Consider the following 288,358-nt stretch of genomic DNA (forward strand, 5'->3'; position numbering starts at 1 on the left):
TACGGAAAGGTCAGATTACAGGGGCTAGAGGTATAATCACAGAAAGACAGGCACTTAGACACACTCTTATATTAACCCCGGACAGACGACAGACAAACGGGACAACGGCTGACTCACACGGGGGTTTGATGGCTAGGAAAGGCAGGATCGATGGCTCCAGGTCCTCCTGGGCTCGGGGCAGGGTACAGTACGGTCCGGTCCGGTCCAAAGATGCGGGGAGGTCTCGTCGCGCTGGGGGTGGCGGTGGCTTCTCTCTCCAAGCTGAGGCGCATCTGTCGTCACGTCCGGCGCGGGGCCGCGTATATCCGGCGGGGAGTGACACGCCCTCGGCTCGTTAGCTCCGCCCCAGATGGAATCGGCACGTTGCTTCTCATTGGGTGCGTGGGGGGGTTACTGGCTCCGCCCCTGACGAGGAGCTGACAGCCAGCCCCTTCGGGGTAACGCCGTGGAGCGCATGGTCATGGCGGGTAACCGAGCCGGTGTGAGGACGCACACTCCCCGCCCCTCTGTTGTTGTAGTCGTAGTTGTAGTTGTAATTGTTGTTGTAGTTGTTGTTATTGTTGTTGTTTGGGGAAGAAGATGGGAGGAGGTATGGGAAAGGTCCTAAACTCACTACTGATGCCATATAATCACATTCTGGTGCAACGAAGAGTCATAATTAATGGAGACGAGGCCTTAACTGACATAGAATAAGAATAGCTAGGAAGATGTCCGAAAGTTGTCTACGTGTGGTGCGGTGGACCTGGGCACGACATTTAATGGGGGAATAAGGGGAAGGTCGGCTCTACTGATTGTTATTTACATGCAATGGGACTAGGGAATGGGGGATTGGGGAAAGTTGGGGAGTATTGGAGAAAATAGGGGAATATTTACAAGCGGATATGGAGGCCAAATTCCATATTCGCAACAATATATTAAGAATCACACAGGGATAACGATACAACAATTATAGCAATCTACAATACAATCAATATCTCAAGGTGGTACCATCTATTAAAGTAATAGAACTCACTGCTCTCCCAGTGAATATGACTGAACACTCCTCAATGTCTCTGTAACTCAATGGTGCTCCCGGCGAAGAGGTGATGAGGCGAGTAAGGAGGTGTAGGCAAGGCGGGGACCGTCACGTGGTCCCAACCAACAGCAAATTAGCGGTGGAAAGAGGACTCCCAAAGACGCGATCCAAACGTGCACATTCACCGTTCAACCGGCGAACCGCACCGTATTCTTCAAACGCCGCTGTCGCACACACACGTCCCCGACAAACTACCGGAGGGCGAGACCAGCGGACGCGGCAAAACCTTGTTCCGCGAACGACGTGCGAGGTTCCCAAAATGGCGGACGGCTTACTCGAGCCGCAGCCTCTAGGCGAGGATTCTCCGGAATCTCATGCCTGTACCTGACTACGCAGGCTTTTTTTAATACTCCAGCAATAACACCGATCGCACGATTCTTTTCACGGACTCAAAGTTCACTCGCGACGTTCACTCCCAGCCGCTCCGTACGGAGCTTCAAGACGCGTCTTTTTTTTTTTCCTCACGCCTTCTTCCTCTTCCTCTCTCCCTCGTCGTCTTTTTATTTATTTATTTATTTATTTATACAAGATCAAGGCTCGTGAAAGAGCTAACATTAATCGCACAAAAAGTCAAACCGACACACAAAACACAAAAAATAAGGGAAGCGGCAGACAAGATGGGGAGAGAGGGGGAAGGACACAAACACAACATTTGAGAGCAGGGACAACGGGAGAAATGTGGGAGGGCGAGGGCTTTGGGGGAGGTGGGAGAGGTATAAAACATATGAACACTGCAAGGACTTCCAGGAACGAAGTTGGAATTTCCAAAAAGTGGATCTGGGGTGAAATTAGCGGGGGTAGAAAAGATCAAGGTTTTGGATGGGGGAAGATAAGAGATGGTGGTGAACAGCTGTTTTAAAGACGTGGAGGGAGGAGTGGGATTGAAGAGAGTGAGGGAGTTTGTTCCAGAGGCGGGAGAAAAGGGGAATGAAAGAGTGAAGGTGAGCAGAGAGCCTAGATTTTGGCAGTTTAACCATAAGAGGGTTGCTGGCAAATCTTGTGCGACCTGGAGGAATATTTGAGGGACAGAGCACAGAGAGAGCTGGAGGAGCAAGGCCGGAGAGGAGTCAGTAGAAGACAGAAAGACCACCAACCTGCCTGCGGTGTGAGTGAAAGGCCCTCGGAGTTCACTTCATCGCAGGAGATTCCAATGATTCTGAAAGCTTTGGTTTCAACAGCATGAAGCCGAGCTAAGTGTGAGGCAGGAGCACCAGCCCAGAGGGGGGAACAGTATTCTATTGAGCTGCGGATGAAAGCCTTGTATGTGGTGAGGAGCTCAGGTGTGCCAAGGAAGGACTTCGCACGACGGAGGATACCCAGTCGGCGACTGGCTTTGGAGGCCAGCTTGGAAATGTGGTTTTCCCAATAAAGATCATGGCAGATAGTGAGACCCAAAAGCTTGAGTGACAGAACTTCTTGGAGAGGATTGTTGAGAAAGTAGATGGGAGGGTTTTCCAGTCGGTCCTTTCGGAGAGACATTGTTAGAGTGTGCGATTTGTCAGGATTGAAAGACATGGTCCACTTGTTTGACCAGTCTGATTTTTTTCCAGGTCTGCAGAGAGTGAGGAGGCTGCAGACTGCCGATCTGAGGGATGAGGAATGGAGCGGCAGATAGTGGAGTCATCAGCAAAGAGATAGAGAGGATTTTCCAGAGAGTCGGAGAGATCATTGATGAAGACCAGAAATAGTACAGGGCCCAGAACACTACCTTGGGGAACTCCAGCCAGAACAGGGAGGGAAGGGGAGATGAGATAAATCCATTCGGCTTCCTGTCTCCGGCAGGAGAGTCTTCCGGAGAGTCTTCCAGGAGTCTCTTCCGGCCAGAGACAGGAGTCTTCCGGCTTCCTGTCTCTCTTTCATGATCGCTTTTTACCTTTTAACCACAATAACCATTTCCCTTAAACAACAATAACCATAATACTTAGAACCAACAATAATAATAATAACAACAATAATAATTAGTGCCGAATCCGTAACACATGGCAGATTGTGAAACCCAAAAGGTTGAGTGACAGAACTTATTTGAGAGGATTGTTGAGAAAGTAGATGGGAGGGTTTTCCAGACGGTCTTTTCGGAGAGTCATATTGAGAGTGAGATTTTTCAGGATTGAAAGACATGTTCCACGTGTTTTACCAGTTTGTGATTTTATTCAGGTCTGCAGAGAGTGAAGAGGCTGCTGCCTGCCGATCTGAGGGTTGAGATATGGAGCAGCAGATAGTGGAGTCATCAGCAAAAATATAGAGAACACTGTGTTGAGGAACGCCAGCTTTGACAGGAAGAAGAGATGAGAGAATTTCAATGAGAGTTATGCCCTTTTTTAACTCGGAAAATAACATATTCCACTTGGCTGAGTTTTCAGCTGCCCTGACTCCACCCCACTGATTTACACCCATTGGCTGGACAGCTGGCCTGACTCCACCCCAATTAATATTTGCACTGCCATTCCAGGAAGCAACACAGATCGACAGGCCTCATGACTTAGGCTTGGATGTTCGTCCATGGGCCAGTTTAATTGGAATGATTCTAGGTGTATAACCACATTGTATTATATATGCTCATAAGCCGTACACATGTTTTTGCTTAATGTATGTACATCGGGTTATTTTCATTATGTTCGGCAGGCCTTCAGTCTGGGCGTTAGTCCACTGCCCAGTGCAATTGCAATGATCCCAAGTATATAACCACGATATAATATATTTGACAAGAAACCGTATGCATGTTTTTGCTTCATGGATGTCGGGATATTCAGGTTAATATAAAAATGAGACCGGAAGTCTAACAGCGGCGTAGCTGGGCTTGTAAAATATTATAAACCACAAATACATATGATTAGCTTTTTAAACAGTCGCTAATGCCGTTTATAACATTGAACAAAGAAATTTGGAGGAATCCTGACATCCCTGAGGTAGGCTTTACTTATAGAACTGAAGGAAGATCTACTGTAATCTAGATACCCCACAATGGTTGGGTTGATAACATGCTATCAAAAAACCAAGGCGAATTCCTTACTTCCGTGGTTGTTAGTCCGTACACCGCTTATCATCGATTCATGAACCATACACCACTTCAATCGATTCACTTTGTATTCACGACATTGGGATTAAAGTGTTATGGTCATATTTACTATATTATTATTATTACTATTACGAAAACGATACTACTGAAACGATACACAGTAGTGTGATGAGGTTACCAGAGCTAATGAACAATTTTCTGTAGGTACAATATCCCAACCATTGAACCCAGTTGTCAGTGCAAGCATCCAACGACTGCCATGTGACTGAATTCACCATGAGAATCCCACACCATCTTTCATCATACATCGGTCGGATAAAACTACCACAGCCTAAACAAAACCATCCCACCATTTAACCCACTCAACCATCACAATGTGAGGCACATACTCAAATTATATCACACTGGATCGAGTAAGAGCAGAAATCTAATACTGTATACCGCATCTCGGTGAAATAGCCACAGCTCACTTTACTCTGAATGTACTGTAGCTATACCACCAAACCATCTCAGCAAATTACAATGCACGAGAGAGAGAAAGAGAGACACACACACAGAGTGAGAGAGAGACACAGAGAGAGACAGAGATAAACTAGTTGAGCTTGAAAAGCCAAGGTGCCAGAATGATGAAGATACCAGAGCTAATGAACAATTTGGACAGCTTGCCAAACATGCCTGGGAGGCACTTGGCACCAAGAAACCATCAAGGAGTAGGGTACAGTGTTATGCCAAGAAACCACTCTGAAGCGAAGCCTGTTTTGCTTCCAAACAATGAAGGAAGTGGTACTCTCTGAGTAACCTCTGATACTTCGGGTGATTCCTTACTAAAAACCCTGAACTTGCCCAAGTTCACGACGTGCAAATTGATAAGCCAGTTGATGTGGTCCGCATAAAGATTGTAGCTGCATAATAATCCTATTACTTCCTGCATCACTTACTAATCATTCCACCATGATAGTCTAGTGCTGAATAATCACCTGCTCCCAGGTCCGACAATTGGTCCATCTTTCCTCAGAGTACTCCTCTCGCTCGAACAACACACAATTGCAATTTGTTTGCAGATCGGTGATGTAATCTACTACACTGTGATGTCAGCATCATACAATGGGTTATTTAACAGTGATCCATACATAGTTTCAGAAACTGTGGAGTGTGAAGCTTCTGTATCCAACTCCATATCAACTTTCTTGTGACCTGTAGTCACAAGTCACAGTCACTCAATTGGTCATTGAGAGTTACAGCATGGACGTTTTGCTGAATTCAGTTTTTTGCTTGATGCTGGGTGTACATAACCTGGACTTCCCCTTATACTGGTTCCTGGCTACGGCTCCGGTATATAACTCCTTTTGGTTGGTGGTTGGGTGCTTCATTCAAATATGGCCTCTCTGCCTCCACCCATTGCACTCGACATCCTTTAAACGGAAATCTTCTGTGTGATGAGCTTCACCGTCGCAACACTTGCATATCCTGGGCAAAGATCCTGCCTGCTTGTTACCCTGTGCTTGTGAAGCGAAAAGCGGGGTCAAGCATTCAGTTGCGTACGCGTGCCGTGAGCCATACGTGTGCCGTGTGCCGTACGTGTCTGCATTTTAAAAATTCATTTTCCCGGCAACCGTTGGTCTGATTGACACGAAATTTTACCAGAGAAGCGCCTCCGCCTGTAGAATTTTTTAATTCATAATTATGACGTCATAGGTCACGTGGTACGGACGCCATCTTGGGAAAACATTACACCTCTATATCTCCGAAATCGCTCAATGGAAAAAAATTAAACGTGGCTCATTGTCAAGTACTCGCCATGGGGAATAAGATATGTTGCTGGTGATGACATCGGTGCTTTAATTATGACGTCATAATTGGACAACTACAACGCTTGATCTGATCAGTATGAATAAAACAATAATTCCTCAGCAACTGTTAGTCCGATGGACACGAAATTTTCTGAATATGTGCGGCTCCTGTAGAATTTTTAATGATAATTATAACGTCATAGGTCACGTGGTACGGTCGCCATCTTTGAAAAATTCGAAGAAAGTTTCACCTCTATATCTCCGAAACCGCTCCATGGAAAAAATTGAAACATGATTCATTGTCAAGTACTCCCCTTGGGGAATAAGATATGTTAATGATGATGTCATTGGTGCCTTCGTTATGACGTCATAATTCGACAAGTACAACACGTATCTGATCATTGTGAATTTTTTTTCTCAGCAACTGTTGGTCTGATGGGCACGACATTTTCACCATCGGGACGCCTCTTCATGAAGAATATTTAAATGATAATCGTGACGTCATAGGTCTTGTGGTACAGGCGCCATCTTGGAAAAACCGAAAAGTGTTGCACCTCTATATCTCCAAAACCTCTGAATGGAAAAAAATTGAAACATGGCTCATTGTGAAGTACTCCTTATGGGGAATAAGCCATAATTATGACGTCATAATTCCACAGGGACAACGCTTAGTCTGATCAGTTTGAAATGTATCGAGCGTGATCTATGCAACAATTATATTAGAGAATATAAATGTATGATGTCATCGCTCACGTGGTCTGGCAGCCATATTGGATCAAAGAAAAAAAATGTTCAAATACAGAAGAGTTGGCTCGCAACTAGTTGACTACGCAGGGTAGGTATTATATGAATACCATCTAGTTTATTTATCGGAACCACTGACATTCCAGTCTTTGCTTGGTTTCCCCACATGTTATATGTGTTGCCCAAGGTGTACACGCTATACGCAGGCTATTACAAGATTACTTGGTCCCATTTCTCTCACAGATGAATAAATCATGTTTATGCCATAATCTGATTCTTTACGACCAAGTCTTCTGACTGTGACCTCTATCCGATGTTCATTGATTTCCAATGAGCTAGCGAGCTTATGACATTCCCATGTTAGTTTTTATTATACATTTTTTTAGCCTGGTGTTGGCTTAGCGGTTAGGGTGCGGCTTGGGATCCTAGGATCCTGGGTTCAAATCCTGGTCAATCGCTGAATTAACACCAGGTGGGTTGACTCAGCCTGTCATCCTTCCGAGGTCGGCAAATTGAGTACCAGTTCACTGGTAATTCCCTGTTAGTCTGGGATCCGAGACCTCAAAATTTGATTTTGAAGTGACACCCCTGCTATAAAATGTTTGACCCCTAGATCATGTCTGTGGGGGTGTTAGCCACCAGAAAAGTGACTTTAGCAAGGTAGTTTGGATTGCGCGAATTCTGTAGGGACATTTTAAAACTTGGGGCGTCAACTGTAAAAAAGCAAGAAATTTAGGGGTAGGGGAAATTCAATTGACCATATATCCCATAATACAGGGGTGAGTGCAACAAATTACCACTCATTCTTTTTGTTATAAATTTGGCTTTTATATGAAACATGATTCAACGTGATTGGACCATCCATGAGGTCAGCAGAGGTCAAAAGGTCACGGAAAGTGGGTTAAGCTAAAAGTTTAGCTCCTTTAGTAAATAAAATCACATTTTTCCTACTTCAAGCTCAATATAGCCAAACTTTTACACCCAAAATATGTTGTTTGTACCCCTCTGATGTTTTTGGGAAAGAAATGCCCCGACTGAACTTAACTTACTGGCATGTATGTCACTTTAGATTTGCATAACTTTTAAAAAATCACCAAAATCGGGCATTCACACTATCTATTTGCACGGTACTCTTCAACATGTTTTAAAACGACAAGTCATACCACATACTGTCTGGAAAAGTGTCATTACCTCTATTTACTCATCATCATCACCGTCATCAGTCAGAAGCCGTCCACATTTTTCTCTGTCGCCATTGCAGGCACATGCAATGAATGATGCATGGTACTCCAGCTTTCGCACAAGGGCAATTCCTCAGGCAGTTCGGTTTCTTCTTACATTTGCAGTACTTCAACTTCGCAGCAGAAGGCTTTGATGGCTTGCTCTTCATGACAGGAATTAACCTGTCACCGTCCACACTCCTGCCATACTCTTCAGGTGGAAGAAGCACTGGATTGTTGAGTGAAGCTTGCTTGTATAAGCTGATCTGACAAAGGCTCCTGAGAACGTGGAAGTGAAAAGCATCTTCTGTTGGAGGAAGGGAGCGCAGATCTAGTTTGCTAGATGCAAACAAGTGGGCGCGGAGCTTATCCAGGGATGAATACCCTGGCTTGCCGTAGAGATCACAAAAGAAGCTTCGTGCTTCAGTTATCACCTGATCATGTGCAGAAGGTCTGGATTCATGTCGGATGAAATTGGACAACGCTGGCTGTTTGTCAACATGCTGGAGTGCGACTTTCACTGCTCTCTTCTTACCCCGTTTGAAAGGATAGCTCACCGAATCACAACCTGACAGAATGTAGGAGATGAGCAGTGTGTCTGTGAGTGCCAATACGTCCTTTCCAACTGCTGTGGCCAACTCATTCACCAAGTCATGGATGGGGAGGAACAGATCATCCTTTTCCACCCATAACTCAACAACGTTTGTCAACCGAGGGAAATGATACATTGACAAGACGATGATATCTGTATCTGTAGCCTGAATGACAACTACGCTGTTGTCACAGCTAGCAATGTGAGCAAAGATTCTGGTGTCCGCCTCCTCGTGGTTAGGGCAGTACAGCTCATCAACATTGGTATGTTCCGTCTGCGTCACACGAGTTGCCTGGGCGTTGACCCCAAGGACCAGGCAGAAGCCATCAGGCCAGGATGACTCCTGGGACCAACGTGAAGCAAGATACGACAGCAGATTGGTCTTGTTACAAGGGTTTGACAGGAATGTGTTCCAATCAGGGATTTTCATGATGTCCGCTGGAACAAACTCTGGCAAGTTGGTATTTGACTCCCGTCTCTGGCGTTCAACCACTTTTAGACTCTTTAACCCAAAATCATATTGATCGCCCACGAAATGCACTTCAGTGCAATGTCTGGGTTTCATGTTCAAGAGTTTGTTCCTGTACCTTTCCTGAAGTTGGTCAAATGTACTCGAACCAAGTGTGTTGAACCGCTGGATGAATGCCATTGCATCGACTACATAAACTGCATCAGATGCAGAAGGAGGCAACTCTTTTAACGGTTCCCATGACTCGGCAACCTCTGCCTGTAGAGTGGATAGATAGTTGGATTTGCAACCTTTCCGCATGGAAAATCCATTCTTCTCTGGCTCAAACAACGAGGGAGGGTACTCAAGCCATTCGTAACTAAATGCCTCAGTCCATGCCTCATCACTCAGGTCCTGTGCGAAACAAAGTGCCCTTGTCACTGCACTCTCCTCTCTGATGACTTCTTTCACAGTGTCCATCTTTTTCTTACTTTTCTTCAGATGTGTGGCGAATGTTTCTATCTTCGGTTGGACAATCTTGTCTGCATTCGTCGTCGTGGCAGCATCCATTGCCTCCAAGCCTAGACGTTTGGCATCTACCAGGGTAGTTGCTGCAAGAATCTGACCTGTGGATATGTTCATTAGTTTATCTGTCGCAAGTGAAGGATCGAATGGGTTTTGCATCTTCTCTTCCACGGTCTGTTTGATCTGCAACACGGCTTCCATGTCGTCTTTCCTCAGCTTCTCGTGGTGGTCAGATTGCGGCGAGGCCATGTGTGCCATCTGTTTTACACTTTCAGAGACAGAGGTCATGAACGGTAGAGCCTTGATGTACTTTTCTCGTGCTGATTCAGACTGTGTTATACCCTTAAAGAGGCTTGTTTTGCCTTCCCTATTGTAGGTCTGTTCAAGGGCAAGGTCTGTCCACACACCATTAAAGTCTCCTGCAGTCTGGTGAACTGTGAATTTGCCAGCTGCAAACTCCTCGTGCACTTCTGGTGCTGTTTCTGGAAGCTTTTGCATCTCACTGAGATAGATCGGAAGGCAGGACATGTACTTACTATGGCCGGAAGCAATGGTATAGGGTAGCATATTCTGTACCTCTTGTAAGTGCTGTTGCCAAAGCCCAGCTCTCTCAGCATGGATGTAACGCCTTAGGATAAGCACCATGTCTATGTACATGCTCCAAAGATGGGCTGTCACTCCTAATCCCTTCTCAAAATCTCCCCAGAGCGACTCCAGTGACTCTAGGCATTTCATGACTTCCTTCATGAGTGCAGCAAATTCGTCCTTCTCTTTCCTGTCAAAGGCATTTCTAAGACTTTCAAGCAGAGACGAAAGCAAAGAAAGTGTCTCCTCATTCTTCTCAAACAACAGCCATTTCTCAAATGCCTCCCACTTCAGCATGAACAATGCCTCACTCGACCATGAATGATAACGGACCATCTTATAATAATCTTTTCCTGCCATGACTTTATTGGCTGTACCTCGACCACAGATATCACTAGAAACCAGAATGTCCTCTATGCCACTCTCCATTATGAAAAATCCAATAGATCCCAAGAAGTTCTGGGCAATATGGAATCCTCCAAGTCGAACAATAACATCTTTGTACTTTTCCAATTCCTCCTAAACAACCCCTTTACTATGTCATATATCGCCTGGTCACAAGTCACCACCGTCTTAGCCTGACCCATCTTAAGACTCAAGGAGACAAAGTAGTCCAATGAGGTCTGGACTACATCTGCGTTGGTTGGGTTTTGTGGAAGCAATGGTCCATAACCAATCTTTGTTTTCTCTGTATGTTGCCCAGATCTGTATTCAAAGAAGCTGCTCCATGTCAGGCTACCAGTGTCCTTGTCGTTTTCACCCGTCATCAACTGTGTTGGATACATCCTCAGTAGGAACCAAACGATGTTCTTGTCAGCTAGAAAGCAGGCTTCCCCCTTGTCATCATGAGGAAGTTCAATATCACGTAATGACCTAGCCTGTCTTCTGTCCTTCAGTGTCAGTTTACTACTTACTGGAACGAATTTGTCTGGTTCACTGATAGTCAGTTTCCTGGTTTTCTTAAGGGGCACTGCCCCCACTACCTCCCCACTTCCTTCTCCCTCAAATGTGTACTGATAAATTATATTTGTTGTAGCATCAAAACTACCACCATCTTGTGTCTCTGAATGGAAGTTTAAAGCTGAAGATCGATGGTAATCATAAAGATCAGCAAGAGTGAAGCAAGTTGCTGAAACAAATGTAGCATAATAATCCCTAGCACCACACAAAAGATGAAAAGCATCAACCACCACAGTAAACCATCACTATTACGATCAATATAGGCCAGAAACAGTCGAGGGATGCAAAGAACATATTGTGACATATACATATGTGAATTATTTGATAAAGGAGCTAAATTTTCAGCTTAACCCACTTTCCGTGACCTTTTGACCTCTGCTGACCTCATGGATGGTCCAATCACGTTGAATCATGTTTCATATAAAAGCCAAATTTATAACAAAAAGAATGAGTGGTAATTTGTTGCACTCACCCCTGTATTATGGAATATATGGTCAATTGAATTTCCCCTACCCCTAAATTTCTTGCTTTTTTACAGTTGATGCCCCAAGTTAAAAAATGTCCCTACAGAATTCGCGCAATCCAAACTACCTTGCTAAAGTCACTTTTCTGGTGGCTAGCACCCCCACAGACATGATCTAGGGGTCAAACATTTTATAGCAGGGGTGTCACTTCAAAATCACTTTTTTACACATTTCCAGGCCTCGGATCCCAGACTATGTGTGTCGCAAGAGGCGACAAACAGGGTTGGTGGCAAGAAGAGCTTCCGGCCATAAAACATTGCTTCACAAAAGGGGACCACGGTGCCTGGAAAAGGCCAACCCCTGCTCTGCGGGGGAAAATGGCCTCAAAAGGTGGTTCATGACATTCCCATGTTTTATTTGCACTTTCAGCTTCTAAATGATTACTTTTGGCAAATAAATTGCTAAAAGATTTTAAAATCGATTGGAGATTTTTCTTGTAATTCAAATAGTGTATTGATTATTCCTTTTTTGACTTCTAGGTTCCATTCCTACTCTGAGTGTTCAACAAAATGGCACCTGATGTGAAGGTTTAGGTTTCAGAAAAGAAACTGCTCAACAGGTAAAAGGTTTAACCATGATTTAAGATGTTTTTGTGGTATCCATAGTGAGAAACAAGCAAGCGTTACATAAGAATCCATTGAGAATGCACACACAGGTGACATTCTTTAAAATGAAAAAGTTGATTCATATCGAATAGATTGTTTATTTGTAGGTAAGGATACGTCAATCCTTTGTCAAAAAAGTGATCGATCGGCTAGAACTTGAGATTTTAATATTTCATAAACTTATTCCCAGCATAAGTATCTAGTGCCTGCTAGATACCACACGCAATATGAATTTCCATTTCGATGAGTCATTCTTGAAACAAGGTGAAATCCTCCAATTGAAAACTTGCAATAATCATGTCCATCTTTCCTCTTCTCAAAACTTTTTTCCGCAACAACATTTATTCCTTTTTTTTTTTTTTAATGGAATGGAAAGCACATGGAGGAAGGCCGCAAAAGTGGGCCCTGACAGGAAAGGCAATGCCCTGTACCCAACCCGAGGAGATTAAAAATGGCAAAACTGGGTGGTGGTACTAGGCCCTGGTCAGCTGGAAACAAAAAGAAGACCATCGTTGGTTTTAAATTCAGAATTTTTCCTTCCCCTTTAGCGGGTATTCTTCACCACCGGCTGACTTCCCCAGAAATTGACATGCTTTTACATTTGACAAAACGATAAATATAGTCCACATCTACAACATATCATGTAGAATAGATGAATGGTGTCATTTAAAAGCAGAGTATGGTCATGGAGCAGCTGTGGTGGCAATTTTAAAATCAATAAATATCAAAGACACTGATGAATGTGGCTACATTGATGAAACTCCTTGTGTAGCAGTTGTTGGTTGTAGACCAATGAGCATCGTTGCAGAACATGCGATATGCAACATGGTGTATTCAAATGACCAGGCCCGGCTGGTTTTCCACATGAGTGTCACACCCGGATGTAGAGGAGGACAGTCTGTTCCTTTTCCCCCGTTTCCTGCAAAAGAAAGTACAGTTTTACGAGGCAGATATCTTAACAAGGGTCTGGGATATAAATCCCAACAATACATCTAACTCCCGGCTAAATGCTCCATTGAGGTATTGGTGAAGTGAATACCATATTGTGCCTCCATTTAGGGGCCTACACTCTCGCACATCTACAAAAACTCGCACACCAATGCTTATTTCATACAAACATTTGTGGTAGCTTTTGATAATCTTACTATAATTCACCAAATGTCCATCTGTCTGTCCGTTCCCAGGTACCGCAAAAACCGCTGAACCGATCGCAACAAAATTTTGGGTGGGTAATCCTGGGACCCCCTGGAGTAAAATAGGCTATATTGTTTTTACAATTTCAACTTTGGTCTCCAGCATTTTCAGGTTTGGACTCCCGCATAACGTTATTGTCCCAGGTAGCACAAAAACGGCTGCACCGATCGCAACAATACACCTCCATGCCCGTGGGATTCCCACAGGTGACCCCACAAGTCTTACTATAATACACCAAATGTCTGTCCGTCAGTCCGTTCCCAGGTACCGCAAAAACCGCTGAACCGATCGCAACAAAATTTTGGGTGGGTAATCCTGGGACCCCCTGGAGTAAAATAGGCTATCTTGTTTTTACAATTTCAACTTTGGTCTCCAGCATTTTCAGGTTTGGACTCCCGCATAACGTTATTGTCCCAGGTAGCACAAAAACGGCTGCACCGATCGCAACAATACACCTCCATGCCCGTGGGATTCCCACAGGTGACCCCACAAGTCTTACTATAATACACCAAATGTCTGTCCGTCAGTCCGTTCCCAGGTACCGCAAAAACCGCTGAACCGATCGCAACAAAATTTTGGGTGGGTAATCCTGGGACCCCCTGGAGTAAAATAGGCTATATTGTTTTTACAATTTCAACTTTGTTTCCAGCATTTTCAGGTTTGGACTCCCGCATAACGTTATTGTCCCAGGTAGCACAAAAACGGCTGCACCGATCGCAACAATACACCTACATGCCCGTGGGATTCCCACAGGTGACCCCACAAGTCTTACTATAATTCACCAAATGTCTGTCCGTCAGTCCGTTCCCAGGTACCGCAAAAACCGCTGAACCGATCGCAACAAAATTTTGGGTGGGTAATCCTGGGACCCCCTGGAGTAAAATAGGCTATATTGTTTTTCCAATTTCAGGTTTGGACTCCAGCATTTTCAGGTTTGGACTCCAGCATTTTCAGTGTAGGACTCCCGCCTAACGTTATTGTCCCGGGTACCGCAAAAACGGCTGCACCAATTACAACAATACACCTTCATGCCCGTGGGATTCCCACGGGTGACCCCACTAGTTTTACAAATTGAAGTAAAACATGATAGCAGTCTCTGTGGCACTACAAAATGGTAAAACACATACTATATAGTATATATTGTATACCATAGGTCGTTATTGAAGTTATGTACAAGTAAATGTAAAACATTGTTTATAAAACATTTGAGATATTTTGTTCACAAACGGACAAACAGACAGACAGGGGTGAAAACATAACATAATCCACCTTTGGTGGTGGAGGTAATTATATTGTTTCACATTCCTTGGGTATATATTTAAAGTTTTCATATTCCTGGGGTGTAAGAGTTTATTTAAGGCGAGGTATCTCTTTTTCAACGATGTAATTAAAAAATGCTTCGAAAAACTTTGTACGTAATAAATTGTATATGTGGACTAACTATGGAATACAATATTTGTGAATAACGTTTGGTTTTAATCATTTTTAAATCTGTAAAGTGAAATGTATAAAATGCTTTCAAGTTTAATCAAGACTGGGAATTAATGACAGAAGTAAGTCAGTCAAGGTGGGTTCGGTGTTCAGGTCTCCATTATTCTTCGGACGTATATTAAACCTAACAAGATCTTACTAATGTCTTTCTTTAAATGGAAAAATTGTCTGATTGTGTTGCCTATGCAAGGTTAGTTGATTTCATGAAATGGTCTGAGTACTGTCGTAATACTGTAATAGTGCCCCAATATAAACATACGTGTTTGGTGAGGGGGTTGAGAACTTGGAGGGTGAGTGGATGACTTTTGAGGACTTGGGGTTGGTGGGGTTGATTTTAATCAAGCAAAACCTTTCGCAAGCACACACACACAGTAGGTAGACAATACGAAGTTCACATGACATTTAACTGTTCTTTGTTTAACTTTTCCCCCATCCCCCCTTCCTCCCATCCACCATCATCTCCCTCTCTCTCTCCTCTCCCCCTCTTTCTCTCTCGTCTGCTTCCCCTTCTCCCTTTGATGACTTGAAGTCACATTTTGCATTCCGTGGATGTTCCGCAGGTATCTGCTAGTAAGGTTATAAGACATACCATTGGAATTAAAAAAAGATTTTAAAAACTTTTATTGTTTTAAATATAAATTTCCTTTCAAGGACAAATTGTGATGAACACAGGACATGACATCTGAACCTGGGGTCACAGCATCATGAAGTTGGTCATCATAAACGAGTGAGCAGTAGTTTTGGTTATAATGTCCATTTTCACAATTACAGTTATGCAGAAAAAAGGAAAACATATCAAGTTGTGTAATGGATATCAATGGAATACCTGCAACGGTTATAGGCACAAAGCAGGAAACCAAGGGTGAGGATGAGGGCAGCAATAAGAAGGGCAGCCAATACTCCATGTTGGCTTACTGTTGTGTTCGTGATATGAAGTTGCAGTGTCTGGCAACGGTCACCTTCAAATCCATCCCTGCATCTATCAGGCAGCAACAAATATGGCTGAGCAGAATTTTATTTGCTTTGAGACACGAACAAGCTTGGTTATAGAATACAGTAATCGGTAAACAGCTAAGTTCAGTACTTAGTTAAACAACCGTTGGTTGTGGCTCCACAATGTTGGGCCACAACCAACAAACAGGGTACACACATCTTCAAAGTGACGCTTTTTCCAAGCTGTATGTTGGATTCAACAGAGGCAGGAGAAATGTGTCTTCCAAGCGCAAACTATCGACAAAGAGATCAATCACCCAATATGAAGGTGGAGGATTCAATGCCCCACAGTTTACACAGTTACAGCAGCAATATCACCAATGACAATGTTAAAGGTCACATTTAGGAATCATCTTGGTGGGTTACACCAAGCACCAATCATCAGACAGTTTCTGTTCATTGATCGTGGAATCCCCATAGTTTGGTCATTTCTTCACAATGATCCTGGTGGATGGGTGCAACTGTTGGAATGTGCCACTAAGTACCTCCTAATTTTCCTCCCAATGATTTTCCTTCCTGCTTACAATCCACAAATCCCACAAATGTCAATTCAATTCTACAAATTTCAGAAAATTAATTTATAATACAAAACTAGATTATCTTGGTTGGATATATGTCTGCCCCCCCTGAGTTCATACTTGGTGGAAGCACCTTTGACAGCAATTACAGCTGTGAGTCTGTTGGGATTGGCCTCTACCAAATTTGCACACTTTGATTGGGCAATATTTTGCCCATTCGTCTGTATAAAACTGTTCAAGCTCAGTCAAGTTGTGTGGGGAGCGTTGATGGACAGCAATCTTCAGGTCCTGTCACAGATTTTCAATTGGATTTACGTCAGGGCTCTGACTGGGCCACTCAAGGACATTTATCTTTTTGTTCCTTAGCCACTCCAGTGTAGCTTTTGCTGTGTGTTTCGGGTCGTTGTCATGCTGAAAGGTGAACTTCCGTCCCAATCTCCGCTTTCTTATAGAGGGCAGCAGGTTTTCCTCTTGGATTTTTCTGTATTTTGCTCCATACATTTTCCCTTTTATCCTGACAAGTACCCAGACCCTGCTGATGAGAAACATCCCCATAACATGATGCTGCCACCACCATGCTTCACAGTAGGGATGGTGTTCTTTGGGTGATGTGGTGTGTTGGGTTTGCACCAAACGTAACGTTTTGCATTTAGGCCACAAAGTTCCATCTTGGTTTCATCAAACCACAAAACTTTTTGCCACATGGCTTCAGAATCTCCGCATTGTTTTTTTTGCACACCTCAAACGGGACGCAATGTGGGCTTTTATGAGTAATGGCTTCCTTCTTGCCACCCTACCGTACAGGCCAGACTTGTGGAGTGCTTGGGATATTGTTGTCACATGCACACATTTACTAGTCTTTGCCATAAAGGCCTGTAGCTCTTTCAAGGTTGACATTGGCCTCTTGGTGACCTCCTCCTTGCTTGGTCATCCAGGTTGGAGGGACGACCTGATCTAGGCAGGGTCTTGGTGGTATAATACGCCTTTCACTTCTTAATTATTTGTTGACTGCTTTCCAAGGGATATTGAAGGCCTTTGAAATATTTTTATACCCAACCCCTGATCTGTGCCTTTCCACAACTTTATCCCGGAAATCTTTTGAAAGCTCCTTGGTGCTCATGGTTGAGTCTTTGCTGTGAAATGCACTACCCAGCAGAGGAAACCTCCAGGAACAGCTGATTACCTCCACCACCAAAGGTGGATGGATGTTATGTTTTCACCTCTGTCTGTTTGTTTGTCCATTTGTCCGTTTGTTTGTGAACAAGACATCTCAAAAAGTTGTGGACGGGTTCGGATGAAATTTGGCAGAGATGTAGCATATGTGACAAGTACGAAATGATTAGAGTTTGGTGAAGATCCTGATTCAGCTACTAGAATTTTAAAAGCGATTCTTCACCATTGGGAGATGGGGCCAAAAACGATACATAGCAGGATATCTCAAAATGTTGTGGATGGATGTTTTTGATTAAATGTGATTCTGTATTGTGATTTTCTGGTCTACTCTGGGATACAAAACGTAAACTGTTCACCTGGTGGAGGTATGCTCTCTATTGAGTGCCGTTCTAGTTTTATTATGAAATAATCCGAATCACTACAATTTAACACAGGTGCAAGCCTATCAACTTGGTGTGTGTTTTTGACGGTGATTGGTTACACCTGAGCTAATTTATATTTGCTATTATAAAGGAGGCAGAAGTGTTGGACACCTATCCAACCAAGATATTCTCGTTTTGTATTTTAAATTAATTCTTCTGAAATTTGTAAAATTTGTTTTTCATTCGGGTGTTGTGGGTTCCGGGATGTAAATAAAGGTGGAAAAGTCTGATTTAATGCATTTTGATAAGGTAATAAAAGGAGATAAATTTGAAAGGGGGTGTAGACTTTCCATAGGCATTGTTGGGATACGACATAGGACGAATAAATATGATGAGACAAGGGATTTTTTTTTGGGGGGGGGATACAGAATCGAGGCTCGTGTAAGAGTTAACACATTAAACATGAAAACATGCACAGGCACATAAAACATACAATGAAGGGAGCGGGAGACAAGAGGGGGAAAGAGGGAAGCACACAAGCACAACAACAGTCGAAACAGGGACGTCGGTAGATCTGTGGAAGGGGGAGGAGGGAGGGTAACACAGTATAATGCAAATGAACACGACTAGAAGTTGGGGATTGAAAGAGGCGGATTTGGGGCGTTTTAATGGGGGTATAAAAGATCAAGGTTTTGGATGGGGAAAGATAAGAGATGGTGGTGAACAGCTGTTTTAAAGACCTGGAGGGAGGAGAGGGATTGAAGAGAGTGAGGGAGTTTGTTCCAGAGGCGGGAGGAATGAAGGAGTGAAGATGAGCAGAGAGTCTTGAAACTGGGATTCAAGCGTTATGAGTTCCATGCTCAGATGATCTTTATATTTTATTATGATATCTATTGTATAAACTAGAGAGCATCTGAAAATGCAAAGACTGTTCGCATCCACTCTGTATTCAGATTTCTTCTTCCGTATGATAAACTCATAAACAGGACGAAAATAGTTTTTAAAATCCCAAAAAACTGACAATTGTAGGCGACATTGATCATTTGACCTCAAAAGCAATCGGCTTCAGTGACCCAATATTCAAAACTTGCTCAAATGTCGTCAATCAGATGGAAATTGACGATTTTATGCTATCTTGACCTTTGACCTTTTAATTTAAAAAAAAATCCGCTTCTAGCTTTTGATTGGTGAACAAATTCAGTGACCCAATATGCAAATTCTGAAAATTTCAGGTCAATTGGACGAAAATTGATGATTTTACGTGACGCTGACCTTTCACCTTTTGACAAAATAATTCTTAATATACCTTCTCTATATTCTCATAATAACGCTTTGTTGAAAATTTAATGACAAAAGCTCAAATGGTAAAAAGTTACGTCCCGGACAGACACACATAAGTGATTGTAAAACTCCGTTTCTCGATATGGATGGACTAACGAAATGAGACCAGGAGATGAATATTTAAAATGAATTTGAACTAATAAGGTTATTGGTGAGCTCAACTCTTGTTGGCGATCGTATCAGGTGAGGATTCGTGCCGATGTTACCGGATGGAGATGAAATGTCATTTTCCTCCATTCTCTGTCGTTGTGCCAAAGGCTGTCTGTCTTGTAGATTGTAAACAACCATTTGGAGATTAAATATGTCATGGAGTCCTTTGTGATAACCTTGAGGGGGACAAACTGCAGCATTATATTGATACGGTTTTGAGATTTGTATATATGACATCATTAAAGGTTTGCCCCCCATAGTTAGTCCACAAGCAACACGTAGGCCCACTTAGAGTATTATTTATGTCATAGTATGTGTAAGAGTAAGCCATTTCCCTAGTAATATCTGCGTTCTGCAAAGAAATGAGCTTAGGTCCTTTCATCTTTGCGCCACCCCCCAATTACATCAGTGGGCATAATTGATCCCGCGCCCCATTTGGCATCCCTCAAGTTTGTTACGCTTTGGCTACCCGCAATTTGTTACGCTTTGGCTGCCAGCAGCATCCGCTGCCCTTTGTTGGCTCGAAACTAGCCCAGTGACACGAGGTAGGCCTGAAAGGGGGAGGAGTGTGGGGTCGGGGTGTGGCAGAGTCGAGGAGCACGTCAGAGGCGGGGACGGTAAGGAGCAACAGCCAACCAGGGCTCGGAGGGCATGGCATGATAGGGCGTGGCAAGACGCGTCTAGTAAGTTCCAGAGGGTTCCAAGGGCGTGGCAATAAAACTCTTTGCGCGAGGCCCCCACCTCAGTTGAGAAGGGAGAGGCGCTTGTGAGAACTTATGCAAGAGAACTGTATTCAGAGGACCGGCGTGCACACGACAGTTTCGGGGAATTGAAGAGCACATTGTGAGTGCATATTGAACTATTCGCTTATTACGTACGCGGCCGCAGCCGCCAGTGTAACCACCTGAGCCCAGCCTACCATTCGCCCCGTGTTATCCCATGCGCGAAAACGACACGCGGAGAGCTCCTGGCCGCTGTATTCATCTTCTTCACGGTGCAAGTTGGGGACCGGAGAGTGAGCTGCCTGGACGCCATCCCTGGACGTGCTGACCTGGTCATCTGCAAACCCCGTGTGAGTGTGTCTGAGTGTGAATGGGCCTGTTTGTCCAGGGATAAGTTAAGACTGTGATTAAGACTGCACTGTGTTTTCTTCTGATTATTGTACAAAGTGTAAATAAATTCTGTTCTTCCTTTCTTCCAAATTCGACCGTTTCTGTGATTTCCATCATTGGGTAAGCGTGGCACGATTAAGAACCGCTTGGATCGGGTTTAGTCATTGATAACGGCTCGGGTCACGGGTTCGCTACCGCTCGGCGTATCCACCAACAACCGTGATTCGGGCGGGGCTTATTTCCTTGTTTCTGGGCGGCGCGAGTACTTAGGTATTAGTGATTAGTCCTATGACCCTACTTCGTGCTGTCCGGGAGGGACGTCATAGGTCCCGGGTCCCGTCGGCTAGTCAAAGACAAGGGGACTAATCCCCCCTTGGTAAGGGGAAAAGGCCGGCGCTGAGATCCGCAACAATATTATAGTGTGGAAGTATCAAAGGTACATAAACAGGTAAAATGAAGATAACTTGATCGTAATGATGTTGATAAAAGTAAAGAGGTAATTACATCGAGACACAGCACAAGTGTCATGGGTGAAATCGGCCATTTCAAGGTCGAACTTTCCTTCCTTGTTTAATCCTTTCCCCAAACTATGGGCTCAGTCAGGCTGATGGTTCCTGATTGGACTTGATGATGTTCATTACCTCCACAACCGAAGGTGGATGGACGTTATGTTTTCATCCCTGTCTGTTTGTTTGTGAACAGGATATCTCAAAGAGTTGTGGACGGATTCGGACGAGATTTGGCAGAGATGTAGCGTATGTGACGAGGACGAAATGATTACATTTTGGTGAAGATCCGGATTCGGCTACTAGAATTTTTAAAAAAGTGATTCTTCACTATTGGGAGATAAGGCCGAAAATGATACATAGCAGGATATCTCAAAAAGTTGTGGACGGATTCGGACGAAACTTGGAGGTCAGGTTGTGTGTCTGACAAGGACGATTCCATTCGATTTTGCTGGAGATCTGAATATGGATTCGGATATGATAAATATTTAATTTTTAAGTGATTCTTCACCATCGAGTGATCCGCTGAAAAGCGATATATAACATGAAAATTAGAAAAAGTTGTTGACGAATTTGAACGAAACTTGTTGGACAGGTTGTGCGTGTGAGAAGGAAAAATCGATTCAATTTTGGTGAAGATCCGGTTCCGGCTGGTATTTTTAAAGTGATTCTTCACCATTGGGAGATGGGGCCAAAAACTATACATACCAGGATATCTCACAAAGTTGTGGATGGATGGGTTTGACTAAATGTGATTTTCTGGTCTACTCTAGGATACAAAACGTAAACTGTTCACCTGGTGAAGGTATGCTCTCTACTGAGTGCCGTTCTCGTTCCAACTTAGGTTACTTGTGGTGCATGCATGATCTCTATGCTGCTGAATTTGTCACCATTTACTCCTATTCCTAATTTTATTCCTTTTCCCATTAATTTAATCGCTAAACCTCATCATCACAAATTTATAAACTTGACTCGGGAGTGGCATGAATGGGGGTGGGGATGGAGCTATGTTCATGATTTAGGAGACAATGCAAAAATCAGTTGAAATATTCAAAGCATCATGAAGCAAGTACCCAGAGCGTTACATCAAAAACTCATTCTAGACTCGCGACTACATGACCTATTGACCTCAATGTAATTGTAATTATATGAAAGCAAGTCTGGAGCTGAAAGTCGTTAGTGGCCATTTTGCCTTCGGTACAAAGCTAAAGTGCAGTGCAGCGAGCTTCTCATCTTACTTGCAGCGGAACGTTCCTTCTGGCAGCACAAAGCAATCGCCATTCATACAGAAGTGGGACGCTGCACAAGAGGTGCTGACCCATTGTTCTGCAAATGAACATTGCATACATTTTACAACTATACAAGTACTGTGCAACCGTATTATAGTGGGATCATTATCCCCTTCATAATTCCCAGCTCTCCGCAGCCTTATATGTCCCATTGGGACTAAGAGGATAAGTAAGTAATTCTCACCTTTATTATTCCCATAGATTGGAAATGTCGTGGGGCAACATGTATTAGCAATTATAACCTGATCACCTAACCCTAACCTAATCCCATACCTCATAACCCTAACCTAACCCCATACCCCATAACCCTAACCTAACCCCATAACCCTAACACCTAAACCCTAACCACTAAACCCTAACCTAACCCTAACCACTAAAGCTAACCACTAACCCTAACCATAACCACTAACCCCAACCCTAACCTAACCCCATAACCCTAACCACTAAACCCAAACCCCAACCTAACCCTAACCACTAAACCTAACCACTAACCCAAACCCCAACCTAACACTAACCCTAACCACTAACTCTAACCACTAACCCCGAACCCTAACCCTTAACCGAGTTATATATATATATATAAAAACACAGCACATTTGAATAACATGCAACAAATAAAATAAAGAAAAACAATAAATGTAAAGAGCAAATACTTTGCTGTTCCATGTTGTGTTACTTTCTGGTATTATCGGTGTTAGTCCGAAATGAGCCCCAGATATTTCTGATGTTTTTATTTTCTCCTTTTCGAAAACTTTCTGCACATTCACATTAAAATACAACAAAAGGTATAATAGCTTGTTCACTTACCTGACATGTTTCTTTTCACTCTTCCCTTGTCAACTCCTTCAGGAGCTACGGAGCCACACAGCACTGACCACAAATATTTTCAGAATTTCCTGCAAAAGCAGGAAACGTGTCACGACATTCCATATGTGGGAATGTCGCTCTCCGGGACAAGATGCAGCAGAAAAGAAAGCGAGGGGAGGTGATGGGAAGCGTGTAATTTGAACAAGTTGTGCTGTTAATAGCTGTGTGATGTCTGTGACCAGAAATGATTATCTCAAGAGAACCACAATGCCTCTTAAACATTTGAACCCACCTGACAATTTATTGTGCAATTGTTTTTTTAACCTCATGTCGTGTACCTTGTTGATGGATTGTTGTATCACACAGAAGGGAAGCCACTGAACGTGCTAAATGAACATATCCAGGTATCTTTACAACTATACATTCCAGAAGAAATCATTGTCCACAATTGTCAGCTCAAACGTGGAAGAGGTATATCAAACATATCGGGCCAAGCCTGGATCGAGTGTTGCTGAATGAAATTGTTTGATTAGTCGGTGCGAATATGAATTAAAATGGGCGCTGCGTGATTTGATCCTCCGCACAGGTAAAATCTCAGTCTCAGCATCCACTGAAACGATTGATTTCAAATTTCGCATAAACACCCCTGTATGTTGTGGTTTCATTATCATTATCATCACAAACTAAAATACACAAGTTGACGTCTGTCTGTGTCTATCCTCGACACATTCGGTCGTGACGTATCGCATATCAACCAAACTTGACAGGAGGACTAAGGGTCTCACAATGGAGGTTGTGGCGAATACGAGTGCCCGGTGTCGTGGAACGAGTGCCAGGTGTCGCGGCACGAGTGCCAGGTTTCGCGACACGAGTGCCAGGTTTCGCGACACGAGTGCCAGGTTTCGCGGCACGAGTGCCCGGTTTCGCGGCACGAGTGCCGGGTCTCGCGGCACGAGTGACGGGTCTCGCGGCACGAGTGACGGGTTCCGCGGCACGGGTGTCACCGCGGCACTCGTGCCGGGTCTCGCGGAACGAGTGCCGGGTCTCGCGGAACGAGTGCCGACTCTCGCGGCACGAGTGCCGGGTCTCGCGGCATGAGTGCCCGGTTTTCGAGTCACGAGTGCTGGGTTCCGCAGCACGGGTGTCGCAGCACGAGTGCCCGGTTTCGCGGCACGAGTGCCGGGTCTCGCGGCACGAGTGACGGGTCTCGCGGCACGAGTGACGGGTTCCGCGGCACGGGTGTCACCGCGGCACGAGTGCCGGGTCTCGCGGCACGAGTGCCCGGTTTTCGAGTCACGAGTGCTGGGTTCCGCGGCACGGGTGTCGCGGCACTCGTGCCGGGTCTCGTGGAACGAGTGCCGGGTCTCGCGGAACGAGTGCCGACTCTCGCGGCACGAGTGCCGGGTCTCGCGGCACGAGTGCCCGGTTTTCGAGTCATGAGTGCCGGTTTCCGCGGCACGGGTGTCGCGGCACGAGTGCCGGGTCTCGCGGCACGAGTGCACGGTTCCGCGGCACGGGTGTCGCGGCACGAGTGACGGGTGTCGCGGCACGAGTGACGGGTGTCGCGGCACGAGTGACGGGTGTCGTGGCACGAGTGACGGGTGTCGCGGCACGAGTGACGGGTGTCGCGGCACGAGTGACGGGTGTCGCGGCACGAGTGACGGGTGCCGCGGCACGAGTGACGGGTTCGAATACTCAGCCTCTCTGTTAATACCTCCCTCACTGTCACCTCTTTCAACCTCCACACCTTCATTCTTGGTTGGTACTTCACCCGCCAAGCTCTCCTCGCACCTTTCACCATTATGTCACAAACAACCAAGTGGTGCTGTGAAACAGCCTCCTCCCCCGGGATCACCTTTGTGTCCCGGAGGTGCCCCCTATCTCGCCTACGCACCATCAGGTAGTCAATGGTTGTCGTCGACCCACCTGACGTGTATGTAACAAGCTTATTATCCGCTTTCTGGAACTGAGTATGACAAATCAACAAATCAGCTCCATCAGCAAACTCCAAAATCCTTTCACCTTCTCCATTCCTCTCACCATATACGTAACCCCCATGAACTCCCTCAAAACCGTCCATACTCCTTCCCACATGTCCATTTAGGTCTCCTCCTACCACAACAACGTCCTCATCTTTCACGTTTTCCATCAGCTTCTCTATCGCACACCAGAACCTGTCCTTCTCTTCATCGCTCCGACAGACCTGCGGAGCATATCCCGAGATGACGATATCTCCACGACTGATCAATGCATATCCACAATTCTGATCAATGCATCTCCACGATTCTGATCAATGCCTCTCCACAACTCTGATCAATGCCTCTCCACAACTCTGATCAATGCATCTCCACAATTCTGATCAATGCATATCCACAACTCTGATCAATGCATATCCACAACTCTGATCAATGCATATCCACAACTCTTATCAATGCATATCCACAACTCCTATCAATGCATATCCACAACTCTTATCAATGCATATCCACAACTCTGATCAATGCATCTCCACAACTCTTGTCAATCCATATCCACAACTCTTATCAATGCATATCCACAACTCTGATCAATGCATCTCCACAACTCTTGTCAATCCATATCCACAACTCTTATCAATGCATATCCACAACTCTGATCAATGCATCTCCACAACTCTTGTCAATCCATATCCACAACTCTGATCAATGCATCTCCACAACTCTTGTCAATCCAGATCCACAACTCTGATCAATGCATCTCCACAGCTCTTGTCAATCCATATCCACAACTCTGATCAATGCATATCCACAACTCTTGTCAATCCATATCCACAACTCTGATCAATGCATCTCCACAACTCTTGTCAATCCATATCCACAACTCTGATCAATGCATCTCCACAACTCTTGTCAATCCATATCCACAACTCTGATCAATGCATCTCCACAACTCTTGTCAATCCATATCCACAACTCTGATCAATGCATCTCCACAACTCTTGTCAATCCATATCCACAACTCTGATCAATGCATATCCACGACTCTGATCAATGCATATCCACGACTCTGATCAATGCATCTCCACAACTCTTGTCAATCCATATCCACAACTCTGATCAATGCATCTCCACAACTCTTGTCAATCCATATCCACAACTCTGATCAATGCATATCCACGACTCTGATCAATGCATATCCACAACTCTGATCAATGCATATCCACAACTCTGATCAATGCATATTCACGACTCTGATCAATGCATATCCACAACTCTGATCAATGCATATCCACAACTCTGATCAATGCATATCCACAACTCTGATCAATGCATATCCACGACTCTGATCAATGCAGCTTGTAAACAATTTCAAAATTGCCATGCTGCTGATAAATTAATAATTGAATTGCAGCATGCTAAGGGAAATGACTGGAGAGGCAAGAAACAAGTATTTGGTGTGAGGATGCCAAGTGCACTTTTCAGACTGGCGGATGTGTCCAGTGAGCTGATAGTGCAGTGAATTGGCTATCAATTTATCAAACTGGATTACAGGAAGTGAAGTGAAATGAAACTGGACAGGAAGTGTGCGACGCAGACAGAGAAAAGCAGTGCAATGCAACGCCAACCACGTAGAGTTGTGACAGCCGAGTTGTGCAGCCAAAATTAGGTGAAAGTAGGAAGGAAGAGGGAAAAGATGTCTGCACAACTATCAGTTGTTACAGTCTTGTGATGTCATGAAAATACCATCAACTTCCGTTAAGATGGACCTCCTCTAGCCATCCAATCATCCATCATGGGTAAAGACCCCCGTAAAATATGTAAAATCTTATTATAATGGAGCAAATGTATATGGTTATGTATGTATGTATATTTGTGACCAAAACGTCTTCTTCTTCTCCTTCTTCCAATATATATATATATATATATATATAATTATTTTTTTTATATAATAGATAAACGTATATTATGGTGTTTGTGTTTGTTTATTTGTGACCAAAACGTCTTCTTCTTCAAAAAAAATTAACACCCAAAACAGTCCGTGAAATCTTAATTACGTACTGTTGGAATATACCTTTTGACCCTTTAGACTGCTGAGACCACTTAGACCTTTGACCTTTTGGAATATACCTTTTGACCCTTTAGACTGCTGAGACCACTTAGACCTTTGACGACCCTTTAAGTCCCACAAGACCCTTAAGACCACCAAGACCCCTGAAGACACAAAATACCCTTAAAGACCCGGAAGACCCAAATGGACCTAAAGGCCCAAAACACCCAGAAGACCCAAAACACCCAGAAGACCCAAAACACCCAGAAGACCCAAAACACTCCGAAGACCCAAAACACTCCGAAGACCCAAAACACCCCGAAGACCCAAAACACCCTGAAGACTCAAAACACCCCGAAGACCCAAAACACCCCGAAGACCCAAAACACCCCAAAGACCCAAAATATCCTGAAGACCTGAAACACCCTGAAGATCCAAAAGACCCTGAAGACCCAAAAGACCCTTAAATACTCTGAAGAACCAAAATACCTCAAAGACCCTTAAAGACCCAGAGGAACCAAAAGACCATTCAGACCCAAAAGCCCCTGAAGACCCCAGAAACCCCAAAACCCTTAAAGGCCCAGAGGGCCCAAAAGACCCCAAAGACCCAAATGGCCCCGAAAACCCAAAATACCCTGAAGGCCCAAAAGACCTTGAAGACCCAATTTTGGCCGCTCTCCCCACCATCCCCCCATCATCATCCACCCCATCCCCACTCCACCATTCCCCCACTTCCCCCCACGATCCCCAATCCACCATCACCACCACTAACCCCCACTCACCATTCCCACCATCCCTCACTCCCTGAGAAAGCAGACATGGTCAAAGATGCCTATCCCTCTGAAACGACGTGTGGTGAGGCACGCTGAGCATGCCAAGTCACTCTAGTATAATCAAAACACATGGTCTGTTAAGCCGTGAGGCCGTGTGACTATATATCTATTAATTACGTAGTTTTAACGTCGGTTGCATCCTGACTATTAATTATGTACGTCAATTAATTATGTACTGTTGGAATATACATTTTGACCCGTTAGACTGCTGAGAACCCTTAGACCTTTGAAGACCCTTTAAGTTCCCCAAGATTCTTAAGACCACCAAGACCCTTGAAGACCCAAAATACCTGAAAGACCCAAAGGACCCAAAATACACAAAGACCCCAAAGACCATTAAAGACCCCAAAGACCTGTAAGATGCTTTCGACCCATTACAGCAGTTTGGACCCTTGACCATTTAGAGCTTTACACCACTTGTATCTTTTAGGATTACAAATAAATTATAGATAAATAATATCACCAATATTACAAATAAATTTGTACCAAAGAAATGTTTGTATTATAATTGGTGTAAATCATGACAATGCAGCAACTCAAGTTCAATCATTATCCTCAGTTAATACAAACCCGTGCCTCTGCAGCGACGTTCGTTGAGTCGAGCGTAGCGTGCCGATCCACGCTGGTACATCGAATAGTCCCTTACAGCCAAGTCCTTCATAACTGAAATTGACTGTGATTTAGTTTTTATATTAGTGCTGTACCGAAAGTCACTCAGCGCTGGTATCAAATTGACCTGAAATTTTAAGAATTTGCATACTCGATATTGGGTCACAGAATTGGTTCACCAATCAAAAGCTAGAAGCTGATTTATTTTTTTCGATTTAAAGGCGAAGGCTGCTGCATGAAATCATCATCATCTTTTTACCTCCGCCACCAAAGGTGGATGGAGGTTATGTTTTCACCCCTGTCTGTTTGTCCGTTTGTTTGTTTGTTCGATTTTGCAAGTATATTGGTCGGTTGCATTTGTTGTTCTGTCTGTCTGTCCGTTTGTCTGTCTGTCTGTTTGTTTGTCACCGGCCTACAGGTCACAATTCTAAACCGATCGTCACAAAACGTCACCAAGTTGTATAGGTCGTCCTAATTGAGAAGCCTATTGATTTTGAGGTCAAAGGTCAAAAGTCATCTGGAGGTCAAATTTCTAAAATCGCCATTTTAAATCCGATTGACTTGAAAATTGAATAGCATTTGTATATTGAGTCACTAAATTAGGAAATGAACTATTTTGAGGTCAAAAGGTCAGAGGTCAACTCAAGGTCGAACTTCCAAAATCATCAATTTAAATCTGAAAAACCGTCAATTTTCATCCGATTGAATTGACAATTGAACAGCATTTGCACATTGAGTCACTAAATAGGGAAACCAACTATTTTTGAGGTCAACAGGTCAAAGGTCAACGCAAGGTCAAATTTGCATACTATTTTTAGGTCAAAGGTCAACTCGAGGTCGAACTTCCAAAATCATCAATTTAAATCTGAAAAACCGTCAATTTTCATCCGATTGAATTGACAATTGAACAGCATTTGCACATTGAGTCACTAAATATGGAAACCAACTATTTTTGAGGTCAAAAGGTCAAAGGTCAACTCGAGGTCAAACTTCCAAAATCATCAATTTTCTTCTGAAAAAGCAGCAATTTTCATCTGATTGACTTGAAAATAGAACAGCATTTGCATATTGCCTCACTGAATTGGAAAACCAACTATTTTTTTAGGACAAAAGGTCAAAGGTCAACTCAAGGTCAAACTTCCAAAATCATGAATTTTCATCTGAAAAACCATCAATTTTTGTCCAATTGACTTGAAAATTGGACAGCATTTGTATAGTGCTTCAATTATTTTTGGGAAACCAACTATTTTTGAGGTCAAAAGGTCGAAGGTCAACTCAAGGTCAAACTTCTAAAACCATCAGTCTTCATCTGAAAAATCGTCACTTTTCATCCTGTTGACCCGAGCTTTGATCAACATCGTCAATTTTAATCTTGATGAAATGGATAATTTGCTGTATCAATGGAAAACTTTTGGGATGATGTCTTCTTGTTTGTTTGTGAACAAAATACCTCAAAGTTCTGGACGGATTCGGACGAAATTTGGCAGGGATGTAGCGTATGTGACAAGGACGAAATGATTGGATTTTGGTGAAGATCCGGATTTGGATCCAGCTACAAGAATTTTTGAAGTGATTCTTCACCATTGGGAGATAGGGTCAAAAACGATACACAGCAGGATATCTCAAAAAGTTGTGGACGGATTTGGACAAAACTTGGTAGATCAGAAGGTGTCTGACAAGGACGATTCGATTCGATTTTGGTGAAGATCTGAATATGGATTCGGATAAAATAATTATTTAATTGTAAGTGATTCTCCACCATTGGGAGATAGGGAGTCGGGGCCAAAAACATACATAGCAGGATATCTCAAAAAGTTAAGGATGGATTTGGACAAAACATGTTGGACAAGTTGTGTGTGACAAGGAAGAATCGGTTCGATTTTGGTGAAGATCCGGATCCAGCGAGTATAATTTATTAAGTGATTCTACACCATTGAGTGATATGGCCAACCAGGCGGAGGTTTGCTCTCTACTGAGTGACGTTCTAGTTACCCTTGCCAGAGGAGAGGGTATTGCATTTGAGTTCGTTTGTTTGTTTGACTGTTTGTCCGCACAGAATAAATATGATTTTCTCTGCAACCGTTGGTTCGATTGACAGGAAATTTTAACCATAGGTGCAACGACACCTGTGCAATTTTTTAATGATAGTTATGACGTCATAGGTCACGTGGTTCTGCCGCCATCTTGGAAAAATCGAAAAAATTTGCACCTCTTTCTCTCCGAAAGTGCTGAATAGAAAAAATTGAGACATGGCTCATTGTAAAGAACTCTCCATGGAGAATAAAACATGTTAATGATGATGTCATAGGTGCCTCCATTATGACGACATAATTCGACAAGTACAAAACTTCATCCGATCAAGATGAAATTTATTGAGCATCATGTAGGCATAAATTGGTGGAGAAAAATAAAAATGATGATGCCATCGGTCACGTGGTTCGGCTGCCATATTTGTTTTAACACAAAAGCCTTAAAAAAACACTGACAATACATCCTGGTGAGGGTTTGCAATCTCTGATTGCTCTTTTACTTGTTTTTAACTGTTTTTTGTTATTTTGAGCATACGGAAGAAGAAGATGTCCGAATACAAAGGGACGTGGCCGGGCTTTGCATTTTCAGATGCTTTCTAGTTACTTGTGTTTTTAGAAGCGGCCTTGGAGAAACATGATTAGCTATCTTAACACAAATATAAACGGATTAACACGGATTTCGCCCAAAGCAGAAACGCGCTTGGGGTGGGGGGTTGAAGTCACTATGACCTCCATCATGTGACCCTTAGTCCACCTGTCAAGTCTGGTTGGGATTGGAGAAGTAACGGCTGAATGTATCGCGGTCAAACATACAGACAGATGCCAAATTGCGTATTTTAGTATGATGTCTCTCAATGTGTGAAACACAATAATACAAGTTCAAAGAAATGCCACAGGCAAAATGTTGGCAAATATTTCTCGTGAATCATGTACAATGAATGAAACAAGAAAACTGCGGCTCTGCAGGTAAACAACAAAGAAGACAATCAATGAAGTGAGCTCACGTGAGTGACGGAAACTTGCTAAATTAGGCATATTCGCTCATTTTGTTGGAAACTTTTAACTCAGATCAGGGCTGATCAGTGCCATCCCTCTGGACAGATCTCGTGCTTTCGATACAGTCTGGCATCCCACCTTACTCTCCAAACTCTCTGCCTATGGCATCCAAGGCCAACTCCACACATTGCTGCCTGACTTCCTCTACTCGCGTAGCCAACGTGTGGCTCAGCAGAATCCTTTCATCTCCTCTCCCTGTCAAGGCTGGAGTGCCCCAAGACTGTTTTTGGCCCAATCCAATTCCTGAACTGTATCAATGATCTCTCTGACTTTCTGGAAAATCCTCTATCTATTTTCTGGTGGCTTCCCCCTTTGCCGTGTCCATTCCTCATCCTTCAGGGAGATAGGCTGCAGACACTTCCCTCTCTTCAGACCTTGAAAAAAGAACAAGATGGTCATAACTCTTGGAATATGTCTTTCAATCCTGACAAATCTCACGCCATCACTATCTCTCACCGTAAGGACCATCTGGCAAACCCTCCTATCTACTTTCTTTAAAATCCTCTTGAGGGTCTTACTCATTACTCAAACTCCTGGGTCTCACTGTCAGCCATGGTCTTTCTTGGGCAAACCACATTTCAAAGTTGGCCTCCAAACCCAGCCGCCGACTGCGCGACCTCCATCATACAATGTCTTTCCTTTGTACACCCAAACTCCAATCCACATGCAAAGATTTCATCCACAGCTTGATGGAGTACTGCTCTCCGCTCTGGGCTGGCTACCCTGCCTCATGCCTTGCTCAGCTGGACTCCGTGGAAACCAAGACTTTAAAGATCATTGGAATCTCCCGCGATGAAGCTAGGCCAAAGAAACTATCACTGACATCACAGACAGGGCGGTGGTCTCTGTCTTTCTATGGCATCCTTTCTGGTCCTGCACGTGTGATCTGCTCTTTCCGTGCTTTTTCCCCTCCCCTAGGTTTCTGCAGGGCCTCCATCAACCACTTTGTGGTGAAACTACCCAAATCTAGGATAACTGTTCACCTCCACTCATTTGTTCCCTTTTTACCGCCTGTGGAACCAAGTCGCCTGTGGAACGCCTGTTTTTACCTCCTTTTCAATCTGATTCTTCCCTCCAGGTCTTCAAGAAAACAGCTTTCAGATCGTCCCCAATTCAAAACAATGATCTTTTCTACCCTTGCTAACCTCCCCTGCCTCCCCAATCCCTCCTAATTCCAAATTCCCAGTTTTCCCTCCTGAGAGTTTCCTTCTGCATCCATCTTGTCCACCTCATGCACTCTGTCTCCTGCTCCTGCTCCCATTCCTCCCCACACCCTTTGGTGGTCTGTCTTACGCTGTCTTGGCCTTCGGCTCTGCTGTTGGTGTTTATTTCTCTCTCTCTCTCCCCCTCCCTCTCTCCCCCCCTCTCTCTCCCCTTCTCTCTCTTCCCCCCTCTCTTTCCCTTTCTCATTTTTTCACTTAATTTAATCAAACGCTTAATTTGCTCTTGATGTGTTCATAGCTCTTGCGTGAGCATTTCCTTTAAAATTGTTTGTGGTTTCTGTTTGTGTCCTCACCTTTGGTTGGTAAAATCTTTATACTTGCTGGTTTCTTTTGAATATCCTTTGTTCTTTTTTGGTGTGTTTATGATCCTTATACAATGTTTCTTTGAACTCGTTGCTTGGTTTAACACTGCTTTGTGGAATGGTTTTATACTTTTATAATAAAAGGATACAAAAGTCAAAAAGTCTCTCTCTCTCTCTCTCTCTCTCTCTCTCTCTCTCTCTCCTCTCTCTCTCTTTCTCTTTCTCTTTCTCTTTCTCTTTCTCTTTCTCTTTCTCTTTCTCTTTCTCTTTCTCTTCTCTCTCTCTCTCTCTCTCTCTCTCTCTCTCTCTCTCTCTCTCTCTCTCTCTCTCTCTCTCTCTCTCTCTCTCTCTCTCTCTCTCTTTCTCTTTCTCTTTCTCTTTCTCTCTCTTTCTTTCTCTCTCTTTCTCTCTCTTTCTCTCTCTCTCGCCCCCTGCAGGCCGTTTGTGGTGGGTGTGGCGTCATGGCGGCTGTGAGCAACTGCTCTGTGTTGTAGTGAGTTCTTTGTGAGTTTTCCTCCTCTCCTGCCCTCCCCTGCCCCCCCCCTCCCTCTCCTTTCCATCCTGTGTACTTTGGCATTTTGTTTTCATCCTTTCTATTCCTTTGTCTTCAAGAGAGAGAAGTTTGAGAGCGGACCCATTTTGAGTGCGGCCTACCGGCTTCGACGACGCTTTGTAAGCCTTTTTGTGCTTATAATGCACGTTTATTATTTATTCTAGTTTGATTTATTTCGTTTTGGTACCTACTTGTCCGGTTCGGACAAGTGGGGGGGTGTTAATTCGCTGGGATGGCGAATACACGCTCTCGGTTAGAGGCGTTCGACAACTTAACAAGGAAGCATGCATTTGTGTGTGCTCCACCCGAAGGAACTTCCACTGAGGACATTGTTTTGTCGGTGGGGAAAATAATCGGTTGTGAAAATGTACGAGCAGCGTCGAGAATGAATCAAAAAGTTGTTGTATTTGTGTCCGATGAAAAATTCGTTCACGATGTTGTAAGTGCGGGTTTAACCACAGAGACAGGTCTCTTTGTCTTGGCGTCGCCTATGGACACTCCGTCGATGAGGGTCGTCATATCTAACGTACCCCCATTTATAACCTGCAACCAGCTGATGTCCGTTTTGTCCCGATACGGAACAGCTGTGTCAAAAATCACAATGATTCCGCTCCGGTCTCAGGATGAACGTGTTAAACACGTGATGAGCTTCAGACGGCAGGTGTATATGGTGCTTCCGGATCGAGGCGATGACACGGGGTTAAACATCACGTTCAAGGTAAAGGTGAACAACCATAAGTACCAGATGTATGCGTCATCGGCCTCATTAACATGTTTTCAGTGCGGAGCTTTTGGCCATGTGAAAAGGTTTTGTCCGAAGGTATCGTGTGTAAGGTGCGGTGAAGCAGGTCATAGTGACGCTGATTGTAAAAGAGATAACACCCCTGTCTCTAACGTACGAAACAACGTAAACCGAAATACCCGAACGGTTCCTACCGCCGCTCCCTCGCACTCGAGGAGTAGGGATAATACTCCTGTTCGTCTTAGTGAAAACGGCAACACCGCTGATTCGGTAAATAATGAAATAACCCCAGATAACCCACCTGTGGTGGCAGATGCTACGTGCAGTGAGGAGATGGAAGAAAATCCCATTGTGGTGACAAAGAAACGAAGAGCACCTGGTGCTTGTAACTCCAACATTACTTTGAAAAAGGTAGTGTTGGATAAAGAGAGTGTGGGTGCAGACGCCCTGGAACGTCTTTCTCAGGTGTCCACAAGCTGTGTTGACACCAGGGAGAAGGAACATGAATTAATTAATTCTGAAACATTATCGGGCAGCACCGAAAACCTGGGAGAAAAAGTAGATGGTGAGACTAAAGATGATGGTGAGCCCATTAGTGAGCCGCCACCTTCACTACCTGCTGAGACCGAGCGGATTGGGAATGTCTCAGCCCCAAGCTCCTCTTTACCCCTGCAAGATCTAAATCATGACACTGGTTCGTCAACTGAGCCAGTGAACATCTCCCTGCAGGAGGGTGAAGCCGAGATTTCAGCTCCTGCTGAATGTCCCGGGTACCAGAGTGAGGATGACTCGACCATAGAACATTCCAGCAAATCTTCGGACTTGGCTGGAATCAAAATGGGGACTGGGCAGACTGATATATGTGACCCGGGCGGAGCTGTTTCTGATTTGTCAGATTCAGAGGATGAAGTTGAGATGACCGAGTTGTCTCAATCTTCATCAGATCAGTCATCCATAGCCCCTCAACTCGTTATTTCTTTTCTGAATGACACCTACCGACACCGAAATGTGATTGTAAAAGATCATTTTCCTGATTTAATTTCATTCATCCAGGCTGCAAAGGACATAATTAGGAGGCCGGATGAATTTCATTTAACAAGGTCGCTGTTTCATCGGCTTAGAAAGGCTGTTACAAAAGCAGGGAGCGAGATTTCCCAACAACCACTCACGCCTTTTGATAATCCATGAAAAAAAATCACCTTTGGAACCTTAAATATGAATGGCGGAGGTGCAAGCCAAAACCGCCAGGTTCAGGTGAAAAGTTTATTTGAGCGCAAGAAAATTTATGTACTCTTACTCCAGGAAACCCATATAATTCAAAATGGGGAGTACGACTGGTGTCGCCTCTTTAAAGGACAATGTTTTTTTAGTAACATGTCTTCTTCTTCTGCTGGTGTAGCCTTTTTACTCAGACCAGGCCTAGTACCTGAGTCATGCCTCTTCCAGGAGGTGATTAAAGGCCGGTTTATTTCATTGGAACTGGTCATTAATAATTTTCGGTTTACACTATTCAACGTTTATGCACCAAGTGAGAGTGTGGACCGAAGAGCTTTCTTTTCATCTTTAATTCGACACATGCAGTCGATAGATCTCAATAATTGTATTTGCATGGGGGGTGACTTTAATTGCACCTTTAAACCCAGTATAGACCGAAATACAGCAGAACCTCATCCCGAAGGTAGTACTGATTTGTTAAATTATTTTTCGGCAGTGGGTGTGCTAGATGCATGGAGACTGCATTACCCCAACAAATCTGAGTATACTTGGGGACGATGTGCCAATGGGAGAATGACTTTCGCTAGACTTGACCGTTGGTACATAAACTCACAGTTCAGGAATGCGGTTATCTCTCCAAATCATTTTCCATCTTTGTTTTCTGATCATCATTTAGTTACCATGGGCCTCTTTTTCCCTCAACCCTTACGCAAAAGTGCATACTGGAAATTCAATACCAGTCTTCTCGAAGATGCTTTGTTTAAAGACGCCTTCCATGCTTTTTGGGTCATCCAACTTTCAAGAAAGCCCTCTTTCTCTTCTTTAGCATTATGGTGGGATAACACAAAAGCTCAGATTAGAGTGTTTTGTCAGCAGTTTGTTTCAAATGATACTGACGTAAAAAATATAACAATGGCTTGTTTAGAAGCTGATATTATACGGTTAGAGTGTAAACTGGCTAAAGATAATATCAGAAGAGACCACAGGTTATTGGTTGAAAAGAAGGCTCAACTGAGAGAGCTGATTCAGGAGAAAGCAGCAGGCCTGTTAGTCAGATTAAGAATAAACAATTTAAAGGTATCAGACACCCCGAGTAAATCTTTTTTCCAAATGGATTTTGTAAATAAGTCACCCAAAACCCTTTTCTCTGTACAAGACTTTAGGGGAAACATGGTTGCCAACCCTGGAGATGTAAGGTTGTGCATTAGAGAGTTTTTTTCAAAAGTTTATGCAAAACAAAATGTTTGTGAGCAAACCATGGAATTTTTAACTTCTCACCTTTCATCCCTAACTGAGCCTCAGTGCCTGGGCCTGGATTCAACAATTACTTTGCCTGAGCTAACGCAGGCCCTAAGTGAAATGGACTCGGGGAAAGCTCCTGGGATTGACGGCCTACCGGCAGAATTTTTCTTGGCTTTTTGGGACCTTTTGGGCCCTGAATTATTGAATGTCCTGGAATCATCCTTGGTGCTTGGAGAACTCCCACTAAGCTTCAGAAGAGCAGTGGTGTCGCTGATTCCAAAGACTGGGGATCTACGACAGATAAAGAATTGGCGGCCGGTCTCGTTATTATGTACGGACTACAAAATATTGTCGAAAGTGTTGGCCAGTCGGTTGAAGACGGTAATCGGTGACCTAGTCCACCATGATCAGAATTACTGCATCCCAAACAGATCTATTTATCATAATATTTTTTTGATTAGAGATTTAATGGAATGTGATTGCTTGGAAAAAGATTTTGGGATAATATTCCTTGATTTGGAAAGGGCTTTTGACAGTGTGGATCATGTTTTTTTGTATCGTGTGCTAGAAGCATGTGGCTTTGGTGTCAATTTTAGGGCCTACGTGACTTTGTTGTACAACAATATATTTAGTTTATTTAAAATAAATAACGAACTCAGCTCTCCGGTACAGGTTCAAAGAGGGGTGAGACAAGGATGCCCGGTTTCTGGGTTGTTATTTTCCTTGGTAATGGAATCACTCCTAATTTTATTTAGGAAAAATATTTCAGGAGTGACAGTATCCCCTGGGAGTCCTTCAGTAGTTGTATCGGCTTATGCAGATGATGTCTGTGTGGTTGTTAAGAAGGAGAGTGATATCCCAGCACTTGTTGAATGTTTAAATCTTTTTTGCCTCGCTTCTTCTTTGAAGTGTAACTGGGACAAGAGTAAGGCCTTATGGATTCCCTGTCTCAAGACCATTCCACCTGGAAGAGTGCTGGTACCACCTGTGCATCTACCAACAAAGTTAAAATGGGTGGAAGACGGAGTCAAATACCTTGGGGTTTTCCTGGGATCTCCACATTACGTCCTCAAAAATTGGGACGGGATTGTTGAGCGTGTCAAAAAAAAACTGGGACTGTAGAAACGAGCTCTGCCCCACCTTTCCTACAAAGGCAGGGTTCTAGTGGTTAATAATTTGGTGGCTTCTTCCCTGTGGCATAGGTTTATCTGCCTTCAGCCGCCAGAGGCACTACTAAAGGCAGTGCAGAGGCTACTCGTGGATTTTTTTTGGAGTGGTCACCATTGGTTGCTACCAAATGTCATATGTAGCCCCTTGTTTGAAGGTGGCCAGGGACTGATCGACATAAAAAGTCGTATCATGGCTTTTCGGCTGTGTACCATACAGCAGTTGCTGTACAAGGAACGACTGCCAAGCCGACTTCTGGCCTATCACGTGCTGCGAAAAGCAAGCGGGCTCGGATACGGCCCTGAACTTTTCTTAGTCCAACTCCAACATGTCGACACATCTCATCTACCATCATTCTATCAGAGCCTTCTGAATGCCTGGCAAAGCCTTTCAACTAGTCGCCAGCAAGAAACCTATGCTACAAGCATGTTTGTGGAAGAACCCCTTTTTTACAACCCACTGTTTCCTGCAATTCCAAGAAGCCGAGACTTTTATCAACACTTTATTACAGCGGGCATAATCAGTGTTGGACCTCCGCCATGATTCTGGTTGGGGGTGGAAGACGGTGCAAGAGATAGCTGATATGACTGGAATATGGTCAAACAGAATAATCGGAAGAGTACTAAAGGAAATAGTAAAGAAAAGCTTCCAACTTGGACTAAGATGGACCCAGGAAGTTTTGGTGACATCCAATGACTGGCATTTTCCTGGTTTATTGGTACAGCCTAGTCACGGAGACTTGCCCCCAATTAGTGAGGGACAAAACATTTTTCAGAAATGCAGTAGTAAAGACCTGTATCGGTTATGCACTGCAGTTCTGCTTGGGAACTCACCGTTAAATGGAGTGGCCAGGTGGAAAGGGCTAATGCCGGAAGGACTCCCATCTGAGCCTGTATGGGAATCAATATACAGTAAGCTGGTAAGCAAAAGGACAGGTGACCTCCAGTGGCGAATGATACACTGGATCATTCCGTCTAATAAATTAGTGAGTCATTTCGCGCCCACATCTACGTGTTGCCCGTTCTGTGTTTACACAGAGGATGTGTTCCATGCGTACGTTGATTGTGCAAGGCTTGTGCCTTTATTTCAATGGCTGAACTACATGGCTGGAAAAATGAAGATCACTTTTTCTCTGCGATCATTTATTTTTTGTTTCAATGATATGAAAGAACATGTACATATGTTGTTTTTGTTTTTAGTGGCCACGGCGAAAATGGCAATTTATTTATCGAGGAGGGAAAAACTGAAAGGAAAGCCGATTGGGCAAAGTGATGTCTTGTTCTTTTTTAATGCCTTGACATCTGCAAGACTCAAACTTGAATTTTGTGATTCTGAAAGGAAGAAATGTATTGATGAGTTTATGAACATCTGGTGTTTTGATGGGATCTGCATGGTGCAGGAGAATGAATTAATGGTATATTTGTAGGTTTGTTTGGATTGATTCAGTGTGTGGTCGGTTTTTCTGTTGTTGTTTTTCTTTTCTAGTTCATTGTACTGTTTTGATTTCCTGTCATTATCTCTTTTTCTTTTCTGTATTTTTGATTATTGTGCCTGTATTGAATAGTATTCTTCACCGACTGGCTTGTATTTTTATATTTTTGTAATAAAAAGTCTAAAAGTCAAAAAAAAAAAAAAAAAAGTCTCTCTCTCTCTCTCTCTCTCTCTCTCTCTCTCTCTCTCTCTCTGTCTCTCTCTCTCTCTCTGTCTGTCTCTCACTGTCTCTCACTGTCTCTCACTGTCTCTCCACTGTCTCTCACTGTCTCTCTCTCTCTCTCTGTCTGTCTCTCACTGTCTCTCTCTCTCTCTGTCTGTCTCTCACTGTCTCTCTCTCTCTCTGTCTGTCTCTCACTGTCTCTCTCTCTCTGTCTGTCTCTCACTGTCTCTCTCTCTCTCTCTCTCTCTCTGTCTGTCTCTCACTGTCTCTCACTGTCTCTCCACTGTCTCTCCACTGTCTCTCTCTCTCTCTGTCTGTCTCTCACTGTCTCTCACTGTCTCTCTCTCTCTGTCTGTCTCTCACTGTCTCTCTCTCTCTCTCTCTCTCTCTCTCTCTCTCTCTCTCTCTCTCTCTCTCTCTCTCTCTCTCTCTCTCTCTCTCTCTCTCTCTCTCTCTCCTTTTGTGCAGTTGCGTCTTGATCCGTTCAGTTCAGTGTACTAGTACGAGCTCTTCCACGAGCCTTGACTATCTACACAAAACACTCATCATGCAGACATTAAACATTTAAACACAATTCATTTCCCAATTAGGCAACTACAGTTATAAGGGAGCCCTATAGCCATCCAAAATTGTCCATCATAGGTGAAGATCCCCCATAAAAGATGCAAAATACATCGAAATTTCAAACATCTGCCAAGAAAATTAGTTCCTCGTAGACTAAATTCCCCTCAGCATTGAGCGCCTCGTAACCAAAGTTGACTGTGTTGCCATAAGTGGCACTCCCTTCCATACGCGGGCTCTGTCCACATGGATATGGACATGGACATGGACATTTCATTCACAACGAGAACGGAACTTGGTAGAGCAAAAACCTCCACCAGGCTGAACAGTTTACGTTTTGTATCCCACTGATAGGCCGGATCTGGATTCTGACCTGAACCAGAATCCAATCGACTTGTTCTTGACGCCTACCCAACTCATCCACCAAGTTTTAGGCACATCAATGTGTGCACCACCATCCATCGGAAAGACGTTCAGTCGGAGTACCCATGCTGTTGGTGGACGTCGAAGATCCTACGGGGTCTCACAAAGGCGAGGTGGGAATCGCCGGAACACCAAACAAATTCCACTTCCAGTCGAGGATCTTGTACTGCTCCAGTGGTGACCTTTCCAGGATTTGTTCTGACTTTGAAACTTATCCTGGTCGGCCCTGAAAATGTGTCTAGAGTCTGTCACTAATATTATGCTGTATCTATTCCCCCGTGGACTATTCTCCTGGTGATAAAACAGGAGAAAGTAACTAAAACAGCACTCGGTGGAGAGAAAACCTCCGCCTCGTTGGTCATATGACTCAATGGTGAAGAATCACTTTAAAAATTCTACCAGCTGGATCCGGATCTGGATCTTCACCAAAATTGAATCGATTCTCCCTTGTCACACACACACAACCTGGCCAACAAGTTCTGTCCAAATCCATCCATATTTTTTTGAGATATTCTGCTATGTATCGTTTTTGGCCGTATCTCCCAATGGTAAAGAATCACTTAAAAAGAAAATAATTCTCATATCCGAATCCATCTTCAATATCTTCACCAAAATCGAATCGAATCATCCTTGTCAGACACCCAACGTCTCCACCAAGTTTCGTCCAAATCCGTCCACAACTTTTTGAGATATCCTGCGATGTATCGTTTTTGGCCCTATCTCCAAATGGTGAAGAATCACCGAAAAAAATATGGTAGCCGGATCCGAATGCGGATCTTCACCAAACTCTAATCATTTTGTCCTTGTCACATACGCTACATCCCTGCCAAATTTCATCCGAATCCGTGCACATCTTTTTGAGATATCTTTCTACGTATCGTTTTGGCCCTATCTCCCAATGGTGAAGAATCACTTAAAAAATTTAAATAATTCTCATATCCGAATCCATATTCTGATCTTCACCAAAATCGAATCGAATCGTCCTTGTCATACACCCAACCTGTCCACCAAGGTTTGTCCAAATCCGTCCACAACCTTTTGAGATATCCCGCTATGTATCGTTTTTGGCCCGATCTCCCAATGGTGAAGAATCACTTAAAAAAATTAAATAATTCTCATATCCGAATCCATATTCTGATCTTCACCAAAATCGAATCGAATCGTCCTTGTCATACACCCAACCTGTCCACCAAGGTTTGTCCAAATCCGTTCACAACTTTTTGAGATATCCCGCTATGTATCGTTTTTGGCCCGATCTCCCAATGGTGAAGAATCACTTAAAAAAATTAAATAATTCTCATATCCGAATCCATATTCTGATCTTCACCAAAATCGAATCGAATCGTCCTTGTCAAACAACCAACCGGTCCACCAAGGTTTGTCCAAATCCGTCCACAACTTTTTGAGATATCCCGCTATGTATCGTTTTTGGCCCGATCTCCCAATGGTGAAGAATCACTTAAAAAAATTAAATAATTCTCATATCCGAATCCATATTCTGATCTTCACCAAAATCGAATCGAATCGTCCTTGTCATACACCCAACCTGTCCACCAAGGTTTGTCCAAATCCGTCCACAACTTTTTGAGATATCCCGCTATGTATCGTTTTTGGCCCGACCTCCCAATGGTGAAGAATCACTTTTAAAAAATTAAATAATTCTAATATCCGAATCCATATTCTGATCTTCACCAAAATCGAATCGAATCGTCCTTGTCACACACCCAACCTGTCCACCAAGGTTTGTCCAAATCCGTCCACAACCTTTTGAGATATCCCGCTATGTATCGTTTTTGGCCCGATCTCTCGATTTAGCCTGGTGTTGGCTTAGCGGTTAGGGTGCCGGCTTGGGATCCTAGGATCCTGGGTTCGAATCCCGGTCGATCGCTGAATTAACACCAGGGGGGTTGACTCAGCCTGTCATCCTTCCGAGGTCGGCAAATTGAGGACCAGCTTGCTGGGATGAATGATCACGGTGTGTACCCCAATTTAGAATAGGTACACCGTATCCCTGCGCATCGTAAGAGGCGACCAAGGGTTGGCGTCAGGAAAGGCATCCGGCCATAAAAACATTGCCTCAAACAGGGAACCATGATTGTCATGGGACCCACAAGGCTAACCCCTGCTCTAGCGGGGAAAATGGCCTTAAAACGTTCATTCATTCATATATTCCCGATGGTGAAGAATCACTTTAAAAAATTCTTGTAGCCGAATCCGAATCCGGATCTTCACCAAAATCTAATAATTTCGTTCTTGTCACAAACACTCCGCCACATTTCATCCAAATCCGTCCACAACTTTTTGAGATATTTTGTTCACAAACGGACAGACAGGGGTGAAAACAAAACCTCCATCCACCTTTGGTGGTGCAGGTAATAAAACGAAAGTAGTAAAGAAGTACCTGCCGATGTGAAACCTCAACCACCTTCAGCAAATGCTCCGAAGCTTTCCTCGACTCATTCTCATCTAATGTAAGCCAAACTCGATCCATTTTCACCAACTTATAAACCCACAACACCGTGTTATGATATGCTCGCCCACGCGTACACGTGCCAATGCAAAGCTTCTCACACTTTCCGAAAATCTTTGAGATACCTGCAGGAAGGAAACTGCGAGTCACCTTCACTATACCTGCTTCAGGGTCCTTCCTCACCTGTTGATGCAGGTTTACGCACTTCTTAATTGCGCCGACTTATAGTCAGGCGACTTCATTCCATTTACAATTTGAGTTGATGTAACATGTAGGTTGCTCGTCTTGCATACCACGATCCAGGTGTGCCAGGCGTGATGCCTTCAAGCGCTCTAATCATTTACTTTTTGGGACATCTGAGCATTACCTGTTTTGCCGCATTTGCTTTCAAATTCGTACACATTAATCATGGAAAGGCAAGAAACAAGTGTGCAATGGTCCTGAGGGCCTTTCCTGTCCCATGGATAAAGCTTACTTCTTTGTGGAATGTTGGGCTGCAAACTCCACATTTGATGACCAAAATTTCCTTCTGTATCCATCGTGACCACCTGATGCATCTGACCTCCTGCCCCTCATTCCTCCCCACACCCATTGTTTGTCCAAGTCTGCCTCTATCTTGACCTTCACATCTGCTGTTGGTGTTAACTTCCCTTTCTCAACTGTTCCTTTTATCCTGTTGTGTTCTGATCCATTCAGTATGCTAATTCTACCTCTTCCATGTGCCTCGACTATCTATATACAGTCACGTGAAAAAGTAAGTACACCCCATGTAAAGTTTTGACTTTTTCAACATATTTCAACATACAGCTATTTGATCTTCATTTCAACAATATTGATAGATAAAGGTGATATTAAAGCGCGGCGTTACGCGCGCTGCTTGTGAGCAAGGAGGAAGCGGACAAGCGGTAACATATGAACGTCTTTATTGTAAGACTACACTGTAACACTTCCGGGCTGGTCGCCCGGTGTATATCCTGAGGCCACGCCTACCCCTCGGGCGTGGCCACCGCCCACTTGGTGCGTGGAATGATGTCACCACGCCAGTGGGCTTTTGTGTCCGCCACACGCGCCCCCCCCAGAATTCCCGCGCACCTGGAGGGCCAGTTTGCGGGGCAGACGAATGACCCGGCCGAAGCGCCCCCTGGCGATCGGCGGCGTCTGGGGTGCAGGGATACCAGGTGGGATGCCCCTGGCTGCCCCTGGGATGGGTGCAGGACCGGGGGGCGCCGTGGCGGCGGGGCTGGGCGGTGCCGGGGGTCCGCCCGCAGGAGGGCGGCCCCGACGTGGGGGTCGGGCCACTGGCGGTGGATGGTCCACATCGAGGTGGGCCGGCTTGAGGCGGTCTACCGAAACGCGGTCAGGAGTACCGCCGATGTCCAGGGTGAAGTGCTTCGCCCCGGTCTCCAGCACGCGGAAAGGCCCGTCGTACGGGGGCCGCAGTGGTGTCCGATGGGCATCGTGGCGGACGAAGACGTACTCCGCCGTGCGAAGCTCCGGGGCGACGTGCGTCGGTGGGTGCCCGTGGCATGCCGTTGGCACCGGGGCGAACCTCTGGGCGGTCTCTTGCAGAGCGGAGCGCTGCTGTGCCGCGGACCATGGTGCCGTGGAGTCGGGGAGGAACTCGCCCGGCACCCGCAGCGGTTGCCTGAAGACCAACTCCGCCGCGGATGCGCGCAGGTCCTCCTTGGGCGCCGTCCGGAGGCCCAGCAGGACCCAGGGGAGCCTGTCGACCCAGCCGCCGTCGCGGAGGGTGGCCCGGAGCGCGGCCTTCAATGAGCGGTGAAATCGCTCACACAGGCCGTTAGCCTGGGGGTGGTAGGCCGTGGTTCGGTGCAGCCGGACCCCGAGCCCCTGCGCAACCGCCCCCCAGAGCTCCGAGGTGAACTGGGGGCCGCGGTCGGATGAGATGTCTGAGGGGGCGCCGAACCGGGCGACCCAGGTGGCGATGAAAGCCTGCGCTACATCGGCCGCCGTTGTCGACGCCAAGGGCACGGCCTCCGGCCACCGGGTGGTGCGGTCCACCATGGTGAGGACGTGGGTGAAACCCCGCGAGGGGGGCAGAGGTCCCACCAGGTCCACGTGGACGTGGTCAAACCGGCGTTCCGGCACCGTGAACGGGGCCAACGGGGCCTGGGTGTGCCGGTGCACCTTGGCGCGCTGGCACGCGAGGCATGTCCTGGCCCAGCCGCGGACGGCCTTCCGGAGGCCATGCCAGACGAACTTGTCGGCGATCAGCCTTTGGGAGGCCCTCGCGCCCGGGTGGGACAGGCCGTGGATGGCGTCAAACACCTGGCGCTGCCAGCCCGCGGGCACAATGGGGCGAGGACGCCCGAGGGAGACGTTGCACAAGAGGGCCGCGCCCGCGCCGTCGAACGGCACCTCGGTGACGCGGAGGCTCGTGACGGCGGTCCGCAAGGCCTGGACGTCGGGGTCAGCGGCCTGGTCCGCTGCCATCCGGGCATAGTCGATGCCGAGGTGGACTGCGTGGGCGACGGCCCGGGAAAGGCAATCCGCCACCGGGTTGTCCTTCCCCGCGACGTGCTGGATGTCCGTCGTGTACTCGGACACGGCCGAGAGGTGACGCTGCTGCCGGGCCGACCACGGCTCGGTGACCTTGCCCAACGCGAAGATCAGCGGCTTGTGGTCGACGAAGGCAGTGAACGCCCGGCCCTCGAGCAGATGGCGGAAGTGCCTGACCGCCAAGTGAAGTCCGAGCAACTCGCGGTCGAAGGTACTGTAACGGCGTTTGGGCGGGCGAAGCTGCCGGCTAAAGAACGCCAGCGGTTGCCAAGCTCCACGCACCCATTGCTCGTGCACCGCGCCCACCGCGTAGTCCGAGGCATCGGTGGTGAGGGCGATCGGTGCATCGGGCGCCGGGTGCGCGAGCATGGTGGCGTTAGCCAAGGCGAGCTTCGCGCCCGTGAACGCCGTGTCCATCTGCTCGGTCCAGGTAACGTCGCCTTTGCCCGGCTTACCTCGGAGAGCTTCGTGCAGGGGGCGCAGGAGCTGGGCGATACGGGGCAGGAACCGATGGTAAAAGTTCACCATGCCCAGGAACTCCTGCAGCCCTCTGATCGTGCGGGGGCGCGGAAACCCCTTCACCGCCTCCACCTTGGCCGGCAGGGGGACGGCTCCGTGCCTGGTGACACGGTGCCCCAGAAAATCGATTGTGGCGGCGCCGAACCGGCACTTTGCGGGGTTCACAATCAGGCCATGCTGGCCCAGGCGTTCGAAGAGCGTGCGGAGGTGGCGTAGGTGCTCTTCGCGGGACGCGCTGGCGACGAGGATATCGTCCAGGTAGACGTAGACAAAATCCAAGTCGCGCAGGACACTGTCCATCAGTCGCTGGAACGCCTGAGCCACATTCTTCAGACCGAAGGGCATGCGCAGGAACTCGAAGAGTCCGAATGGCGTGATGACCGCCGTCTTCGGGACGTCCTCCGGCCTGACGGGGACCTGATGGTAGCCGCGTATGAGGTCCACCTTCGAGAAGAAGGACCTGCCCGCCAAACGGGTGGAAAAGTCCTGAATGTGGGGGACGGGGTAGCGGTCGGGAGTCGTGGCGTCATTGAGACGGCGATAGTCCCCGCACGGTCGCCATCCCCCGCCGGGCTTCGGCACGATGTGCAGCGGCGACGCCCAAGCGCTCTCTGAGCGCCGAACGATGCCGAGTCGCTCCAGGGTAGCGAACGCCGCTTTTGCCACCGCCAGCTTCGTCGGCTCGAGGCGGCGTGCCCGGGCGTAGACCGGTGGCCCGACGGTGGGGATGTGATGGGCCACCCCGTGCTTGACGGCCCCCGCCGAGAAGGTGGGCTGCGTGAGGGCCGGGAAGCCGGCGAGGAGGCGGGTGAATGCGTCCGCTGCCGGAAGCGTACAGACCAACGTGGCCGGAACCGAATCGTTCGGCAAGCCGCTTGGCAAGCCGCTCGTTGAGCTGGGCAACGCACATGCAAGCGAGCTGAACGTCTCGGCCTGGACAAGCCGTCTGCGCTTGACGTCGACCAGGAGCCCATTAGCGCACAGGAAGTCCGTGCCAAGCAGTGCCATGGGCACGTCGGCGGTGACGAACGTCCATCGGAAAACCTGCCCTCCAAACTGCAGAGAGAGGCAGCGTTTTCCGTACGTACGGATGGGCGTCCCGTTCGCGGCAAGCAGCGCGGGGCCCCCACCCGCGGCGTGCTTGTCTGACGTGCCGGCGGGAATGACACTCACCTGTGCTCCCGTGTCGCACAGGTAATGGCGCCCAGAGAAGGTGTCCGTTATGAACAGCAGGCTGCTCGAACGGCCGGCGCTCATCGCCACAATTGAGCGCCGGCCCGGGCGTTTCCCGACCCGTTGAAGGAGCACGGCGGATGACACCGCCGAGCTTCGTGGCCGAACTTGGCGTGGAACCAGCACCAGGTGGTGGAGCTGGAGGAGCGCGGCTGGCTCCGCCAGGCCGGTGGAGTCGACGGGTTTCCCCGCGGTGGCGGTTTTCGCCGCGGCGGTGGGCGGGGCGTGGCGGCGTTCACGAGGTGCGTATCAGCATGCTGCTGAAACTCAGCGTGCTGTAGAAGATGATGCTGTGGAACAGCAGCGTCGAAGGCCGTGACGGCCACGCCAACGCTCGCCCGCGTGTCCGAAGCGGCGAAGTACTTGTCCGCCTCGGCCACCAATGCTCGGGGTTCCGTTAGCCCGGTCCCGGCCAACGCGAGGCGAACCTGCGCTGGAAGTTGGCGACGGAAAAGCGCCCGGAATAGCGAACCGGGGGCTTCGTCGCCCAACAGTGACAGCATATGGTCCATTCGGACCGACGGGCACGTCTCACCGAGCTCGGGGAGATCCAGGAGGCGGTCGGCCCGTGCGTCGTCCGTGAGGCTGAACGTGGCTAGGAGTAGCCGCTTGAGTGCCTCGTACTTGTGGCCGTCCGGTGGGTGGCGAAGGACGGACACAACTCGAGCGGCCGTGCCGGGCCCGAGGGAGGCGACGACATGGCAGTAGCGCAGGTCGTCGTTGGTGAGGCGCCGAAGCTGAAATTGGGCTTCGGCTTGAACGAACCAGACCTCGGCCTGGGCCTCCCAAAATTCGGGAAGTTTAATCGCCATTGACTTGTCGTTGGCCATTGCAATGGCGTCGTGTTCGGAAGGATCGCTACGGCAGATCCAACGTCGAGGGTCACCAGTAAAGCGCGGCGTTACGCGCGCTGCTTGTGAGCAAGGAGGAAGTGGACAAGCGGTAACATATGAACGTCTTTATTGTAAGACTACACTGTAACACTTCCGGGCTGGTCGCCCGGTGTATATCCTGAGGCCACGCCTACCCCTCGGGCGTGGCCACCGCCCACTTGGTGCGTGGAATGATGTCACCACGCCAGTGGGCTTTTGTGTCCGCCACAATATAATATAACAAATATCATGAAACATTTACATTTTGTAGTCCATTGTATAATTTAAATAAACATAAATGCAAATTTCGCATGTGGAAAAAGTAAGTACACCCTTGGCTCTAATAGGTGGTATTGCCCCTTTGGCAGAAACAACCTCAAGTAGGCGTTTCTTATAACTGTCTACCAGTCTCTGACATCGACTGGGAGAAATTTTTGCCCACTCCTCCATGCAGAATTCTTTCAGCTGTGCGATGTTTGAGGGGTTTCTTGCATGCACAGCTCATTTCAAATCCCCCGACAACATCTCGATGGGATTTAGATCCGGGCTTCGACTTGGCCATTCCAGAACCCTCCATTTCTTTCTTTTCAGCCATTCCTTGGTGGATTTACTTGAATGTTTAGGGTCATTGTCATGTTGCAAGGTCCACCTTCGGTTGAGCTCCAACTCTCCGACAGATGGCCTCACATTATCCTCAAGCACCCTCTGGTACAATGAAGAATTAATAGTGGATTCTATGATGGTGAGCTGCCCAGGCCCTGATGCAGCAAAGCTGCCCCAAACCATACTATTTCCACCACCATGCTTTACAGTTGGTATCAGGTTCTTGTGGTCAAATGCTGTCTTTGGTTTTCGCCAAACATGTCTTCTGGTACTGTGGCCAAATAGCTCTACCTTTGACTCATCTGTCCAGAGCACACACATTGTTCCAGAAGTGCTGGTCTTTGCCTAGGTGTTCATTGGCAAACTTTAGTCTTGCCCTGATGTTCTTTCTGGACAGCAAAGGTTTCCTCCTGGCACACCTCCCTTGTAGATCAAATTTGTGCAGCCTCTTTCGAATGGTAGACTCGTGCACTTTGACATCAACAGTGGCAAGAGCTACCTGTAGGTCCCGATGATGACATTCTGCGAAACCACACCACTGGTTATCAACAAACAAATATTATTTTGAAAATCACACAAGAATAACGGTACAATAATAATAGCAATCAAAAGTACAATCAACACATCTTATGATGGTACCATCAGCTAGGATAAGATAACTCACTGTGCTCCAAGTGAGTGAAAAAAAGAACATTCCCAAATTCTCTACGGCTCAAAGGTGATTCCCTCCAGCGAGCGTCAGAGCAATATCGAATCGAAACCCGAACCCCGTTCAGATGACGGGCCCAGTCACTCCGCCAAAACAGCACAGAGGCGTAGGCGGCCGAAGCAGCGCAAAGAGTCACGTGGTCCAAAACCGCGTAAGGCAAACTCACGGAGGAATGGGAAATCCAAAGGCGCTCTCCAGGTATGAACGTTCACGGTTCACCGTCGGCGAACCGCGAATTAATCTTCAAACTCCGCGTTGCACACACACGTCCCAGATAGACGTCTGAATGGTGAAAAAACTGACGCGAAGCAAAGACCTTTTGCGTTGAGCAAAGCGCGAGTGTCAAAATGGCCAACAGCTTGTACTTGAGTCGCAACGACCCGGCGATGATTCTTCAGAATCCCAACGCCAAACCTGACCACGCAGGTTTATCAATCCCAGCGATAACACCGATCGCAGGAATTCCTTTCAAGGAAACTCAAAGTTTGCTCGTGACTTTCGTTCGACAACGCTCGCTCAGGAGCTGGAAGCGACCAGCTTCTTGTCCGACTTTTTGCCCCGCCTCCTTTTCTCTCTCCTCTTCTTCTTCGTCTTCCGGTTCCCGATCCGGTTTCCTGTTTCATTTAACATTAACCTTTTTACCTTTTGACAATAATAATGGCTATTTCCCTCAAACAATAATAATAATAATAATAATACATAGAACCAGAAATGTTTCAAGTGGATTAAAACCACAACACCGGAAGTGACGAATCCGTAACAGTATTTTTTAGAAAAAAAATTCCAATTTTTTTTTGTGGGGGGATTTTTTTCGGGAATTTTTTTTTTCAACTTTATGTTTATTTTGTTTATAAAATTTGATATCACGTATATTACAAATACAATTGTGCATTATGATTGTTTGAATTATGATTGGTTTAAAGCATGACAAAATGGCAACTCGGGTACAGTCATTTATCTATATATCTACACATCTGGGCAGTGTCTGTGTTGTCACTTAACGACTCTCTCAAACTTTTGTTTCTGTGGTTGTGAAGTGTTTTTAATAACGTTGTGGTGGTTTTGAATCACGTGGTGGTGAGGTATTTTGAATGATGTGGTGGTGAGGTGTTTTTAAATGACGTGGTGGTGAGGTGTTTTTAAATCACATGGTGGTGAGGGCTTTTGAATTATGTGGTGGTGAGGTGTTTTGAATTACATGGTGGTGAGGTGTTTTTAATTATGTGGTGGTGAGGTGTTTTGAATTACGTGGTGGTGAGGTATTTATAATTATGTGGTGGTGAGGTGTTTTTAATTATGTGGTGGTGAGGTGTTTTGAATTACGTGGTGGTGAGGTGTTTCGAATTACGTGGTGGTGAGGTGTTTTGAATTACGTGGTGGTGAGGTGTTTTAAATCACGTCGTGGTGAGGTGTTTTAAATCACGTCGTGGTGAGGTGTTTTGAATTCCGTGTTGGTGAGGTGTTATCGTCCCAAATTTCCAGTCTGCACCTACCCCTCCCCAAGGTATGTGCTGAGGGGTTCTTTCTTGAAAAAAAAAACATTCAACCTGAATCTTCAACCTAAATTGCCAATAAAAATGTAATATCACAAACACAACAAATACATTTGTGCAAATTAATTGTTTGTATTATGATTGGTGTTTTTCATGACATCACAGTAACTCGGGTACAGTCATTAGCCTCAGCTAAAACAAGTGAATCCTCTTGGATTGCGCTGAGGTTCGGGCATGGAATTTCGAGCCTCGATCATGGTTCGAGCCTCGATCTTGTATACAAAAATAATAATAATAATAATAAGAACCTTGGGCCGAATCTCGCGCTTCACCAGTGCGTGTGCGCGAATTTACGTCACGTCGGCAGCGAGAAGGGGTTCCCCAACACGAACCAATCAGGAACTGCCACGTCACACTTATATGATCTCAGAATTCCTGTGACAGGAATTCGCGTTACACTGGCTGGAAGTCATTCGCTAGAGGCGCTTCCTCAGCGCTAATAATCCCGTTCCTCAGTAACGATGCGCGAGCCGAGCCAAGCGAGTATATATATATATATGTATATATGTGTATATATATATATATATATATATATATATATATATATATATATATATATATATATATATATATATATATATATATATATATATATATATATATATATATATATATATATATATATATGTATGTATATATATATATATATATATATATATATATATATATATATATATATATATATATATATATATATATATATATATATATATATATATATATATATATATATATATATATATATTGTTACAGACACGACTTTGATGTTAAGGTGGGCCGAGCGGAATGGCCGTCGTGTCCGCACAAATTACCCGATTGTACTCGAACGTCGACGAAGCCGCGCTACGCTGGATCAATAAAGGAAAAAGAAGACACCCGGCTGGATTATAATGACAGACACCAATGTTTCGATTCTCAATTATATTCGTACGGAAAAGGTTAGATTACAGGGGCTAGAGGTATATTACAGGAAGACAGGCACTTAGACACACTCTTACATTAACCCCGGACAGACGACAGGTAAACGGGACAACGGCTGACTCACACGGGGATTGATGGCAAGGAAAGGCAGATAGCGATGGCTCAAGGTGCACTCTTGGCTCAAAGCAGGGTACAGTCCGGTCCAAAGATGCGGGGAGGTCACAGCGCTCGGAGGGGACGTTCTTTCTCAGGCGGGTCTTTCTCTCTCAGCGATCGCAGGCAACGTTCTTTCTCAGGCGGGGCGCATCTGACTCAGCGCTCGCAGGTACCTCTTTCTCCAGCTGGGGGCGCATCTCTCCTCACTTCCGGTAAGTCGCCACGTATATCCGGCGGGGAGTGACACGCCCTCGGCTCGCTAGCGCCGCCCCAGATGGAATCGGTCCGCCCTTCTGATTGGGTGCGGGGGGTTACCAGGCTCCGCCCTTGAGGAGGAGCTGACAGCCAGCCCCTCCGTGGTAACCCCGTGGAGCGCGTGGTCAATGGCGCTAATCGAGCCGGTGTGAGGACGCATCCTCCCCCGCGCCGCCGCCATCTCCTCTGTTGTTGTTGTAATTGTTGGGGAAGAAGATGGAAGGAGGTATGGGAAAGGTCCTAAACTCACTACTGATGCCATATAATCACATTCTGGTGCAACGAAGAGTCAGAATTAATGGAAACGAGTCCTTAACTGACATAGATTATGAATAACTAGCAAGATGTCCGAAAGTTGTCTACGTGTGGTGCGGTGGACCTGGGCACGACATTTAATGGGGGGAATAAGGGGAAGGTCGGCTCTACTGAGTGTTATTTACATGCAATGGGACTAGGGAATGGGGGATTGGGGAAAGTTGGGGAGTATTGGAGAAATAGGGGAATATTTACAAGCGGATATGGAGGCCAAATTCCATATTCGCAACATTGCACCCTTCTCTACCCTCGGGGCGTCCCGACCCGATAAATTTTTACCTAGTTTAGTGTGGCACTCAGATGTAGTCCCTCTACTATTAACTCTACCCTGAGTGCGACAGTTTTACAGATGTTCACAAATGAGTAAATATGTCCCCCTGCGACGTTGCACCCTTCTCCTCACAGAAACACACCCACAGGATAACCGAATCCGGAAAGAATTCTCAAACTACACATACAGCCGGTAGGGAGCATTATTTACAAGACTACGCTGCTATTTACACTACGATCCAGGACCTGTTTTTGGAGGAACACATGCAGATGTTATGCATAGAGAGAGCGCGCTTGCCAACATCGATACACCAACCCACGAGTGCTCTGTGGCCGACGGCCTTTAATAACGTGCAGAGCACCCTTCCCGAGCATCAAAAGCACCACCCCACCACCAATCGGTGCAGTCACCATTGTTCATTGGAATAAAAATAAATTCGACAACCCCTAACCCTGCAGGTGTCTCTTGCTCTTCTTGTGGTGCACTTGGTGTTAACTAAAAGTGGTTCACCTGTATGGCATAGGTGCCACGTTGACCCATAGGTCCATCCCCGGGTGGTGCTTGGCCGCAAACGAACTGCGGTCCATTGTGGGTGGCCACAAACATTGCGGTCCATATGGTGTATCGATCCCGGCAGCAAACAGCGAAAGTGCAGGCCCACAACTGCGCAGCCAGCACCTCTCTCTCCTCTCTCTCTACCCCAAAGCCAGATCCTCGGAGGTGGGAGACAAAAGAAGCAGACAAGTGAGTAAGGTGGTAAGGGCGCAAAAGTGCACGCAATATAAAGTAATGCACACTGGGGGCACATGGGAACCAGGTGAGACAGGTACGTTCCTATCGTACGCCCCCCCCCCCCCCCCACCAGGTAACCTACATGGCCCCTCCCTTACCCCTTACTGTATCCACACAACACAACACTACCCATAAACATCTACTTTACAAATCAACAAACATCCCTACTGTCTTCCCCGTTCCTCCCATATACCAAATTCGTCTTCTCTCCCTCCTAACCAATCAAATTTGCCATTTTCAACTCTCATCAAAATTTGCCATCTCCAACTCAACATCATAATTTGCCATTACCAATTCATCATCAGTCCCTCCTAGGGAGGGAGAGATGGAATCACCCCAATGTCTCATCCACGTCGTGATGCGTCTCACAAATCCACACAGCGATTCATCTCCTGCAACAAAACAAAGAAAACACAGGTGTGGAGTCATCATCATCACCACAGGTAAGTGGCTGCGTATGGTGCGACAGGTTCATCAATCCTAACTATTTCCTAAATGACTTTAACAACTTTACACTACCCGGGGTCTTTCTCCGGCCAAACCATTGGCCCTCTTACACTATGGGTTCTAAAAACCAATTCCCATTGGCCAAACTGTGGTGCGCTTCAATTTGGGGTCTCACTCCCCCGATTCATCTCCCGGTGCCCTCGTACAATTTCTGGGCTGCGGCGTGTACCTCTCCCAGTGGGTCTACCCACCTGCACACCTCCACCACTGCAGTTGCCTCCGAGCTTACCTGCTCCTTGCCCTAACCTAACTACCTGGGAAGGCCCTCTGGCACTCTCCCCACTCGGTGCCCCTCTCTGGCACCTGGGCTACCCGGGTCCGTCCTCCGGATCCTCGGGCCCCATCCACAACTCTACCGGCTCCCAGAGCCCACCTGCGGCCTCACCTGGCCGACATCCTCACAGTGGTGGAGTGCCCAACAACTACACACACTAACAGGCTACACGCACAGCCATTTCCACAACACTAATGCACCCATTCACAACACCATTCTGCAACCGCACCACAAATGCCAATATCCAACCACAATTTACCTATACCCTCTACCTAACACTTACACTACCCGCCCCGGGTACTCGTGAAAGGGGGTCCACTCTTCCCCCATCCACACCTTCGCACCATGCACACCACTCCGTACCACTTACTAAAACTCTCTCCACACACCTGTACTTGCACACCTGTGCTCTCACACCTGGTGCCACCTGCACCCTTCTCTCCCCAAGCGCATTCGCGCTGATCCACAACACTCACTACTCATACACTGCTCCACACACCTGTCCAGTTGCACACCTGTGCAATCACACCTGTTCAATTCTCACACACACAGCATCATCTCAGCTAACTACTCCCCTCTGAAACTTGCGCTTCCCAGTCGTCCCTTTAAACTATTGCGCTCCCTCGTCATTATCATCCACACTAATCTACCTGCGTCCCTACTACAGGTATCAGTCACTAACTAAACTTAACGTTACCTAATGTCATCTCCGCTAGATCCCTACACACCATATCCTAACCCACCCGGCTAGTTTTCACTGCCATACACCCCATAAGCTATTGCTCCTTTGCCCCACCATGGGAAGGGTGGCAGGGATGCCAGCCTTACCCACTGGGCCCATCGCTCACTACCAATTTTGCACATCAAATTTCAACAAATTAAAATTTTGCCAATCACTGCCCATCATCTGCCAATCACTACTGCCAATCCCTTGCCAATCATCAAATTTTGTTTTTCTCTAATTTTGGGTCCAAAACACTAACCTCATCACCCAGTCTACTCACTAATACTTCTCGGTGCGCCAATCCCTGTCCAAAGCCCGGCTTCGTGAAGCCAAGCAATGGATGCTGGTTGTTTTGTGCCAGCGGCTGGATGCGTCCGGCACTCGGTGCAGGGACGGGGGCTTACCCGTGCCGAGATCCCACACACCACCTCGGCGTGGAGCCATCCAATGCCCCGATCTAGACCTGCCGGCACGTCTCACCAAAAAGTGGTCGCCATGACGACCCTTTCTATCGGGCTGCCAGCTCCGCCTAGTGGAGCACGGACGCGGCCGTTCAAAGCGAGGCCCAGCACGCACCGAGGGCCCGATTCGGCTATAAGTCGTTCTAAACTCTATCCCGTCTAACGTCGATGCTTCACCTGCATGCTTACACCCCGCAGCCCGTTCCTTGCTCACACATCCCGCCGTGCCCATGCTCCTCGTACCTTTCCTTACACACCCAGGTACACCCATTCCACTCACAGCCTTGGTCACACACCTGACCACCGAACACTTTGGCACACATTCGTTGCTCGCACACCTCACCAATACACCGCTTCGCACCCCCTCCTCGGTCACCTCCTCTGTGACAATCACAGGTGTGCTCTCATTCGCACACCCAACCATGTGCCTCACCACCAACTCCAGCGTGCATTCCCACTCACGCTCTACCATTCCAGGTGTGCATCCTTCCATCCCAGGTGTACATCCTCGCTCACCTGTCACAACCAACTCACTCTCCTTGTCACTCTCAATACTCTCACCACCACTCTTGACAACGCACTCACCCTTACTCTTGACAGCGCACTCTTTCCTCGTGCACCTGTCCGTCACACACCTTTCTCGCGCACACTCTCCCGTTACACCCTCTGTAACACTCACCACAGGTGGACACTCTTCCTTACTTCTGACAGCGCACTCTTTCCTCATGCACCTGTCCGTCACACACCTTTCTCGCGCACACTCTTGCGCACACTCTCCGGTCACACCCTCTGTAACACTCACCACACCGCGCTTCCACGTGCTCCCTCGCACACGCGCTACGACCGACTCACTCTCGCCAGCACCCTCACTCCTTGGCACGCACTTTTTCCTCACACACCCCAGAGTCGGACTTTCTCGCACACCTCTTTTTTCGCACACCAGACCTGTCGCACACTTCACCAACGGCCTCTCACGAACACCCGGGTCTATCTCGACCCCCAAGCTTCTTAAATCACCTGGCGCATCATACGCACGACCATATTGGTCACCACTTACACCGGGTCCTCCTTCTCTTCGCTTCCCCTCCATCACCTGCGAATCCCTCATCCGGTTAATGAGCACATCATCACGATCCGAACACAGACTTTGGACCAATTCTTTCACCTCCTCTTTTATCTCTTTCTTATCCTCTCTCCGTCGCTTTTTAATTTCGCTCACCCCCTCTTCCACTTCTTCTAATTTCTGCTTCACCTCCTTCATCTCCTCGTGCGCCCCTTTAAGTTCTTCCTCTAACTCCACTTTATTTTTTTCTATGTGCTCCCGCACCTCCCGCTCTTTAACCTCCATCACCTCTACCACTTTGTTCATTTTTTTCGTCAAGTCCTCATGTACCGTCGACACTCTTTTTTAATTACCCCTACGTCATTTTTCATCTCCTTCTGCGTCGATTTTAACCCCTCTATTACCGCTGTTTTCTTCTTTACCTGTTCCCCCAACTCCTTTTGTCCCACTGTCAATTGTTCTACTCCCAGCGTCAACTCCTCTATACCACCTTGCAATTTTACAGTCCCCTTTCTCACCTCCTTCTCCATGTGCTCCTTACAGTGCCTCACCTCCTCGCGCACTCCTCCGACCTCCTCACTCACTCCTCTCCTGATCTCCTCTCCCATCACTTGCATCTCCTGCCCAGATGCCACCCTCATCTGCTCCATTTCCTCCCTGTGAGCATCCAGTTTGGTTTCTACCCCCATTCTGACCCCCTCTATCTGCTGCCCCATTTGGTTAACTTCCCTTTCCGCTTGGTCCCTCATGTCCCTCAATTTGCCTTCCATGGTGTTTTCTAACCCCTCTAACCCTCTTTGCATCCCTTCCATTTGATTCTCTTGAGCGGCCATTCTGTTTTCTACCCCCGTTAACCCATGTTTCACTCCCTCTATCTGATTCTCTTGAGCGGCCATTCTGTTTTCTACCCCCATTAACCCATGTTTCACCCCTTCTATCCCATTGTCTAACCCCTCTAATTTCTTGTCTAATCCCTCACCGGTACCCCCTCGCTTCGTCCCTCATTACCCCCATTTCGTTTCCCATTTGTCCCATACTGCTTTTCAAACCTCTAATTTGGCCTCCCAATTGCTCACTTCACTATTCTTTTCCATTCGCTCGTTACTCTGGGCCATAAGGGCCTTTATTTGCAAAAAAAACAAGTCCAAATCCACCAGGGGCGCTGTCACGGTCGCCGGCGCGGTGACCAGCGAGGCGCCATTTCGCGCGTCTGCTACCCCCGCTGTTTCGCTCTCCTCACGTGTCTCACTTTGGTCCTGGACCGACCCTGCTTCACTCTCCCCTACCGGACCCCAGCCGTCTTGATCCGCCATAGCGCGACTTGCAAAATTCGAGTTTCGTAAAACAAATCCAAAATTTTTTTTTTTCGTTATAATTTCGGCGAGCACAGTAACCGCGGGACCGCGCTCCGGATCGATTTTGTCGAGCGCCGTACGCGCTCCGGCTCGATTTTCCCTCCCAAAATTTGGGCCTAACTAATTTAGTCCCGGGTCCGAATCTCACTCCTCGACACCAATTGTTACAGACACGACTTTGATGTTAAGGTGGGCCGAGCGGAATGGCCGTCGTGTCCGCACAAATTACCCGATTGTACTCGAACGTCGACGAAGCCGCGCTACGCTGGATCAATAAAGGAAAAAGAAGACACCCGGCTGGATTATAATGACAGACACCAATGTTTCGATTCTCAATTATATTCGTACGGAAAAGGTTAGATTACAGGGGCTAGAGGTATATTACAGGAAGACAGGCACTTAGACACACTCTTACATTAACCCCGGACAGACGACAGGTAAACGGGACAACGGCTGACTCACACGGGGATTGATGGCAAGGAAAGGCAGATAGCGATGGCTCAAGGTGCACTCTTGGCTCAAAGCAGGGTACAGTCCGGTCCAAAGATGCGGGGAGGTCACAGCGCTCGGAGGGGACGTTCTTTCTCAGGCGGGTCTTTCTCTCTCAGCGATCGCAGGCAACGTTCTTTCTCAGGCGGGGCGCATCTGACTCAGCGCTCGCAGGTACCTCTTTCTCCAGCTGGGGGCGCATCTCTCCTCACTTCCGGTAAGTCGCCACGTATATCCGGCGGGGAGTGACACGCCCTCGGCTCGCTAGCGCCGCCCCAGATGGAATCGGTCCGCACTTCTGATTGGGTGCGGGGGGTTACCAGGCTCCGCCCTTGAGGAGGAGCTGACAGCCAGCCCCTCCGTGGTAACCCCGTGGAGCGCGTGGTCAATGGCGCTAATCGAGCCGGTGTGAGGACGCATCCTCCCCCGCGCCGCCGCCATCTCCTCTGTTGTTGTTGTAATTGTTGGGGAAGAAGATGGAAGGAGGTATGGGAAAGGTCCTAAACTCACTACTGATGCCATATAATCACATTCTGGTGCAACGAAGAGTCAGAATTAATGGAAACGAGTCCTTAACTGACATAGATTAAGAATAACTAGCAAGATGTCCGAAAGTTGTCTACGTGTGGTGCGGTGGACCTGGGCACGACATTTAATGGGGGAATAAGGAGAAGGTCGGCTCTACTGAGTGTTATTTACATGCAATGGGACTAGGGAATGGGGGATTGGGGAAAGTTGGGGAGTATTGGAGAAATAGGGGAATATTTACAAGCGGATATGGAGGCCAAATTCCATATTCGCAACAATATATATATATATATATATATATATATATATATATATACATATATATATATATATATATATATATATATATATATATATATATATATATATATATATATATATACATACATATATATATATATATATATATATATATATATATATATATATATATATATATATAAACAGGGTTATTTGACCCCCGTGAACCCCTTTGTTTCCCCTGAGCCCTTTCCCCTTGAGTTTAACACGCTGCCGTCCTCCTCGCGGGCTACTTCGAGCAAAGCCGTGACGTCACATCCGCCGTTCTCACGACTCCCTTTGACCCCTCTCAAACCGAGGTCAGTCGAATGATTGAGTGTACCTGTCCGCTCAAAAGCAGCGGATTCAGCTTACCTTAAAAAAAAAATCTAATTTTAAACGTTGAAAAACACCGGAAATGTGAATGTCTGAAATTGAGCGGGAAAACGTGTGGGGTTTTATTAATAATTATTATAATTTATAGTTAATAACATGCCTGCGAACCTTTTTGAAAGAAAAGCGGTCGGCTGGCGTGCGACGCAGAAAATTTTCAAAAGAATGAAGCAAAATGGTGCAATCTCCTGCATTTTGAGACCACAGTTCGCTGAAATATATCAACATATTTTTAGAATGAAAAAGAGAAAACTTAACATGGTTGATCTACTCACCAATCTTTATTTTTCTAAGACGTCATGATCATCAGTCACGTTTCCATAAATTACTCACTGTCCAAGCTCTACATGTATGTGCCCAAACATGTACACAAGAGTTTACATTAACTCACTAATACATCTTTATGAATGAAATGACTGGCCACTGATTTCATAACATATTTACAGTTTCACACATATTTACAGTTTCACACATATTTACAGTTTCACACGTATTTACAGTTTCACACATATTTACAGTTTCACACATATTTACAGTTTCACACGTATTTACAGTTTCACACATATTTACAGTTTCACACATATTTACAGTTTCACACATATTTACAGTTTCACACATATTTACAGTTTCACACATATTTACAGTTTCACACATATTTACAGTTTCACACGTATTTACAGTTTCACACATATTTACAGTTTCACACGTATTTACAGTTTCACACATATTTACAGTTTCACACATATTTACAGTTTCACACATATTTACAGTTTCACACATATTTACAGTTTCACACATATTTATAGTTTCACACATATTTACAGTTTCACACATATTTACAGTTTCACACGTATTTACAGTTTCACACATATTTACAGTTTCACACATATTTACAGTTTCACACGTATTTACAGTTTCACACATATTTACAGTTTCACACATATTTACAGTTTCACACATATTTACAGTTTCACACATATTTACAGTTTCACACATATTTACAGTTTCACACATATTTACAGTTTCACACATATTTACAGTTTCACACGTATTTACAGCTTCACACATATTTACAGTTTCACACGTATTTACAGCTTCACACATATTTACAGTTTCACACATATTTACAGTTTCACACATATTTACTGTTTCACACATATTTACAGTTTCACACATATTTACAGTTTCACACATATTTACAGTTTCACACATATTTACAGTTTCACACATATTTACAGTTTCACACATATTTACAGTTTCACACATATTTACAGTTTCACACATATTTACAGTTTCACACGTATTTACAGCTTCACACATATTTACAGTTTCACACGTATTTACAGCTTCACACATATTTACAGTTTCACACATATTTACAGTTTCACACATATTTACTGTTTCACACATATTTACAGTTTCACACATATTTACAGTTCCACACGTATTTACAGCTTCACACATATTTACAGTTTCACACATATTTACAGTTTCACACATATTTACTGTTTCACACATATTTACAGTTTCACACATATTTACAGTTTCACACATATTTACTGTTTCACACATATTTACAGTTTCACACATATTTACTGTTTCACACATATTTACAGTTTCACACATATTTACTGTTTCACACATATTTACAGTTTCACACATATTTACTGTTTCACACATATTTACAGTTTCACACATATTTACAGTTTCACACATATTTACAGTTTCACACATATTTACTGTTTCACACATATTTACAGTTTCACACATATTTACAGTTTCACACATATTTACAGTTTCACACATATTTACAGTTTCACACATATTTACTGTTTCACACATATTTACAGTTTCACACATATTTACTGTTTCACACATATTTACAGTTTCACACATATTTACTGTTTCACACATATTTACAGTTTCACACATATTTACAGTTTCACACATATTTACAGTTTCACACATATTTACAGTTTTCAGGTTTGAACAGTTAAGATGCACATTTAGCTATTCAGAGCCTGGTAGGTGGCAGATTTGGCCTTCTTAAGAAGGTCGGCATCCGGCTTCCACGAGAAGCAGCTGACTCCATACGGCTTGAAGATGTTAATCTTCCCTGCCAGCAAACCACACAGAGTGTTTCTGACGCCATGGCTGTCCTCGTACACGCTTGACTTGGCGTGACCTTCCTTGCCGCGTCCCAACGTGCTCCTCTGATCAGTTGTTATTTTCTTGACCATGCTGAAAAGGGACTCACAGTAGGCGTTACTGTGAGGGATCAGCAGGACGTGTTTGGCCAGTCTACAGAGCGATGGGTAAATGGGCTGGCTGGTGGCAGGGTCCGTCATCTTCTCCATGGCTGCCCAAAACACATCCACCCTCTCATCTGGGTCATATGCTGGCAGGGTGACATCTGACTGATATGTGCAGAACTCTCTGCACAGCGCATCTCTGTTCTCTTCTGGGGCAACAGATGCAGGGAGCTGTTCAACCAGTGTAAGTAGGCTCTGCATGGAAGCTGTCTTGGAGGAGGCTGGGTCCACGATGACCGCATTCCTGATCAAAGGGTCCTGGAATGGGAATTTGTTTCCTGTCGTCCCATTGGTCATGCTTAGTTTGGAAGCAATAACCAATCGCTGAAGAGATAAGAAATCAAGGTCAGGCACGAGTTTTGTAGAATGTAGAAGCAGCCGCGTGTAATACGATCTTGGCAGTGAGAAACGAACGCAAAACTGAAAAAACACAACTATTAATTTTTTTCCAATAACAATTTCCAAATGCGGTGTGTCTGACTAATAAAATCGGTATGCGTTGGGAGCTATAGAAAATCGGTAGGCTACCACGCGAATCGGTAGGCTACGGCGCGAATCGGTAGGCTACGGCGCGAATCGGTGGGCTACGGCGCGAATCGGTAGGCTACGGCGTGAATCGGTGGGCTACCGCGCGAATCGGTAGGCTACGGCGCGAATCGGTAGGCTACGGCGTGAATCGGTAGGCTACGGCGTGAATCGGTGGGCTACCGCGCGAATCGGTAGGCTACGGCGTGAATCGGTAGGCTACGGCGCGAATCAGTAGGCTACGGCACGAATCGGTAGGCTACGGCGCGAATCGGTGTGCTACCGCGCGAATCGGTAGGCTACGGCGCGAATCGGTAGGCTACGGCACGAATCGGTAGGCTACGGCGCGAATCGGTGGGCTACCGCGCGAATCGGTGGGCTACGGCGCGAATCGGTAGGCTACCGCGCAAATCGGTAGGCTATGGCGCGAATTGGTAGGCTACGGCGTGAATCGGTAGGCTACGGCGCGAATCGGTAGGCTACGGCACGAATCGGTAGGCTACGGCGCGAATCGGTAGGCTACGGCGCGAATCGGTGGGCTACCGCGCGAATCGGTAGGCTACGGCGCGAATCGGTGGGCTACCGCGCAAATCGGTAGGCTACGGCGCGAATCGGTGGGCTACCGCGCGAATCGGTAGGCTACGGCGCGAATCGGTAGGCTACGGCGCGAATCGGTGGGCTACCGCGCGAATCGGTAGGCTACGGCGCGAATCGGTAGGCTACCGCGCGAATCGGTGGGCTACCGCGCGAATGGGTAGGCTACCGCGCGAATCGGTAGGGTTGGTAGGTGCGTAATAATAAGAGATCAGTGGTTCGTTTCGGTGTACGCGCGAATCCCTCATCACGCGGACGTGTTAATCATTCTTGAATGATACGCGAACCTCACGTGAATGAATCACCTGGGCGTCTGGCCGGTTTGAGACCACCATGGCGTTCAAAATGTTATCGGAACGAGACGCCATAGACCAAGAAACGCAAGCTTTTGTCAGTAGATGAATAAGTGTGTGACGTGATTAAAAAATATATTTCGTGAATAATTATATTTGCTTGCAGCTTACATGTACAAGAATGACCGAGCTGTGGTAACAATTCCTGTGAGAAAATCCCGTAACGGGATGAAAACGCACATTTAAATCGTTGTTAAAAGATGAAAAGTGATTGGGCAACATGCATTTAAATCGTTGTTAAAACATGAAAAGAGTGATTGGGAAACACGCATTTAAATCGTTGTTAAAAGTTGAAAACAGTGATTGGGAAACATGCATTTAAATCATTGTTAAAAGATGAAAAGTGATTGGGAAACACATTTAAATGGTTGTTAAAAGATGAAAAGAGTGATTGGGAAGCATGCATTTAAAGCGTTGTTAAAAGATGAAAAGAGTGATTGGGAAACACACATTTAAATTATTGTTAAAAGATGAAAAGAGTGATTGGGAAACACACATTTAAATCGTTGTTAAAAGATGAAAAGAGTGATTGGGAAACACGCATTTAAAGCGTTGTTAAAAGATGAAAAGAGTGATTGGGAAACACGCATTTAAATTGTTTTTAAAAGATGAACAGACTGATTGGGAAACACATATTTAAAACGTTGTTAAAAGATTAACAGAGTGATTGGGAAACACACATTTAAAGCGTTGTTAAAAGATTAACAGAGTGATTGGGAAACACACATTTAAAGCATTGTTAAAAGATGAACAGAGTGATTGGGAAACACACATTTAAATGGTTGTTAAAAGATGAATAGAGTGATTGGAAAACGCGGATTTAAAGCGTTGTTCAAAGATGAAGAGTGATTGGGAAACACATTTAAAGCATTGTTAAAAGATGAACAGAGTGATTGGGAAACACGCATTTAAATGGTTGTTAAAAGATGAACAGAGTGATTGGGAAACGTGCATTTAAATGGTTGTTAAAAGATGAACAGAGTGATTGGGAAACACACATTTAAAGCATTGTTAAAAGATGGTCAGAGTGATTTGGAAACACACATCTAAAGCATTGTTAAAAGATGAACAGAGTGATTGGGAAACACACATTTAAAGTGTTGTTAAAAGATTAACAGAGTGATTGGGAAACACACATTTAAAGCATTGTTAAAAGATTAACAAAGTGATTGGGAAACACACATTTAAAGCGTTGTTAAAAGATTAACAGAGTGATTGGGAAACACACATTTAAAGTGTTGTTAAAAGATTAACAGAGTGATTGGGAAACGCGCATTTAAAACGTTGTTAAAAGATGAACAGAGTGATTGGGAAACGCGCATTTAAAACGTTGTTAAAAGATGAACAGAGTGATTGGGAAACGCGCATTTAAAGCGTTGTTTAAAGATGAACAGAGTGATTGGGAACGCGCATTTAAAGCGTTGTTAAAAGATGAACAGAGTGATTGAGAACGCGCATTTAAAGCATCGTTAAAAGATGAACAGAGTGATCGAGAAACGCACCTTTAAAGCGTCGTTAAAAGATGAACAGAGTGATTGGGAAACACACATTTAAAGCGTTGTTAAAAGATGGTCAGAGTGACCAGGTAACTGCATCAGGTCACCAATTGAAATGTGTTTCAAACTAACTTTACATTCAGTTCGTAAAGATCTGGGACGTAAGACTCAAACTCTTCGTTCATTGCAGTGAAATTGCTAAGGGTCTCTGGACCAAGTTGTCGTTGATTTAGCGTTACGTAACGGCACTGGAAACACCTCCCTCTACCCCATGTGGCACTCTGTAACACTTGGACATACACCCCTCACGCCCCAATGCATTACGTAGTTTTTTGAATGAGGATTTTCAAGAACTCTGGCAACCCCTCACTATCTCCACATTTTCTGATGTTCACATCATCAGTTCACTTTCTCCACGTTCACCTCAGTCAATTCTTATGAACATTCTGAAATCCCCATGTCCAATGTCCGTGTCTGATAAATGAAACATGGACCAAAGTTTTAGAGCCTTACCCAGCCGCTTCAAAAGGACCATCAAACGAACCCACCTATGCATTTCTATGACCAGCCTCTTAATGAGGTTCATTTTCTTGAACTTCTCAGGTTCATCATCAGCTAAGACTTCTTGTGGCCCATTCATATGGAAAAGCTGGCCTCAAAAGCCAGCTATTAATGGGACATCCTTCCTTGTTCCAATTTTTTCCTTGGAAAAAAATCAGAACGACTCAGCCTAAAAGGCCGATGTCCATAGCTCGAAGAGGTACTGCCCTCCCACATGAGCTGGGACCTCAGCATTATGCAGTCTCTTCTGGATTCTGTGGAATGTAAAGGTCTCAACATTATTTGACATATCCTGCAATTAAGTCAAAGAATAAGGTCTGTGCTCGTACCTCGCGGGCAAGTCGGTGGTCTCTGTTTTTATTGCCTTTGCTCCGGTCTTGCTCCACCTGATCTCTTCACCCTCCAACCCTCCCCAGCTCTGCAAAGATGCATGCATTCTTCTAGTATCCCCCTCCTGGCTAAACTTCCCAAATACAGGTTGACTGGATACAGCAATTCCCCAATTCTCTCATCTGCAGAACCACCTTCTCAAGGCTGTTCTATCCCACTCTTCCCTGCAGTTTTTCAAGCAGGTGGTGCCTTCTTCTGTCTTCCACAATCCTTACCCACATTAAAAAAAACCCCTTTAATCCTACCTAAGCCAACTTTGTAACTTACAGATAACTGTTTCCTCCCCTCCTGCGTGTCCCCTTTTCCTGTTCTTTCAATCCCTTGTTTATTGTGTCCAACTGTTACCCCTCCTCCATGGTCAGTTCAAGGTGGCAAGTATTCAATGCATACCATCATGCCTTTATTGATACACATTTATGTAACAGTTTTTCAAAGAGATAGTGTTGATAAAATTATTTACATTTCCTAATTGAGAAAAGATGAACCACATAAATTGACCTGAAATGAATACACACGAGAAAATGATTTCGACGATATTAAAAATTATTTTCCTTTAATATAACCTGAAGGTTGTTTCTACTACATGATCAGAAAAACACAAATTGGGCAACGAACACGCAAAAAGTTTAAATCCTACAAAGTTCCCAACCAGGTGTTTTAAACTTCCCCATGTTTCTGTGCAATTACATCACGCTCACATCAGAAATAGCATTCAGTCCAAGTTGGAGATTTTTAATGAATGAATGATTTTCCTTGTGCAGCTCACTTTCTCCTTTATCAACCTTGAATCTGCAATCAACCATTGTGACATCCCTTGCATGTTTTATTTACACTTTAAACTGCCATATATTTACTTTTGATGAATAATTCACTGAATCCAACTTTTAAAATCCCGTTTCAATATTTTTGTAAAAATACAAATCCTACATGAATTATTATATGTTGAATTCCTAACGTACTCTGTGTGTTTTCAGCAAAAGGATAGTGATGAGTGGAAATGGGGAGAAGGGAGGTGATAACTGCTCATCGGGGGGAAGGTTTAACCATGACTTAACTTGGTGTTTGGTTTTCTAGCCAGAAACAAGCAAGCTCTTCACTATCACAGAAGACTCCATTCAGAGTGGGAGATAAACACAGGAGACAAACTAGAACGACACTCGGTAGAGCGCAAACCTCCGCCAGGCTGAACAGTTTACGTTTTGTATCCAATGATAGACCGGATCTGGATTCGGACCCGAACCAAAATCGAATCAGCTCGTTCTTGTCACTAAACCAACTCATCTACCAAGTTTCATCTGAATCCGTCCATAACGTTTTGAGATATCTTGCTCACACAGAAACTGGGGTGAAAACATAACTTCCGTACACCTTCAGTGGTGGAGTTTATTATGGGGGCAATAATCTCTGAAAAAAGAAAAGCACTTGCTCGTTATTTCTCAATTTTGACAAAAATATGTTCCAAGTCCAGTATTGTTGAGGTAATCGGTCCATTTACAGTAATCAAACTTTTATTTTTTCCTTTCAGGCTTCAGGAAAATTGCTAATTTTTCACTATTCATTTGGCATTAATGACCATTTGGGATTGTCTCAAAACAGATGGGTGACCAGAAATAAAATGGAGAAGAAAAAATGGTTTTTTTGTTTGTTTGTTTACATAGTCGAGGCTCACGAAGAGCTAGTGCTAGTGCACTGAAAGGAGCAGGACACAACAGAGCAGAAGGAACAGTAGGATGATAGGATTCCGTTGAGAGCCGCACATTGGCTACGAGAGTAGAGGATTAGAAGGCAGCTTGTCCAAGGAAGAGACACCGCTCTAAATCCGAATTGATGATTAGAGATGAGGTTGTTTGAAAAAAAAGAAAAAAAAGGAAAGATTTCATATGAACCGATGATGGATTCCGATCCGATGATGGATTCTATGACCTTGCTGGTGATTGGAAGTAAGCTGATAAGTCTAGTTAAGAGGATCAGTTTTTGCACCTTTTATGTAATGCTGTGATGTTGGTGGATTTCCAAGCAGATGGAAGACGACCGAGTGAAAATGGCAGGGTATAAAGGGCAGAGAGAGGATGTGCGAGTCCAGCAGATCATGCTTTTAGGAAACTATCGGCCATTCGGTCCAGTAGCAGAGTCAAAGTCAAGGGTTGAAAGAACCTTCTCCACCTTCTCAGGTACAAACAACACAGAGTCCAGGAGCAGTTGGTATGACAGGGAAGAATGGGTACCGGGAGTAAGGGGTTGGCGACACAATATTTGGAAGCAAACCCAGAATTGAGGCATTCGACCTTCTCATGAATGACGTTGGCTGTGGTACCATTTGAAGAGAGGGAAGGGTTGGAAGGGGGAGCATACTCCAGAGAAAGACTTGATAAGGTGCCACCAGGTTTTAGAGGAGGGAGACAAGTTTGAAAGTTCATTCTTGAGGTTGGACTGATGTTGTTTTCTGGCTCTCCAGAGAGTGCACACACACTTGTTGCGGACTTTTTGGAATGCACTGAGTTTGTCTTCGGTTGGACTTGTCTTTCAGGAAAGGAAGGCGAGTTGTATCAGAGCAACTGTCTCACCACAGGGATTCAGTGTACCATGGGCAGGAGGATAGATAAGGTAACTGAAGGTGAAATGGGATGAATCAGTGCATGAGTGAAAGAGCAGGTTTCTGTGGAAGAATTCCCAGGCCGAGTTAACATCAGGAGCAGTAGATATGGGAGGCCAGTCCTAAGGAGCGATGGCTGCTTGCCCTCCATGCTAATCTGCTGATTGAAATGCCAGACTCGCCGGCATGAAGGCAGTTCTCTGAGAATAGCCAGAGAGATGTTGACTTTCACAAGCACATGGTCAGATGAACCAATCGGAGCAGAGGAAGAGCAGTAGACATTTGCAGGGAAGTTTGTAATCACCAAGTTCAGAAGGGAGGATTTGCCATTGGGAGAAATCTGGGGTGAAAAGTTTACAGATTGAGTCGGTCTTGTTGAGTCACAGAAGTCCTTTGCTGAAGTGCCATGGCGGGTGAGAGACAGAGACAGAAGCAGAGACGGAGACGGTGACGGTGACGGAGACGGAGACGGAGGCGGAGGCGGAGGTGGAGACGGAGGCGGAGATGGAGATGGAGACGGAGGCGGAGGTGGAGGCGGAGACGGAGGCGAAGACGGAGGCGGAGACGGAGACGGAGACATACCAACACCCAACAAATTAGCATGGTGATAATTGAAATCGCCGCATATGAGGAAGAGAGATTTGGGATGAGTGGTTTAAAGTTTGCCCATGTTGTCTGAGAGAGATGTAGTTGACTCAATCACCTACTGAATAAATGAAGTGAAGCAATGAATAGATTATTCATTTAAATGTAAGGATGTATTTGTCAGAGAGCTTGATATTTGAATATTTCATTAACTTGTACCAACACAAATATCTAGTGCCTGCTACCATACACAGCGCCTGCTACCACATACCAACACAAATACCACACACAATATCACCATCCATTTTAAATAATGAGTTAAGTTATTCTTCAAACAATTTTAAATTCCTCCAATTGAAAATGTATTATAATGATAAATGACTCCTGTACACATGATATTCATCTTTGCTCATGTGAAAGCCTTTTTGCAAACGACATGCGTTCCTTTACGTATTAAAAATGATAAATAGAGTCCATATCTTCTCCAAAAGATTATTTAAAGGGGATGAATTGTTCGCCATTTAAAAGCAATGTTCTCCTGAAACAGCAGTGGTGGCAATTTTAAAATCGATATATATGAAAGACATTGATGAATGTGGCTACATTGATGGAACTCCTTGTGTAGCAGTTGGTGGCGGTAGACCAATGAACATCGTTACAGAACATGCAATGTGCAACATGGTGTATTCAAATGACGAGGCCTGGCTGGTTTTCTACAGGTGTTTCAGAGGCCAATGTAGAAGAGGACAGTCTGTTCCTTTTTGCCCGTTTCCTGCAAAATAAAGTACAGTAAACATTTTTTTATTTTTTTATTTTTTTTGTATACTGAATCGAGCCTCGTGAAAGAGCTGACAACCGCGAGGGAAAGACAGCACAGGGGGACCACGAGGGAAAGACAGCACAGGGGGACCACGACGGAAAGACAGTACAGGGGGACCACGACGGAAAGACAGTACAGGGGGACCACGAGGGAAAGACATTACAGGGGGACCATGAGGGAAAGACAGTACAGGGGGACCACGAGGGAAAGACAGCACAGGGGGACCACGACGGAAAGACAGCACAGGGGGACCACGAGGGAAAGACAGCACAGGGGGACCGCGAGGGAAAGACAGCACAGGGGGACCATGAGGGAAAGACAGCACAGGGGGATCACGAGGGAAAGACAGTACAGGGGGACCACGAGGGAAAGACAGCACAGGGGGACCGCGAGGGAAAGAAAGTACAGGGGGACCGCGAGGGAAAGACAGCACAGGGGGACCGCGAGGAAAAGACAGCACAGGGGGACCGCGAGGGAAAGACAGCACAGGGGGACCGCGAGGGAAAGACAGCACAGGGGGACCATGAGGGAAAGACAGCACAGGGGGACCACGAGGGAAAGACAGCACAGGGGGACCACGAGGGAAAGACAGTACAGGGGGACCACGAGGGAAAGACAGCACAGGGGGACCACGAGGGAAAGACAGCACAGGGGGACCACGAGGGAAAGACAGCAAAGACGTTCTTGACATTCTTGATCATTCTTGTGAAAGGGCAAGGCAAAACTTATTGCATTGCAAATAAAGAAATCCCAACTATGCGCTCCCTGCAAAATTGAGTTGTTTATTTCGACTCGAATCAGGTGTTTATCCCGTGATCATCCTCCCTCCTGGACATAGTAATGACTAACTTTCCATACAATATCTCGTCTTCCTCTGTCTGCCTCTACTTGCTCTTCTGATCACTTTATTGTCAATGCCTATATCTCTCTGGTTCTTATAAGAGAGCAATATGAACGATTCAGGATATGGCTGTTCCCACAGGCCAACTGGCAGGGACTTCAATCTACCCTCTCACAAAAGCCTACCATCTCAGCACCTAATATTGAGTCTGCCTGGGAATACTTTCACAAAAGTCTACTTTCTCTTATGCACTAGCTGGTTTATCCCATCCTGCCTGCAAGTTTCCGACTCGTCATCGAGAGTCGAGACCCTGGTACACCAAATCCTGTGGTGAGGCCGTTACAGTCAAGCAGCTTGTTTTGGAATGCTACCGTGACTGAAGGTACAATCCCAACAAAAGAACAAAAGACCAAAGCAATCCACTCATTCATTCTGCAGGGCGACAACAAGGGTACAGCATGGTTGGCCTGAGGCAAACCAGAAAACATCATCTTACAAATAGATTGACTGAACTCTCCAACCAGTCTCCTTCTTCCAAGTCATGGTCGTGCCTTGTCAAGTCTGTCCGCGATGTATGCTACAACCCCCTCTCCCTCCAATCCCTCACCTCAAACAGCTTTACTGTGGACTCTGCCCGAGATAACGTAGAATATCTAAACTCTGTGTTTGCCTCCAAATGTCGTGTATCCAACCAATCCCATTCTGTCCCCGTCTTACACCAACATGACCACTGCCTACTAGACTCTGTCCTTCTTGCACGAGAAAGTAGAGAAAGGTTATATCTGGCCTTACCCTGCTTCATCGACGGACAATCCTGCTCTGCTGTTCTTGCTTCTTCTGTATCTGCCATTTTCAGTCTGTCTTTCTCCTTCGGTCACCTTCCCTCTGCATGAAAGACAGCAAACATCACTCCTGTCCACAAGAAAGGTGCAAAACCAGACGCTACCAACTATAGGCCTGTGAGCTTTCTTTCAATTACAAGTAAAGTCATGGAATTCATCATTCCTGTTGATGAATGAAGTCTTTCCTTTTTTCAAACAGCCTCATCTCAGACCATCAATTTGGATTCAGACATGGTCAGTCTATCTTGGGCTTGCTGTTCTACTCTCCCAACAACAGATGGAGGTCCTCAATATCAGACATGAGATCAGGGCCGTCTCTCTGCACATATCTCGAGCTTTCGATAGTCTGGCATCCCACTTTCCTCTCCAAACTGTCTGTCTATGGAATCGAAGGCCAACTCCACTCTTGGATTACTGACTTCCTCCACTCTCGTAGCTAACGTGTCGCTCTCCACAGAACCCTTTTTTCTCTTCTCCCGGCTGAAAGGCTGGGGCACCCCAAGGCAGTGTTCACTACAACAAACAACAACATGCATTTTAAGGCCATTTTCCCTGCTGGAGCAGGGGTTAGCCTTGCGGGCCCCATGACAATCTTCTCCATTTTGCCCTATTTTCTGCATCTCCCCTTGTTAACCCCCTTGCCCGCATTTCTTCTTCGACCATCTTTAGCCAAGTCTTTCTCGGTCTTCCCCATCCTCTATTTCCTTCTACATTCATTTCCATCACTCTTCTCAACCAGACACTTTCATCCTTCCTCAACACATGACCAAACCATCTCAACCTGTTTCTCTTCACAGCATCCATCACAGGCTCTATTCCCATCATCTTTCGCAATTCATCATTTGTCTTCCTCTCTCTCAACGATACTTCACACATCCACCAAACCATTCGCATTTCCACCGTTTCCAGCCTTCGTTGCTGCTCTACGTTCATTACCCATGTCTCGCTCCCATAAATCATAACACTTCTCACACATGCAGTTCACTTCAGCAAAGAGACAGAGGATTTTCCAGGGAGTCAGAGAGATCATTGATGAAGACCAGAAAAAGCACAGGGCCCAGAACACTACCTTGGGGAACTCCAGCCAGAACAGGAAAGGGAGATGAGAGAAATCCATTCAGGGCCACACGTTGACTACGACCAGAGAGGAAGTCCGCAAGCCATGCGTGGAGATTTCCATGGATACCATAGGGCATAGGAGGAGAGTTTGGTGAGCAGAGCGTGGTGCCACACCGTGTCGAAGGCACGTGATATGTTAAGGGAGACAGCAAAGTTCAAAAAGTGTTCACTGCCGCATCCTATTCCGAGTATTCTTCAATGATCTCACTGGCTGTGGAAAATTCTCTTTATCTCTTTGCTGATGATGCCACTCTCTGCCATGATATCCCTCCTTGGCTAGGCACCTATAATTTCTTTTATGCTAATTATGACGTCATAGGTCACGTGGTATGGGCGCCATCTTGGAAAAACCGAAAAACTTTGCACCTCTATATCTCAAAAACCCCTGCACAGAAATAATTGAGACAGGTCTCTCTGCCTCCATTATGACGTCATAATTTGACAAGTACAAAACTTCATCCGATCAGGATGAAATTTTTTGAGCATCATCTAGGGATAAATTAGTGGAGAAAAAAAAAATGATGATGTCATAGGTGGCTCCATTATGACGTCATAATTCTACAAGTCCAAAACTTCATCCAATCAGGATGAAATTTCTTGAGCATCACCACGGGATAAATTGATGGAGAAAAAAATAAATAATGTGAAAGCGGGGTTGTTGTGTTTGTGTGTGTGTGCGGGGGAGGGGGGGGATGTGTGTGTGTGTGTGTGTGTGTGTGTGTGTGTGTGTGTGCATTGGGGTTGTATCCAAGGGGGTTGTGTCAAAGCATGTCCAATGAAAGTGGGGTTGTATAAAAAATGGGGTTGTATGAAAGCGGGAAGGTGGAGGAAACCGGTCTGTGGTGCAAATGTAAGTTGAACCCAGGTGTGACGCTCACTTAAACCACTGGGCGGTGTCTATAAGACCTCGGGACGTCCGCGACTCGAGGCCACTCCTGCGACTTTATACAATGACATGTAGAATTGAATGGTACGTACCCACTTATATTCTAGGCTTGCTTGCATTGACTGATATATCCAATCTTTCTCATATGATGCCTTGATCCTGACATATATGTTGCATGGTGTATTTTACAGGATGATGTTACGATCTAATTGAAATTAAACCTATCTATGGGACGAGTTGTGGATTTGGTTGATTTTCACAACACTTAATTTCAATTATGATCTTCGGAAATGGCGGGACACGAGTCTTGCGATGGCCGGATGAACGCAGATCACAGACGAGCGTTCCCGACATTCTCCGCGCTCCTGCGAGGCCCACCTCGGAGAAGAATGACCGGCGGAGGACCCGTCGAGCTAGCTCCAGCTACGGAGCTCCGACTACTCTCGCCGCCGGTCTGCCTCAAAAGGACCGGATGCGATGGGGATCTTGCAAGCCTTTTGCGGGACCGCGTCGTCAAAACGCGAACTGCTCTCCTGAGGCCCGAACGCCGGAGCAGGCATGACGGACTCCGGCAAGACGCCTGGAGAACGATGCTACTGGGCAACGTCCTGCAGCCGAAACCCCGTCGGAACGACGGACCCGCTTGGAGCCGACGGCCCGGCCAACTGATTTGCGTGCCTCGGCCCGAGATGAGATGACCACGCGAGTGTTCACGACTCCCTTGACTGTCATGCCGCGCTTGGAAGCACCTCCACGCGTGAATCGCGCGCGCGGCACCCGTCGCGTGCACTGCTCTGTGAGGCCTATGATTCCGATCGCTGCTCGGAATCACCTCCTCCTACGCGACGCCGCATGCTGCACCCGTCGCGTGCACTACTCTGTGCCCGACCGATCGCTGCTCGGAAGCACCTCCCCGCGCGAATCGCGCGCGCTGCACCCGTCGCGTGCACTACTCTGTGAGGCCTACGAGAGGCCTACGATTCCGATCGCTGCTCGGAATCACCTCCTCCTACACGCAGCCACGCTGCGCCCAACGCGGGCACCACTCTGCGAGGCCGGCGATTCCAATCGCTGCACGTCGGAATCACCTCCTCCCACGCGAAGCCACGCTGCGCCCAACGCGGGCACCACTCTGCGAGGCCGGCGATTCCAATCGCTGCCTGTCGGAATCACCTCCTACGCGCGAATCGCGCGCTGCCCCATCGCGGGCACAACCCGATCAATCGCTGCTCGGTGGAATCACCTCCTACGCGCAAATCGCGCACTGCGCCCTTCGCGGGCACCACTCTGCGAGGCCGGCGATGCTGATCGCGGCTCGTCGAAATCCCACCTACGCGCGAATCGCGCGCTGCCCCATCGCGGGCACAACCCGATCAATCGCTGCTCGGTGGAATCACCTCCTACGCGCAAATCGCGCACTGCGCCCTTCGCGGGCACCACTCTGCGAGGCCGGCGATTCTGATCGCGGCTCGTCGAAATCCCACCTACATGTGGGTACTCAACGAGGCCGGCGAACTCCGCTGCCCGGAATCGCCTCAATGGAGGCTCGCTTGGCACCATTCGAGGACTCGCCGCAGCACGGATGAGTTTCTAAGGACGTCGAGCGGGACCTTCATAGCCTTTCACGACACTCGGGCTCATGCTTATGATAGATGATCGTATACCATGTGTATTCTATATGACTAACTATGTCTAAAACTCCGGACAAAACACGGCCCGAAAGCTAAACAAACGAGACGCTACTTCAGGGCGTGATATGTATTCGATCCTTTGACCCGAAAGCTAAACAAACGAGACGCTACTTCAGGGCGTGATATGTATTCGATCCTCTGACCCGAAAGCTAACAAACGAGACGCTACTTCAGGGCGTGATATGTATTCGATCCTTTGACCCGACAGCTAAACAAACGAGACGCTACTTCAGGTCGTGCAGTCTATCGCTGCCAAGCATGCTCGCCCTCTCGACTCGGTGTGCTCGCCCTCTCGACTCGGCGAAGCCGCACTGGTTCAACGGGCCGAGCTCAACTTTCGGTTTCCCTCGCACGCGGTGCGCCCTAGATAATACTTTTCGCTCGTCGGCCGGGTTCGTATTCCGTACACCGATCTCGAGCCAGCTCGAATGCTGCTGCCCAATGGTCGCGAGACTTTAGATTTCGGAGTGCTACTTTACTCCGTCTGGGGATACCGCTCAGCTGGAACTCACCGTCAAACCCGCCCGCACGCGCCCGAACCAATTGATGACGTCATCGACTAAATCACGCGTTTGCTTTACAGCGCCATTTAACTGTTTCCCGCGCTTGCGTCATCAGAGTTCGTCTACCTGGGTACCTCTACAGATAGCAGAAATACTCAATCTGACCGCCCCTGCCCGAAAGTGCGTGTCATACGTGGCGGCCTTCGAGGGCGACTAGCCAACATCGAGGACTTATGCCGTTAATCGATAAGGCACGGGGCATTTGGGGGTGCACGGTGACCCCATGACACGGTGACATTGAGCGTTGCGCCCGACTCCCTCGTCTCATGAGCAAGCCACGTGGGCACCGGCCCGCCGGATCGCCCTTGACTCTGGGCTTGTTGCTTCTAGGACAGGTCTCCTGGCTCGCCTCCACACATTTCGAGACTGCGAGACGCCTCGCCCGGCCGCTGCCTGATTGCGTTCCCTCTGACCCAGACTGTGAAGGTCGTCGATTTCGGTGCGCGATGCGCGGCTGTTATCTCACACTTCACGACGGGGGGGGGGGGGGGGGGGGGGGATGGATGAGTGAGGGGGTGAGATGATGGTCCATCCATCCGGGCCATCCTCTTGGCTGTCGATCCATCCATCCGGGCCATCCTTTTGGATGTCGATCCATCCATCCGGGCCATCCTCTTGGATGTCGATCCATCCATCTGGGCCATCCTCTTGGATGTCGATCCATCCATCCGGGCCATTCTCTTGGATGTCGATCCATCCGGGACGTTTTCCATTTCTCGATCTCGACGTTTTCTCTCCGGGACAATCCCTCCGGGACGGTAGCCGTAGCCGGTATCGCCGGTATTAGATAGCCGGTATCGCCGCGTAGTCAATAGGACGGGCCATGGATACAATCCATCCGGGACGTTCTCTCGGTAGCCGGTAGCCGGTATAGCCGATCTTCTCCGATCCTCTGCGCGCTGTGCTGCAGGTCGGGAGATTCTGCGCGCTTCGCTGGGAAGGCGCATTTCGGTCGTTTTGTGCGTCGTCATAACTGCCGTGCCGGTCGTTCGGGCAGCCTTCGGAGGGCACTCGTGGCAAACGTTTTGCTTGAAACTATTTGCCGGAGCTTGTAATTCGTACGCGCTGCCGTAAGAGAGCGCTCGAGTCTCGTGATTTCAAAACAGGGGGACTCCGGGGTATCGCGTAACTCTTGTTATGGCTCTCGTCGGTTCTCTCCCTCGGCAATTCCATGACATGGATCTAATGTGGATCGACCATGTACCCTTGGGAGCCAAGGCAGGTACAGACTTACTGTAATGGACTTACTGTAATGGCCTCCTGTCATGTAATCTTACTTACTGTTACAACTCCTAGGCCGGTACAGACTTACTGTAATTTACTTACACTGTCATGGCCTCCTGTCATGTAATCTTACTTACTGTTACAGCTTACTGTAAAGAGGCTTACTGATTTACACATCTTCCACATCGACACATCTTCCTGTAATGTGTTGCCTTGCGACGAATAGACATGGCTTACTGATTTACACACAGCTTACTGTAAAGAAGCTTACTGATTTACACATCTTCCACATCGACACATCTTCCTGTAATGTGTTGCCTTGCGACGAATAGACATGGCTTACTGATTTACACATCTTCCACATCGACACATCTGCCTGAAATGCGTTGCATTGCGACGAATGGACATTCGCTCTTCGACAAGGTACACCTTATGTAACGAGTTGCATATCGCAAAGGTACACCTTATCCAGCACATAGGCCTGTGAGACTAGACTATTGTGACCCACAGGCTCATCGTCTGCCAGTATCGGACATGTTTGCTAACCAGGCTATGAGTGCGCCTAGAGAACATCTGCCGTCCCTCCCTTCGCCTGATACACCCCTGCCTGAAGCGGTGAGGGCACTGAGGTGCCCCTCCGACACCTGCCTCCAGCGGCTACTCCGAAGCAGGGGACTCCGGATTTGGGGACGTCGTACCCGGTAGTTTCCGAACCTGTGCTGGCAGGGTAATTCGCCACACTGACCTCTACGGATGGACCGACTGACCTGTACTACTGATAATGGATTTGTTTCGTATAGCGCTTTCCAGGAAGCCCTAAAGACGCTTTGACAGTGTGCGAAACATAACACAATGGTGCAAAGACAAGAATCAATAGGGATATTTCTTTGACACCCTAATAATGATATAATGACTTCCTCTACCCATTAATGCTGACGCGCGCTCGCTTCCTGCCTAGTGGCAGCATAGTTCTAACGGCGGGGAGAATGTGGTGCAAATGTAAGTTGAACCCAGGTGTGACGCTCACTTAAACCACTGGGCGGTGTCTATAAGACCTCGGGACGTCTGCGACTCGAGGCCACTCCTGCGACTTTATACAATGACATGTAGAATTGAATGGTACGTACCCACTTATATTCTAGGCTTGCTTGCATTGACTGATATATCCAATCTTTCTCATATGATGCCTTGATCCTGACATATATGTTGCATGGTGTATTTTACAGGATGATGTTACGATCTAATTGAAATTAAACCTATCTATGGGACGAGTTGTGGATTTGGTTGATTTTCACAACACGGTCATCACTGCCAGAAGTTGTAAAGTGGCAGTTCTAGTTCATATTAATTTATATAAATTTGCCTTTGTTCTGAACATGTTTTGTTCTGTTATTACCTCCGCCACCGAAGGTGGATGAAGGTTACGTTTTCACCCCTGTCCTTTTGCTTGTTTGTCTGTTTGTTTGTGAACAAGACATGATCAAACAGGGTACATTAGATTTTGGTTCAGGTCCGAATGCAGATCCGGCCTATCAGTGGGATACAAAACATAAACGTTCAGCCTGGCGGAGGTGTGCGCTCCACCGAATTCCGTTCTAGTTTTTATACTATTTTCACCTTGTGGAAATGAGTTCTAAAATTAAGAATCATTCCATGAAGGCTTGCTCAATAGAGGACATGTTTTCAGCTGTGGCTTGTTGGTGTTGGCCCTGCGGCCTACTCGCATGTGAAAGTGGAAGTGAAAAGGTAAACATTACAACGTTTTCACGATGATGAAAAGGCAACAGAAACAGCTTTTCTCGGCAGACACGTGCAGATTAAATATGCTTTGCCTGGTTTAAAAAAAAAGAAAAATATGTGGTGACATGCCATTGATGTAAGATACAAGTTTTTGAAATCTTGTTTTTAAATATAAACTTCCTTTCAAGGACAAATTGTAATGAACACAGGACATGACATCTGAACCTGGGGTCACAGCATCATGAAGTTGGTCATCATAAACGAGTGAGCAGTAGTTTTGGTTATAATGTCCATTTTCACAATTACAGTTATGTAGAAAAAAGGAAAACATATCAAGTTGTGTAATGGATATCAATGGAATACCTGAAACAGTTATAGGCACAAAGCAGGAAACCAAGGGTGAGGATGAGGGCAGCAATAAGAAGGGCAGCCAATACTCCAGGTTGGCTTACTGTTGTGTTCGTGATATGAAGTTGCAGTGTCTGGCAACGGTCACCTTCAAATCCATCCCTGCATCTATCAGGCAGCAACAAATATGGCTGAGCAGAATTTTATTTGCTTTGAGACACGAACAAGCTTGGTTATATAATACAGTAATCGGTAAACAGCTAAGTTCAGTACTTAGTTAAACAACCGTTGGTTGTGGCTCCACAATGTTGGGCCACAACCAACAAACAGGGAACACACATCTTCAAAGTGATGCTTTTTCCTAGCTGTATGTTGGATTCAACAGAGGCAGGAGAAATGTGTCTTCCAAGCGCAAACTATCGACAGAGATCAATCAGATCTCGCGAGATCTTTGTCGGCGAGGGCACGGTTTTTCGAAGCTGTCCACGCTCTCACGCTTTCGAAGTTAAGTAATTGTTCACAATTGTATTTTTGTCGAAACTGTATTTATCTTTCGGTGTGTGTACCGATAGTGTGTCCCTAGGAAGATTCTTGGTGTTAATCTTTCATACCTGTATAAATAATCATCGGTTATTTCATGCCGCGTTTTTTGCGACCTAGTACCTTGTGTCCTACCTTGAGGCTTTGTTTCTCTCAGCAGTCGATTGTGGTCCATTTACTTTCGTTCTCAGTTTTTCCCAGTCTTTTCACCCCATACTTCCTTGTTTAAAATCTTAACAAAAAAAAAAACTTCCTTCTTTGTTCTTATTCGTTGTTCTTATTCGTTTATTCGTTGTTCTTATTCGTTCGTCCGTTCTTCAACCACGTGTTTCACCCCCATTTCCCCAGATAGTTTTCACTGTTCAATTTAAAAATGTTAAAACTTTCCCCTGAAGTACTGTATTCTGTCGTATATTATAACACCTTTTTCTTCTTCTTCAAAAGGGTGCTTTCGACTTGCTCACCAAATCTATTCATTCCAAAAAAAATTTCCATCTCTTACAGTTCCTCTTTCATACATTCCCTCAACTCACCTGCACTCCACCCCTCCTCCAGCGTCCTTAAACGTATCTTTGACTCGAAGGTCACATCTTTCCAGTCGTACAACACTTTCTAAAATCCAAACTCACCCCTCCCCTCCAAATCTTTCCCATCACCCATCCCTTTGAAATCTCCCCCCTTGCCCCTCCCCTTCAAATCTTTCCCATCACCCATCCCTTTCAAATCTCCCCCCTTGCCCCTCCCCTCCAAATCTTCCCCATCACCCATCCCTTTCAAATCTCCCCCCTTGCCCCTTCCCTCTTAAACTCCCCCCGCACCCCTCCCCTCTGAGACTCCCCCTCACCCCTCCCCTCCTAAAGTCCCCCCTCACCCCTCCCCTCCAAATCTCCCCCATCTCCCATCCCTTTCAAATCCTCCCCCTTGCCCCTTCCCTCCTAAACTCCCCCGAACCCCTCCCCTCATAAACTCCCCTCCTCGCCCCTCCACTTCAAATCTCCCCACCCTCATTTTTTCTCCATTTCCCCCCTCTCACCCCTCCTCAAAGCATCCTCCCCGCTTCTTCCCCCTTCCAACTCTCACCTCCATCTCCCCCAACCTTCTGTCTCGCTCTGCCCCCCTCTCCACCTTAAATAACACCTCACTGTGCCTCACCCAATCACCATCAAACCTTTTATCCGCCCCATCCTTCCCTTTCTCCTTGCTATTCTGAAATCTCTGACACACTTTCAACAGCTCTCCCTACCTCTTCCTCCTCTTCCACATCTTACCCTACCCCTCCCCCCCTGTTCTGTATCCGATGCTCCCCCTTCCTCTTCATTACTGTATGGACCTCAAACATCCGGGGCCTTCGCTCAAATTTGACTGATCTCTCCATGCAGGTTGCTTCTGACAAACCAGACTTGATCTGCTCAACAGAAACTTTCCTCCTTCATGATGTCTCTGATTCCTTAATATCTCTCCCGGGTTACTCCCTCGTCCGGTATGATAGACCTGAGCCTCGTCCTGGAGGTGGGGTTGCTATCTTTATCAAAAACTCTCCTCCTCACTCGCCCTGCACTGCCCTCTCTCCACCTCACCCCTAAGAGTACCTCTGGCTACGGCTTCCCCTTCGCTCCCACCTTTTGTTCATATGTGTGTTGTACCGTCCACCAAACAGTGATGACTCCATCTACATCTTGCTGTCTGATAATATGGACCAACTTCTATATACTCATCCCAACTGTCTCTTCCTCATATGTGGTGATTTCAATTGTCATCATGCAAGTTGGCTGGGTGTGGGTACCTCTCTCACCAGCCATGGCTCCTCAGTAAAGGACTTCTGCGACTCACTGGGAATGACACAACCTGTCAATTTCCCGACCCGGATCTCAGGCACCGGAGCATCTTCTCTTCTGGACTTGGTTATGACTAACTTCCCTGCAAATGTCTGCTGCTCTTCTTCTGCTCCCATCGGCTCATCTGATCATATGCTTGTTAAAGTGGACATCTCTCTGACCATTCTCGGAGAGCCTCCTCAGCATCGGCGAGTCTGGCATTTCACTCAGGCCAACTGGCACGGTCTTCAAGCAGCCATCAATCATCTGGACTGGTCTCCCATCTCTACCGCCTCTGACATCAACTCATCCTGGGAATTCTTCCAAAGTAAATTGCTCTCTCTCATGCACAGATTTATCCCATCTCGTCTTCAGTTGTCATACCCTTCCTCCCGTCCATGGTACACGGAATCTTGTGGTGAGGCTGTTGCCCAGAAACAACTCGCCTTCGCCTCCTGGAAAGCAAATCAAACGGAAGGAAATCTCATTTCCTTTCACAAAGCCCGAAACAAGTGTGTGTCCACCCTCAGGAGAGCCAGGAAACAATATCTCTCCACTCTCAAGACCGAACTCTCAAACCTGTCTCTCTCTTCCAAATCCTGGTGGCATCTGGTCAAATCCGTTTCTGGTGTTTGTTCCCCCTCCATCCCCTCCCTCACCTCAAATGGCGACACAGCTGACTCCGCACGTGAAAAAGCTGAATGCCTCAACTCTGTGTTTGCCTCTAAATCTTGTGTCCCAAACCCATCCTTGTCTGTACCCACCATACCCAGTCGTACCCAGCTGATCCTGGACTCTGTGTCCTTTCCTCCTGACAAGGTGGAAAAGTTTCTGTCAACCCTCGATTCTGATTCTGCAACTTGACCTGACGGAATCAGCCCACGTGTCCCAAAATCCTGCTCCGCCGCGCTTTCACTCCCTCTCTCTGTTCTCTTCACCCTCTTTTGCTCAAGGTCATCTGCCATCAGCTTGGAAATCAGCCTACATCACCGCTTTACACAAAAAAGGTGCAAAAACAGATCCTTGCAACTACAGACCAATCAGCCTGCTCCCAATTATCAGCAAAGTCATGGAATCCATCATTGCTTCGGATATCAAATCTTTCCTCTTCTCAAATGGCTTGATCTCTGATCATCAATTTGGTTTCAGACCAGGTCACTCTACTCTGGACATGCTGCTTTTGCTGTCTCAACAATGGATGGAGGCCCTCAATGCCAAACAGGAAATTAAAGCTGTCTCCCTCGACATATCACGTGCCTTCGATACGGTCTGTCACCCCGCTCTGCTCACCAAACTCTCCTCCTTTGGTATCCATGGAAATCTCCACGCATGGCTGGTAGACTTCCTCTCTCGTCGTAGTCAACGTGTGGCCCTGAATGGGTTTCTCTCCTCTCCCCTTCCTGTTCAGGCTGGAGTTCCCCAAGGCAGTGTTCTGGGCCCTGTGCTTTTTCTGGTCTTCATCCATGATCTCTCTGACTCTCTTGAAAATCCTCTCTGTCTCTTTGCCGATAACTCCACTCTCTGTCGCTCCATTCCTCATCCCTCAGATAGGCAATCTTCAGGCTCCTCACTCTCTGCAGACCTGGAAAAATCACAGACTGGTCAAACAAGTGGAACATGTCTTTCAATCCTGACAAATCACACACTCTTACTATGTCTCTCCGAAAAGACCGAGTGGACAACCCTCCCATCCACTTTCTGAATAATCCTCTCCAAGAAGTTCTGTCACTCAAGCTTTTGAGTCTCACTATCTGCCATGATCTTTCCTGGGAAAACCACATTTCAAATCTGGCCTCCAAAGCCAGTCGTCGACTGGGCATCCTCCGTCGTGCGAAGTTTTTCCTTGGCACACCTGAGCTCCTCACCACATACAAGGCTTTCATCCGCAGCTCAATGGAATACTGTTCTCCCCTCGGGGCCGGTGCTCCTGCTTCACAGTTAGCTCGGCTTCACGCTGTTGAAACCAAAGCTTTCAAAATCATTGGAATCTCTCACGATGAAGCTAACTCCGAGGGCCTTTCACTTACTCACCGCAGGCAGGTTGGTGGTCTTTCTGTCTTCCACCGACTCCTCTCCGGCCTTGCTCCCCTAGCTCTCTCTGGGCTCTGTCCGCCAAATATTCTTACAGGTCGCACAAGATCTGCCTGCAACCCTCTCATGGTTAAACTGCCAAAATCAAGACTCACTGCTCACCTTCATTCCTTCATTCCTCTTTTATCCCCCCTCTGGAACAAACTCCCTCACTCTCTTCAATCCCACTCCTCCTTCAAGGTCTTTAAAACAGCTGTGCACCACCATCTCTTATCTTCCCCCATCCAAAACCTTGATCTTTTCTACCCCCGTTAATTCACCCCAGATTCACTTTTTTGAAATATCGACTTCTTTCCTGGAAGTCCTAGCAGTGTCCATGTGTTTTATACCTCTCCACTCCGCACCCCCCTTCCCATGCCTCCTCCCCCCAAGCCCTCTCCCTCCCACAGATCTCCCGATGTCCCTGTTCTCTGCTGTTGTACTTGTGTGCTTCCCTCCCTCTCCCCATCTTGTCTCCCGCTCCATTTATCATCTGCTTTATGTGTCAGTTTGATTTTTTGTATGATAAATGTCAGCTCTTTCACGAGCCTCGATCCTGTATACAACAAGTACAAAAAGTTTTAATTAAAACAAAAGCCGCGTCGATGTTACACAATGCCTAGATGCAGCTGTGCCTATAACATCGATGTTATCGGCACAGGACATTCCTATTGATTCGATTACTTGATGTTATTTTTGTGAAAAGTGAAAATATATCTCGGCAATTTCCCGTGTGTGGCGACGAATTTTTAATAAATCTCGGCATTTTCCCGTCTGTTATTTCAGGCGGTGTATGACTGACCACGCCGCGATTTAAAAAAAATATATCTCGGCATTTTCCCGTCTTTTATTTCGGGCGGTGTATGACTGACCATGCCGCGATTTAAAAAAAATATATCTCAATGGATTTGAAGTTACAGGCCTTTGAGAATTCATTTCGTTCTATAAAGGGCAACTTTCATCGGATTTTCTTCCCGTTTTTTTTCAACCGAGTCTAAAACTATGTTAGCGACTGTGAAAAATGAAATGATATATCGAATTTGATTTGAAATAAAACTGTGTGAGAGAGGAAGACACCACGGGCCTACAAAACAGGCCTCAAAGCTATGCGAGTTAATAAAATGGTGGATATTTGTTTATATGAAGGCTCTCCCAGAATGGGTGGAGCTTTGAGGTTTTGTCTTCTCTGCAAGAACAAGAAGAATAAGAAGAAGAAGAAGAACAACAACAACAGCAGAGGGCACTCTATGAGCAGCGTCTGCGACGCGGCTAAAAACAAATTTGAAAAACTCAAAGTTGTGGATGGATTCGGACGAAACTTGGTGGACAGGTTGCGTGTGTGACGTGTATGAATCGATTTGATTATGGTGAAGATCTGAATAGGGATTCGGATACGAGAATTATTTATTTTTTCAAGTGATTCTTCACCATTGAGAGATCGGGCTAAAACTGACATATAGCATGATATTTGAAAAAGTTGTGGACGGATTATGAATAAACTTGGGGGATGAGTTGATTAAGTGACAATAATAAGCCGATTAGATTTTGGTTCAGGTCCGAATCCAGATCAGGCCTATCAGCAGATGCAAGCCATTAACTCTTCAGCCTGGCAAAGGTATATGTGCCCTACCGAGTGCCGTTCTAGTTACCCTCGCCAGAGGAGAGGGTGTTACATTTGAGTCCGTTTGTTTGTCTGTTACTTGCAAAATCGAAGATTTTTCAAGTATATTGGTCGGTTGCGTTTGTGGTTCTGTCTGTCTGTCTGTTTGTTTGTCACCGGCCTGCAGGTCACACTTCTAAACCGATCGTCACGAAACTTCACCAAGTTGTATAGGTCGTCCCAATTGAGAAGCCTATATATTTTTGGGGTCAAAAGGTCAAATGTTCAACATAGGCCAATGGTCACCAATTTTGCCAAATTTCTAAAATACTCAATTTTCATCCGATTGACTTGAAATTTGAAGAGGACTTACATATCTGGTCACTGAATTCAACCACAAATTATATTTTAGGTGAACATAGGCCAAAAGGTCAACATAGGCCGAATTTCTAAAATCCTCAATTTTCATCCGATTGACTTGAAATTTGAAGAGGACTTACATATCTGGTCACTGAATTCAACCACAAATTATATTTTAGGTGAACATAGGCCAAAAGGTCAACATAGGCCGAATTTCTAAAATCCCCAATTTTCAATTGATTGACTTGAAATTCTAAGAGGATTTATATGTATGGTCACTGAATTCAACCACCAACTATTTTTGATGTCAACATAGGCCAAAAGGTAAACATAGGCCAAGTTTTTAAAATCCTCAATTTTCATCCGATTGACTTGAAAATTGAACATCATTTGCACATTGAGTCACTAAATAGGGAAACTAACTATTTTTGAGGTCAAAAGGTCAAAGGTCAACTCAAGGTCAACCTTCCAAAATCATCATTTTTCATCTGAAAAATCGTCACTTTTCTTCCTGTTGACCCGAGCTTTGATCAAGATCGTAAATTTTAATCTTGATGAAATGGACAATTTGCTGTATCAATGGAATTTATTTCCTTGGGGGTGGGGGGCGGATTTTGCAAGTATCGTGCTCCGTCCGCATGACTTCTTCTTGTTTGTTTGTTTGTCGCACAGAATAAGTATGATTTTCTCTGCAACTGTTGGTCCGATTGACAGGTAATTTTCACCATAGGTGCAACTCCACCTGTATAATTTTTAAAATAATAATTATGAAGTCATAGGTCACGTGGTTCGGCCGCCATCTTGGAAAAACCGAAAAAATTTACACCTTGGTCTCCGAAAGCGCTGAATAGAAAAAAATTGAGACATGGCTCATTGTAAAGAACTCTCCATTGGGAATAAAATATGTTAATGATGATGTCATTGGTGTCTCCATTATGACGTCATAATTCAACAAGTACAAAACTTAATCCTTTTAAGACTAAATTTCTTGAGCGTCATGTGGACATAAATTGGTGGAGAAATAAAATAATGATGACGTCATCGGTCACGTGATTCGGCCGCCATCTTGGAAAAACCGAAAAACTTTGCACCTCTATATCTCCGAAAGCACTGGATAGAAAAAATTGAGACATGGCTCATTGTAAAGAACTCTCCATGTGGAATAACATCTGTGAATAATGATCACAGGTGCCTCCATTATGACGTCATAATTTGACTAGCAGAAAACGTCATCCGATCAAGATGAAATTTCTTGAGTATAATCGAGGAATAAATTAGTGGAGAAAAAAAAATAATGCTGACGTCATCGATCACGTGGTTCGGCCGCCATATTTGTTTTAACACAAAAGCCTTAAAAACCACTGAAAATACATCCTGGCCATGGTTTGCAATCTCTGCTTGCTCTTTTTCTTGTTGTAATTGTAATTACTAGGGCATTGCCCGTACTATATCTATATCTAAAATTATATCCCCCCCCCCCTCTATTTACATGAAATGGTTTGGTCCAAAGCGAACGGCTTGCGAGTGGTGACAATCCCCCCCCTCTATTTACATGCAATGGTTTGGTCCAAAGCGAACGGCTTCCGGAGTTTGGTAAAGAAATCGCCATCGCGTGCACAAACGCGCAGGAAAGCGAATGAATCGCAAATTCGGTTTTATTAGTTTTAAAACATAGTTTAACGCCAACATAGTTTGCAAACGTGAAATAAATGAATACGCTGTCAAATGTGCCATCCGAGGCAGAGTGTGTCCTCCACGTTCGGCACACGCGATCGTTCGCTGCTCTCTGATTGGTTGAATCGTTTTTTGGACATAGCTCGGTAAGTAATTGTCCGATTAATATGAAACCTTGAAAAGGCACATCCTCGGGTCCCCAGCAATATACCTGGCAAGTTAAAAGTATATCGGACCCGTGGTTGTCGAGAAACAGCGGTCACAGACAAACAAACGTACAGACGTACAGACGTACAGACAGAGATTACTGGAATTATAGATAGATATGAAAGCAAGTCTGGAGCTGAAAGTCGTTAGTGGCCATTTTGCTCCGGTACAAAGCTAAAGTGTAGTGCAGCGAGCTTCTCATCTTACTTGCAGCGGAACGTTCCTTCTGGCAGCACAAAGCAATCGCCATTCATACAGAAGTGGGACGCTGCACAAGAGGTGCTGACCCATTGTTCTGCAAATGAACATGGCATACATTTTACAACTATAAAAGTACTGTGCAACCGTATTATTGTGGGATCATTATCCCCTTCATAATTCCCAGCTCGTGGAAGAGCGCCATTCTCATCTTTTTAGTCCCATAGATTGGAAACGTCAATATAATATTCTCACCTTAAATGGGCAATGTAATACCACATTTTAGGGCAGTTTTTAGGGCATTATTTTAGGCGTATTAGCAATTGCAATCCTAAACCTAACCTAACCACTAACTCTAAACTAACCCCGAACCCTAACCCTAACCCCGGCCCCTAACCCTAACCCCGACCCCAAACCATACCCTAACCCTGAACCCTAACCCCATAACCCTCACCAAGTTATATGTATACAGCACATTTGAATAACATGCAACAAATAAAATAAAGAAAAACAATAAATGTAAAGAGCAAATACTTTGCTGTTCCATGTTGTGTTACTTTCTGGTATTATCGGTGTTAGTCCGAAATGAGCCCCAGCTATTTCTGATGTTTTTATTTTCTCCTTTTCCAAAACTTTCTGCACATTCACATTAAAATACAACAAAAGGTATAATAGCTTGTTCACTTACCTGACATGTTTCTTTTCACTCTTCCCTTGTCAACTCCTTCAGGAGCTTCGGAGCCACACAGCACTGACCACAAATATTTTCAGAATTTCCTACAAAAGCAGGAAACGTGTCACGACATTCCATATGTGGGAATGTCGCTCTCCGGGAGAAGATGCAGCAGAAAAGAAAGCGAGGGGAAGTGATGGGAAGCGGTGACGAGCCCTCTACCGTTGTGTTCACACCATGGTATTTACAACAAACTAAACAGTTAGCATATATATATACATACATATATATTGATTGATTTTTTTTTATCCTGTACCCAACGTTTCATATGGTCACTGAATTTAGTGTACTTTGCAAGATTTGGTGGCAGAGGGAGGTGGCCATTGGGGAGGAACCCAATTTGACCAAATTATACAAATAACAAGTATGACCGGAAGAGATTGTTTGAACAGAACATTTTACTTGACATGACAATTGACAGCATTTATGACACAAGCCCATCAAGTATGTTAAGAACCCTATTTTAATTTTAAATTATAAATTCTCCAATGTTTGGCTTTAGACTTGTTTCTTCCAGTATATGTTTCTTCCAGGTGTTACACTTGTTGACAATGATTTCTCCTGAGGTGTACGATTGTAAATATACCTGGATTCATTATTCGCACATTGAGTGATCTCTCTTCCATTTGGAATAACAATCTGGTTAAAAGGAAACAGTTTGTATATATTGTTCACTTACCTGACATGTTTCTTTTCACTCTTCCCTTGTCAACTCCTTCAGGAACGACCGAGCCACACAGCACTGACCACAAATAATTTCAGAATTTCCTGCAAATGCAGGAAATTATATATAATATATACACTATACCAGTATATATATACCAGTGTATATATATTGTTGTGGTTTTGGAATAAAGGTTAATTCCCCCTCGTAGGTAGACGCACCACAACATGAAGCCTCGCGATAGTTCAGTTATTTCTTAGTAAATGTAAGCGTAGTCCTTTCCTGTGTTTAGTTTTGCATTGAGTAGGCCAGTGAGCTTAGGTGTTCTTTTGGCACTTTGCTTTGGTGCTTTTGGTTTGGCGCTGAAATGCCACGCGGCAGGCCTGAGCAAGTCTACCGAGGCCGAAGGGAGGCGCGGCAGGAGGAGTGGTCGGTAAGCACGAGCCGCCAATCAGGGCTCGGGGGGAGTGGCTAACCACGACGACCAGAGGCGGGGTTTGGAACATTCGAGTCGGGCCGGGGCGGAGCCATAAAAACCCTGCTCCGAACCCCCCCCCCCCTCCACCCCCCCGGACCTCAGATGAGTTGCGCGTGAGTTGAAGAAGAGTTGAGTTCCCGGTGCGAACAGTTGAGTTGAGACGGCAGTTGAGTGAGACGAGGTCGGTCAGAGTCGTGTGCACATCAGTTCCCTGTGAGATGAGTTACAGTTCCCCGTGAGAGTGAGTTGGGTTGAGCTTGAGAATGCGAGTGTAGCTGCCGAACGAGCGAATTGAATTGCCTATTGTACACGAACTTTCCCCGTGCCCTGCGCTCTGCGCTGTATTAATCGCGCGCTCGGGAGGACGACCGGCGCTGGGCCACAGACGCACGATTTCCTCCTGCCTGCCTTCGCCTGGATACGTGCCGTGAACATCGGAGAGCCATGCCGGGCGAGCTGCCCCGGGGCGACCGACGGCAAAGCGCGCTTGGCACGCAAACTTCTCTTCCTACATCTCCCCGTGTGCGTGAGTGGCCCTTCGTCTGGGAAAATAAGTAAGATTGATTAAGCTCTGCTCTGTGTTACCCTTTCCTTCATCATTATCATTGTAAATAATAATAAATCATGTTCTTCCTCTGATTTGACCGTCCTGTCTCTTCCATCCATTGGCTTCGCATGGTATGAATAAAACCGCTCGAATCGGGTTCCAATAAAAGTAACAGCACGAGTCACGTGATACGCATACCGCTCGGGCGTACTCGATTAAGTGTGGCTCGTGTGAGGCTCGATCCCCGCTTTCGTGGCAGCGTGGGTTAAAGGTACATGCGAATTTGTCCCGATACCCTTTTTCACATTTGCCCGGAAGTGGCGATTCGGCCTCGCGGACCAGAAGACCCAGGGAAAAAAGGGGTTTAACCCCCCCACCCCCTTTGTAACAGGAACGGGCTTCGGGAGATCCGCAACAATATATATATATAATTATACAGACTTGGCATTTAATATGGTATATATTTTTTGTGGGGGTGAACTTACTTTTCAAGATGGCTGAGAACCAAAAGTTCATTGGAATTATGTTGACATTATTCTAGATTTTGTTAATGTGACCTTTAAAAGAAACAAAAACCACATTTGACATTTCGAAACAAATAAATTGATCCTTGAAAGTGATGTAAACTGATATCGAACTCAATTCATGGACAGTACTGTGTTAAACTTCTGTGCGTTTTCCAGAAGTATTTCTTTATTTTGCACATTAGCCAAAAATTTTTTTTAACAAAAACAAAAGTTAAATTACGAATGGGATTACGGACAGTAAAATTACAGTTCAGTACTTCGTGTAACCCCCACGAGCATTCAGGAGAGCACGTACACGTTGAGGCATGCTGTTCACAAGATTTGCCAAGGTTGGACAGGAATCGCTTGCCATGCAGTGACAATAGCCTGCTGCAATTCACGCACAGAGGTCGGCTGCTGGTCCAAGTGGTCGATTTGACGCGTTAATTCTGCCCACAAGTTCTCTATCGGATTCATATCCAGGGACATGGCAGGCCATTCCATATGCTCTACACCATGGTCAGCAAGAAAGTGTTGGATCATGCGAGCACGATGAGGCCGTGCATTGTCATCTTGGAAGACAAAGTTTCCTCGAAAGGCTGCACGAGCAAATGGAAGCAATGTTTCTTCCAGAATGACCCTGTACTTGAACTGGTTCAGGTTTCCATTCAGAACAATCAGGTCAGTTTTTCCCCCTGCATGAAAAGCAGCCCAAACGGTCACCCCACCACCTCCAGCTTGGACTCTTGGCACAATACAATCTTTGTTGGAGGCTTCATGCACTTCATGCACTATATATATATATATATATATATATATATATGTATATATATATATATATATATATATATATATATATATATATATATATATATATATATATATATATATGTATATATATATATATATATATATATATATATATATATATATATATATATATATATATATATACAGTCACGTGAAAAAGTAAGTACACCAAATGCAAAGTTTTGACTTTTTCAACATATTTCAACGTACAGCTATTTGATCTTCATTTCAACAATATTGATAGATAACGGTGATATAATATAACAAATATCATGAAACATTTACATTTTGTAGTCCATTGTATGATTTAAATAAAGATAAATGCAAATTTCGCATGTGGAAATAGTAAGTACGCCCCTACATTTATCACTACTTCAAATACCTAAAATTAGAATCAGGTGCACCAGCTCAGGTGCAAATGATTAGAACATCGTTAGAGAGGACCTTGGAGGAACCTGTCTTATTTAAACCTCAGACATTTAGTTTGGTTTGCTCTTTGTTGTTGAAGTGTGCGGCATCACCATGCCTAGATCAAAAGAGCTCTCTAAGGCCTTCAGAAAGAAGGTTATCGATGCCTACGAGTCTGGGAAGGGATTTAAAAAGATCTCCAAACAATTTGAAATCAATCATTCGACCGTCCAGAAGATCATCTACAAGTGGAGCAGATTCCAAACAACTGCCAACTTGTTCAGGTCAGGCCGCCCCAGCAAGTTCAGCCCGAGAGCAGACCGGAAGATGCTGAAAGAAGTCTTTAAGAACCCCAGAATGTCATCACGGGACCTACAGGTAGCTCTTGCCACTGTTGATGTCAAAGTGCATGAGTCTACCATGAGAAAGAGGCTGCACAGATTTGATCTACATGGGAGGTGTGCCAGGAGGAAACCTTTGCTGTCCAGAAAGAACATCAGTGCAAGACTAAAGTTTGCCAATGAACACCGAGGCAAAGACCAGCACTTCTGGAACAATGTGCTCTGGACAGATGAGTCAAAGGTAGAGCTATTTGGCCACAGTACCAGAAGACATGTTTGGCGAAAACCAAAGACAGCATTTAACCACAAGAACCTGATACCAACTGTAAAGCATGGTGGTGGAAATATTATGGTTTGGGGCAGCTTTGCTGCATCAGGGCCTGGGCAGCTCATCATCATATAATCCACTATGAATTCTTCATTGTACCAGAGGGTGCTTGAGGATAATGTGAGGCCATCTGTCGGAAAGTTGAAGCTCAAGTGAAGGTGGACCTTGCAACATGACAATGACCCTAAACATACCAGTAAATCCACCAAGGAATGGCTGAAAAGAAAGAAATGGAGGGTTCTGGAATGGCCAAGTCAAAGCCCGGATCTAAATCCCATCGAGATGTTGTGGGGGATTTGAAACGAGCTGTGCATGCAAGAAACCCCTCAAACATCGCACAGCTGAAAGAATTCTGCACGGAGGAGTGGGCAAAAATTTCTCCCAGTCGATGTCAGAGACTGGTAGACAGTTATAAGAAACGCCTACTTGAGGTTGTTTCTGCCAAAGGGGGCAATACCACCTATTAGAGCCAAGGGTGTACTTACTTTTTCCACATGCGAAATTTGCATATATATTCATTTAAATTATACAATGGACAACAAAATGTAAATGTTTCATGATATTTGTTATATTATATCACCTTTATCTATCAATATTGTTTAAATGAAGATCAAATAGCTGTATTGTAGCGGTTACCGCTGGATGCACACAATCGCCTTGCACCGGCCAGAACACGGCCAGACGCGCCTCTCCCGGGCATGCCCGGACTCACTGTTCCCTGGCACGCCCGAACCTCCCGGGCACGCCCGGTCTCGTCTTTCCCGGGCATGCCCGCTCTCGCCTTTCCAGGGCTCACCCAGAGCGTCCGGGCATGCCCGCTATCGCCTTTCCAGGGCTCGCCCAGAGCGTCCGGGCATGCCCGCTATCGCCTTTCCAGGGCTCGCCCAGAGCGTCCGGGCATGCCCGCTATCACCTTTCCAGTGCTCGTCCAGAGCGCCCGGGCACGCCCAGCCTCGACTTGCCAGGCCGCAGCCAAACACGCCCGGGCAGGTCCAGACTCGCCTTTCCAAGGCTCGCCCTTGATACCCGGGCATGCCTGGTATAGCTTTTGCCGGGCAAACTTCCCGACATAAATGTGTATATATATTGCTGCCCGATAAACGGGCTTTTGAGAATACCTGAGCTGTTTTGTTTCAATAAAGCAACTCGGACGAATTCCGTCTTTGGTCGCGTCAATTCTTTCGACTCGCGTTGGAGCGCAGTTCCTTCATTGGTGACCTACCGACATGGATACGGCAGTGACGCTTAAACTGCCTACCTTCTGGGAGGCTCACGCGGCTGTTTGGTTCGCTCAGGCGGACTCTCAGTTCGCCCTGCGAGGCATCACCGTGGAAGACACCCGCTTCCACCATGTTGTGGCGGCGCTCGCTTCCGCCACCGCGGCCCGCGCCTTGAGCCTCCTCCAGCACCCGCCGGCTGCTGACAAATACGACGCGCTGAAGACACTCCTCCTCGACGCTTTCGCCCTCTCACCGGCAGCACGCGCACGGCGCCTGCTTGACCTGCCCGAGCTCGACGACACGCGCCCGTCCGAGCGCATGGACTATATGCTCTTGTTGCTCGGTGAGCACTCTCCGGATTTTCTGTTCCGCGAGCTGTTCCTTCGCCAGCTGCCTCACCCGGTACGCCTCGCCCTGGCTGGCACGTTGATCACGGATTCCCGCGCCCTCGCCAGGGAAGCCGATAAGATCTCCTCGGCGGGCCAGCACATCGGCGCGGTTACCTGGAGCCCGCCGCCGTCCGAGGCGACGCCCACGACGCCCGAGCGCCCTGCGCGGTTGGAGGCCGAACTGCCGGTGCAACTGGCGGCCGCCACGCCGCACTGCCCGCTTCCGACACGACGGCCGGGGCCTCCACCTGACCGGGCGTGGTGTTATTACCACGCCAGGTTCGGACACAAGGCTCGGACGTGCCGGCCCCCGTGCACTTTCGGCAGGTCGGGAAACGGCCGGGCCGGCGTTCATTCCCAGCCATGAGCGCCGGCCACTCGGGCAACTTGCTGTTTATTCGGGACAAAGCGTCTGGGCGGCGTTTCCTGTGCGACACCGGCGCCCAGCTGAGTGTCATACCCGCCTCCGAGCAGGACAGGCTGGACGCAGTTTGCGGCCCCTCTTTGGTCGCTGCTAATGGCTCGGCCATACGCACTTTCGGCCCACGCGTCGTCACCCTCTGCTTCGGCAGCCAGCGCTTTCAATGGACTTTTGTTACCGCCAGCGTCCCCGTGGCTTTGCTGGGCGTCGACTTCCTCTGCGCACACGGGCTGCTGGTCGACGTCAAACGACGTCGCCTTGTCCACGCCGAGACCTTCAGCTCCCTGGCGTGCACAATGAGCAGCTCCGCGCCGACCGAACTGGCGTGCGCCCTCCCGGCAACGAACGAGTTCGCTCGCCTGCTCGTGGAATTCCCGGCCCTCACGCGGCCGACGTTTTCGGCCGTCGCAGTGCGGCACGGGATCGAGCACCACATACCCATTACGGGCCCGCCGGTCTACGCCAGGGCCCGCCGCCTCGACCCAGCCAAGCTCGCCGTGGCGAAGGCCGAATTCGACGCGTTGGAGCACCTCGGCATCGTGCGGCGCTCCGATAGCACGTGGGCCTCGCCACTGCACATCGTGCCAAAGCCGGGGGGTGGATGGCGCCCGTGTGGCGACTACCGCCGTCTCAATGACGCTACCACCCCCGACAGGTACCCGATCCCGCATATTCAGGACTTTTCCGCCCGTTTGGTGGGACGGGTCATCTTTTTGAAAATTGACCTGATACGGGGCTACCACCAGGTACCTGTCCGGGCGGCCGACGTCCCGAAGACGGCCGTCATCACGCCGTTCGGCCTGTTCGAATTTTTGCGGATGCCGTTTGGCCTCAAGAACGCGGCCCAGGCGTTCCAGCGCTTGATGGACGGCGTGCTGCGCGACCTGCCGTTTCTTTTCGTCTATCTGGACGACATCCTCGTCGCCAGCACGTCCCGCGCCGAGCACCTCCTCCACCTCCGAACACTGTTCGGTCGCCTCAGCGAGCACGGCTTAATTGTCAACCCGGTCAAATGCCACTTCGGCGCGACGACCGTTGACTTTTTAGGCCACCGCATCACCAAGACCGGGGCCGTGCCGCTGCCGACCAAGGTCGAGGCCATCACCACGTTCCCGCGTCCCCGTTCCATCAAGGCCCTCCAAGAGTTCCTCGGCATGGTGAATTTTTATCACCGATTCGTGCCCCGCGCTGCTCAGCTCATGCGGCCCCTTTACGAGGCCCTCCGGGGCAAGCCGGCCAAGCATGACATTGTTTGGTCTGCGGCCATGGACGCGGCTTTCGCCAGCGCCAAACGGGCCCTCGCCGACGCAACGCTGCTGGCTCACCCGGTGCTCAACGCGCCCATCGCCCTCACTACGGACGCCTCCAACTACGCGGTGGGCGCCGTCCATGAGCAATGGGTGGACGGGGTTTGGCAGCCACTCGCTTTTTTCAGCCGGCAACTCCGGCCGAACGAGTTAAACTACAGCACGTTCGACCGCGAGCTGCTCGGGCTATTCCTGGCCGTTTGCCATTTCCGACACCTCCTGGAGGGCCGCCCGTTCACGGCTTTCGTCGACCACAAGCCGTTGGTCTACGCAATGGCTAAGGTCACGGAGCCGTGGTCGGCCCGCCAGCAGCGCCACCTCTCCGCCGTGTCGGAGTTCACCACGGACATCCAGCACGTCGCCGGCAAAGACAACGCCGTGGCCGACTGCCTTTCGCGGGCCAGCGCGAACGCGGTCCACCTCGGCGTGGACTTCGCGCTCATGGCGGCCGACCAGACCACCGACGCCTCGGTGCAGGCACTCCGCGCGGCGGACACGGGCCTCCGCCTGGCCGACATCCCCTTCGCGGGCACCGTCCTGCTCTGCGACGTCTCCCAGGGCCAGCCTCGCCCCATCGTGCCCGTTTCCTGGCAGCGCCGCATCTTCGCCTCCATCCACGGCCTTTCTCACCCGGGCCGGAAAGCTTCTCAGAAGCTGGTGTCGGCGCGTTTCGTCTGGCACGGCCTTCGACGAAACATCCGCGACTGGGCCAACGCCTGCACGGCCTGCCAGTGAGCCAAGGTCCACCGCCACACCCAGGCCCCGCTGGCACCTCTCACCGTGCCTGAACGGCGTTTCGACCACGTCCACGTGGACCTGGTGGGTCCCCTGCCCCCCTCGCGGGGGTTCACCCACCTGCTCACCATGGTGGACAGGACCACCAGGTGGCCGGAGGCCGTGCCCCTCACCTCCACCACCACCGCCGACGTGGCGCAGGCGTTCATCGCCACCTGGGTCGCGTGCTTCGGCGCACCAGCGGACATCTCGTCCGACCGCGGCCCACAGTTCACGTCTGAGCTTTGGGGCGCGGTCGCCCGTTCGTTGGGGGTCACGCTGCACCGCACCACGGCCTACCACCCCCAAGCCAATGGGTTGTGCGAGCGGTTTCAACGCTCCATGAAGGCCGCACTCATGGCTGGCCTTCAGGACGACGGTTGGGCCGACCGGCTGCCGTGGGTCCTTTTGGGCCTTCGCACGGCCCCCAAGGAAGACCTCCAGGCGTCCGCCGCCGAGCTCGTCTACGGCCAGCTACTCCGCGTCCCGGGCGAATTCGTGCCCGACGCTACCAGTCCCTGGTCCGCCGCTCGCCAGCGCTCGGACCTCCAGGAGGCCGCCCGACGCTTTGCCCCTGTGCCGAGGTCCCGCCACGGTGGCCCCCAGTCCTACGTCCCCCCGGCGCTTTGCACAGCAGAGTATGTCTTTGTGCGTCATGACGCGCACCGGGGGCCACTCCGGCCGCCGTACGACGGACCCTTCCGGGTCCTGCGACGGGGCGACAAGTCTTTCATCGTCGACCTCGGCGGCCGGCCGGACCGGATTTCTGTGGACCGCCTCAAACCGGCGCACATGGACGTCGACCGACCACCACGGTTGGCCCTTCCTCCGCGGCGAGGCCGCCCCCCGTCCACAGTTCCCCCCGCTCGACCACCCACCACCACGTCGGACCCCTCCCCACGACCCTCCAGGGGTCGCTTCGGCCGGGTCATCCGGACCCCCCTTAAATTGACCCTGCAGGTGCAGGTCGATTCTGGAGGGGCGTGTGTAGCGGTTACCGCTGGATGCACACAATCGCCTTGCACCGGCCAGAACACGGCCAGACGCGCCTCTCCCGGGCATGCCCGGACTCACTGTTCCCGGGCACGCCCGAACCTCCCGGGCACGCCCGGTCTCGTCTTTCCCGGGCATGCCCGCTCTCGCCTTTCCAGGGCTCGCCCAGAGCGTCCGGGCATGCCCGCTATCGCCTTTTCAGTGCTCGTCCAGAGCGCCCGGGCACGCCCAGCCTCGACTTGCCAGGCCGCAGCCAAACACGCCCGGGCAGGTCCAGACTCGCCTTTCCAAGGCTCGCCCTTGATACCCGGGCATGCCCGGTATAGCTTTTGCCGGGCAAACTTCCCGACATAAATGTGTATATATATTGCTGCCCAATAAACGGGCTTTTGAGAATACCTGAGCTGTTTTGTTTCAATAAAGCAACTCGGACGAATTCCGTCTTTGGTCGCGTCAATTCTTTCGACTCGCGTTGGAGCGCAGTTCCTTCAGTATGTTGAAATATGTTGAAAAAGTCAAAACTTTACATGGGGGTGTACTTACTTTCACATGACTATACTATACTCTCACATACTAAAATCACGTCATTTAAAAACACCTCACCACCACGTCATTTAAAACACCTCACCACCACGTCATTTAAAAACACCTCACCACCACGTCATTTAAAAACACCTCACCACCACGTCATTTAAAAACACCTCACCACCACGTCATTTAAAAATACCTCACCACCACGTCATTTAAAAACACCTCACCACCACGTCATTTAAAAACACCTCACCACCAAGTAATTCAAAACACCTCACAGCCACGAAATTCAAAACACCTCACAGCCACGAAATTCAAAACACCTCACAGCCACGAAATTCAAAACACCTCACAGCCACGAAATTCAAAACACCTCACCTCCACGAAATTAAAAACACCTCACCACCACGAAATTAAAAACACCTCACCACCACGAAATTAAAAACACCTCACAGCCACGAAATTAAAAACACCTCACAGCCACGAAATTAAAAACACCTCACCACCACGTCATTTAAAAACACCTCACCACTACCATGTCATTTAAAAACACCTCACCACCACGTCATTTAAAAACACCTCACCACCACGTCATTTAAAAACACCTCACCACCACGTCATTTAAAAACACCTCACCACCACATCATTTAAAAACACCTCACCACCACGTCATTTAAAAACACCTCACCACCACCATGTCATTTAAAAACACCTCACCACCACGTCATTTAAAAACACCTCACAGCCACGTCATTTAAAACACCTCACCACCACGTCATTTAAAAACACCTCACCACCACCATGTCATTTAAAAACACCTCACCACCACGTCATTTAAAAACACCTCACCACCACGTCATTTAAAAACACCTCACCACCACGTCATTTAAAAACACCTCACCACCACGTCATTTAAAAACACCTCACCACCACGTCATTTAAAAACACCTCACCACCAAGTAATTCAAAACACCTCACAGCCACGAAATTCAAAACACCTCACAGCCACGAAATTCAAAACACCTCACCTCCACGAAATTAAAAACACCTCACCACCACGAAATTAAAAACACCTCACCACCACGAAATTAAAAACACCTCACAGCCACGAAATTAAAAACACCTCACAGCCACGAAATTAAAAACACCTCACCACCACATCATTTAAAAACACCTCACCACCACCATGCCATTTAAAAACACCTCACCACCACGTCATTTAAAAACACCTCACCACCACGTCATTTAAAAACACCTCACCACCACGTCATTTAAAAACACCTCACCACCACATCATTTAAAAACACCTCACCACCACGTCATTTAAAAACACCTCACCACCACCATGTCATTTAAAAACACCTCACCACCACGTCATTTAAAAACACCTCACAGCCACGTCATTTAAAACACCTCACCACCACGTCATTTAAAAACACCTCACCACCACCATGTCATTTAAAAACACCTCACCACCACGTCATTTAAAAACACCTCACCACCACGTCATTTAAAAACACCTCACCACCACGTCATTTAAAAACACCTCACAGCCACGTCATTTAAAACACCTCACCACCACGTCATTTAAAAACACCTCACCACCACGTCATTTAAAAACACCTCACCACCACGTCATTTAAAAACACCTCACCACCACGTCATTTAAAAACACCTCACAGCCACGTCATTTAAAACACCTCACCACCACGTCATTTAAAAACACCTCACCACCACGTCATTTAAAAACACCTCACCACCACGTCATTTAAAAACACCTCACCACCACGTCATTTAAAAACACCTCACAGCCACGTCATTTAAAACACCTCACCACCACGTCATTTAAAAACACCTCACCACCACGTCATTTAAAAACACCTCACCACCACGTCATTTAAAAACACCTCACCACCACGTCATTTAAAAACACCTCACAGCCACGTCATTTAAAACACCTCACCACCACGTCATTTAAAAACACCTCACCACCACGTCATTTAAAAACACCTCACCACCACGTCATTTAAAAACACCTCACCACCACATCATTTAAAAACACCTCACCACCACGTCATTTAAAAACACCTCACCACCACCATGTCATTTAAAAACACCTCACCACCACATCATTTAAAAACACCTCACAGCCACGTCATTTAAAACACCTCACCACCACGTCATTTAAAAACACCTCACCACCACCATGTCATTTAAAAACACCTCACCACCACGTCATTTAAAAACACCTCACCACCACGTCATTTAAAAACACCTCACCACCACGTCATTTAAAAACACCTCACCACCACGTCATTTAAAAACACCTCACCACCACGTCATTTAAAAACACCTCACCACCAAGTAATTCAAAACACCTCACAGCCACGAAATTCAAAACACCTCACAGCCACGAAATTCAAAACACCTCACAGCCACGAAATTCAAAACACCTCACCTCCACGAAATTAAAAACACCTCACCACCACGAAATTGAAAACACCTCACCACCACGAAATTAAAAACACCTCACAGCAACGAAATTAAAAACACCTCACAGCCACGAAATTAAAAACACCTCACCACCACGTCATTTAAAAACACCTCACCACCACCATGTCATTTAAAAACACCTCACCACCACGTCATTTAAAAACACCTCACCACCACGTCATTTAAAAACACCTCACCACCACGTCATTTAAAAACACCTCACCACCACATCATTTAAAAACACCTCACCACCACGTCATTTAAAAACACCTCACCACCACCATGTCATTTAAAAACACCTCACCACCACGTCATTTAAAAACACCTCACAGCCACGTCATTTAAAACACCTCACCACCACGTCATTTAAAAACACCTCACCACCACCATGTCATTTAAAAACACCTCACCACCACGTCATTTAAAAACACCTCACCACCACGTCATTTAAAAACACCTCACCACCACGTCATTTAAAAACACCTCACAGCCACGTCATTTAAAACACCTCACCACCACGTCATTTAAAAACACCTCACCACCACGTCATTTAAAAACACCTCACCACCACGTCATTTAAAAACACCTCACCACCACGTCATTTAAAAACACCTCACAGCCACGTCATTTAAAACACCTCACCACCACGTCATTTAAAAACACCTCACCACCACGTCATTTAAAAACACCTCACCACCACGTCATTTAAAAACACCTCACCACCACGTCATTTAAAAACACCTCACAGCCACGTCATTTAAAACACCTCACCACCACGTCATTTAAAAACACCTCACCACCACGTCATTTAAAAACACCTCACCACCACGTCATTTAAAAACACCTCACCACCACGTCATTTAAAAACACCTCACAGCCACGTCATTTAAAACACCTCACCACCACGTCATTTAAAAACACCTCACCACGACGTCATTTAAAAACACCTCACAGCCACGTCATTTAAAACACCTCACCACCACGTCATTTAAAAACACCTCACCACCACGTCATTTAAAAACACCTCACCACCACGTCATTTAAAAACACCTCACCACCACGTCATTTAAAAACACCTCACAGCCACGTCATTTAAAACACCTCACCACCACGTCATTTAAAAACACCTCACCACCACGTCATTTAAAAACACCTCACAGCCACGTCATTTAAAACACCTCACCACCACGTCATTTAAAAACACCTCACCACCACGTCATTTAAAAACACCTCACCACCACGTCATTTAAAAACACCTCACCACCACGTCATTTAAAAACACCTCACAGCCACGTCATTTAAAACACCTCACCACCACGTCATTTAAAAACACCTCACCACCACGTCATTTAAAAACACCTCACCACCACATCATTTAAAAACACCTCACCACCACGTCATTTAAAAACACCTCACAGCCACGTCATTTAAAACACCTCACCACCACGTCATTTAAAAACACCTCACCACCACGTCATTTAAAAACACCTCACCACCACGTCATTTAAAAACACCTCACCACCACGTCATTTAAAAACACCTCACAGCCACGTCATTTAAAACACCTCACCACCACGTCATTTAAAAACACCTCACCACGACGTCATTTAAAAACACCTCACAGCCACGTCATTTAAAACACCTCACCACCACGTCATTTAAAAACACCTCACCACCACGTCATTTAAAAACACCTCACCACCACGTCATTTAAAAACACCTCACCACCACGTCATTTAAAAACACCTCACAGCCACGTCATTTAAAACACCTCACCACCACGTCATTTAAAAACACCTCACCACCACGTCATTTAAAAACACCTCACAGCCACGTCATTTAAAACACCTCACCACCACGTCATTTAAAAACACCTCACCACCACGTCATTTAAAAACACCTCACCACCACGTCATTTAAAAACACCTCACCACCACGTCATTTAAAAACACCTCACAGCCACGTCATTTAAAACACCTCACCACCACGTCATTTAAAAACACCTCACCACCACGTCATTTAAAAACACCTCACCACCACGTCATTTAAAAACACCTCACCACCACGTCATTTAAAAACACCTCACAGCCACGTCATTTAAAACACCTCACCACCACGTCATTTAAAAACACCTCACCACGACGTCATTTAAAAACACCTCACAGCCACGTCATTTAAAACACCTCACCACCACGTCATTTAAAAACACCTCACCACCACGTCATTTAAAAACACCTCACCACCACGTCATTTAAAAACACCTCACCACCACGTCATTTAAAAACACCTCACAGCCACGTCATTTAAAACACCTCACCACCACGTCATTTAAAAACACCTCACCACCACGTCATTTAAAAACACCTCACCACCACGTCATTTAAAAACACCTCACCACCACATCATTTAAAAACACCTCACCACCACGTCATTTAAAAACACCTCACCACCACCATGTCATTTAAAAACACCTCACCACCACGTCATTTAAAAACACCTCACAGCCACGTCATTTAAAACACCTCACCACCACGTCATTTAAAAACACCTCACCACCACGTCATTTAAAAACACCTCACCACCACGTCATTTAAAAACACCTCACCACCACGTCATTTAAAAACACCTCACAGCCACGTCATTTAAAACACCTCACCACCACGTCATTTAAAAACACCTCACCACCACGTCATTTAAAAACACCTCACCACCACGTCATTTAAAAACACCTCACCACCACATCATTTAAAAACACCTCACCACCACGTCATTTAAAAACACCTCACCACCACCATGTCATTTAAAAACACCTCACCACCACGTCATTTAAAAACACCTCACAGCCACGTCATTTAAAACACCTCACCACCACGTCATTTAAAAACACCTCACCACCACCATGTCATTTAAAAACACCTCGCCACCACGTCATTTAAAAACACCTCACCACCACGTCATTTAAAAACACCTCACAGCCACGTCATTTAAAACACCTCACCACCACGTCATTTAAAAACACCTCACCACCACGTCATTTAAAAACACCTCACCACCACGTCATTTAAAAACACCTCACCACCACATCATTTAAAAACACCTCACCACCACGTCATTTAAAAACACCTCACCACCACCATGTCATTTAAAAACACCTCACCACCACGTCATTTAAAAACACCTCACAGCCACGTCATTTAAAACACCTCACCACCACGTCATTTAAAAACACCTCACCACCACCATGTCATTTAAAAACACCTCACCACCACGTCATTTAAAAACACCTCACCACCACGTCATTTAAAAACACCTCACCACCACGTCATTTAAAAACACCTCACCACCACGTCATTTAAAAACACCTCACCACCACGTCATTTAAAAACACCTCACCACCAAGTAATTCAAAACACCTCACAGCCACGAAATTCAAAACACCTCACAGCCACGAAATTCAAAACACCTCACAGCCACGAAATTCAAAACACCTCACCTCCACGAAATTAAAAACACCTCACCACCACGAAATTGAAAACACCTCACCACCACGAAATTAAAAACACCTCACAGCCACGAAATTAAAAACACCTCACAGCCACGAAATTAAAAACACCTCACCACCACGTCATTTAAAAACACCTCACCACCACCATGTCATTTAAAAACACCTCACCACCACGTCATTTAAAAACACCTCACCACCACGTCATTTAAAAACACCTCACCACCACGTCATTTAAAAACACCTCACCACCACATCATTTAAAAACACCTCACCACCACGTCATTTAAAAACACCTCACCACCACCATGTCATTTAAAAACACCTCACCACCACGTCATTTAAAAACACCTCACAGCCACGTCATTTAAAACACCTCACCACCACGTCATTTAAAAACACCTCACCACCACCATGTCATTTAAAAACACCTCACCACCACGTCATTTAAAAACACCTCACCACCACGTCATTTAAAAACACCTCACCACCACGTCATTTAAAAACACCTCACAGCCACGTCATTTAAAACACCTCACCACCACGTCATTTAAAAACACCTCACCACCACGTCATTTAAAAACACCTCACCACCACGTCATTTAAAAACACCTCACCACCACGTCATTTAAAAACACCTCACAGCCACGTCATTTAAAACACCTCACCACCACGTCATTTAAAAACACCTCACCACCACGTCATTTAAAAACACCTCACCACCACGTCATTTAAAAACACCTCACCACCACGTCATTTAAAAACACCTCACAGCCACGTCATTTAAAACACCTCACCACCACGTCATTTAAAAACACCTCACCACCACGTCATTTAAAAACACCTCACCACCACGTCATTTAAAAACACCTCACCACCGCGTCATTTAAAAACACCTCACAGCCACGTCATTTAAAACACCTCACCACCACGTCATTTAAAAACACCTCACCACCACGTCATTTAAAAACACCTCACCACCACGTCATTTAAAAACACCTCACCACCACCATGTCATTTAAAAACACCTCACCACCACGTCATTTAAAAACACCTCACCACCACGTCATTTAAAAACACCTCACCACCACGTCATTTAAAAACACCTTACCACCACCATGTCATTTAAAAACACCTCACCACCACGTCATTTGAAAACACCTCACCACCACGTCATTTAAAAACACCTCACCACCACGTCATTTAAAAACACCTCACCACCACGTCATTTAAAAACACCTCACAGCCACGTCATTTAAAACACCTCACCACCACGTCATTTAAAAACACCTCACCACGACGTCATTTAAAAACACCTCACAGCCACGTCATTTAAAACACCTCACCACCACGTCATTTAAAAACACCTCACCACCACGTCATTTAAAAACACCTCACCACCACGTCATTTAAAAACACCTCACCACCACGTCATTTAAAAACACCTCACCACCACATCATTTAAAAACACCTCACCACCACGTCATTTAAAAACACCTCACCACCACATCATTTAAAAACACCTCACCACCACGTCATTTAAAAACACCTCACCACCACCATGTCATTTAAAAACACCTCACCACCACGTCATTTAAAAACACCTCACAGCCACGTCATTTAAAACACCTCACCACCACGTCATTTAAAAACACCTCACCACCACCATGTCATTTAAAAACACCTCACCACCACGTCATTTAAAAACACCTCACCACCACGTCATTTAAAAACACCTCACCACCACGTCATTTAAAAACACCTCACAGCCACGTCATTTAAAACACCTCACCACCACGTCATTTAAAAACACCTCACCACCACGTCATTTAAAAACACCTCACCACCACGTCATTTAAAAACACCTCACCACCACGTCATTTAAAAACACCTCACAGCCACGTCATTTAAAACACCTCACCACCACGTCATTTAAAAACACCTCACCACCACGTCATTTAAAAACACCTCACCACCACGTCATTTAAAAACACCTCACCACCACGTCATTTAAAAACACCTCACAGCCACGTCATTTAAAACACCTCACCACCACGTCATTTAAAAACACCTCACCACCACGTCATTTAAAAACACCTCACCACCACGTCATTTAAAAACACCTCACCACCACGTCATTTAAAAACACCTCACAGCCACGTCATTTAAAACACCTCACCACCACGTCATTTAAAAACACCTCACCACCACGTCATTTAAAAACACCTCACCACCACGTCATTTAAAAACACCTCACCACCACATCATTTAAAAACACCTCACCACCACGTCATTTAAAAACACCTCACCACCACCATGTCATTTAAAAACACCTCACCACCACGTCATTTAAAAACACCTCACAGCCACGTCATTTAAAACACCTCACCACCACGTCATTTAAAAACACCTCACCACCACCATGTCATTTAAAAACACCTCACCACCACGTCATTTAAAAACACCTCACCACCACGTCATTTAAAAACACCTCACCACCACGTCATTTAAAAACACCTCACCACCACGTCATTTAAAAACACCTCACCACCACGTCATTTAAAAACACCTCACCACCAAGTAATTCAAAACACCTCACAGCCACGAAATTCAAAACACCTCACAGCCACGAAATTCAAAACACCTCACAGCCACGAAATTAAAAACACCTCACCTCCACGAAATTAAAAACACCTCACCACCACGAAATTGAAAACACCTCACCACCACGAAATTAAAAACACCTCACAGCCACGAAATTAAAAACACCTCACAGCCACGAAATTAAAAACACCTCACCACCACGTCATTTAAAAACACCTCACCACCACCATGTCATTTAAAAACACCTCACCACCACGTCATTTAAAAACACCTCACCACCACGTCATTTAAAAACACCTCACCACCACGTCATTTAAAAACACCTCACCACCACATCATTTAAAAACACCTCACCACCACGTCATTTAAAAACACCTCACCACCACCATGTCATTTAAAAACACCTCACCACCACGTCATTTAAAAACACCTCACAGCCACGTCATTTAAAACACCTCACCACCACGTCATTTAAAAACACCTCACCACCACCATGTCATTTAAAAACACCTCACCACCACGTCATTTAAAAACACCTCACCACCACGTCATTTAAAAACACCTCACCACCACGTCATTTAAAAACACCTCACAGCCACGTCATTTAAAACACCTCACCACCACGTCATTTAAAAACACCTCACCACCACGTCATTTAAAAACACCTCACCACCACGTCATTTAAAAACACCTCACCACCACGTCATTTAAAAACACCTCACAGCCACGTCATTTAAAACACCTCACCACCACGTCATTTAAAAACACCTCACCACCACGTCATTTAAAAACACCTCACCACCACGTCATTTAAAAACACCTCACCACCACGTCATTTAAAAACACCTCACAGCCACGTCATTTAAAACACCTCACCACCACGTCATTTAAAAACACCTCACCACCACGTCATTTAAAAACACCTCACCACCACGTCATTTAAAAACACCTCACCACCACGTCATTTAAAAACACCTCACAGCCACGTCATTTAAAACACCTCACCACCACGTCATTTAAAAACACCTCACCACGACGTCATTTAAAAACACCTCACAGCCACGTCATTTAAAACACCTCACCACCACGTCATTTAAAAACACCTCACCACCACGTCATTTAAAAACACCTCACCACCACGTCATTTAAAAACACCTCACCACCACGTCATTTAAAAACACCTCACAGCCACGTCATTTAAAACACCTCACCACCACGTCATTTAAAAACACCTCACCACCACGTCATTTAAAAACACCTCACAGCCACGTCATTTAAAACACCTCACCACCACGTCATTTAAAAACACCTCACCACCACGTCATTTAAAAACACCTCACCACCACGTCATTTAAAAACACCTCACCACCACGTCATTTAAAAACACCTCACAGCCACGTCATTTAAAACACCTCACCACCACGTCATTTAAAAACACCTCACCACCACGTCATTTAAAAACACCTCACCACCACATCATTTAAAAACACCTCACCACCACGTCATTTAAAAACACCTCACAGCCACGTCATTTAAAACACCTCACCACCACGTCATTTAAAAACACCTCACCACCACGTCATTTAAAAACACCTCACCACCACGTCATTTAAAAACACCTCACCACCACGTCATTTAAAAACACCTCACAGCCACGTCATTTAAAACACCTCACCACCACGTCATTTAAAAACACCTCACCACGACGTCATTTAAAAACACCTCACAGCCACGTCATTTAAAACACCTCACCACCACGTCATTTAAAAACACCTCACCACCACGTCATTTAAAAACACCTCACCACCACGTCATTTAAAAACACCTCACCACCACGTCATTTAAAAACACCTCACAGCCACGTCATTTAAAACACCTCACCACCACGTCATTTAAAAACACCTCACCACCACGTCATTTAAAAACACCTCACAGCCACGTCATTTAAAACACCTCACCACCACGTCATTTAAAAACACCTCACCACCACGTCATTTAAAAACACCTCACCACCACGTCATTTAAAAACACCTCACCACCACGTCATTTAAAAACACCTCACAGCCACGTCATTTAAAACACCTCACCACCACGTCATTTAAAAACACCTCACCACCACGTCATTTAAAAACACCTCACCACCACGTCATTTAAAAACACCTCACCACCACGTCATTTAAAAACACCTCACAGCCACGTCATTTAAAACACCTCACCACCACGTCATTTAAAAACACCTCACCACGACGTCATTTAAAAACACCTCACAGCCACGTCATTTAAAACACCTCACCACCACGTCATTTAAAAACACCTCACCACCACGTCATTTAAAAACACCTCACCACCACGTCATTTAAAAACACCTCACCACCACGTCATTTAAAAACACCTCACAGCCACGTCATTTAAAACACCTCACCACCACGTCATTTAAAAACACCTCACCACCACGTCATTTAAAAACACCTCACCACCACGTCATTTAAAAACACCTCACCACCACATCATTTAAAAACACCTCACCACCACGTCATTTAAAAACACCTCACCACCACCATGTCATTTAAAAACACCTCACCACCACGTCATTTAAAAACACCTCACAGCCACGTCATTTAAAACACCTCACCACCACGTCATTTAAAAACACCTCACCACCACGTCATTTAAAAACACCTCACCACCACGTCATTTAAAAACACCTCACCACCACGTCATTTAAAAACACCTCACAGCCACGTCATTTAAAACACCTCACCACCACGTCATTTAAAAACACCTCACCACCACGTCATTTAAAAACACCTCACCACCACGTCATTTAAAAACACCTCACCACCACATCATTTAAAAACACCTCACCACCACGTCATTTAAAAACACCTCACCACCACCATGTCATTTAAAAACACCTCACCACCACGTCATTTAAAAACACCTCACAGCCACGTCATTTAAAACACCTCACCACCACGTCATTTAAAAACACCTCACCACCACCATGTCATTTAAAAACACCTCGCCACCACGTCATTTAAAAACACCTCACCACCACGTCATTTAAAAACACCTCACAGCCACGTCATTTAAAACACCTCACCACCACGTCATTTAAAAACACCTCACCACCACGTCATTTAAAAACACCTCACCACCACGTCATTTAAAAACACCTCACCACCACATCATTTAAAAACACCTCACCACCACGTCATTTAAAAACACCTCACCACCACCATGTCATTTAAAAACACCTCACCACCACGTCATTTAAAAACACCTCACAGCCACGTCATTTAAAACACCTCACCACCACGTCATTTAAAAACACCTCACCACCACCATGTCATTTAAAAACACCTCACCACCACGTCATTTAAAAACACCTCACCACCACGTCATTTAAAAACACCTCACCACCACGTCATTTAAAAACACCTCACCACCACGTCATTTAAAAACACCTCACCACCACGTCATTTAAAAACACCTCACCACCAAGTAATTCAAAACACCTCACAGCCACGAAATTCAAAACACCTCACAGCCACGAAATTCAAAACACCTCACAGCCACGAAATTCAAAACACCTCACCTCCACGAAATTAAAAACACCTCACCACCACGAAATTGAAAACACCTCACCACCACGAAATTAAAAACACCTCACAGCCACGAAATTAAAAACACCTCACAGCCACGAAATTAAAAACACCTCACCACCACGTCATTTAAAAACACCTCACCACCACCATGTCATTTAAAAACACCTCACCACCACGTCATTTAAAAACACCTCACCACCACGTCATTTAAAAACACCTCACCACCACGTCATTTAAAAACACCTCACCACCACATCATTTAAAAACACCTCACCACCACGTCATTTAAAAACACCTCACCACCACCATGTCATTTAAAAACACCTCACCACCACGTCATTTAAAAACACCTCACAGCCACGTCATTTAAAACACCTCACCACCACGTCATTTAAAAACACCTCACCACCACCATGTCATTTAAAAACACCTCACCACCACGTCATTTAAAAACACCTCACCACCACGTCATTTAAAAACACCTCACCACCACGTCATTTAAAAACACCTCACAGCCACGTCATTTAAAACACCTCACCACCACGTCATTTAAAAACACCTCACCACCACGTCATTTAAAAACACCTCACCACCACGTCATTTAAAAACACCTCACCACCACGTCATTTAAAAACACCTCACAGCCACGTCATTTAAAACACCTCACCACCACGTCATTTAAAAACACCTCACCACCACGTCATTTAAAAACACCTCACCACCACGTCATTTAAAAACACCTCACCACCACGTCATTTAAAAACACCTCACAGCCACGTCATTTAAAACACCTCACCACCACGTCATTTAAAAACACCTCACCACCACGTCATTTAAAAACACCTCACCACCACGTCATTTAAAAACACCTCACCACCGCGTCATTTAAAAACACCTCACAGCCACGTCATTTAAAACACCTCACCACCACGTCATTTAAAAACACCTCACCACCACGTCATTTAAAAACACCTCACCACCACGTCATTTAAAAACACCTCACCACCACCATGTCATTTAAAAACACCTCACCACCACGTCATTTAAAAACACCTCACCACCACGTCATTTAAAAACACCTCACCACCACGTCATTTAAAAACACCTTACCACCACCATGTCATTTAAAAACACCTCACCACCACGTCATTTGAAAACACCTCACCACCACGTCATTTAAAAACACCTCACCACCACGTCATTTAAAAACACCTCACCACCACGTCATTTAAAAACACCTCACCACCACGTCATTTAAAAACACCTCACCACCACGTCATTTAAAAACACCTTACCACCACCATGTCATTTAAAAACACCTCACCACCACGTCATTTAAAAACACCTCACCACCACGTCATTTAAAAACACCTCACCACCACGTCATTTAAAACACTTCACCACCACGTCATTTAAAACACCTCACCACCACGTCATTTAAAAACACCTCACAGCCACGTCATTTAAAAGACCTCACCACCACGTCATTTAAAACACCTCACCACCACGTCATTTAAAACACCTCACCACCACGTCATTTTAAAACACCTCACAGCCACGTCATTTAAAACACCTCACCACCACGTCATTTAAAACACCTCACCACCACGTCATTTAAAACACCTCACCACCACGTCATTTAAAACACCTCACCACCACGTCATTTAAAACACCTCACCACCACGTCATTTAAAAACACCTCACAGCCACGTCATTTAAAACACCTCACCACCACGTCATTTAAAAACACCTCACAGCCACGTCATTTAAAACACCTCACCACCACGTCATTTAAAAACACCTCACAGCCACGTAATAAAAACACCTCACCATCACGTGATTTAAAAACTCGTCACCATCACGTGATTTAAAAACACCTCACCACCACATAATTCAAAATACCTCACCACCACATAATTCAAAATACCTCACCATCACGTGATTCAAAACCACCACCACGTTATTAAAAACACTTCACAACCACAGAAACAAAAGTTTGAGGGAGTCGTTAAGTGAGAACACAGACACTGCCCAGATGTGTCGATATATAGATAAATGACTGTACCCGAGGTGCCGTTTTGTCATGGTTTGAACCAATCATAATTCAAAAATTATTTTGTACAATTGTATTTGTAATATACGTGATATCACATTTTATAAACAATTGAAGTTGAAAAAAAATAATTGCCGAAAAAATGCCAAAAACAAAAAAAAACAAATTGGATATTTTTTCAAAGACAATACCCTTAGGACATACCGACGGAAGAGATATGTGCATTCCAGAAGTTTGGTACGATTTCACAAAGGTTTGAGGGAGTAGTTCAGTGATGGCAAGACAAGACAACACAACACAACACAGGACAACACAAGACAAGACAAGACAGACACTGCACAGATATATACATACACAAGCTGTTTCCTTTTAACCAGATTGTTATTCCAAATGGAAGAGAGGTCACTCAATGTGTGAAGAATGAATGCAGGTATATTTACAATCGTACACCTCAGGAGAAATCATTGTCAACAAGTGCAACAGCTCAGAACATGGAATGAATATACTTAATGTGTATGCTGTGTATATACCCAGTGGTGGCAGGACAGCTTAGAGGTGTGCACACTCGTGTTTAAGCTGCGTATCCTGGGTTTGAAAGTCGACCCAGATATAAACTGTTACTCTGGTATTCCGTATGCAGGGCAGTGTGGTGACCTCTCCTGGATTAGTTTTAGCCTTTAAATGTTTCTCTACCTGTCGTGAGCCGCTCTGAAGCTCTGTCAAGAGTCTGTGTCGCCATTATTATATTGTGTGTATATATATATATATATAACAATGGATGAAATGAACAGGATATTGATCAAGGTAGGCTAACCGCCCATGGTAAGCAAGGAGAACATGACGTTTCGGGTGTTAACCCTTCATCGGAACAAAAGATCCACCCGAAAGTCAGCCATTTTGCTTGCTGATTCCATCTTCTTGCTTCCCACGTCGGTTAACATACCTCGTTTTCAACGTCCTGGTGATTTCATCCATCGAAAGTGGTAAAGGAGTACTTGCCGATGTGGAAACTCAGACTTCAACAAATTCTACAAAGCTTTCTTTGACCCATTTTCATCTCATGCAATCCAAACCCGATCCATTTTCATCACCTTATAAACCCACAACACCGTATTATATGATACGCTCAGCCAAGTGTAAACATTGCAACACAGTTTCTCACACTTTCTGAAAACCTTTCAAATACATACCTGCAGAAAGGAAACGGAGAGTCACCTTCACGATACCAGCTTCATGGTCCTCACCTGATGATGCAGGTTTACGGAATTATTACTCACCCCAACATGTAATCAGGCTACTTTGTTCCATTTCAAATTCCTGCCATGTTTGCTTTCAAATTCGTATGCGCTACTGAAGACACAAGTCAGGAAGAAACATTTTATAAAAATTAAAAAAACATTCAGGGGTAAAAATTGTATGGACAATATCATTGTCATGCTCATCAAACCATTGGGTGACCACACGTGCTCAGTGGATGGGGGCATTGTCATCCTGGAAGACATCCCTTTTGGCAAATAATAAATTCTGCAGCATGGGGTGAAAATGAACCCTCAGTACCATTAATCAGCGATTGGCATTTACCTTACCTTTAAAGGGAATGATGCACCCATACCATGCCAGGAAAATGTGCCCACAACATAGTCACCTCTGAGGATGGAAGAAAGGCTCAGTGTGCATTTCCTTTCCGTACAATATGTCTCCTGAGCTGCCAATTTTTAGTTATTTACATAAATACATACCGTATATAGTGCCTTCAGAAAGTATTCACACCCCTTGACATTTTCACATTTTGTTGTTACAGCCTGAATTTAAAATTGATTAAATTGAGATATCCTTTTATCAATGATCTGCACGTGCTACCCCATAATGTCAATGTGGAACTTCTTTTGAGAATTTTTTACAAATCCATTAAAAATGAAAAGCTGAAATGTCTTGAGTCAATAAGTATTCAACCCCTTTGCTACGACACTTCAAATTGAGCTCAGGTACATCCAATTTCTTCTGATCATCCTTGAGATGTCTCTACAATGTGAATCGAGTCAACCTGTGGCCAATTCAATTGATTGGGCATGATTTAAAAAGAAACACACCTTTCTAGATAAGGTCCCACAGTTGACAGTGCACGTGAGAGCAGAAACTCTACCATGAAGTCCAAGGAACTGTCCGTAAAACTCCGAGATATAATTGTAAGGAGGCTTAGATCTGGGGAAGGGTATAACACCATTTTAGAGTGTTTAAAGTTCCCAAGCGCGCAGTGAGCTACATCATTAGGAAATGGGAAGAATATGGAACTACCCAGACTATTCCTAGAGCTGGTCGTCCAACCAAACTGAGCAAACGGGCAAGAAGGACCTTGGTCAGGGAGGCGACCAAGAACCCATGACCACTCTGACAGTTCCTTGGCTGACATGGGAGAACCTGCTGGAAGGACATCAGTGTCTGCAGCGCTTCACAAATGTAGGCTTAATGGGAGGCCAGACGGAGGCCACTTCTGAGGAAAAGGCACATGACAATACGCACGGAGTTCACAAAAAGACACATGAAAGACTGAGAGCATGAGGCAAAGATTATGTGGACAAATGAGACGAAAAGTGAACTCTTTGGCCTGAATGCAAAGCGCAACGTCTGGCGGAAACCGAGCACATGTCATCACACATCTAACAGCATCCCTACCATGAAGCATGGTGGTGGCAGCATCATACTATGGGGATGCTTCTCAGTGTCAGGGACTGGGAGACGTGTAAGGATTTTTTCTTGTATACAAGATCGAGGCTCGTGTAAGAGCTAACATTGATCACAAAAGACAAACTGACACATAAAATATATGATAAAGGGAGCGGGAGACAAGATGGGGAGAGAGAGGGAAGCACAAAAGTACAACATTTGAGAGCAGGGACATCGGGGGATCTGTGGGAGGGAGAGGGCTTTGGGGGAGGAGGCATGGGAATGGGGGGGGGGGGGGAAGGAGGGGAGCGGTATAAAACACATGGACACGGCTAGGACTTCCAGGAAAGAAGTCGGTATTTCGTGGATCTGGAGTAAATTAACGGGGGTAGAAAAGATCAAGGTTTTGGATGGGGGAAGATAAGAGATGGTGGTGAACAGCTGTGTTAAAGACCTGGAGGGAGGAGTGGGATTGAGGAGAGTGAGGGAGTTTGTTCCAGAGGCGGGAGAAAAGAGGAATGAAAGAGTGAAGGTGAATAGAGAGTCTTGATTTTGGCAGTTTCTCCACAAGAGGGTTGCAGGCAGATCTTGTCGATAGAAGACAGAAAGACCACCAACCTGCCTGCGGCAGAAGAGTGAAAGGCCATCGGAATCAGCTTCATCACAGGAGATACCAATGATCCAGAAAGCTTTGGTTTCTACAGCGTGAAGCCGAGCTAGGTGTGAGGCAGGAGCACCGGCCCATAGGGGAGAACAGTATTCCATTGAGCTGTGGATGAAAGCCTTGTATGTGGTGAGGAGCTCAGGTGTGCCAAGGAAGGTCTTCACACGATGGAGGATGCCTAGTCAGCGACTGGCTTTGGAGGCCAGCTTGGAAATGTGGTTTTCCCAGGAAACATCATGGCAGATAGTGAGACCCAAGAGCTTGAGTGACAGAACTTCTTAGAGAGGATTGTTGAGAAAGTAGATGGGAGGGTTATCCAGTCGGTCTTTTCGGAGAGACATCGTAAGAGTGTGAGATTTGTCAGGATTTAAAGACATGTTCCACTTGTTTGACCATCTGTGATTTTGTCCAGGTCTGCAGAAAGTGAGGAGGCTGCGGACTGCCGATCTGAGGGATGAGGTATGGAGCGGCAGAGAGTGGAGTCATCAGCAAAAAGATAGAGAGGATTTTCCAGATTCATTTATGAAGACCAGAAAAAGCACAGGACCCAGAACACTGCCTTGTGGAACTACAGCCTGAACAGGAAGGGGAGAGAAGAGAAAACCATCCAGGGCCACACGTTGACTGCGACTAGAGAGGAAGTCCACAAGTCATGCGTAAAGATTTCCATGGATACCATATGAGGAGAGTTTGGTGAGCAGAGCTGGGTGCCAGACCATATCGAAGGCACGTGATATGTCAAGGGAGACAGCTTTGATTTCCTGTTTGGCATTAAGGACCTCCATCCATTGTTGAGACAGAAGAAGCAGCATGTCCAGAGTAGAATGACCTGGTCTGAATCAAAATTGATGATCCGAGATCAAGTCATTGGAGAAGAGGAAGAATTTGATGTCAGAAGCGATAATTGATTCCATGACCTTGCTGATTATTTGGAGAAGGCTGATTGGTCTGGAGTTGCAAGAATCTGTTTTTGCACCTTTTTTGTGTAAAGCGCGAATGTTGGCTGATTTACAAGCAGATGGGAGATGACCTTGAGCAAAAGAGGGGGTGAAGAGAATAGAGAGAGCACCAGGATTTGGAGGAAGGAGACAGGTTTGAGAGTTCATTCTTGAGTGTGGAGAGATAGTGCTTCCTGGCAGACACACACGTGTTCCTTGCTTTGTGAAAGGAACTGAGATTACCTTCAGTTGGATTTGCCTTCCATGAGGTGAAGGCAAGTTGTTTCAGGGCAACTGCCTCACCACAAGCTTCAGTGTACCATGGACGGGAGGAAGGGTATGACAACTGAAGATGAGTTGGGATAAATCTGTGCATGAGAGAGAGTGCAGTTTACTTTGTAAGAATTCCCAGGAAGAGTTGATGTCAGAGGCAGTAGAGATGGGAGACCAGTCCAGATGTTTGATGGCTGCTTGAAGACCGTGCCAGTCAGTCTGAGTGAAATGCCATCTTGAAGGAGGAAAGTTTCTGTTAAGCAGATTACGTCTGGTTTTGTCAGAAGCAACCTGTATGGAGAGATGAATCAGGTTTGAGCGAAGGCCCCGGATGTTTTAGGTCCATACCGTTAAGGAGGAGCGAGGGGCAGTGCAAAACATGGTTAGAGTGAGATGAGGGGTGAGAGGGGGAGGTAGGGAGAGCTGTTGATAGTGTGTCAGAGTTTGCAGAAGAGTTCGGAGAAAGGGAAGGATGAGGAGGACAAAAGGTTTGATGGTGATGGGAAGAGGCACAGTGATGTGTTGTTTGAGGGGGGGGGGGGGCAGAGCAAAGCCGAAGGTTGGAGGAGGTGGATGTATGTGATGGAAGGGAGAGGAAGTGGGGAGGAGGCATCTTTGAGGAGGAGGGGGGAGGGTGGAGAATTGGAGAAAAATAGTAGGGGGGGAGATTAGAAGGGGTGGGGTGGGGGGGGGGAGTTTTGAAGGGGAGGGGTGGGGGTGGAGTTTTGAAGGGGAGGGGTGAGGGGAGAGTTTTGAAGGGGAAGGATGAGGGGCGAGTTTTGAAGGGGAGGAGTGAGGGGGGAGTTTATGAGGGGAGGAGCGAGGGGGAGTTTAGGAGGGGAGGGGTGAGGGGAAGAATTGAAAGGGAGGGGTGGGGGGGAGTTTTGGAGGGGAGGGGTGAGGGGGGAGTTTCAAAAGTGGATGATTAATGAAAAACGAACATTTATTACAAACTGGGTTTACTATTCTGATTTTCAAGTCAGAGATCCATTTGAAAACTATGGAGGAGGGGTGGATTGAAGGTGAGTTTCGAGAATACAGAAAGGAATGACTGTAAGAGATTGAATTTTATTTTGAAATGAAATGATTTGATGAGGAAATTGAAAAAAGCCTTTTAAATAGGAAGAAAAACAGCGTGTTGTAATAAACCACTGCATAAAACACCGCAGGGGAAAGTTTAAACATATTTAAACAAAACCGTGAAAAACAATCTGGGAAAAAGTCCCTGAAGTGAGGGTGTGGATCAGAGAAAGGAGAAAGGGTTAAATAAGATGGAGCAAACTAGAATTGGAAAGGCGAGCATTGGCTGGAGATGGAAGGAAGAGGTGGAAGAAAAGGAGATAAAGGGGGCAGGGTGAGACAACAAGCACGCACCAGCGAGGAGAGAAGGAAGTAATTTTTAAAAAAACAACATTTTTTGTATTTATGACGTTAGACAAAGGTTAGATGTTCGGGGAAGTTAGGGGGAGAAGAGAAAATCTAAGAAACGAGCAATACAGCGAAGGAAAGAACTTAAATTCACAAAACACTGATGGCGGAAGGGAAGCCTCAAGTTAGGTACCAGGCTGCGCACGCGGTGCGAACAGAAAACGAATAATTATACACAAGTTTGCACGAATTGCAAACCAACACGAAATAAAAACACACAGTAACACATACACAATAAAATAACGAGTGGAAATTTGACAAAGACACGAATGGGAAAATACTTAAACTTTGATGCCGTGCAGAGGTCGAAGTCGCTTCCTTGCTCGAAGGACCGGAAGCGGAAGTCAATATGCATGGAGCGGATAGACCTCGAGGGATCAGAAGTGGATAGAGGGAACAATGAATGGAGCCAAATACAGGCAAATCCTTTTGGAGAACCTGCTTCACAGTGCAAAAGACCTTACTTAGACTGCTGCGAAGATTTACATTCCAACAAGAAATGACCCCAAGCATACAACCAAAACAACACTGGAATGGCTTCAGAACAAGAACGTGAAAGTCCTTGAGTGGCCCAGCTGAAGCCCAGACTTGACTCCTATTGAGAATCTGTGGAAAGACTTGAACATTGCTGTTTATCGACGATCCCCATCCAACTTGATTTGCTGTCCTCTACTTTCTGTGGTTTAATGTGAAGCGTTTATTACCGGAGAGATATAGATTGACTTTAATGCAAGCAGAAATACAAGGATACTCAAAATCAATGAACAAATTCAGAACAAAGAAGTCAGCCAGCATATACACTACATGGCCAAAAGTATGTGGACACCCGAACATCACACCCGTATGTGCTCGTCGAATATCTCATTCCAAAATCATTGGCATTAATATGGAGTTGGTCCCCCCCCTTTGCTGCTGTAATAGCCTCCACTCTTCTGGGAAGGCTTTCCACTAGATGTTGGAACATTGCTGCGAGGATTTGCTTCCATTCAGCCACAAGAGCATTAGTGAGGTCAGGCACTGATTGTGGGCGATTAGGTCTGGCTTGCAGTCGGTGTTCCAATTTATCCCAAAGGTGTTTGATGGGGTTGAGGTCAGGGCTCTGTGCAGGCCAGTCAAGTTCTTCCACACCAATGTCAACAAACGTATTTCTGTATGGACTTCGCTTTGTTGCCGGAAGCATTGTCATGCTGAAATAGGAAAGGGCCTTCTCCAAACTGTTGCCACAAAGTTGGAAGCACACAATCGTCTAGAATGTCATTGTATGCTGTAGAGTTAAGATTTCCCTTCACTGGAACTAAGAGGCCAAGCCCCAACCATGAAAAACAGCCCTAGACCATTCCTCCTCCACCAAACTTTACAGTTGGCACTATGCATTTGGGCAGGTAGCGTTCTCCTGGCATCCGCCAAACCCAGATTCGTCCGTCAGACTGCCAGATGGTGAAGCGTGATTCATCACTCCAGAGAATGCGTTTCCACTGCTCCAAAGTTTAATGGCGGCGAGCTTTACACCACTCCAGCCAACACTTGGCATTGCGCGTGATGATCTTAGGCTTGTGTGCGGCTGCTCGGCCATGGAAACCCATTTCATGAAGCTCCCAACGAACAGTTGTTGTGCTGACGTTGCTACCAGAGGCAATTTGGAACTCGGTAGTGAGTGTTGCAACCGAGGACAGACGATTTTTACACACTATGCGCTTCAGCACTCGGTGGTCCCGTTCTGTGAGCATGCGTGGCCTACCACTTCGCGGCTGAGCTGTTGTTGCTCCTAGACGTTTCCACTTTACAATAACAGCACTTATAGTTGACCGGGGCGGCTCAAGCAGGGCAGAAATTTGACCAACTGAATGGTTGGAAAGGTGGCATCCTACGATGGTGCCACGTTGAAAGTCACTGAGCTTTTCAGTACGGCCCATTCTACTGCCAATGTTTGTCTATGGAGATTGCATGGCTGTGTGCTTGATTATATATACCTGTCAGCAATAGGTGTGGCTGAAACAGCCAAATCCACAAATTAAAGGGGGTGTCCGCATACTTTTGGCCATGTAGTGTGTCTCTTCCGTTCCTTTTTTAAAAGCTCTTTGAATACATTCCTCCACCGAGAAGCGGCACACCAGGGAGTGTAGGGTTTGGAGGGTGGAAAGAGGCTGTGACGCCTTGAGATAAGGTGTGTATTGCAGAAATGTCTGATCTGCCTTGTGTCGAGGCAGTGTGCCATGAGTAGAGACAAGATATATGGGGACAGGGAGGCTTTGAAGTGAGTGTAACAGTGTAAACTATGCATGCTTATTTGCTTTTTTAGTCCAAGATGAAAAGGAATTGTCTCAGCTTATGTCCTTGCTTCGTCTGATGTTTTCATATGACTGGCGCTTTATATTTAATTATTAAACTGTAACTGCTGACGTAAATAGGTTTTTTATTCAAGTTACATAAATAATATAGGTGTGCTCAATATATGTGCTTAATACTGATATGTCTAAATGAATATAAGAGTATATACATTATTATGACATTCACTTTAAAAAAGCAACAACTGCTTATTTTTATAAACAAGCAAGTGGTGAATGGGGTGCAGGGGAAGCGAGGGCTCATCCATGCAGCCTGTCGGCCTCCATCAAAATGTTGGCATCCCCAAAATGACCCTTCACGATGGCCCCACGTACAGCCAAGTCTGATATAATCAATGGGTTTCATTATTTTAATTAAATTTAACCACGACACCGAGCTTGAGCAAATCTGCAAGGAAGAATGGGAAAAATTCCCAAATCCAGATGTGCAAAGCTAAAAAGACATACCCAAGAAGACTCGAAGCTGGCAAAGGCGTTTTTATGAAGTATTGACTCAGGGGGATGATGTAAATTAGAGATATTTGTGTATTAAATTTTAAATACATTTCTAAAATTTTCTAAAAACATGTTTTCACTTTGTCATTATGTGGTATTTTGTGTAGATCGGTCACAATTTTTTTTTAAATTTAATCCATTTTTAATTCAGGCTGTAACATGAAAAAAGTGAAAAAGTGAAGGGGTGTAAAAAGTTTCTGAAGGCACTGCATGTACAGTCACGTGAAAAAGTAAGTACACCCCATGTAAAGTTTTGACTTTTTCAACATATTTCAACATACAGCTATTTGATCTTCATTTCAACAATATTGATAGATAAAGGTGATATAATATAACAAACATCATGAAACATTTACATTTTGTAGTCCATTGTATAATTTGTGAAAGTGGACGGCAAAGTTACAAGGGGGCATAGAAGATCTAACGAGGGAAGTGGAGCAGCTGACGGTGGGACAAAAGGAAATAGTGAAGCAGGTGGAAAAGAACACTGCGGTACTAGGAGGGTTGAAAGCGACACAAAAAGAAATAAAAAATGAATTAATAGCGATGAAGAGGGAACTTGTGATAGTGTGATAGTCCACTTTTCGCACTTGTGATAGTGTTGAAAAACCACTTTTCGCACTTGTGTTAGTGTTGAAAAACCACTTTTCGCACTTGTGTTGGTGCAGGAAACCACTTTTGCACTTGTATTAGTGTGGAAAAAACACTTTTCGCACTTGTGTTATTGTTGAAAAACCACTTTTCGCACTTGTGTTAGTGTTGAAAAACCACTTTTCGCACTTGTGTTGGTGCAGGAAACCACTTTTGCACTTGATGACCACGATGACCAAGATGACCACGAAACCAAGATGACCACGTGGAAGGAATGTATGGAGACAAAAGGTCTGAAGGTGAATATCGGAAAGACGAAGGTGATGGCAAGTGGTAAAGCATGTGGTGAGGTGGAAAGAACTGGGAAGTGGCCCTGTGCTGTGTGTAGGAAGGGTGTCGGAGTGAACTCCATTCAATGTACAATGTGCGCTGAGTGGGTTCATCAAAAATGTAGTGGTCTGAGAGGGTCATTAACCAGTGTGGCAGCTACATTCAAATGTAAGGTGTGCACAGAGGGAGCTGCAGATGGAGGAAATGTTGAGTTGGATCTTGGAGATGGCGTGAAACTGGAAGGTGTGAAAACATTTTGCTACCTCGGAGACATGCTGAATGGAGAAGGTGGATCAGACTCGGCAACGGTTGCTCGAGTGAGATGTGCATGGAAGAAGTTTCGGGAACTGGGTGGCGTGCTGATGATGAGGGGAGTGTCGTTGAAGCTGAAGGGAAAGGTGTATGCTGCATGTGTGAGAAGTGTTATGATTTATGGGAGCGAGACATGGGTAATAAACGTAGAGCAGCAACGAAGGTTGGAAAGGGTGGAAATGCGAATGGTTCGGTGGATGTGTGGAGTATCGTTGAGAGAGAGGAAGACAAATGATGAATTGCGAAAGATGATGGGAATAGAGCCTGTGATTGATGCTGTGAAGAGGAACAGGTTGAGATGGTTTGGTCATGTGTTGAGGAAGGATGAAAGTGACTGGTTGAGAAGAGTGATGGAAATGAATGTAGAAGGAAGCAGAGGACGGGGAAGACCGAAAAAGACTTGGCTAAAGATGGTGGAAGAAGAAATGCGGGCAAGGGGGTTAACAAGGAGAGATGCAGAAAATAGGGCAAAATGGAGAAGATTGTCATGGGGACCGCAAGGCTAACCCCCGCTCTAGCAGGGAAAATGGCCTTTAAAATGCATGTTGTTGTTGTTGTAGTCCATTGTATAATTTAAATAAACATAAATGCAAATTTTGCATGTGGAATAAGTAAGTACACTCTTGGCTCTAATAGTTGGTATTGCCCCCTTTGGCAGAAACAACCTCAAGTAGGCGTTTCTTATAACTGTCTACCAGTCTCTGACATCGACTGGGAGAAATTTTTGCCCACTCCTCCATGCAGAATTCTTTCAGCTGTGCGATGTTTGAGGGGTTTCTTGCATGCATAGCTCGTTTCAAATCCCCCCACAACATCTCGATGGGATTTAGATCCGGGCTTTGACTTGGCCATTCCAGAACCCTCGATTTCTTTCTTTTCAGCCATTCCTTGGTGGATTTGCTGGTATGTTTAGGGTCATTGTCATGTTGCAAGGTCCACCTTCGGTTGAGCTTCAACTCTCCGACAGATGGCCTCACATTACCCTCAAGCACCCTCTGGTACAATGAAGAATTCATAGTGGATTCTATGATGGTGAGCTGCCCAGGCCCTGATGCAGCAAAGCTGCCCCAAACCATAATATTTCCACCACCATGCTTTACAGTTGGTATCAGGTTCTTGTGGTCAAATGCTGTCTTTGGTTTTCGCCAAACATGTCTTCTGGTACTGTGGCCAAATAGCTCTACCTTTGACTCATCTGTCCAGAGCACATTGTTCCAGAAGTGCTGGTCTTTGCCGAGGTGTTCATTGGCAAACTTTAGTCTTGCCCTGATGTTCTTTCTGGACAGCAAAGGTTTCCTCCTGGCACACCTCCCATGTAGATCAAATTTGTGCAGCCTCTTTCTAATGGTAGACTCGTGCACTTTGACATCAACAGTGGCAAGAGCTACCTGTAGGTCCCGTGATAACATTCTGGGGTTATTAGAGTCTTCTTTCAGCATCTTGCGGTCTGCTCTCGGGCTGAACTTGCTGGGGCGGCCTGGCCTGAACAAGTTGGCAGTTGTTTGGAATCTTCTCCACTTGTAGATGATCTTCCGGACAGTCGAAAGATTGATTTCAAATTGTTTGGAGATCTTTTTAAATCCCTTCCCAGACTTGTAGGCATCTATAACCTTCGTTCTGAAGGCCTCAGAGAGCTCTTTTGATCTAGGCATGGTGACGCCGCACACTTCAACAACAAAGAGCAAACCAAACTAAATGTCTGAGGTTTAAATAAGACAGGTTCCTCCAAGATCCTCTCCAAGCTGGTGCACCCGATTCTAATTTTAGGTATTTGAAGTAGTAATAAATGTAGGGGTGTACTTACTTTTTCCACATGCGAAATTTGCATTTATCTTTATTTAAATCATACAATGGACTACAAAATGTAAATGTTTCATGATATTTGTTATATTATATCACCTTTATCTATCAATATTGTTGAAATGAAGATCAAATAGCTGTATGTTGAAATATGTTGAAAAAGTCAAAACTTTACATGGGGTGTACTTACTTTTTCACGTGACTGTATGTGTATAAACAGTCATGGCCAAAAATAATGGAACCCTTGCACTTTTTTCAAATAACTCACAATTTTCGCTGAAAATAAGTTGAAATTGACAAAAGTATTTGGTCTCCACAATTCTTTATTTCACTGTTAATATTACAGAACCTTTGTTTTTGATTGAGAACTTAATTTATCCTTTTAAATCAGAAAATATAATGATATTTTGAAATATAAAGAAAATATAAAGAAATGTCATTGACAAAATTATTGATACCTTCGACAAAATATTTGGTATCACTGCCTTTGGACTAAATAACTGCAGCCAAGCGCTTCCTATAGCCATGAATGAGCTTCTTACACCTCTCTACTGGCAGTCTACCACTCTTCTTGTGCAAACTGCTCCAGTTCTCCCATATTTGAACGGTGCCTTCTCCCAACTGCTGTTTTCAGATCTCCCCACAGGTGTTCAATGGGATTTAGATCTGGACTCATTGCTGGACACTTCAGAACAGTCCAGTGTTTTGTCTTGAACCATTCCTGGGTGCTTTTTGTGGTGTGCTTGGGGGTCATTGTCCTGCTGCAAGACCCATGACCTTTGACGGAGACCCAGCTTTATGACACTGGGTTGAACATTGTGCTCCAAAATGCCTTGGTAATCCCCTGATTTAATGATGCCACGCACACATTCAAGGTACCCAGTGCCAGAGGCAGCACAGAAACCCAAAAACATCACTAAACCTCCTCCATGTTTGACTGTAGGGAAGGTGTTCTTTTCTTTGAAGGCTTCATTTTGTTTTCTGTAAACATAGAGATGATGTGCTTTACCAAAAAAGCTCTAATTTGGTCTCATCTGTCCACAGAACATTCTCCCAGAAGGATTTTGGCTTGTTCAGGTGTATTTTGGAAAAACTCCAGTCGGGCTTTCTTATGTCTCTGTCTCAGCAGTGGGGTCCTTCTGGGTCTCCTACCATAGAACCCCCTTTCATTGAGTTCGTGACGGATGGTGTGAGTTGAAACTGTCGTACCTTGTGTCTGAAGGTCAGCTTGAATCTGTTTGGCAGTTGATCGAGGTACTTTCTCCACCATTCAAACAATCCTTCGCTGCAATCTTTGATCAAGTTTTTTCAAGTTTTCTCTTGTGGCCACGTCCATGGAGGTTGGCTACAGTGCCATAGGCCTTAAACTTCCTGATTACATTGTGTACGGTGGACACAGGAACATCAAGGTATCTGGAGATGGATTTTTAGCCTTGAGATTGTCCATACTTGGCTACAATCTTGTGTCTGACCTCTTCAGACAATTCTCTGGTTTTGTTTCTTTTCTCCATGCTCATTGCGGTACACACAGTGACACAAAACAGCAGAATGACCCCTTTTCTCTATTCAAACTGGTTGAATTAGTGATTTTTATATTGCAGGTACCTGCAACTCACCACAGGTGAGTTCAATTCCAGAGTAAAGTAGAATCACCTGCTTTAAATCTAATTATTTTTAACAACTTCTAAAAGGTACCAATAATATTGTCTGGGCCATTTTAGGATTTCTGTGTGGAATAAGCTATGATTTAATAATTTTTTTCAGCTTTTTACCTCAGCCACCAAAGGTGGATGGAGGTTATGTTTTCACCCCTGTCTGTCTCCGTTTGTCTGTCTGTCCGTTTGTGAACAAAAGATCTCAAAAAGTTGTGGACGGATTCGGACGAAATTGGGCAGAGATGTAGCGTATGTGACACCGACGGAATGATTATATTTTGGTGAAGATCCGGATTCGGATCCGGCTACTGGAATTCTTAAAGTGGTTCTTCATCATTGGGAGATAGGGCCAAAAACATACATAGCAGGATATCTAAAAAAGTTGTGGATAGATTTACACGAAACTTGTTGGCCAGGTTGTGTGTGTGACAATGAAGAATCGATTCAATTTTGGTGAAGATCCAGATCCGGAGCCAGCTAGTATAATTTTTTAAGTGATTCTTCACCTTTGAGTGATATGGCCAACCAATAGTCAGGTTCACTATGTAATTTCGTTGGAATTTTTGGGGGATTTGGAAAACTATATATTTTTGGAAACTATATTGTATAGTCAGTCAGAAAACCAATGTTGCTATTTGCACAGACTCCTGTATGGCGGCCATCTTGGATTTTCAAAATTGCCGCCGTACAACTAATTTTTCTCAATATCTCAGCTTCTAAATAACATAGAGCTTTGATTCTAACGGCTAAACATACATTTTCAAGGGCCCCGAATCCAATGGTAACAAGTTCGATAAGCTAGACATGACCATAGAGCTCCTATGTGGCGGCCATCTTGGATTTTTCAAACTGGCTGCCGTAAAACTGATGTTTCTCAATATCTCAGCTTCTAAATAACATAGAGCTTTGATTCTAACGGCTAAACATACATTTTCAAGGGCCCCGAATCCAATGGTAACAAGTTCGATAAGCTAGACATGACCATAGAGCTCCTATGTGGCGGCCATCTTGGATTTTTCAAACTGGCCGCCGTAAACTTGATGTTTCTCAATATCTCAGCTTCTAAATAACATAGAGCTTTGATTCTAACGGCTAAACATACATTTTCAAGGGCCCCGAATCCAATGGTAACAAGTTCGATAAGCTAGACATGACCATAGAGCTCCTATGTGGCGGCCATCTTGGATTTTTCAAACTGGCTGCCGTAAAACTGATGTTTCTCAATATCTCAGCTTCTAAACAACATAAAGCTTTGATTCTAACGGCTAAACATACATTTTCAAGGGCCCCGAATCCAATGGTAACAAGTTCGATAAGCTAGACATGACCATAGAGCTCCTATGTGGCGGCCATCTTGGATTTTTCAAACTGGCCGCCGTAAAACTGATGTAACTCACCTTCTAAAGAGCACAGAGCTTTGATTCATCATTGAGTAAAGTCATCATCATCCTCATCATCGCTTTCGTTCATCACATCTTGAGAGTCCTCATCATTTTGGCACTGGATGTCACACTGACAAAGGTCTGTACAAGCCAAGTTGTTTTTTCTGCAGGAACATCTAGATGAAGAACAGTCTGTTTTGCACTGACATCTAACCATTTGAATGATGGCCTTGGGGGCTGGAGGCTCCTCAGTTGTGGTTGGTTTCACTTGTCCATCCGTGTCTTTGTAAAAGCCGTTTTGCAGGGGATTCAGCTGAGGATCCTGTTGAGCAATGCTTGCCTGACCCCACACTCTGGCTTGGATATGGACTCTAAGGATGTGCTGCTTGAGAGCTCCAAGAGTAGGAGGAAGCCTGTCACTTTCTGCCATGTGTTTGCAAAAGAGATACCATCGTAGTTCGGGGATGCTGTCGATGTGGATGCCATTTGGAGAGTAAGCAGCGCATACAAAGTTAGCTAGTGTGGACAACATGTCCTCCGTCACTTCAGTTGCATCTGAAAGCATTCGCACGGTGTCTATGACATCTTCACTTGCTTTGAGGTAGACATGCAGCCAGGTTGCTTTGCCTATTCGAGAGAACCTCCCAGTGTTGTCTGCCCCTGTGAAAGCATGAAAGGCTGGCAACGCCTTTGCTCTTTCGACCCCTAGAGCTGTCCACAGTGGCTCTATTTGAAGTATTCCAGAGGCCATGGAAATGGATGTATTCCTCAGCAGTAGGTCATAGTTTGCTATGACTAGTACCAGGACATCTGTGTCGGGAGAGAAGAACACCAACTGCGCATCATGTGGGTTTCGCTGGGATGCCAGCACGGCCTGGTGGATCAACAGGGTGTCAGCTTCTTCATGGTTGTTGTCCTCGAAGAGCAGGTCACTGTTGCTCCTAGTACGCCCTGAAGCAGACGTGATGATCAACTTGGATGAGTGACTGTTGTATTCTAGAGTTTTCGCTGCCAGATAGTCAGTCAGATCAGCCTTTTAGTAAGGGAAACATATGAAAATCTGTTAACTAAATTGTTACCAAAAACTTTCTTCACCAATATGTTTGTAAAGGTGTGTAATAACATGTGTTAAAATGTTGAAGGTCAACTCCCGTGGGAAACCCAGAAAAAAAGCTGTTGAATTCGGGTACCGAAAAATTATTTTCGAGAATTTTTATTTTTTTTAATCGGCCCTTAAGTAACTTATGAGGGGTCAAATAAGGGTTTTTCATGATTCTGAGTTGATTGTTAACATTTATATTTCACCACAGACACTCCTTTGTGGAAAAATAATTTCTAAATATATCTCATTTTCTACTTTGCAGGACATGGAGTCTAGCAATATGGATGAAGACGTTACTCCACCTGTGCTCAATTGCTTCATCTGTGCACGCTCGGATACACCAGCTGAAAGGCTCATACAGGCAACTCCAAAGGGATACTCAACTTTATTGAAACAAGCAGAAACTGTCGAAAATGTTACTGTTGTGGAACATATGAAGGAGGCTCAAAAGGAAGGAAAACTGAGGTACCACCAGAAGTGTAAAAATGATCTGTACAACAACTTTGTTGCAACCACCAAGAAGTCAGCTCAAGCATCAAAGGCAGAGAAAGAGTCATCAAAGTTGAAGAGAAGACGCACTACTTGTGAGTTCAGTTCATCAACTGGCTGCAGTTCTAGAAGATCACAGTCAGTTGACCTCCTGTATAAGGATGTATGCATTCTTTGCAACCAACCAGCCCAGCTCTACAAAAATAATCCAGCACAAGCCAGAAAGAAATACAGAGTGCCAGATAATTTGACTGCAGATACACTGAAGGCAAGCTTGCTGAAGACAGCACGGAGTCGCGGGGATGACTGGGGCACTGAAGTCACTGGACGCCTGGAAGGGATCAACGACTTGGTAGCAGAAGAAGCACTGTACCATTTGCGATGCAAACTTATGTTTGCGAGAGGTGACAGTTTGTCCAAGACTGATGAGGAAGGAAAAAGGAAGAGAGGACAGAGGAGTATTGATGAGGAGCGAGAGGCAGTTTTTATTGAATTCTGCGAATGGTTAGACTCAGAATTAGAGCATGGGGTAGTGAACATGGACCAAGTCCATGAAAAGCTGCAGGAGTTTGATCAGTCACCAGAGAAGAGCCTTTCTTATTCAAAGCATTGGCTAAAGATAAAACTTCTAGAGAAATACGAAGACACCTTGTATTTCACAACACAGGAAAGAAGGGCAGATGTACTCTGTCTCAAAGATGGCACCGACAATATTCTGCGAGCGCATCATGCTAATCTTGACCATGGAGATGAGAAGACTCAGATCATAAAGACGGCACTCAAGTTCATATCCAATGATATTGCCTTGATTGATTTAGGTCCAAAGTCATACCCCACCACACACAGTATGACTGACATCGATAGTCAGCTGACACTTGTTCCTGCAAGCCTTCAGATGTTCTTGAGACCGATTGTCAAGACAGACGAAAGAGTTGCCGTTTGGGGGCAGAATTTTCTTAAAGCCTGTCGACCTCGGTCTGGAGTATTGCCACACCAAATGGGGCTTGCCATACAACTTGATCATAGATTTGGGTCAAAATGGATGCTCAACAAGTTCCACCGGCTGGGATACACTGAGTCTTACACGGAGACACAAAACTACAAATACTGCTTCCTTAATAGTAGGAGTGGAGATGATGTTCCAGATACTTCTGGCACTCTTGACACCATTGTGGAGGAAACCGATGAACAGATCAATGATGAGGTTGCGGTTGATGCTGCGCTTGAGGATCAATCAGTGATGACAGCCAAAGTGCCAGCCAGTGAAAGTGAATTGTCAAGTAATGATCAGGTGGTCTTTATGGAGGTTGGGGAAACAAACAATGCAGTCACTCAGTTTGTTGGAGACAATATAGATTTAAACATTGTCTCTATTCACGGAAACACTCCCTTTCACTCAATGGGTTGGATCGAAGTCACCTCTCCGGCACCACCTTTGCCAGATCCACAGACAACAGCAGCTTTCCCCCGGGTGAAGTTGAAGGCACTCGACAAAGCTAAGATCCTGAGAGGAACTGAAGTAAAGATTATTCCATTTACGAACAGGAAACAGATAGGAACGAACGCGATCATGTTTCTCCCCCTCGCTGAGCTTTCCTCCTCCCTGGCTCATGATCAGCCACTCCTCACTCCAGGTGACACACTCTGGGCAGCGGGGTGGGTGATCAAAGCCAACGATCCTGAGTTCCCACACTCCAACTGGAATGGCTGGATGAAGAGAATCCATGCTAATGATGCAAAGCAGAGCACACAGATCGAGTTCCTCCCAGTTATTGAAGGAGACCCTAATGACCTCAACACCATCTTCACCACTCTGAAAGAGTGCATACGGCACGCTGGGGTCGCTATAGTGACCTTTGATCTTCCGATTTGGCTGAAGGCTGTGAATATAATAAAGCAGGCAAATCTACCCGTCATTCCAAGGTTGGGTGGTTTTCACCTGCTGAAGTCTTATCTTGGATCAATGGGTAACATCATGGAAGATTCTGGACTACTAGATGTGATCCAGTTGATCTATCCTGGAAGTACGACAGCCAAACTTCTGTCCTACCTGCAGACCCGGGACTGGATCCTTCTACAGAGCATGTCTCTGAACCCCAGTGACTATGGATGGACAATAGGTGTGCATGGGTATGAGCCAGTTCCAACACTGGACCCCACGGCTCCTGAGGAGCTATTGCAGTTCACGAGCTGTAATTGTCATGGAGATTGCAGCAACCGGCGATGCAGCTGCAAGAAGAATGGGGTCACGTGCATCTCGGCCTGTGGAGTCTGTAATGGCATTACATGCAGAAACTGCAGTCATGATGTTGTTGAGTCTGAAGAAGACATAGACAATGACTGTTGAAACTTCTGACATTGTGAATGAGAAATAACTCTTGAGTATTATATATGTATGTGAAATAAAAGCTACTTTGTGTGTAAATGTAAAAGTGAAAATATAAATGTTAACAATCAACTCAGAATCATGAAAAACCCTTATTTGACCCCTCATAAGTTACTTAAGGGCCGATTAAAAAAAATAAAAATTCTCGAAAATAATTTTTCGGTACCCGAATTCAACAGCTTTTTTTCTGGGTTTCCCACGGGAGTTGAACTTCAACATTTTAACACATGTTATTACACACCTTTACAAACATATTGATGAAGAAATTTTTTGGTAACAATTTAGTTAACAGATTTGTGAAATATCTCATAAAATGCCCTTACTATTTGTTTTGTCATGAGAAAGGAATCTGCTCATTGGGATGTGTTTGATGTTGGTGTCATCTCTGACTTGATACTGTACTGCATCCTTTCCTTGCCTTCTTTTAGCCCTGGTAGCACTCTTCAGAGAATCGTTTTTGTACGTGTCAAAGACCAGTATGATCTCATCACAATCTTTTGTTAGAGACATGAGTCTGTCATTGAAGCATTCACCCAGATCGTTGACTTTCACTACAGTGGCTGGTTTCTTTGTCAGCTTATGCACAAGTACCATCCCATCCACCAGTGCAATCTTCCGACTTGTAGGTTTACTAGATGTGGATGCCATAGTTCTTGTGTCCATTGGATCTTCTTGAAGAACACTTGCAGCTGGTGTCTGCTGCTGATCTTCGGGGTGAATTTCTGCTTTGCTAACTTGTCGAGGAGAGGAATTAACTTCGACTTGTCAGTGCATGGAAGAATTGTCCCATCTGGAGCGAACAGTGCTCTTGGTGTCACAGTGAACTCGTAATTTCCGATGGCATATTTCTGGTTGACGTCTCTGTTTGACTTGGCAAGGACCATGAGCCTTCCGTACAGTTCCTTAGTCTCCTTCAGATCCACAGTCCTGTCTCTGAGTTTCACTGTGGTTCTCTTGTTCCCAGACGTGAACATCTTGTTGTTCTCCTTCTTGACTGGTGCCCAGAGGCTAACATCTCCATTGATACGCTCCGACACGTAGTCTTCATACAACTTCTGACCAGTGACATCAATGTTCAAGATCTGTGGTACAAAACACTCGCAGTAGAATAGTATTTCTCATTACAGTCAACACAGTCAGGTTCAGCATGTCCAGATTTTAGATTTCGTTGGATTGTTTTTGGGATTTAGAAAAATCAAAGCTCCGTCTTATTTAGAAGATGAGATCCTGAGAAACATCAATTTTACGGCGGCCAGTTTGAAAAATCCAAGATGGCCGCCACATAGGAGCTCTATGGTCATGTCTGGCTTATCGAACTTGTTACCATTGGATTCGGGGCCCTTGAAAATGTATGTTTAGCCGTTAGAATCAAAGCTTTATGTTGTTTAGAAGCTGAGATATTGAGAAACATCAATTTTACGGCGGCCAGTTTGAAAAATCCAAGATGGCCGCCACATAGGAGCTCTATGGTCATGTCTAGCTTATCGAACTTGTTACCATTGGATTCGGGGCCCTTGAAAATGTATGTTTAGCCGTTAGAATCAAAGCTCTATGTTATTTAGAAGCTGAGATATTGAGAAAAATTAGTTCTACGGCGGCAATTTTGAAAATCCAAGATGGCCGCCATACAGGAGTCTGTGCAAATAGCAACATTGGTTTTCTGACTGACTATACAATATAGTTTCCAAAAATATATAGTTTTCCAAATCCCCCAAAAAATCCAACGAAACTTTAAATCTGGACATACTGAACCTGACTACAAGCGGAGGTTTGCTCTCGACTGAGTGCCGTTCTAGTTACCCTCGCCAGAGGAGAGGGTAATAATAATAATAATAATTCATTTATTTTGTATAGCGCTTTTCCAGAAGCCCAAAAGCGCTTTGACAGAGTGGAAAACATAATGCATAACAATCCATGAAAACAACAATTGCAAAAAGACAAGAATCAATAGGGAAATATTTAAAGCAAAAGGAGGGAGAAGGAGAAGAGATAGTCAGGGGTTAAATGCTGTGGGTTGAATGTTGAATGCAGTGTTCAACAGGTGGGTCTTTAGTGATGTTTTGAATGTGGTGAGTGAGGAGGAGTCTCTGATGGTGTGAGGTAGTGAGTTCCAGAGGGTGGGAGCAGCGATGGAGAAGGCCCTGTCCCCCCAGGATCTGAATTTGGTCCGGGTGGAGGGGGTCAGGAGGTTGGTACCAGCAGAGCGGAGGTTGCGGGTGGAAGTGTGTCTGGAGAGGAGGTCAGCCAGGTAGGATGGGGCCAGGTTATGGAGGGCTTTGTATGTCAAGAGGAGGATTTTGTACTGGATTCTCTGGGGGATGGGGAGCCAGTGAAGCTTGTAAAGGACGGGGGTGATGTGGTCACGGGTCCGGGAATGGGTGAGTAGACGGGCAGCGGAGTTCTGAATGTATTGGAGTTTATTGGTGATTTTTGAGGGTGAACCATAGAGGAGGCTATTGCAGTAGTCCAGACGGGAGGTGATGAAGGCGTGGATGAGGGTTTCTGCAGCCGTGGAGGAGAGGGATGAGCGGAGACGGGCAATGTTTTTCAGGTGAAAGAAGGCTGACTTTGTGATCTGTTTAGTGTATTTGTCGAAGGAAAGGGTTTGGTCAAAGATGACGCCAAGATTCCGGATGTGAGGGGAGGTGGATACTGGGATACCGTCGATGTTGAGGGCAAAGTTATGGGTGGATTTTGTGAGCGTTTTTGGGCCTTGCATTTGAGTCCGTTTGTTTGTTTGTCTGTTTGTTACTTGGCAAAAAATAATAATAATAACAATTTGCAAGTCTGTTGATCACTCCGGTTTGTGTGTTTGTTTGTGTGTTTGTGTGTGTTTGTTTGTTTGTCTGTCCGCTCACTTATACTTGCCGACAGGACACAATTTTAAACCGATCTTCACGAAACTTCACCAAATGGTAGAGTTCGTGGTCCGACGAAATCCTATATATTTTTGAGGTAAAAAGGTCAAATGGTCAACATAGGCCAAAGGTCAACCACTTTTTATCAAATTTCTAAAATCCTCCATTTTCATCTGATTCACTTGAAATTTGAATGGGATTTACATATCAGCAAACTGAATTTAACCACCAACTGTTTTTGAGATCACCATCGGCCAAAAGAGCAACATAGGCAGGCCAAAGGTCAACAACAATTTCAAATTTCTAAAATCCTCAATTTTCATCCGATGCACTTGAAATTTGAATGGGATTTACATATCAGTTAACTGAATTCAACCAACAACTATTTTTGAGATCGGCATTGGCCAAAGGGTCAACATAGGCCAAGGGTCAACAACAATTTCAAATTTCTAAAATCCTCAATTTTCATCCGATGCACTTGAAATTTGAATGGGATTTACATATCAGTTAACTGAATTCAACCAACAACTATTTTTGAGATTAGCACAGGCCAAAAGTTCAACATAGGGCAAAAGTCAACCACTTTTTTCAAATTTCTAAAAGCCTCAATTTTCATCCGATTAACTTGAAATTTGAATTGGATTTTTATATCAGCTAACTGAATTCAACCACCAATTATTTGTGAGGTCAAAAAATGCTCTACTGAGTGCCATTCTGCTTTGTTCTCTTTTGCCAAGTGTCGCTCTATGAGTGATTTTTTATTTGTCTGTCTGTCTGTCTGTCTGTCTGTTTGTCCGCACAGAATAAATATGATTTTCTCTGCAACCGTTGGCCGATTGACAGGAAATTTTCACCATAGGTGCAACTCCACCTGTATAATTTTTTTAATGATAATTATGACGTCATCGGTCACGTAGTTCGGCCGCCATCTGGGAAAAACCGAAAAACCTTGCACCTCTATAGCTCCGAAAGCGCAGAATAGAAAAAAATTGAGACATGGCTCATTGTAAAGAATCCTCCATGGGGAATAAAATGTTAATGATGATGTTATAGGTGCCTCCATTATGACGTCATAATTCGACAAGTACAAAACTTCATCCGATCAAGATAAAATTTATTGAGTATAATCTCGGAATAAATTAGTGGAGAAAAAAAAAATGCTGACGTCATCGATCACGTGGTTCGGCCGCCATATTTGTTTTAACACAAAAGCCTTAAAAACCACTGAAATACATCCTGGTGAGGGTTTGCAATCTCTGATTGCTCTTTTTCTTGTTTAGAAATGTGTTTACATGCTGGAGAATTTCATCGTTATTGTGCGGAAAATTTTTTTTTTGATTTGTGCTGCATTAAACATGAGCAGTCCCCCATCCACTCCCCCTCCCCTATCCCCCTTTCGGGTTGTATTATATGGGTACAGAAGGGAAATTTTATGGGTACAGAAGGGAAATTTGAAATGGAGTACAATCTTATCTGAAGCTAATTTAGTGACTAAATTGATGTAACGGTAATTTCTGGTTCTAAAGTGTTTTGCCAAAGAGTAGACAAGAGCACCTTTATAAACTATATTCTACTGCTGATTTACAAATGCTGTAGTACAAACTTTATAGACGTGATCATGTTGTCATAGTACTGTACATACTTTATAGACAATCTAACATTGTAAATAGTATGTACTTCATAGAAATATGTGTGTGTTGTTGACTTGTTGCTGTCGATTAGCCCCGTGCCTGTCCTGCATGATCAGCGCAGCGGCATGACGACAGCCGATCGACCACTGATCTCCATAACTGCATTGGAGGCTCAACGCTGAACTATTGTGTCGCCACCGGAAGTGTACTGGCGGCCATATTGTTTCCCCCAATACACGCAATGAACGTCTGACATGAATTCCATCGTGACGGAATCACCATGTGCACTCTAATTTTGAACATATAAGGTAATTATCTTGAATGCTAAGAAGAGCAGAGAGAATTCAATTATATGTATTGAACCAGAACTGTCACATGGCTACAGACGAGTATTACTCTCAGTGAGGCAGACCAGGTAATGTGACGGAATCACACGTGGGTGACGATTTTCATGGAATTCATCCTGAACACAAGTGGAAAGCCGTCGCTGATCTTCTGAATTGAATTAATTGTTTTCACGAATACTCCGATTTCATGCTGATTTAATTGCCAACAATACTGTACTTTAAAGCAAAATGCAGTCGTGTGCCTCATACAGGTGTACAAAAGGTGATGAATGCGGATGAAGAGAGACATGAGTGACTTTCAATCGGTAAGGCTGTAAATACTGTTACTGTGTGTTGCTGAAAAATGAAAGAAACTATCAGCTGTTGGGACAGAAGACAAATGTCTTACTAGAATGGTTTATTAAATTGGAGATGCATAGCCTGGTACTTCGGAAGCAGTTTGTTACTATAACTTGATGTAATTGTTCACAAGTGGTGAAAGTCTACGACTGAATGTTCGTTCTTTTTATTACCTAAAGGCATCAATGTGTGTGCCGGCCCTTGGATGGACGTTAAACTAGGCAACCCGTCTGACATTAGTCGATGGATGTTAAATATCCCATGAGCCCTTCATGAGGAGTGGGCGAGCTATCACCGGCATCCTGAACAAATTACAAATTCCTGCTCTCACCTAAAGTGGGCATTGTATCAGTGACAGAGCTGCACCCTCAGCAAATGATGCTACCAGCAACCATGTGTTGCATACGAAAGAAGAAGTAAATAAGCCTGTGCAATTACTGCAGAGAAAATGATTTTTAATGAAAATAAATCTGAAAAATTGCAGTGCCAGATTTCATCTCCATGGCCTGAGAGGCTCTTGCAGAGTTTCTTCTTCTTCTTCACACAATAACACCTTCTAGCTTCCAGACCGTATATCCAATCATCTTGAAATTTTGCACACTTGTTCCACTTCATGACTTCTATTTTATTATAAAGTTTCACTTCGATCAATGAAGCGTTTCAAGAGATATAATTTTTTAAAATATTTTCTTTCAATTATTTATTGCTGCCAATCCATGTGAGCTGTCACAAATTCCAAAAGGGCATTTTAGCAGGTCGACATGGGGAACATAATTGTGAAGTTTACATTTGATGTGATCAAAAATGAGGGAGTGGCTAGGTTTTAAAGGCTATGCTTCAAAACGTCATAGCTCCTAAACCATGTGACTTATGACATCATGCTCGCTGAACTTTTTGTTTGTCATGGGTATGCGATTGTGCAAGTTTGGCTTCGATCTGTTCAGTTGTTTCGGAGAAAATGGGTTTTTAGTGGTTTTTCAGGCTTTTCATTTTAAGCAGTATGGCGGCCGAACCACAATGCCATACGACATCATTGTAAAAAAATTTTTGCATCATTTTATACCAAGATGAATACTCATGAAATTTCATCCTGATCGGATGAAGTTTTTTTTTTTACTTGTCGAATTATGACGTCATAATGGAGGCACCTATGACCATCATTCGCATATGTTATTCTGCATGGAGAGTTCTTTACAATGAGGCATCTCAATTTTTTCTACACCGCTTGTGGAGATAGAGGTGCAAATTTTTTCGGTTTTTCCAAGATAGCGCCTCTACCACGTAACGTATGACATCATATTACCATAATAAGAATCCACTGGCGGAGGCACTCCTATGTTGAAAGTTTTTCTGTCAATTGGTCCAACTATTGCAGAGAAAATGATTTTTAAAGGAAATAAATCCATAAAGGGCAGTGGCACAATCAGTTAGATGGCCTGAGAGAAAAAAGTGTTTCCTTGTAATTAAAGGCACACTGAAAAGTCACATGGCTTGAGAAGATAAAATGTAGAGTTTCTTCTTCTTTAAACAATAACAACTTCTAGCTTCCAGACCGTACAAGCAATCATGTTGATATTTTAAAACGTATTCCCCTTGATGAGAGCTGCAATACATTAAAGTTTCAAGTCGATCAATGCAACGGTTCAAGAGATAGAAGCTTTTAAAGATTTTTGTTCAATTATTTATTGCGGCCAACCCATGTGCCTTATCGCAACTTCCCAAGTAACCTTTTAACTTCTCCACATGGGGAACATTTGTAGAAAGTTTCCACTCGATATCTTCAAAAATGAGGGAGGAGATAGGTTTTAAAGTTTATGCTTAAAAACGTTATAACTCCAAAACCATGTGACGTATGACATCATCACCCAGGAACTTTTTGTTCGTCATCAGTATGCGATTATGCATGCAAAGTTGGGCTCCATCTGTTCAGCCTTTGCGGAAAAAGGGGTTTTATTGTTTTTCACGAAAAAACAATGTGGCGGCCGAACCATGTGACGTATGACGTCGAAATGTTTTGCAATCTGATTTTTTTTTCACTTAGGTCATGTAAAAAAAAATCATATTCGTGTCATCAAGGGTTCTACTTGTCAAATTCTAACCTCGTAACATTAGCACTTTTGATATCCTAAATAAACATATTGTCGTGTGACGACCCTGTGTGGTGAATACCGCTGGGTGACACAGATGACCAAACAAGCTTTAAACTCCAAGGCATTCAATCAAATGTCGGATCTTCGTTACTCGCGAGGGAAAGGGGGATGACGAACTTACCTGGACAGCTCCACCCGACGTCCTCGACCCTGCAATAAATCAACTCAAACCGACACGGAATTAAAATGTACAAAAATACAAACTAAAGGAAATGCCGGTAGCAAAGAAAACACGACAAAACTATATTCCTAATTGGAGAGCTCCCATACAGACCCGAATACAGACAAAGGATAAAATAACAGGAAAATAAATACTTTTCTCCAATCTTTTGGTGTTTATCTTCAATCGGTGCGATTTGGAAAATAAAAAGGTGTGATTTGTGGCACTTATCTCCAATCGGCTGGTATATCTCGTCAGAAATCGTCAAAGATCGTCTGAGGCCTTGACGGGAAACGCACGTTTGTTGGCACGAACTAGGCCTCACTGCGCATCTGCTCACTCCTGGCCTCGCCGAGAGCGCAGCCAGCAGGCAGCGCCCGTCCGCTCGTCGTTCTTGCTTGGGAAACCGCAGTCCTCAGTCGGAGCTCTTCCACCTCAAGACCATTAGCAAGATGTCCTCCTCATGACTGTTCGCGATGAAGCTTCCTTGCGCAAGAGCAATAGCAACCATTTGTTATGGATCAAGAAGGAGAAGGCAAGATGTCGGCACACGACCGTTCACCACCAGATCCCAAAACAAGCAGGAGCGAGAGGGGACGTCGATGCTGAGAGAGAGAGAGAGCTTTTTGGCGACCGTCCACCAACAAATTCTGGACCCAAGAGAGAAAATGTCCGCCTCTCCAATTGTTTTGTCCTTGAGGCTCTGACGTCATCCCACGACGTCTCCGTGTCCGCTCCTTTCAGCGAGTCCCATCTTACCAGTCTCTGTGCAAATCAAATCCCTGCCAATCACTGCTCTTTGAGGCGTGGCTTCACAGAGCTTTTGTGCCTCTGTGCTCACCAAGTCGGTGTTATCTATGGTTGTGTTCGATGCCTGGTTTCCGGTTGGTTTTTAATTAGTGTGGTTAATGGCCGATTTCTTACTAGGTGTCTGTAGTGCAGTGTCATAAGGAACACAGGAAAAGATTACAGAGGCAATTACATACAGGGGATTAATTACCCACAATCCCTCTCTAATTAACAAACCCACCCCTTTCATGGGGACGAAGATACACTTACACGACATCCGGTCTACACAAATTTTCTACTTATGATACATCGAGGTTTCTTCTTGTTCATGACAGTCGGAGCACACTAATCTATACAATTCTACTTGGAGTAAGCTATTGCCTAACCCCTACAAACGTAACAATATTTTTTGGTCCCAATGAAGAGTTCTTTAGAATGAGCCATGACTCAATTTTTTCAATTAAGCCGTTTCAGAGATATAGAGGGGAAATGTTGAAGGTTTTTTCCAAGATGGCACCCATACCACGTGACTTATGACGTCATAATTAGCAGTTAAACATTCTACATGTCTAGCCAATCGCTTGGTGAAAAATCTGTGTCAATCGGACCAACCATTGCTGAGAACATTAATTTCATAGTTTTCGGACATGAAAAACATGGGTGGAAGAATAAGGAGAAGAATAAACTATTGTAAAAACAACAGGTATTCTTCTAGATTGACGTTCCGCAACCTATGGGTCGCGACCCAATGTTTGGGTCGCGAAGGATTTGCAATGGGTCGCACGATCGTTTCAGAAATCGCGGGAAAAAAACTTTATCGACGATTTACTTCTCCCGACTGAACAGAATAGAGATCAAACGAACGCTGACACAAACTTTAAAGTGTGGACTCTTCTACCACGCTGCACCGATGTACCGTGATGTACCGCGCGTGCAGCCGTGCATCCGGTCAGTCAGATCATACGTTTAGTTTCCGACACACAAATGTCCATTGCTTTTCATTCGAAAGATTGAGTTTGTGAGCGTAAGGTACTCACCATGGCTAGAAAGTATCAGCCTGTGTTCCTGAACTATGTGTTCACCTTGAATATCGATAAGCACAATGTTCATCGACCACAGTGTGTGATATGCCTTGACGTGTTGGCCAACGAGTCCCTCAGGCCCCAAAAGCTGAAACGGCACCTCGAGAAGAAACATGGAGATCATGTCAACAAGTCGCGGGAGTTTTTTCTCCAGAAAGAACACGAGATGAACAACAGCAAGTCAGTAATGAGTTCGGCTGTTTTCCCGTCGAATGGACTGACCAAAGCCAGCTACCTGGTGGCGGAGAAGATAGCCAAAGAAAAGAAACCGTACACTATTGCGGGTAAGTTTTTTGGTTTTTTTCGTAAAAGTATTTCACTGCATTGGCGGTTTGTAGGTTCATAAAGTAATACATGGTGCTGTAAGTATAGTTAAATTTAGTTTTTCATTTCGTCTTTAGAATATTGATGTGTCGGGTTCTTGCTTACTATTACTCGTGCCATGTATACGTTGGTATATCACAACTTCGAAAGTTTTATTGTTTGTTGCAATACAGCCATTCTTAAACTTTGCCTCTTTTTTAAAAGTACGTACGGCAATCACATCGTACATATTGAATCTTTATAATGCCTTGGAACAGCGGTTCTTAACCTGGGGGTCGTGACGTACGTGCATACATGAACAAAATACTGTGTGTGGTATGTACCTTTGTTAGGTTCCTAAAAATGGGCTCAACAAATTGATATGTTATTTATGACCCCTTCATGACCCCCGGAAAACCCCAAACGACCCCCAGGTTACGAACCGCTGCCTTGGAACAAAATCAAGATTAAAGATAAAGTGAAAGAAATGTTCATGTGTTATTAGTCCCCTACCGGTGTACACCGGAGGGGACTATAGGTTTGCACGCCGTCCCTCAGTCTGTCAGTCTGTCAGTCTGTCAGTCCGTCAGTCCGTCACGCAAAGAACAGTTTTCCGGACTTTTTTTCGAAACTCTTAATGCTAATGATTTCAAACTTGGCACATCGTTTCCTCATGATAAGTTACAGATCAAATTCGAACTTCACGACGTTTCGATCATTTTTGACAAAGTTATGGCACTTTGAACTTTGGGAATTCTGATAATTCTGATGACTCAGTGCTCAGTGCCATTTTAAGTTTTAATTTCCTTTAAAAAATATTTTCTCTGCAATAATAGGACCGATTGAGGTAAAATTTTCACCATAGGAGGGACTCGGTCTGTAGAATATTTCAATGCTAATTATGACGTCACAGGTCACTGGTTCGGGCGCCATATTGTTTTTCGTGAAAACCCCTTTTTCTCTGCAACGGCTGAACAGATCGAGGCCAAACTTTGCAGGCAGAATCGCATACCCATGACGAACAAAAAAGTCAGCGAGCATGACGTCATGCGTCACATGGTTTCAGAGTTATGACGTTTTTAAGCATGAACCTTTAAAACCGAGCCCCTCCCTCATTTTTGATCCAATCGAGGGGAAACTTCACAGATCTGTTCCGCATGTCAGTCTACTAAAATGTCCTTTTGGAATTTGCGATAGCTCACGTGGTTTGGCAGATATAGTTAATTAAACGAAAATATTTTAAAAATGGATATCTCTTGATTCGCTTTATTGATCGACGTGAAAGTTCATACTATAGTAGAAGTCATGAAGAGTAACAAGTGTGCAAAATTTCAAGATGAGTGGATGTACGGTCTGGAAGCTAGAAGTTGTTATTGCGTGAAGAAGAAGAGGCGTCAAGTGTGCGGATTTAATTATTTATCACATGTACAGACTGAAAGCATCGTTGGACACGATCTGTCGCGGTCATTTTAACCTCAAATAAAATTCTAATTTAAGATTGTCAATAGCTGAGGTATATTAACAAACGAATAAAACAGATTTGGTCAAATTCTGACTTTTTTAACTCGATCGCATTTGACAGAGTTGTGACAAGCTGAGGAAGAAGAAACCTCGCATTGGCTTCTCCAATGTGCCATAAAAAAATGGATATCTCTTGAATCGCTAGTACCTCAGACCGTAAGTTGGTAATAATTTATATAATTGACACAGTGCAATACGGGCAGGCCGCTCCACGGAGCGATCTTGCGGGCTTATCAACGAGGCGAGGCGTGACACACGTGTCTCAGCATACCTCAGATCAAGTTTGAAAACCAGCATCAACCGTGCATAAATTTGCATATTCGATCATTTTTGACAAAGTTATGGCACTTTGAACTTTGGTAGGGGACATGTATTGCAGCGCAATACTCAGAATGCTTGTTTATCTTGTATTGCAGAGCAACTCATCCTGCCATGCGCCAAGGCGATGTGCAGAGAAGTGCTCGGAGAGACGGCGGCTTCCAAGATAAGCACCAATCCGCTTTCTGCCGACACGATTCGCCGACGGATAATAGACATGGGCGAAGACATCGAGCACCAGCTGTACGCAAACCTAGAGGCCAACAAGTTCGTCGTCCAGTTGGACGAGTCGATGGACGTCGCACAGAAGGCGTTGATCCTCATCTTTGTTCGTTATCGGCATGGCGATGATTTTATGGAGGATCTTCTGGCATGTGACGATCTGCAGACCAAGACCACGGCCGGAGAAATATTCGCAGTCGTCAACAAACGCATCGCAGTCGTCAACAACTTCAAAGCCGAATCGATGATCTCGGAGCCAAGATATGCAAAGTCAACCATCGCACTGATGTCAACAATCCACATCTACAATGTTGCTCACGGAACATTTGAATTCGGCTTGTAAGTTTCACTTTCGGGTCTAATCGGTGAAAGTTGTTTATTTAATGTTGTTCATGATAACGGAACATTGAACCTGGATATAAGTTCAGGTGCATATCGGGTTTTTTCAGTGAAAGTTGTTCTTGTTTTGTTTATCAGTTCATGTTACATTTTAAGTTCATCATCTATTCACGATGAAGATTAAAATAAAGTTCAAACACCTTATCTTGGCGTGTCACTCTAATAATTAAAGTTTTATTCTATTTCACAAAAGATACACCGCCAATGAATGTTCTGAGATTCATCTTCATCATCTTCTTCATCTTCATAATCGTCTTCATTAAATCTTCATCCGGATTCATCTCTTCCGAAGCTGCTGACAAGGCAGGGAGTTTACGGCTGATTGGCTGACAATAATATCAAGTGGGCGGAGTCTGTGATCAAAGTCGCTGCTCATTCTCAAGGGGGCGTGGTCTCTCGCTCTCTCTATCATGGTCGTGGAGATCCGTACAAAATAACAACAAAATAAGGACAGTGTTTGGGATGATTGTCGTCACTTTGCTTTATTGTTCAATTACGAATTGTACTGCTGTACAAAGATGATGAACCGAACCCTCAGCAATATATTAACGTCATAAGCAATCGATATTTCCGTGACGGTTTGTGGGGGGGGGGGGGGGGGCTCCATGGGTCGCGACGGATGCCTGGGTCTTTTATTGGGTCCTGGGCTAAAAAGGTTGCGGAACGCAGCTCCAGATTGTATGTAGAGGAAACCTAATAAGACTGACAAATGAGCACTTTTGGATCTCTCTCATTTTTCGAGTTCAGCGATGATGTCCCAAAGCTTAATCAGTGTTATTGGATGGGAAATTCACCTCAAATGACTGGCAGGTAACTTATAGGTTTATAGATTTTATCTTAGTAGATATTTTTGAGGATTTATGTTTTATTGAGCCACTGGTGTGTCCGGACCATCGATACCGACTTCTTGGTAAATCGTTTTTCATGTCCGCACTTTAGTGCATTACTCCACAGCTCACTTCTGTCATGCTCAAGGCCCATACCTCTTTGGGTTGAAAAGTGCTGAGAGGATGTCTTCCTGATTGCTTGTGATGTTCTTTTGTATCTTGTATAAGTAAAAGGTTGGTGTCTGTTTTGTTTCCGATCTCATTGCTTTGCGCATCATCACCAAGCTGCATTTTCCATCTGCTAGCATTATTTGGTGGATGTTAAAGATCCCATGGTGTCCGTCGTGAAGAGTACGCAAGCTATTGGCAGCGCCCTGGCCAAATTCCTGCTAAACCCTACAGGGGGCACTGCGTCAGTGACAGAGCAGCCACGAACCCTCAGCAATGATGCAAAGCAACAGCGATGCACTGCACACAAAATGAAAATGGATGAACCAAACTTGTAGGCACATTAACGATGTCTTTCAATTCTGCTTCCGACATCTAAATTTACTTCCAACTCCTCCATTTTTTCCATTGGGCCCTATGACAAGTACACTTTTTCGCAAAGTGTTTGCCATGTCAGATAATGTCACGTATGTTCCAGAGGGTGTCGCTTTAAGCCCAATCATCATGGGATTGTTGTCTGCATTTATGCTGCTCTTCATCTGATTGTTGGTGCTGTTGTTGTTCTGTGGCCCTCCCGCTGTATCAAATCCCATATAATCCCAAAACCCCCCTATTTGACAGATAGATCTGCCAGGTTTTATACAGCCACACTGTTTATGCTGCAGTAGTTCTTTATTTGTTGTTTATAACATTCACGAAGGAAAATCCAATGAATTGTATCATTATTATTTTTTCAACTTCTTCTCATCCATCTCACTTTCATGTCTCCCTTTGTATATTCCATGCAATTACTGTCATGCAAGCAAGAAAAGAGGGGAGGTGTGGGGGTCGCCAAGCAGTGCTGTGAAACAACAGGAAAACCGGCAAACATCTTCACGTAGGATTCTCAGAGGTATAATGGAGTCTGTGAGTAGGTCAAACGAATCTCTTCACCTTCGAGGAGTTTCCTGTACAAATAACCAGAACACGTGTTTAAAAATATGGCTTGTGTCATGGCAAACAGGTATTGCATAACGCTTGACCGTTGCAGAACATCTGGCAGTTTAACCTTTCGCAAGATATTTTACAAATAGGAGTGAAATGTTTTAAAGTTGAGGTGGATATGAGTGAGAAAAGGAGGGGATGGGGAAGGGTAGTTCATTATATATATATACAAACATACAAATATATGTATTTAACAAGGTTATATCTCAATGCAACAATTCTACCTTCATCTTCATTGTTTAACATACGTCATATATATGCATATGTATATATTTTGATTTGCATGACGTCAGTGTAATTTTCATCGTGTCAGTGTTCTCTTTTCGTTAAAATTATTATTAATGACTCCAAACCTCCTAACTAATGTTCGTGTGGCAGATGACACTTGTTTACCAACAAGTCGTGCAGCATTTAGGGTGTTCCATCTGTATTTATTTATAAATGAGCTTAGTATGGTCACGAATAAAGAATTTGGCAGTATGTTGTCCTGATGAGCTCAAACACGAGTAAAGTCTGGATCGACATCTCTGCTTTCATTTATTTGTGATCATGGGGGCTTTAAATCTCAGTCCGCAAAGACTTGAGTGCTACACTGACACCTCCGAGTTTGGAGGTGATGTGTCAGCTAATTTATGCACATGTTTGACGTCAGCATCATGCCATAGGGTCAGTGTGCTCCTTTCATAAATATAAAAAAAAGAATTATATATATATATATATACATATATATATATATATACACACTAGACTTCTTGTTGCAGTGTTGCTTGCAAAATGATTTGAAAGATCTTTTAATGGCAAAAAAAATTTAAACAAAATATTTGAAGTACTTCATACATACGTCCAGTTTCTGATATATATATATATATATATACTTATTTACTGTATGTTCACTTCGTTATACCTCTTTTTGGTGTGCCAGGCTATTCTAAGAAACTTTTGTATGATGCTTTTGCTTTTGCATATAATACCCCACCCCACGTAAGTGGCACTAAAATAACAAACATTGAACAAGAGCCATTCCATGTTTTGAGCCCCCAATGACACTCTTTGAGACTCATGACTTGTAGCTCGTTATACATTAAGTGTGAAACTCGAATTTGCAGCTACCGCAGCTTTCCTCGTCAACAGGTGGTCCATATTATGTGATTCGTCTTCACAATTTCTATCGTGAAATTGATTGCTTATTCATAAATTGTAATCCCAGCCCCTTATTACTTTTATAATGCACTTTTTATGTGATGTACTACTATCTATTTATCTATCTATCTATGGCGTCGACAGCGACTGCTGCTCCCAGTCCTGCCACCTGTTCCCTAATGATGATCTGTCACCACAGATTTCGATCTTGAGTCAATGTTTGTGCCTCCGCCAGTGACGCTATTTGTCTGGCACTGCAATCTACCTTGATGCAGTCCATCAACCTTTTTGGTGGCTTTCCTCTTGGTCTGCTGCCATGTACTAAAAATAATTTGTACTACAAAACTTTCTTTTTCATTCGAATGAGGTCTGTCTGTCATCCTCTGTCTGCAGCCTTATCGGTTTATATGAAACTAGAAAAATGAATGAATGATCGTTTTAGGGCCATTTTCCCCGCTAGAGCGGGGGTTAGCCTTGCGGGCCCCATGACAATCATGGTTCCCTGTTTGAGGCAATGTTTTTATGGCCGGATGCCCTTCCTGGCGCCAGCCCTTGGTCGCGCTCTTGCGATGTGCGGGGATGCGGTGTGCCTGTTCTGGGCTGGGGTACACGCTGGGATCATTCATCCCAGCAAGCTGGTGCTCAATTTGCCGACCTCAGGGGGATGGCAGGCTGAGTCAACCCCCTGGCGTTGGTTCAGCGATCCGACCAGGATTCGAACCCAGGATCCTAGGTATCCTGTGGGATCCCAAGCCGGCACCCTAACCGCTTAGCCAACGCCAGGCTTATGCATCTATATTCTATGAAACTAAAAGAAATCATGTAAAGATAGATTAATGGCGTCCTGTTAAAAAAAATTAATCTCAGGTAGCAAGCTTTATTGCATGTCCTCTAGTCATTCATTTATATCCCAAATAAATAAAGTCTTGTTGACACATTATTACCCATCAAGCATACCTGTAAGCGGCAATCTCAATATCCAATGCCATTTTCACATTGAGCAAGTCCTGGTACTCCTTGAGGTATCGAGTCATTTCCTTTTTGGCATCATTGATGTTTTCTTCCACTTCACTGATTTTGTCCTGCGGTATAAAGAATAGCAAACATATACATAAAACCTAACGTGTACAGGTGTTTTTTGAAAGATACATGAAAAGAAAGCTAACCCTTTAATAAATATGTCTTGTAATTGTTAGCAGCTCGTTTTTATTTCTACAATTGTGTCCGTATCCCATGCTTTACATTCATTTGCTCAATATCGTCCACAAATTCAATTACTAGCTATTTTTATTTTATTCAATATTATCAATGTTTAATTATTCATACAATTACTCTTTTTTTTGCTGAACACACCATCTAGCTCCTCTTAAATGATATTCAAATTAATGTACAATACCATGTCCGATACAGAGCGTCGGTTCTGGGGAAGCAGTATCTTGGCTCGGATTTAAATCCTGGATGGGTCGCCACTCCGACACTCTGATATTGAAGCTACAGAATACTTTATGCTTATAACTACCCATTATTTGGCTGTTGTATGAAGCCCAAAAGACTACATGTAATCAATAATTATATATATATATATATATATATATATATATATATACGTATATATGCAAAACACATATAATTAATTTTCACGTGATTATAGAAGAAAAGGAGAACAACACTTGGTAGAGAACGTACCTCCACCATTCTGGACAGTTTATGTTTTGTATCCCACTTATAGGCCGGATCTAGATCCAGACCTTAACCAAAAATCTAATCGCTTGTTCTTGTCACTTACCCAACTCATTCACCTAGTTTTGCCATAAGTCGTCCACAACTTTTTGAAATATCATGCTATGTATCGTTTTTGGCCCCATCTCTCAATGGTGAAGAATCACTTAAAAAATTATCGGACCCAGATTCATATCTTCTCCAAATTGAGTCAATATTTGCTTGTCACACATCCAACCTGTCCACCAAGTTTCGTCTGAATCTGTCCACAACTTTTTAATATATCCTGTTCACAGCCAAACAGACAGACAGACAAACAGCAGCCAAACATGGGTGAAAGCATAACCTCCATCCACCTTTCGGTGGTGGAGGTAACATGACTGAGCATCAAACGTTGTACAGCCTTGCCGGTGTATATAGATTACAGTAGATCTAAAAATGAATGATCTATATGAAAGTAGATCGGCATGTGGGTACACGCATGCACATACATGCTTCAACATGCAGATCTACCTTAATATAGATTGTTTACTCCTCCCATTGGGTACGGGTGAAGCGAATGTTTCATGAATGGTGCACCCTCTACTGGGCACACATCAGAATGGAGTTTTAAGATAAATTCGACACATTTGGGACGATGAACCTTTTTGCCAAACACTTCCAAAAAACCTACATACATGCTCGACTTCTGACAGCTGGGTTATTCAGCATTTCCCAGCATGAATTGATCGCTTGTTTGAGTTTATGAATCCACGTTTTTCAAACAGTGATGCATCAACGTGTCCTTTGTTTAATGTACACCAGTGTTACTCTGATAAAGCAATTGGACCCTGAAACGTTTAGGTGACCCCTGGGAAGGGTTGCGGACAAGTGGAGATATGAAACTGGAATTTGATCAATGTACCAGTACACAGTGGCCTACTTTTTTGTTTTTTTCTCGAAAAATAAATATTTAAATAGATTGACTTTGACAGAGTCATACCAAAGACGTTAAAATGGTTTGTGCTGTTTCTTCGCTTGATCAACATTTAAAAGGGATAGAACATGGACACACAACCATTGCACAGGCTTGATGGGGATAATGGCCTCCTCCTGCGTTGAGGTTTGTTGCAAAGGAACCCCTATTATTATGGTTACAAGCAGAAAATCCCATTAAAATAACGGGTGACCCTTCTGTATTTTCATACTGTTCAGCCTTGAGCACTACGCTATCTACAGAGATTTCGTCGAGTTTTGGTGAAAAATACTAAGATGTTTATAATTGGGTCATGCCCTTAAAATTAGGTCAACATCAAAACTATGTCAACCCTACATACTTTGTACTCCCATTACTGATGCAAAATTTCATTTCAAAAGTCCTTGCACATTGGCAGAAAAAACAAGGGAGAAAAACCTAAATGGTGGTTTCGTACTCCGAGAGGTGTAAGACCTTGACCTTTAACCTGGAGGGGTATGATGTAAATTAAGCTTAAATGCGCCTTTCACTATGCTATCTAGAGAAGGCAATTTTGTTCTTATCAGAGAAACCTTGGTCGAGTTTTGGTGAAAATGCTAAATGTGTATAATTGGGTCATGACCTTAAAATTAGGTCAAGATCAAAAACTATGTCAACTCTACATACATTGTACTCCCATTACTGATGCAAAATTTCATTGCAAAAGTCCTTGGACATTGGCAGAAAAAACAAGGGGGAAAGAAACCTAAATGGTGGTTTCGTACTCCGAGAGGTGTAAGATCTTGACCTTTAACCTGGAGGGGTATGATGTAAATTAAGATTAAATGCGCCTTAACCTATGCTATCTAGAGAAGGCAATTCTGTTCTTATCAGACAAACCTTGGTCAAGTTTTGGTTAAAAATACGAAATGTGTATAATTGGGTCATGACCTCATAATTAGGTCAAGATCAAAAACTATGTCAACCCTACATAGTTTGTACTCCCATTACTGATGCAAAATTTCATTCCAAAAGTCCTTGGACATTGGCAGAAAAAAAAGGGGGGAAAGAAACCTAAATGGTGGTTTCGTACTCCGAGAGGTGTAAGATCTTGACCTTTAATCTGGAGGGGTATGATGTAAATGAAGCTTAAATGCGCCTTACCCTATGCTATCTAGAGAAGGCAATATTGTTCTTATCGGATAAACCTTAGTCGAGTTTTGGTGAGAAATGTTAAAATATCTATAATTAGGTCATGACCTCAAAAGTAGGTCAAGGTCAAAATGCATTGTCAACCCCATGTACTTTCTTTTCCCATTGTTGATGTAAAATGTCATTCAGAAAGTCCCAGCCGGCTCAGGTTGGAAATTGTGGCAGTGAAGGTAGAAAATCAAAGGCAAAACCTAAATGGTGGTTTAGCCATTAACAATTGGGTGCACAAATTGTATGTAGATAGAAACCCTACAACAGGTATCAGCCTCCCCCTATCGGCCGATCCTATAGGAGGAGGCGGCTTAATAAGGATATTTGATACAGCAGACCCCGTGCATCGCCTTACGTGATGTTTGCACATCTCCTCGCTATGCTTGTCTTCGTGGTCCTTGATTTGCCGGAGCATGGAATCGTTGATGTTCTTCATGGCCTCGATCTCCGATCCACGTGACTGGATGAGGCGCCTGTACTCGGAACCCTCCTCGCGGATGGACCGTGCGGTCTCCGTGCTCTTCGCCGCCGTTTCGGTGACCACCTGCACCTTGGTTCGATACCAATCTTCGGCCACCTGCATGTTCTTGGCCGCCAGCTTCTCGTACTGCGAACGGATATCCTGCAGCGCTATGGACAGATCGGGTCGCGTCGTCTGATCCGTTTCCACTGTTACTGTCGCCGAGCGGATCTGCGGCACTAACTCCGAGATCTCGGCGTCGTGCAGGCGCTTGAGGAACGCTATTTCGTCGAGCAGCAAACAGATCTTGCGGTCCAGCTCGGCGTTCAGCAGAGCGGTGTGCTCCGTTTCTTCACGGGCTTTCTGCACGGTCGCTTCGGTGTTCTCCCTCTGGTGGGTCTCCTCCTCGAGCTTGGCTTCCAGCTGCTCCTGCAACGAACGCAATTGATCTCGTCCCGCTTCGAGCCGCATCTTGTCCGCCTGCTCTTCGTCCGCCTGTGCGCGCAGTTCTCGCAATTCGCGCTCGAAGATGTCTCGCAGACGCGAGGGCTCCGTCTCGTGCTTCCGCAGCACCATGAGTTCTGCTTCCAGGAGCTTGTTCTGCTGCTCGAGCTGGTGCACGCGGTCGATGAAACCCGCGAAGCGGTCGTTCAGACCCCGAAGGTCTTCGCGCTCTCGGTCGCGCAGCGACAGCAATTCGCTGTTGAGCGTGTTCGCCTGGGAGAAGTCGAAGGTGTCCACGGCAGCGGGCATGGAGAACAGGCCGCTCTGGCTGCTGAATCGCAACGGCGCCGGGGAAACTCGTCGCGATGGCTGCGAACGATACGAGCTGCTGAAGCTCACGACGGAGCGACGGTCACTGAACGCGGACATGGCGACGGTTGTTATGGGAAGGACCTCGGATGTAGATCAGTAATGGCGATGAGTGATAAGCAAACGTAGGATGCTCGAAGGAGAGAAAAGAAAATCTAGAGAGCAGGGTCGAGGATGGAGCAATGCAAAGCGTAGCTCATTATTTATACTCCCGACATGGCCGAATGATTTGGGCGGTGCCTCCAATTGCTGTGCTTGCAAAGGCCCTGCGTGATCCTGAGGATGGAGGGAGCCCCAGAGGTCTGATGTGGTTGGAGGAATAGTAATTGGCAATCCGGGGGCTTGTGCTCCGAACCCCAGCTTGTTCCATGCGCGTTCACTGCAACATGCCGCATTGCACTCACTGCAGGGTGTGGTGCATTCGCTTCGATCGATCGTTTTCTCCATCAACCACCTTTGTTCTACTTTCATGGCTCAGCGCACGTCGCAACCCCATGGCATCTGGGCTCGAATGCGCATGGACACCAGAATTCGCATTTTCTGAGAGCGACCATCAAACCATGCATCCAAGGTCACGAATGAAGGTCAAAATCATAAAGGGCAAACCACAACTTTTGTGCTTAAAATTTAATTTGAATTTTTAAAAGTTACATTTTTATATTTTGTTGCGGATTAAAAAGAAACGTCTCTCAATGCAATGGGGAAAAGGGGGTTGTGGTGGTGGTGGTGGTGGGGGTAGTGGAGTGGGGGATCTTTCTCTTTTGGACCAGACTTGCTAATGAATCCCTGCTACTACCGCATTGCGGAAAACGACAATCATGGAAAACTGCAGCGTCTGGCAGAACAATTTCTCCATAATTTCCCATCAATAATGTACAATGTCCTTTTCCGAGACCACGTCCTGCAGCTCACAGAACATGACAGGTATACCATCACCAGACAGAACATGGTCACTGGAAGTCATCCATATTTGTTGGAATAGTGGACATGGCTTGGGAATATACTGTCTGAGTGAGCGGACACCTCTCCGATAGGTTTTTTAAAATCAACTGAAGATGATAAAGTTGTGTTAGCCACAATTGGGAAGCAAATTAAATCCGATGTCTTGGTCATTAACCCTTTGTCGGAGCAACACAAGTCCCTCTGTTTTCCCCGCAACAAAAAGCTAACGCCCCAACGTCAGCCCTATTTTCCTTCCTATGACGGTTAGTATACCCTTGTCAACTTTTACTTGATAAATCCTGTCGTTATGCTTTTCTATACTTATGTTACTGAGATATGCACGTTAATATGGCGATTAGGTACAACTACAAGTTGATATTTGCTACAGTTTACCTGTGACAGTATTATATGTATGACTTTGTGTGGAGTGGACCGAGGTGTGCGCGGTGTAAAAATTGTGAAAATAACGTCAGACATTGATTTTCGAGGCACATTCTGTTTTATTACCTTGGTCTGGGCAATAATGGCGATTATGATTTATTCCCCATCATCTCTACCGTATGCCCTTTCTCTTTGCTCATTCCAATCTCCTTTTATCCCCCCCCCCCCCCCCCCACTCTTTCCACATATCCCTATACCCTCCTGTCGCTCTCCTCCTCCCTTCACGTGTTTTTTTTTCTATTTTTAATTCAGTTTTCTTAATCTAATCTTTCTCCCTGCCACCTTCTGGCCCTCATTCGGAATGCATAATTTTGCGCATTGGGTGTGCCTAGAGATGCGAGAGGCAGAGAAAGGCACAGAAAGAGACAGATACACTTGGTTCTGATGTATGTCTCAACGATATCAAGTCGCTCGTCACTGCAAAACACAATGTACCATATTATATTTCTATACTTATACATTATACAATCACATACTCCATCCTTTGTGATGAAGATCCTAAAGGAACTGCGTGAAACGGCTTACCATAAGCATCAAATTCACTCGTTTGTTTGACCTTCATTTAGCAGTGAGTTTAGGACTTAAACCTGCAGCAACTAGGTCACCCTGTGGAGGAGCATTGCAATAATGGGCATTCAAATGTAGAGGAGCCTCACCTGCAGCAATTTCCTTTGAGTCTGTGCGTCTTTGCTGAGTGAATGGTGAGCTGCTGAAGTGAGCAGGTGAGGCGAAAGCCACCAACCAATACAGTCCTTTGGGCGTTCACCTCTATTTCCACCACTACCCTAAATATGATCGGTGACTGTCATGGACCTAGTATTAAGGACCAGGCCTGATACAACTAACTCTGTTACAAGGATAACGTGCTGCAGGTTCAATTCTAAATTTACTCAACTGATTAATCATGTGGAAGTTATCGACTCAACAATTCATGCGGAAATGAAATAAGGAACCACAATAAGGTTCCATGTCTCTGTCATTCCTGCACAAAAACACAAAATGTTCCTTGATAAATTGTTCTGCAGAAGATAGACTTGATATTCTTTGCACAATTTCAATTCACTCGGCACAGGGAAATTATTCAGGAAATAAAAAATTGTTATGTCCGCGTGGTCTTCAATGGCCGTCGCGCTGTCTGACAGGTATGGGGTGAAAAGGTCTCCGCATCTGTCGGAATAATTTGGCGCGACTTGGTATCTCCGACTGCAACAACTACGACGGGACGCCGGCATGATAGCTGGGCCAAGCTTGTCGACGTTCTGCGCTCGAGGCGTGTAAGTGCGGACCCAATCTACCCATTTACAGATTTATAAACCAATTTACTAAGCGCTATGGAGCCTACTTCCGGTGATCACACAAGATTTCATCAAAAGAGGGGAGTTATCAGGGACTACAGGGGCAAATGTATGGAGAACACGGCCGCTCAGCGGCGATGACAATCGATAATAAGTTGCACCCAAATAGTCCCAAAACCATCATGGCCTTAACACAAATGCCTTATTGCATCCATTTTGGGGATACGGTTCTCAGAAGGGAATTGACGAGACAAAAGAGAACCTGTGCTACTTCTTTCCCACTTACATGCATGGTCCAGCTCCCCACAATCTTGCTCTACCTCTACTCATACCTCAACCCAGTTGGCCGCGAAGGCCCCGTACGTGCGTGCAGTGGTTTTGTGTGGGGTTTGCCCTTGCTGCGTTCTGAGTGTCTTCCCTGTGGGACTCGTGAGCTCTCCTCGCCGAAGACCCACAAAGAACTCTTCTTTTTTTAATCACTCGCCATGTCTGCACTTTTATAGTCCCACCGGGCTCATCATGTCCTTGGCCCATCTCAGGTCCTTGCGCTGACACCCACGATCACCCGTGGACCGTGCCTATTGGGTATTAAGCCAGGGAAATTCAACATAGATACTGATACACGATGGAGAAGGTTCTAGAATGTAGGGAGGGAGAAAGGCGAGGCCTAGATAGACACTTGAGCAATTGGGCTGGATGGACTAAACACCTGCTCGACACGTTTTAGTATTTACAGGAATTACACCACGCACTAACATGTATGATGAAATAACTATTCTAATATAACTATACAACTATACGCCCTATACCAGATCCGTAACAATATATATATATATATATATATATATATATATATATATATATATATATATATATTGTTACGGTCCGCGGTTAAGGATGTTATGTTTGCCGAGCGGAGGCACCGCGACCTAACAGTTTCCCCGATTCACCCGATTCACCCGCACGTTGGCCGTATCGCGCCACAGCTATTCAATGAGGGAAAAGACAAAAACGACGGATGTGAAGAAAAGGAATAAGAAGACGAAAAAAGGTTGAAAATACTACTAAATTTATTTACTATTTACAGGGTCAAAATAACCAAGGAGAAGGAAAGATAAGAAAATAATTTACAGAAGCTTTTAGAGACACAGTGAAAATACTAGCTTATCTAACAGGCTTAACTTATTCCCAGGGACAAGACAAAAGACAGACTATGAACACACTTACACGGGGAATGATGATAGGAATGGCAGGTGGATGTTTTGAGGGAGAGGGAGGTCCAACGGGTCCTGCAGCACGATCGGCGCGTTGGGCAGCCGCCGTTCCTTCACGGCCCTGCTCCAAACTGCCGTCCAGGCCCCACGCTGCTGTGGCTGCAGTTTCGGTGGCTCAAGCTGCTGTGGATGCAACCGCCACTCTTGTCATGGACCTCTCTTTGTCATGGACCTCTCTTTGTCATGGACCTCTCTTTGTAATGGACCTCTCTTTGTCATGGACCTCTCTACGCAGCTTTGCTCTGACGACTTCCCCCTCATCACTCTTGCGCCCGCGCTTTTATAATGCCTCCGGCGATTAAGCCGCCGGCCTTCAGGACACGCCCATCGGTGTGCTCACCTCGGCCATGGTTGGTCGCGCGACCCTCTGGCTCCGCCCTTGATGACGACGGGCGGGCACGCCTTTCTTCGCCAACCCGAGCACATGTTCAATGGCGGCTTTGGAGGGGATGTAATTGCCAAATTGAGGCTTGGCCATGACGAAAGGGGAAATGGAGGTTTTTGGGAATGGGAATGAAGGGAATCTATCTATTTCACTTGGTGCAATGGAGTGTCATTTTAATGGAAGACAAGGCCTTACCCTAAAACACATAATAAAGATATAAGCTACTGAACAAGGGTTTTATAGTGTCCTTCAATGGATGCTTTATGGAATTAACTACCGGAACGCCCTTTGACCTTTACACAACACTGGAGGCAGGAGGGGCCAGACTAAAACAATAATAATAATAAAGCACACAATATAAAAACACAATCCTCATTTCCGCAACAATATATATATATATATATATATATATATATATATATATATATTGTTAGGAATTTGGGGGTAGAGTGATATATAGATCAGGTAGATCTGTGTAGGTATCATGCTCCGACTGTCGTGAAGAAGAAGAACCATCTCGATGTACATAAGCAGGGACCTGTCCAGCCCGGATGTCGGATTAAGTGTATCTTTGTGGTTATACGAGGATGGCCTTGTGCTAACTAGAGTAGGGATTATGCTAATTCCCCTGTTCGTGAGACCTGTGATCTATCCATTGTCCCATATGGCAACGCACACAGACACACACAGAGTAGTTAGGCCCATTAGCACACACACACTAATTGAATTCCCTCTTCCCACCCCCCCCCCCCCCCCACAACAAAACTCACCGGAAGCCAGTTTGTGGCACTGCTGATGGAACCGCAGACAGCTACATCACCAACTGGCATAGCAACACTCATCGCTCAGGCAGGCCGGGAGCCATGCCCAGAAGGATTCGTGATTGGTCAAGGTAGGGGCAAGAAGCTGGCCACTGATTGGTAGAAGGAAGACACGAGGCAGGACGAAGGCCACCGATTGGCAGAGTAAGGAAGGACTGGTGATTGGCTAGGGGTAGAGCAAAGAGCGACCCGCTGATTGGTAGGAGGAAGCGACGAACTGATTGGCCACTGACCGATGTCATGAGAGAGAAGTGGCACGGCCATTGGTGGAGAATTGAGCCTGTGATGTTGACCAGCAGGGATTGCCAGAGAGAGAGAGAGAGAGATGATGCAATGAGGGTTTGATAAAAAGTGAAGAGAGACCGACATTTTCCTTCTCGTTTTGGATCGCTTCGTGCCCGGACCTCTTCCCTCTGCTGCCTCGTGATTCCTCTCCCTCGACCTCTTGCTCCTTTCGCCACCTTTGCCCTCGAGCTCGTGCTCCTCTCGTCCACCTCTGCCCTCGACCTCTTGCTCCTGGTGCCTGTGTGCGATTGCTGTGGTGTGGGACGGACCGTGCAGCGAGGCCTGGTTTTGCGCCAGGGTCGGGCGGTTTTCCCGCCAACCGGGGCTGCGTCGGACTGCACGCTTTGGGCCTGGCGATTCCTGACACCCCAGCCGAGTTGAGATAAGTCCGCATGATAAAACACACAACGTTTCTTTTCATTTATTTTCCCTTCGTCTGTGTGCAGGTCTGGTGTGGGAGTGCTCCATTTTCGGAACATCATTTATTTAACCGGCGCGTTTCATTGTTCTCAGGTTCCGTAAAATGGGCCTGTTTATTTTTGTACATAAAATCCGGTTCGGTTGAGTTACTTTTCGAAGGGTGAAGACATCATCAAGGCCGTCCAGGTAATTTGGTATTCTTCTTCCTCCTCACTTATCCGCCATCAATTGGAGTTGAACGCCTTCATTAATGCTCGTTTCCATCCGCGGCTTACTCTCGGTCTTAACTGAGAGCAGTCACAGGACAATATATATATATGTATATATGTTGTCCTGTTCAAGTTGTCCGTTAACAAGGGCAACTGAACGGATGGGCCTAACAGTTTTACTCCCTGGACATGTCAATTATCGGTAGCTTTAAGAGCGCACACAAATGCGAGGACATGAGACACCAGTGTTATCTATTTTGAACCAAACTGGGTTTATTTCCCAAAACAAAACCAGGGGAAAATTTAATCCGACGGTGGGGAATTCGACGATGGGATTGGAGGGAAGAGAAATTCAATAATTAACTATATGCACTGAGGTAAAACAACTCAAAATAAACCTAAGGCGCCTCATGCCAGATTCAATCACAGATGGGGAAAAGGGAAACAAAAACTATGTGGGCTTTGGCCTGCTGTGTTGACAGAGATGGCGAGCAGTCTCTAACAGGCAGGGACGAACAAGACGAGCAGGCGACGAATATGGATGACGAAGCACGAACAGGCAGCAGGCAGATGGAACGGGGAATAGGCCAAAGGAAGGAACACGGGCAGGCAGACAGGATGATGAAGTAGGCACGACATGCAGATCAACCATTTCTCTGACACTATCTCATAGCCCCCAAAGCCTACTTTCAAAACTGGCTCTTCTCGAGAAAATTCTCTCTGGCACGATGCCAATTCTCAGAAGCTTTCCTCCGAGCACACAGAACCCCCGGTTCCTCTCTTACAACCATTCCAGCTCTTCTTCCTCTTGCGAGAGTCAAAACAAACCCGTTCCTTTGGGGGCAACGAAACTCTGTGATGCACGTTTATGGTGAGCACACGGTGAAAGTCCATGGTGCACCCTCCATATTGTGTATGTTTAAACAGACAAACCTTAAGCGACATTTCAAAGCTTATTGCATCGAAATTGAATAAGTACTCCAAACAAAGTAACCAGAAACAAAGTAAACAAGAAAAAGAGCAATCAGAGATTGCAAACCCTCACCAGGATGTATTTTCAGTGGTTTTTAAGGTTTTTGTGTTAAAACAAATATGGCGGCCGAACCACGTGGCCGATGACGTCATCGTTATTTTTTTCCTAAACTAATTTATTCCTAGATTATGCTCAAAAAATTTCATCTTGATCGGATGAGGTTTTGTACTTGTCGAATTATGACGTCATAATGGAGGCACCTATGACATCATCATTAACACATTTTATTCCCCATGGAGAGTTCTTTACAATGAGCCATGTCTCAATTTTTTCTATTCAGCACTTTCGGAGATATAGAGGTGCAAAGTTTTTCGGTTTTTCCAAGATGGCGGCCGAACCACGTGACTGATGACGTCATAATTATTATTTTTTTCTCCAACAATTTATGCCGACATGACACTCAAGAAATTTCATCTTGATAGGATGAAGTTTTGTACTTGTCAAATTATGACGTCATAATGGAGGCACCTATGACATCATCATTAACACATTTTATTCCCCATGGAGAGTTCTTTACAATGAGCCATGTCTCAATTTTTTCTATTCAGCACTTTCGGAGATATAGAGGTGCAAAGTTTTTCGGTTTTTCCAAGATGGCGGCCGAACCACGTGACTGATGACGTCATAATTATTATTTTTTTCTCCAACAATTTATGCCGACATGACACTCAAGAAATTTCATCTTGATAGGATGAAGTTTTGTACTTGTCAAATTATGACGTCATAATGGAGGCACCTATGACATCATCATTAACATATTTTATTCCGCATGAAGAGGTCTTCACAATGAGCTATGTCTCAATTTTTTCTATTCAGCGCTTTCGGAGATATAGAGGTGCAAATTTTTTCGGTTTTTCCAAGATGGCGGCCGAACCACGTGATCTATGACTTCATAATTATCATTAAAAAATTCTACAGGTGGAGTTGCACCTATGGTGAAAATTTCCTGTCAATTGGACCAACGGTTGGAGAGAAAATCATATTTATTCTGTGCGGACAAACAAACAAACAGACAAACAGATGGGGGGTAAAAGTAACCCCTAGTACTAGTGACGCCAGTGCAGCACGGGGCATTCAATGATGCTGAGGTTCAGCATGGGGCCCCCAATGATGCTGAGGTTCCGAACGGGGTACCAAATGATGCTGAGGTGCCGAACGGGGCCCCCAAGGCTGCTGATGTTCAGCATGGGGTCCCAGCTCTATCTGGTGAAACCCTCTTCTGGTGAAATTGCCAAAATCAAGACTCTCTGCTCACCTTCACTCCTCGCTTCTCCCACCTCTGGAACAAACTCCCTCACTCTCTTCAATCCCACTCCTCCCTCCAGGTCTTTAAAACAGCTGTTCACCACCATCTCTTATCTTCCCCCATCCAAAACCTTGATCTTTCTACCCCCGTTAATTCATCCCAGATCCACTTTTTTGAAATACCGACTTCTTTCCTGGAAGTCCTAGCAGTGTCCATGTGTTTTATACCTCTCCCACCCGCCCCCCCCTTCCCATTCCTCCACCCCCCAAGCCCCCTCCCTCCCATAGATCTCCCAATGTCCCTGTTCTCTGTTGTTGTACTTGTGTGCTTCCCTCTCTCTTCCCATCTTGTCTCCCGCTCCCTTTATTGCATGTTTTGTGTGTCCGTTTGTTTTTTTGTTTTTATTTGTGATTGATGTTAGCTCTTACACGAGCCTCGATCTTGTATACAACAAAAAAAATATACTCTTACATGGACCATACTACTCTTTACATTTCTATCTGTACTATGGTCATCTCTGCCCCCCCCCCCCCACCCCCTTCTCCCCACAAACATAACAATATGTACAAGTAATGAAACGCAATTTTTAAATTCAACAATTGAAAATGATCATACAGTAATAAGGCGATAAACAATTATGTAGAGAGAATTTGAATGCAGCCTTAAAGCTTTGAACTTGCACACATAACGCAAACACATGGATGAAGGGAATTGAATAGGCTATATTGTTTTTCCAAATTTTTTCCAATTTTTCCAATTTCCCATTTTCCAGACCCCCTGGAGTAAAATAGGCTATATTGTTTTTCCAATTTTTCCAATTTCCCATTTTCCAGTTTTCCAGACCCCCTGGAGTAAAATAGGCTATATTGTTTTTCCATTTTTTCCCCCAATTTTCCAATTTTTTCCCAATTTTCCAATTTTTCCAATTTCCCATTTTCCAGTTTTCCAGACCCCCTGGAGTAAAATAGGCTATATTGTTTTTCCATGTTTTTTCCCAATTTTCCAATTTTTTCCCCAATTTTCCAATTTTTCCAATTTTTCAGTTTTCCAGACCCCTTGGAGTAAAATAGGCTATATTGTTTTTCCAATTTTTTCCCAATTTTCCATTTTTTTCCCAATTTTCCAATTTTTCAAATTTTCCGATTTTCCAGTTTTTCCAAACACGATGGAATAATATTTACCGATATGAACAGTGATGTGGCTTTTATTGAAATTCTACAAATACTGTTTAGATTTTGATGATTTGCGTGTGATATGATTCAACAGATGTTTATATAAATCGTTTAAATTAAAAAAAGCCTTCAATTTCTGATATTTTGCCTTTTCATTTGGTCCTCCCAATGGAAGCCCCGCCCATAGGGCAGGTACCGTTGCTGGTGAGTATGATACAGGGAAGCTATCGCTGGCACCCTGACAAAATTCCAAATTCCTGCCCTAACCTACAGGGGGGTGTTGCAGAAGCAGCACAGCGCACACTCCCCCCCTCCCTTGCCCCTCAGCCAATAATGCTGCTCGCAGCTGTCTGTTAAATACAAAGAAGAAGAAGAGCATGATATGGGGCAATAGTTTAAGCCTGGTGTTGGCTTAACGGTTAAGGTGGCTGGCTTAAGATGCTTGGGTCTTGAGTTCAAGCCCCTGCCATGCCGTTGAATTAACACCACGCAGGCGAGTCGACTCAGCCTGTCATCTAACCAAGGTCGGCAAAATGAGTACCAGCTGGCAGAAAATGATGCAGCCAGCAGCCACAGGTTGCATATAACTAAATAAAGGGCGAGAGTGCAGCCTCCATATAATAGTCAAACTCGCTTTGATCCACAAGGCCTTGTGTACAGGTTATGCAAAACAGGCTTCCAGGCATTAAGTAAGCTTCCATTCCTGACAGTTCATATATCACTGGTATTCCCCAGAGTGATTCAATAAATCCTTTGTGGAATATCTTAACCTCACAATGACACACAGTTTGTTCTACACTGAAGCAAAAAACTGCAGAAGTGTTTCTTCCCTCACAACACCAGAAATGATACTCAAGACTCATCAAAGAGGCATAAAAATGAATAGCTGAAGTCGAAAGGAGAAGGGTACCATTCTCTTCCATAATGTATTCCATAAAAAGGGAACGGGGGTGGTTGTTGTCATTTTTTAATTTCAACAATTTTCTGGAGAAATGGTGCATTATTTGAAAAAAGTGCAAGGGTGCCAATATTTTTGGTCACGACTGTATAGCACGATATTTCAAAAAGTTATGGACAAGTTACGATCAAACTTGGTGGATGAGTTGGGTAGGCTACAAAAACAAGCTGATTGGATTTTGTTCAGGTCCGGATCCAGATCCGACCTACCAGTGGGATACAAAACAGAAACTGTTCAGCCTGGCGGAGTTGAGCTCTCTACCGAGTGCCACTCTAGTTTGTTGTGTTTCTCCGAGTGTCACTCCATGAGTGATTTTTCGTTTGTTTGTTTGTATATTTGTCCGCACAGAACGTGAGTAGCTGTATTAATTTCACTATACCCCTATATATTTAAAGACCCCTAAGACACCCCAGACCCTTTAATATTCGAAGACCCTGTAATACCCTTTAAGACCCATAAAACCCTTTAGACTCTGAAGACTCCTGAGACCCCTTTCATCCATAAGATCCTTGAAACCCCTACAATCCCCTACAGTTTAGACCTTTTAAAACCAGAAGACCCGTAAGACCTCTAAAACCCTCTATAACCCTAAAACCTACAAGACCCAAAATACTTGACCCGAGACCCTTAATACCCTTAAAAACCCAAATACCCCTTTTAGACTCGATATAACCCTAAGACCATTAAATACCCTTTAAGACAATTTAGAACTGTAAGACCCTATAGCCCCTAAGATTCTATAGACCCCTAAAATCCCTTAAGACCCCTAAAACCGCTGAAAACCTCATACATCCTATTAGACCCGTAATACTGCTACGGTTTTGAGATTTGCACACATTGATCATTAAAGGCTAAAGGGTTGCCCCCCATAGTTAGTCCACGAGCAACACATAGGCCCACTTGTAGTATTAGTTGTGTCATAGTATGTGTAAGTATAGTCCATTTCCCCTAGTAATATCTGCGTTGTGTAAAGACCAGAGTTTAGGTCCCGGTCATTTTGCGTTCACCCTCCAATTCCACCTCTATGGGCATAATTGATCCCGCACCCCATTTGGCTGACCCGCTCAGTTGTTACGCTTTGGCTGCCCACAGAATTTGCTGCCCTTTGATCGCTCACTAGTCGAGTAACACGAGGTAGGCCTGAGAAGGAGGAGCGCGGGGTCGGGGTGGGGGCGGCGTCAAGGCGGAGCGTCAGAGGCGATGATGGTAAGAGCCACCAGCCAACCAGGGCTCTAACGGCATGGCATGAGAGGGCGTGGAGAGGCACGTCTGGTGAGTTATAGGAGGTTTGCGGGGCATGCCAATATAAGTCACTGCACAAAGCCCTTGAACAGGACTTATCAAAAGACTTGGAGGACTGATTCGCAAGTGGAGAGAGATAAAGGACTTGTTGGGAAAGGGTGTGATAAGAGGACTTGAGGGGGCGGGCGCATTGTGGGCACTTGTGTGGAGAGAACTTCGTGCGATACGCGGTTGGCGGCATTGAACTGTAACTCACACAGTATAACGTACGCGCCAGAGAGGAGGAAGAAGAGGCGTTGGCGATACGAGTGCACGGCGGCAGCCAGACGCGCCGGTGGCGAATATCGCCTACTTCAGCCACGCGAGTAAACACGGTAATACCTGCCAGTGATTAACCGCCGAAGTCCGCTCCCTACCAAATCGCCCCGTAATAACCATTGTGCGTCCAAACGACACGCGGAGAGCTCCTGCCTTCTCTACTTACCATCTGCATGGGACGAGCCGGAGACCGGAGGGAGCTGCACGAGAGCCATCCTTGGACGCGGACCATCATCCTGCAGCTGCAAGCCCCGTGTGAGTGTGTGTGTGACGGGCCCGTTTGTCCTGGGTATTAAGTTAAGACTGTTTTAGGCTGCACTGTGTCCCCTTTTTCTGGAATCCTTGTATAGTGTAAATAAACCTGTTCTTCCTTTTTCCAATTCGACTGCTTTTGTGATTTATCCATTGACTAAGCATGGCACGAATAAGATCGCTAGAACCGGGTTCACCATATAAACGGCACGGATGGCGTATACGCACCGCTCGGCGTCTCAACACGCGTGGTTCATGTGGGGCTTATTTCCTCGTTTCAGGGCAGCGCGAATAATTAGGTAATAGCTATTCGAAGTCCTAATACCCTATTTCGCGCTGTCCGGGAAGGACGTCATAGGTCCCGGGTCCCGCCAGGCGGGACTAATCCCCCCTTGGTAAGGAGAGAAGGCCGGCGTCGAGATCCGCAACAATACCTTACAGACCCTGTTGAGCACCTTTGTCTCCTAAAATCCTATAGACCGCGCTACAGCCTTTAGAACTCTTAGACCCCCAATTCCTTTCAGATCCTGTTAAACCCTTAAGAACCCCGAAGGTAATGACTTTCTTCTCCATATGTTCTTCTGTGTACAATATTTATTTATTGCCTCTTCTGACATCCATTTAGCCTTCTTTCTGTTTGCTTTTGGGATCTCGTTTTTGGTCTCTTCTTTTATAATGTCCTCTTGCCACAATTAGTCTGGCATTCTGTTAACCTTGTCCAGCTCTGCAAAGTATTTTTAAGCGGTGAAGCCACGTCGATATTTGGCTTTGTCCGTCTGTCTATAATGAGGAAGAAGAACATTTCTAACCCACCGCGTTTAATTTTAAAAGGTTTAATTTAAAGGGTTCTGAAGGGTAATTCTAATGGGTAATTCTAATGAGTTATAAAGGGTAATTATTCAGGGTTTATGGGGTATTCTGAAGGATAATTCTAATGGGCAATTATGAAGGGTTCTAAAGGGTACTTCTAATAGGTTCTAAAGGGTAATCCTAACAGGTTCTAAAGGGTAACTCTAATGAGTTCTAAATGGTTTTAAAGGGTAATTCTAATTGGTAATTCTAATGACTGATAAAGGGTAATTATGCAGGGTTTTAAAAGGTATTTCTAAACGGTAATTCTAATGGGCAATTTTAAAGGGTTATAAAGTGTAATTTGAAAGGGTTGTGAAGGATTCTAAAGGGTAATTATGAATGGTTTTAAAGGGTAATTCTAATAGGTTCGAAAGGGTAACTATAATGAGTTCGAGAGGGTTTTAAAGGGTAATTCTAAAGGGTTCCAAAGTGTAATTTGAAAGGGTTGTGAAGGATTCCAAAGGGTAATTATGAAGGGTAATTCTAAAGCGTAACTCTATTGAGTTCTAAAGGGTAACTCTAATGAGTTCGAAAGGGTTTTATAGGGTAATTCTAATGCGTTCTAGATGGTAATTCTAATGGGTTATAAAGGGTAATTATAATGGGTTGTTACGGGTAAAGAATAATTTCCCTGAATATGGGACAATAAAGATTTATTATTAGTAACTCTAATGAGTTCTAATGGGTAATTATAAAGTGTAATTATAAAGGGTTCTAAAGGGTAATTCTGAAGGGCAATTCAAAACGGTTCTAAATGGTAATTCTCATGGGTAATTCTAAATGGTTCCAAAGGGTAATTATAAAGGGTTCTAAAGGGTAATTATGGAGGGTTCTAAAGGGTAATTATGGAGGGTTCTAAAGGGTAATTCTAGTGGATTCTAAAGGGTAGTTCTAATGGGTTCTAAAGGATAATTTTAATGGGTAATTCTAAAGGGTTCCAAAGGGTAATTATAAAGGGTTCTAAAGGGTAATTATGGAGGGTTCTAAAGGGTAATTCTGGTGGATTCTAAACGGTAGTTCTAATGGGTTCTAAAGGATAATTTTAATGGGTAATTCTAAAGGGTTCCAAAGGGTAATTATAAAGGGTTCTAAAGGGTAATTATGGAGGGTTCTAAAGGGTAATTCTAGTGGATTCTAAAGGGTAGTTCTAATGGGTTCTAAAGGATAATTTTAATGGGTAATTCTAAAGGGTTCCAAAGGGTAATTATAAAAGGGTTCTATATGTTTTGTTTGTTACTAGGCGTTGCCTATTTCATATTAAAATGCCAAACTGAACTTCTTCCTTCGGAATTGGGTGCAATATTGTTTTACCTTTACTGCATATTGCTTGGATATGTTTTCAAAGTCGTATCTGGTCGGAGTTTTTGATTTTTCCACTTTTCTCAGTTTGACTCATAGTTTTGCCACAAGGAGTTCAGATTTCATAGTTTTGCACAAGGAGTTCAGTTCAGTATTGACAGATTGCATCACACTTCTCTCTCGTCTATTGATTACATTGTTGTTAATCTGATTTTGATCTTGCCCATCACGTGAAGTCAAAATGGTTCTTTTTACCATTTGATTGCAATTACGAGCTCATTCTCCACACAGAACTTCAGCATTTGCTCCCCTAGCTCATTTTGCAAACCAAGTCCATGCCTTTCTGAAATCCCTGGTGCTCCTGCTTCTCCGATTTTTAGCTCACCTGGAACAAAGTTCAAGGGTTCTAATGGGGTAATTTTTATTTGGCACAAATGATATTTGTTGTGTTGTGACTAAAGTTTGTTCACGGCATTAAAAATATCCGGGTCTAAGGGGGTTTATCGGGAGTCAAAGTGGATCCAGGTTTGACCCCCCCCCCCCAAAAAAAAATAGGGATTTGCTTTTTTCCTTTGAAACTACACTCACTATTTCGATGAAACTTTACCACAACCTTCATCACCTGTGATGTACCAAAGTTTGTTCACGGCATTAAAAAAAATCTTACCCTTTGAGGGTCTACGGGGGGGGGGGGGGGGGATCAAAGTGGGTTCAGGTTTGACCCCCCAAAATAGGAATTTGCTTTCTTCTCTGAAACGACACAAATGTTTTCAAAGAAACCTCACCCAAACCTTCACCACCCGTGATGTACCCAAGCTTTTTCACAGCATTAAAAAAAATCTGCCCCTTTGTGGTTCTATGGGGGGGGGGGTGGGGGGGGAGGGGGAGGGTTTCCCCCCAAAATAGGTATTTGCTTTCTTCTCAGAAACTACACATGCAATTCTGATGAAACTTCACCACAACCTTAATCACCCGTGTTGTACCAAAGTTTGTTCCTGGCATTTAAAAAATCGGGGTCTATGGTAGTCAATGGGGGAGGAGGGGGGGGGGAGGTTTGCCCCCCAAAATAGGTACTTGCTTTTTTCTCAGAACCTACACATACAGTTTTGATGAAACTTCACCACAACCTTCATCATACGTGATGTACCAATATTTGTTCAGGACATTGGAAAAATTGGGTCTAAGGAAGTACATGGGGTGGGAGGGTGGTTGGGGGGGAGGGGGGGGGGTTGACCCCAAAATAGGTTGTTTTTGTTTGTTTGTTTAAAGTCTTATGATTATGTTAGTATGATTCTACATGCTGCCATGTCTTCTAGCAAGTATTGAAATTGGTTTAAAATACCTTTCATCAGTGCAGTATGCTGTTTATGCTACCAGGTGAGTACCAGGGGTATTGCCCCTATGTTTAGATTCCAGTCTCCTGTAATAATTAAACCCTCTCCTTTATGCATCTGGTCTACCTGCAATTTTCAATAAAACTCCTCCATATTTTCTTCATCTGCTGTAGAGGTTGGAGCACATATCTATGTGATGGTGGTGTTCACTGGATGGCCTTTTAACCTCACTGATATTAACCTATCATTGACAATGTTGTATCTCAGTGCTGACCCTGCCATCTTGTTATTGCAAATCGCTGCCACTCCATTGATTTTAAAGGTTCCCTGACCATAAAATAATACTTCGTAATCGTAAGATTGAAACTGCCCCAAAAACGGTACATCTGAGTTCACTTTCCCCAAAAATTTCAGTTATTGTCCTCTCCAATGGAGACAATTTTTGTTTTTTGAAATGTCATGTTCTCACCGTCCAGAACTGTTCCAATACCTAAAGAAACACTGCTGGTGAAATAAAAATGAAATTGAATAATATGTATGGGTAGCTCATGGTCATCAAATTTTCCCCATATGGTCTTACACGAACGTCTTACATTACCGGGGTATTCAGGGTATTCATAACTGCATTGCAGGGTATTCATAACTCAACTTAAAATTCCTGTAAAAGTATGCGTCAATCAGAAACTGTTTCAGTGTCCATGGTAATGTAAGACGTTAGTGTAAGACCATATAGGGAAACTTTGATTACCATGAGCTACCCATACATATTATTCAATTTCATTTTTATTTCACCAGCAGTGTTTCTTTAGGTATTGGAACAGTTCTGGATGGTGAGAACATGACATTTCAAAACAAAAAAAATTGTGGACCACCCTATGTCTCCATCTCATTGTCCCTTTTAATGACGCAGCTGATTGGCTGGCTGCAGAACTGGGACTTTCATATTTGTGTAGTCTTCCTGCTGGACTCCCAGTTGATTGTCGAGTCCTTCAAGTTTCTCTCGGGAGTTTTGGCTGCACTTTCCACCATGGTTTCTTTGGAAGTACCTAAAGTGAACATCATGACCAAGATGGACCTCCGGAGCCCTGCTGCACAAAAGGAGGTTGAGAGATTTCTTGACCCAGATCTTTATTCTATGATGGAGGATTCCGCCGGAGCATTGAGGAGTCACAAGTTTCAGGATCTCACTCGTGCTATTTATGAGCTGGTAGATGATTACTGGTTGGTTTGGTTCATTCCTCTAAATCGAGAGGAGCCCGATACTATCCAGGAGGTGGCTCAGCTTGTAGATTCAACTCTCCAGATCGGAGATGAAGAAGAATTCAGGGAACCACAGGAAGTCAGTGATGAAGCAAATCTGGAGGACTTTCTGTCATCGCAAGAAAACTGAATGTGGGAGGAAGACAGAGAGATCTGCCGATGTCCCTGTTCTCTACTGTTGTTGTGCTTCCCTCTCTCTCCCCCTATTGTCTCCCGCTCCCTTTATTTTATGTTTTATGTTTGTTTCTGTTTATATTTTTTATGTGTTTTATGTATTAGCTCTTACATGAGCCTCGACTATGTATACAAAAAAAATCTCTATTTATTACACCTAACCTTCCCTGATTCATTGACCTTGCATTACATGTCCCAATCTTATGAACGTTTGAGAAGCTGAGAGTTTGACTTCCAGTTCCGCCAATCTCAGCAAATAGATTTCCTTGCAGGTTTGATTCACTCCCTTCTTAACGTACAGGCCTGCTGATGAAAGTACTTTGGTTTTCCCCAATAGCAATTTGGGTACTCTAAAACCTACATGGGAGTAAAATTGGAGTTAAAAAGGGGATGGGGGAGGCCATGGCTTATCATGCTGCTCTATAGCTTTTTTCTCCTAGATTTCTGATCATCTATGGAAGTGGTTTGCCATTGCCTTCTTCTGGGCAGTGTCGATATTAAATGGGTCATCCTCGCTATAGTTCTCCGAAGAGAATCCTCTGACGAAGAAGAGAATCCTCTGTCTGCAATATGTGCCAGCTGCCGACAATGCCATCCCATTCCTGCTCCCATGGCTTTACATACCTCTGATCGGGGCAATATGTGCCAGCTGCCGACATCGCCATCCCACTCCTGCTCCCATGGCTTCACGTACCTCTGATCGGGGCAATATGTGCCAGCTGCCGACAATGCCATCCCACTCCTGCTCCCACGGCTCCACGTACCTCTGATCGGGGAAATATGTGCTAGCTTCCGGCATGGACATCCCACTCCTGATCCCATGGCTTTACGTACCTCTGATAGGGGCAATATGTGCCAGCTGCCGACATCGCCATCCCACTCCTGCTCACATGGCTTCACGTACCTCTGATCGGGGCAATATGTGCCAGCTGCCGACAATGCCATCCCACTCCTGCTCCCATGGCTTTACGTACCTCTGATCGGGGCAATATGTGCCAGCTGCCGACATCGCCATCCCACTCCTGCTCCCATGGCTTTACGTACCTCTGATCGGGGCAATATGTACCAGCTGCCGACAATGCCATCCAACTCCTGCTCCCATGGCTTCACGTACCTCTGATTGGGTCAATATGTGCCAGCTGCCGACAATGCCATCCCACTCCTGCTCCCATGGCTTTACGTACCTCTGATCGGGGCAATATGTGCCAGCTGCCGACATCGCCATCCCACTCCTGCTCCCATGGCTTCACGTACCTCTAATCGGGGCAATATGTGCCAGCTGCCGACAATGCGATCCAACTCCTGCTCCCATGGCTTCACGTACCTCTGATCGGGTCAATATGTGCCAGCTGCCGACAATGCCATCCCACTCCTGCTCCCATGGCTTCACGTACCTCTGATCGGGGCAATATGTGCCAGCTTCCTGCATGGACATCCCACTCCTGCTCCCATGGCTTCACGTACCTCTGATCGGGTCAATATGTACCGGTTGCCGACAATACCATCCCACTCCTGCTCCCATGGCTTCATGTACCTCTGATCGGGGCAATATGTGCCAGCTTCCTGCATGGACATCCCACTCCTGCTCTCATGGCTTCACGTACCTCTGATCAGGGCAATATGTGCCAATTGTGCCAGCTTCCTGCATGGACATCCAACTCCTGCTCCCATGGCTTCACGTACCTCTGATCGGGTCAATATGTGCCAGCTGCCGACAATGCCATCCCACTCCTGCTCCCATGGCTTCACGTACCTCTGATCGGGTCAATATGTGCCATCTGCCGACAATGCCATCCAACTCCTGCTCCCATGGCTTCACGTACCTCTGATCGGGTCAATATGTGCCAGCTGCCGACATGGCCATCCCACTCCTGCTCCCATTGCTTCACGTACCTCTTATCGGGTCAATATGTGCCAGCTGCCGACATCGCCATCGCACTCCTGCTCCCATGGCTTCACATACCTCTGATCGGGGCAACATGTGCCAGTTGCCGACATGGCCATCCCACTCCTGCTCCCATGGCTTCACGTACCTCTGATCGGTCAATATGTGCCAGCTGCCGACATCGCCATCGCACTCCTGCTCCCATGGCTTCACGTAATCCTGATCGGGTCAATATGTGCCACGTTCCTGCATGGACATCCAACTCCTGCTCCTATGGCTTCACGTAACCCTGATCGGGGGACTAAAAATTAAATAGGTGGTTAACGAATTTGTTAACCCACAGGTTAACGAATGCAAAGGCCACCTCCTTTAAGAAGGATTGCTGCCTTTACCCCATTAACCCCTAATTCATGTAAAAGTAGTACCCTGATATCTACCAATACCGTTGTCCTGCAGCCTGCAGGTGGTTTATGTGTCATCTCCCCTATTTGCCCCGAGATGAGACAAGATGTACCATACTCTTTACCAGCTATACGCTACTTCCTTCGGACAGCCGCCATCTTGGTAAACCTCTGGTGCTGCAGAAGCAGTTTATTGGCACGTGTTATGCTCGATGGTTTGCCTATAGGACAATGTTTGCCTATAGGACATCCTGCCAGCGCCCCATGAGCATGACAACACTGCAATTTTTTTAAATTTTTTTTAATAGAAGTGTTCTGACACTTTTGTTTTGCTGCTCTTTCTCTTTTAGTCATATTGGGCAGTCATATAATATGCCTGCGTTGACTTTTTTATGTTCCCAAACTTGAGGATGTATTGTCAAACTGGCATCAAGACCCTCAAGTTATTGTGTACGCACAAGGGATAGGGGACCCTAAATTGAGAAAGGAGTTATTCGGTGATAGTGTAGGGGTGTAGGAGAGTTTAAGCATAGTGCAAAGATAATGGAGTAAAGTTTGGAGGAGATGGGAGTAAAAGGAGGGAAGAGAAGGAAGCGATGAGGGAGGGGGTCAGAATTCTGTCATCTTACTATATTATTCACCAAATGTCCATCCGTCCGTTCAAAGGTACCGCAAAAACGGCTCAACTGATCGCAACGATATTTTGGGTGGGTATTCCTGGGACCCCTGGGAGTAAAATTGACTCTATTGTTTTTCCGAGTTTTCCAAGTTTTCCAATTTTCCAGTTTTTGCAAACATGATGGAATAATATTTACCGATATGAACAGTGATGTGGCTTTTGTTGAAATTCTACAAATACTATTTATTCTACGTACCAGGTGAGAGTAGATCGACTCCTGACGAACTCTTCCTATATAAACGTGCGGCTCCGAAGTAACATGGCAGCGTGCGCAAAGCGACTGAGAAACAGGTGTAGCAGCCGCTTCCGTGTTTCAGATTCGGCGCGCACTCTTCACACATAAACGTGCGACTGAGAAAGACGTGAAGCGGCCGCTTCCGTTTTGCAGAATTCAATCTTTTTTCAAAATGGGCGCCATGTACTGTTTAGATTTTGATGATTTGCGTGTGATATGATTCAACGGATGTTTATATGAATCGTTTAAAATTAAAAAAAGCCTTCAATTTCTGATATTTTGCCTTTTCATTTGGGCTTTCCAATTGAAGCCCCGCCCGTAGGGCGGGTACCGTTGCTAGTGTTAATTAATTTCATGAGAGGTAATAAAGGTGAATTCAAAAAGTTATCACCGGGTGTCTGCCCACGTGCCCATCATGTTTTGGCATCCATCGAACTGCAAACTACGCTTCTGAATTGTAGACAGGAAAGAAGATATAAAAGTTAAAATGTGCTCCATCCGTCTGACCTACCGTTCATTTGTCCATGTACTTTTATGTATGCGATATTTCAAAAAACCCAAGCCGTTGAACATTTAGTTTTCATATTGCAGATATAGATTCCTCATGACATTATCTGAACCTGATTAGATCACGGCTGTTATTGGATTAATTATGTCACCATGGCAACCATCTCGGTAACATGGCTAATTGTGTACACGATATTTCAAAAACCGTTCCAGATTTAGCTTTCATTTTACACAAATATATTTCTCATGGCATTATCTCAGCCTGATTAGATCATGGCTGTGATTGTTTTGAATTATGTTGCTATGGCAACCATATTGGTAATTTGGCTTGTGTACGATATTTGTGAGGCTCTTCTTGTCTTGTTTCTTGTTAGCATAGGCACAGTGTGTTTGTGTGTTTGTTTGTTTTTGAGAGAGATAACCATCCAAAAGCCGGTGGACTGAGAGTATCAGCTTCTTGTTTTGTGATGATGATGCTGAGTGCAGCTGAGTGTGGTGAGAAATCAGGCGACATTTTTGTGACGTCGATGGTAAACAGTGTGCCTCGGGAAGTGACGGGACATCCCCCAAGCTCAGGAGTTGTGTTTGTGTCGTCTGACAGTCCAGTGCTGTGTCCTGTGTATTTGTCTGTATGTCCATCTGTGTGAGATGTGTGTGTGGCAGCTCCACTACAAGCCTTAGAGCCTGCAATAAATAAATAAGTGAAATGACAAATTGCAGTTTTCCAAACCAAAACTAGAGGGCATCTCAAAATGGAAAGCCCATCCACGTCCGCTTTGTACTCAAATTAAACTTGATGAAAACGACAGTAAAAAAAAAAAATATACATTTTATTAATTTGTGTTGTCCATATACTCATAATGAAGATTTGTTGAAGCTTCTATGACAAAAGCTCAATTAGTAAGAAGGTTATGGCCTGGACAGACACTGAATAATGGTAAATAAAGAAACACAGAAGCGATTAAAAAAACGGAGCGTCTCGTGCTTGACGCCCCTGCGATGAGGTTAATAAGGGTTATTTATAGTTACTATGACTTTGCCTTTTCACATTTGACCCAATTTTGTATTATTTCCTCCATATTCTCAAAATAAAAGTTCGTTGAAAATTTGATAACAAAAGCTCAATTAGTAACAAGGTTATGGCCTGGACAGACACTGAATAATGGTAAATAAAGAAACAGAAGCGATTTAAAAAACGGAGCGTCTCGTGCTTGACGCCCTGCGATAGGGTTAATAAGGGTTATTTATAGTTACTATGACTTTGCACTTTCACATTTGACCCAATTTTATATTATTTCCTCAATATTCTCATAATAAAAGTTTGTTGAAAATTTTATGACAAAAGCTCAATTAGTAAGAAGGTTATGGCCTCGACAGACACTGAATAATGGTAAATAAAGAAACGCAGAAGCGATAAACGGGGCGCTTCATGCTTGAAGGGCTGCGATGGGGCTAATAACGGCTATTTATAGTTACTATGGCTTTGCCTTTTCACATTTGACCCAATTTTATATTATTTCCTCCATATTCTCATGATAAAAGTTTGTTGAAAATTTGATTACAAAAGCTCAATTAGTAAGAAGGTTATGGCCTCAACATACACTGAATAATGGTAAATAAAGAAACGCAGAAGCGATAAACGGGGCGCTTCATGCTTGAAGGGCTGTGATGGGGCTAATAAGGGCTATTTATAGTTACTATGGCTTTGCCTTTTCACATTTGACCCAATTTTATATTATTTCCTCCATATTCTCATGATAAAAGTTTGTTGAAAATTTGATGAAAAAGCTCAATTAGTAAGAAGGTTATGGCCTCAACATACACTGAATAATTGTAAATAAAGAAACGCAGAAGCGATTAAAAAAACGGGCCGTCTCGTGCTTGATGCCCTGCGATGGGGTTAATAAGGGCTATTTATAGTTACAAGGACTTTGCCTTTTCACATTTGACACAATTTTATATTATTGCTTACATATTCTCAAAATAAAAGTTTGTTGAAGATTTTATGACAAAAGCTCAATAAGTAAGAAGGTTATGGCCTGGACAGACACTGAATAATGGTAAATAAAGAAATGCAGAAGCGATTAAAACATGTGTTGAGTTTGGTCATGTGTTGAGGAAGGATGAAAGTGACTGGTTGAGAAGAGTGATGGAAATGAATGTAGAAGGAAGTAGAGGATGGGGAAGACTGAGAAAGACTTGGCTAAAGATGGTGGAAGAAGAAATGCGGGCAAGGTGATTAACAAGGAGAGATGCAGAAAATAGGGCAAAATGGAGAAGATTGTCATGGGGACCGCACGGCTAACCCCCGCTCCAGCAGGGAAAATGGTCTTAAAATGCATGTTGTGTTGTTGTTGATTAAAACAACGGAGCGTCTCGTGCTTGACGCCCTGCGATAAGGTTAATAAGGGCTATTTATAGTTACAATGACTTTGCCTTTTCACATTTGACCCAATTTTATGTTATTTCCTCCATATTCTCAAAATAAAAGTTTGTTGAAGATTTTATGACAAAAGCTGAATTAGTAACAGGGTGATGGCCTGAACAGACACACTGAATAATGGTAAATAAAGAAACACAGAATCGATTTTAAAAAACGGAGCGTCTCGTGCTTGACGCCCTGCGATACGGTTAATAAGGGTTATTTATAGTTACTATGACTTTGCCTTTTCACATTTGACCCAATTTTATGTTATTGCCTCCATATTCTCAAAATAAAAGTTTGTTGAAAATTTATGACAAAAGCTCAACAAGGTGATGGCCTGGACAGACACTGAATAATGGTAAATAAAGAAACACAGAAGCGATTTAAAAAAACGGGCCATCTCGTGCTTGACGCCCTGCGATACGGTTAATAAGGGTTATTTATAGTTACTATGACTTTGCACTTTCACATTTGACCCAATTTTACATTATTTCCTCCATATTCTCATAATAAAAGTTTGTTGAAAATTTGATGACAAAAGCTCAATTAGTAAGAAGGTTATGGCCTGAACATACACTGAATAATTGTAAATAAAGAAATGCAGAAGCGATTTAAAAAACGGGGCGTCTCGTGCTTGACGCGCTGAGATGGGGTTAATAAGGGTTATTTATAGTTACTATGACGTTGCACTTTCACATTTGACCCAATTTTATATTATTTCCTCCATATTCTCATAATAAGAGTTTGTTGAAGATTTTATGACAAAAGCTCAATTAGTAAGAAGGTTATGGCCTGAACATACACTGAATAATTGTAAATAAAGAAACGCAGAAGCGATTTAAAAAACGGGCCGTCTCGTGCTTGACGCCCTGCCATGGGGTTAATAAGGGCTATTTATAGTTACAATGACTTTGCACTTTCACATTTGACCCAATTTTATATTATTTCCTCCATATTCTCAAAATAAAAGTTTCTTGAAAATTTTATGACAAAAGCTCAATTAGTAAGAAGGTTATGGTCTGGACAGACACTGAATAATGGTGAATAAAGAAATGCAGAAGCGATTAAAAAAACGGAGCGTCTCATGCTTGATGCCCTGCGATAGGGTTAATAAGGGTTATTTATAGTTACTATGACTTTTCCTTTTCACATTTGACCGAATTTTATATTATTTCCTCCATATTCTCATAATAAAAGCTTGTTGAAAATTTTATGACAAAAGCTCAATTAGTAAGAAGGTTATGGCCTGAACATACACTGAATAATTGTAAATAAAGAAACACAGAAGCGATTTAAAAAACGGGCCGTCTCGTGCTTGACGCCCTGCGATGGGGTTAATAAGGGCTATTTATAGTTACAATGACTTTGCACTTTCACATTTAACCCAATTTTATATTATTTCCTCCATATTATCAAAATAAAAGTTTCTTGAAAATTTTATGACAAAAGCTCAATTCGTAAGAAGGTCTGGACAGACAGGTCTGCTGCAGGTCTGGACAGACACTGAATAATGGTAAATAAAGAAATGCAGAAGCGATAAAAAAAACGGAGCGTCTCGTACTTGACGCCTTGCGATGGGGTTAATAAGGGCTATTTATAGTTACTATGACTTTGCACTTTCACATTTGACCCAATTTTATATTATTTCCTCCATATTCTCATAATAAAAGTTTGTTGAAAATTTTATGACAAAAGCTCAAATGGTAAAAAGTTATGGCCTGGACAGAGAAACAGACACATAAGCGATTGCAAAAGTCCGTCTTCCACCATGCGGTGGGGATGGGCTGATGATTAGTGACATTCGGCAATTCAAATTGAATGAGAAAACGAGTTTCTTGAATTGAAAGACTGCATTGCACTTCCCATTTTATCCCATTTCCTGCTCCAACCACATTCCCCTTCCGTCGTTCAACACCGATTCCTCATATCCACTCTCTTGCAAACGATGTACTTTCCGAGAATTCATTTTATTTCTTCCTCAAGAACAACACTTCGGTGCAGCATCAATACATACTCCAGTGATAAAATGATTTCACTTACATTTGCAACACATTCTCATTTTGCACACAACACAAAAATCAGCAAATCAGGCATACCAACTTGTTGTAGTAAATTCTTTTTTCCATCCTCCAGTAAAGTCAGCATTCTTGAAATCATCACAGCGAGCACACATGCACGTTTTTGTTTCAAATATAGTTATTGCTGTAAGCATTATTTAGGAAAGTCAAGTTAGGAAGCACCGTATATGCTATTAGTGCAAGTATCATGTTTAGGCAAATCATCCGCAAACTTCTATACTCTTCAAGTTCCCAGGTTTCTGAAAGTCCCCGCTTGTACTAGGATTCGGTGCTCTTCGATTTGTTGGTTTTCTTCGTCGACACCGCTTGTACTAAGATTCGGTGCTCTTCGATTTGTCGGTTTTCTTCGTCGACACCGCTTGTACTAGGATTCGGTGATCTTCGATTTGTCGGTTTTCTTTGTCGATACCGCTTGTACTAGGATTCGGTGGTCTTCGATTTGTCGGTTTTCTTCGTCGATACTATGGTTTCCTCAATAATCTCTTCATAAGCTTCCAGCGGCTTTGGCGTTGCTTCCTTCTTCGTTGTCTTTTTTGCTTCCTCTTTGGGACTCGTCGGTTTCTCGACCTTCTTGGTTGACACAACGGTCTCTTCTATGATCTCCTCGTAAGCGTCTTCCTCGACACCTTGTACAACCTGTTGTTGTGTTATTTTCATGATGTTGACATCTTCCTTGCTCTCGTTAAGCTCTTTTCTGCCATCATCACCTGTTGTCGCCTTTGGTTTCGGTTCAACTTTGGTAGCGACAATCTTGAGAACCTTCTCTTCGGACACCGTCACTTTGGTACCTGTAATCTTTTGTGGTTTTGCCTCAACTGTGGAAGTTTCAGATTTCCTTGTTGTTGTAACGGCTTTAAATCCTGCTTCACCTTCGTCTTTCACCTTGGTCGGAGGTTTCACTTTTTCTGTTGACGGAGGTGATGTCTCTTCCGACTTTGAATCATGAGCCTTCACTTCCGGTGATGCTTCTGACGATTCGGCGGCAGGTAACTTGCCGTCGGTTAATTTACCCTCTGGTGATTTTGCTGCTGGTGATTTTCTTTCAGGTGACTTCGCATCAGGTGACGTTGCTGCTGGCGATTTGGCTGCAGGTGATTTATCAGTAGGTGATGTTGCTGCAGATGATTTGGCTGCAGGTGACTTATCAGTAGGTGATGTTGCTGCAGGTGATTTGGCTGCAGGTGATTTATCAGTAGGTGATGTTGCTGCAGGTGATTTGGCTGCAGGTGACTTATCAGTAGGTGATGTTGCTGCAGGTGATTTGGATGCAAGTGACTTATCAGAGGGTGAAGTTGCTAAAGGTGATTTGGCTACAGGTGACTTATCAGCAGGTGAAGTTGCTACAGGTGATTTGGCTGCAGGTAATTTATCAGCAGGTGATGTTGATGCTGGTGATTTGGCTGCAGGTGACTTATCAGTAGGTGATGTTGCTGCAGGTGATTTGGATGCAAGTGACTTATCAGCAGGTGAAGTTGCTAAAGGTGATTTGGCTGCAGGTGACTTATCAGCAGGTGAAGTTGCTACAGGTGATTTGGCTGCAGGTAATTTATCAGCAGGTGACGTTGCTGCTGATTTGGCTGCAGGGGAATTATCAGCAGGTGAAGTTGCTACAGGGGATTTTGCTGCAGGGGATTTTGCTGCAGGGGAAGTTGCTACAGGGGATTTGGCTGCAGGTAATATATCAGCCGGTGATTTGGCTGAAGGTGGTTTATCAGTAGGTGATGTTGCTGCTGCTGATTTGGCTGCAGGTGATTTATCAGCAGGCGAAGTTGCTACAGGGGATTTGGCTGCAGGTGATTTATCAGCAGGGGAAGTTGCTACAGGGGATTTGGCTGCAGGGGATTTTGCTGCAGGTGAAGTTGCTACAGGGGATTTGGCTGCAGGTGATTTATCAGCCGGTGAAGTTGCTACAGGTGATTTGGCTGCAGGTGATTTATCAGCAGGGGAAGTTGCTACAGGGGATTTCGCTGCAGGGGATTTTGCTGCAGGTGAAGTTGCTACAGGGGATTTGGCTGCAGGTGATTTATCAGCCGGTGAAGTTGCTGAAGGTGGTTTATCAGTAGGTGATGTTGCTGCTGGTGATTTGGCTGCAGGTGACTTATCAGTAGGGGAAGTTGCTTCAGGTGATTTGGCTGCAGGTGATATATCAACCGGTGATTTGGCTGCAGGTGATTTATCAGTAGGTGATGTTGCTGCTGGTGATTTGGCTGCAGGTGACTTATCAATAGGTGATGTTGCTGCTGGTGATTTGGCTGCAGGTGACTTATCAGCAGGGGAAGTTGCTACAGGTGATTTGGCTGCAGGTGATTTATCAGCAGGTGAAGTTGCTGAAGGTGGTTTATCAGTAGGTGATGTTGCTGCTGGTGATTTGGCTGCAGGTGACTTATCAGCAGGTGAAGTTGCTACAGGTGATTTGGCTGCAGGTGATTTATCAGCAGGTGATGTTGCTGCTGATAATTTGTCTGCAGGTGACTTACCAGCAGCTGAAGTTGCTGCAGGTGTCTTATCTGCAGGTGAAGTTTCTACAGGTGATTTGCTTACGGGTAACTCATCAGTAGGTGATATTAATGGGGACGATGTGACAACAGGTAATTTAGCTGCAAGTGATTTATCAGTTGGTGATATTGCTGCAGGTGATTTGGCTGCAGGTGATTTGGCTGCAGGTGATTTATCAGCAGGCAATGTTGCTACAGGTAATTTGGCTGCAGGTGACTTATCGGCAGGTGATGTTGCGACAGGTGATTTGGCTGCAGGTGACTTATCAGCAGGTGAAGTTGCTACAGGTGATTTGGCTGCAGGCGATTTATCAGCAGGTGATGTTGATGCTGGTAATTTGGCTGCAGGTGACTTATCATCAGGTGATGTTGCTACAGATGATTTCGCTGCAGGTAATTTATCAGCAGGTGAGGTTGATGCTGGTAATTTGGCTGCAGGTGACTTATCAGCAGGTGAAGTTGCTGCAGGTGATTTGGCTGCAGGTAATTTATCAGCAGGTGATGTTGATGCTGGTGATTTGGCTGCAGGTGACTTATCAGCAGGTGAAGTTGCTACAGGTGATTTGGCTGCAGGGGACTTATCAGCAGGTGAAGTTGCTACAGGTGATTTGGCTGCAGGCGATTTATCAGCAGGTGATGTTGATGCTGGTAATTTGGCTGCAGGTGACTTATCAGCAGGTGAAGTTGCTACAGGTGATTTGGCTGCAGGTAATTTATCAGCAGGTGATGTTAATGCTGGTGATTTGGCTGCAGGTGACTTATCAGCAGGTGAAGTTGCTACAGGTGATTTGGCTGCAGGTAATTTATCAGCAGGTGATGTTGCTGCTGGCGATTTGGTTATGGGTGACTTATCAGCAGGTGATATTAATGGGGACGATGTGACTACAGGTGATTTGCTTGTAGGTGACTTTGCTTCAGGTGATTTGCCTGTAGGTGACTTTGTGTCAGGCGATATTCTTGTAGGTGATTTGTCTGCAGGTGACTTTGCATCAGGTGAAGTCACTGCAGGTGATTTATCTGAGGGTGACCCAGCATCAGGTGAAGTTGCTTCAGGTGATTTGGCTACAGGTGACTTAGTAGTAGGTGATATTGCTGTAGGTGATATGTGCGTGGGTAACTTGACATCAGGTGGGATTGCTGCAGGTGATTTGCTTGTAGGTGACATTGCATCGGGTGAAGTTGCTGCAGGTGATTTGACTTCATGTGAAGTCGCTGCAGGTGATTTGACTTCAGGTGAAGTCGCTGCAGGTGATTTGACTTCAGGTGAAGTCGCTGCAGGTGATTTGACTTCAGGTGAAGTCGCTGCAGGTGATTTGACTTCAGGTGAAGTCACTGCAGGTGATTTGACTTCAGGTGAAGTCGCTGTACGTTTTTTGGCTACTGGTGGTGTTGCTGCAAGTGATGTGGCTGCAGGTGATTTTGCTGCAGGTGATTTTGCTGCAGGTGATTTTGCTGCAGGTGATTTTTCTGCAGGTGATTTTGCTGCAGGTGATTTTGCTGCAGGTGATTTTGCTGCAGGTGATTTTGCTGCAGGTGATTTTGCTGCAGGTGATGTGGCTGCAGGTGATGTTGCTGCAGGTGATGTTGCTGCAGGTGATGTTGCTGCAGGTGATGTTGCTGCAGAGGATTTGGATACAGGTGACTTGGCAGTCGGTGATGTTGTGGCACGTGCTGCTGTAGGCGATTTGACTACAGGTGTTTTTGCATCAGGTGACTTTGTTGCAGGTGACCTGGTCTTTGGGGATTTAGCACTTGGCGATGTCACCGCTGCAGGTGATTTGGCTGTAGGCGATTTAGTAACAGGTGAAATTGCTGCTGGTGATTTGGCTGTAGTTGTCTTAGTAGTAGGTGATGTTGCTGCAGATGATTTAGCGACGGATAAGGTAGCGCTAGTGGGTGACCGAGCTGGACGTGACTTCGGTGAAGGTGACTTGGAAAGTGCTGATTTATCTGCCGGAGACTTCGGAAGAGGTGACCTCGTTTCTGGGGATTTGGCTTGGATGGTCCGTGAAGATGGTGACTTGATGGCGGGAGACTTCGCAGCGGGGGATTTTGAAGTCGGTGACTTAGCGGCTGATTTGGCAGGTGACTTGGCAGGTATTTTAGCGGTTGATGGGGCACCTGATTTGGCAGAGATTATTTCGTTTTTAACCGGAACAATAATTTGTTCCTTTATTAGTGGAAGAGATTTTGGAATATCAAGCTTTGGTTCTTCCTCTTTCTCAATGGCTGCTTTTGTTTTTTCTTTCATTTCTTCAGTTACTTCGCTCTCGTCAGTCGTTTGTTTCGGTTTTTCACTCGAAATTCCATGTATTTGTGTCTCAGCTGAAGGCCTTGTGTCTTTAGTCTTTGTTGGACTGGTTTCTGGTTTTTCTTTCTCTTGTTTATTGACAGTTTCAATATATGTGGTTTCAACATCTTCAACATATTGAACCACTATTTCAGGTTCTTTCACCTCCTCCTCCTCCTCCTCCTCCTCCACCTCCTCTTCAGTGTTCTGAGGCCCCTCTTTAGATTCAGCCTTACTATCCTCAGCATCCTCTGCCTCCATTTTAGTTTCTTCTTCGGTATCTTCTTCCAACCCTTCATCTTCTTTCTCAGGTGAAATCTTTGTTTCTTTTGCTTCTACCAACAACTCATTTTCTGAACCTTCCTGAACATTCGGCTTCACCGTTTCATCTGTTCCAGCCTCTCCATCTGTGATATCTTGTGCTTTTACTTCAGGCTTATCTTCAGTTTCTTCCTTTGCCATTTCTACAGCTGCTTCATTTGGTGCTGATTGAGTATCTTCCACCTCCTCAGTAGAAATTGCAGCCTCTGCATCCTCTTCTACGTCTTCTTCTGTTTCTCCAACCTCTTCTGCTAGTTGTTCCTCTGATTTATCTTCGGGTTCATCAGCATCTTTTTCAGGTGCTGTTTCGGTCTCTTCAACATGGTCTGGTATAACTTCAGCCTCTTCCTCTGTTTGCTCCTCAGCATCAGATTCCTTTTGTTCTTCTGAACCTTCTTCATGTGCAGCTTCAGTATCTGATATTTTTTCTGCTGTAATCTCTTCTTTGCTTTCTTCCTCGGCTTCTTGCGGAGTCTCTCCTTCGGACTCTTCCTCCACTTTCTCAATGCCTGCAACGTCTCCATCCTGTCTATCCTCGGCCTCCTTTCCTTCCTCCATATCTTCCTCAGAAACAGCTTCTACAACTTCAACATGTTTAATCTCAACGTCACTTTCTTTGTCTACTGCCTCCTCTTCTTCTTGGCTATCATCTGCAGGTGTACTGGCCACAGACGGCAACAATGCATGAGTGATTAGTGATTCCTTCATCTTTTCTGGTGCACCCTTGTGAGAAACTGAAATCTTGGAGGAAGTCACATATTTGAATGATGGCTTAGTGGGCTGCCTCGCTTCATGTGTGGAGCTCAGCATGCTTCCAAATCTGGTTTCTTCCCCTTCAAGCATCTTCCTATAATTATGAAAACACATAACAGTGTTACTGCATTTATTTTGAAAGTAATATAGGGTAAAGGGAGGTGTGTGTGTGTGTGTGTGTGTGTCTGTATGTGTATATATGTATATATATATATATATATATATATATATATATATATATATATATATATATATATATATATATATACACACACGACATGGCCAAAAGTATGCGGACACCCTAATTTGTGGATTTGGCTGTTTCAGCCACACCTATTGCTGACAGGTATATATAATCAAGCACACAGCCTTGCAATCTCTAGAGACAAACATTGGCAGTCGAATGGGCCGTACTGAAGAGCTCAGTGACTTTCAACGTGGCACCGTCATAGGATGCCACCTTTCTAACAAGTCAATTTGTCAAATTTCTGTCCTGCAAGAGCTGCCCCGGGCAACAGTAAGTGCGGTTATTGTGAAGTGGAAACGTCTAGGAGCAACAACAGCTCAGCCGCGAAGTGGTAGGCCACACAAGCTCACAGAACGGGACTGCCGAGTTCTGAAGCACTTAGCACGTAAAAATCGTCTGTCCTCAGTTGCAACACTCACTACCGAGTTCCAAACTGCCTCTGGAAGCATCGTCAGCCCAACAACTGTTCGTCGGGAACTTCATGAAATGGGTTTCCATGGCCGAGCAGCCGCACATAAGCCTAATATCACCATGCGCAATGCCAAGCGTCGGCTGGAGTGTTGAATCACGCTTCACCATTTGACCGTCCGACGGACGAATCTGGGTTTGGTGGTTGCCAGTAGAACGCCACCTGCTTGAATGCATAGTACCAACTGTAAAGTATGGTGGAGGAGGAATAATGGTCTGGGACTGTTTTTCATGGTTTGGGCTCGGCCCCTTAGTTCCAGTGAAGGGAAATCTTAACACTACAGCATACAATGACATTCTAGATGATTGTGTGCTTCCAACTTTGAGGCAACAGTTTGGGGAAGGCCCTTTCCTGTTTCAGCATGACAATGCCCCCGTGCACAAAGCAAAGTCCATACAGAAATGCTTTGTCGAGATCGGTGTGGAAGAACTTGACTGGTCTGCACAGAGCCCTGACCTCAACCCCATCGAACACCTTTGGGATGAAATGGAACGCCGAATTCGAGCCAGGCCTAATCTCCCCAACATAAGTGCCCGACCTCACTAATGCTCTCGTGGCTGAATGGAAGCAAATCCCTGCAGCAATATTCCAACATCTCGTGGAAAACCTTCCCAGAAGAGTGGAGGCTGTTATTGCAGCAAAGGGGGGACCAACTCCATATTAATGCCCATGATTTTGGAATGAGATATTCGACGAGCACATACAGGTGTGGTGTTCGGGTGTCCACATACTTTAGGCCATGTAGTGTATATACGTATATATATATACATATATATACATATACATTTGTGTTTGTTACACTTCTCTCTTAGTTCAGGAGTTTCTGAAGGGAATTCTGATTTTATGAATGTTACAATGCTTTATTGGTGACATTGATTGATGGGACGATCCTCAAGGAGGAAGCTTTCAGTAACTGTTGAAAATTACCTGTAGGCAGCAATTTCAATGTCCAACGCCATCTTAACGTTGAGGAGATCCTGGTATTCACGCAGGTGACGAGCCATCTCCCATTTTGTGTTCCTGAGCTCAGTTTCCAGCTGTTGAATCATGTCCTGTGTATCACATAAAGATGAAATGTCATTGTTCATACTCAATATGATATCGATGTTCATCATGTAAAGATTCTTGCAAACCCCTCAATATTTCTGGAGGCAATTCTAAATATGAAAATGGTAGTTAATAGCAGATTGAATATTCTTTGCATGTGGTTTGCAGACGATGCAATTGTGCGACCTTGAGCTGGCCCTCCTGTCACTTTTGGTAAGAGGAAGAATAATAATTAAGCCTCCCCCTATAAGATAGCTGTTTTAGGGTTTGTTTCTACAATTAGCGCCCCAAATTTTAATAGTACCTCTGAGTTTCTGAGACCCCTAGCAGAACTAAACCACCATTTAGGTTTGTTTTCTTCCCTTTTCCTTAACTGCCAATGTCCATGCTGTATCTTGGAGCCGGCTGGGACTTTTGGAATGAAATTTTACATCAATAATGTAAAGAAAAAGTATGTGGGGGTGACATTTTTCACCTTGACCTGATTTTAATGTCATAGCCTAATTAAAGACATTTTAACATTTTCATCATAACTCGACTAAGGTTTGTCTGATAAGAACAAAATTGCCTTCTCTATATAGCCTATGTCCTAGAGCAAGCCACATTTACGTCTAATTTACATCATACCCCTCCGGGTTAAAGGTGAAGGTCAAATGACCGTCTGAGAAAAAATACACGATTTTTTAAAATCATCGCTCCATTTTGCCAATGCAGAATCTCCAAGACTTCCTGGCCTTCCAATATGTTTTTGCATCACAATAGTGGACCTGCATTGAAGATGTGCACCTTATTTCTGATTATTGTCCTTGGCCTACTTTTTTTGGATTGTAACCTAATTAACTAAAAACACCTTTTTGATCATAACTTGAATAATTTTGCTTCGATTTTAATGATGTTGCGTGGATGGAATGTAGATAGGGTCTTGTTTTCCTAATTTACATGTTTTCATTTCGTTCATGTATTTTAAATGCCTGGCGTACACTGCGAGGCCTTTATGAATGAATCAACTTCAGATCCCTCACTGGATTTTCAACTTTACCCAAATACCTCTAATTTTGACTGAAATATTGTGTGAAAATTACCATGTCCAATTTATTATGAGGTCTGGGCTTATCACATTGGATTGGCCTGATAGTGTTACCATCTAAAAATGTGCCTTATGATGTTGGGAACCTAAGGTTCACCCACACGCTGTATGTGTTTGTTCATTGCCTACTAATGTCTTTGTAATTCATATAAAAGTATACTGATGTCTTTCTCCTGCACGTGATTTATCTACAAACTCCTCCATGAGCTTTTGCATATTAGAGTTGAAAATTACTTATGATATACATATACATCATGCCGATGCACTATCCACACCATAGTACTCACATGTACAGCAGATAATAGTGATATTCCAGCCAAACATAAATAAGGTGTATTTGGTCAAGGCATTGCAGACACTTGTCAATTTTTTGGTGAATATCCACATTATAAATGCAGACAAGACAGGGGGCTTTATGTACCCATGAAAAAGACAATATGCATCGAAATGCTGTATCATCCTTTTGGTCAAGTCCAACTTCTATTAGGAACAAGGCATTTTTAGCCATCGCTTTGCTGACGGATTTAATCATAAGACGGCATGTTGTACTTTACAAATATTCTGCTCTATTCACTCTATCATTTGCCTGAGGTCATTTCTATCTGATTGGAAGTTAGCTAACCTCACCTCATCAAACATTCTTGCTGCTTATATACACAAAGAATTAAGTTAAGCACCCCCCCCGTTTTTTTACAACCTCGCACATTACAAGTTTGTTGTCGTCAAAACAGTGTAATATACCCATGATATTGCTATATTTTCTGGAGAAGTGATATTATGGTCACATAAAAACATAACAATCATGCCGTTTTCAATATTTTATTCTGAATAATTTAAGGTGAAATTTTTTGGGAATTTTAGGCATATTCTCACCTCAATTTAAGTATGGAGCTATAGGTCCATCACGGACAGTGTGGATGACGTTTATGTTTTCTAACGTACAGTCATTGTTCTGAGAAGACCTCTAGCGATCTTTGCGTCAATAACGTGTGTAGGACCCACGTGATCGGATCACTGACTCAACCAATCACTTTTTGTCACTTTGATCACTCAATTTCATCAATGGATATTTGCTAATGTCATACCAATCATTATTTGATCTCACATACCTTAGAATATATGCCAATGTATACATATACACAAAGAATATATATTAGGGGGTGCTTACCTTAATTCGTTGTGTAGGGGTGCTTAACTTAATTCTTTGTGTATATATGGCATGAGCAAAAACCACTTCCACTTCACTGCGAAGCTCAGTGTTGGACGATTTGGTTAACCTTCACTTAAAAAGAGTGAAATGAAACATTTTGAAAAATTAGAATGATTCTCACTCAGATTTCAACATCAATGTAATGCGTACTGTTAAATTGTTTGAACCTTCTTTATACAAGAAGAAGATGAGTTGTAGTAATACTGGTTGTTGTTTCCCCTGGATAACACCGGACGGCGCTATACGATACACATTACATTTACATAGAGACAATTGGGGTCACCCCCCCACCTAACCCTCCCCCCGCCCACCCCCAAATAATATGCTACCCAGACAAACTTTACTTGGGGTACCCTTCGGCAACATTTTTTTTTCAACATTTTTGATTTGTTTTGATTCATTAGTTTTATATATATATATATATATATATTTAAAGCATATACAAGCAAATGAGCAAACAAACAAGAAAGAGGTTGTGCAGAGCACAATACTTGCAAAACCCTAAAACAAAATTGACCTCAATAATTGGTGGTTAAATTCTATACCAAATATGCAAATCCTGTTCAAATATCAAGTCAATGGGATGAAAATTGATGATTTTAGAAGTCCCACCTAAGTTGTTGACCTTTGGCCTTTGTTGACCTTTTCGCCTACATTGACCTCAAAAATAATTGGTGGTTGAAGTCAGTGACCTGATATGCAAATCTTCCAATTTCAAGTCAATCAGATGAAAATTGACAATTTTAGAAATATGACCTATGTTGACCTTTTCGCTGATGTTGACTTCAAAAATAATTAATTGGTGGATGACTTCAGTGATCTGATATGCAAATCCTCTTCAAATTTCAAGTCAATTGGTTGAAAATTGAGGATCTTAGAAAAACAGACCGAAGTTGACCTTTGGCCTACGTTGACCTTTTGATCTCAAAATCAATAAGCTTCTTGCTTGTGACTAAATTCACCGTTTGGTGAAGCTTTGTGGGGGTCAGTTTGAAATTGCAACTTACAGGCAATTGACATACTAATGAAAAATCACTCAGAGTGACACTTGGCAAAACAGAACAAAGTAGAATAGCAATTTGTAAAGCGCATACCTCCACCAGGCTAAATGGTTTACCCTTTGTACCCCACTGAGTCTGGACCTGAAAGAAAATCAAATCGGTTGTTCTTAACACTTAATAAAGTCATCCACCTAGGTTTGTCATAACTTGTCCACAATTTTTTGAGATATCATAATATATTTAGTTTTTGGCCCTATCTCTCAATAAATAAATAAATTAGGCCTATGTTGACTTTTTGACTTCAAAAATAATTGGTGGTTGAATTCAGTGAGCTGATATGAAAATCCTGTTCACATTTCAAGTCAATCAGATGAAAATTGAAAATTTTAGAAAATTTAGCCTATGTTGACCTTTTGGCCTATATTGACCTCAAAAATAGTTGGTGGTTGAATTTAGTGACCAGATATGCAAATCCTCTTAAAATTCCAATGAATGAAAATTGAGGATTTTATAAATGTGGCCCATGTTGACCTTTTGGCCTATGTTGACCTCAAAAATAATTGGTCGTTGAGTTAAATGACCAAATGTGCAAATCCTCTTCAAATTTCAAGTCAATCAGATGAAAATTGACAATTTTAGAAATTTGGCCTATGTTAACCTCAAATAATTAGTGGTTGAATTCAGTTAACTGATATGTAAATCCCATTCATATTTCAAGTGAATCGGATGAAAATTAAGGATTTTAGAAATATGAAATTGTTGTTGACCTTTGGCCTATATTGACCTTTTGGCCTATGCTGATCTCAAAAATTGTTGGTGGTTGAATTCAGTTAGCCGATATATTAATCCTCTTCAAATTTCAAGTCAATCGGATGAAAATTGAGGATTTTAGAAATTTGAAATGGTTGTTGACCTTTGGCCTATGTTGACCTTTTGGCCTATACTGATCTCAAAAATAGTTGGTGGTTGAATTCAGTTTGCTGATATGTAAATCCTATTCAAATGTCAAGTCAATCGGATAAAAACTGAGGATTTTAGAAATTCAAAAAAAGTGGTTGACCTTTGGCCTATGTTGACCTTTTGGCCAAAGCTGATCTCAAAAATAGTTGGTGGTTGAATTCAGTTAGTAAATCCTATTCAAATTTCAAGTCAATCGGATGAAAATTGAGGCTTTTAGAAATTTGAAAAACATGGTTGACCTTTGGCTTATGTTGACCTTTTGGTCTATGCTGATCTCAAAAATAGTTGGTGGTTGAATTCAATTAGCCGTTATGTAAATCCTTTTCAAATTTCAAGTGAATCGGATGAAAATTGAGGATTTTAGAAATTTGAAATTGTTGTTGACTGTTGGCCTATGTTGCTCTTTTGGCCTATGGTGATCTCAGAAATAGTTGGTCGTTGAATTCAGTTTGCTGATATGTAAATCCCAGTCAAATTTCAAGTGAATTGGATGAAAATTGAGGATTTTAGAAATTCGGAAAAAGTGGTTGACCTTTGGCCTAAGTTGACCTTTTGGTCTATGCTGATCTCAAAAATAGTTGGTGGTTGAATTCAATTAGTAAATCCTATTCAAATTTCAAGTCAATCGGATGAAAATTGAGGCTTTTAGAAATTTGAAAAACATGGTTGACCTTTGGCTTATGTTGACCTTTTGGTCCATGCTGATCTCAAAAATAGTTGGTGGTTGAATTCAATTAGCCGTTATGTAAATCCTTTTCAAATTTCAAGTGAATCGGATGAAAATTGAGGATTTTAGAAATTTGAAATTGTTGTTGACTGTTGGCCTATGTTGCTCTTTTGGCCTATGGTGATCTCAAAAATAGTTGGTGGTTGAATTCAGTTTGCTGATATGTAAATCCCAGTCAAATTTCAAGTGAATCGGATGAAAATTGAGGATTTTAGAAATTCGGAAAAAGTGGTTGACCTTTGGCCTAAGTTGACCTTTTGGTCTATGCTGATCTCAAAAATAGTTGGTGGTTGAATTCAATTAGCCGTTATGTAAATCCTTTTCAAATTTCAAGTCAATCGGATGAAAATTGAGGATTTTAGAAATTTGAAAAAAAGTGGTTGACCTTTGGCATATGTTGACCTTTTCGCCTATGCTGATCTCAAAAATAGTTGGTGGTTGAATTCAGTTAGCCGATATGTAAATCCTTTTCAAATTTCAAGTCAATCGGATGAAAATTGAGGATTTTAGAAATTCAGAAAAAGTGGTTGACCTTTGGCCTATGTTGACCTTTTGGCCGATGCTGATCTCAAAAATAGTTGCTGGTTGTATTCAGTTCGCTAATATGACAATCCTTTTGAAATTTCAAGTCAATCGGATGAAAATTGTGGATTTTAGAAATTTCAAAAAAGTGGTTGACCCTTTGGCCTATGTTGACCTTTTGGCCTAAGCTAATCTCAAAAATAGTTGGTGGTTGAATTCACTAAGCCGATATATAAATCCTATTCAAATTTCAAGTCAATCGGATGAAAATTGATGATTTTAGAAATTTGAAATGGTTGTTGACCTTTGGCCTATGTTGACCTTTTGGCCTATGCTGATCTCAAAAATAGTTGGTGGTTGAATTCAGTTTGCCGAGCTGTATATCCTATTCAAATTTTAAGTCAATTGGATGAAAATTGAGGATTTTAGAAATTTGAAAAAAGTGGTTGACCTTTGGCCTATGTTAACCTTTTGACCTTTTGACCCCAAAAATATATAAGATTTTGTCGGACCGCAAACTCTGCCGTTTGGTAAAGTTTTGTGAAGATCGGTTTAAAATTGTGTCCTGTCGGCAAGTATTCGTGAGCGGACAGACAAACACAAACAAACAAACACACACAAACACACAAACCGGAGTGATCAACATACTTGCAATATATATATATATATTTTTTGCCAAGTAATAAACTAACCGGACCAATCAACACACTTGTCAAAAAAAAGAATTGCTAAGTATCAAACAAACAGACAGACAAACAGACAGAATAACACACCCGAACAATCAATATACGTATTTGAAAAATGTTGTTCATTTTTTTTTCTTTTTTTTTTGAAAAAAAAATCGCAAGTACAAAATATATAAGCAACAAGAAAGAGCAATCTCTGCAGATCCTCACCGGGACATGTTTGTGTGGTTCATTGACGACGTAGATTTATGTTCAATGCAATATGGCTGCCGAACCACGTGACCGATGACATCATCAATTTAATTCTCCCATAGAATGTTTGTGTAGATCATGATCAAGAAGTTTCAAACCGATCAAAAAGCATTCTACTTATCTAATTATGACGTCATAATGAAGTGATCCGATGACATAATCATGAACATATGTTGTTCCCCATGGGGAGTACTTGACAATGAGCCAGGTTTCAATTTTTTCCATGGAGCGCTTTTGGAGATATAGAGGTGCAAAGTTTTTTGGGGTTTTCCAAGATGGCACCCGACCACGTGACATATGACGTCATAATTATCATTAAAAATTATACAGGAGGAGGAGCTCCTATGGTGAAAATGTATTGGCAATCAAACCAATGGTTGCGGATAAATGCATATTCACGTTCTGTGCAGACAGACAGACAAACAGACAGACAAACAAACAGACCCAAATGCAATACCCTCTCCTCTGGTGAGTGTAAATATTCAAATTCATGTTTATAGTATTGATGCAGTGATTGAACACATTAAACACAGACTGGAAAAATCAATGAAACTAAATTTCCTATTAAAAACATGATTTGCTATAAGTTAGCAAAGTTTGATTTACAGCATTAAATTTAGTAACTAACATCATCAGGAGTTGACAAAAATTAGGTTAACAGTTTTCAAGAAGTGCAAAAAAGCACAATTGAAAGAAGCCATCCAATGAACAGTCTTCCAAAAAACAATGCATGGTCTGAGTTCTGAACCAAACCATGGTATGAGGTATCAAGGCGTGAGGTTATATCGTTTCCCACTCTGCAAACCTCAGGTCTTTAGTTAGGCCAACATTATTTTTCACTAAAATGACAAGAAAAGACATAAAGGCTCAACAAATTTAGGAAGTTCGTTTTATCTCAAATTCAAGATTATTCCAAATTATTTCCTAATGGAGAAGTACACCATTTGTATCACTACTATCTCCGAATGACCTCATTTGGATCTGGAAGCAATTTTACATAATTCTTTTTTGCTTTTGCTTTTAGTTCAGTCAAGTGTTCTGGACTTGTCAAATGAGTAACATAAAGTTCTAAAGTTAAACACATGTTTCAAAGCAGATGATAGTGTTGAAGTATCGATGCTATTTTGAAATTTTGATTGGGATAAGGGTTGGCTTTTGAATATCGGGATAAACTTTTGAATATCGGGATAAACTTTTGAATATCGAAATGTTTTTTTAGGTCACGTGGTTTGGCAGCCATCTTGGATATAAAAACGAACCTTATCCGATCAACACGAAACTTCACTTCGAACCTTATCCGATCAACACGAAACTTCACAAACGTGATCCCCTACCCATACATATGCAGAGTGATAGCATCTACCCGTTGTGGGACTATGCGGAGGCATATTGGTAACACAGTCGCATTGTTCTAGTTTTAATATTCAGCAAGAGAAAGTAAATGCATTTTTACATCTCTCACCTGATTATTTGCTGCCTCGGCTCCTTGCCTCTCCTGCATGTCATTGAGCTGTTTTTCGAACGAATCCTTGGTGCCCCGCAGAGCTTCCAGTTCAATGATCTGGCTTTGCAACTGATGTCGGTACTCGGAAATTTCTTCCCGTCCTGAACGTATGGCATCATCATTGTATCCGGCAGCTTCTGTCAACTGGCTGAACCTACTTTTCATCCAGTCCTCTGTCGTCTCCACAGACTTTGTGGACTGACCCTCAAACTGAGCTCGAATCTCACGCAGGGCTGTAGAGATGTCGGGATTGCGCAGGTCCCGTTTCTCGATGGATATCTGCGTGGATTGAATCTGAGAGAGCAAGTCTTCAATGTCATCGTCGTGATTTTTCTTCAAAAAGGCAATCTCATCGAGTAGAGCTTGCACTTTCTTTTCCAGTTCGACGTGCAAAAGTGTCGTGTCCTCGCCGTTTTTTTTGAAAGACTTTATTAGGGCATCTGTCTCAAAGCGGATCCGAGACTCCTCGTCACATTTGTCTCTCAACCGTTGGATGTCCTCCTCCAGATGATCATGGTCTAACTGAAGAGTCGCCTTGTCTGTGCCAAGCTGTTCAATGAACTCCCGAATCCCATTCATCTCCTGTTCATAGCTGCTGCCCACTTGGGAAGGGTTAACCTGCTTTTGGCGTTGAGATGCAATTTCGTTTTCCAGATCCTTGTTTTTTGCCTCAAGATCACGCACCCTCTCTATGTAGTTCGCGAATCGGTCATTAAGATCCTGCAGCAATTGCTTCTCGGTGTTGCGGCTCAGACGAGAATCTCCGCTCAGAATACTTGATTGACTGAAGTCGACACTATCGGCAGAGTTGAGCGCCGGCGAGCTGAAGCCATGTCCGAGCCCCATTACGTTGGTCCGTCGAAAGCACACCGCCGACCCGGTGCTTCCCCGGCTCCAGGCCTGTGGACGGCTGGTGGCCGACGAGCTTCTGAATCCGGAATGCTTGCCGGACATCTTTGGCAGTTCACCGCCGTAGTTCCTGCGATACGATGCCGAAACGCTGCTGTCCGCGTAACTCATGGTGCTCCCTGCCCTTGGTCCACCACGGACTGCTGCGGCTACATCGGAGGTGCCTTAAATACAAGCTCCAAAGCCCTCCTCTTTTTCGTAACCCCCTCCCTCTTACTTTCCTCCCCAAGCATTAACATCGGCAGCAGAAATGCGCAGCACTGTCGCAGGGTGGATCAGCTGACCGCTTCACTCCGCAGACACACGTGTACAGACTACTCTGCCGCACCGCACCGAGCTATGCCAATCGTGGGCGGACGCGGAGCAGCAGGCCGGCAGATCCTAAATCCAAAGCGAGTTGCCGAGCACCACTTACCACAAACATTGACTGCTCTCAATTGCTCTTTTCAACGACACGATTGAAAAAAACAATCAATACCATCTCTCTCAAATGCACTTGCTGATGCCTGTCTCACGCAGACGGCCTTTCTATGAGACTTTCCAGAGATTCTCTGCTTGTCTGATGCACAGGTGTTGTCGTACATTCAAATTGCACAGTATATAGCAGGATCAAGCTTGCCATTGACATTGACATTGACACTGCATTGAGAAGAAATAATTAAAGGGTTATAGGCCAACATTAACCCTAACCCTAACCGAGTTGTTGTTAGGGTTAGGGTTAGGGTTAGGGTTAGGGTTAGGTTTTACTATGAAAAGTAAAACCTTTGGCGAGTGCGTCTTTAAGCAAGGACGAAATTAAACGTGTTGCCCGTGGAGGCCGTAGCCGGTAATTTCCAGAGTATGAGAAGAAGTACAAATATTATGCTCCTATTATAACAGGTCAAGTAAAAAAAAAATCAACAGACCCTTGAGCTCAAATAATCAATATATAGAGTGCCCCATATTGACATGGCGAAGGTCATTTCGACTGCTGCCGTTTTTTAAACCCATATATTATTTAGTGCTGAGCTGTGTCTTTTAAGGAGATGCTGGCGGTGGTGGAGGGTGAGGTCGAGGAGGTGGGAGGAGATGATGATTCTCCAGTTTGTATAAACATTTTATTGCACACATGTAGTTATCATGTTGCGATATCTTTTTTTCAGGCTGGAGATACACGAGAAATTTATATTGTCAATTCTATATTTGAAAATAAAAAATTGTCAACATAATTGCTATTGCAAGATGTGCCAAACTAACGCTGGAAAGTTGACAATCCGTTCTATAAAATACGTTTGTCTGTCTCTGTCTGTCTGTCTGTCACCATTTTTCTCAGAGATGGCCAAACGGATTTTCATCAAACTTTCAGAGGTTCATCAGTGAATGCCAGGGAGTGTTTTCGGCAAAAAATATAGATTTTTTAAAAAGGTTGGATTTTTTTTTTAAATCGCTCTATAGATAGTGCCTAAGTCTTTGTAGCTATGTGAAAGGTAATATTAAATGATCCCCAACTCCATTCCTTAGTCGGTGTAGGGAAGTGTTTTAGGCCCCCACAAAAAAAGGAAAAAGAAAAACAAAATTGGATTTCTTCAAAATGCCAACAGGATTACAACAGCACCAGGCAACGCTGGCTACCCCTGATAGTTCCTTTAAAAAGTCTCACGTGGAATATAAAAGTCTCAGATGGAATATAAAAAAGTCCCACGTGGAACAGAAAAAGTCCCACAGTCCGGGAAGCCGTAAAACCGTGTGATTATATGTCTATTAATTACGTTGTCTTTGAATGCTGGTTGCATCCTGTCTATTATTTATTTATGTACATATATTCATTACGTTGGAATATACATATTGACCTTTACGACTGCTGAGACCCTTAGACCTTTGAGGACACTTTAAATCCCCCAAGACCCTTAAGACCACCAACCATGAAGACCATGAAGGTCTTCCATGAAGACCCAAACGACCCAAAACAACCCAAATCCCCCAAAGACCTTAAAGACCCAGAGGATCCACAAGATCCAAAAGACCCTGAAGACTCAAAAGACCCCAAAGACCCAAAATACCTCAAAGATCCTGAAAGACCCAGTGGACCCAAAATACCTCAAAGACCCTGAAGACCCAAAAGACCATGAACACCCAAAAGACCACAAAGACCCAAAACCCAAAAATATCCAAAAGACCATGAAGACCTTTAAAATCTCAAAAGACCCCGAAGACCCAAAATACCTAAGAAGACCCAAAAGACCCAAAAAATGCTGAAGACCCATAAAACCCATTAGATACCAAGATCCTGAAGACCCCAAGACCCTTTCAATACTTTAGACACCTTTAGATCCCCTTCACCCTTCCAACCTATTGTACCCTTTAAACCTTTACACCCCTTAAGTTTCTTTTGACCCCTTAGAGTTTAGACTTTAACACCATTTAGACCTCTTAAACCCTTCAGACTGACAAACAGCTTGGACCCTGACCATTTAGAGCTTTACACCACTTGGACCTTTTTTGATTTAAAATAAATTACAAATATATAATATCACTAATATTAGAAATAAATATGTAAAAAATAAATGTTTATTTTATGATTGGTGTAAATCATGACAACATAGCAACTCAAGTTCAGTCAAGTCATAATCCTCAGTTTAAACAAGAACGTGCCTCTGCAGTGACGTGTGGTGAGGCGAACATAGCAAGCCGATCCACGCTCATATGTAAAATCTGGTCGAAATTAATCAAAGGTCAAGGTTAATGCCATCAATAACATACATGTAAAACACCTATTTGGTCGCAATTAGCACTTGTATCAGGCAGGAATTTAGAATTTGGCCAGGGTGCCGGTGATAGCTCACCTACTCTTCACGCAGCAGGAATTTGGAACTTGGCCAGGGTGCCGATGATAGCTCACCTACTCTTCACGAAGCAAGAATTTGGAATTTGGCCAAGGTGTCGGTGATAGCTCACTTACTCTTTACGAGGCAGGAATTTGGAATTTGGCCAGGGTGCCGGTGATGGCTTGCCTACTCTTCGCAAAGCAGGAATTTGGAATTTGGCCAGGGTGCCAGTGATAGCTCGCCTACTCTTCGCGAAGCAGGAATTTGGAATTTGGCCAGGGTGCCGGTGATGGCTTGCCTACTCTTCGCAAAGCAGGAATTTGGAATTTGGCCAGGATGCCGGTGATAGCTCACTTACTCTTTACGAGGCAGGAATTTGGAATTTGGCCAGGGTGCCGGTGATGGCTTGCCTACTCTTCGCAAAGCAGGAATTTGGAATTTGGCCAGGGTGCCAGTGATAGCTCGCCTACTCTTCGCGAAGCAGGAATTTGGAATTTGGCCAGGGTGCCGGTGATGGCTTGCCTACTCTTCGCAAAGCAGGAATTTGGAATTTGGCCAGGATGCCGGTGATGGCTTGCCTACTCTTCACGAAGTAGGAATTTGGAATTTGGGCAGGGTGCCAGTGATAGCTCACCTACTCTTCACGAAGCAGGAATTTGGAATTTGGCCAGGGTGCCAGTGATAGCTCACCTACTCTTCACGTTGCAGGAATTTGGAATTTGGCCAGGGTGCCGATGATAGCTCACCTCCCCTTCAGCAGGCAGGAATTTGGAATTTGGCCAGGATGCCGGTGATTGCTCACTTACTCTTTACGAGGCAGGAATTTGGAATTTGGCCAGGGTGCCGGTGAGGGCTTGCCTACTCTTCGCAAAGCAGGAATTTGGAATTTGGCCAGGATGCCGGTGATGGCTTGCCTACTCTTCACGAATCAGGAATTTGGAATTTGGCCAGGGTGCCAGTGATAGCTCACCTACTCTTCGCAAAGCAGGAATTTGGAATTTGGCCAGGGTGCCAGTGATAGCTCGCCTACTCTTCGCGAAGCAGGAATTTGGAATTTGGCCAGGGTGCCAGTGATAGCTCACCTACTCTTCGCAAAGCAGGAATTTGGAATTTGGCCAGTATGCTGGTGATGGCTTGCCTACTCTTCACGAATCAGGAATTTGAAATTTGGCCAGGGTGCCAGTGATAGCTCACCTACTCTTCACGAAGCAGGAATTTGGAATTTGGCCAGGATGCCGGTGATGGCTTGCCTACTCTTCGCAAAGCAGGAATTTGGAATTTGGCCAGGATGCCGGTGATGGCTTGCCTACGCTTCACGAATCAGGAATTTGGAATTTGGACAGGGTGCCAGTGATAGCTCACCTACTCTTCGCAAAGCAGGAATTTGGAATTTGGCCAGGATGCCGGTGATGGCTTGCCTACTCTTCACGAATCAGGAATTTGGCCAGGGTGCCAGTGATAGCTCACCTACTCTTCACGAATCAGGAATTTGGAATTTGGCCAGGATGCTGGTGATGGCTTGACTACTCTTCACGAATCAGGAATTTGGAATTTGGCCAGGGTGCCAGTGATAGCTCACCTACTCTTTACGAAGCAGGAATTTGGAATTTGGCCAGGGTGCCAGTGATAGCTCACCTACTCTTCACGAAGCAGGAATTTGGAATTTGGCCAGGGTGCCAGTGATAGCTCACCTACTCTTCACGAAGCAGGAATTTGGAATTTGGGTAGGGTGCCAGTGATAGCTCGCCTACTCTTCGCAAAGCAGGAATTTGGAATTTGGCCAGGGTGCCAGTGATAGCTCGCCTACTCTTCACGAGGCATTTTTTTTTTTTGTATGCAAGATCGAGGCTCGTGTAAGAGCTAACATTAAACACAAAAAACATAAACGGACACATAAAACATAATAAAGAGAGTGGAAGACAAGATGGGGAGAGAGAGAGAGGAAAGCACACAAGCACGATAGTAGATAACAGGGACATCGGGAGATAAGAGACGGTGGTGAACAGCTGTTTTAAAGACCTGGAGGGATGAGTGGGATTGAAGAGAGTGAGGGAGTTTGTTCCAGAGGCGGAAGAAAAGAGGCATGAAAGAGTGAAGGCGAGCAGAGAGTCTTGATTTTGGAAGTTTCACCAGAAGAGGGTTGCTGGCAGATCTTGTGCGACCTGCAGGAATATTTGGGGACAGAGCAAGGGGTGTAAGGCCGGAGAGGAGTCGGTAGAAGACAGAAAGACCACCAACCTGCCTGTGGTGAGTGAGTGAAAGGCCCTCGGAGTTAACTTCATCGCGGGAGATTCCAATGATTCTGAAAGCTTTGGTTTCACCAGCGTGAAGCCGAGCGAGGTGTGAGGCAGGAGCACCAGCCCGAAGGGGGGGGGGGGGAACAGTATTCCATTGAGCTGCGGATGAAATATGTGCTTCGGAGCTAAGAGGTGTCAAGGAAGGACTTTGCACGACGGAGGATGCCTAGTCAGCGACTGGCTTTGCAGGCCAGCTTGGAAATGTGGTTTATATACCCCGAAAGTTATTTAGAATTTTGCCAGGGTGCCGGTAATAGCTCGCCTACTCTTTGTGATGCAGGAATTTGGAATTTGGCAGGAAGTGAACACATGATGTTCGAACACACCCATTACGCCATGACGGAGTAGTACAGTCTTGTACCAAGCTTTCCAGGTCCAAACATCACATAACCACATTTTATCACCGCAAGAAAATGTACAAAAATGGTTTAACTGTTTAAATACGGTAAAAAGTATCCCAAATCTTAAAATTTCCCACTTTGGAAATGTAAAATAAAAAAATGGCAAAACCCAGACATTTGTAGGATACTAAAGCGCGGCATTACGCGCGCTGCTTGCGAGCAAGGAGGAAGCGGACAAGCGGTAACTTACAAGCGTCTTTATTTCAGGAGCTCACTGTAACACTGGCCCGCTCCGGGCTGCGCGCCCGGTGTATATCATGAGGCCACGCCTACCCCTCGGGCGTGGCCACCGCCCACTTGGTGCGCGGAATGATGTCACCACGCCAGTGGGCTTTTGTGTCCGCCACACGCGCCCCCCCAGAATTCCCGCGCACCTGGAGGGCCAGTTTGCGGGGCAGACGAATGACTCGGCCGAAGCGCCCCCTGGCGATCGGCGGCGTCCGGGGTGCAGGGATGCCAGGTGGGATGCCCCTGGCTGCCCCTGGGATGGGTGCAGGACCGGGGGGCGGCGTGGCGGCGGGGCTGGGCGGTGCCGGGGGTCCGCCCGCAGGGGGGCGGCCCTGACGTGGGGTTCGGGCCACTGGCGGTGGATGGTCCACGTCGAGGTGGGCCGGCTTGAGGCAGTCCACCGAAACGCGGTCAGGAGTACCGCCGATGTCCAGGGTGAAGTGCTTCGCCCCGGTCTCCAGCACGCGGAAAGGCCCGTCGTACGGGGGCCGCAGTGGTGTCCGGTGGGCATTGTGGCGGACGAAGACGTACTCCGCCGTGCGAAGCTCCGGGGCGACGTGCGTCGGTGGGTGCCCGTGGCATGCTGTTGGCACCGGGGCGAACCTCTGGGCGGTCTCTTGCAGAGCGGAGCGCTGCTGTGCCGCGGACCATGGTGCCGTGGAGTCGGGGAGGAACTCGCCCGGCACCCGCAGCGGTTGCCCGAAGACCAACTCCGCCGCGGCTGCGTGCAGGTCCTCCTTGGGCGCCGTCCGGAGGCCCAGCAGGACCCAGGGGAGCCTGTCGACCCAGCCGCCGTCGCGGAGGGTGGCCCGGAGCACGGCCTTCAATGAGTGGTGAAAGCGCTCACACAGGCCGTTAGCCTGGGGGTGGTAGGCCGTGGTTCGGTGCAGCCGGACCCCGAGCCCCTGCGCGACCGCCCCCCAGAGCTCCGAGGTGAACTGGGGGCCGCGGTCGGACGAGATGTCTGAGGGGCGCCGAACCGGGCGACCCAGGTGGCGATGAAAGCCTGCGCGACATCGGCCGCCGTTGTCGACGCCAAGGGCACGGCCTCCAGCCACCGGGTGGTGCGGTCCACCATGGTGAGAACGTAGGTGAAACCCCGCAAGGGGGGCAGAGGTCCCACCAGGTCCACGTGGACGTGGTCAAACCGGCGTTCCGGCACCGTGAACGGGGCCAACGGGGCCTGGGTGTGCCGGTGCACCTTGGCGCGCTGGCACGCGAGGCACGTCCTGGCCCAGCCGCGGACGGCCTTCCGGAGGCCATGCCAGCCGAACTTGTCGGCGATCAGCCTTTGGGAGGCCCTCACGCCCGGGTGGGACAGGCCATGGATGGCGTCAAACACCTGGCGCTGCCAGCCCACGGGCACGATGGGGCGAGGACGCCCGAGGGAGACGTCGCACAAGAGGGCTGCGCCCGCGCCGTTGAACGGCACCTCGGTGACGCGGAGGCCAGTGACGGCGGTCCGCAAGGCCTGGACGTCAGGGTCAGCGGCCTGGTCCGCTGCCATCCGGGCATAGTCGATGCCGAGGTGGACTGCGTGGGCGACGGCCCGGGAAAGGCAATCCGCCACCGGGTTGTCCTTCCCCGCGACGTGCTGGATGTCCGTCGTGTACTCGGACACGGCCGAGAGGTGACGCTGCTGCCGGGCCGACCACGGCTCGGTGACCTTGCCCATCGCAAAGATCAGCGGCTTGTGGTCGACGAAGGCAGTGAACGCACGGCCCTCGAGCAGATGGCGGAAGTGCCTGACCGCCAAGTGAAGCCCGAGCAACTCGCGGTCTAAGGTAATGTAACGGTGTTCAGGCGGGCGAAGCTGCCGGCTAAAGAACGCCAGCGGTTGCCAAGCTCCACGCACCCATTGCTCGTGCACCGCGCCCACCGCGTAGTCCGAGGCATCGGTGGTGAGGGCGATCAGTGCATCGGGCGCCGGGTGCGCGAGCATGGTGGCGTTAGCCAAGGCGAGCTTCGCGCCCGTGAACGCCGTGTCCATCTGCTCGGTCCAGGTAACGTCGCCTTTGCCCGGCTTACCTCGGAGAGCTTCGTGCAGGGGGCGCAGGAGCTGGGCGATACGGGGCAGTAACCGATGGTAAAAGTTCACCATGCCCAGGAACTCCTGCAGCCCTCTGATCGTGCGGGGGCGCGGAAACCCCTTCACCGCCTCCACCTTGGCCGGCAGGGGGACGGCTCCGTGCCTGGTGACACGGTGCCCCAGAAAATCGATTATGGCGGCGCCGAACCGGCACTTTGCGGGGTTCACAATCAGGCCATGCTGGCCCAGGCGTTCGAAGAGCGTGCGGAGGTGGCGTAGGTGCTCTTCGCGGGACGCGCTGGCGACGAGGATATCGTCCAGGTAGACGTAGACAAAATCCAAGTCGCACAGGACGCTGTCCATCAGTCGCTGGAACGCCTGAGCCGCATTCTTCAGACCGAAGGGCATGCGCAGGAACTCGAAGAGTCCGAATGGCGTGATGACCGCCGTCTTCGGGACGTCCTCCGGCCTGACAGGGACCTGATGGTAGCCACGTATGAGGTCCACCTTCGAGAAGAAGGACATGCCCGCCAAACGGGCGGAAAAGTCCTGAATGTGGGGGACGGGGTAGCGGTCGGGAGTCGTGGCGTCATTGAGACGGCGATAGTCCCCGCACGGTCGCCATCCCCCGCCGGGCTTCGGCACGATGTGCAGCGGCGACGCCCAAGCGCTCTCTGAGCGCCGAACGATGCTGAGTCGCTCCAGGGTAGCGAACGCCGCTTTTGCCACCGCCAGCTTCGTCGGCTCGAGGCGGCGTGCCCGGGCGTAGACCGGTGGCCCGACGGTGGGGATGTGATGGGCCACCCCGTGCTTGACGGCCCCCGCCGAGAAGGTGGGCCGCGTGAGGGCCGGGAAGCCGGCGAGGAGGCGGGTGAATGCGTCCACTGCCGGAAGCGTACAGACCAACGTGGCCGGAACCGAACCGTTCGGCAAGCCGCTTGGCAAGCCGCTCGTTGAGCTGGGCAACGCACAAGCGAGCGAGCTGAACGTCTCGGCCTGGACAAGACGTCTGCGCTTGACGTCGACCAGGAGCCCATTAGCGCACAGGAAGTCCGCGCCAAGCAGTGCCATGGGCACGTCGGTGGTGACGAACGTCCATCGGAAAACCTGCCCTCCGAACCGCAGAGAGAGGCAGCGTTTTCCGTACGTACGGATGGGCGTCCCGTTCGCGGCAAGCAGCGCGGGGCCCCCACCCGCGGCGTGCTTGTCTGACGTGCCGGCGGGAACGACACTCACCTGCGCTCCCGTGTCGCACAGGTAACGGCGCCCGGAGAAGGTGTCCGTTATGAACAGCAGGCTGCTCGAACGGCCGGCGCTCATCGCCACTATTGAGCGCCGGCCCAGGCGTTTCCCGACCTGTTGAAGGAGCATGGCGGATGACACTGCCGAGCTTCGTGGCCGAACTTGGCGTGGAACCAGCACCAGGTGGTGGAGCTGGAGGAGCGCGGCTGGCTCCGCCAGGCCGGTGGAGTTGGCGGGTTTCCCCGCGGTGGCGGTTTTCGCCGCGGCGGTGGGCGGGGAGTGGCGGCGGTCACGAGGTGCGTATCAGCATGCTGCGTATGCTGTATAAGCTGATGCTGTGCATCAGCAGCATCAGCAGCAGCATCAGCAGCATCAGCCACGAGGGCCGTGACGGCCACGCCGACTCTCGCCCGCGTGTCCGAAGCGGCGAAGTACTTGTCCGCCTCGGCTGCCAATGCTCGGGGTTCCGTTAGCCAGGTCCCGGCCAACGCGAGGCGAACCTGCGCTGGAAGTTGGCGACGGAAAAGCGCCCGGAATAGAGAACCGGGGGCTTCGTCGCCCAACAGTGACAGCATATGGTCCATTTGGACCGACAGGCGCGTGTCACCGAGCTCGGGGAGATCCAGGAGGCGGTCGGCCCGTGCGTCGTCCGTGAGGCCGAACGTGGCTAGGAGTAGCCGCTTGAGTGCCTCGTACTTGTGGCCGTCCGGTGGGTGGCGAAGGACGGACACAACTCGAGCGGCCGTGCTGGGCCCGAGGGAGGCGACGACGTGGCAATAGCGCGTGTCATCGCCGGTGAGGCGCCGAAGCTGAAATTGGGCTTCGGCCTGGACGAACCAGACTTCGGCCTGAGCCTCCCAAAATTCGGGAAGTTTGATGAAGTTGGCCATGGCAATGGCGTCGCGTGTGGAAGGATCGCTCCGGCAGATCCAACGTCAAGGGGGTCACCAGTAAAGCGCGGTGTTACGCGCGCTGCTTGCGAGCAAGGAGGAAGCGGACAAGCGGTAACTTATAAGCGTCTTTATTTCAGGAGCTCACTGTAACACTGGCGCGCTCCGGGCTGCGCGCCCGGTGTATATCATGAGGCCACGCCTACCCCTCGGGCGTGGCCACCGCCCACTTGGTGCGCGGAATGATGTCACCACGCCAGTGGGCTTTTGTGTCCGCCACACAGCAATATATATATACACATTTATGCCGGGGCATTTGCCCGGGAAAACCGAGACCAGGCATGCCCGGGTGTCAAGGGCGAGTCCTGGAAAGGCGAGTCTGGACATGCCCGGGCGTCCTGGACGCGGCCTGGCAAGTCGAGGCTGGGCGTGCCTGGGCGTTCTGGGCGAGCCCGGGAAAGACAAAGACGAGACCGGGCGTGCCCGGGAGGTTCGGGCGTGCCCGGGAACGGCGAGTCCGGGCATGCCCAGGAGAGGCGCGTCTGGGCCCGTCCGGACGAGCCCGGCATGGCGATCGCGCCCTGGCCGCGTCCTGGCAGGTGCAAGGCGATTGTGTACATCCAGCGGGAACCGCTACACCACCAAACATCCTGTGGAACGAACTTCCCCAGTCTGTTCAGGCCCATTCTTCATTCCCTCCAGGGTTTCAACACATTTGTTTGTTCATTCACCACGACCTCATGTGTTTCTCATTCCCCATTCACTATCTCTCCTACTCCACCCCAAATTACCCCATTCCCTGCAAGCACTCCTCCTTTTCCAGGTTATTGTGATTTCCCGCCTCACATGTTTCGTTTGTTAGTTGTCGGTTTGTTTGTTCATTTTGTGTTTCATCCCGCTCTCCCTTTCCTTTTGAGCCTCGGAGGTTATGTTTTCCCACTGATTGTTCGTTTGTGAATAAGTCTAGAAGTTATGGAAGGATTCGAAGAAACATGGTTGAACCATTTGTAGCCTTGTCGGTATAGTAGTTAGCATCAGTGTGTGCCGTATAAGGTTCCTATTAATTTTTTTCCTCATCGTCGTTGATTATTTATGTTGTTTTAGGCCTGATTTTGGCTTCTATATTTGTATATATATCCTTAAAGTAAAAAAAAAACGTTGATGCATCTGAAGGAAGGATTACTGTGATAAAATCACGTGATGGTGCAAATTCTGTAATGTAGGCGGTGTGGTCGATGGTTGCAGCTGTTTTACTCATAGATTGTTCAGTAAAAAAGGCAGTCGAGGACGGAGCTAAACGAGTAATTAAGTCGAATCGAACGTTGAGGCAGGATTTTCTTGTTTATGTGTATATATTTATTTATTGCGAGTATTCCGAATTCTGTTGCTGCATCGCGTGCGCACTTCCCGGCACAGGTAACACGAGGACGAGGCGTTGTACATGTTTTAAAAATAAATCCATTCTTTCGTTTTACTATCCGTGTCCCAAACTGCCAAAGGCCTGTGTTTGTACATGTGCCATTGAATATTTAACCAAATGAACATCGACACTAACTTCTTATCCTGAAATTAGATTAGTGGGATCTGTAACGAACCTCTTGTCTTGTGTTTTGTTACCTCTGCTACCAAAGGTGGACATTGGTTATTTTTCACTCTTGTTTCTGTCTGTCTGTTAGAACGATATCCCAAAAAGTTATAGACGGATTCGGACTAAACCTGGTGGACATGTTGGTTGTTTGACAAGAATGAATCGATTCATCATCACTCATCACTCATCACCCAACATCATCACCCAACATCATAATCACCCGACATCATGATCACCCGACATCATGATCACCCGACATCATGATCACCCGACATCATGATCACCCGACATCATAATCACCCAACATCATCACCCAACATCATCACCCAACATCATAATCACCCAACATCATAATCACCCAACATCATAATCACCCAACATCATAATCACCCAACATCATAATCACCCAACATCATAATCACCCAACATCATCATCACCCAACATCATCATCACCCAACATCATCATCACCCAACATCATCATCACCCAACATCATCATCACCCAACATCATCATCACCCAACATCATAATCACCCAACATCATAATCACCCAACATCATAATCACCCAACATCATAATCACCCAACATCATAATCACCCAACATCATCATCACCCAACATCATCATCACCCAACATCATCATCACCCAACATCATCAACACCCAACATCATCATCACCCAACATCATAATCACCCAACATCATAATCACCCAACATCATCATCACCCAACATCATCATCACCCAACATCATCATCACCCAACATCATCATCACCCAACATCATCATCACCCAACATCATCATCACCCAACATCATAATCACCCAACATCATAATCACCCAACATCATAATCACCCAACATCATAATCACCCAACATCATCATCACCCAACATCATCATCACCCAACATCATCATCACCCAACATCATCATCACCCAACATCATAATCACCCAACATCATAATCACCCAACATCATAATCACCCAACATCATAATCACCCAACATCATAATCACCCAACATCATAATCACCCAACATCATAATCACCCAACATCATAATCACCCAACATCATAATCACCCAACATCATAATCACCCAACATCATAATCACCCAACATCATAATCACCCAACATCATAATCACCCAACATCATAATCACCCAACATCATAATCACCCAACATCATAATCACCCAACATCATAATCACCCAACATAATCACCCAACATCATCATCACCCAACATCATCATCACCCAACATCATCATCACCCAACATCATAATCACCCAACATCATAATCACCCAACATCATAATCACCCAACATCATAATCACCCAACATCATAATCACCCAACATCATAATCACCCAACATCATAATCACCCAACATCATAATCACCCAACATCATAATCACCCAACATCATAATCACCCAACATCATAATCACCCAACATCATAATCACCCAACATCATAATCACCCAACATCATAATCACCCAACATCATCATCACCCAACATCATCATCACCCAACATCATCATCACCCAACATCATCATCACCCAACATCATCATCACCCAACATCATCACCCAACATCATCACCTACCATCATCACCCACCATCATCACCCACCATCATCACAATCACCCACAACCATCACCCATCATCATCACTTATCATCATCACCCATCATCATCACCCACCACCCCCACAAGCATCACCCATCATCATCATCCACCATCATCACTCAACATCATCACCCATCATCATCACCCATCATCATCACCCATCATCACCACCCATCATTACCCACCATTATCATCCATCATCATCACTTATCATCATCATCACCCATCATCATCATCACCCACCATTCTCCCCCATCATCACTCAACATCATAATCATCATAATCACCCACCATCATCCATCATCACCCATCATCATAATCACCTAGCATTATCACCCATCATCATCATCACCCATCATCATCATCATCATCATCACCCTTCACCTATCATCATCATCATCACCCACCTACAACACCCACCATCATAATCACCCACCATCATTATCACCCAACATCATAATCACCCACCATCATAATCACCCAATATCGTAATCACCCACCATCATAATCACCCACCATCATAATCGCCCACCATCATAATCACCCAATATCGTAATCACCCACCATCATCAGCACCCACCATCAGCATCATCACCCATCACCTATCATCATCATCATCACCCACCTACAACACCCACCATCATAATCACCCACCATTCTCCCCCATCATCACTCAACATCATAATCACCCACCATCATCCATCATCACCCACCATCATCATCACCCACCATCATAATCACCCACCATTCTCCCCCATCATCACTCAACATCATAATCATCATAATCACCCACCATCATCCATCATCACCCACCATCATCATCACCCAACATCATCATCACCCAACATCATAATCACCCAACATCATAATCACCCAACATCATAATCACCCAACATCATAATCACCCAACATCATAATCACCCAACATCATAATCACCCAACATCATCATCACCCAACATCATCACCCAACATCATCATCACCCAACATCATCATCACCCAACAATCCAACATCATCATCACCCAACATCATCATCACCCAACATCATCATCACCCAACATCATCATCACCCAACATCATCACCTACCATCATCACCCACCATCATCACAATCACCCACAACCATCACCCATCATCATCACTTATCATCATCACCCATCATCATCACCCACCACCCCCACAAGCATCACCCATCATCATCATCCACCATCATCACTCAACATCATCACCCATCATCACCCATCATCATCACCCATCATCACCACCCATCATTACCCACCATTATCATCCATCATCATCACTTATCATCATCATCACCCATCATCATCATCACCCACCATTCTCCCCCATCATCACTCAACATCATAATCATCATAATCACCCACCATTATCCATCATCACCCATCATCATAATCACCTAGCATTATCACCCATCATCATCATCACCCATCATCATCATCATCATCACCCATCACCTATCATCATCATCATCACCCACCTACAACACCCACCATCATAATCACCCACCATCATAATCACCCAACATCATAATCACCCAATATCGTAATCACCCACCATCATAATCACCCACCATCATAATCGCCCACCATCATAATCACCCAATATCGTAATCACCCACCATCATCAGCACCCACCATCAGCATCATCATCACCCATCACCTATCATCATCATCATCACCCACCTACAACACCCACCATCATAATCACCCACCATCATCCATCATCACCCACCATCATAATCACCCAATATCATAATCACCCACCATCATCATCACCCATCATCATCATCATCATCACCCATCACCTATCATCATCATCATCACCCACCTACAACACCCACCATCATAATCACCCACCATCATAATCACCCAACATCATAATCACCCACCATCATAATCACCCACCATCATAATCGCCCACCATCATAATCACCCAATATCGTAATCACCCACCATCATCAGCACCCACCATCAGCACCCACCATCAGCACCCAACATCCAGAGTGTGGAGATTTAGGCCTTATAGTCGATGTTCATAATGTCATATCATGTGGCTCCCGTACCAGTCTCGTTGCTCTTTGCTGCATCCTCACAATCTTTTCCCTTTCCGTTGTGTATCTCTTATTCCAAAGGATATTGCCATAATCGAGGTGTGGTCCAACCAGGGTTGAGTAAACGACGGGGAGAGTCTCTTCATACTAAAATACGCCATTTGTGTCTGTCCGTCTGTCTGATGAATTTTTGACACCAATACATTCCGTCCTTACTTATCCAATCTCAACCAAACTTGAAAGGATGACCAAGGGTTACATAATGAAGGTTGTAGTGCATTCATTTCCCCCCCTCCCCAAGGGGGTTTTCTTCCCCGAGCGGGTTTTCCCCGCCATTGCCGTCAATGGGTTGTGTGTTGAGGTGTAAGGCCATATTAAGTTAGCTTTATCGTGGCGTTTGTCCAAAGAAGAAGATTTATCGCGGCGCTTTTCCAAAGACTTTTAATAACAACATTAATGATAATCTCATATTATTAATGTTATCACAAAACAATACGAATACTAATGTCTCACTTTCCCAAGGTGTTTTTCCTGCAGTGATAACGTGTATAAATAGCTTATCATTATAATGGCGTTTCCTTGTGAGCAACGGCTTCTGCAGGAAGAAAAAAATATTATAAATCACAAACACGTATGATTTGCTTTTTAAACAGTCGCTAATGCTCTTTATAACACTAAATGAATAAATTTGGAGGAATCCTGACATCCATGAAGTAAGGTTTACTTACAGAACTGAGCGAAGATCTACTGTACTCTATATAACCCACAAATGTTGGGTTAATAACATGGCCCATTCTACCACTACCGTGGCATTTTTCGTAGCGAACTTTTGAAACTCGCTCCCGCTGTTTCATATGAAACAAAGGGAGGAAGACAAATAGGGCAAAATGGAGAAGATTGTCATGGGGGCCGCAAGGCTAACCCCCGCTGTAGCAGGGAAAATGGCCTTAAAATGCATGTTGTTGTTGTTGTAGACCTACTTATTGGGAAATGAGAAAGTTGTGCATTTGTTCATGTGCATTTGATTTGCATTTGTTCATGGATTGCACACCAAAAGGTCCCAAAAAGTGATGGCGCCCACTTGCGGTAAGATTATTTTCATTAATCGCAGAACAGAGAATGATCAATTGCTGCCCAGCACTATCACTGTCCTAGCACATTGTATGTGGCGCTATGGCTGCTGTGGGCTTGTGCGGTAGCATCATTCGCTGCTAAGATGCGTGCGGTGTCTTACCGCAGTGAAAAGTGGCCAAGTACAGGACACAAATTGGGATTGGCGAATCCTTTTGAGGAAATTTCGATGTATGCCTCATAAAGGCTCCTAAAGTCTTATGAGAATTGGGATTGGCGAATCCCCTCCCCTCACATCCGGAATCTTGGCATCATCTTTGACCAAACCCTCTCCTTCGACAAATACACTAAACAGATCACAAAGACAGCCTTCATTCACCTGAAAAACATCGCCCGTCTCCGTCCATCCCTCTCCTCCATGGCTGCAGAAACCCTCATCCACGCCTTCATCACCTCCCGTCTGGACTACTGCAATAGCCTCCTCTATGGTTCACCCTCAACAATCACCAATAAACTCCAATACATTCAGAACTCCGCTGCCCGTCTACTCACCCATTCCCGGACCCGTGACCACATCACCCCCGTCCTTTACAAGCTTCACTGGCTCCCCATCCTCCAGAGAATCCAGTGCAAAATCCTCTTGACCTACAAAGCCCTCCATAACCTGGCCCCATCCTACCTGGCTGACCTCCTCTCCAGACACACTCCCAACCGCAACCTCCGCTCTGCTGGTACCAACCTCCTGACCCCCCCCCCCCCCCCCATCCGGACCAAATTCAGATCCTGGGGGGACAGGGCCTTCTCCATCGCTGCTCCCACCCTCTGGAACTCACTACCTCACACCATCAGAGACTCCTCCTCACTCACCACAATCAAAACATCACTCAAGACCCACCTATTCAACACTGCATTCAACATTTAACCCACAGCATTTAACCCCTGACTATCTCTTCTCCTTCTCCCTCCTTTTCGCTTTGAATATTTCCCTATTGATTCTTGTTTTTTGCAATTGTTTTTATGTTTTGCTATGCATTATGTTTTGCATTCTGTCAAAGCGTCTTTGGGCTCCCTGAAAAGCGCTATATAAAATAAATGCATTATTATTTATTGTTATTATGAGGACAAAATTATTGTCAGTTGCAAGATATATGATGCATTTTTGAAGACTCTTACACACTCCGTTAGTTCAGCAATGTCATTGGCCCTTTTTGGGCATCCGTGTGATAGCAAAAAATGGCAAAAGGGAGGGAATTTCCCAACCCCTCTGCACCTTCCCCTCCCCCCCTGCTCTGGCGTCCCAGCTGATGAGGGTAAATTTTATTCCCAAAAGTGGATGCAAGAATATTTTTTGGGGTCAGACATGAATCCCCCTTTTTGTGGGCGTCCATGATTTCCATGACGAAATCTCAAGAACAAAATGATTTAAAATTCCTGATGTAAGCTCTGAATGAACTGTCGGAGTGATTGTTGAAACTTTCTAGCAAACGTAGTGCGAAATGTTAGTGTTGCATCTGACTACCTAAACTTTTAGCACCTTGTTTCAAACTTTAAATCTGGGTTAGTCTTTGCCTTGAGAGGAAATTTTTTAAAGATTTACTCTGTTCCATTTCACTGGTTATTTTATTCAAATTGTGGAATCCTTTGTGACTTACTTGCTTGGATTGATGTCCTCTATGGCAGGAGTTTCCTAAATCCCAGAGGAAGATAGTAATTGGATGGATGTGACGTGTAGACTGTAGACCATAATGTAAGTAATTGTTTCTGATACAATATACGATTACCATCTTCAATGCGCGTGTTTTTTTTAAAGGTTCCTGGAAGAATCATGTGCTCTGATTTGGCTTTGAAATGAAAAAGAGATGCCGTGGCCAATACTTTGATCGCCCTGTGATCACCGAAGGCATTTTCATCTTCCTGCGCATCTTTTGTCCAAGTTTGATAACCTTCAATTTAGCTATGCTGTGCGACGGCTGACTACAACTCACAACATTAAGACACCAAAGGCCATTTTGTTGTGTCGAGGGACACATTACAGCGTACATGTGCTCATATCTGAACCCTGGCTCTTTTATGCACTTGACACGTGCTTTATATACAATGCGTCCCATTTTCATCAAAGCATCCAGCAGGGCACTGAATGTTGGGAATTGTTGGGTCCATAATGTAAATGTTTTTGCTCACTCAAGACGGCCATTTTGCATCTTGAATCCTCAAAATAAATCAACGCAATCTTTGGTCGGCACATTCAGGACAAAGTTTGTTAGGAACCAGCTTACTCGGGATGCTGCGCAAGGATCGAGATCATTGTTCGAGAAAGTTGTCAACAGAAGTGTACCAAAATCTTCACGACTTCTGCAATCTGTCTGTTGGAGAATACAAGCGAGATGTTTGGTGTCGACAGGCAAAGTATCCGAAATGGCATCTTGTGTGCTGCCCAAGCAATCACAGCCAACTCCAGCAACTACCGATACTAAGGTAGGAAAATAGTCTTTGCACTTGCCCTGGTTCATCATTGGATCAACAAAAATGGGATTCTCATTGTGACATGAATGGCAAAATTGCGTGATTATTTCCAGATATTTTTCTTGGTGTGGAAAATGGTTTAACTTGCTTTGAAATTGTTAAAGCCTTGTTTTTAAACCGTTTTTAAGGGTAGACAAAGGTTATGTTTTCACCCCTGTTTGTCTGTCTGTTTGTTTTTCTGTTTGTCTGCGAGCAGGATATCTCAAAAATGTATGGACAGAATCGGACGAAATTTGGTGGATACGTTGAGTGTGTGACACTGACAAATCGATTACATTTTGGTGAAGATGCAGATCTGGATACAATAATGTTTTAATTGATTATCTACCATTGAGAGATGGGACGTAAAAGGATATTTAGCACGATATCTCAGTTATGAATGGATTTGAACGAAACTTGATGGATAGGTTGAATGTTTTACAAGGAAGGATTAATTCGATTTTGGTGAAAATCCGGATCCGGACGCGATAATGTTTTAATTGATTATTCACCATTGAGTGATGGGGTCAAAAGCGATATCTAGCACGATATCTCAAAAACTTATGGATGAGTTATAACAAAACAAGGTAGATGAGTTGGTTAGGTGATGAGAACCAGCCAATTCGGTTTTGGTTCAGGTGCGGATGGAGATACAGCCTATCACTGGGATACAAAATGTAAACTGTTCAGCCTGGCAAAGATATGCGCTCTCCCCAGTGCCGTTCTAGTTACCTCCGCCACCAAAGGTGAATGGAGGTTATGTTTTCACCCCTGTCCGTCTGTCCGTTTGTCTGTCTGTCTGTCTGTCTGTCTGTCTGTCGGTTTGTGAACAAAATATCTCAAAAAGTTGTGGACGGATTTGGACGAAACGTGTTGGACAGGTTGTGTGTGTGACAATGAAGAATCGATTTTAATTCAATTTTGGTGAAGATCCGGATCCAGCTCGTAGATTTTTTAAAAGTGATTCTTCACCATTTAGTGATATGGCCAACCAGGCGGAGGTTTGCTCTCTACTGAGTGCCGTTCTAGTTGTCTCTGTGATTGTGGGCATGGTTCCCACCGAGGGGTATGGTTTCACTAACTGTTACATATTTATGTGAATTACTATTCCGGGCTTTGCTTATCAATGTGTAGTCGATTAAAGGTTGTTGTGATTAAAGGGTCAGGAGCCCTTCTGAGAAAAAGGAGACCGGAAACGGAAGAAAAAAAGACACGAGGTCCTGGAGACGCGACGATTCTTCTTCTTCCTCGCCAAGCTCGGACGCGAGCGGTATCGATTGAGCAACGTCAGAGAACCGGCGTTTCAAAGCCCGTCTGGCGAGAGGAGTTACCGGGACGTGTAACTACCCTTTGACACGTCAAGTCACTGTGGGTTCGTGCACGGAACCAAGCAGCTGGCACAGTTCGCCTCGCCGTCTACAAGGCCGCGTACGGGTCGCACCTAGGGCCGCGCGCGCTGGGCAAGCTGCGTGTTGCTTTGCCTGCTTTACATTACCCACTTTGCTTGGCCAGGAGGTGCGCGCTGCAGCCGTTGTTCCCGGTACGGGACGTGCCCGGTGAAAGCACGTCAGGAAGGGTCCGTTCAACCGCCCACGTGCGGAGATCGAACTACCGGAGTACGGAGACATTGTGAGAGACATTGACCACGGAGGGAGTCGGGAGTGGGGCTCACGTGAGGAATGTATAAGATGGCCATCTTAGAGTTATTAATATTATAGATGAGTTTACATCGTTGTACTATTGATTGCTGATTGTGGATGGTTGTTGATTGCTCGGGGAATATATCATTGATTATACCGGATCCTTGGTGTGGGGTTTCTTATTGATTGGAATTAATATTGATTGCGTTACGAAAGCGCAGAAATAATAGATCTTTCTGGCGGAGTTCCTCTCACGGTCCGGGGGTCACCGAGACCAGGTAGTCACCGGGAGGACCACGTAACAGAATTGGGGGCTCGTCCGGGATCTAAAATTGGATAAAATAATAAAATAATATTTTTATTAATTAAAATTTATTAATTAAGTATTAATTGGTAAATTTTTGGGGAAATTGGGGTAAAGTCTTGGGGTGAAGGTTAACAGGTGTTAACGATAGGCACCATGGCGTTTGTGGCACAGAACTTTGCGGTAACCCCGAGTGAGGCACAGTTCCGAGCGTTACTAAAGTCGGACCTCTTGAAATTGGCCAAACATTTTAACTTGGAGGTCCGAACTAATTTGAGGAAGGCAGAGTTGCAGACCACGGTGATACAATCTATGGTGGGATTAGGAACATGGGACGAGTTAGCCTGGGAGTGGCTACCCGAAGAACCAGAAGACGTTGAGCTCCGGAAACTGGAGTTGCAATTACGGAGCCAGAAAAGGAAAGAGCAGAAGCCGAAAGGAAAGCAGAAAAGGAAAGAGCAGAAGAAGAAAGAAAAGCAGAAAAGGAAAGAGCAGAAGAAGAAAGGAAAGCAGAAAAGGAAAGAGCAGAAGAAGAAAGGAAAGCAGAAGAGAGGAGAGAAGAGAAACAAGCAGAGGAAAGGAGAGTGGAACGAGAACTCCAGGAAAGGTTAGAAGGAAGAAAAGCAGAGGAGAGGAGAGCTGCAAGGGACCTCGAAGCAGAGGAGAGAAAAGCGGAAAGGGAATTAAAGGAACGTGACATGGAGCTTCAGCAAGAAATTAAATTCAAGGAGCTGGAGTTAATGAGAGAACGGGGAGAGGGACCACCCTTGCTGACGGGGTCAACACCTAGCCAGAACACCTGGGATGTGGGCAGACATGTGAGGCTGGTTCCACCCTTCAGTGAAAAGGCAGTCGCTAAATTTTTTCCACACTTTGAGAAAGTGGCTCGACAGTTAAACTGGCCGGAGGAGGCCTGGACCATACTAGTGCAAAGTGTGCTGGTGGGAAAAGCTCAAGAGATTTATTCGGCGCTACCAATGGACCAATGTGCAGATTATGAGGTATTGAAGAAGCACATCCTCAAAGCCTATGAGTTGGTTCCGGAAGCTTACCGGCAAAAATTCAGGAATGCCAGGAAGAGGGAGAGTGAGACCCATGTGGAGTTTGCCAGAGTGAAAGAAAACATGTTTGATCGGTGGTGTGAGTCAAAAGGAGTCGGGAAAGACTTCGAAACATTGCGTGACTTGATCCTGGTGGAGGAATTTCAACAGTGTGTCCACGAGGACATCAAAGTGTACCTGCAGGAAAAGAAAGTACCGAAGTTGTGGGACGCAGCCACCCTGGCAGATGATTATGCCTTAACACACCGGATAGGGGTCCACGAACCTAACTCCTCGCCTAGATCTCCGCAGGGGAGGTGGGGAACAGCAGGTGCGGAGAACGACAATACATGGCGGTGGCCTCGAGAGGATTATGGGGACAACGCGGATACCCCACCTGTTCGAAATCAGAGGGCTGCGGGCCCAAGACAAACTTATTTTTCAGGGGGCCCGAGGCAGACCACGAATTTTTCCTCCGGGCCTACTTGCGCTTTTTGCAAGAAACCTGGACACTTGATGTCCAGTTGTTACCTCATGAAAAGGGAAGACCCAGAGCGGAGTCCGACTAGTACAACTCCGAATGCGATGGCAAACGTAAGAAATCGCCCACAGAAGAGTTACCAACCATTTATTTATGAGGGGTTGGTCTCACTCAAGGGAGTCTTGACTAACCCAAGACCGGTTAGGGTTTTGAGGGACACAGGAGCCCATCAATCCTTAATGCTTGAAGGCATTTTGCCATTGTCAAAGAGTACCGCAACTGGTGATAGTGTTCGGTTACAAGGGATCGGTGGCTGTGTTAGTGCCCCACTTCATGTCATCCATTTGGAATCCGATTTGGTGTCAGGACCGGTCACCGTCGGTTTACAAGCCACGCTTCCTGTAGAGGGAGTATCTGTGATTATCGGGAATGATTTGGCCGGGGGGCAAATTTATGGTAACCCGAGGGTTGGTAAAGAGCACAGCAGGGAAAATAACACCCCACCAGCTCGGGATGGCGACAAAAGTTCCAAGTTATTTGTAGGGGGACTGAACTTCAACACAGAGGAAGAAGTTCTGACCTCTGTCTTCAACAGATATGGGCCGCTGGTGGAAGTGCGGGTGGTAAAAGACAGGGAAACGCAACGGTCAAGAGGGTTCGGCTTTGTCACGTTTGCAAGCACAAGAGACGCCAGGGAGGCAGAGAAGAAGTGGAATGGTAAGGATTTGGAGGGTCGGACCATAACAGTAGGGAAGGCCTTTCGTAGGCGTCGAGAGGTCTACAGAAGAGGACAACTTGGCAGTAGTTTTGGGGTTGGCAGCAGCCGATATTACTATGGAGGCTCCCAGAGTTACGGCACCTCCCGAAAGAATGAATGTCAGAGCACTGGCCGAGAAAGAGACCGCCAGTCAGGTAACGGCTGGGACAAGAAGTCCCACCGTAACGGTTAGGAGTCTGGAGAAGTTGAAGCACTATATACGGGGGAGCCGCCGAGCCGGGGCTCCTACACGGACTAACCATGAATGCCACGTTCTTAAAGGCGTCCAGGTAGTGAACTTTCCTGCACGGACTAACCGTGAACTCCACGTTCTTAAAGGCGTCCATGTAATGAACTTTCCTCCCCGGACTAACCGTGAACTCCACACTCCTTAAGGCGTCCATGTAGGGAATATTCCGCTGGGCCTCCCGAAAAAGTGCTATAGAGAGGTTTAAATTTGGGGGCTTTGGTCACCACCTCTTAACCGTCATTCAAGAGAAACTAGAAGTGGTTGACGCTTGGTCCAGAGGGAATTAATCTAGGGGATCGTGTGAAATTTTGTTGCTTTATTTTTAAGTGATGACTGTGCCCGGGGGGAACTGATGAGTTGGGGGGGGGGGGGGGGTGAGTTATCTGGTTTGTTTATCCAAGTTGGCCGGCAAAGAAAGTTTTCGCTGGGTTCAAACTTTCTTTCTTGAAGGGGGGGAGTGTTACATATTTATGTGAATTACTATTCCGGGCTTTGCTTATCAATGTGTAGTCGATTAAAGGTTGTTGTGATTAAAGGGTCAGGAGCCCTTCTGAGAAAAAGGAGACCGGAAACGGAAGAAAAAAAGACACGAGGTCCTGGAGACGCGACGATTCTTCTTCTTCCTCGCCAAGCTCGGACGCGAGCGGTATCGATTGAGCAACGTCAGAGAATCGGCGTTTCAAAGCCCGTCTGGCGAGAGGAGTTACCGGGACGTGTAACTACCCTTTGACACGTCAAGTCACTGTGGGTTCGTGCACAGAACCAAGCAGCTGGCACAGTTCGCCTCGCCGTCTACAAGGCCGCGTACGGGTCGCACCTAGGGCCGCGCGTGCTGGGCAAGCCGCGTGTTGCTTTGCCTGCTTTACATTACCCGCTTTGCTTGGCCAGGAGGTGCGCGCTGCAGCCGTTGTTCCCGGTACGGGACGTGCCCGGTGAAAGCACGTCAGGAAGGGTCCGTTCAACCGCCCACGTGCGGAGATCGAACTACCGGAGTACGGAGACATTGTGAGAGACATTGACCACGGAGGGAGTCGGGAGTGGGGCTCACGTGAGGAATGTATAAGATGGCCATCTTAGAGTTATTAATATTATAGATGAGTTTACATCGTTGTACTATTGATTGCTGATTGTGGATGGTTGTTGATTGCTCGGGGAATATATCATTGATTATACCGGATCCTTGGTGTGGGGTTTCTTATTGATTGGAATTAATATTGATTGCGTTACGAAAGCGCAGAAATAATAGATCTTTCTGGCGGAGTTCCTCTCACGGTCCGGGGGTCACCGAGACCAGGTAGTCACCGGGAGGACCACGTAACACTAACCTATACTGCAGTGCAGCATTTCCTCCTGAATGCTCGGAGGGCCATCTTGGCCGTCGGTCCTTTGACGACGTATTTTTTACGGCTACATTCAACATTGATATTTAGCTGTTTAAGAAACGTTTAATGTACATATTATCGTCTTGCATTTAATTTGTTTGAAACTGGTTTCCTGTTCTCCAAGTTGTTGTCACGACTTTGTCTGTTCAGCTATTGCGATGCATTGCTTTTGCAACATCCGAGAAGTACAACTTGCATGAGCTCTCCAAGAACATTCTATCACAGAGAGGCTATCAGCTTCACCATCTCCCACAGGGTCAGTCATTAATGCATATTCACCAGCAGCATCAAAATAGTGTCCAAAACCTTGATGAGTCACCAACAGTGGAATATTGTTTTCACCTCTGTTGGTGCTTCAGTCTCGTTTTGATTGTGCCTTGTGACAGTTCCTTCTTTCGAACATTTGTTGTTCTACTGCTAAATATTTAATGGAGTTACTATGAGGATAATGATTCTTGAAGCTTTGGTGTGACGACAGATAGTATCTCATTAACTTTTCCCATCTTGGTCAAGTGCTGTCCAACTGCACATCGTGCTGCTACCTCTTTGCAGATGCATCTCCGGTGTTGGTGGTGACATGTGATGCTTCAGAGCATGCTGATGATGATGCCACAATCTTCTTCTTTCAGTACGTCAAAATTTTACCATTGTCACTTTTTTGCCAAGCCTTCCTGCTTTTATGACTATTCATCCATTTGTACTTTCACATCCTTTTCTGAAGATAAATAATAGACATGCAAAATGAAATGAATGACCTTCCGAATCCATTTCTTATCAAGAAGTGCATATACTCTATAATAAAATATTTGAGGTGTGTGGTGATCTGGGATAATAAAAAAAAACAAAAAAAAACCACCTTTAGAGGCCATTTTTCCCCGCAAGCGGGGGTTGGCCTTTTTCGGGAACTGTGGTTGTTGTTGTTTTTCGGTCCCCTTTTTGAAGCAATGTTTTACGGCCGGATGCCCTTCCTGACGCCAACCCTTTTTGCCGCCTTTAACGACAAGCAGGGAATTACCAGTGAACTGGTACTCAATTTGCCGACCTCGGAAGGATGACAGGCTGAGTCAACCCCCCTGGCGTTAATTCAGCGATTGACCGGGATTCGAACCCAGGATCCTAGGATCCTAAGCCGGCACCCTAGCCGCTAGCCCAACACCAGGGATAATTAGCGCATTGGATATTCTGCAGGGAGCAATTTTGTGGTTGGATGGGTTCAGCTTGGTACATAGCTGTGCATACGGTTTTCATTGCTATCTGGTACCGTTGTATTACCTTGTATCCCTTTGCTAATTTGGTGACCTGTCCAAGGAAAATACTCTTTATATAAATGTGTATCGTATAGCACCACCCGATGGTAGCCAGGATTACAAATCATTGATTAATTCAATGGAATTATACATAGTACATGGCTCTTTGTCTATACTCTAAATTCCTTATGCATTGTGTGTGTGTGTGTGTGTGTGTGTGTGTGTGTGTGTGTGTGTGTGTGTGTGTGTGTGTGTGTGTGTGTGTGTGTGTGTGTGTGTGTGTGTGTGTGTGTGTGAGATATATGTTTATGGGGGTAGGTGAAGGGATACGTAGGGAAGATAGCATTGTATCATTGCAGCATGGACCGTGGATGCTTAGGAGAAATCTCGATGTACTTAAGTAGGGAAGCTGTAGCATAAGGTTGTTTATGTGTACACCACATGTGCTAATTATTATCGGTAGGGATTAAGGTTAGTTTTCCTTAGTACATGATTTTTCCCTCTGTCATTTTCCCTTTACATTTTCGCTGACAAGGCCGGCCATCAAAAATCTCCTTTAAACAACAACAACCGCCCACAACAACAAAAAAAACAGCAAGCAGGTTCCCAGACGAAGCCCCACCCAAATGACCTAATAGGTGAAAGCCCACCCACAAGAGGCGGGGAAAGGCCATAAGGCCACACCCCGGGGGACGTGATTCGACCGTGGGATGTGGGTGGGTGAGCCGGGAGGCCAACGACACGATAGGTCTCTCAGGAGTAAAGAAGAGGAGTGCGCTTGGTTGGTCTAAAACGAACAGGACGCTCACCATTTTTGGTTCGATGGGTTCTTTACTTTGTGAGGGAGGAGAGCAAGGACGGACAGCTCGGTGGAGGAGCAGGAAACTTTGCTTCGTGCTGGAAAGGACCATATGAGTGGAAAGCGGAGTCTGTGGTTGAGAATAAGGGCTCGCGGGTAAGGCTCGCTTCCCGCCTCGTTGCCGAGCGCTTTTTGGCGCGCGGCGTTCGACCCATCGCCATCTTCCCGCCTGTGGTTTCGGGTGTTGTCATCGCAGCCATCAGCCTCATCAAAAGGACTCATTGGGAGGCCGAAGTTTAGTGCCGGCACGAAAAGGGCATTTTATTTTATTTTATCATTCCCCTTGTCTGTTTTTGTGTGTGAGTGGAGGATCCTCACATTAGGAAATTCGTTTCCCTCAACATTTTTTTCACCCCTTGCTTTATTTTCATTAAATCATGTTTGTTGAATTTTCCGTGTCGTGTTTACTTGTTTGTGGTTTCAGAATAAACCTGTGTGTTTTGTCAGATAAACGTCTCGCATCCAGTCATTCCCGTGCATATAAAATACCGCCATTTTCGGCCTGCCACCTCGGGAATAAAAACACGTTCGACTATTCATCATCCAGTGGACCTAATTGCTGGTGACAGGAATATATATATATATATATATATATATATATATATATATATATATATATATATATATACATACAGACTTGGCATTTAATATGGAATATTTTTTTTGTGGGGGTGAACTTACTTTTCAAGACCACTTAGAACCAAAAGTTCATTGGAATTATGTTGAAATTATTCTAGATTTTGTTGATGTGACCTTTAAAAGAAACAAAAACCACATTTGACATTTCGAAGCAAATAAATTGATCCTTGAAAGTGATGTAAACTGATATCGAACTCAATTCACGGACAGTACTGTGTTAAACTTCTGTACGTTTTCCAGAAGTATCTCTTTATTTTACACATGAGCCAAAAATTTTTTAAACAAAAACAAAAGTTAAATTACGACTGGGATTACGGACAGTAAAATTACAGTTCAGTACTTCGTGTAACCCCTACGAGCATTCAGGAGAGCACGTACACGTTGAGGCATGCTGTTCATGGGATTTGCCAAGGTTTGGACAGGAATCGCTTGCCATGCAGTGACAATAGTCTGCTGCAATTCACGCACAGAGGTAGGCTGCTGGTCCAAGTTGTCGATTTGACGCGTTAATTCTGCCCACAGGTTCTCTATCGGATTCATATCCGGGGACATGGCAGGCCACTCCATATGCTCTACACCACGGTCAGCAAGAAAGTGTTGGATCATGCGAGCACGATGAGGCCGTGCATTGTCATCTTGGAAGACAAAGTTTCCTCGAAAGGCTGCATTAGCAAATGGAAGCAATGTTTCTTCCAGAATGACCCTGTACTTTAACTGGTTCAGGTTTCCATTCAGAACAACCAGGTCAGTTTTGCCCCCTGCATGAAAAGCAGCCCAAACGGTCACCCCACCACCTCCAGCTTGGACTCTTGGCACTATACAATCTTCATTGTGGGCTTCATGCACCTGTCTGCACACTCGGACATGGCCATCTTGACGATAGACCAGAAATCTAGACTTGTCACTGAAGGTCACGTGATTCCAGTGTCATGGCTGCCATTGACGGTGCTCTCTGGCCCACTGCAATCGGCGCTGGCTGTGTTGTCTGGTCAGGCGTGGCTTTCTCAGGGGACGCCTGGCACGATAGCCTGCTTGAACCAGTCGTTGGTTGACTAGCCTTCTGGATACAGGCACATTTGTCAGTTGCTGCCACTCAGCCCTAAGACGATTAGCTGACTTGGTACGGCCATTGCAGACTAACCGGTGCAGCTGGCGATCATCTCTCCTTGTGGTTCTGCGTGGACGTCCTGGCCTCGGTATTGGAGTAGGGACACCCCTCTGAGCATTTCGTTTCAGGATCTTTGACACCTGACCTTGAGTGATGCCATACTGCCGAGCAATAGCACGCTGTCTCATGCCAGAATTTCGTAAAGCCACCACTCCATGACAAACAGCATTGTCAAGTTGACGGACCATCTCCAGAGGAAGCGGCAATAACTTTTGTAGACGTGCAGCAGTTGTTTTCCACTAATACAGAACGCAACAACCCTTATATACCTGATTGTGATGCCAATCGTCAAATGTACCTGTCTTTACATTTTGTCACGCCTCCTGTGATATAATCCTGTTGTTGACTTCTTGCTGCGAACGACAATCAGTGACATGGTTCTTTCAACAAAGACATCACCGAAGGGTAAAAGAAACTCACCAGATTGATATACTGAGTTCAGAAAGTAAACCCAAGTCAAGAAAAAAAAAATATTCCATATTAAATGCCAAGTCTGTATATATATATAGTCATACCCCGTTTTACGCCATTTCGACCGACGTCAAATCCGACTTTACGCCACTCTTCTAGAGTAAATTTCAGTTCAGCGAACCTCATTATGTGCGACTTTACGTCACTCCTACGGATGTGAAAAAAATTAATTTTTCCTTAAAAATATATTTAAAATAAATAAAATAGTACATAAATTAACAATAAAAGAAGCTAAAAAAAACAATTAAAAATACAATAAAAAGCACATTAAAAATATTTTTAAAATGTACGTACAGTAAGTATACTGTACATACGCGCAGCTGCTGGTTCTCATTCAAAACAGAGGCGACGTACAGTATTCCTTTACTGTGTCTGTGTTAGCCATGGGTCCGAAGAAGGATAGTGCTAGTGTTTCCAAGCGTAATGTGGTTGCGATGGAAGATAAGTTAAATCTGATTAAAAGGTATGAAAAAGGTGAAAAAGTGTCGGTGATAGCGCAAAGACCTTATCGCGAATCGGAACCGCAATGCGTCATGGGATCGGAAAGGGGCAATAGCGCCGCCGGCAGTCGCTGTCACTTTGACAGACTGCTTGTTTACATTGACACACAACTTGATCCTCACCACTTTAAACTACTTTTAGGACTTTTTTACTGTGACAAATTAACAAATTAACTGTGAACTGTGGTCAGCTCATGAGCCAAGTATATGCAAGCCAAGGACACCGTCGCAAAACTGAAAGCCGCCATTGCAGTATGTAACAAGAAGCTTACTGTTTCGGACATAGCAAACTGTGATGAACTTGTGAAACTTTATACAGGTTTACCTAGTTATGACCTGTTTAAGTGGTTAGTAGTAGAAGTATCCCCTCATTCACAGAACCTTCATTATTATAAGGGGAAATTATCAATGGAAGACAAGACCTGGCAAATAAACAATACTACAAAACCCGGAGTTAAGCGATCTCAATCTTTAGAGGATCAACTACTCATGACACTCATGAAGCTTCGGCGTAATCTTGGCGAGGAGGACCTCGCATTTCGCTTTGGATTAGGACAATGCACCGTCTCCCAAGTTTTGTTCGCAAGTGTACAGCCAATATAAGTCAAGACCTACTCTCAAGTGCCTTGTTGGTATTACACCTAGCGGAACAATTTCATACATTTCCAAACCTACAGGAGGAAACACGTCGGACAAAAAAAATTGTAAAGATGACGAACATTGTAGACAAGTTCCAGCCCGGCGATATTTGTATGGCTGATCGAGGTTTCAACATTCAGGAACTGTTCTTGCATAAGCAGGTTGTTTCTCTTCTCCAATGGGAACCCCCCTTTCCCTCAAATATTTCTTTAAATCGCTGGATTTTAATGCCAAAAAACGCTGAATTTCTTTCACATTAGCCATCTTCCTTTCCGTAAACACAGCGTCGATCGTAGACAGACGCTTCCTCTTCTGGGTTCGTGTTTACGTTTGCCCCCTTTTCGATCCCATCATGCTTTGCGGTGGAGCGCCTTCTTTTGATATTTACCGATTCGCGATAAGGTCTATGCCTTAGGGCTGCCACGGTCGACGGTATCGACCATCATTCATGATTGGGAACGTATTCTTGCATACGTCACTGAAAAAGCGCCGCCGGATAAGACTGCTACAATGTGTGTTTGTGTTCAGAAGAGACGCCATGTTTAAGGTGAATAACATAATCTTATTAATTTTATTTATTATTCTTTACAAATTCATTTATTAATTGTGTTCATTACTCATTAAAAAATATGACTAAAATGTGTTTTTAGTGTTCTTTAAGGTTTAGCGATAGTTATATACTTTCGCGAGTTATTTACTCTAGTTTTACGGTGTTTGTCTTCATTTTAAGGCATTTTTAAGGCATTACGCCCGGTTTACGTCAAAAACCGAGTTACGTCACGGCTTATGGAACCAATTAATGACGTAGGCCGGGGTATTACTGTATATATATATAGCAATATACTGTAGGGTGGGTCAGGTGGGTCGACGACAACCGTTGACTACCTGATGGTGCGTAGGCGAGAGAGGGGGCACCTCTGGGACACAAAGGTGATCCCGGGGGAAGAGGCCGTTTCACAGCACCACTTGGTTGTCTGCGACATAAGGGTGAAAGGTGCGAGGAGAGCTTGGCGGGTGAAGTACCAACCGAGAATGAAGGTGTGGAGGTTGAAAGAGGTGACAGTAAGGGAGGCATTAAAAGAGAGGCTGAGTAGGGTCGAGGATGATGTGGTTGAGCTTGAAAGTGGTTGGATGTCAATGAAAGCTAGTCTGTTGGGAGCCATTGGTGAGGTATGTGGATGGACAAAAGGACCACCGAGGCACTCGGAAACATGGTGGTGGGATGATGAAGTTGGAAAGAGGATTGACGAGAAGAGGAAGAAGTTCAAGGAGTGGCAGAAGGCGAAGGGTAGGGGAGCAGAAACAGCAGAGCATGAAAGTTATAAGGCAGCCAAGAAGGCTGCAAAGAAAGAGGTAGCAAAGGCGCAGGCGGCATGTAGGAAAATGTTCGGAGAACGCTTGAATTCGGAAGAGGGTCAGAGAGCAGTATTCAGGATTGCAAAGCAGATAGCGAAAGAGAGGTGTGATGTGATGGGGGTGAGTTGCTTGAAGGATGAAGTGGGACAAATCGTTGTGGACCCAGATGGAATTAAAGGAAGATGGAAAAGATATATGGAAATGCTGTTGAATACAGAGAATGAATGGGATGGCAACGTAGAGAGTAACCCATCACCCAGTTTTAGGACCGGCAGAGAAGATAACTGAGAAGGAAGTTGAGGAAGCGATAAAAGCAATGAAGAGTAGAAAAGCGGGAGGGCCGACGGAAGTTGTGGGAGATATGTTGAAGGCAGCAGGAAGTTGGGGTGTGAAGAGAATGACAGAGATCTGTAATCTGGCGGGGAAAGAAGGCCGCATTCCAGTGGATTGGGAACTGAGTACCCTCGTCCCTCTATACAAGGGGAAAGGTGACCCTCTAGAGCAGGGGTCGGCAACCTTAGGCACGCGTGCCACCATTGGCACGCGGCAGCGTAGTCATTGGCACACTGGCGAAAGCAGTGCCCTCTCCGCTGCATGCCAAATCACCTATTGAACAGCCATTGGCTGTTGCGCGTGTTGCACTATAACAGTATTCCGGTGTGATTGTGCAGGGTGATGAGGTAGATGGATCAGAGCAGAGTCACCATTCCAATTCCAAATTCTATTACTGGAATAATAATTAAAGATGCACAACATGAGATGCCGGCCTGGCGCATTCAAAACACAATATTCGCGGCAACCGGATGTGCTGTGGGAACAGTGGTGTTGTTCACAGCAGATGGTCCGAGGCTGCATCTCCACTCATTATTATTATTTGGACTGGTTTCTGAGTTTTAATATTATTAATCATCATTATTCTGAATTGTATAACAATCGCAGATATAAAACAGGAGATGCAGGCTTGGTGCCTTCCGGTATGCCGTTCGCGGCAACCTGAGGTGCTGTAAGAGCGGCTGTGCTGTTAACATCTGGTGGTCAGCGGTTGCATCTCCACTCTTTGTTATCATTCAGGCTGCCTTCTGCGTTTTAATATTGATCTCGTCATTATTTTGAGTTTTTTATGGGGTGGTAGTAAGGAAAATGGGGGTAGTAGTTTTTCTCGTAACACGCGGCCTGTCTTATTAGTCCCCTACCGGTGTACACCGTAGGGGACTATAGGTTTGCACTCCGTCCCTCCGTCTGTCAGTCTGTCAGTCTGTCAGTCTGTCGATCCATCAGTCCGTCACGCAAAGAACAGTTTTCCGGACTTTTTTTTCTAAACTTTTAATGCTAATGATTTCAAACTTGGTACATGGTTTCGTCATGACAAGTTACAGATCAAGTTCCAACTTCATGACGTTTCGATCATTTTTGACAAAGTTATGGCACTTTGAACTTTGGGAATTTCCCCAACAGTTTTCCGGACTATAATTTGGAGTGCGGCGAGTCATAATACTGTCTTCTATTGACAGTGCTACCCAATGCCGGTAGGGGACATGTATTGCAGCGCAATACTCAGAATGCTTGTTTAGTTTGACGGTATGGCCTCCCGCTCACATTTCCCACAGGAATTGCAGTGAAGCGGTTCAGGTTCGGTAGATGTTCGGTAAATGTTTCTTTAAAATGTTGTTGCTATGCATGTAGCCGATATGGATGGAATAAAATTCCATGTCTGTTGGAAATATTTTTTTGATGTGGTGTCAAAATTAAACTTAATGTTAAACTTAATGTTGATATGGCACACTAATTAACAAGAACATTTCAAACTGGCACTTCATGTCAAAAAGGTTGCCGACCCCTGCTCTAGAGTGTGGCTCGTACCGAGCGATAAAGTTATTGGAGCATGGAATGAAGGTATTGGAAAGGGTGTTGGAGAGGAGGATAAGGAAGAAAGTGAAGATCGACGAAATGCAGTTTGGGTTTATGCCAGGAAGAGGAACGACAGACGTGCTTTTTATTGTGAGGCAGTTGCAGGAGAAGTACATGGAGAAGAGGAAGAAGTTGTTTCTTGGGTTTGTTGATCTGGAGAAAGCATTCGATAGGGTTCCACGCAAAGTATTGACATTGGCATTGAGGAAGTTAGGAGTGGAGGAATGGTTGATCAGAGTAGTGATGGCAATGTACAAAAGAGCACGCACAGCTGTAAGGACGAAGGACGGGAACAGTGGTGAGTTTGAGGTGAAGGTGGGAGTGCATCAGGGGTCGGTACTAAGTCCACTACTATTTGTAGCTGTGATGGAGGTGCTGGCTCAGAACGTAAAGGAGGGTTTACCGTGGGAGTTGTTGTATGCAGATGATCTGGTGTTGATTGCGGAAAGTATGGATGGACTGAAGGAAAAGATGAACAAGTGGAAGGAATGTATGGAGACAAAAGGTCTGAAGGTGAATATCGGAAAGACGAAGGTGATGGCAAGTGGTAAAGCATGTGGTGATGTGGAAAGACCTGGGAAGTGGCCCTGTGCTGTGTGCAGGAAGGGTGTCGGAGTGAACTCCATTCAATGTTACAATGTGCGCTTAGTGGGTTCATAAAAAATGTAGTGGTCTGAGAGGGTCATTAACCAGTGTGGCAGCTACATTCAAATGTAAGGTGTGCACAGAGGGAGCTGCAGATGGAGGAAATGTTGAGTTGGATCTTGGAGACGGCGTGAAGCTGGAAGGTGTGAAAACATTTTGCTGCCTCGGAGACATGCTGAATGGAGAAGGTGGATCAGACTCGGCAACGGTTGCGAGAGTGAGATGTGCATGGAAGAAGTTTCGGGAACCGAGTGTCGTGCTGATGAGGAGGGGAGTGTCGTTGAAGCTGAAGGGAAAGGTGTGTGCTGCATGTGTGAGAAGTGTTATGATTTATGGGAGCGAGACATGGGTAATGAACGTAGAGCAGCAACGAAGGTTGGAAAGGGTGGAAATGCGAATCTTTCGATGGATGTGCGGAGTATCGTTGAGAGAGAGGAAGACAAATGATGAATTGCGAAAAATGATCGGAATAGAGCCTGTGATTGATGTTGTGAAGGGGAACAGGTTGAGATGGTTTGGTCATGTGTTGAGGAAGGATGAAAGTGACTGGTTGAGAAGAGTAATGGAAATGAATGTAGAAGGAAGTAGAGGACGGGAAAGACCGAGAAAGACTTGGCCAAAGGTGGTGGAAGAAGAAATGCGGGCAAGGGGGTTAACAAGGAGAGATGCAGAAAATAGGGCAAGATGGAGAAGATTGTCATGGGGATCGCAAGGCTAACCCCCGCTCTAGCAGGGAAAATGGCCTTAAAATGCATGTTGTTGTTGTTCTTGCCTCTGTTTTGAATGAGAACCAGCAGCTGCGCGTATGTACAGTATACTGTATGTACATATATATATATATTTTTTATGTGCTTTTTATTGTATTTTAAATTGTTTTTTAGCTTCTTTTGTTGTTAATTTATGTACTATTTTATTTATTTTAAATATATTTTTAAGGAAAAAATATTTTTTTCACGTCCGTAGGAGTGACGTAAAGTCACACATAATGACGTTCGCTGAACTGAAATTTACTCTGGAAGAGTGCCGTAAAGTCGGATTTGACGTAGGTCGAAATGGCGTAAAACGGTGTATGACTGTATGTATATTTTTATTTTTATATATATATATATATATATATATATATATATATATATATATATATATATATATATATATATATATATATATATATATGACAGTATCTGAAATTACATAAGGGTAATAATAGCGCTGCATGATGGCTCTTCTGGGAGCCACAGACAGAACATCATGCATCATGGCGGTGATGTCACGGCGTTCATCCCAGATCGGAGAGCGACATAATTATCATATATACACACACACAACCTCTCTCTCTCTCTCTCTCTCTCTCTCTCTCTCTGCACACTCTCCCTTTCTCTCTTTGCTTTGATTGCTGCCTGAGGAGGATGTGTTGGAGAGATCGGATAGGTCACAATTTTCTCGTCTCATGTCCCCATTGTGATCGCCCTTATTCACCATTCTTGCGCCCCGAGCCACACTTCGCCTTGTGCCAGACCAGCTATGACCATCATCATCCTGCAGCCACAACCAGCTTTTGCCATACTCGTTGTCTAAATCTGGTATTTGTTGGCTCCATTAGTGTGTTGGGCCTTATTTATCTCTGCTGTACTACTGTGTTCAAAAAGTATCCGACCTTTATTTTTCGTGCGTAAAAAAAAAGAAGCTAGGGAGGCGTTGATTGGTGCACGTATGTAGGCGATCCTAATGCGCACGCGTGAATTTTTTCCCACCTGCAGAAGCTGTCATTCGACGGCAGACCGCCGATGAGTGAGGACATGTAAGTGAGCACCGTCGGATTTTCGTTTTTGACAAAATGACGGAAAAACTTAAACAACGCTACTGCATCAAATTTTGTGTAAAGCTTGGCGATTCCCAAGTGGAAACGATCCGCAAGATTCAACACCGTTCATTCCATTATGAAGGAGGATTTGGGCTTCAGGAGAATCTCAGCGAAGTTCGTACCAAAGCTGCTAACGATTGAGCAGAAGCAACTCCGTTTGGAGATCGCACAGGACATGCTGGAGACTGTGAACAGCGATCCCAGCTTCCTCAACACAGTGATCACTGGCGATGAGTCCTGGGTTTATGGTTACGACCCAGAAACCAAGTTGCAGTTTTGATGCAAGTTTGATGAAACACAAAATTTGATGCAGTAGCGTTGTTCAAGTTTTTCCGTCATTTTGTCAAAAACGAAAATCCGACGGCGCTCACTTACATGTCCTCACTCATCGGCGGTCTGCCGTCGAATGACAGCTTCTGCAGGTGGGAAAAAATTCACGCATGCGCATTAGGATCGCCTACATACGTGCACCAATCAATGCCTCCCTAGCTTCTTTTTTTTACGCACGAAAAATAAAGGTCGGATACTTTTTGAACACACTACGTATGTAAGATTGTGTGTCCCTTTCATTCCTATCTGTGTCATTTGACCACCAGATCTGTACCTTTTTTGAGCATCTTATCTACCCTTTTCCCCAAATACTATGTAAATAAATCCTATTTTATGTATCAATACTATGTAAATACCTATCAATACAATACCTACAATATTATGTCAATAAATCCTCAGAAAAAAAAGAAGCGTTTTCCCTTTTCCTGCTTTCTTTGCATGAACACCGCCAGGTTCGGCTTTATTGGGTGATCCATGGGGAAACGTAGTTATAGTATTGAATGCAGTAACAAGTAAAACAAGAAGACATCATGCAGAGCACGATACTTGCAAAATCCAGCCCTCCCCAAAATAAAAAGTTGTCATCGATGCACCAAATTGTCTATTTTATCAAGATAAAAATTGACGATTTTAATCAAAGCTCTGGTCAATCGGATTCAAAATTATGATTTTTCAGATGAAAATTGATGATTTTAGAAGTTTTACCTTGGGTTGACGTTTGACCTTTTGACCTCAAAAATAGTTGGGGTCCCAATTTAGTGACTCAATATGCAAATGCTGTTCAATTTTCAAGTCAATCGGATGAAAAATGACAATTTTCGAAATTTGACCTCAAGATGACTTTTTTGACCTCAAAATCAATTGGCTTCTTCCTTATGACCAACTCTACTATCTGGTGAGGTTTTGTGAAGATCGGTTTAAAATTATGACCTGTACGTGGTTGACAGAGAGACAGACAGACAGAATAATGCACAAGACCAACCAATATGCAGTACTTGAAAAAAAGAAGAAGTAATAAACACCCTTTCGGTCATTTGCGGGCTCTTGTACTCCCGGTGCAGACGTACTGTGTTAATGGAGGCCTGTCTGACGTCACATTGTTTTCTCAAGGTAGAGTTCCAGTTGCTTATTTTCTCTGGTTTGGCAGAGTGGTTTGAATGCTTGGACTGGTTTGTAACTATCCTGCACACAGTGGAGTCATCTGCAAGCCAAAGTTAAATTGGACTTTTGTCAGTGATGAAGACGTCATTGATTTGTATGAAGAACAGGATTGGTCCCAGAACACTAACTTAAGCGACACCTGACTGACTGTAGATGTGCAGCACGAGATATTATTACCCTCGCAGGAGAGGGTATTGCATTTGGGTTCATTTGTCTGTCTGTTTGTTTGTTTGTTTGTCTGTATGTCCGCACAGAATAAATATGATTTTCTCTGCAACCGATGGTCCGATTGACAGGACATTTCCACCATAGGTGCAACTCCACCTGTATAATTTTTTTATGATAATTATGATGTCATCGGTCACGTGGTATGGGCGCCATCTTGGAAAAACCGAAACATTTTGAGCGTCAACAACACTCCAACCACCCTAATACCCAGGGGGTCAAATGGGTTTAACAGACATGGCGTGCTGTAAAAGGATGGTTGCCAAAAATCATATCTATATATACACAAAGAATTAAGTTAAGCACCCCCCCCGTTTTTTTACAACCTCGCACATTACAAGTTTGTTGTCGTCAAAACAGTGTAATATACCCATGATATTGCTATATTTTCTGGAGAAGTGATATTATGGTCACATAAAAACATAACAATCATGCCGTTTTCAATATTTTATTCTGAATAATTTAAGGTGAAATTTTTTGGGAATTTTAGGCATATTTTCACCTCAATTTAAGTATGGAGCTATAGGTCCATCACGGACAGTGTGGATGACGTTTATGTTTTCTAACGTACAGTCATTGTTCTGAGAAGACCTCTAGCGATCTTTGCGTCAATAACGTGTGTAGGACCCACGTGATCGGATCACTGACTCAACCAATCACTTTTTTTCACTTTGATCACTCAATTTCATCAATGGATAATTGCTAATGTCATACCAATCATTATTTGATCTCACATACCTTAGAATATATGCCAATGTATACATATACACAAAGAATATATATTAGGGGGTGCTTACCTTAATTCGTTGTGTAGGGGTGCTTAACTTAATTCTTTGTGTATATATACCTATCATATCTATATATATATACCTATATATATATTGTCGTGCGAATCCCTCAAGGTTAACACCAGGGACCGCGGAAGACCGAACGGCTTTAATGGAGGCAACGACCAAACACGGATTTTGCTGTCACAGCACGGGAGAAAGAAGGGAAGAGGAGGAAATGGCAAAAGCGCGTACCTGTAGGGGGAATGAACTCAAACAAACACGGGTTTAACAAGGAATGGAAAGTAATGCAAGGGTTTATTTTAAATAAAGGTCGGGACAGGGAAACGCGATGATAAATCCAATAATGATCCTAAATTGGGATCCCACACACCGACTTCCAAATACGAGACAGGGGAAAATGAATTAATAAAATAAATATCCGTCGTGTGCCGGGGAAATGTGCGTCTTATCTTTGTCTGTAGTTGTGTCCGCCGTCCAACACGGCTCCAAGCTCTGGCGCGAAGAAACCCTTCGTCCGCTCGCTCGCACACTTCGCCAGGCCTCGATGCGACTCGCTCCGTGGCACGCCACGAGGTCCCTCGCTCTAGTACCAACAGCACCGGATCCCGCTCCAAGCACCACGACGAACCAACGTCACCCAGCACGAAGCACGAAGGTCCAGCACGCGAGAAGGAAGAGCCAATGAAGACCAGGGACAAGAAGAGTAAGGGCTTCAAGCACAGAGAGATCTCCAATACGAAGGGGTCCAGCGCGCAGAGTCCAAGAGAGAGCAAAGAGACAAAATGTCGTCCCGCGAGCCCCTTTGCAACCTTCTCTGTGACGTCAGTCTTGGTGCGCCACCAACCAGGGCCTTGTAGCTAGGCTTCCCGCCGTTTGCCGAACTTCGTCGTGCCTTCCGCGCTGATTCGTTCCAGGTTCGCGCCTTCCGCGGCAACCAATCACAGTCCTCCTGGGTGTGGTTGCAACTCGTCTCACACGATATTGCTAGGCCAGCTGGTGGTGCGGCTGGCGGAGGCCATTCGGCGTGCCCCGATCTGGCTTCCTGCCGGTCTTCTTCCAAGGTCATTGTAAGGGAAGGGAACTATTTAATGTTGCACTAAAGGGCCGATCTAAGTGTTTATATGTGTGCGTTGCCATAAGGGACAAAGGAATGATTACCAGGTCTGACACACAAGGGTTTATCTTAGTCCCTACAACTATTTAACATACGAACATCCTTGTATGTTCACAGGTATACACTTACCCCGACAAACCGCCTAAAAAAAACACAGAACTTATTACAGGCAGATTCCCTAACACGACAGTCGGATACCTACCTATACAGATCTACCTGGCTCTAGATATTCCTTTACCCCCCCGACATAACAATATATATATATCCAGGAACAAAATGTATATGGACAACCTTGCCAACAAGCTACTGGAAATTGGTGGGAAAAAAATAATTATGACGTCATAGGTTACATAGTTTGGCCGCCATCTTGGAAAAACCGAAAAACTTTGCACCTCTATGTCTCTGAAAGTGCTGCATAGAAAAAATTGAGACATGGCTCATTGTAAAGAACTCTCCATGGGGAATAAAATATGTTAATGATGATGTCATAGGTGCCTCCATTATGACGTCATAATTTGACAAGTACAAAACTTCATCCGATCAATATGAAATTTATTGAGTGTCATCTAGGGATAAAGTGGTGGAGAAAAAAAAAAAAGACGTCATCGGTCACGTGGTTCGCCGCCATATGTATTTTTTAACACAAAAGCCTTAAAAACCACTGAAAACACATCCTGGTGAGGGTCTGCAATCTCTGATTGCTCTTTCTTGTTACATCTTGCAAGATAACCGTTCCTTGTGAGCGCATCGGTAATGTGATTGCTGGTTTCGGAGGGAACCCTGAACATCCTTAACTGACAGTTTGGAAAGCACGGTGCGGTGCCAGACAATCAAATGAATGAGAGATGTCCCGTGAGATAGTCCTGACCTCTTGTTTGACCTTAATTGGAACCAACACTCCAACCACCTTTATACCCAGGGGGACCAAATGGGTTTAACAGACATGGTGTGCTGTAAAAGGTTGGCTGCCAAAAATCATATATATATATATATATATATATATATATATATATATATATATATATATATATATATATATATATATATATATACTATATATATATATATATATATATATATATATATATATATATAATTATTTATATATATATATATATATATATATATATAATTATATATATATATATAATTATATATATATGTACATATATATATATATATATCGAGGAACAAAATGTATATGGACAACCTTGCCAACAAGCTACTGGAAATCTGTAGGAAGCCTCTGATCAACATGATCCTATATGTGAATATGGCGCCTTTAGTGGCGATCAGCCATTTATCCAGATCAGCACTTCTTTTTCGATCCCTGACAGCGGCAGCCTATATAACAGTCAATGTTCTTCTTCCCACATGAGCAGTTTGTGTTGCACCCCTTGGTGCAGCCACAGGAGATCGTCTGCATCATCTGCTGTGGCCAGGTCGGGTGTGTGGATTGCACTTGTCCCAGCTTTCCATCATCCACGTTGTTGTTGATCAGGCTTGTGGTTGTTGCAGTGAATGGGTTGGTCTCCATAGCTGCCATCACTTTCACAATCATCTCTGAATCCCTTGCCACACTTATTGGACCTGACTTGTGGTGTGCATTGGAAGAGTTGAGATGCAACATTGACTTCAGTTGGGCGGATACTGCTGCAGTGACCGGCTTTGTGTACACCAATTTGGTTGGAGCAACAACGTTGAGAGTGATTCCATCTTGACCACTCTTCTCCTTGGCCTCTGTGTTGTTGGTCTGCTCTATGAGCATGTGTTACGTGCTCCTCCCCAAACCCCTGGTCACGGTGTACCTCCGAGCCCCGAGAGGAGTCACGGCAGAAAAAAAAAGTGTTATTCTGCATGTCAAAGATCACTGGTGAAGCCACACCAATTGTTACCAACAAACATATATTGTATTAAGATCACACAAGAATAACAGTACAACAATAATAGTAATCAAAAGTACAATCAATATATATCCTATGATGGTACCATCAGTTTCGTAACATATAACTCGCTGTGCTCCAAGTGAGTGAACCAAGAACATTCCCAATGTCTCTTTCCCTGCTTCAAACCAAAGTTGATTCCGGTTTCAAGCCGAAGTCGATCCCGGCTTCAAGCGAAAGTCGATCCGCTCCAGCGATCGTCAGAACGATGTCTAATCGAGACCAGAATCCCGTTCGGATGACGGTCACAGCCCCACAGCCCCACGGCCAAAGCTGCACCAAGGTGCCCTCAAGGCGACTCGGAAATCCAAAGGCGCCCTCCAGGCGACTGGGAAATCACACCCTCCGGTATGGACGTTTCACGGCTCACAGTCGGCGAACCTCAGATTTACCTTCAAAATCCGCGTTGCACACACACACACACCAGATAAACGTCTGAATGCGGTGAGAACGGCTGAAGCGAAGCAAAGAAACCTTGCTCGACCCACAAACCGCGTGAGTCAAAATGGCCGACGGCCCGTACTCGAGACATAACGGCACGGCGAGGATTCTCTTCGGAATCAATCGCAAAACCTGACACGCAGGTGAATCTGTCACAGCGATAACAACTCTGTCGCAGGAATCCCTTTCCTGGGAAACCCAAAGTTCACTCGTGACTCTTGCTCGCCAATGTTCGCTCCAGACCGCAAAGCAACTATGCTTCTTGTCCGACTCCACTCGCTCCGCCTTCTTTTTCTTCTCTTCCTCTTCATCGTCGTCCGGTTCCGGTTTCATTTAAAACATTAACTTTTTTTACCTTTTGAAAATAATAATTTCTCTTTCCCTCAAACGACAACAATAATAATACATGGAATCAAAAATGTTTACAGTGGATGAAAACCACAACAACGGAAGTGACGAATCCGTAACACATGTCAGGAGAGACTCATTTGTAATGACCATCTGCTCTTCGCCCAATAAATGCTCCATTCAGTGTGGTGTGCTGTAAAAGGTGAAATTTTTTTAACCATAAATACCGTATGGTTTTCCGAACACTATTTAATGACTGGCCCAATATTATGGCTTGCAAGGGAACTGCAGTTGGTACAGGCTGTCATAATTACTTAGTTGTGGTCTATTTGGGTTGCTAGAACTAACTTTTCCATTCATGGGACATATGAATGAATGAATGAATGATCGTTTTAAGGCCATTTTCCCCGCTAGAGCGGGGGTTAGCCTTGCGGGCCCCATGACAATCATGGTTCCCTGTTTTGAGGCAATGTTTTTATGGCCGGATGCCCTTCCTGACACCAACTCTTAGTCGCCTCTTACGATGCACAGGGATACGGTGTACCTATTCTAAATCGGGGTACACACCGTGATCATTCATCCCAGCAAGCTGGTACTCAATTTGCCGACCTCGGAAGGATGACAGGCTGAGTCAACCCCCCTGGCGTTAATTCAGCGATCGACCGGGATTCGAACCCAGGATCCTAGGATCCCAAGCCGGCACCCTAACCGCTAAGCCAACACCAGGACATAGATAAACCATAATGGCTGATCTCCGCTGAAGGTGCGGTATTTGCGTATAAGGTCATGTTGTTTAGAGGCTTCCTACAGATTTCCAGTAGTTTGTTGGCAAGGTTGTCGATATACATTTTGTTCCTTGATATATATAGATATGATTTTTGGCAGCCAGTCTTTTACAGCACGCCGTGTCTGCTTTTCCAAAAAAAAAAAACTGGTTTGGCCCCCTGGGTATTAGCAGTTTTGTTATGCATGAGCCTGTGTTTGGTTTTATTTGATCGAGTTCAAAAAGTTATTTGTTGCCTCAAAAGTTATTTTGCTTTAAATTAAGATTCCTCCAAGCTCTGATCACCCTTTAGGAGTTGTGGGTAGTGCAGTGGAGTGAAATGTGCCTTTTCCATTTTTTGAGTAACTATGTGCCAATTCAACATTGCTGTTCCAATCATGCATGATGCTGACTAAAGCAATTTTGTATTGTTTGTGATTTATTGAGAGACTTTCCTTTCATTCACTGTTTTGATGTGTTTGGGGCCTTTTGTTTTGCTACAGGGAAGGAGCTGTGGTGTTTTGGAATGTTCACCAGACTGCAGTAAGTTTTACTTCTGAAAAGGCAACATATCGTGCAATGTTTTAGATTGTTAAAAAACTGGAAAAATAAACAAATACTGTTCTTACAAAAGACTTTGGAGTATCTAAGTGATGGAACAATCTTTGGATATAACCAAGCAAAACATAATCGACACCCCAATTACTCTGATATACAAAATGAGATTGGTCACAGAAGCCAACTTGACGACTCAAACATTTCAACAATATCCTTTAAAATCGTTGTCAAGATGTCAAGACTATTGGATGGTAATCAATCAACTCTCTGGGTTTTATGACTTTTGGAACTGCATTGATAATTAATCAAAGATTTCCAATTTTGGGGAAGAGCACCATTAATCCAAGATTGATTGATTAATACATATATACTGTTACGGACCGCGGACAAGATGTTGTTTGGCCGAGCGGATGGCACCGCGGCCCTAACAGTTACCCCGACTAACCCGATTCCTGAACGTTGGCCGAATCGCGCCACAGATATTCAATGGGGAAAAGACTAAAGCGAAGGATGTGAAGAAGAAGAAAGACAAAGGGTAAGGAATACAAATATAATTTATTTACTATATACAGGACCAAAAAAACCAAGGAGAAGGAAAGATAATAAAATAATATACAGAAGAACTCAGAGACACAGTGCAATGCTAGCTTACCTACAGTCTTAATTAAACCCAGGACAGAACAAACAAAAGACAGACTCACGTGGGGAATGATGATAGGAATGACAGGAGGTGAATGGCTGGAGGGGGAGGAAGGTTCAGCTGGACCCGCAGCACGGTCGGGTCGGGGATTAGCAGCCGCCGCCCTTTCTCGATCGGCGCGTTTAGCAGCCGCCGTTCCTTCGCGGCCCCGTTCGAAAACTGCCGTCAAGGCCCCGAAGCTGCTGGGGCTGAAGCTGCGGTAGTTGAAACTGCTGTGGCTGAAGCTGCTGTGGCTGCTGCTGTGGCTGAAGCTGCGGTGGCTGAAGCTGCTCTTTCAGGGATCCCTTACTCAACTCTGGTCTCAACTCAACTCTCTTCAACTCAACTCTCTTCAACTCAACTCTCTTGCTTAGTCCAACCACTTTCTTTCTCTCTTGCTTGGTCCAACCACTTTCTTTCTCTCTTGCTTGGTCCAACCACCCCTCGGCTCTTGCGCGCGCGCTTTTATAGCGCCTCAGGCGATCAAGCCGCCAGCCTTCAGGACACGCCCCTCGGTGAGCTCGCTTCGGCCCTGATTGGTGGGCACAGGCCCTCTGACTCCACCCTTGATGACGATGGGCGGGCACGCCCTTCTTCCCCAAGCTGAGCACATGCTTAATGGTGGTTTTGGGGCGAAACCAACAACCCACAGCTGTAGCAAACCTGACAAACTGCCCAGTGCAGTTGGTAATTGAGGCTTGGAGGGGATGTAGTTGGCAATTGAGGCTTGGCAATGACGCAGTTGGAAATGGAGGTTTTGGGAATAGGAATGAAAGGGGATCTATCTTATTTCACTTGGTGCAATGGAGTGTCATCTTAATGGAAGACAAGGCCTTACCCTAATACACATAATAAGGAAATAAACTACTGAACAGGGATATTATGGTGTCCTTCATGTATGCTTTATGGAACTAACTACGGGAACGCCCTTTGATCTTTATACAACACTGGAGCAAGGAGGGCGATATTTTAACAACAATTTACTATACAATAAAAACACAATAAAAAAAACACAATCCTCATATCCACAACAATACAATGGGGCAAGTTGTTGTCTACACAGTTTCAAAACCTTATTAGGAATACTATTTAGGCCCGGGGACTTTGCTTTCCTTAGTCGTAGCAAATACATTGCAAACCTCATGCACATTCACGACTCGATTCTCATCCGAGTCTTGAATCTTCTCCTTTAACATTTCCACAAACAGAATAATTCTCAAGTTCGAAATCATAATACTAAAATACGCAATTTTAAAACAGTCGTTAATGCTGTTTAACACAAAACTGAAAGGGAGAAAACCTGGTTGGTGCGTGCTCAGTTTCCATGCTGCTAGCTGGCGCTTGCCTAGCCAGCCGTTCCTTATCAACGGTTTTGAATGGAGTGCTTGCTTGAATGCTTAAACCACTTGGCGAGCGCTCCACAAGATACTTGATAAATGAACACCGTGCCTCCCCCTCCCAATGTTCTTGAGGCCCGATCATAGATCAACTGTAATCTATATATCCCAGAGAGGAATGCGACTGACTCTTCCTGCAGCCCCCGTAGAGGACGGGTGTACTAGTGAACACCAAATCTACAATCAAAATCATACAAATTATTATCAACAAAGTCTTCACTACAGTCTGCTAGCTTCATTGACTTGTCCTTGTATCCAATCATAATCTGCATTTTCTGCCAAGCAGCATGGGAATTATTTATTTTAAAATTCCATTCTAACTTTAGCTTATAATCTGCCTTTGCCTTTGTAACTTTCCCATCTATTTCCTTCTGAATAGCTTTCACTTGCAATCTATCTTCTTCTTAAAAAGTGTCTATCTTTTGCTTAAGTCCTTCAGCTCATTGGTAATCCACGGCTTGTTATTCGGATATGTTTCAACAACTTTATAAGGGATGACAGAATAAACACAGACCTTTATGTACACAGAGATAACTGGCACCCTCACATTCATAAACTCAGATTAATTAATGAGTACACTGTTTAAAGATCTTTAAAACATTGGGAGAGGGTAGGGTAGAGAAGCATGTGGATATTGGAAGAGAAAGGGCAAAAAAAGAAGGGAGGGGGCTGGCTGCTGCACTGCCTGGCCCCAAATCTCAATATACACTTATAGCGGCCTTTGGTGGCCTCAAAACGGATGTCAAGGCCAACATATGCAGCAGCTTGAAACCATGCCCAGATTCTCAAGTACCGATACCCAAAATTCGGGGCCTCTCGGTGCTACGGTTCGGCCATGAAAGAATGACACACAAACAAACGCACAAACAAACAAAACAAACATATAAGCAGGAACTAGAATGGCACTCAGTAGAGAGCATACCTCTGCCTGGTGAACAGTTTACGTTTTGTATCTCAGAGTAGACCAAAAAGTCACATCAAAATTAATCAAAATTAATCACAGGAATCATCATAGGTCCAGTCTTTCATATGCTGATCTACCCCTCGTTTTTGGCCATATCACTAAATGGTGAAGAATCACTTAAAAAATTATACTAGCCGGATCCGAATCCGGATCTTGACCAAAATCGAATCATTTCGTCCTTGTCACATACGCTACATCTCTGCCAAATTTTGTCTGAATCCGTCCACAACTTTTTGAGATATTTTGTTCAAAAACAAATATCATTTTACTCACCAAATCATTTAAACATTTATCATTCGAAATCGATCAAATCAAACGAAACCCGTGAGATACGAAACAAACAAATATCATTTAAACAATGAATCATTGGAATCTCCTGCGATGAAGCTAACTCTGAAGGCCTTTCACTCACTCACTGCAGGCAGGTTGGTGGTCTTTCTGTCTTCTACCGACTCCTTTCTGGCCTAGCCCCCCCCCCACCCCCCCAGACCTGTCTGTGCTCGGTCCCCCAAATATTCCTCCAGGTCGCACAAGATCTCTGTCAGCAACCCTCTTCTGGTGAAATTGCCAAAATCAAGACTCTCTGCTCACCTTCACTCCTTCATTCCTCTTTTCTCATGCCTCTGGAACAAACTCTCTCACTCTCTTCAATCCCACTCCTCCCTCCAGGTCTTTAAAACAGCTGCTCACCACCATCTCTTATCTTCCCCCATCCAAAACCTTGATCTTTTCTACCCCCGTTAATTCACCCCAGATCCACTTTTTTGAAATACCGTCTTCTTTCCTGGAAGTCCGAGCAGTGTCCATGTGTTTTTTGCCTCCCACCTCCCCCCCCCCCAACCCCCACCCCTTCAAATGCCTCGTCCCCCCCAAGCCCTCACCCTCCCACAGATCTCCCGATGTCCCTGCTCTCAGATGTTGTACTTGTGTGCTTCCCCCTCTCTCCCCATCTTGTCTTCCACTCCCTTTATTTTGTCGTATGTGTCTGTTTGTTTTTTTGTCATTAATGTTAGCTCTTACACGAGCCTCGATCTCGTATACAAAAAAACAAAACAAAAAAAACCAGACAGACAGGGGTGAAAACATAACCTCCACCCACCTGTGGTGGCGGAGGTAAACATACACACAAACACTTGAAAATGTTTATTATATACCGCTATATAGACGTTTGTCATGCCGTTGCTATTATTCGGTCAGAAGGTCCATTAGAGAATGTGCTGCTTTTTATTTTTGGGGTAAATGAACTTGCATGCTTGGAGAGGTCATTCCCAGGCTTGGTGTGCTCTTCCAACACTTTTATTAATGTGATGTAGATGTAAAACTGCATTGGATAATGGCATCTCTTTTCCGCAGGTACATTGGGTTCTTGGAGAGGTTAAGCACACTGCTGTGAATCATTATCCTTCGCTCCTCATTCAGGGAGAAAGTGAAGATGTGGCATATCAGCTTGCTCAGTAAGTTGCTCTTCAGTCAAATAATGATTGAGGTTCCTCATCAGACCTCTTATGTCACATCTCCAAAAACACTACTCTTGAATGATACAAGCACTAACTATTTAAGGGTCATCTTCATTAACTGTGCAAATTTATATTTACCAACCTCAAGATTTAATTTTCAAACCTGTCTCCCTCCTCTAAAACCTGGTGGCACCTTGTTAAGCTGGTTCTGGGGTATGCTCCCCTTATATCGCTTCCCTCACTTAAAATGGCACCACAGCCGACTCTGCTCATGAGAAGGCCAAATGCCTCAATTCTGTGTTTCCTTCCAAATATTGTCCCCAACCCATCGCTCTCTCTATTCACCATGCCTCGTCACACCAAACTGCTCCTGGACTCCGTGACATTTGGATTTGAAAAGGCTTCTGGCAACCCTCGATGTTGATTCTGCACCAGGACCGAACGGCATCAGTTCACGTGCCCTAAAACCAGCTCTGCTGCTCTCACACATCCTCTTTCTGCCCTTTTCTCCCTATCATTTTTCCTCGGTCATCTTCCATCTGCTTAGACGTCAGCCAACATCACCCCATTGCATAAACAAGTTGCAAAAACTGATCACCTCAACTACAAACCGACCAGATTACTTCCAATCATCAGCAAGTTCATAGAATCATCATCGCAATTGACCTATAATTCTTCCTTTTCTCCAATGACCTCATCTCAGATCATCACTTCCGATTCAGACCTGGTCACCACCTTGGACATGCTGCATGTGCTTCCACTCTCCCAACAATGGATGGAGGCTCTCAATGTTAGCCGAGAGATCAACTCGGTTTCTCCAGACATATCTTGAGCTTTTGATACAGTCTGGCATCCTACCTTGCTCTCCAAACTCTGCCTATGGCATCGAAAGTCAACTCCACACATGGCTAACTTCCTTTACTCTCATAGCTAACGTGTGACACTCAACAGAATCCTTTCCTCTCCCAGTCAAGGTGTTCTTGGCCCAGTCCTATTCCTGATATTCATCAATGATCTCTCTGACTCTCTGGAAAATCCACTTTATCTATTTCCTGATGATTCCACCCTCTGCAATGACATTCCTCATCTTGCAGACAGACAGGCTGCAGCCTCCTCCCTCTCTTCAGACATGGATAAAATCACAAGCTGGTCAAAAACTTCGAACATGTCTTTCAATCCTGACAAATCTCACACTCTCACTCGCTCTCTATTAAAGGGCCGTCCAGCAAATCCTTCCATTTACTTTCTTTAAAATCCTCTCAAATAAGTTCAGTCATTCAAACTCTTGAGTCTCACTCTCAGCCAGGATCTTTCTTGGCCAAACCACATTTCAAAGTTGACCTCCAAAGTCAGCCGCCGACTGGGCATCCTCCGTCGTGCAATCCTTCCTTCGCACACCTGATCTCTTATCCACCTATAAGGCCTTCATCCGCAGCTTGATGGAGTAATTCTCTCTCCCCTGGGCTGGCTGGCTACCCCACCTAATGGCTACCCCGCCTTTGCTCAGCTTGATGTTGTGAAAACCAAGGCAGGCTTCAAGGTTATTGGAATCTTCCATTGTGAAGCTGAGGCTATTGGCCTGTAATTTTCCCAACACAGACAGGTCAGTGGTCTCTGTTTTCTACTGTTTCCTTTCTAGTCTTGCACCCTCTCCACCCCTCCCCTCCCCCCTAGGTTTCTGCCAGCACATGTCGTACACCAGCAAGCCCCTTCTGATGAAACTCCCAAATCCATGATCACCGCTCACCTACACTCATTCGTTCCTCTCTCTTTCCCACTTATGGAACCATCTTCCACATTCTGTTCAATCTCATTGTTTCCTCCAAGTCTTCAAGGCAGCTGTTTGCCACCATCTCAGATCATCATCCCCCGTCCAAATCCATGATTTTTTCTACCCCCGTTATTCCCCACCCCTCCTCAAACCCACCTCCTTCCAAATTTCTAGTTTTAATATTTTTACTTTTACATTCTTATGATGTCCCTCCTCTTCTGCAAAAGTGACTTTATAGTGTTGTAGGCTGTCACATCTACTGCCCTTCATGGTATGTTTTGTTAATTTTCCATCTGATGTTAAAATGGACCCAAGATATTTACTATTTTAGTTTTTGGGCTCGATTTTCGCTGAATCAGTTTCTGCTAATTTTTTTTGTAAGCTTTTTTGTCGATTGTTGTTCATGTTGTGTGCTCATTGCTGTCTTTTGTGTGTCCCTTTCGTTATTTTTATATTGTGTGTCTGCCTAGGCTAGTTGGGCCTACACATTTCCCCCTCTTCCCCCTCCCAACTCGCACACTCACTGGTTCTGCCTCTTCCAACTGTTCCACTATCCCATTTCCCACCCTCGCTCTAAATTATTCTTTATATTTTCAATTACAAATTACAGACCCCATACCTAATGTCTTGGGGAAGGGTTAGGGTTCGAGTTTATTTCTGGCTATTAAGGCTTGGGTTGGGTTTGTAAATCTCTTTATCTGCAACATATTACATGCCTACAAGAGCTTTGTGTGACTGTTGTTGTTGTTGTTGTTGTTGTCGTCGTCGTCGTCGTCGTCGTCGTCGGAGTTTTTGTTGGCGGTCAGTGTTTAACTCAACTGGACTATGTCCAGCTGTGTTTTTGTCGACACCCAGTGTCCGTCGTCCGTCGTCTGTCTGTCTGTCTGTCGTCTGTAAACAATTCGACGTCTACGCTCTAAAAGTCACAAATATTGATTAAATTTGATGAAACTTGTTATGCAGCATCTTTAAGCCACAAACTAGTTTGGGATTGCATTTGGGGGTTGCACGCCCAAAAAAGGGCGTGGCAGGGCGGCCAAATTGAAAAATCAATTTTTGTCATATACTTTTAGCACATATAAACTACATAGTTTGTGGTTCTATTATGCATATTCTAACCATTTTGATATAGACCAGTTGAGTTCAGGTTCCCTGGAACCTCTGTAGTTGTAATGTGCACTCATTAGTCGGACAGCTGCCGGACCACACCGACATATGTCGCATGACTCCACCGACCATAGCACTGAGAGGAAATGATATGGCCACCATCTTGGTTTTCTGGTCGGCCTAACCCCTGCTGATTATACACTGCCCTTGTTTGGTGCGTCAGATTTCCATTGGCTTTGTTTGGATTGAGTTTTACTCATGATGAGCAACCCTGAAAAATCTAATCATATTGTTGCGGATCTGGGGGTCGGCGCTCCTCTTACCATGGGGGGGTTAATCCCCTTGTCTTTTAAACTGGCCGATCCCCCAGCCCTGGAAATTATAACGCTCCTCCACGGTCGAGATTGGCCAGGGTGATTGGTCAAGATGGATTCCCAAATACCTGCGTGCCAATCCCTCCGCGAAGCAGGGAAATAACCCCCGCTCGAACCACGGACAGGTGGAAATTGCCGAGCGGTTTAGCAATCCGTGATTCGAGCCATTAGCAAAGAGACTAACCCGATTCTGAGCGGTTCTAATCGTGCCACGTATACTCAATAGAGAAATCACTAAAACGATCGGATGGAGAGGAAACCAAAAGGTAGGAAGAACAGAGATTTATTAATTACGTACAAAACTTTATTGTTTATTAATTTAATGAAAAATATTAAATTAAAAATTAAATGTATTAATTAATTACGACTTTCTGCTCACCTTCACTCCTTCATTCCTCTTTTCTCCCGCCTCTGGAATAAACTCCCTCACTCTCTTCAATCCCACTCCACCCTCCAGGTCTTTAAAACAGCTGTTCACCACCATCTCTTATCCTCCCCCATCCAAAACCTTGATCTTTTCTACCCCCGCTAATTTCGGTCCCCTTGTGTTTTATACCTCCCCCCCCCCCCCTCCCCTTCCCACGCCTCCTGCCCCCAAGCCCTCTCCCTCCCACACTTCTCCCTGCTCTCAAATGTTGTGGTTGTGTGCTTCCACTTCTCTCCCCATCTTGTCTTCCGCTCCCTCTTTTTGTATATTTTGTTTGTCTGGTTGATTTGTTTGTGAAATAAATGTTAGCTCTTTCACGAGCCTCGATTCAGTATCCAAAAAAAAAAAAAAAAAAAAAACCCGAAGAGGAAACGAAAGAAGGGCATGTACAAGGGAAGAAGAAGAAGCAGACACAGGGCAACCTTATACAGTCTTAATTAACATGCCCAGGACAACACAAACAGACTTACACGAAAGGGGAATAGCAGGAAGGAAGGTCCAAGCAGATGGGCCAGCGTTGGCTCCGGCCCCGGTTCACGCTCCACTCTGGTCCACGCTCCACCTCGGTTCAGGCTCCGGTTCCGCGGCGAAACCCGGCAGGCAGCGCGGTTGGTATTGTCGGTGCGAGCGGACCTTACATGCGGGGGGGTTCATATATCAGGGAGGAATTGCGTCCGTGAATCGGAGGAATCGTGTCTCGTGCCTCGTGACTCTTCAATGGTGCCACTCTCCCCGGCAGACTCTCTGACTCAGACTCGGCAGACTCACAGACTCCGACTCTCAGACTCCGACGCTGACTCTGTAAGTAGTCCCACGCGAGTGCTTATATTACGCGCTCGCGTATCAAGCCGCATGCTTATAGGACACACCCACCGGTGAGCTCGCCTCGGCCCTGGTTGGTCGCGAGGGCTCACCGACTCCGCCCTTAACAGGGCTACGCCTCGCTCCGATAACTCCTCCCCCTTTTTCTCTGCTCTGACTGCATGGTTAATGGCGTTTGAGCCAGGCAGCAAACGCTGCTGGGCGAGCAGAGGCGCGTAACCCAATTTGGAGAGGGCTAAGCTGCAAAATGAACGGGATTTGAAAAGGGGCCTATGTTATTTGATTAATGCAACGCAGAGTCAAACTATTGGAAACAGAGCCTTACCTGAAACACATACTAATGAAATAACTGAAGAAGTTCCTATGGTGTCCTACGTTTTGCAATATGGACTAACTAGGGTGTGACCTTTGACCTTTACCAAATGGGAATATTTACGGGGAGTTATTTACAAGGGATTATTATTTACAAGTGACGGTTCTGAAAACTGTAACAATATGTTGGACTAGCAGAGTTACCCGGCGTTGCCCGGAAAATAAATAGTCACGTGTGTGTAGTGGGCTTTTTATAGTCGGAGGAAGCCACGCCCCTTGGGCACGCCCCGCTGCCATGCCCCTTGGTCACGCCCCTAGTCTTGATCTGATGTACCCATGTTTTTTGTCGTGAAAAGTTACCCCCCATGGACCCCCCTCTTCCCTCTCTAAGTCACTTCCTTAGGCTGTCGGTTTGTCTTTCTGTGTGATTAATGTTTGCTCTTTCACGAGCCTCGATCTTGTATACAAAAAAACAACAAAAAAAAAAAATCCATGAGGCACAACCGAAGAAACAGACGGTCACAAATAGGGTTATATATAGATAATAGTAAGGTTTAATCAAGCGTTACGTTACGCAACTTACTAAAAAAATAGCATTGCGTAATTTTTGAATGGCGCCATATTAGGCAATCTGTGACCTGTCTGTGACCAATCTGGGTTAAGCGATCTTTGACCGTGTGACGAATCGGCTTGTTCTGATGTAACGACGGAAAGGGTGACAATGTTAAGAGGTGTTGAGTTAATATTTTAATAGCACATTAAATGTGTGTTTCCAGTCGCGCTGTTCATCTTCTAATAATGCTTTAAATGTGCGTTTCCCAATTGGCCCGTTACCAGATTTTGGCGCAGGTTGTGACCGCAGTGCGGTCATTGTTGTTTAATTGTTGGATTTAACATTGTTGGGCTTTCTAAAGATTTGTCTTGTTTTCTCTCTTAAACTATGCAAGTCTTTATACCTATAAATTAATAACAATTAATATTAAATTACAATTGAATTAAATTACATATTTAATTACATATTATTCATTTATATTTAATGACGAGGAGGGGAGTGTTGTTGAAGCTGAAGGGAAAGGTGTATGCTGCATGTGTGAGAAGTGTTATGATTTATGGGAGCGAGACATGGGTAATGAACGTAGAGCAGCAACGAAGGCTGGAAAGGGTGGAAATGCGAATGGTTCGGTGGATGTGTGGAGTATCGTTGAGAGAGAGGAAGACAAATGATGAATTGCGAAAGATGATGGGAATAGAGCCTGTGATGGATGCTGTGAAGAGAAACAGTTTGAGATGGTTTGGTCATGTGTTGAGGAAGGATGAAAGTGACTGGTTGAGAAGAGTGATGGAAATGAATGTAGCAGGAAGTAGAGGACGGGGAAGACCGAGAAAGACTTGGCTAAAGATGGTGGAAGAAGAAATGCGGGCAAGGGGGTTAACAAGGGGAGATGCAGAAAATAGGGCAAAATGGAGAAGATTGTCATGGGGACCGCAAGGCTAACCCCCGCTCTAGCAGGGAAAATGGCCTTAAAATGCATGTTGTTGTTTTGTTGTATTACCAAAAAATACATGTATATTGTTACAGACGCGGTTGTGAATGTTGGTTTACCGAGCGGTTTGGTATGACCACGTCTGCACAGTTTACCCGATTCCACTCGAACGTTGCCGAGTCGCGCTACGCTGAATCAATGAAGGAAAAGGACACAACGGCTGGGATTAAAATGACACGACACCAAGGGTTCAGTTCTCAAGACCTCCGGAGGAGGTTATATTAGGGCGGAAGGTCAGATTACAACTACAAGAGGGACAGCATAGAAAGACAGGCACTTAAACACACTTATCTTATTCCCTGACAGACGACAGATAAACAGGACAAAAACTGACTCACACGGGGATTGATGGCAAGGAAAGCGGGCAGTCGATGGCTCAAGGTGCACCGTTCTCGGAGGGGGTGCACCGTTCTCGGAGGTACTGCAATACCGGGTCGATGCGTGGAGCTCGCTCAGCGCTTGGAGGTGGTGACTGGCTCTTCTTCAAGCTGGGGGCGCATCTCACATCACGTCCGGTAAGTCGCCGCGTATATCCGGCGGGGAGTGACACGCCCTCGGCTCGTTAGCTCCGCCCCAGATGGAATCGGCCCGTTGCTTCTCATTGGGTGCGTGCGGGGGGGTTACCGGCTCCGCCCTTGACGAGGGGCTGACAAGGAGCCCCTTCGTGGTAACCCCGTCGGAGCGCATGGTCAATGGCGGCTAACCGAGCCGGTGTGAGGACGCACACTCCCCCGCGCCGCGCCGTTGTTGTAGTTGTTGTAGTTGTTGTTGTAGTTGTTGTTGTAGTTGTTGTTTGGGGAAGAAGATGGGAGGAGGTATGGGAAGGTCCTAAACTCACTACTGGTGCCATATAATCACATTCTGGTGCAACGAAGAGTCAGAATTAATGGAAACGAGTCCTTAACTGACATAGACTAAGAATAACTAGCAAGATGTCCGAAAGTTGTCTACGTGAGATGCGGTGGACCTGGGCACGACATTTAATGGGGGAAAAAGGGGAAGGTCGGTTCTACAGAGTGTTATTTACAGGCAATGGGACTAGGGAATGGGGGATTGGGGATAGTTGGGGAGTATTGGGGAAATAGGGGAATATTTACAAGCGGATATTGAGGCCAAGTCCCATATCCGCAACAATATATATATATGTATATATATATGTTAGGTCGTTGAAATATTTTCTGGCAGAAAAGAACATTTTTTTTGTGAAAACAGTCCTTGTAATTCATGTGTTACTTCAAAAAGCTCCTCCATGAGCCTGAGATAACTAAAGTCGAACCTCTTTATCTCTGTTTTATAACTCTGTGAAATATGATTATTGGTTGCAATATGGCATCGAGCTAACATCAAATTTTCCTGTGTCGATTTTGTTATTGTCTGTCATCACTGCAAAAAAAATCCACTTTGTCAAATCCTTGCTAACCACCCCTCCCTCCTCTTCCCCCCCCCCCCCCCCCCCCTCACCTCAATCCCCTATTCGCTCTGCTTTTCACAAGTGACATATTTTGAGTGTCTTTCCCCTGTCTGCTTGTATTGCACTTTGCTGACCTCATGCATTATTGATTCCCTAATTATCCAAATGGGACCATCTGGTTACTCAACATCTTTCCTCGGCTCCCATTGTCTTCATACTTACATTTATGGTATCTTATTACTGGTTTTTATTTTTTAGACAGGAGATGCGTCTCATGGAAGAGCAGTAAATATAATATATAGCGGAATATCAACATAACTATAAAATGAGCATCAAGGAGGTCTGAAATGAAATTTTGAGTGTTGCTGGTTTTGCTGTATTTTGCAGGTGAGAAATACCTAAAATGGGGAGACTGAACATAAAAAGTGCTATTGTTTTATAATGGTAAACATCTATCCATAGAAAAAAAACCTGACCTTCTGTATTTTTACCTCATATTCATCTTGAGATCAAAAATCAAAATTTCTTGAGTATTTAGCAATAATAAAAAATTTGACTTTACTGTTCCAATACTAATGGAGGGCACTGTATATACATACTGTATATGTTGTTACAGTCACCAGATCGTCCTGGTTGCCCAGGTAGAATCCGGTGAGTTGCGTCAAAGCGAACATGACAATCCCACGTCCCAAAGACCTTCTGTTGGATCCTCCGTCCAGAGCCACGTTACCATGCAGATGGAGGTCCCTGGCACGAGCGGGTGCCGTGTGGATAGGCAGTCACCTGACAGATCTATCTTCGACCGAGCAACCGAGTCACGTGATGCGATTTTGTCTACTCAATCTAATCTGGCTTTAACAGGATAGAGCCTTAGATGGAACTGTCAGATCCAACAGAATCAACTGAAGACCACAACAAGTCTAGAAAGTGTATTAAAAAACAAGCACAGGGTCGGCAATATATAACATTATTTAAACAATAATCAAATGGATTCAATTCATAAAACTATTCCCTGATTTAACCCTTACCGGTATACGCACCCATGAACCACCTTTAGAGGCCATTTTCCCCCGCAAAGCAGGGGTTGGCCTTTTTCGGGCACCGTGGTCCCCTTTTTGAAGCAATGTTTTACGGCCGGATGCCCTTCCTGCCGCCAACCTGTTCGTCGCCTCTTGCGACAAACATGGAATTACCAGTGAGCTGGTACTCAATTTGCCGACCTCGGAAGGATGACAGGCTGAGTCAACTCCCCTGGCATTAATTCAGCGATCGACCGGGATTCGAGCCCAGGATCCTAGGATCCCAAGCCGGCACCCTAACCCCTCACCATGCTGGTATACGCTCCCATGGGACAAACTATATAACCATAAGTATGTTTTGCCATTGTAAGTACGATATGTTTTTCCACCGATTTACTTTTCAATGAGGTGATTAACTTTTCAGAAGGCTTGTGAATAATTTGATTAACTTTTCAGAATGAAAGTGTTAAAAATGACAATCTCCACCACTTCCTGCCATCCTTGCCCACGTGGGCACTGGAGGCAGTGAAATCTGCGATCAGGCAGCCAAACGTGCACCAAGGTCTAATTTTGGGCCTGTCAGAACTCTCTAATCTAATTAGGAATAACGTCAACAAAAAATGGAAATTTCAGTGGAAGACCTCCACCAAGAGGAGATGGTGATGTAAAGTGCATCCACTGGTTGAATACTGTCTCATTTCCTCGACTCTCCTGAAGAGACCAGGCAATCCTTTATGGGGCTCAGGCTCGGACAGTGTGCTCTAAACTCCTATTTATCTCGGATACGGGGATCACCTGATGGAGTTCTGCGAGCGGTGTAAGGTTCCCGAAGATTTGATACACATCTTCTTCACACAACGCCCTCGGTTCGGGGGAAGTAGGGCTAGTAGTTGTGGTTAAGGTAGGAATTTGGAATTTGGTCAGGGTGCCAACGATAACTCAACTGCATTGTTGAATCGATGCTCGAAAGCAGGTCCGCAGCTTCAATAACCGTGCAATGGGCGGCACACGCATCGATACAACTTTGTGCTTGCAGAGCTACACAGCTCTGAGGCAAATGCACTACTACCTCCATGTTATCCTGCAGGAGCTGGCTTCATAAAGGTGAATATAAACAAGATTTGCTAACTACCTCGGTTCATCTTGCTCATTAATGGGAACAATGCACAGTGTGAGTCAATCGGCAATATCCCCTGGCAGCAGCAGTACCACTGCACCTACCTCTTAATATTTAAATGTATTTATTGATTTTCACCAAGCCGGTGGATGCAAGGTTTGTCACTCATGTTGCTCTGAGTTCGATTAATGGATGGCTCAGTAGTTCACTCCTGCTGTTTCTTTCAGGCGTCCAAGCAGGTTGCATGATGGCCAGATTCAGTTGCGAGTATTGTCTGAAGAGAACGGATGTGGCCAAACAAGCATGCTGGAAAAATTTGCTTTTTCGAATGCGCTGTGTTTGTCGGGTGAGTATGGACGAGCGAGATAAATGAAAGCGCAGTTAAGATAAGTCAATAATTAATTGATGTCATTTTGGGGTAGAATTGTTTATCTATAGCGATTTCTATATGATTTTGACCCGCTGGATCCGAGTACTAAGTCCTGACAAAACACAGTCGTGACAGAGTCCTGAATGAATGAATGAATGAATGATCGGTTTAAGGCCATTTTCCCCGCTAGAGCAGGGGTTAGCCTTGCGGGCCCCATGACAATCATGGTTCCCTGTGTGAGGCAATGTTTTTATGGCCGGATGCCCTTCCTGACGCCAACCATTGGTCACGCTCTTACGATGCGCAGGGATACGGTGTACCTATTCTAAATCGGGGTACACACCGTGATCATTCATCCCAGCAAGCTGGTGCTCAATTTGCCGACCTCGGAAGGATGACAGGCTGAGTCAACCCACCTGGCGTTAATTCAGCGATCGACCAGGATTCGAACCCAGGACCCTAGGATCCCAAGCCGGCACCCTAACCGCTAAGCCCCAGGATCCTAGGATCCCAAGCCGGCACCCTAACCGCTAAGCCCCAGGATCCTAGGATCCCAAGCCGGCACCCTAACCGCTAAGCCCCAGGATCCTAGGATCCCAAGCCGGCACCCTAACCGCTAAGCCCCAGGATCCTAGGATCGCAAGCGGGCACCCTAACCGCTAAGCCCCAGGATCCTAGGATCCCAAGCCAGCACCCTAACCGCTAAGCACCAGGATCCTAGGATCCCAAGTCGGCACCCTAACCACTAAGCCCCAGGATCCTAGGATCCCAAGCCGGCACCCTAACCGCTAAGCCCCAGTATCCTAGGATCCCATGCCGGCACCCAAACCGCTAAGCCACAGGATCCTAGGATCCCAAGCCGGCACCCAAACCGCTAAGCCCCAGGATCCTAGGATCCCAAGCCGGCACCCTAACCGCTAAGCCAACACCAGGCTAGCGGCTGAATGTGGCTCAATATATTGTATTTGGTGTAAGTGGGGTGAATAGATGCACACCAAATCATGTAGGTATTAGGTGCTCCTTGTATCACCCTTGTGGATTAAGGCAGGGACATTAAAGAAGCCAACGTTCATGATTGTGAGAGATATTGGTGTACACAAATCGGATCTTTCGTTCATCCAGCTTTTCTGACCATTCCATTCTCTTACTGGATGTGACACCACATTTCCATCAGAACACACCAAGAAAAGTGCTCCACGTGTTTTCAGACACAAGCAGCTGCTGGACGGTCTCGGTAGAGAACTTCTGACGGAAGAACCAATGTCACGTGCATAGAAATTTATCGGCAAAATATACAACAGACATGGTAATATCTTTGTTGTTCAAGAAAGCAGTCCGCCAATAACTTTTCCCTCCGAGTGACGCTGTGATACAACATATGTTGAGATTTCACTACCAAGCTTTCATATGGATGGAGGAAGCTACCTGTCGACGAAATACCCCAGCTGTTAGCACACGAGATGGAAAATTATAGATGACAAACTGAAACCATAGTAAGGGAAACATATGAAAATCTGTTAACTAAATTGTTACCAAAAAATTTCTTCACCAACATGTTTGTAAAGGTGTGTAATAACATGTGTTAAAATGTTGAAGGTCAACTCCCGTGGGAAACCCAGAAAAAAAGCTGTTGAATTCGGGCACCGAAAAATTATTTTCGAGAATTTTTATTTTTTTTAATCGGCCCTTAAGTAACTTATGAGGGGTCAAATAAGGGTTTTTCATGATTCTGAGTTGATTGTTAACATTTATATTTCACCACAGACACTCCTTTGTGGAAAAATAATTTCTAAATATATCTCATTTTCTACTTTGCAGGACATGGAGTCTAGCAATATGGATGAAGACCTTACTCCACCTGTGCTCAATTGCTTCATCTGTGCATGCTCGGATACACCAGCTGAAAGGCTCATACAGGCAACTCCAAAGGGATGCTCAACTTTATTGAAACAAGCAGAAACTGTCGAAAATGTTACTGTTGTGGAACGTATGAAGGAGGCTCAAAAGGAAGGAAAACTGAGGTACCACCAGAAGTGTAAAAATGATCTGTACAACAACTTTGTTGCAACCACCAAGAAGTCAGCTCAAGCATCAAAGGCAGAGAAAGAGTCATCAAAGTTGAAGAGAAGACGCACTACTTGTGAGTTCAGTTCATCAACTGGCTGCAGTTCTAGAAGATCACAGTCAGTTGACCTCCTGTATAAGGATGTATGCATTCTTTGCAACCAACCAGCCCAGCTCTACAAAAATAATCCAGCACAAGCTAGAAAGAAATACAGAGTGCCAGATAATTTGACTGCAGATACACTGAAGGAAAGCTTGCTAAAGACAGCACGGAGTCGCGGGGATGACTGGGGCACTGAAGTCACTGGACGCCTGGAAGGGATCAACGACTTGGTAGCAGAAGAAACACTGTACCATTTGCGATGCAAACTTATGTTTGCGAGAGGTGACAGTTTGTCCAAGACTGATGAGGAAGGAAAAAGGAAGAGAGGACAGAGGAGTATTGATGAGGAGCGAGAGGCAGTTTTTATTGAATTCTGCGAATGGTTAGACTCAGAATTAGAGCATGGGGTAATGAACATGGACCAAGTCCATGAAAAGCTGCAGGAGTTTGATCAGTCACCAGAGAAGAGCCTTTCTTATTCAAAGCATTGGCTAAAGATAAAACTTCTAGAGAAATACGAAGACACCTTGTATTTCACAACACAGGAAAGAAGGGCAGATGTACTCTGTCTCAAAGATGGCACCGACAATATTCTGTGAGAGCATCATGCTAATCTTGACCATGGAGATGAGAAGACTCAGATCATAAAGACGGCACTCAAGTTCATATCCAATGATATTGCCTTGATTGATTTAGGTCCAAAGTCATACCCCACCACACACAATATGACTGACATCGATAGTCAGCTGACACTTGTTCCTGCAAGCCTTCAGATGTTCTTGAGACCGATTGTCAAGACAGACGAAAGAGTTGCCGTTTGGGGGCAGAATTTTATTAAGGCCTGTCGACCTCGGTCTGGAGTATTGCTACACCAAATGGGGCTTGCCATACAACTTGATCATAGATTTGGGTCAAAATGGATGCTCAACAAGTTCCACCGGCTGGGATACACTGAGTCTTACACGGAGACACAAAACTACAAATACTGCTTCCTTAATAGTAGGAGTGGAGATGATGTTCCAGATACTTCTGGCACTCTTGACACCATTGTGGAGGAAACCGATGAACAGATCAATGATGAGGTTGCGGTTGATGCTGCGCTTGAGGATCAATCAGTGATGACAGCCAAAGTGCCAGCCAGTGAAAGTGAATTGTCAAGTAATGATCAGGTGGTCTTTATGGAGGTTGGGGAAACAAACAATGCAGTCACTCAGTTTGTTGGAGACAATATAGATTTAAACATTGTCTCTATTCACGGAAACACTCCCTTTCACTCAATGGGTTGGATCGAAGTCACCTCTCCGGCACCACCTTTGCCAGATCCACAGACAACAGTAGCTTTCCCCCGGGTGAAGTTGAAGGCACTCGACAAAGCTAAGATCCTGAGAGGAACTGAAGTAAAGATTATTCCATTTACGAACAGGAAACAGATAGGAACGAACGCGATCATGTTTCTCCCCCTCGCTGAGCTTTACTCCTCCCTGGCTCATGATCAGCCACTCCTCACTCCAGGTGACACACTCTGGGCAGCGGGGTGGGTGATCAAAGCCAACGATCCTGAGTTCCCACACTCCAACTGGAATGGCTGGATGAAGAGAATCCATGCTAATGATGCAAAGCAGAGCACACAGATCGAGTTCCTCCCAGTTATTGAAGGAGACCCTAATGACCTCAACACCATCTTCACCACTCTGAAAGAGTGCATACGGTGCGCTGGGGTCGCTATAGTGACCTTTGATCTTCCGATTTGGCTGAAGGCTGTGAATATAATAAAGCAGGCAAATCTACCCGTCATTCCAAGGTTGGGTGGTTTTCACCTGCTGAAGTCTTATCTTGGATCAATGGGTAACATCATGGAAGATTCTGGACTACTAGATGTGATCCAGTTGATCTATCCTGGAAGTACGACAGCCAACCACATCATGGATGGAGGATGTTTTGACAAGGCAATCCGTGTTCACCTCCTCATCGATGCAGCCATCTATCAACACATCATGAAACTTGCCTTCACTGAGGAGGAGCGTGGTGACATGAAGACCTTCATGGAGAAGGTGGCTGATGGGAAGATGGGAGCCAGACACTCAGACCCAGTAGTGCCAGTGTTTGAGCAAAGGTTTGAAGAAACCTTCAAACGACTCGCAAAAGGAGGAAGAACACCTGCACTCTGGGTGGAGTACCACCACATGGTAGATGTGATCAAGGTCTTTATCAGAACCGAGCGACTTGCAGACCACAATGGGCATCTGTCCTGCATTGTTACCAAGATGCTTCACATCTTTGCCACTGCAGGCCATCATCAGTATGCCAAGGGCGCACGGCTGTACTGTCAACTCATGAAGGAACTAGAAACTTTGCCTGCTTACAAAGACACCTTAGAACGTCTCACTGCCCATGGGAACCACGTTGTCCGTTACTCAAGTCATGAGTGGTCCGGCACATGGTGTGACATTTGCATTGAGCAGACATAAATGAAGGCAGCCAAGTCACAAGGTGGACTGAGCAGAGGAAGAATGAGAAACAGTTTTTCTGGCCACAAATGCTGGGTGCTCACCCTCAGTCACCTGTCTGATGTCAACCGGCGGATGGAGGAGGACGTCAGTAAACATCTACAGAGCATGTCTCTGAATCCCAGTGACTATGGATGGACAATAGGTGTGCATGGGTATGAGCCAGTTCCAACACTGGACCCCACGGCTCCTGAGGAGCTATTGCAGTTCACGAGCTGTAATTGTCATGGAGATTGCAGCAACCGGCGATGCAGCTGCAAGAAGAATGGGGTCACGTGCATCTCGGCCTGTGGAGTCTGTAATGGCATTACATGCAGAAACTGCAGTCATGATGTTGTTGAGTCTGAAGAAGACATAGACAATGACTGTTGAAACTTCTGACATTGTGAATGAGATATAACTCTTGAGTATTATATATGTATGTGAAATAAAAGCTACTTTGTGTGTAAATGTAAAAGTGAAATATATAAATGTTAACAATCAACTCAGAATCATGAAAAACCCTTATTTGACCCCTCATAAGTTACTTAAGGGCCGATTAAAAAAAATAAAAATTCTCGAAAATAATTTTTCGGTACCCGAATTCAACAGCTTTTTTTCTGGGTTTCCCACGGGAGTTGAACTTCAACATTTTAACACATGTTATTACACACCTTTACAAACATATTGGTGAAGAAATGTTTTGGTAACAATTTAGTTAACAGATTTGTGAAATATCTCATAAAATGCCCTTACTACCAGTGCTGATAACTCTACCACCTGTGCCTGAATCATGTTTACAACGTATTACATGTGGCTGTAACGCGAGATGCTCTTCCAAGAAGTGCAAGTGTAGAAGGTCAAGATTGCTGTTCACTGGGAGCTACAGATGTGCTGGGGACTGTATGAACGTTGATGCAGATTAGCAATCATTTCACATCGTTGTAATTTATATCATGGCCGTGGCCAGTATAGTGGGCTCGTTACTCCCGCTAGGGAGTAATGCACTCGATCGTGTCCGTGTGTGTGCGTGTGTGTGTGCATGTGTGTGTTTGTGTGTCTGTGAACAAGATATCTGGAAAAGTTCTGAACGGATTTGGATGAAAGTTGGTGGGATGATTGCACTTGGGATAAGGAAGAATTGATTAGTTTTTGGTGAAGCTCAGGAAATTATTCCGGATCCAGGAAGTTTTTTGGGGATTTTTTTTTTCTGTTTTCCTTTAAAAAACATTTTCTCTTCAATAAATGGACCGATTGAGAGCAACTTTTTACCAAAGGAGGGACTCGGTCTGTAGAATATTTTAATGGTAGTTATGACGTCATAGGTCACGTGGTTCGGCCGCCATATTGTTTTGAGTGAAAAACACTAAAATACAATTTTCTCCAAAACGCCTGAACAGATCGAGGCCAAACTTTGCAGGCAGAATTGCATACCCATGACAAACAAAAAAGTCACCGAGCATGACATCATGCATCACATGGTTTCAGAGTTATGACGTTTTTAAGCACAAACATTTAAAACCTAGCTCCTCCCTTATTTGTGATCCAATCGAGGGGAAACTTGACAAATCTGTTCAGCATATCAGTCTACTAAAATGACCTTTTTGAATTTGCGATAGGTCACGTGGTTTGGCAGATATCGTTAATTAAACGCAAATAATAAAAACATTTATATCTCTTGAACCACTTCATTGATCGACGTGAAACTTCATACTGTAGTAGAAGTCATGAAGAGTAACAAGTGTGCACAATTTGAAGATGATTGGATGTACGGTCTGGAAGATAGAAGTTGTTATTGCGTGAAGAAGAAGAGTCTTCGACTGGACGATTAATTTATTTATCACATGTACAGACTTGCAGGCATCGTTTCACACAATAGTCAGGTTCATTATGTTCAGATTTATAATTTCGTTCTTTTTTTGTGGAGATTAGCAAACCTATACATTTTTGGAAAGCTTATAGCACCAGGAATCCGAAAAACCATGTTTCCATTTGCGCAAATTTTTCTTTGGCGGCCATATTGGATTTTCAAAATGGCCACCATCGGAAACCTATTTTTCGCGATATCTCAACATCCGAACCACCTAGAGTGCTGATTCCAACACCTATACCCACATTTTTGGGGATGAGGAATCACATGAAGCCATCTAAAATAATCTACACCTACCCTGGGATACCAGGTGGCAGCCTACAGCGGATTTTCAAGATGGCCATTTTCAGGAAACATGTTTTCTTCTGAATATGTATACCACATTGAGTGATGTTTCGCCTCAGTACAGTCATAGTCATAAATGGGATCATTTCAACATGTTCAGTTCATGTACATGGAAAGTCATTATATCAGACCTAATAGTTCATTTAAAATAAACCTCATGAAGCTCACAATTACTTACCTGTTGTCGTTTTATATATTTGCAGGTCTTGAGAGAAGATGAGTGAAGTTACGACTCAGCCCACACAGTGGCAGCACTGCATAATTTGTCAAACCGCTTCAGCAAAATATGGAACGCTTGTCCAGCAGCCCAAACCGGACTCGTTTGAACACTTGCTACAAACCCTTAATGATAGAGCAGCCTACCATGATGGAAAATATGTTAAAATTCACAGTCACTTAAAGGATGAAACAAGTGAAAGTCTGCAATTCAATAATGCAGTTTGGCATCGTATCTGTTATTCAAATGCAACCAACAAAGAGAAGGTACAACGTGCCAAAGACCGCCATCAATATCACATTTCAGCCGGCTCCTACACAGAGAAAAAACGTGGACAAAAGCGAAAAAGCACAGAACTGGACGAACCATCAACTTCCACCACCAGTCCGTTTACACGTTCTGCAACAGCTCCATTCATTAAGGAACATTGCTTTTTCTGCCAGGAAGATAACGAGCAAAAATTGTACACATTGAGAACAGAAAACGGTGGGAAAGCATTACACGATGCTGTGGAGCTGTCTGGAAATCTCACCCTGCAAACTAGGTTAAACACATCCATCTCACCCACTGATGCACATGCAATCGATGTTCAATACCACAAGTCATGTTGGACAACAAATGTATTCCATGTGTTACGTACCAAGGATAACAAGGGAACAACAGAGAGAGGTCATCCGTTTCAAACATCATGTTTGATTGAGTTGATTAGCCTTGTCGACTGTCAAACTCAGAATAAACAATACTTATCCATGGCACATATTGAAACAACATACATCAACTTGCTTGGTGGCACAGATGCATTGGCGCACCACTTCCCTGCATATAGTAGACACTGGCTCAAGGAGAGAATTCTTCTAGAACTACCACACGTAACGTCTGTTAGGCAAAAGGACAGGAGAAAACCTTCTGTTCTTTACTCCCCAGATGCATGCGAATCCGATATGGTTCAGTCTGCCATGATAGAAAGTGAAGTAGACGATCTGAATATTATCTATAAAGCAGCAAAGGCATTGCGCAGAATTATCAAGAACTTCCACCAACAGGAAAACTCATCCGATGCTATACAGGTCACTAGCAGCACAGATGATGTTCCAGCAGCACTCCACGCAATGATCAGATGGGTTATGGTGGGGCCAACAGAAACACTAGAAACTGAAAAACGAACCACTCACGTTAACAGAGAAGTACTCACTGTTAGTCAGATGCTATTGGGTGGATTCAAATCTGACAAGCAAGTGAACTATAGGCCCAAAACTGATTCTGCGACCTTCCGATCAACCAAATCACAAGAAACTCCACAGTCTCTAGGATTAGCCTTGGCAGTTCACCATGACACAAGAAACAAGAAACTCCTGGAAAGTCTCTGCTCTCAAGGTTACTGTGTCTCGTACAGTCGTGTTATGCACCTCGAAACAGCCCTAGCAAATGCCATTGTGGAAAACACCCTGAAGTTCCAAGGACTTTATGTTCCTCCATTTTTGAAGAAGGGAACTTTTGTGTTTTTTGCAGCTGATAACACAGACTTTGCTGAAGACAGCGTGGATGGCAAAGGGACAACCCATGGAACAATCATTGCTGTTTATCAAAAACGTGACACTCAAGGAGAAACATTGGCGCCACAACTGAGCATAGCTGACACTACCAGTTTGTCAGTGACCCCGTACCAGATTCCTATGCTTCATTGTGACAAGCCGGTGCCGAAAACCATAAAGAGAACAGACACATTCCACATCAGCAAGGATGGTATATCACCAGCGTATCACCTTACACATCTAGGATGGTTGGTTGCTTCTATGATCACCAGAATGCAGAAATCAAACAGCACATATATACCTGGTTGGGCAGGATACCACTCATTGCTGTCGGGTAGTCACAGTTTGACACAAGTAGGAGTCTTACCCCTTCTACCTGAAGTAGCACACGAGTGGTCGACTCTTCTGACCGTCATCTCTCAGACAACTCAGCTAAAGAACTTAGTTGTTGGTACAAGCCACCCTACAGTCATTTCCTGGGATATGGCCCTCTATGAAAAGGTGATAAGGCTGCTGGATGCAAGGCCAGACCTGAAAGGTACCGTTGTACCTCGGCTTGGCGAGCTGCATGTGGTCATGGCTGCTTTGAGAGCCCTGGGTACTTCCATTGAGAACTCAGGTATTGATGACGCGTGGATAGAGGCCGACCTCTACAGACCTTCAACAACAAGGCAGATCCTGAGATGTTCGCATTACAAACGCACTCTCCGTGCTCATATTTATTCATATATAGCACTTTATGAAATGGCGCTGGACCTGTTCTTCAAAGATTATCCACAGTTGAAAGCCGTTTGCTCAGATATGTCAGAAGAAATAGACGAGGCATGTTCAGAAAAGGACAAGTTCACCAAAGCCACAAGTGTGAAAGAAGCCAACACAAAACTGTTGAATGTCATCACTACAGCTGATGTTGTGAACATATTCAAGACTTGGGAAACAGAACAATCCAAAAAAGCCATGTTCAAGTCCTTGATGAATTACCTGCATCGAGTGGAGACAATTCTGTTCTTTGTGGAAGCTTCTCGGGACGCAGATCTCAAACTCCACCTCGAATCTGGTGAGGCACTCAGCAAGCTATTTTTCTCCATGGATCGTATCAAATACAAACGTCTTTGGCTGCGATACATAGCAGATATGTATGACCTGAGGAAGACGCATCCGGCCACATACAGGGAACTCGAGAATGGAAATATCTCAGTAACGAAATCTAGCATCCCCTTTGTATCAATCGGTGCAGACCACGCTTGTGAACAGGAAAACAGAGCAATGAAGGTTCATTCTGGACTTCCAGGCATCTCCAATAATGCCAATGCAAGGCAGAGATTCTTTATGGCCTCTCCAGAATTGTCATGGCTGACCAGAGAATTCAAAGATCAGTTCGACACCAAAACAGACAAAGTGACAGAACACCACGAACTTAGTCCGAGGGCAGTGAATCTGAACAATACAGCGGTTGAAAAGATCAAGGCTGCTATCATGAGTCATGGCAATCCATTTACCACAGAAGGAAATAGCATATACAACTTGATCACACATGCCTATGTCCCAGAGGAGCACACGTCACAAATCCTGAATATCGACAACATTGGTCAACACTTGTACGAAGAGTATGTTGACGAAAGAATCAACGGAACAGTCAGCTTATTTGCACCCGTGAAAAAAGAAAACAACACGATGTACTTGTCTGGTGTGAAGAAGACCAAGATCATGCTCAGGGACAAGTCAGTCGACTTGAAGGAAACAAAAGACTTGTATGGAAGGCTGATGATATTGACAAAATCAAGCCGTGATGTTGACCAGAAAGACGCAATAGGCAACTACGAATTCACCCTTACACCTCGCGCCTTGTTCGCACCAAACGGTGACCTGCTTCCTTGCCTTGACAAGTCAAAGTTAATCCATCTCCTTGTGAAACATGGAGACTTAGCTCCGGGTGACTTAGCTCCGACCTCAAGTCCTCAAGCTCAAGTCCATAACTCTGCAGCTATGAAAATAGCAGTAGTCGACGCCATGGTTCTTGTACAGAAATTGTCGACAAAACCAGCTGCAACAGTAACCGTTGAAGATCTCAGTGTCAGCTTTAATACCAGATTGATGTCACTGACAAGACATTTTGACGAAGTTATCCTCGTGTTTGATACTTACAAGGCCGATTCGTTGAAGCAAAGCACAAGACAAAAAAGACGAGGGGGGCACAATCCAGTCCAGTACCAAGTGAAGGACAATACCAAGATCCAACACATCACCATGAAGCGGTTCTTGTCACACGCTCAGACAAAGTCAGATTTGGCAGAATATCTGGCTGAGAAAACGTTGGAGTACAACAGAGATGCCTCCAAGCTGATAATTATATGTGCAGCAGGAAAGGCCAAGAGTAACAAAGGCGTGCATTTTGAAGACAATAATCATGAGGAGGCAGACACTCTGATGATTCACCAAGCAGTGCTGGCAACTCGCCGCAATCCCAACGCAGAACAGCTTACCTTCTTCTCTCCTGATACGGATGTCCTGGTCTTGGTCATAGCTAACTATGATGTTCTGCTCAAAAACACTGCTGTCTCCCTTGTGTCGGGCCTTGTGCAAGTACAACCAATCTGGAACAATCTTGGCGTCGAAAAGGCCAAGGCATTGCCAGCATTCCACACATTCACAGGAGCAGACAATACTGGACGGTTTTCGCGAATAGGCAAAACAACATGGTTTGAAGCTTTCGTCAGAGCTGATAGTGACGTGATACAGGCCATGAGAATGCTCGGTGATGCTGCAGATGTGACCGCAGATCAGATGTCCAACTTGGCAAGATTTGTATGTGCAGTGTACGTACCAAAGGGAATATGTATCAACAGCATTCCGGAGTTGCGCTGGTACCTCTTCTGTAAACACATGACTGAAAGTCACAAGTTACCTCCAACGCTAGGGGCTCTAAATCAGCATGTTGATCGTTTACATCTTCAGGCAAGGGTATGGGCTCAGGCTACTATCGCACATCAAGTGTTCCTGGATCCACAGCAACATGGCTACTTCAAGGACAACGATGGGGAATTGAAACCACTAATGACAGATGTACCACCAGCACCGAAAGCAATACTTGAGATGGTCAGATGTCAGTGCAAAGGAGACTGCTCATCGAGACGGTGTTCGTGCCGTGCCAATGACTTGGCATGCACAGACTTGTGTTTGTGCAGCTCCGAATGTGAAAACGACGATGACTGTCAACCTGTTCTCTGCTCTGACGACAGTGATGAGGACATTTGAAAACCTATGAGGACAAAATGTTGATGAATGTTGACAAAGATAAAATTTCATCAATGGGAAATATTCTATGTTCAAATAAAAGTAATTATTACATGTATAATTATGGATTGTATAGCCTCATCTCTATATACTTACCTCTTGAATACATAAATCACCTGTTTAGGATATATGAGGGATGTGGTTTCATAATTATGATCCGTGTGCCACAATGTAGCGAAACATCACTCAATGTGGTATACATATTCAGAAAAAAACATGTTTCCTGAAAGTGGCCATCTTGAAAATCCGCTGTAGGCTGCCACCTGGTATCCCAGGGTAGGTGTAGATTATTTTAGATGGCTTCATGTGATTCCTCATCCCCAAAAATGTGGGTATAGGTGTTGGAATCAGCACTCTAGGTGGTTCGGATGTTGAGATATCGCGAAAAATAGGTTTCCGATGGTGGCCATTTTGAAAATCCAATATGGCCGCCAAAGAAAAATTTGCGCAAATGGAAACATGGTTTTTCGGATTCCTGGTGCTATCAGCTTTCCAAAAATGTATAGTTTTGCTAATCTCCACAAAAAAAGAACGAAATTACATAACAAACCTGACTACAATGTCCTGGGTTAATTTGAACCTCAAATAAAATTATAATTCCAGATTTGTCAATGGTTGAGGTATATTAACAAACGCATAAAGCAGATTTGGCAAAATTTGAACTTTTAAAAAAAAGATCGCATATTCACCCAGTGTTGTGAGAGGCTGAAGAAGAAGAAACCTCGTATGTGCTTCTCAGACCAAAAAATAATTCTGGCTCTGCGATTTTCAAGTTTATTTATCTATATATCTACATATCTGGGCAGTGTCTGTTGTCACTGAACTACTCCCTCAAACTTTTGTGAAATCGTACTATTCCAACTTGACCCACGGCGGGAGTACGTGCTCTACTGAGTGGCGTTCTAGTTTATGCTGTTAGGAGTTTGCAACACACGTCGTGGAATGACTTATTTCATATTTATGCTCAAAATGGGATTAGACTAGTAGGGGATGGGATTAGAATTGGATTAGACATAAGAACTGATTGCAAGGGAGTGGGGATGGGAGAGCATGGTGATGGATATACAAATAAGGGCGGAAGGGGAGGGGGAGCTTGAAAATAGAATGAGCGGTATAAAGTGTGTATGTGTGCTGAGGCCGTATGCAAAAACAAATTCTTACCTCAGTTACCGAAAATGGACTGGGGTTATGTTTTCACCCCTGTCTGTTTGTCTGTGTTTGTTTGTTTGGTCGTCTGTGAGCAGGATGTATCCAAAAGTTATGGACGAATTCAAACGAAACTTGGTGGACAGGTTGGGTCTGTGACGAGGACGAATTGGTCCGATTTTGGTGAAGATCCGGATCAGAATACTAGAAGTTTTAATTTTTTTAAAGTGATCAGTGGGACGCAAAACGTAAACTGTTCAGCCTGGCGGAGGTATGCGTTCTACCGAGTGCTGTTCTGGTTTAAGGAAGCCGTGAGGGATAAAAAAAAATTATGGTGGAGATGGATTTAGAGGGAGACTGATACAACTGGCATAGATCAATGATTGAACAGACAGGGAAGTTGGAAACAATTTGCCATGGAGAGATACCGATATATTTAGGGAAAACTGGTGCATGGATGGACTGGCAAATGAAGAGGATGACTGAGGGCACTGGACATATTGAGGATTGAATGAAGAGTGTGCTGACAATGGGACAGGTTGTTGAAGGAGGTTGAGGAGAAACAACTTGTAATTCTTCTTCTTCTCTCGTTGGCAGTGAAGTTGGCGATCTGGGAGTCAGAACTTGAACATTTCATCCTTTCTATTCAGTCAGTACCAGAGGTTGGTTCGGAGGTTGAAGAAAAATATCCTTTTCCGAATAATTCTAAGTCATTTTCATTGCAACTTGTGACATGAATATAAGTGTCAGAATCCTGATTTTTTAACGGGGCGATAACGAGGTAGCTCAATTTTTATTTCGTCTTCGAAGAAGAGATAACCCATTAGTACGAACATCGCTCCAGCACTTTCACTGTAAATACTGTATGCTTGTCCTGATAGAGCTCTATTCTCTGTAAGATGAGTTAAAATACAAATAAATTGCTTCACAAAAGTAGCGCGTTGATAAGGAAGTGTCACAGATTGCAGACATTCTATTCTTTTGCTGTAGCAATACCGATAGTAACCGAAGCTGTGGTGTGAAGTGGTAGCTTTTCTATGAAAAGTGCATTGAAATAATTTTTAAAATTCAACTTTTTTGCTGATGCGTATTGCTTAGAATTCACCATTTTTTCTGGGTTTCTTTCCTCCACCTGACTGGGCACTTGTCACTTTTTTAAAATTTCAACAAAGCGAGATATTTTCATTGTTGAATTGTCAAGACAAAGGCTTGATGATAAAAAAAACACCTTTAGAGGCCATTTTTCCCCGCAGAGCAGGGGTTGGCCTTTTTCGGGCACCGTGGTCCCATTTTTGAAGCGATGTTTTATGGCCGGATGCCCTTCCTGCCACCAACCCTGTTAGTCGCCTCTTGCCACACACAGGGAATTACCAGTGAAGTGGTACTCAATTTGCCGACCTCAGGAAGGATGACAGGCTGAGTCAACCCCTTGGTGTTAATTCAGCGATCAACCGGGATTCGAACCCAGGATCCTAAGCCGGCACCCTAACCGCTAAGCCAACACCAGGCTCAAAGGCTTGATGATAATTGGGTGTAATTGATTGAGCATCCATACTTTTTAAACGAAGATAGTTTATGCGCTCATGCTTGCTTGCGGATGTTAAAGATCCCATGGCATTACTAAAAATAAGAAGAGCTGCTACCTTGGCTAAATAAAGAATGTGTGTGTGTGATGATGCCTGGAAGGAAGAGATGAAAAAGAGAGAATGACTTTGGGAGGGTGACAGGTAATACAGGAAGAGAGGTTGGCCCTTATAGGATCATACAGAGTAGAAATGTGTTTTTGGTGCATGTCATGGTTGGCACAGGATAAATTATTAGGTTTTTAATGTTGATGTTAACTCAGGTATGAGGGTTGTTCTCAGATTAATCTCATATTTCTTACAGGAAGTACTGCAGTTTTTATAATTCAGTTTACAACCGTAATGTTTGATTGTGGACACTGGTGAAATAAGTCGATTAAAAAAACAAAACGTATGGTCATGAACACCCGGGCCGGGCATGCACGAACGCCGGTTTTCACACTCTGCAAGATGACCTGAGTGTGGAGGCTTTAATTTAAACTGGAGTGAGCCAAATGGCAGCTCAGGGAACATTACAATTCTCAATTTTGTTGAGCATGCCGAGAACGTAACTCACATGTGCCCGCTGGTAATTTGTTCGCGCAAGAAGAAGCGTTAAGGGGGCATTATTTGCAAAGTTGCAAACTTGCAAATTTGAAAAAACTTGCAAAGTGAACTCCAGATTCATGAAATAATGGAAAAACATTGTACGCAATTGTAATTTCAATGTATAGGAAACGGAATCCTGATTTCAATGGCCACTTACAGCAAATGTGTGTTTACATAATATTAGTTTACATTTTCCCCTATAACTTTGGAATTCTTAATTCTTTTCACTTCAAATTTGGCACAGATATTGATAATGACCCAACAAAGATATTAATAGAGTTTTATTGTATTATGACCTTGGGTTTTTAATTTAAAGGATGTCAATTCTCATTGGACGATTAATGGTTGCCATGGCAACACGAAATGCCAATTATACAAATGCATCAATTAAAATGTTTGTTTCCTAGTATTGTATATATGTACCAAGTTTGAACGTAAATGGACTTGTCATAGAGAAGATATAAGCTGAAAAGTGGTAATTCATCATTTGTATGCATCTGGTTACCATGGTAACCATGCATAATATAATGCTATGTAATGTATACCAATGTAATGTTCATATATCAAGCAACATGTACATATATAGTTTTGCATATTTTCAATCAAGACATTTTATCAAAAAGTGCATTACTGTGATTTTGTGTTGTTTTTACTGTGTTCAGTGTAATGCTCCCTTAAATCCCAACAACCACCAGCGGCAAAGGCATCAAACTTAAGGTTTAATAAAATGGACAAACGGAGGGGTGAGGGTAGGGAAGTGGTGTGAGCTCGTGCATTAACAATAATTACTGAAATGAATGTGAAGAAGAAGCCACCGCATTCGGAAAATAAATCACGCTTATAAACTTCAAAAAGCATCTTAGTCTGGTCTAACTTACCCTATCCTTATTAGTCCCCTACCGGTGTACACCGGAGGGGACTATAGGTTTGCACGCCGTCCCTCAGTCTGTCAGTCTGTCAGTCCGTCACGCAAAGAACAGTTTTCCGGACTTTTTTTTCTAAATTCTTCATGCTAATGATTTCAAACTTGGCACATGGTTTCCTTATGACAAGTTTCAAATCAAGTTCGAACTTCATGACGTTTCGATCATTTTTGACAGTTATGGCACTTTGAACTTTGGTAATTCTGATAATTCTGATGATCCTTAACTCAGTGCCATTTTAAGTTTTAATTTCCTTTAAAAACCAATTTCTCTGCAATAATAGGACCGATTGAGATAACATTTTCACCGTAGGGGGGACTCAGTCTGTAGAATATTTTAATGGTAATTATGACGTCACGTGGTTCGGCCGCCATATTGTTTTTCGTGAAAACACAAAAACCCCTTTTTCTCTGCAACGGCTGAACAGATCGAGGCCAAACTTTGCAGGTAGAATCGCATACCCATGACGAACAAAAAAGTCAACGAGCGTGACGTCATGCATCACATGGTTTCAGAGTTATGATGTTTTTAAGCATGAACCTTTAAAACCGAGCTCCTCCCTCATTTTTGATCCAATCGAGGGGAAACTTCACAGGTCTGTTCAGCATGTCAGTCTACTAAAATGTCCTTTTGGAATTTGCGATAGGGCACGTGGTTTGGCAGATATCGTTAATTAAACGAAATGTTTTTTTTTTTTAATGGATATCTTTTGAATCGCTCGTACCTCAGACAGTGAGTTGGTAATTATATAATTCACACAGTGCAATACATGCAGGCCGCTCCACGGAGCGACCTTGCGGGCTTATCAATGAGGCGAGGCGTGACACACGTGTCTCAGCATACCTCAGATCAAGTTTGAAAACCAGCATCAACCGTGCATAAATTTGCATATTCGATCATTTTTGACAAAGTTATGGCACTTTGAACTTTGATAGGGGACATGTATTGCAGCGCAATACTCAGAATGCTTGTTGATACAGACTCACTTGACCGGCAGTTGGACACACATGAGAAAAAAGGGTTGGAAGATGGGAGTTGGGAGGGACTGGAGGGAAGAAATAATTCAGTGGTTCAGGCCTGCTCGAACTGAGCGAAGTTTCCTCGCCTAGATCCGATGGGACGAACAGGCGACAGTTTCCCCACATATGACTTGCTGTGAGTTGGGTCTCCAGCCAGTGCAGGCAAAATCGCCATTGATGTTCACAGGACTGATGGACTGCTTCCTCCTTCACTTATGGGGGGATGGAGAGGGTCGTCGAAATAACTCCAGTGATCTGGTGAGGGCTTCCAAGGAGAAGCCCAGAGAAACCACCCACAGGCCTCACTCTCTAGATTCCTGGGTCCAACTGCCGTTTCCCCCAAAACCCGGTTAATCAAGCGCGCCCATTGATTGCCTGGCTCGATTAAAAGGGAAAATGGTGATGGTTAAATAAATAATGAGAAATAAACACATTTAATAGTGAAAAATGGTCTGACAGAATGACCGAGAGGTACGCATACTCGCCTCGAAGCTGTCTAGCTTGGGTTTGAATCCAGACTCGGCTATAAACTGTCATCCCAGTGTTTCACATGCAGGGTGATTCATCAATGTGTGCTTGGATGGACATTAGACATGCGTCCCGTCTGTCAACATGTGTTAGTGGATGTTAAAGACCCCACGGTGTCCTTCGCGAAGAGGAAGCGAGCTATCCAAAAGCCTGCCATAATCAGCAGAGGACATTGCATCGGCTGCACAGCCATGCCCTCGGCCAATGATGTTACCCTCCAGCCGTGTGCTGCATACAAACGAGGAAGTGAAATATATTAATGGATTGAAGGTGAAATTCGAGTTCTCTCACAAGGAACTTCAACATAGGAAGAAGCAATCAGGCCCATGAAATCTGCACCATGGTTGCCAACCTAAGGTTGTTTGTCCATGCTCTGTCCTTTATTTCATGCTTAGCTTCAAACAAATAATCAGCATGGACTATTTTTCAAATATTTCGTTTGACCATCCAATTAACCAACTCTTTAATTAATAAAACACCCTTTTCTTCTTTTCCTACAAAAGGATGCTTTCGTCTTGCTCACCAAATATATTCATTCCAAAAAATATATATAATACCATCTCTTACAGTTCCTCCTTTCTACATTCCCTAAACTATCCAGAACTCCACCCCTCCTTCAGTGTCCTCAAACGTATTTTTGACTCGAAGGTCTCACTCATTTTGCAAAAAATGTTCGTTTCCCATGAATCGTACACTTTTCAAAATCCAATCTCACCCCTCCCCTCCAAATCCTCCCCATCACCCATCCCTTTCAAATCTTCCCCCTTGCCCCTTCCCTCCCCTCCCTCCTAAACTCCCCCCACACCCCTCCCCTCCGAGACTCTCCCTCGCTCCTCCCCTCCTAGACTCCCCTCTCACCCCTCCTCAAAGCATCCTCCCTGCTTCTTCCCCCTTCCAACTTTCACCTTCATCTCCCCCAACCTTCTGCCTCGCTCTTCCCCCTCCTCAAATAACACCTCACTGTGCCTCACCCAATCTCCATCAAACCTTTTGTCCGCCCCATTCTTCCCTTTCTCCAAGCTATTCTGAAATCTCTGAAATCTCTGACACACCTTCAACAGCTCTCCCTACCTCTTCCTCCTCTTCCACATCTTACCCTACCCCTCCCCCCCCTGTTCTGGACCCGATGCTCCCCCTTCCTCTTCATTAACGGTATGGACCTCAAACATCCGGGGCCTTCGCTCAAACTTGACTGATCTCTCCATACAGGTTGCTTCTGAAAAATCAGATGTGATCTGCTTAACAGAAACTTTCCTCCTTCATGATGTCTCTGATGCCTTGGTATCTCTCCCAGGTTACTCCCTCCTCCGGTATGATAGACCTGAGCCTCATCCTGGAGGTGGGGTTGCTATCTTTATAAAAAACTCTCTTCCTCACTCGCCCTCCACTGCCCTCTCTCCACCTCACCCCCAGGAATACCTTTGGCTACGGCTTCCCCTTCGCTCCCACCTTTTGTTCATATGTGTGTTGTACCGTCCACCAAACAGCGATGACTCCATCTACATCTCGCTGTCTGATAATATGGACCAACTTCTATCTACCCATCCCAACTCTCTCTTCCTCATATGTGGTGATTTCAACTGTCACCATGCCAGTTGGCTGGGTGTGGGTACCTCTCTCACCAGCCATGGCTCTTCAGCAAAGGACTTCTGCGACTCACTGGGACTGACACAATCTGTCAATTTCCCGACCCGGATCTCAGTCAACGGAGCATCTTCTCTTCTGGATTTGGTTATGACAAACTTCCCTGAAAATGTCTGCTGCTCTTCTTCTGCTCCAATCGGCTCATCTGATCATGTGCTTGTCAAAGTGGACATCTCTCTGACCATTCTCAGAGAGCCTCCTCAGCGTCGGCGAGTCTGGCATTTCACTCAGGCCAACTGGCACGGTCTTCAAGCAGCCATCAATCATCTGGACTGGTCTCCCATCTCTACCGCCTCTGACATCAACTCATCGTGGGAATTCTTTCAAAGTAAATTGCTCTCTCTCATGCACAGATTTATCCCATCTCGTCTTCAGTTGTCATACCCTTCTTCCCGTCCATGGTACACGGAATCTTGTGGTGAGGCTGTTGCCCTGAAACAACTTGCTTTCGTCTCCTGGAAAGCAAATCCAACGGAAGGAAATCTCATTTCCTTTCACAAAGCCCGAAACAAGTGTGTGTCCACCCTCAGGAGAGCCAGGAAACAATATCTCACTGTTCTCAAGACCGAACTCTCTTATCTGTCTCCCTCTTCCAAATCCTGGTGGCGTCTGGTCAAATCTGTTTCTGGTGTTTGTTCCCCCTCCATCCCCTCCCTCACCTCAAACGGCTTAACGGCTGACTCTGCTCGTGAAAAAGCTGAATGCCTCAACTCTGTGTTTGCCTCTAAATCTTGTGTCCCAAACCCATCCCTCTCTGTACCCACCGTACCCAGTCGTACCCAGCTGCTCCTGGACTCTGTGTCCTTTCCTCCTGACAAGGTGGAAAAGTTTCTGTCAACCCTCGACTCTGATTCTGCAACTGGTCCTGACGGCATCAGCCCACAGGTCCTAAAATCATGTGCTTCCGCTCTTTCACTCCCTCTTTCTGTTCTCTTCACCCTCTCTTTTGCTCAAGGTCATCTGCCATCTGCTTGGAAATCAGCCAACATCACCGCTTTGCACAAAAAAGGTGCAAAAACAGATCCCAGCAACTACAGACCAATCAGCCTTCTCCCAATTATCAGCAAAGTCATGGAATCCATCATTGCTTCAGATATGAAATCTTTCCTCTTCTCCAATGGCTTGATCTCTGATCATCAATTTGATTTCAGACCTGGTCACTCTACTCTGGACATGCTGCTTCTGCTTTCTCAACAATGGATGGAGGTCCTCAACGCCAAACAGGAAATTAGAGCCGTCTCCCTTGACATTTCACATGCCTTCGATACGGTCTGGCACCCTGCTCTGCTCACCAAACTCTCCTCCTTTGGTATCCATGGAAATCTCCACGCATGGCTGGCGGACTTCCTCTCTGGTCGTAGTCAACGTGTGGCCCTGAATGGGTTTCTCCTCCTCTTCCTGTTCAGGCTGGAGTTCCCCAAGGTAGTGTTCTGGGCCCTGTGCTTTTTCTGGTCTTCATCAATGATCTCTCTGACTCTCTTGAAAATCCTCTCTATCTCTTTGCTGACGACTCTACTCTCTGTCGCTCCATTCCTCATCCCTCAGATCAGCAGTCTGCAGCCTCCTCACTCTCTGCAGACCTGGACAAAATCACAGACTGGGCAAACAAATGGAACATGTCTTTCAATCCTGATAAATCTCACACTCTTACGATGTCTCTCCGAAAAGACCGACTGGAAAACCATCCCATCCACTTTCTGAATAATCCTCTCCAAGAAGTTCTGTCACTCAAGCTTTTGGGTCTCACTATTTGCCATGATCTTTCTTGGGAAAACCACATTTCAAATCTGGCCTCCAAAGCCAGTCGCCGACTGGGCATCCTCCGTCGTGCGAAGTCCTTCCTTGGCACACCTGAGCTCCTCACCACATACAAGGCTTTCATCCGCAGCTCTATGGAATACTGCTCTCCCCTCTGGTCTGGTGCTCCTGCCTCACACCTAGCCCGTCTTCACGCTGTTGAAACCAATGCGTTCAGAATCATTGGAATCTCCCGCGATGAAGCTAACTCCAAGGGCCTTTCACTCACTCACCGCAGGCAGGTTGGTGGTCTTTCCGTCTTCTACCGACTCCTCTCTGGCCTTGCCTTGTCTGGGCTCTGTCCCCCAAATATTCCTACAGGTCGCACAAGATCTGCCTGCAACCCTCTTATGGTTAAACTGCCAAAATCAAGGCTTTCTGCTCACCTTCACTCCTTCATTCCTCTTTTCTCCCGCCTCTGGAACAAACTCCCTCACTCTCTTCAATCCCACTCCACCCTCCAGGTCTTTAAAACAGCTGTTCACCACCATCTCTTATCCTCCCCCATCCAAAACCTTGATCTTTTCTACCCCCGCTAATTTCGGTCCCCTTGTGTTTTATACCTCTCCCCCCCCCCCCCCTCCCCTTCCCACGCCTCCTGCCCCCAAGCCCTCTCCCTCCCACACTTCTCCCTGCTTTCAAATGTTGTGGTTGTGTGCTTCCCCTTCTCTCCCCATCTTGTCTTCCGCTCCCTCTTTTTGTATATTTTGTTTGTTTGGTTGATTTGTTTGTGAAATAAATGTTAGCTCTTTCACGAGCCTCGATTCAGTATACAAAAAAAGAAAAAATTACCTTTAATTTAATTAATTTAAAATTAATTTAATTAATTTAATTTAATTTATTTAATTTAATTAATTTGTGATGATAATTAATTAAGGTTTAATAATTCAGCAATTTAATTTAATTCAGTTCAATTAATTAATTAATTTAATTAAAATTAATTAAAATTTAATCTTTAATTTAAGTAATTAACATCCAATTAATTAACCAATTTTGACCATCCAATTAATCCTTTAACTCTTAAGAGTCCATTTTTGTTGCAGAATTTTGGTTTCATGTTGTTCTTCAATTCACTTACTGTCGGGCCTGTGATACATATCTCAGTGTTGGTTACTGATAATTCCCTGTACTTTTAATCTCATAACTCTTTGTGCTTTTAATCAGTATGTATTTATGTCCTAAGCTTCAGGTTTTTCTTCCAAAACTTACTTTCTAAGTAACCAAGCATATTTAATGTTATTCCCCCAAATTGCACGTTGCGTTCCTTTGCCAAGATCACACGTTAACGCCAAAAGCTAACTGCTGCTCGTATTCTCAAGTGATGCTGTCTTTAACATTTTATTTTTCTTTTATTTTTCATTTTATTTATTTTTCTATTCTACATGTCTGTGTTGTAAAAGTGTTTAAATTACTTTTTAACACCGTGTACTTCTGGCTTTTACAGCTTCTGCGGACTGGCGGGAAAGTGAAGTTGACTCGAAATGACGTCCTGCGCAAGATTGGTGAACTTTTTACCTTGAGGTGGTTTGGGTTTGTCCCTCTATATTTCCTTTTTTGGTGTACAAGTTTATATTTGATTATTTTTGGGGGGGTTGGAAGGAGGTGAGTTTCGTTTTTACGACTGTGGAAGAAGTCAGTGTTGTGGTCATTCAAAATGTACACGGTGTGGAAGTGAAACAGTGATTTCAATGCGCATCTTTATGAATCAACTAAGTCAGCATTATGAAATGGTTATTATTATGAGCACGTTCAAGTACAATCCTTCAGAAAGATTTCAAACAGTTTGGCCTGTTTAGTTCAGCAATTACATAAGGCTCAATTCTATCTTCAATTTTGACTTTTAGATGCTGCATCATATAATTGTGGTTTTTAAAATTGGCATTATTGTTCTGTTATTGTGTAGTCAAGTTTAGTTTGAATGAACTTTATTGCACTTTTTATATCAGGCTGTTGATTACTTCTTTTCCTTGGGCAACTTGGTTGCATGTCTCCAGGCGTCAAATTAACCTGACTTCCGACCTTTTGATTCCACCTGATTTTTACTGGGATCGTGCAGAGCTTGAAGCTATGTATGAAAGCACCTGCCGATATCTGTCGATTCCCCGTCGTGTCCAGGTGAGGTAATCGACGATGCTTTATTTTACCTTGAACATCATGCAGAGTTTGCTTTCAAACATTATTTGACTATGAATTGAATGAATGAATGAATGAATGATCCGTTATAAGGCCATTTTTTCCCGCTAAAGCGGGTGTTAGCCTTGCGGTGGCCCCATGACCTCATGGTTCCCTTTTTGAGGCAATGTTTTATGGCGTTAATTCAGCGGTCGACCGGGATTCAAACTCGGGATCCTCGGATCCCAAGCCTGCACCCTAACCGCTAAGCCAACACCAGGCTTATTTGACTATTAATAGGATAGGCTAATGAGAGAGGAGGATGTGATCCCTTTGATCATCAAGAAGTACCTTGATTCAGAAATAAACTTGGGAGAAAGTCTTGTCGGATCATTCAAGCCTACCTCCTATGCTGTAAAATATCACCTTGGCAGAATTCACAACATTATAAACAACTTACTGAAAATCTAAGCACCCCTTTCATCAACTGCAATTATGGTGACAAAAATCAATCCAGTAAATTTTAAATAAACCTTTGATAATCCAGCACCGTATTTTATATACCGTATTTATATATACACACAACAGGTGTATATACAACCTATTTAACCCTGGTGTTGGGTTAGCGGCTAGGGTGCCGGCTTAGGATCCTAGGATCCTGGGTTCGAATCCCGTTCGATCGCTGAATTAACGCCAGGGGGGTTGACTCAGCCTGTCATCCTTCCGAGGTCGGCTAATTGAGTACCAGTTCACTGGTAATTCCCTGTTTGTCGTTAAAGGCGGCAAAAAGGGTTGGCGTCAGGAAGGGCATCCGGCCGTAAAACATTGCTTCAAAAAGGGGACCAAAAAACAACAACAACCACGGTTCCCGAAAAAGGCCAACCCCTGCTTTGCGGGGAAAAATGGCCTCTAAACGGTGGTTTTTTATTTATATATACAACAGGCATTTTAATAGTCTACTTGCCAAGCTTATAGAGCCCTCTTGTGAACCCGGAAATGTTGAGTACCCCAACGTTTTAAGTTAGAAATGTACAGTATGGGTCCCCAGCACTTAGAAACTGCCGGATGCTAACTTGCATATGTTGGGCAATTAGCAAAATTAGCATTAATAGCATTAACCCTATCAAACATAGGCCTGGGACACTGAAATTTCTGTTTCGCTCTATTGCTCCGTTTGAATGTTACAGGAAAACTCCCATCCACTCACCATAGAGACCGTGACCCTCCACCATATCATAAATGGCCAGGTGGCAGATGAAAAGGTGAATGTGCAAGATGCATTGAAGATCGGACAGGACATGAGCACACTGTTCTCCATCACTTCCTGAGAGATTTCATGCGCCCATCTCAAATAAGGTGGTGACAATGACATTCACCAAAAAAAGAGTGAAGGTCAATGCGAAGATCATATGTGACCTTGAGGCATTGTTTGCTCGGCTGCTGGTGGTGGGGAGCAAGAGAAGAATGGAGCTCTCTGCCCTCTTTGACTACGAGCTCGGCCCGGTCCCTGCATCCATCATCGATGAGTATGGATGCCTCAGGAAGGGTAACAAGTCTGTGATCGTCCAGCGTCTTGGAATCCTTGCCCCCAATCCCCACCCACCACATGTTGTACTCGTTGATGCATCGCAGCTCATCTACCACGTGGTGTGGCCATCGTCAGGCACTGTGGCTGACCTCGCAGCCAGCATGGGGCGCCGGCTTAATCGCTCCATCACCAAAACATTTGTCATCTTTGACCGGTATGAGCAAGTCTCTGCCAAAGACCACGGGAGGCAGAGAAGAGCTGGGGAGAGCTCAACAGAGTATCGACTCTCACTGACAACCCCTCTACCTAGCCACGACAAAGTGATGAAGAACAAGACAAACAAACGGAGACTGGGTGAGCTCCTGTACACACACAGCATAGGAGATCACATCAAGATGGTCAGCAAAGCAGACAGTATTGTCACTCATGACGAGGCTGACGTCTCCCTCATCTCATACATGTTGGATGCAGCCAGTCGCGGAGCTGAAACTGTCCGCATTCTCAGCGACGACACTGATGTTTTCGTACTCATGGTCTATTGGTGCTGGAAGGTGGGTATCACATGTAACCTGCAGATGGAGAGATGGGATGGCACTATTCTCAACATCAATTCGACAGTAGAGAATCTCGGTGAGCAGTGTCGCTCCATCCTGGCTATGCATGCTCTCTCCGGATGTGACACCACCTCCTATCCCGCGGGGAAAGGGAAGGTGTCCGCACTCAAGGCCATGAGAGTAGTACCTGGTGACCTGCTTCACTTCATCGGAGAGGAGGGAGCCACTGATTTACAGATTACAGAGGCAGTGAGTGGTTTCTTCCTGGCTCTGTACAACGAGAGGGAGTCGGCATCTCTGAACGTCGCCAGATATGACATCTACCGAAAGCGCAAAACCCCCCCAGCACTGAAGACACTGCCTCCTACAGAGCGCAACACTCTCCTCCATGGACGGCGTGCCCATCTACAGGTGCTGCTTTGGAAAGCAGCAGACTGCCCTGACCCACCAGCTGTGGACATAACAGAGTTTGGATGGAATAAGAAGGAAGGCGAGAAGGGAGAGGAAGTCATCATGCCCATCCTGGATGCAAGCCCCGTTGCTCCTCCTGCCGTGTTTGAAATGATCAGCTGTAGCTGCAAAGCTGGGTTAAAGCCCTGTTTAACAGCAAAGTGCAGCTGCGTAGCTGCAGGCCTGGCCTGTACCAGCTACTGCTTCTGCAAAGGCTCTGATAGTACATGTTGCAACACACTCACACACTCACAGCAAGAAGAGCAATAAGACAAGAATGTAGAGTCAGGAGAAGAAGATGAAGACGATGAGGATGAGTTTTATGATGAGGATATGCTTTATAACAGTGCAGAGTAGTAGAAGTGCAAGACGCTCTTTCTTGATGGAAGTTTTATGTTGTGTAACTAGTGCACATATTTTTCAGCTCTGATCATTTTGGGTATACTTGTGTTTTAATTTTGAGGATATTATTTACCCATAGTCATATTATTCTAGTTTGGTATGGTACTTGCCTTTGTTACCTCTAATACCTGTGAATAAAAGTGGAGCAATAGAGCGAAACAGAAATTTCAGTGTCCCAGGCCTATGTTTGATAGGGTTAATGCTATTAATGCTAATTTTGCTAATTGCCCAACATATGCAAGTTAGCATCCGGCAGTTTCTAAGTGCTGGGGACCCATACTGTACATTTCTAACTTAAAACTTTGGGGGTACTCAACATTTCCGGGTTCACATTGCTGGCAAGTAGACTACATTGGAGAAAAGTAAGGATTTGTTGTCATCTGCGATGATGGATTCCGTTAGGTTGTTTATCATTGGAGGTAAGCCAAATGGATTTGTAATCAAGATGATCTATCTGTTTTGCACTCTTTTTGTATAAAAAGTTGTGTTTGTGTTTTTCGAATCATCTGTCTTGCTTATGCAGTCGCTATTCATTCTTCCACGAGCCAAGACTTTGTGTACAAAACAATGTTCTAAAACTAGCATCACATGCCAAGGTGTTTGTCTGCCAAATTCATGCCATCACATGCCAAATTCTTGCCATCACGTGCCAAATTCATGCCTTTTTCATGCCATCACATGCCAAATTCATGCCTTTTTCATGCCATCACATGCCAAATTCATGCCTTTTTCATGCCATCACATGCCAAATTATTGCCATCACATGCCAAATTCATGCCTTTTTCATGCCATCACATGCCAAATTCATGCCATCACATGCCAAATTCATGCCTTTTTCATGCCATCACATGCCAAATTATTGCCATCACATGCCAAATTCATGCCATCACATGCCAAATTCATGCCTTTTTCATGCCATCACATGCCAAATTCATGCCTTTTTCATGCCATCACATGCTAAATTCATGCTTTTTTCCTCTCTCAAATTGCCAACACTCACTGACCAAAAGGTCATTTTGACACGAGCAAAAGATGACTTGTGGTTCTTTGCATTTATCCATATGTAAGGTGATGAACCAGAAGCTGGCACAATGCAGCGACTTGGCTCAGCTGATGAACACGCACCTCGGGGAGAAGCATGCACTGCGCCTGGAAGCTATGATCGTTGTACTTATCTCTATCGAGGTGAGCTTTAGGTAATCCTGAATATAGGTGAAAATCTTTACCATGATGAATAATGATGAGAAAACTTTAAGCATGTGCACTTACTAAGAAATTGCATAAATAATGTTGTACAATGACAGCAATAATGGTATTGTTGCTGTGATTGTACAGCAAGGGTGGGTTTGGCCGAGCTTGTGTTTGATTCCTGGTCCACTTGTGAACTGTGGCATTGGTTCTTCACAGGTAGGACAATGCATCACAATGGGCAAACATTGCCTCAGGTGAATGTTGGGTGTCCCTTCAGCTAGTATTGGCCAATTAAAAACATTGATTTTCATTTTTTTCCTCACAATTATTTGCTATATTTAGGCTTCTTTGACTATTGCAGAATTCCACGCCTGAAGAAAAATATCCATATACTTGTTCGATGATCCATATACTTGAGATCCATATACATCCATACACTTGGGATTCAAACCCAGGATCCTGGGATCCCAAGCCGGCACCCTAACCGCTAATCCAACACCAGGCTTCATACTTGTCTCTGAGGGTGATGAGGAAATTCTGTATGTTGTATAACAGTATTTTGAGGATATGGAAATCTCTTATAGAAATATTGGAGGAATTGTTTCCGACCTAAATAGTAGGGTTTGTAAGTCGATCGCTGAATTAACGCCAGGGGGGTTGACTCAGCCTGTCATCCTTCCGAGGTCGGCAAATTGAGTACCAGTTCACTGGTAATTCCCTGTGTGTCGCAAGGGGTGACTAACAGGGTTGGTGGCAGGAAGGGCATCCGGCCATAAAACATTGCTTCAAAAAGGGGCTATGGTGCCCAAAAAAGGCCAACCCCTGCTCTGCGGGGAAAAATGGCCTCTAAAGGTGGTTCTAAATAGTAGGGTTGGTCGAGGGGGTTAGCGTGCACCCCTGAAAATCAATTTCTAAAGGACATTTTTATATTGGAAAAAATGTGTAGAAAACGGTTTTCTATGTTAAAAAGTTGTCCGGATGTCCCACGTGCCATTTTTATTCAAATTAAGCCTCCATTATGGATAAATCTGTTATTCACCATATCTCCGCCAATATTACAGATAACTGAAAAAACAAGGTGTCTAGACCCATATTTTGAGGGTCAAAGATCATTATAAGACCAGTCTTGAAGTGACCACATGTGTCCTTGGCATGTAAAATATGCAAATTAGTGCCGCCATCAAACACATAGTGTGTTTGAGGGTTATTGATGGAAACGCATGTAATTTCACAAATAGTGTTATTTTAAAATGTTTATTATTATGGTCGTCTTATTATTGGTGACTAGGCCTACTCTTTCTCATTCCAGAGTAACAGTTGTGGTGGAAGTAGACATAAGCCATCATGCCCAAACGAAAACGTGACGGGAGTGCTGATCCTGCAGTCCCCCAAAGCACCCGCAAAACACCCTCTCCACCTACATGCATGCTTCATGTGCTATCCATGTCTGATCATGGCCCTTTTACAACCCTGAGTAAAATCAAAGGAACTACAAGTGAAAAACTACAGCACCTTCATAGGATCCGGGACCGACGTCTCTGCCAGTCACATGAGTCTCCCTATCGTATGCAATGAGTGTGCGACCAGATCCCCACAACTCTCCCCGATGACCTGGAAAGTACTGGGTATCACCGTCAGTGTTATCAGCGTTTTACTGGCAACCTGCATCTTCTGGGAGATGAGATCGAACCAGAAGCATCAACCTCGCTATTGCATTCCCCCCGTAAACATTCCGATGGATCCGTCTTCCCGCCAGAGTGCATTTTCTGTGAGAAAGTAGAGATCAAAGGTGTTGATCGCAAAACTGAGCGAGCTGAAAACTTCTCATCTTGGAAGAACAAAGAAAATGCATGGGAGCAAATCTAATCACGGGCCGAGAAAATGGGTCTATTTCGACTCCATCGACTGGTGAAAAGCACAGACCTCTTTGCTGTTGAGGCCAAATACCATCCATCATGCTTGAGAGGCTTCCGCACATCATTCACTAACTACGAGCACGGGATTAACAGAGCAAAATAACCAAAGTATACTGAACACGCTCACATGTCAGCCGCCCATGAGAAGGCACTCGTCTCAGTACGGGAGCACATTCAAACTCATGTCGTCCAGCAGAATGAGGTCCTATGGCTATCTTCCTTGCGCTTGCTATACATTGAAGAACTGAAACGGAATGGGTACGAGAACGAGAACAATCGCTCTGAGAAACTACTGAAACGCCTACAGAATGACCCAATCAAGGATCATGTCTCCTTCATGAAGGTCGATCATGACAAATTTGATGCCATTTCATTCTGGCTCGTGTACAGTTCGAATATCTCTGTTATTGATGCTCTTGCACGAGCTTACATTCTCGGAAGCACAGACAAATACCAAAACGCCGCTCTCCTTCTTCGTGGTAATATTCTACAGGCTTTCAGAGAGTCCCAAAGCCTACCGTGGCCGCCAACATCCGACGACATGGAGCTCAGTTCTGATAAGCTTCTACCTTCAGACCTCGTCCGGTTCCTCAGCATGGTTATGTCCGGCAAGGAAGATATGGAGACGAGCGAAAAGATGAAGTGCCTGGTATTCTCCATCGGGCAAGACATATGCCGTGAAGTGTCAGAGGGAAAATGGATGTTACCAAAACACATGCTTCTCTGTGTGACTGTCAGGCACTTGTTCCGCAGCAAGCAGCTCACCAAGATATTGCACAGGCTTGGCCACTCCGAGACCTACGATTTTGGTTAAGAGATGGAAACCGCCCTGGCCAAGGCCCTAGATGAAGTCTCAACCTATCTGACGCCCCAAATCGTGACGGGAGAGGGCAACGTGGTATTTCATTGTGAGTGGGACAACTTGAATAAAATCATTACGAATGTGCACGGCAGCAACATTGTCAACAGTGCTGGGGGAATCATGGTGCAGGAGGTCAAGCCTGGGACCCAGAGCCCCAATATCCGAACGCTGCCTAAAATGGACAAGTCGCAACAGCGTAGCCTGAAAGTTGATACACCAGAAACTCTCCCACCCTTGCACTTCACTCGTATCGGGCCAACGTTTCCCGATGGCTCATCATTCACACCCCTGTAGAGAATGACGCAGTCTATACTACTAAGATGCAAGAGTACTATGTCTGGCTCTTCAACAGGTATATTGGAAGCAGTGGCATGCAGCCCATGCCTGAACTAGGGGAATTCATTTCTGCAACTGGAACTCCCCCACCCAGAAAATCAACAGTGGACTACTTTACACCTATCCATCAACCAATAACTGACAACACAGTCGTTCGTGAGCTATTGAAGCGCTCGGAGGTGGCCACAGCTGAGGTGGGTCAGAAGTGGGTCCTAAATACATTCGATCTGGGAGTTTGTATGAAAGCACTACCCAGTCTACCCATCATCTGGCATTGGTCAGATGAAGTTGCCAATCATGTGATCATGATCGGACCCTTTCACACGTCCATGAACTATATCGGCATGCTCACAGGCCATAAAATGAAGGGTTCTGGATACACAGAGATTCTGCTTGAGGCGCAGCTGGTGACAAGTGGATCCCTCAAAGGTGTTCTCAGTGGAAAGGCATATGCCAAGTCCCTCTTTTGCCTCAAAACCGTGCGAAGCAATGGAAAGGCTGTTGATGGAGCGCCTTCCTCCCTGCCAGTCCGCTTTGAAGCCACATGTCCAGCGTGTGAATCACCACGTCTGCTTGTACAAACGAGCTGACGTACCCATTTTGGAAAAGCCTAAACCCTACGATCATGGGCAGGGATGGATGAGGACTGACGAAGGAGTGTTGGAACCGTTGTGGTCATGTGGCCCGGTGCTACCAACGTCACTGGTTGATCTCCTGGACACCATTGATCATGAAGAGGAAGAGGATGATGATGAGGAGGGAGAAGAAGACGAATTTGACTTTGACAGTTTTGATGAAAGCGATGAGTGAAGCATGTGATAGTGGAGAACACTGAAATTTCGGTCGAGATAGAGCATCAATTCAAATTTTCGATAATTCTGGCACTCTTAATTTCCATGTTAACGTGCCAAGGACACATGTGGTCACTTCAAGACTGGTCTTATAATGATCTTTGACCCTCAAAATATGGGTCTAGACACCTTGTTTTTTCAGTTATCTGTAATATTGGCGGAGATATGGTGAATAACAGATTTATCCATAATGGCGGCTTAATTTGCATAAAAATGGCACGTGGGACATCCAGACAACTTTTTAACATAGCAAATTGTTTTCTATGCATTTTTTCCAATATAAGAACGCCAATTAGAAATCGATTTCCAGCGGTGCACGCTAACCCCCTCTACCAGCGAGATTAAAATAGACCAATTTAAAGGAAAAACTAGGACGGCACTTGTTAGAGTGCATACCTCCACCAGGCTGAATAGTTTTTTTTTGTTTACACACAGAATCCAGGCTCGTGTAAGAGCTAACACATTACACACGAAAACATGAACGGACCCATAAAACATACAATAATTAAAGGGAGCGGGAGACAAGAGTGGGGGCGAGAGAGGAAAGCATACAAGCACAACAACGTTGGAGAACAGGGACGTCGGTAGATCTGTGGAAGGGAGAGGGAAGGGGGGAGGGGTACACGGTATAAAGCAAATTAACACTACGAGAAATTTCAGGAAAGAAGTTGGGGATTGAAAGAGGTGGATCTGGGGTGAATTAGCGGGGGTAGAAAAGATCAAGGTTTTGGATGGGGGAAGATAAGAGATGGTGGTGAACAGCTGTTTTAAAGACCTGGAGGGAGGAGTGGGATTGAAGGGAGTGTGGGAGTTTGTTTCAGAGGCGGGAGAAAAGAGGAATGAAAGAGTGAAGGTGAGCAGAGAGTCTTGATTTTGGCAGTTTAACCATAAGAGGGTTGCTGTCAGATCTTGTGCGACCTGTAGGAATATTTGGGGGACAGAGCACAGAGAGAGCTGGGGGAGCTGGGCCGTGGAGGAGTCGATAGAAGACAGAAAGACCACCAACCTGCCTGCGGTGAGTAAGTGAGAGGCCCTCGGAGTTAGCTTCATCGCAGGAGATTCCAATGATTCTGAAAGCTTTGGTTTCAACAGCGTGAAGCCGAGCTAGGTGTGAGGCAGGAGCACTGGCCCAGAGGGGAGAACAGTAGTCCATTGAGCTACAGATGAAAGCCTTGTATGTGGTGAGGAGCTCAGGTGTGCCAAGGAAGGACTTTGCATGACGGAGGATGCCCAATCGGCGACTGGCTTTGGAGGTCAGATTGGAAATGTGGTTTTCCCAGGAAAGATCATGGCAGATAGTGAGACCCATTGAGCAGATGTTTTAATAACCATCATCAATCACTTCAATCCAGATGACCCATAGTTACATACATGTGGGAACCATAGGTCGGATACAGAGATTGTCTTTTCCATGATCATTGGTTGGAGGGAGGGATGGATGAGTGGGAGGAAGGATGGATTCGTGGCAGGAGGGATGGATGAGTGGCAGGAGGGATGGATGAGTGGCAAGAGGGATGGATGAGTGGCAGGAGGGATGGATGAGTGGCAGGAGGGATGGATGAGTGGCAGGAGGGATGGATGAGTGGCAGGAGGGATGGATGAGTGGCAGGAGGGATGGATGAGTGGCAGGAGGGATGGATGAGTGGCAGGAGGGATGGATGAGTATGAGGAGGGATGGATATTATCAAAGGAGGGGGTACATGGATCTCTTGAAGGAATCATTCCAATTGGATGTTGTAGATATGGGTGGTGTTCCACAGGCTAATCAGCTGTTTATACAGGCACAACTAAATGGATGTTAATCTCTCTTCGTAAGTTGCTATTTAAACGGGTAATTAAACAACTGTGCTCTACTATTTAAACAACTGTGCTGTACAAAGAGGTGTTTGGCGTGTGTTGGCAAGACGCTCACTAAACGCCTTTCATAAATTCGGCCCTTCGTTTATCGGCCTGCATTGAGCAAACAAAGACAGCACATGAAACTTGCTTCAACAGATGTTTATCAAAACAACGAAGCAACTTAAAGGTTCCAATGTTTTGTTTTTAAATCCACTTATTAAAAACATCACTGCCAGCAATGACGGGCTGTTTACAAAGGTGTGATGTTTGGACCACCCTCTATTTCCATTTTTTTTTTTACATACAGCACCATTTCCATTAACCAAATATCATTTCTTAACTTGTTTCTTCTTTTTGTTCTTTCAGATCGTCTTTGAATTCATCCGAATGTTTTTGTAGGACGACTTGGTGAAGATAAGTTGGTTTGTAATCGCAAGCCAATGCTTGGAACTCTTCAAATGTGAAACTTTTTCGGGGGTGATAAATAAATCTGTGGCATAACATGGAAGGAGAAAGGTTGACGGTGTTTGTGATTGTGTGAAAATGAGTTTTGTTTGTTTTTAATCTGTCACTGACTTGCTGAACAGCCCTTCTTGATTTCACACTTGGGTACAAGTAGCAAACATTGCTCCTGTTTCAAACAACCCCCCCCACCCCCCCCCAACCCCCAAAGGCTTCAGTTTGAGCACATCTGAAAGCAAGGCAAATGATGTTATGCCATTTTATGAATGTTGGGTTTTGTAAAGGTATTCTTTCTCCTACATACATTTGGTTCACGTGAATAGCTACTTTGTGAATTTGTTTGTGCGTCAAATTGTGTTTAAACAAATTTAATGCAGGATACCAAGTTTTTGTGTTTTGAGTCGTTCAGGTCTTGTTTAAAAAAAAAAAAAAAAAATTGGTATTCATGTCAGTATTTGCTGCTTCTTTTCTATTAATGGCCTTTTTTCTTTTCTTTTCTTTTTTTTATATACAAGATCGAGGCTCATGTAAGAGCTAATATCAATCACAAAAAAAAAGCGGACACAAAACATACAATAAAGGGAGCGGGAGACAAGATGGGGAGAGAGAGGGAAGCACACAAGTACAACAGCAGAGAACAGGGACATCAGGAGATCTGTGGGAGGGAGAGGGCTTGAGGGAAGGAGGAATGGGAATGGGACAGGGGGGTGGGAGAGGTTAAAAAAAAAAAAACACATGGACACTGCTAGAACTTCCAGGAAAGAAGTCGGTATTTCAAAAATTGGATCTGGGGTGAATTAACGGGGGTAGAAAAGATCAAGGTTTTGGATGCGTGGACGTTAAAAAAAACTACCTTATCATGGAAGATAAGGCATCCCGCCTACCACTTTATTATTTGTGTGTTAGTCTGTGATGTGTCTTATCATTTTCTATCTTGTAGTACATATTTAAGCTCGTACCATGGCTGCCAAGATAGTTTAGAGTTATGTAAGCTGTCCCATGTCCCATAAATCCCATCCCAAGTAAAAACCATCATCCCGGTGTTTCACAACCACGGCGATTCATCAATGTGAGTGCCGTCCCTCGGATGGACGTTAAATGGGTGTACCGTCTGCCGGCATTAGTTTATGGATGCTAAAGATCCCACGGTGACCTTCACGACAGTATGCGCGCTATTGCCGGCACCCTAATCAAATTCCAAATTCTTGCCCAAACCTACAGGGGCACTGCATCAGTGGCACAGCCGTTATGGAATCATATCACAAACCCCCAGCAAATTATGGAATCAGAAACAACAGGTTCCATACGAAATGTCAGGAAAGGATTGTTCGTATCATTCTTTAATACTCCTGTTCCTGATTGGTTCCTGAAAAGAACACATGGAATTTAAAGTCAACTGCACACTCAATTTGGTTTTTTAATCTATTTACTTATACCATTTTTACATTGTTGTTAACAAAATAACAAAGTCCAGACAAAAGATGGTTTTTTTTTTTGGCAAAATGGCTGTCAAGTATTTGTGTTATAACAGCCTTGCTGCAACAGCGGAGTTGTTTGATCAATGAGTTGTGGTTGATAATGTTACTCGTAAACACACTATTTACCTGGCAGGATATTACAAGAATGGTAATGCCAAATAGGATTCTGGAAATTGTATGCTTAAAGCCTGAAATCTTATTTTTCATTTACCACTGGTGGCTAAATGCGGTGCATTCACCGCCATACTAAACAAGAATGTGAGACATAAACGAGCCCACTTGACTTTAAGAAATTAATAAAATGTATATATATATATGTATATAATAACTTCAATTTGTAGCATCGACTTGGAGCATGCCCATGAATGAAATGCTTAGGGTAATATCAAAAAATTTCATTCAAAAAGTCTGATTTGCTGTACCAGCAACTTGCCATTACTTTTCTCGGATTTTGGTGGGAGGTTGGGAACAAGCAATTTTATGTCATTTTTACTTCTTTTACTTTTACCTCCATTTTTACTTTACTTTAGTTAACAAAGGAGAACATTGGAGGTGTGTAAATGAAAAAGAAGTAAACCCAACTACTTCAAACAAAAACCATCAAATAATGTGATTACACTCGATGAGATACCTCCCTTCACATACGAGGAATGAGTCTTGGAATGAAATAAAATGCATTTGGTCAAGAAGTGCAATCTTTTGTTTTTTCAATACGTAATTATGAAGAAAACAGTTCCTTACAAATTATATCTGCTTATCTACAACAATAAATGTCAGTGTGTGTGTGTGTGTGTGTGTGTGTGTGTGTGTGTGTGTGTGTGTGTGTGTGTGTGTGTGTGTGTGTGTGTGTGTGTGTGTGTGTGTGTGTGTGTGTGTGTGTGTGTGTGTGTCCATAACTCTAAAACCATGAGACCTAACAGCCCAAAACTTTGCTTGCATACTTAGGGTAGGTACCCCAAGGGAGTGCATGGATGAAAATAGGGTGTATGAGTAAATGTAAACGCCCTTTTAAAAATAATTAACAGATTAGCTTCATGAAAGACTTATCCATGGTCAGCCCAACTTCATCTCACAGGGGGTCTTAGCCGCCATTTTGATTCGGCCTCCTCAAATAGTCTTGCCTTGGAAACACGATCGAGTCTCAGACTAATTAAAGTACAGAATGAAAATCTGTATTCAGAATTGAGGATTGGATTTCTTGGAC

The 288,358-nt window shown here is 44.9% G+C and overlaps 6 protein-coding genes and 1 long non-coding RNA gene across 10 annotated transcripts; 3 read left to right on the plus strand and 4 right to left on the minus strand.

Annotated features, from left to right (window-relative positions):
• Window positions 1–12,162: 12,162 nt before the first annotated feature.
• LOC137421169 (uncharacterized) lies at window positions 12,163–43,433 on the minus strand. 3 transcript variants are annotated; one of them, XM_078771830.1, is made up of 5 exons: window positions 43,310–43,433; window positions 23,021–23,109; window positions 22,163–22,250; window positions 15,596–15,748; window positions 12,163–13,003 (listed from the first exon to the last, which is right to left on the minus strand). In XM_078771830.1, the coding sequence occupies exons 2-5, from the start codon at window positions 23,025–23,027 to the stop codon at window positions 12,919–12,921; spliced, it is 333 nt and encodes a 110-aa protein (XP_078627956.1). In that variant the 5' UTR covers window positions 23,028–23,109; window positions 43,310–43,433; the 3' UTR covers window positions 12,163–12,918. The 3 variants fall into 3 exon arrangements, with proteins under 3 accessions (XP_078627956.1, XP_078627957.1, XP_067963054.1); XM_078771831.1 differs by having other exon boundaries at window positions 43,252–43,329; XM_068106953.2 differs by lacking the exon at window positions 43,310–43,433 and adding an exon at window positions 43,058–43,300.
• Window positions 33,541–143,689, plus strand: LOC137422552 (SCAN domain-containing protein 3-like). Of its 2 annotated transcripts, XM_078771829.1 has the most exons (6): window positions 33,541–33,603; window positions 88,595–88,777; window positions 136,009–136,225; window positions 136,516–136,569; window positions 140,863–141,068; window positions 143,025–143,689. In XM_078771829.1, exons 5-6 carry the CDS (start codon window positions 140,951–140,953, stop codon window positions 143,489–143,491), a joined length of 585 nt encoding a protein of 194 aa, XP_078627955.1. In that variant the 5' UTR covers window positions 33,541–33,603; window positions 88,595–88,777; window positions 136,009–136,225; window positions 136,516–136,569; window positions 140,863–140,950; the 3' UTR covers window positions 143,492–143,689. The 2 variants fall into 2 exon arrangements, with proteins under 2 accessions (XP_078627955.1, XP_078627954.1); XM_078771828.1 differs by lacking the exons at window positions 33,541–33,603; window positions 88,595–88,777; window positions 136,009–136,225; window positions 136,516–136,569 and having other exon boundaries at window positions 140,705–141,068; window positions 143,025–143,544.
• On the minus strand, window positions 66,528–88,641 carry LOC137421168 (uncharacterized). The gene is made up of 4 exons (XM_068106952.2): window positions 88,553–88,641; window positions 87,874–87,961; window positions 79,417–79,569; window positions 66,528–70,099 (listed from the first exon to the last, which is right to left on the minus strand). Exons 1-4 carry the CDS (start codon window positions 88,557–88,559, stop codon window positions 70,015–70,017), a joined length of 333 nt encoding a protein of 110 aa, XP_067963053.2. The 5' UTR covers window positions 88,560–88,641; the 3' UTR covers window positions 66,528–70,014.
• On the plus strand, window positions 73,856–74,071 carry LOC144890919 (uncharacterized). The gene is made up of 2 exons (XR_013622581.1): window positions 73,856–73,919; window positions 74,027–74,071. It is a non-coding gene; the product is annotated as an uncharacterized LOC144890919 (long non-coding RNA).
• A 1,509-nt stretch (window positions 143,690–145,198) lies between the features above and the next one.
• Window positions 145,199–152,197, minus strand: LOC137422551 (neurofilament light polypeptide). Its single transcript, XM_068109278.2, has 3 exons — window positions 150,878–152,197; window positions 147,624–147,748; window positions 145,199–145,489 (listed from the first exon to the last, which is right to left on the minus strand). The coding sequence occupies exons 1-3, from the start codon at window positions 151,853–151,855 to the stop codon at window positions 145,429–145,431; spliced, it is 1,164 nt and encodes a 387-aa protein (XP_067965379.1). The 5' UTR covers window positions 151,856–152,197; the 3' UTR covers window positions 145,199–145,428.
• A 24,927-nt stretch (window positions 152,198–177,124) lies between these two features.
• Window positions 177,125–193,833, minus strand: LOC137422260 (uncharacterized). The gene is made up of 3 exons (XM_068109011.2): window positions 192,747–193,833; window positions 184,720–184,844; window positions 177,125–183,170 (listed from the first exon to the last, which is right to left on the minus strand). Exons 1-3 carry the CDS (start codon window positions 193,806–193,808, stop codon window positions 177,635–177,637), a joined length of 6,723 nt encoding a protein of 2,240 aa, XP_067965112.2. The 5' UTR covers window positions 193,809–193,833; the 3' UTR covers window positions 177,125–177,634.
• Window positions 193,834–204,783: 10,950 nt separating this feature from the next.
• RMND1 (required for meiotic nuclear division 1 homolog) lies at window positions 204,784–286,122 on the plus strand. The gene is made up of 12 exons (XM_068106950.2): window positions 204,784–205,004; window positions 211,751–212,415; window positions 218,447–218,552; window positions 218,849–218,924; window positions 237,209–237,248; window positions 241,657–241,757; window positions 251,892–252,010; window positions 265,689–265,753; window positions 274,618–274,694; window positions 275,168–275,288; window positions 279,288–279,404; window positions 285,581–286,122. Exons 2-12 carry the CDS (start codon window positions 211,981–211,983, stop codon window positions 285,611–285,613), a joined length of 1,290 nt encoding a protein of 429 aa, XP_067963051.2. The 5' UTR covers window positions 204,784–205,004; window positions 211,751–211,980; the 3' UTR covers window positions 285,614–286,122.
• Window positions 286,123–288,358: the final 2,236 nt, after the last annotated feature.

This window comes from Myxine glutinosa, chromosome 2 (genome assembly GCF_964187855.1).
Source record: "Myxine glutinosa chromosome 2, kmMyxGlut1.1, whole genome shotgun sequence".
Classification (NCBI taxonomy): Eukaryota; Metazoa; Chordata; class Myxini; order Myxiniformes; family Myxinidae; genus Myxine; species Myxine glutinosa.

What these genes read in the sequence shown, in the direction of transcription:
- LOC137421169 (XM_078771830.1), bottom strand. An exon ending in GAAGGAACGTTCCGCTGCAA is followed by an intron (nt 15,749 to 22,162) that starts GTAAGATGAGAA and finishes GCTGCCTGATAG; the next exon opens with ATGCAGGGATGGATTTGAAG. An exon ending in TGTGCCTATAACCGTTGCAG is followed by an intron (nt 13,004 to 15,595) that starts GTATTCCATTGA and finishes TTTCTTTTGCAG; the next exon opens with GAAACGGGGGAAAAGGAACA.
- LOC137421168 (XM_068106952.2), bottom strand. An exon ending in GAAGGAACGTTCCGCTGCAA is followed by an intron (nt 79,570 to 87,873) that starts GTAAGATGAGAA and finishes GCTGCCTGATAG; the next exon opens with ATGCAGGGATGGATTTGAAG. An exon ending in TGTGCCTATAACTGTTTCAG is followed by an intron (nt 70,100 to 79,416) that starts GTATTCCATTGA and finishes TTTATTTTGCAG; the next exon opens with GAAACGGGCAAAAAGGAACA.
- LOC137422552 (XM_078771828.1), top strand. Translation starts at nt 140,741, where the DNA reads ATGGCTAGAAAGTATCAGCCTGTGTTCCTGAACTATGTGTTCACCTTG. An exon ending in GAAACCGTACACTATTGCGG is followed by an intron (nt 141,069 to 143,024) that starts GTAAGTTTTTTG and finishes CTTGTATTGCAG; the next exon opens with AGCAACTCATCCTGCCATGC.
- LOC137422551 (XM_068109278.2), bottom strand. Translation starts at nt 151,855, where the DNA reads ATGTCCGCGTTCAGTGACCGTCGCTCCGTCGTGAGCTTCAGCAGCTCG. An exon ending in AGGAGATGTGCAAACATCAC is followed by an intron (nt 147,749 to 150,877) that starts GTAAGGCGATGC and finishes TTTATACCGCAG; the next exon opens with GACAAAATCAGTGAAGTGGA. An exon ending in ATTGAGATTGCCGCTTACAG is followed by an intron (nt 145,490 to 147,623) that starts GTATGCTTGATG and finishes TTATTTGTACAG; the next exon opens with GAAACTCCTCGAAGGTGAAG.
- LOC137422260 (XM_068109011.2), bottom strand. Translation starts at nt 193,808, where the DNA reads ATGAGTTACGCGGACAGCAGCGTTTCGGCATCGTATCGCAGGAACTAC. An exon ending in CCGAGGCAGCAAATAATCAG is followed by an intron (nt 184,845 to 192,746) that starts GTGAGAGATGTA and finishes TGTGATACACAG; the next exon opens with GACATGATTCAACAGCTGGA. An exon ending in ATTGAAATTGCTGCCTACAG is followed by an intron (nt 183,171 to 184,719) that starts GTAATTTTCAAC and finishes TCATAATTATAG; the next exon opens with GAAGATGCTTGAAGGGGAAG.
- RMND1 (XM_068106950.2), top strand. Translation starts at nt 211,981, where the DNA reads ATGTGCTCATATCTGAACCCTGGCTCTTTTATGCACTTGACACGTGCT. An exon ending in GGAATGTTCACCAGACTGCA is followed by an intron (nt 237,249 to 241,656) that starts GTAAGTTTTACT and finishes TCTTTTCCGCAG; the next exon opens with GTACATTGGGTTCTTGGAGA. An exon ending in GAATGCGCTGTGTTTGTCGG is followed by an intron (nt 252,011 to 265,688) that starts GTGAGTATGGAC and finishes TCTCGTTGGCAG; the next exon opens with TGAAGTTGGCGATCTGGGAG.